The 288358-nt window shown below is 38.0% G+C and overlaps 3 protein-coding genes across 5 annotated transcripts; 1 reads left to right on the forward strand and 2 right to left on the reverse strand.

Moving 5' to 3' along the window:
- Positions 1-1191: 1191 nt before the first annotated feature.
- On the reverse strand, positions 1192-10418 carry LOC102285752 (TLR adapter interacting with SLC15A4 on the lysosome-like). 2 transcript variants are annotated; one of them, XM_070365345.1, is made up of 2 exons: positions 10316-10418; positions 1192-4096 (listed from the first exon to the last, which is right to left on the reverse strand). In XM_070365345.1, the coding sequence occupies exon 2, from the start codon at positions 4053-4055 to the stop codon at positions 3153-3155; it is 903 nt and encodes a 300-aa protein (XP_070221446.1). In that variant the 5' UTR covers positions 4056-4096; positions 10316-10418; the 3' UTR covers positions 1192-3152. The 2 variants fall into 2 exon arrangements, with proteins under 2 accessions (XP_070221446.1, XP_070221447.1); XM_070365346.1 differs by lacking the exon at positions 10316-10418 and adding an exon at positions 5054-5651.
- A 35687-nt stretch (positions 10419-46105) lies between these two features.
- SH3BGRL (SH3 domain binding glutamate rich protein like) lies at positions 46106-167245 on the reverse strand. 2 transcript variants are annotated; one of them, XM_070365930.1, is made up of 5 exons: positions 166989-167245; positions 122044-122152; positions 57289-57474; positions 54449-54529; positions 46106-47418 (listed from the first exon to the last, which is right to left on the reverse strand). In XM_070365930.1, the coding sequence occupies exons 2-5, from the start codon at positions 122065-122067 to the stop codon at positions 47386-47388; spliced, it is 324 nt and encodes a 107-aa protein (XP_070222031.1). In that variant the 5' UTR covers positions 122068-122152; positions 166989-167245; the 3' UTR covers positions 46106-47385. The 2 variants fall into 2 exon arrangements, with proteins under 2 accessions (XP_070222031.1, XP_005904495.1); XM_005904433.3 differs by lacking the exon at positions 122044-122152 and having other exon boundaries at positions 166989-167238.
- A 91944-nt stretch (positions 167246-259189) lies between these two features.
- HMGN5 (high mobility group nucleosome binding domain 5) lies at positions 259190-270685 on the forward strand. Its single transcript, XM_070366007.1, has 6 exons — positions 259190-259399; positions 261837-261866; positions 262413-262442; positions 262734-262787; positions 265191-265325; positions 267930-270685. Exons 1-6 carry the CDS (start codon positions 259385-259387, stop codon positions 268563-268565), a joined length of 900 nt encoding a protein of 299 aa, XP_070222108.1. The 5' UTR covers positions 259190-259384; the 3' UTR covers positions 268566-270685.
- The last annotated feature ends 17673 nt before the right edge of the window (positions 270686-288358 follow it).

The raw sequence follows: 288358 nt of genomic DNA on the forward strand, positions 1-288358 counted from the left end.
ATACAGCTTAAATATGTATGTATGTATATATATATATATATATATATATATACAGCTTAAATTTTCTCTAGCATTTGAGGTGTTCAGTAGCTAGTGAGATTTCTCTGTACAGAAATAGTGTCTTTGGAGAAATGTCTATCATGTGTGAAATGAGTCGCCAGTCCAGGTTCGATGCACTATACTGAATGCTTGGGGCTGGTGCACTGGGACGACCTAGAGGGAGGGTATGGGGAGGAGGAGGGAGGAGGGTTCAGGATGGGGAACACAGGTATACCTGTGGCAGATTCATTTCAATATTTGCAAAACTAATACAATATTGTAAAGTTTAAAAATAAAATAAATTAAAAAATAAATAAATAAATAAAACAAAAAAAAAAAAAAAAAAAAAAAAGAAAGTGTCTTACGTGCCTTTATTTTAAATGGATAACCAACAGGGACCTACTATACAGCATAGGAAACACCTCCCAGTGTTAAGTGGCAGCCTGGATGGGAAGGGAGTTTGGGGAGGAATAGATATATGTGTATGTATAGCTGAGTCCCTTCACTGTTCACCTGGAAATATCACAACACTGTTTGTTAATCAGCTATACCCCAATACAAAGTAAAGTTAAAAATGTCAAAAAATAAAAGTTACCAGAAAAAAGAAATGGCATGTTAGAGAGGTATACATTGATTTTATTATGTTCAAATTTCCCTCCTAAAACACCATGCCCATATTCTAGTATAAAGGATGATATCTTTTCTTTCAGTCATTGTGCCTAATATTTTCTATTTGGTGGTTTCTTTTTAGATTATTATTATTATTTGGCTTCTTGTCTGTGAGCTAATTTGATTGTTTCTATTCTGTTGAATTCTTTTTACTATTCATAAGCTAATAAAAGCAAATAAGAGTAAAAAGAAAAGAAAAGAACACTAAATTTATAATCTTTCCTTGTTTATATATCACATTGAATTCTTAGGCCATTTAAAAGTGAGTATATTTAGAAATTAAGAATTTGTGTGTCATAAACAAGAGGAAAAGATTTAAATCTGAGAGTATAATATACTTCTAAATTTGATGCTTGATAGATATTGTTTCTTTAATATATATATGCAGTGTTAATATTTATGAATATACCTGCTTCATAAATAAAGTATTAATATATATTACAATATTTAAGAAAATTTCACACCAATAATATTACCCAACAACATTTAATTCACTTTGGAAAAGACAAAGTTTACATTAATATTTTATCATTTGGTAACTCATATTAAAATGTACACATTTAGTAATATATAAAACAATGTACACACAACTGTTTTTATTTCTTTTTTTAATTAATTTATTTTTTATTGAAGGATAATTGCTTTACAGAATTTTACTGTTTTCTGTCAAACCTCAACATGAATTGGCCATAGGTATACATGGACATGAGTTTGAGTGAACTCCAGGAGTTGGTGATGGACAGGGAGGCCTGGCATGCTGCAGTTCATGGGGTCGCAAAGAGTTGGACACGAGTGAGCGACTGAACTGAACTGATACATATATCCCCTCCTGAAGCTCCCTCCAATCTCCCTCCTCATCCCATCCCTCTAGGTTGATACAGAGCCCTTGCTTGAGTTTCTGTATATACAAAACACTAAGCCAGTTGTTAAACAACTCTTATCCATTGCCTCTTCAGAATCAAATGTCAGAATGATGGAAATGGATTGAGAGGGTTATTGGAGAAAATGTTGGAGAAAGAAAAACATCTTATTTTATGAACAACATCTTATTTTAAAGAACATTGTATTTTATGTAAATAAAAACAGGAAACAAATCAGGAGTACTTATTACTAGATCATAGAAATTTGAAAATGATTAAAATAAATTAATGATTCTGTGATCACAAAGAACAAATCATAAGAGCATCTGACTAACACATTCTTTAGAGTTTAAACGAAGACCAAATAAATTATTAGAAAGAAATATGTGAGTGCTATGGTACAAATTTTATCAACCATAACAATTCAATAACATAAATTATACCATTTCATTTTACAAGCAAAAGTACATGCTAATCAATTTACTATACATGAGAGAGAAGTGTGAGCTATTGGGTCTTTTTTCCATGTCTGCAATAAACTATATCATTCTTTTAGATATCTTTTACTAATTAGTTTAATTAAATTCCAAAATTGCTCTAATATCCTGCTTTTATCCTAAGCCAGTATCTTGATTAAGGATAATATAAGAAGTGTAAAAAGTTACCAAGAGAGCCTCTCTATTTCTAAATGGTGGTTCTCTATTCACTTTGTTCACTCTATGTATATGCTTTCCTTCCTCCCATAGCTGAAAAACACCATGCTTAACAGAGTGATATATAAAAGCTGATGCTTGTCCCAAGAAAGTTCAAAAGCATGAAGTTCAACTCCAAATATTAATGGCAAAGTCTCCATTTTTCCTTAAGCTCTCATTCCACATTTCTTTCAAGTATCATTTAAATCCAACTTTTATTTGAATAATTTCTGATTGTCAGTGTGAAAAATTCTGTATGTTGAAAATAAAAAGAAAAGTGTTTAAGAGTCGGACAAGACTGAGCAACATTACTTTCACTTTTTACTTTCATGCATTGGAGAAGGAAATGGCAACCCACTCCAGTGTTCTTGCCTGGAGAATCCCAGGGATGGGGGAGCCTGCTGGCTGCCGTCTATGTGGTCCCACAGAGTGTGACATGACTGAATTGACTTAGCAGCAGCAGCATATGTCTTTAAACACTTTTATGGAGAAAGATATGCTTATATCTGATACAGTTTCCAGTTGTCTTTTCAGTAGCTGAGAAAAATTCTGTCTACATCTCACTTTTTTAAAATCACTTTTGTGGTAAACAAATATGATGAGTGAGAGTGAAGTAATCAACTTCGGATGCTGGTGGCAATTAGATAGATCACACATATGGAATACACAAACTTGAATGTAACAGCTATTAAAGATGTCAAAACAAAAGCATAGTCATAAAAGTTAGTTATTTATATTGTCTCCTACAAGAATTCAGATGTACCAGCGATCAAATAAGTTCTCAAAAATTATAGTAATCACACCACAAAGGGGCTGATGTGACACGATAAACTAGAGAAGACTACTGTTACTCCAGTCTCATAAATCAGTCCAACCAAACTGCAGTTGATTCTTATTGTAGATGTGGTACAAGTTCTCTACTTCTCTGGTTTGATATTTGTAAATTAGGAGTGCTGAATTCAGAACTATTTCCATGGGAAATGTTACAGAGATTACATCTTGTTAAAGAATATAAAAGAACTTCCCGAATTTTTAATGCCTCTGTGTTCTGCTCTTGAGAGATTTGGAGGCTAATCTGATTTATATTATTCATTAACAAGTTGGAAGCCATGAGGTTGGTTATGGAGCAGCACTGAGTGAGATTTTCTTCCAAAAACAGTTTGTAGAGTTCATCCACTTTTTTTTCCATATAACTATTAAGCATAGAATTAGAAAGGGGCTGTTTATGAAACAACATACTTCTTTCTTGAATTTCATCCCCATTCAAAAGCTTTGAGGTAGGCAGTTTGTCTAGAGGTTCAATGATGGGAGAATGACCCAATGGTATATCTACTGAAAACAAAAGAGGACCACTAAAAACATCATCCCGTATGTGTTCCACAAAGCAGCCAGAATCATACATGTTACCTACATGGTCTCCTCCAATCTGTAGGTCAGGATAATTCTGGCAAATACTTGTACATGAATAAGATCTGTATAAATCTAATTGTTTTTCATCATGTTGCTCTCTCTTTGGAATGGGCAGTGCAGCAGACACATTCCCTGGAAAGGATGCACTCTTGCATTTTGCTACAGTTATCTCATCCACAGATTTTATTTTACTTGTATCATTACTTTTCTCTGTTAAACTTTCTTTCATGACCTTATTTTCATTTTCCATTTTATCAGGGGAATGTGAATTATCTTCTATATCTAAAAGTTGCTTTTTCCAAGTTTCCTTTTCATCATTTGAGGTTTTCTTACATGTAACTTGTTCTTTGTATAGGAGTTCAATTAGGAAGGATTCTCCAAGCATTTTAGTAGACAAGGTTTCTAATCAGAAGAATGCAATATATCCTGAAAATTAAAAAAAAAAAAAAAACTCATTAAGGCAACATATTTAAAAATATTTAATGAAGATTTAACTGCTACATGAAAACACAAATAATTAAGGGAGACACTATTGCTCAAAGGATAGAGAATAGGACCAGGGGTAAGGAGACTTGGCTTCCAATTCTGTCATTACCTATTTACTATCAGGTAATTTATTTACCATTCCTGGATATTGATTTTCCTGGTAAATGGTGATAATAATGTTCCCTAGAGTTTTTCACTGGGTTATTATCAGGATGTTATATGGTATACATGCAAATGTTTTAAAAGTACAAATTTCTAAAAATGTATATTTATTTTAATACATACTCAACTGTCAAGAATTATTTACTTTAAATTTATTAGTTAAAGTGCCTAACCCTTTATTTTCAAACAGTCTGCTTAAAACCAAGACAGTTTTAAGGAATTTGTCTTAACAGTGCTTTAATTAATATTACTTGAGTGATGTTGAAAACAATTACTATACCTCAGAATGTATTTGAGAGATAGATATTTATATACAGTTTGAATTTCTGCAAACTGTCTGATTTAAGCTATAAATATATCCATTTACTTTTTCAGTAATCTAAATACAAATAGGTTCGTCAAATTCACTACCATTCTTTTTTGTTTTTATTTTCTTTCCCTTTTTCCCTTCCTCCCTTTTGTTCTTTTCTTTTGGACCTAAATCTTATTTTCCAGAGCACTTATGCCAGTCTTTTGTATGATTATTTAGTGCAATTTTAAGACTCTGAGTTTTCCCTAAAAATGCTACAAGAGTTCAAAAGGGAAAAGCAGATTTGATTCAAGAAACAATTTTCCTTTAATAGCTCTGTAGTGTCTACTATAAATGTCTCCAGGAAACCTACTTATTCATATTTAAAACCTTTTTTGTAGAAAATAAAACAACACAAACTAAAATACATGAAAATTTAGACTTACCTTTTCTGAGTGTCAGGATACCTAAAGAAAGACTCAGTCTTCTGAGATTGCAACAGCCCAAACACAGGAATAGTCCCTTTTGTCTTGTTCTTTCTCAGCTCTTGCTATACCTCAGAATTATAACTGTAACCACACAAAATGAAATGGTTCCCCTTTCCATTCATACCCTAGGACTGAACCAACTAATAGAAAAATAGTGTGGGTTTATCACATATATGGTATGGTAATGATCACATACTAAAAGAGGATCTTGAAAGTACTGAATACAAGATGCAAATGACAGTGGGAAATGTTAACAGCAATAGCTCTCTTCTTTAAAGTGAAGATATAGACAAGAATATTTTAATGTTTTAAGTAGCAAAAAAGTAGTATGGTAACCAGCATATTTTGCAATAATGTATAATTAAAACAATAAAAGACAATGATTTACTTATTATACCTCTATTATATGAAATACCAAACTGAGGACTTTTAATGATGGAATGATAAAAAAATAAGTAATTACTATATAACAGTCATTCTAAATGCCTTTCTAAATCATGTGTGAATAAATGTCATTCTAAATCACACAAGGCTTAATTTAAAACAGAAACTATTGTCCCTTTTTTAGAGAGGAAACAAAGACAAAGCTAGTAAATACTGGAACTAAGATTTGCACCATGCAATTGGATTCAGAATCCATAATCTTAAATCACTAAACTGTATTGCCTTTATGTCTATTGATGGGATTCAAGTTGCAGAACCATATATACAGTGCACACACATAGTATATGCCAAACACTTTTCTAAATTAGTCACAATACTAATTTAATCCTCAAAACACTTCTGTTAAGCAGATATGTTAACTGTCACTGTACTTAAGAAGAGACTGAAGGACAGAAAAGTAAGATAAGATGTCCAATATCACACAGCTTTAAGTGGTAGAATCTGAGTTAGAACCCAGGCAGCCTGACTTCAAAGCCCATGTGCTTAATTTTCCTGCTATAGAGGATTTTTCTCCCCTTTAATTGGCTATATATATATATATATAATTGTGAAAAAGAATACAAACCAAACTGTTAATAGTAGTTTCCAGTGGGAGAGGGTTGGCAAGGAGAAGGTGAACTGGTAATTTTATCTTTTACTCCCTATACTTCCATATGGCTTTAATCATTATATTGATGCAATGCCTATGTATTCATGTGTTATTTGCTTGATTAAAAATAACCCAAATACATAAGAGTACCAAAAAAAAAAAATCTATGCTACTTTCTTTGAGTCTATTTTCTCAATCTCACAAGGGTCTAGCCCATTATTTAGAATGATTTTAAACACAATGCAAACTGCCAAAGTAGACTGTAAAACATGAATAATATTTCTACATAGTTGATACTTTCAGCTACAGTTATCAATATAGCTTTTGTTTTACAAATAATTATTTCAAAATAAGCATCACAAATAGCCTACAGAATAGGTTAATTATAGTTATATGAATCATATCAATCTCTTTTTTAGGTGGTCAAAGACATCTTCTTTTAAGAAATAGTGCATTAACATAGCTTGGAAGGGCAGGAATAGCAAATGAGAGAATGTTCCACAATTCCACACCAGAAAAATAATGAAAACAATTGTTGAAAAAATAGATTTTCTACCACTGCTATCACAAAAGAATATTAAAAGGAAATGGAGAAATTGTTTCTAATCTAAACTTTACTGGTTATACTCCATTTCTTTTGCCTTCAGTTCATTTCAATGGCTCAGTTGTGTCTGACGTTTTGTGACCCCATGGACATGGGTTTGGGTGGATTCTGGGGATTGGTGATGGACAGCATGCTGTGGTACACAGGGTCGCAAAGAGTCGGACACAACTGAGAGACTGAACTGAACTGGACTGCAGCACGCCAGGCCTCCCTGTCCATCACCAACTCCTGGAGCTTACTCAAACTCATGTTCATCAAGTAGGTGATGCTATCCAACCAACTTATCCTCTGTCATCCCCTTCCCCTCCTGCCTTCAATATTTCCCAGCATCAGGGTGTTTTCCAATGAGTCAGTTCTTCACATCAGTTGGCCAAAGTACTAGAGTTTCAGCTTCGGCATCAGCTGTTCCAATGAAAATTCAGGACTCATTTCCTTTACGATTGATTAGATGGATTTCCTTGCAGTACAAGGGACTCTCAGAGGTCTTCTCCAACACCACAGTTCAACTTTCTTTATAGTCCAGCTCTCACATCCATACATGAAAACTGGTAAAACCACAGCTTTCACTAGATGGACCTTTGTTGACAAAGTAATGTCTCAGCTTTTTAATATGCTAAGTTGGTCATAATTTTTCTTCCAAGGAGCAAGTGTCTTTTAATTTCATGGCTGCAGTCACCATCTGCAGTGATTGTGGAGCCCCCCAAAATAAAGTGTCTCATTGTTTCCATTGTTTCCCCTCAATTTGCCGTGAAGTGATGGGACCAGATGCCATAATCTTAGTTGTCTGAATGTTGAGCTTTAAGCCAACTTTTTCAGTCTTCTCTTTCACTTTCATCAAGAGTCTATTTAGTTCTTCTTAACTTTCTGCCATAAGGGTGGTGTCATATGCATATTTGAGGTTACTGATATTTTCCCCAAATACTTGCTTCCAGCTTGTGCTTCATCCAGCTCAGCATGTCTCATGATGTACTCTTCATATAAGTTAAATAAGCAGGGTGGCAATATACAGCCTTGATGTACTGCTTCCTTATTTGGAACCAGTCTATTGTTCCATGTCCAGTTCTAACTGTTGTTTCCTGACCTGCATAAAGGTTTCTCAGGAGGCAGGTAATGTGCTCTGGTATTCCCATCTCTTTCAGTATTTTCCACAGTTTGTGATGGTCCACACAGTCAAAGGCTTTGGCATAGTCAATAAAGCAGAAGAAGATGTTTTTCTGGTACTCTCTTGCTTTTTCAGTGATCCAATGGATGTTGGCAATTTGATCTCTTGTTCCTCTGCCTTTTCTAAATCCAGGTTGTACATCTGGAAGTTTAGGCTTCACATACTGTCGAAGCCTGGCTTAGAGAATTTTGAGCATTACTTTGCTAGCATGTGAGATGAGTGCAATTGTGCAATAATATGAGCATTCTTTGGCATTGCCTTTCTTTGGGATTGGAATGAAAACTGACCTTTTCCAGTCCTGTGGCCACTGTTGTTTTCCAAATTTGCTGGCATAGTGAGTGCAGCACTTTAACAGTGCTTTTAGGATTTGAAAGAGCTCAACTGGAATTCCATCACTACCTTTGTTCGTAGTGATGCTTCCTAAGGCCCACTTGACTTCACATTATGGGATGTCTGGCTCTAGGTGAGTGATCACACCATTGTGGTTATATGGGTCATAAATATCTTTTTTGTATAGTTGTGTGTATTCTTGCTACCTCTTCTTAATATCTTCTGCTTCTGTTAGGTCCATACCATTTCTGTCCTTTATTGTGCCCATCTTTCCATGAAATGTTCCCTTGGCATCTCCAATTTTCTTCAAGTGATCTCTAGTATTTTCTATTCTATTGTTTTCCTCTATTTATTTTCATTGAGCATGGAGGAAGGTTTTTTTTTTTATCTCTCCTTACTATTCTTTGGAGTCCTGCATTCAAATGGGTATATCTTTCCTTTTTCCTTTGCCTTTCACTTCTCTTCTTTTATCAGCTATTTGTAAGGCCTCCTCAGACAAAAAAAAAAAAAAGAAAGAAAATCCTTTTTGCATTTCTTTTTCTTGGGGATGATCTTGATTTCTGCCTCCTGTACAATGTCACAAACTTCTGTCCATAGTTCTTCTGGCGCTCTGTCTAAGAGATCTAATCCCTTGAATCTATTTGTCACTTCCACTGTATAATTCCTTTTCCTTACTCATTTCTATATCTGGCTGATCCACATTTTAGCAGTCTTCTGTTCTAAATATCTCTGCCTTTCACTACTGTCAATTCATTCTTGGATTATGCAGCTGTTTCCAAACTTGCCCCCTTTCAAATCCAGTTGACATGTTAGACTTATCCACCTTTCACACAAACCTGCTTAATCCTTCAATGGATTCTAATGGTTTAATAATAGGAATAGATATAATTTATTGAGTGTCTCACATGTGAAAGATGCTTTTAAGCAACATCTGCACTTATTTAATCTCAGCAAATCTGTACATTATGATTTTATACACTTTAACAAAACAGAAAATAGCCTGGGAAATGCTAAAAATAAAAATCTAACATGAAACTTTTTTAGCCTTCTTTCTTCCAGGTGCACTTTGAAGTTGCAATTACCATGTTGCTTCACGACTTTCATCTTACTTAAAATTCCTTCATTCTTGTAATTTCCTGGCAAATATATATCCTTAAGGTCAGTTTAGCACTCATTTTTTCAAATCCCTGAAGTGTCTTGACCCACCTACCCTATTTTAGACTTTTCTACACTGCTTTTACCTCATCTCATCAGTCACCACTCTCTTAGCTTCTTGAACGTAGATATTTATTATTATTATTTTTCATATTAATGTGGCTGTTTCCAAGCAGCATGCAAAGAATCTGGCATTTATTATCTTTGATAATAATTATTGTCTTGTCAGACCACTTTTACATACTCAATTCATTTACTCTTCACAGATGATGCTGTTAGGTAGACATGACCTTCCTCACTTTAACAATAGAGAAATTGAGGTGAAATAATTTATTTTATACGTAATAAGATCCATAGTTATGAAGCGGAATCCAGATTTGCCTAACACAGCTGGTGCTGAGGTTCTTTGCCACTTCTCTCTCAATTTTCATTACCCATTTTTGGAAAACCCCCCAAATCTTGTAAATGTTATTCTGATCTTCAACTACTGGAAAAGATCAAAACTCAAGAATAAAAGCTGGGATAGTGAGCTACGAAGTTATTGAAGGGAAAACAGACATTAAAGTGTGGGGTCATCTTTTTGCAGGGAGAAAGGAAGTCCTAGGAGTGTCAGAGACTACAAACCAAAAACACTCAACTCCAGGAAGGAAGGTGTGCCATGCAAAGCATATCCTCTAGTAGGGGGAGGGACTGGAGAGGGAAAGAAGGTACCTCCCTGGCCTAAGAGAAAAGATAAAAAATAGGTTGTTGTGGTGGTCCAGTCCCATACAGGTAAGCACTGGCACCATTTGCTTTGTTCCTACAAACCTAAGCAGCATGAGTTCTAATATGTCTGTTTTGTTCACACATCACTTTGTGTTTTGCCCATTTTCTCCCTCAGGTGTCTTGACACTTCATTTGTGGCCACTTTTGTCAAGTATGAAAGCTAACACTCACCACCATTCCCAAGCAAGGAAGTGGGAGAAGAGACAGCAGGAATGCAGAGTCCTTCAGTTCTTCCTGCCACTCTTTCCCTGGGCTGCAGAGATAAGGAGAGGAAAGAACCCTTAACTAGAGTTTGTTCTCCCAGACAGTTTAGCCCCTCCCACCAGGCCGGTGATGACTATAACCTGTTAGTCACCAGATGCCCAGAGTTCCCAGAATGGGTGAGCACTTGCTCCATGAGGGCACTTATTTCCCAGCCAATCTGAGCATAGGGTCCCTGGCCCTTAGCAACGTCCCTGAGAAGGGCTGGGCCTTTGGACACAGCATCTAGCGTTGCTGAGCTGTTGTTGATCTGTGTAGCTCAACTCATCAGGCTGGCTGTGTTACTTCTACAAAACAGCTTCAGAGTAGAAACAATAATCTCCAGTAAAATCTATTATACCAGCATGTCAGGCTCTAGGGAGATGAGTGGAAAGAAAAAAAACCCAGCAGGCAGAAAATACTGAAGACATTCCAGTTGGGAACTTCAGGATTGTGCTAAGACATTATTATCTCCTCCCTGCTTTTCATTGTTCAGCTCCTCCTCACTAGGTTTTCAGGGTGCCAGGTGCAGATGAGAACAGGGAATGTGGTTAACACCTTCACCCAGGTTGTGTTCTAAGAACTGATTGATCTGGGAGGTTTCTGTGTTCTGAGCTCATCTTAAGGGTTTCCAATAATGTTATTGATGTTTCAAATGGAAGAAATAAAGAACTTTGTTTAGAACGAGAGGGGGGAAATGCCATTGAGTGAATGGCCAGAATCTTTAGAGAAGCCTGCTGCTAAGTCACTTCAGTCGTGTCCGACTCTGTGTGACCCCATAGATGGCAGCCCACCAGGCTCCCCCGTCCCTGAGATTCTCCAGGCAAGAACACTGGACTGGGTTGTCATTTCCTTCTCCAATGCATGAAAGTGAAAAGTGAAAGTGAAGTTGCTCAGTCGTGTCTGACTCTTAGCGACCCCATGGAGTGCAGCCCACGAGGCTCCTTTGTCCATGGGATTTTCCAGGCAAGAGTACTGGAGCGGGGTGCCAAGAGAAGCCTGGGCAACCCCAAAAAGACAAACTGATTAGTTTCAAAGTAGAACGTGTATTTACATAAATCAGACGTTTCTTAGCTTAATTGAAGTTTAGATGAATTCTTTTTAACCAAGATGTAGGAAGTACTATAGAACGGTGCTCTCCAACAGCAATATATTTTGAGCCACATACATAATTTTAAGTGGCTACTTTTTTAAAAAAGAGGTGAGATTGGTTACATATGGTTGACAAACATTCATCAAACTCCTGCTCTGTGTCAGATACTATGATACACGCTAGGAAAGAGATTTGGTCTCAGCCTAGAAAGAGTGCATTGCTTTCATAAAACTTCATCAGGTAGATTCGGAGAAGGCAATGGCACCCCACTCCAGTACTCTTGCCTGGAAAATCCATGGATGGAGGAGCCTGGTAGGCTGCAGTCCATGGGGTCGCTAAAAGTCAGACACGACTGAGCAACTTCATTTTCACTTTCTACTTTCATGCATTGGAGAAGGAAATTGCAACCCACTCAGTGTTCTTGCCAGGGATGGGGAAGCCTGGTGGGCTGCCGTCTATGGGGTCGCACAGAGTCGGACACGACTGAAGCGACTTAGCAGCAGCAGCAGCAGCATGTAGAGTAGGGATTTATTTCACCTGGATACTAAGAAACAATGGGTTTCCCTGGTCATTCAGTTGGTAAAGAATCTTCTCCTGCAATTCAGGAGACTGGGGTTCAGTCCTTGAGTCAGGAAGATCCCCTGGAGAAGAGAATGGCAACCCACTCCAGTATTCTTTCCTGGAGAATTCCATGGAAAGTGGAGCCTGGCGGGCTACTGTTCATGGGATCGCAAAGAGTCAGCCACGACTAGCGACTAACACTTAACTAAGAAACAATAACAAAAAGTAGTTTAAAAAAGAAAATTATGGGCCATTTGATTATGTGTGTGTGTGTGTGTGTGTGTTTTTTTAACATTGTGAATCATGTTATTGGATATGGTACTGAGTAAGAGGGAGTGATTTTCAATCAGTAGGGACTACAGTGGATACAGTAGAAGTCTCACCCAAGTGTTGATCTGTGTAGCTCAAACTGTAACATAAAAATCTGGAAGATGTATTAAAATATTCCTGAGACCCACTCCCAGAAATTCTGACTGTAGTTTTCAGATGAGGTAAGCAGATACTGCTAGCCTTATGAACCACACTCAGACTAGCATTGGTCTAAGCAACTGTTCTCTTAATGGTTTCCTCTGAAAAGATTTTGAAAAACCACTATAGAAATTTGACTTAGTCACATGCATCATGCTTTTGCAATTTTGAAAACGAATGAGCCTGAGAAAGTGAAAATGCTGCATTTTAAATGTCAGAAATTTCTCAGTGGTTGGAAATAAGCATCGTTTTCTAGGCATGACTAGATAACATTTTCAAGTCACCAAACAAAAATCCTATTTGAATAAGCTGGAGTTTGTGCATGTCAAAACGCTTTTACATAAGTTTTCTAATTCTATTCATCACAGGTTTTATTCCAAGACTATCATATGAAAATGTAGAAACTTCAAAGTTTAAAATTTATGTTACAGCTATTAACAAAAAGTTGTAGTTATAAAACAGTTTTAAAAGATAACCAACTATTGCAGTTTTACTTTAGAGGTAATCTGTATTTCAGGGGAAAAGACAATGGGGGAAATACGGTATAGTAACAGATGACAAAGTGAAGAGGAACTAAAAAGCCTCTTGATGAAAGTGAAAGTGGAGAGTGAAAAAGTTGGCTTAAAGCTCAACATTCAGAAAACGAAGATCATGGCATCTGGTCCCATCACTTCATGGGAAATAGATGGGGAAACAGTGGAAACAGTGTCAGACTGTATTTTGGGGGGCTCCAAAATCACTGCAGATGGTGACTGCAGCCATGATATTAAAAGACGCTTACTTCTTGGAAGGAAAGTTATGTCCAACCTAGATAGCATATTGAAAAGCAGAGACATTACTTTGCCAATAAAGGTCCGTCTAGTCCAGGCTATGGTTTTTCCTGTGGTCATATATGGATGTGAGAGTTGGACTGTAAAGAAGGCTGAGCACCAAAGAATTTATGTTTTTGAACTGTGGTGTTGGAGAAGACACTGGCGAGTCCCTTGGACTGCAAGGAGATCCAACCAGTCCATTCTGAAGGAGATCAGCCCTGGGATTTCTTTGGAAGAAATGATGCTAAAGCTGAAACTCCAGTACTTTGGCCACCTCATGCGAAGAGTTGACTCATTGGAAACGACTCTGATGCTGGGAGGGATTGGGGGCAGGAGGAGAAGGGGACGACAGAGGATGAGATGGCTGGATGGCATCACTGACTCGATGGATGTGAGTCTGGGTGAACTCCGGGAGTTGGTGATGGGCAGGGACGCCTGGCGTGCTGCGATTCATGGGGTTCCAAAGAGTCGGGCATGACTGAGCGACTGAACTGAACTGAGGGAGTATTCTAATTTCATTATTTTACAGAGAGCTGTCCCGTTTTCCCAGCATAACTTATTGAAGAGGCTGTCTTTTCTCCATTGTATATTTGTGACTCCTTTGTCAAAGATAACATGTCAATAGGTGTGTGGATTTATCTCTGCAGTTTCTATCTTGTTCAATTGATCTATATTTCTAGTATTGTGCCATTACCTTACTTTCTTGATGATTGCAGCTTTGTAGTATAGTCGTAAGTCAGGAAGGTTGATTCTTCGAACTCCATTCTTCTTTCTCAAAACTGCTATTTGGGGCTTTGTGTCTCCATACAAATTGCAAATTTTTTTCTTCTGGTTCTTTGGAAAATATTTGATAGGGATTGCATTGGGTCTGTAGATTGCTTTGGATAGTACAGTCATTTTCACAATATTTATTTTTCCATCCAAAAACATGGTGTATCTCTCCAGCTGTTTGTGTCATCTTTGATTTCTTTCATCAGTGTCTTTTAGTTTTCTGCATACAGGTCTTTTGTCTCTTTGGGTAGGTTTATTCCTAGGCATCATACTTTTTGTTGTGATAATAAATGGCATTATTGCCTTAATTTCTTTTTCTGATTTTTTGTTGTTAGTGTATAGAAATGCAAGGGATTTGTCTATTAATTTTGTATTTGTGATTTTACTAAATTCAATGATTAGCCCTAGTAATTTTCTGATATTATCTTTAGGGTTTTCTATGTATATTATCATGTCATCTGCAAACAGTGAGAGTTTCACTTCTTCTTTTACAGTATGGATTACTTTTATTTCTTTTCCTTCTCTGACTGCTGTGGCTAGGGCTTCCAAAACTATATTGAATAATAGTGGTGACAGTTGGCACCCTTGTCTTGTTCCTGATCTTAGAGGAAATGGTTTCAATTTTTCACCATTGACAGTAATGTTTGCTGTGAGTTTGTTGTACCTTTATTATGTACCTTTACTATAGAAGTTAGACTCCTTCTATGCTGATTTTCTGAGAGTTTTTATTGCATATGGGTGTTCAACTGTGTTGAAAAATTAGTTAATATGATGTATCACATTGATTGATTTGCATATATGGAAGAATCCTTACATCCCTGGAATAAACCCCACTTGATCATGGTGTTTGATCCTTTTAATGTGTTGTTGATTCTGTTTGCTAGACTTTGTTGAGAATTTTTACATCTATGTTCATCAGTGATATTGGCTTGTAATTTTCTTTTTTGTGTGATATCTTTGTCTGGTTTTGGTATCAGGGTGAAACAGGATAGGTGTTAGCTCTTCTCTAAATGTTTGGCAGAATTTGCCTGTGAAGCCATCTGTTGGAAGACTTTTTATCACAGTTTTGATTTCAGTACTTGTGATTAGTCTGTTCATATTTTTTATTTCTTCCTGGTTGAATCTTGGAGGTTTGTACCTTTCTAAGAATTTATCCATTTCTTCCAGGCTGTCCATTTTTATTGGCATATAGTTGCTAACAATAGCCTCTCATGACAAATGCATTCTAAAGGATCTATATTGTTTATTCCCTTCTTTCATATTTTTTCTTTTTGATGTCTTATTTTACATCATCATTTTTATCCCTTAATAGTTCATTGTAGTTATAGTTGCTTTTACAATTTCTTTGTATTTTAATCTATATATTGGCTAGTTTAGGTGTTTTTCATTTTTTACTATATTTTTCTTTCCTAGTGGGATTTTTCCCTTTCCTGTGAATTCTTAATTCTTTTCATTGAGAGAGACCCTTCAACATTTCTTTAAGGATAGGTTTAGTATTGATTAATTATTTTAGTCTTTGATTGTCTGGGAAGTTCTTTTTCTATTTTTCTTTTAATAATTTTATTTATTTATCTATTTTTGGCTATGCTAGGTCTTCATTGCTGCTCTGGCTTTCTCTAGTTTCAGAGAGCATGGCCTATTCTCCAGTTTCAGTGCTCAAGTTTCTCACTGGAGTGGCTTCTCCTGTTGTGGAGCATGGGCTCCAGAGTGTGAAGACTTCAGTAGTTGTGACTCCCAGGCTCCAGAGCATAGGCCCAATAGTTGTGACACATGGGCTTAGTTGCTCCGAGGCATGTGGGATCTTCCCCGATCAGAGATTGAACCTGTGTCTCCTGAATTGGCAGGCAGATTCTTTACCACTGAGCCACCAGGGAAGCCCTCTTTTTCTATTCTAAATGATAATCTTTCTGGGTAGAATATCCGAGGTTGCAGGTTTTTCCCTTCCAACACTTTGAATATATTAAATATCATGCCACTCCTTCTAGTCTGCAAAGTTTCTGCTATAAAATTAATTAGCTGATAGTTTTATGGGATTCCCTTGTAACTGATTGTGTTTCTCTTGCTTCTTTTAGAATTATCTTTTTTATCTTTGTCATTTTAACTGTGACATATCTTGGTATGGGATTCTTTGGCTTCATCTTATTTGGGAACTTTTGTGCTTCCTGTACCTGAATATCTGTTCCTTTCTTCAGATTTGGGAAGTTTTCATCCATATTACTCCATATAAGTTTTTGACACCCCTCTCTCTCTCTTCTACCTCTGGTACCCCTATACTGTGAATATTAAAGTGCTTAATGTTATATCAGAAGTCTCTTTGATTGCTTTCATTTTTAAAACATTAGTTTTTCTTTCTGCTGCTCTGAGTGCGTGATTTCCATCATTCTATCTTCCAGATTACTTTGTCATTTTTCTGTATCTCTTTATCTAGTATTCATTCATTGTAGGGTAATTTTTATATCAGGTATTGAAATACTTATTTTTGATTGGGTATACTTTAGTTTTTAGTTCCTTGTTTAAATATTCAGTGTTTGGATCAATTTTTTTTGTAATTGATTTAACACTTCTATTATCAATATTTTGAATGCTCTATCTGGTAAATTCTTTATTTTGGTTTCATTATTTATTTTTTCAGTGTTTTGCCTTGCTTTCAATTGAGAGTAGTTCTCTGCCTCTTCACTTTGCTTAACTTCTTTTTCTCTGTGAATTTAAGTCAAATGGTTACATATTGTATTCTTTAAGTCTGTTTTTATGTTGGAGTGCCTCAAAAATATTATACCATTAAAAGCTGTTCCTCTTCTATAGCATAATGGACAGGGAAAATAAAACATAAAACATTGAGATCAGTTGAACTCTTCCTTTCTATATCTTTGTCTATCTAGGTGAAGCAGAGACAGGAAGAAGAGACCAGAATTTTAGATACTTACAAAATAAAGTATGTATTAATAAATATTTCTGTCAGTTTGAAAGTACTTCAAGAAATGAGGATGAAGATTTCCACCCTTAAGGCTCTACCACCTCAGATATTCAAAGACTGAGAATATTGTGGAGTAAGAATAAATGCCCATGTTTGTTTTATTTTGACTTCATATTTTAAGGCCATTTATATGAGGAAATAAAATATTCATGGGGTAAGAAGTACAGGTATATCCATTTTTGGAATGACTTAATTATGTCCCTGAAGATAAGGAAATCTGTATTTTATTATGAAAACATCACAAAAGGAAATTTTATCATGAACCATGTTTTGGGATACTTATCTGGTATTTTTCATCATACATTACAGTATAAAATGACTGATCCTCTGAGGAAATTTTTTTTCTCTAACTTAGCTGGCAGCAGTTTGTAGAGGCCCAGGTAAGATAATTAGCAAACTTACCTAGATACTTGAGTTTAACAACTTCATACTGGAAATTATCAGTATTGATATTATAACTTTATTTTATTTTATTTATTCATTTTTTTTAGGATTTTGAAATACTTCACAAGGCAAAGGAGAGCAGAGAGATTCTGAAATTTCTGAAGATAGAATTAATGGTCAGCAATAACAAAATATATTTAGCAAGGTGGATCTACATATACTCCCATATACATCAGTTGCTTTTATTTATAATAGAGTTAAACTTTCATTAAAGTTAATCACTACCTAGACTAAGTTGTAATCACTAACATATGAGGCTTTCTTTTTTTTTTTTTTTCATATGAGACTTTCTATTTCCATTATGCATTAAAATCTATTACACTGTAAGCATTTTATTAATGTGGAACTGTATAAAAAGAAGAATATTGTTTAATATCAACACCAGACTCTTCTTTTAAATCATTAGTAGCTGTCAATTCATAGTCATGAAATAGACTTTTAGTGCAGTTTTTTAATTTACTTTTAGTAAACGTTTATCAATACATTTAACAAAAGCCTATATACTGTACTGGGGCTGTTCAAAAGAATGAAAGTAAAAAAAGATCACTGGGCTCCATTCCAAATCCTCCCAGATGGAAACAGGGAGGAAATAAGAATTTGTATTTGTAACAAACCCCCCAGGTGACTTTTATTTTTTTCTTTTTGGTATACTAAAGTCTGGGAACCAGTACCAAAGAATAAAAAAATGTTAGGTCATCCCTCCACCTCTGCTATAAAATGGTAGTCTTCTTCCAAATCTGTTTCTCCTCCTGTGGTTTCCATCTTGTTGAATGGCACCTCCCTTCACTCAAACCCTAACTCTAAATCCTGAGACTCACTGTTAATATCACCCAATCCCTCACTTCTGTATGCCATAAATTACCAAACTCTAGATGTACTAGTTTTAATATCTCAGCTACTCCTCCAGCTCTCCAGCTATTGCCCTTTTTCCTGTCCTCATCATTCTTGCAAATATTTTAACTGCTTGCTTCCAGTTTTACTATTCTAATATCTGCCCTTTGCAGTGGTGCTAAGTCAAGACTTTTCAACCTTGACTGAACATTGGAATCACCTGAGGAATTTTAAAAACTGTCTGGATCACATTTTTAATGATTTTAATGTGCACCTCGAGTTGTGAACAATAGAATTAGATCTTTCAAAACATAAATTTAATCAAATATATGTAGCTGCGGCAAAAAGTTTCTCACAGTGTGGTATAAGAAAACCACAGCCCTCAGAATCATCTGCACAACTTAATAAACATGTGGATTCCTGGACCTTTCCCTAGACCTCTAAAACTGAGCAAAGATACTTGAATTTTACATGAGCAGCTTTATATTATGTACTAATTTTTGAGAAGTTTTTATCTATAGGTTAAAAATTTAAACTCCATATTCATTCTGTGAAACAAATTTCTGTAGATCATTCTTTTCACGCTTTTTAGTTACATCCAACTATCTTCCCCATTAACCTTCCTTACCTATTTATAGTTTCCTAGATGTACCAGTTTTGCATTATCTTGCCTTTTTTTTACACACTTGCAAGCCCATATAATACCTATTTTTATCACAGCAGTAATAACAGTTTAGAACTACTGTCTTCTTTGAAAGTCATAATTGTAAGTACTTCTTCAGTGTTCACTATGTTCCAGACATAGTGTCTGTTTGACAGTGCTGTATATGAGTTTATCTACATAGAGTGTTTACAACCCTGTGAGATAGGTGCTATAATCATACCTATTTTATGAATGAGGAAAATGAATTGCCAGTAGAAACTTTCAAAAAGCTACAGAGTTAATAAGTGATAAATCTAGATTTTTGACCCATTACATAGGTGAGGTAAAAGGCCCTATTTTAATGGAGAAGAAGAGGATCTAAAAGGAAAGAAAGCAGCAAAAAGTGTGTCCGTAGTGTGTGTCCCTATAAAAGAAGTCTCACATATTGGCCCTCCTTATGGTCAAAATTCCGAGAGAGGTGGGAAATAGAGTCCTTAAAAATCCCACCTAGGTTTAGGGGAACCACAAAACAGAAAAGAGTGGTACCTCTTGTTTCTAAAGTCAAGCCAGAGCCTCTCATTGCATCACAACTGAGAAATTGAAATTCTTAGGCAAGGGTCTAGGATAATGGGGCTGAGGGCAGCCTGGTAAACCCTTACTCCTCCATTACAGTGAATGAAAGAACATCCCAAACTTTCCCATGCCTTTTAAGGGAAAAAACAAAGACCAACCAAGTGAAAACAATAAAGGCTTATTTAATCAGATATTGCTATAATAAGTAGTCACCATCACTTACATTTTTCAAAAGCTCAAAGGCAAGCAAAGGAGTAGGAAATCTTTGTAATGGAAAAAAATGAAGGCTTCAGATATGCTCTGATTGGAAACTGTTGGCAAGGGGAAACTGAAAGCAGACTAACTAGAAGCAGGGCATATTAGGTTTAATCTGTTAGGGAAGCATGTTTTGTTTCTGTCACTTAGTCCTAATTTGTAAGCAGAACCAAAAATTAAGGAAGCTGGCAGTTGTTGATTGTGTTCTGGCTGTTTTGAACTTATTGCTACAGGAGGTTGTTTGACTTCCTGCTCAGTTTACTGCAAAGGTTGTGGTTTGGCTTCCTGAGTTAGTTGTTGCAGGTTATGGGTTTGACTTCTGTTTTCATATAAGAACTGGCCTTTGTCTATTTGTGTATTCAGTTTCACATTCCATTATAAGAGAGGATCAAAGATGGTTGACGGTGAGCCCGCAGATATAGAAACCTTAAAGTTCATGAAATGGATGATGGGAGACTTTTATGAACCTGGTGATCAGAGAATAAAGGGAGATAGATATATCATTGACAATTTAAAATCAGCTTTTCCTTTAAAATAGAGAAAATGCCTATCATATGAAAACATTTTGCCCCTTTTAATCCCTTATTCCCCAGAGAATAAGAAAACTCAGGATGATTGACATCCAGCATAACAACATTAACATGAGCTGCCCAAAGGACTATTAATCTGGGGAATATAAAAAGTTTACTGACTTTGCAGATATAACACCCTGACAGTCATCCACTGAGAAGGCATTTTTATCATCTCCCCTTCAAAATTCCCTGTAATGGATTGAATGGTAGCCTCTGAAAAGATATGTCCACATCCTAATTCTTAGAATTTATTAATACTAGCTTATTTAGAAAAGGGGTCTTTGCAAATGTCAGAATCTTAACATGAGGAAATCACCCTGAATTATCCATGTGGGTCCTAAATGTAATGACAATAGTCCTTATTAGAGTGATATTATAGAAAGAAGAGAAGCCACCATGACCTCTGAGATAGAGATTGGAGTGATGTGACCTCTTGCCAAAGAATGTCTGGAAACAATTGAAGCTGAAAGAGGCAAAGAATGGTTTCTCCCCAAGAGACTCCAGAGGGAATGCAAACCTACTAACACGTTTATTTCAAACTTCTGACCTCAGGGTTGTGAGAAATTAAATATCTACTATTTTAAGCCATTCATTTTGTGGTAATTTGTTATGGAAGTCAAAGGAAACTCATATTATGCCCCATGTGCAATTTCCCAAAATTAAGACAAAAAAGAATAAAAACTTCTATGGACGTGAGTAAAGTCAAAAGAGGAAAAGGTTTCCCATTATACCATTAGAGGATGAACACAGGGCTGCCCCTAAATTCACAGTATAAATGAAAAAGCTAGTAGAATAAAGCAAGAGTCATTCCCAAGTCTCAAGTAACCTTTATAAATTCTGCAATGCAGATAGTTTGAAAAGGAAAGTGGCTACATAATGAAAATAACATAGTTGTATGATACCAGCATTTCTGAAAAATGAAATAAAACACAAGAAAATACTACAGTATATATTTTTTAATAGTTTTAAACTCAGAACTCACTCAGGATAGAAAAGCAGTGAGCACTGCTTCAAAACTTTTCAAGGTGAATTAACCCACCTGGGGCAAAAATTATAATTAAGATATAGAATACATTGCCTAAAGCTTGAGAGGAATACCTGAAGAATGAGTTTCTTTGGGGAATTAGGTCATTCAAATGTACCCATGTATACTAGTGTATTTAGAAAGTCAAACAATGTCAAGGACAAACATGAAAAAGTATACTGTTCATTGATTGGGAAGAATTAATATTGTTAAAATGATCATACTACTAAAGGCAATCTACAGGTTCAATGCAATCCCTATCAAAACAGGCAATTTTCACAGAACTAGAACAAAAAATACTGAAATATCTATGGAAATGAAAAGGCCCAAATAGCTGAACCAATTTTGAGAAAGAGAAACAGAGCTGGAAGAATCACACTCTCTGACTTCAGACTAAAAATACAAAGCTATAGTAATCAAAACATTATGGTACTGGCACAAAAATAGACACATGAATCAACAGAACAGAACAGATAGCCCAAAATAAACCCATACACTTATAGTTAATTGATCTACAACAAAGGAAGCAGATTATACAATGGAGAAAAGACAGACTCTTCAATAAGTGGTATTGTGAAAACTGGACAGCTACCTGTAAAAGAATGAAATTAGAACATTTCTCACACTATATACAAAAATAAACTCAAATGCATTAAAGACATAAACATTATATCAGAAACCATTAAACTCTTAGAGGGAAACATATGCAGAACACTCTTTGACATAAAACGTAGTAATTTTTTTGGATCTATCTATCTAAAGCTAAGGAAATGAAATGAGAAATAAACAAAGGGGACTTAATTAAACTTAAAATCTTTTGCCCAGGAAAGGAATCCATTGATAAAATGAAAAGAAAATTTACTGAATAGGAGAAAATATTTATTAATGACATGACCAATAATGGATTAATGTCCAAAATATATAAACAGTTCATACAAGTAAACTTCAAAAAAAATAACAATAGCAACCCAATAAAAAAACGGGAAAAAGATCTAAATAGATATTTTTCAAAGATGCCATACATATGGACAAAAAGCACATGAAAAGAGGCTCAACATCGTGAATTATAAGAGAAATGGAAATAAAACCAAACAAAATGAGATACTACCTCACACTGTCAGACTGGTTGTCATCGAAAAGACCACAAAATTTTTGGTATGGATGTGGGGACAGGGAACTCTCGTACACTGTTAATTGTTAAGTGGTGCTGCTGCTATGGAAAATAGTATGGAGATTCCTACAGAAACTAAAAAGAGAACTAACACATGACCCTTTGTCTGTGTAGGTCATGATGAACCACACCTTACCTATTTCCTGAGAAACCTATATAAGGGTCAAGAAACAACAGTTAGAATTGGACATGGAAAAACTGAGTGGTTCAAAATTGGGAAAAAGTACAAGGCTGTGTATTGTCACCCTGCTTATTTAACTTATAAGCAGAGTGTGTGTGTGTGTGCTCGGTCATTCAATCATGTCCTACTTTTTATGACTCCCTGGACTGTAGCCCACCAAGTTCCTCTCTCCATGAGATTTCCCAGGTAAGAATACTAGAATGGGCTGCCATTGTCTACTCCAAGGAATCTTTCTGACACAGGGATTGTATCCACGTCTCTTGTATCTCCTGCTTTGGCAGATGGATTCTTTACCAGTGTGCCACCTAGGAAGCCCTATATGCAGAATACATCATGCAAAATGCTGGGCTGGATGAATCACAAGCTGGAATCAAAATTGCTGGAAGAAATACCAACAACCTCAGATATACAGATGATACCACTCTAATGGCAGAAAGTGAAGAGGAACTAAAGAGCCTTTTGATATGGGTGAAAGTGGAGATTGAAAAAATTGGCTTGAAAGTCCACATTAAAAATTAAAATTATGGCATCTGGTCCCATCACTTCATGGCAAATGGAAGAGGAAAAAGTGGAAGCATGGACAAATTTTATTTTCTTGGGCTCCAAAATCACTGTGGATGGTGACTCCAGCCATGCAATCAAAAGACACTTGCTCTTTGGAAGGAAAGCTATTGCAAACCTAGACAGTATATTAAAGAGCAGAGACATCACTTTGCCAACAAACGTCCATGTAGTCAAAGCTATGGTTTTTCCAGTATTCATGTATGGATGTGAGAGCTGAACCACAAGTCTGAGTGCTGGAGAACTGATACTTTCAAATCATGGTGCCAGAGAAGACTCTTGAGAGTCCCTTGGGCTGCAATGAGATCAAACCAGTCAATCCTAAAGCAAATCAGTCCTGAATATTCATTGGAAGGGTTATTTGCTGAAGTTGAAGCCTCAATACATTGGCTACCTGATGTAAAGAGCCAACTCATTGGAAAAGACCCTGAGGCTGGAAAAGATTGAAGGCAAAAGGAGAAGGGGGTAGCAGAGGATGAGATTGTTAGATAGCATCATGGACTCAATGGACATGAATTCTGAGAAACTCCAAGAGATAGTGGAGGATATAGGAGCCTGGTGTGCTACAGTCCATGGGGTTGTGAAGAGTCAAACACGACTTAGTGACTGAACACATGACACAGCAATATCACTTCTGAGTATACATCCAACACACACACACACACACACACACACAAAATCACCCATTCAAAAAGATACATGCACTCCAGTGTTCCTAACAGCATTATTTATGATTGCTGATATAGGGAAGCAAGTTGTGTCTATCAACAGAGAAATATATATATATATTTATATATATATTTTATATATATATATATATATATATATATATATATATATATAATTACTCAGCCATGGACTTCCTCAGTGGCTCAGCTGGTAAAGAATCCACCTGCAATGCAGGAATGTAGGAGACCCCAGTCCGATTCTAGGGTCAAAATTCCTGGGTCAGGAAGGTCCACTGGAGAAGGGATAGGCTACCCACTCCAGTATTCTTGGGCTTCCCTGGTGACTCAGATGATAAAGAATCCTCATGCGATGTGGGAAACCTGGGTTCGATCCCTGTGTTGGGAATATCCCCTGGAGAAGGGAAAGGCTACCCACTCAAGTATTCTGGCCTGGATAATTCCATGGACTGTATAGTCTATGGGGTCGCAAAGAGTTGGACACGGCTGAGCAACTTTCACTTTCATTTTTCATTACTCAGCCATAAAAAGAATGAAATTTTTCCATTTGCAACAAGCACCATGGATGGATTTAAAGCACATTATGCTAAATGAAATGTCAGACAAAGACAGACAGATACTCTTTGACATCACTTGTATATGGAATATTTAAAAAAATGAAACAAACCAATGAATATAACAAAACAGAAACAGACTTATGGATAGAGAACAAATTAGTGGTTACCAATTGGGAGAGGGGAAATGAGGAGAAATTTTGGAGTAGGGGATTAAAAGGTACAGACTGTAATGTATAAAATAAATAAAGTATGAGGATAAATTGCATAACAAGAAATATAACCAATATTTCATAATACCTATAAATGCAGTATAACCTTTAAAATTGTGAATCACTATATTCTACACCTGTAGCTTACATAGGTTTTGTTCATTGACTATATCTCAATTAAAAAAATTAAAAGCAGCAAGAAAATTTTAAAAATAAAAACACCTTTGCCAGATAAACAAATGCTGAGGGCATTTGTTACCAATGGACCCAGTAGAGCTACCACACAAGAAATGTTGAAAAGATTCATTTAGGATAAAATGAAAGGGCACTAAACAATAATTCAAAGACATAAAAAGATATATAGAATTACAGTATTGGTAACCACACAAATAAATATAAATTCCAGTTTTATTTTATTTTTGTTTGTAACTCTTTTTTTAATTCCTATATGAATTAAAAGATAATGCATAAAAACAATAAATCTGCATTATTGGTTACATAATGTATAAAGATGGATTTGTGATAAAACAAAAGTTTTTGGAAAAATACACATGAGTAAAATTTTTATATATTGTTTTAGACAAGATTGTATCAATTAGAAATATAACATTATAAATTTAGAATATTAATTGCAATTTCTGTGATAACCACAAAGAAAATATATTTAAAATATACACAAATAGAAATAAGAAGGGAGTCAAAACTCTCTACAGAAATAAGCTACAGAAAAAAACTAAATACAAATGATGGCAGTAATGGGAGAGATGAAGGACAGAAATGGTGTCATATCAAAACAAATACAAAATAACAGGCACTGCTATTTATTAGTAATTGCTTCAAATGTAACTTCAACTAAAAGGTGTATATTGAAATATGGATTTAATAACATGGTCTAACTATATGCTGTCTATAAGAAACTCACTTTATATCCCCAAACACAAACAGGTTAAAGCTGAAACGATGAGGGGTCCTCATTAGGAGGTCCTAAGTTGGTGGAGGAATGACAGAGGGAGATCACTTTCTCCCCTACAAATTCATTGAAAGAATATTTGAACCCTGAGCAAATTCCACAAAACAACTTCTGAATGCTGGTAGAGGACATCAGGCATCCAGAAAGGCAGCCCATTGTCTTCGAAAGGAGGTAGGACAAAATATAAAAGATAAAAAGAAACACAAAAGAGATAGGGATGGAGATCTGGCCTGGTAAGGGAGTTTTAAAGAGGAGAAGTTTCCAAGCACCAGGAAACACTCTCACCAGTGGGTCTGTGGGGAGTTTTGGAATCTCAGAGGGCAACATAATGGGAAGAAAATATAAATAAATAAATAAATAAAACCCTCAGATTATGTGCCTAACAGCAACTCCTAGCTCTCCCATCCACCACCAGCAAGCGGGGGCTGAACAGGGAGGCACAGGCTGCATTGCTTAGGGTAACGACTGGGCTTGAATGCCCTGAGGGCAATCAGAGGGAACTAATGTGAAATAGCAACCCAAACTGTGGGATAGCCAGAGAAAGAGAGAGAAAAAAGAGAGAGAAAGAGAGAGAACTATCCTGCAAAAAGCCTTAACCTAAGGCATTGCCAGGCACGCTCACAGAACAAAGGACTGAGCAAATACCAGAGGAGAGCTAGCTGACTGTGGGCCAGCCCATCCCCCACCAGAGACAGGGACGCAGCGGGGGAGCAACCAGAGCTGGAAAGGGACAATCTCAGTCCCAGAGAGGCATCCTCTACCAAACTGTAAGCAGGCTTCCAGTCGCTAACTAAGACTTCTTGGGATTCTGGATGGTTGACATTCACCGGGAGAGTCACAGACAGAGATCAGCTCTCCAGAAGAGACACACAGCACACTTGAGACAGGCGCGCCTGCTACCATCCAGGAAACTGAGCGGCTGGGACTGGGGAGGTGATAAGATGCACTCACCACCTGGGGAGATTGCGCTCACCAACCACCTCGTTGCCTGAGATGCTCGGACCTGGAAAGGGCACAAAACGCAGGCCCAACCAAGTCTGCACCTTTGTGGAGTACCTGAGAACCTGAAACTGAGCGGCTTAGACCTGGGATGGGCACGCAACGCACGGCCCACCTCAGACAGTTCCCCGTCAGAGCAACCTAGAGCCTGAGAAGTGTAGACTGGGAAAGCGCACATGCTGTGAGTGCAGGCAAACCCAGTGTGGCCAAGACACTGTGAGCACTCCCCACACATGCCAGTGATATATGTTTGCACTGTTCCTCCCTCCCCACAGCATGACTGAACAAATGAGCCTAAATAAGTGACCACTTACGCCCCCTTGAGTCAGGGGGGAAATTAGACACTGAAAAGACCAGCAAAATGAAGAAGCTAAAATAAACAAAGGGAACAGCTCTAGAAGTGACAGGTGCAACAAACTAAAACCCCGTAGTCAGCACCGACTATATTGGAAGGGGCCTATAGATCTTGACCATTATTAGCTGGATCAAGAAACTATCTGAAACTGAACTGATCCCACACAGCCCACAACAGCTCCAGAGAAATTACTAGATATATACTTACTATTATCAATTTTAAAATGTATTATTTTTTATTTTTAGTCCTCTATTACTCCTTTAATTTTCATATTTATAACCTACTATTACCTTGCAAAAAAAAGAAACTGTTTAAAGCAAACTTCATATATATATTTTATAATTTTTGTGACTTTGTTTTCTTAATATTGTATTTTTTTTTGCTCTTTCTTTTCTTATTTTTTAACTTTACAATATTGTATTTTTGAGAGTCTAACCTCTACTCTAGATTTTTAATCTTTGCTTTTTGGTATTTGTGATCAATTTTGTACCTTTAAAAACAAAATCTTCAGTACCTATTTTTACTTGGGAGTGTGATTACTGGCTTGATTGCTCTCTACCCATTTTGACTCTCCTTTCTCTCCACCAGGTCGCCTCTAACTCCAACTCCTCCTTTTCTTCTCTACCCAACTCTGTGAATCTCTTTGTGTGTTCTGGGCTATGGAGAACACTTAGGAAACTGATTACTGGCTGGATCTGTCTCTCTCCTTTTGATTGCCCCTTTTCTCCTCCTGGTCACTTCTGTCTCCTTCCTCCCTCTTCTTTTCTCAGTGTAATTCTGTTAACCTCTCTGAGGGTTCCAGACTGTGGAGAACACATAGGGAATTGGTTACTGGCTAGCTTGTTCTCTCCCCCTTTTATTCCACCTCTTCTCTTCCTGGTCACTTCTATCTCCCTCCTCCCTCTTCTCTTTGCCATGTAACTCTGGGAACCTCTCTGGGTGTCCCTCACTGTGGAGAATCTTTTCATCTTTAACCTAGATGTTTTATCATCAGTTCTGTATAGATGGAGAAGTCTTGAGGCTACTGTAAGAATAAGACTGAACACCAGAGACAGGAAGTTTAAGCCCAAAATCTGAGAACAGCACAACTTCTGTCTCCAGGGAACATTAATCTATAAGAGCTCATCCGAAAGCTTCCATACCTACACTGAAACTGACCTCCACCTAAGTGCCAACAAGCTCCAGAGCAAGACATACCATGCAAATTCTCCAGCAACACAAGAACTTTAATATAAAGGCTACCCAAAGTCACATCAATCTCATCTTAAAACTCACTACTGGACACTTATTGGCACTCCAGAAAGAAGAAATCCAGCTAAATCCACCAGAATGCTGCAGCAAGCTTCCCTAACCAGGAAACCCAAAAAGCCATACATTCAACCCTACCCACAGGGAGGAATCTCCACAATAAAGAGGAACCACAAACTGCCAGGATACAGAAAGGCCAACACAAACACAGCAATCTCAACAAGATGAAAAGGAAGAGAAACACTCAGCAGGTAAAGGATTAATGCCCACCAAACCAAACAAAAGAGAAGGAGATAGGGAGTCTACCTGAAAAAGAATTCAGAATAATGATGGTAAAAATGACCCAAAATTTTGAAAACAAAATGGAATTACAGATAAATATCCCAGAGACAAGGATTGAGAAGATGCAAGAAAAGTTTAACAAGGACCTAGAAGAAATAAAAAGAGTCAATCAATAATGAATAATGCAATAAATGAGATCAAAAACACTCTGGAGGGAGCCAACAGTAGAATAATGGAGGCAGAAGATAGGATAAGTGAGGTAGAAGATAGAATGATAGAAATAAATGAAGCAGAGAGGAAAAAAAATTTTTTTCCTGTTTTTGTACAAATGTAAAAAAAGATTGAATAGCCTTTTTAACCTTAACTCTTTTTTTGTCTAACAGTTTTAAGATTATTTTTATTAAAAGTTTTTGTTTTTTAGTTTTAGAGTTACCCATGTCATAAAATCTACTATCTTTTTTATCTCTTTATCGAAAAGATTTTTACTTTCCACTCTTCACCCTATCTATCTTATGTAAGGGGGTCTGTGACACCCTGAGTGGGGTCCTAAGCCATCCGAAAACTGTACAATGGGGGAGACTTACCTTTGGGTCCCTGTGCGGGCACCACTTGCCGGGGTCCAGCCCCAGCAGGATCCAGGGGTACCCTCAGGATGATGACCTAGGAGAAAGGATAGCAAAGCAGAGAGCAGGGCTTGATCTTTCTTGTTAAACACAGAAAGACAATAAATCTCCTGGCACGGAACTTGTTCTGTTCATGGAGGCTGCAGGCGCCCTCTCGGTGGGGTGAGGATGCAGGGCGCCCCCTCCCTGGTGAAGACTCAAGGCGCCTTCCCGATCAGGTCTTAGAAGCCCAGGCAAAAAAGTGAACTCAGAGAGCCCCTGTGCCCCAAGGAGTCTTCCTGAAAGAAGAACAGAGAGAAAAGGAGGGAAAAGAAAAAAAAAAAAAAAGAATGACATGGGGAGACCAAGCTTCAGTGAGCGAGGCCCATAACTTTATTTTTAAAAGGAACTTTTATACCTTGACTTGTACATAGAAGGAAATGAAAGTGCAAAGTCATACAGAGTCAGCCCAAACATTACATCTGTTTTGTCATTATCAAAACCAGGATTTTTTTTGCATACCTTTTCCACAAACAATGTTGTGTACAATATCTGGCCTTGGAGGCTTGTGGACATTTTATGACCCTTTTTTGATAAAGGCTGCTCACCCAGAAAACTTATTTTCTCTTGAAGTGTTTTTTCTTTATATTTTTAATCTATGTCAGCCTTAGAAAGTGCTAATCAGAGTTACATTCTCACAGAGCAAAGGTGCAGTAAGTTACAACAAAGAAAGAACTAACTAGCTCAAAGGTCTGATGTGGTTAATTCCAAGGCTGTTACTTGTTTTTCTTATATTCCAACTATGTTAACTAATGCACTCTCAGGTGTACAATGGATAAGGGATATGGGCACTTGGCAGCAAGCACTGGCTTAACAATGAAATCCTACACCAGCACTACTCTAATAGTTTTTAACTCTTTGAAAGGCTCTACATTTTTAGAATGTTTTAGGCTTCCCATGTCTCTTACCGTTGGGAGGCTGTAAACAGTCACATGCGTAGCTGCAAGAGTCTAGATAAGCCTGTCAGGCAAGCTAGAAAGCCATCAGAGGGGTTTGAATTGAAACACTCCTATCATGCCCAGGAGACTAATTAACTAAAGCCCTAAGGTGATTTTTTCCAGAGAAAGTTGGTCGGGGATAGCCCCCTGTTAATGACAAAAGAGTTGGTAAAAGACATAATATAATAAACAGTAGACAGATTTTGGTTTTGGGGTAGATGCTCGAACAGATTCAGGGGGTACTTTGAGTTCTGATAAGCCTTGCTCGTCAGATCTCTTCCACATGACCTTGTCATGGGTGGGATCTCCCGTGGTGGCTCCTGACATAACACCTATCCTACTCAAACTTTTCCAGAAAATGGCAGAGGAAGGTAAACTTCCAAAATCATTCTATGAGGCCACCATCACCCAAAACCAGACAAAGATGCCACAAAAAAGGAAAACTAAAGGCCAATATCATTGATGAACATAGATGGAAAAATCCTTAACAAAACTCTAGCAAACATAATCCAACAACATATTAAAAAGATCATACATCATGACCAAGTGGGCTGTATCCCAGGGATGCAAGGATTCTTCAATATCTGCAAATCAATCAACATAATATACCACATTAACAAATTAAAAAATAAAAACCATATGATTATCTCAATAGATGCAGAGAAAGCCTTTTACAAAATTCAACATCCATTTATGATAAAAACCCTCCAGAAAGCAGGCATAGAAGAAACATATCTCAACATAATAAAAGTTATATATGACAAACCCACAGCAGTGGTGAAAAACTGAAAGCATTTCCCCTAAAGTCAGGAACAAGACAAGGGTGCCCACTCTCACCACTCCTATTCAACATAGTTATGGAAGTTTTGGCCACAGCAATCAGAGCAGAAAAAGAAATAAAAGGAATCCAGATTGGAAAAGAAGAAGCAAAGCCCTCACTGTTTGCAGGTGACATGATCTTCTACATAGAAAACCCTAAAGATTCCACCAGAAAATTACTAGAGCTAATCAATGAATATAGTAAAATTTCAGGATATAAAATTAGCACAGAGAAATCCCTTGCATTCCTATACACTAACAATGAGAAAACAGAAAGAAAAATTAAGGAAACAATTCCATTCACCATTGCAACGAAAAGAATAAGATACTTAGGAAGAGATTCACCTAAAGAAACAAAAGACCTATATATAGAAAACTATGAAACACTCGTGAAAGAAATCAAAGAGGGCACAAATAGATGGAGAAATATACCATGTTCATGGATTGGAAGAATCAATATAGTGAAAATGAGTATACTACCCAAAGCAATCTATAGATTCAGTGCAATCCCTGTCAAGCTACCAACGGAATTTTTCGCAGAACTAAGACAAATAATTTCACAATTTGTATGGAAATACAAAAAAACCTCGACTAGCCAAAGCAATCTTGAGAAAGAAGAATGGATCCAGAGGAATCAACCTGCCTGAATTCAGGCTCTACTACAAAGTCACAATCATCAAGACAGCATGGTACTAGCACAAAGACAGAAATATAGATCAATGGAACAAAATAAAAAGGCCAGAGATGAATCCATGCAACTATGGACACTTTATTTTTGACAAAGTAGGCAAGAATAACATCGAAAAGACAATCTCCTTAACAAGTGGTGCTGGGAAAACTGGTCAACAATTTGTAAAAGAATGAAACTAAAACACTTTCTAACATGATACACACACACACACACACAAAAAAAAAAAAAAAAAAACTCAAAATGGATTAAAGATCTAAACATAAGACCAGAAACTATAAAACTCCTAGAGGAAAACATAGGCAAAACACTCTCTGACATAAACCATAGCAGGATCTTCTATGATCCACCTCCCAGAATATTGTAAATAAAAGCAAAAATAAACAAATGGGACCTAATTAATTTTAAAAGCTTTTGCACAACACAGGAAAGTATAAACAAGGTGAAAAGACAGCCTTCAGAATGGGAGAAAATAATAGCAAACCAAGCAACCAACAAACAATTAATCTCAAAAATATACAAGCAACTCCTGCAGCTCAATTCCAGAAAAGTAAACGACCCGACCAAAAAATGGGCCAAAGAACACATTTCTCCAAAGAAGACATGCAGATGGCTAACAAACACATGAAAAGATGCTCAATATCATTCATTATCAGAGAAATGCAAATCAAAACCACAATGAGGTACCATTTCATGCCATTCAGAATGGTTGCTATAAAAAAGCCTACAAGCAATAAATGCTGGAGAGGGTGTGGAGAAAAGGGAACTCTCTTACACTATTGGTAGGATTGCAAACTAATTCAGCCACTCTGGAGAACAGTGTGGATATTCCTTAAAAAACTGGAAATAGAACTGCCATATGACCCAGTGATCCCACTACTGGGAATACACACCATGGAAACCAGAATTGAAAGAGACACGTGTACCCCAATGTTCACTGCAGCACTGTTTATAATAGCCAGCACATGGAAGCAACCTAGATGTCCATCAGCATATGAATGGATAAGAAAGCTCTGGTACATATACACAACGGTATAATACTCAGCCATTAAAAAGAATACATTTGAATCAGTTTTAATGAGGTAGATGAAACTGGAGCTAATTATCCAGAGTGAAGTAAGTTAGAAAGAAAAACACCAATACACTATACTAACGCATATACATGGAATTTAGAAATATGGTACTGATAACCCTGTATGTGAGACAGCAAAAGAGACACAGATGTATAGAACAGTCTTTTGGACTCTGTGGGAGAAGGCGAGGATGGGATGGTTTGGGAGAATGTCATTGAAACATGTATATTATCATATGTGAAACAGATCACCACCCCAGGTTCGATGCAAGAGACAGGGTGTTCAGGGTTGGTGCACTGGGATGACCCAGAGGGATGGGATGGGGAGGGAGGTGGGAGCGGTTTCAGGATAGGGAACACATGTACACCCATGGCTGATTCATGTCAATGCATGGCAAAACCACTTCAATATTGTAAAGTAATTACCCTCCAATTAAAATAAATTAATTTATATTAAAATAAATTAAAACTGTGAATGTATACAATGGAATATTATTCAACCTTAAAGAGGAAGGAAGGAGGTTCTGACACATGCTGCAAAAAAATAAATAAATAAATAAATAACTGAAACAATGTAAATAGAATCCCATGCAAATAATAAAAATAGAGCTGGAATACCTATAATAACATCAAATAAAATAAACTTTAAGTCAAATACTATTATAATAAGCAAAGAAAGACATTAAACACTGACAAAAGGGTGAACGTATCAAAAAAGTTTGACCATATACATACACAGGAAACAATGGAGCCTTAAATATATATAAAACAAATGTTGACGCTGTAGGGAGATAGTTATATGATAAGAGCTGGAGATATCAATGCTCCACTTTCAAAACAGATATAACTTGTATTCAGAAAATCAATAACAAAATAGGGAACTTGGAAAACAATATAACCTAAACATATAGGAAAACATATAGGACTCTACCCAAAAGCAGCAGAATACACCTTCTTCTTGAGAGTGCATCGACTATTCTCTTCGTCAGACCAGATAGGAAAAATGTAAAAGCAATAGAGGGCACCAATGGAACCAAAAGTTGGTTTTCTGCAAAAAACCACCAAGTTTTATAAAACTGTAGTTATGCTGACAAAATGAAAAAAAGGAGAAGGCTCAAAATATTAAAATAAGGAGTGCAGACATTACTGTTAATCTCAGAGAAGTTGAAAAAATGAGAAAACTATCAATGATTTTAGACCAACAAATTAGTTAATCTAAATGAAATGAAAAAAAAAAATCTGAGAAACATACAAACAACTAAAACTGACTCAAGAAAAAAATTGAAAATCTGGAAAGAACTAAGAGATTAAATCTGTCATCAAAATCCTCCAAACAAAGAAAAGTTCAAAACCAGACAATTTTAATGGTAAATTTTGACAAACATTTGGAAAAAAAAAAAAGAAGTTAACACCAATCTTTCTCAAACTCCTCTGAAAAATAGAGAATGATGAAATGTTTTCTAACTCATTCTATGAAGCCAGCATACCCTCATACCAAAGCCAGATTATGATATTGCAAGAAAGGACAATTACTGACTAATATCTTTTATTAATATCCTTGTAAAAATATTAACCAAATTACTTGTAAACTGCATGCAACAACATATTAAAATGATTATATACCACAAACAAGCAAGACTTATCCTGTAAATGTGAGTAGTTCAACATAAGAAAATCAAACATTTCAATATACTACATTAACGAAAGTAAAAACACATAATCATCTCAATTGAATTTAAAAAAAACATTTGACAAATACCATTTCATGATAAAAAAAAATTCAGAAAACTAGGATTAGAAGGAAACTTATCCAACATGATAAAGGGAATTTATATAAACAACAACACAGCTAGCATTAGTATAAATTGGTGGACTGAAACCTTTCCCCCTAAGATCAGGAACAAGACAAAAATGGCTACTTTCTCCACTGCTATTCAACACTCTTACTGGAAGTTCCAGCCATAAGAATTAGATAAGTTAAAGAAATAAAAGACATCCAATGTGGAAGGATAAAGCTAAATTATCAGTATTCACAGATAATGTGATTTCATATATAGAACATTTCAAAGAATCCACAAAGAAGCAACTAGAGCTTAAATTAATTCAGCAAAGTTTCAGAGTAAAAGATTAACACAAAAAAGAGCAGTTTGTCTCTGTACAAGAGTGATGAAAAATCTGAAAATAAAAATCAAGAAAACAATTCCATTTTAACTGAACTGGGGTCTCCTGCATTGCAGGCAGATTCATTACCGGCTGAGACACCAGGAAAGACAACCCAGGGGTCAAACCCATGTCTCCACATTGCAGGAGGATTCTTTACCAGCTGAGCCACCAGGGAGGCCCAAGAATACTGGAGTGGGTAGCCTATCCCTTCACGAGGGGATCTTCCCGACCCAAGAATCCCGACCCTGGAATTGAACCAGGGTCTCCTACATTGCAGGTGGATTCTTTACTTAGCATCCAAAAGAATAAAATAACTAAGCATAAATGTTACCAAGGAGGTGAAATACTTACACACTGAAAACTGCCAATTATTCATGAAGGAAATTAAAGACCTAAATAAATGGAAAGACATCCTGTCTTTTTCATGGGATGGAAAACTTTATAATGTTAAAATGACAATACTATACTCAGATAAATCTACAGATTCAATGTAATCTGTATCACTATTCCAACAGCCTTTTCTTGGAGAAATGGGCAAATCGATCCTCAAATTCATATGGAACCGCAAAGAGTCCCAAATAGCCAAAACAATCTTGAAAAACAACAATATTGGAAACTCAAGGTTCTCAATTTCAAAACTCACTACAAAGTTACATTAAACAAAATAGTGTGATACTAGCCAAAGTGTAGACATATAGACCAATGTAATTAAATTGAAAGCCCAGAAATAAACATATATATCTATGATCAATTAATTTTTGATGATGGTACCATGACTATTCAATGGGGAAGTAATAGTCTCTCCAAGAAACTGTGAAGATACACCTGGCTGTCTACATGGAAAATGATTATATGGACCCCTACTTAAAACCATACACAGAAATTAACTGAAAATGAATTAAATACATAAATGTAAGAGTAGACATTATGAACCTCTCAGAAATAAGCATAGAGATAAATCTTTGTATCTTTTAGATTAGGTAGTGGTTTCTTGCACTAAAAACACAAGCAACCAAAGATAAAAAGACATAACTGGATTTCATCAAATTAAAAATATTTGTGCCTCAAAGGCAACTAGCAAGAAAGTGAAGAAACAGCATACAGAATGAGAGAAAGTATCTTTAAATCATGTATCTGACAAGGGTGGAGTATCCAGAATATATAAATAACTCACAACTCAAAAACAAAGAGGCAAACAATCCATTTAAAATGGACAAGGACTTGACTAGACATTTAGCCAAAGAAAATATACAAATGGCCAACACACACACAAAGATGTTCAACATCATTAGTCATTTAGGAAATGGAAATCAAAACCATAATGAGGTACCATCCCACACCTCTTAGGATGGCTCTTTTCAAAACAAACAAACCAAAAAAAAGTCAAACAGATATTAACAAATGTTGAAGAGCATGTAGAAAAATTGGAACCAGGTGCACCACTGGTAGAAATGCAAAATTGTGTAGCTATGTTGGAAAACAGTTGAACAGTTCCTCAAAAGTTAAACACAAAATTACCATATGACCCCACACATATACTCCTAGATATATATACATGTACAGACGTGTTCATTGCAGCACTAATCATAATAGCCTAAAATGACCACAGCCCAAATGTCCATTAACAGATGAGAAGTTGAATTGGTATATAATGCATAATCATATTCAGCATAAATTATTAAAGTACTGATATCTGCTACATAATGAATAAATCTCCAAAACATTATGCTAAGTGAGAAAAGCCAGACACAAAACGTCATGAATAGGATGATTCCATTTATATGAAATATCAAGAATAGATAAATCCATAAGGACAGAGTGTAGATTGTTGGTTGCCTAATGCTTGAGGGAGTGGGAATGGGGAGAAATTGCCTAATGGACAAAGGGATTTGTCAAACAAACAAACGAACAAAAAACTGCAGTGTTAATTCCTGTCTGAGTTTCTAGACACCAATCTGCTCTACAAATTTCAGACTTTCCAGTCATCATTATTGTGTGGATCAATTCTTTATAATAATTCGTGTACATTTATAATTCATATATAAAATATTTCCTATAGGAATTTGTAAAATTTATCTTCTAGTTATAAACATTTATGGAAAAATTGATTAGGTGTATATAAATGTGTATATGGACAGGTGTAGACAGAGATGCATACACATACAGATATGTATTCATTTATTTACTATCATAATTAATGATGTATTTGTCACTGGAGATCATAACCAGTAAAATTGGAAAGACATTATTATAATGGATTGAAATAGATGACTCAAACGTAAATTAGGGCTTTTTTTTTTTTTTTAAGTGCATTCGTTCAGGCTCCATGTATGAAAGAGACTGGATTGTTCTGGGTCTCTTTCTTCTATGAAAGACTTGTAATACCGAGATTAGAATGTATTTCAAGTTAGTTTTTAAAAAATTGAAGTACTGTGTGCAACGTACTATAAGTAACCAAGATATATTTCAATAATTTTACCTTACTTATATAAAGATAGTCTTCTATAGAAGCACTGATCTGATTTAATCATCTAATATGAAGTCTATTTATTAAATCAAGTACATTATAAAGGTTAGTCATTAATAATCTGTTCTATACATTTAGTTCATGTGCATAATTTGGGAGATACTTGATGCATCAGTCTATGAGCCTTTGTGTTAAGAAAAGATGTGATATCTGTGATGTGGAAATATGAATACATAAAATTAATAATTCCTTAGGCAGAAATACTTGTTCCTCTAGTGCAATGGCTTTCAAACTATTCTTGGTAGAGCCTGAGGAATTCCCTAGAATTATTTGATGTTTGGCAAAGTGCGGGGGTGGAAAACAGAGCCAGCCAGACTCATGTTCCCCCAAATACACATAGTAAAAACACACACTTATTTTAATCAGAAAAACTCTATTTACATGTCTTCCATATGGGTTATCTACATCATGTTTTCCTTGAAGAAAAAGATGTACAGATCAGGTTTAAAAAGCCTTAAGTAGTGATTGCTTTGTAACCAGCAGAACTGATCAGTGTTGGAAACTGAAATGCATGTTTTTGAAAAAATCTTGAAATATGCACTTTATAATGATATTTTTTTGTCATGTCACTTTTTTTAAGATGACTCTAAGAGATGTATAGTAGAAACATCACTGGGTTGAGTAAGAAGTCCCAGACTCAACTTATTTCTGATTTGCAAGTTAACAGCTTTGCATCCTATGGGCTTCCCTGGTGGCTCAGAGGTTAAAGCGTCTGCCTGGAATGCAGGAGACCCGGGTTTGATCCCTGGGTCGGGAAGATCCCCTGGAGAAGAAAATGGCAACCCACTCCAGTATTCTTGCCTGGAGAATCCCATGGATGGAGGGGCATGGTAGGCTACAGTCCATGGGGTCGCAAAGAGTTGGACACGACTGAGCAACTTCACTTTCACTTTCAGCTTTGCATCCTAGGGTAAATCAACTGATTTTTCTGGATTTCCGTTTCCTTTTTGGTAAAATGAGGTTGATTTAGATTAAAGTATCAAACAGGTTTTAAATCTTGTGCAAAATCTGGTGACTGTCGTTGCCTTTCTAAAGTAATGTGTTTAGAAAAATTCTGAGGCTCAATAGGAAAGATCTCTGTAATGCTTTAACTGTATCTTCCATGGACAAGCAAATGGGTCAGGAAAGCTTTTGGGCAATTGAACACCCCTGGGCTAGGTGATCTCTTAAAATCTTTTCTAATATTAAGGAGTGTAACATCTAAAAAAAAACAAGTAAGTAGCACATCAAGTAAAATGCAAAGCACATGAATAAATTACAAAATGCAAAAAATTTTCTATATATATAACTCTGCTGTACACATGAGACTAATGTGACATTGTAAATCAATTATAGTCCAATAATTTAAAAATTTAAATTTAAAATGGAATAAATTTATTCCAATCTGAGCAGATTGACAATGAAATGACATGAATGAGGCAAAGAGGGAGGGATGAATACGTGGAACACAGGACTTTTAAGGCAGTGAAACTATTATGTTATTATAATGTAATGTTATATCATAATGCTATAATGGATACATTATGAATTTGTCAAAATCCATAGAACTGTAAAACACAAAGAATGAAGCCTAATGTTAACTATGAACTTTAGTAAATAATAATTTATCAATACTGGTTCATCAATTATAACAAAATATATTCCATTAATGCACAATGTTAATAATACTGGAAATTGGGGGATGAGGAAAAGTATGAGAACTCTCTGTGCCTTTTGTTCAATTTTTCTTGAAACTTCCTAAATAAAGCTGCTCTAAAAAGTAAACCAATACAATATTGTAAAGTAATTAGCCTCCAATTAAAATAAATAAATTTATATTTTAAAAAGTAAACTAATTTGTTAATTTTTAAAGTGAGAAAGATTACATGTACCACTTAATACAAAAGCACACTGACAAATAATGACAATAGGGGAAGTTTCAAAGAAGAATAAAAATAAAGACTTGCCTACGTCCCCAGTTACTTCTTCCCTAGCTTCTTTCTAAATCCTAGCTGGATTTAGAAAAGACAGAGAAACTAGAGATCAAATTGCCAACATCCGTTTGATCACTGAAAAAGCAAGAGAGTTCCAGATAAAAACATCTACCTTTGCTTTATTGACTATGCCAAAGCCTTTGACTGTGTGGATAACAATAGACTGTGGAAAATTCTTAAAAAGATGGGAATACCAGACCACCTTACCTGCCTCTTTAGAAATCTGTTTGCAGGACAATAAGCAGTAGTTAGAACTGGACATGAAACAACAGACTGGGTCCAGATCAGGAAAGGAGTATGTCAAGGCTGTACATTGTCACCCTACTTATTTAACTTATATGCAGAGTACATCATGCAAAATGCTGTGCTGGATGAAGCACAAGCTGGAATCAAAATTACTGGGAGAAATATCAATAACCTCAGATACACAGATGATACCACCCTTATGGCAGAAAGCGAAGAAGTAAAGAGCCTCTTGAAAGTGAAAGAGGAGAGTGGAAAAGTTGACTTAAAACTCAACAATCACAAAACTAAGATCATGGCATCCAATCCCATCACATCATGGCAAATAGATGGGGAAACAATGGAAACAGTGACAAACTATTTTGGAGGGCTTCAAAATCACTGCAGATGGTGACTGCAGCCATGACATTAAAAGACACTTGCTCCTTGGAAGAAAAGCTATGGACAACTTTCACAGCATATTGAAAAGCAGAAACATTACTTTGCCAACAAAGGTCCATCTAGTCAAAGCTATGTTTTTTCCAGTAGTCATGTATGGATGTGAAAGTTGGACCATAAAGAAAGCTGAGCGCTGAAGAATTGATGTTTTTGAACTGTGGTGTTGGAGAAGACTCTTGGGAGTCCCTTGGACTGCAAAGAGATCCAACCAGTCCATCCTAAAGGAAATCAGTCCTGAATGTTCATTGGAAGGACTGGTGCTGAAGCTTGAAACCCCAATAGTTTGGCCATCTGATGTGAAGAACTGACTCATTGGAAAAGATTCTGAAGCTGGGAAAGATTGAGGGCAGGAGGAGAAGGGGAGGACAGAGGATGAGATGGTTGGATGGCCTCACCTACTCAATGGACATGAGTTTGAATAAGCTCCAGGAGTTGGTGATGGACAGGGAAGCCTGGAATTCTGCAGCCCATAGGGTCACAAACAATTGGACAGGACTGAGTGACTGAACTGAACTACCTTCTTATCTTATTACAAGAACTCTGACATAAGTAAAATATGTGCTGACCATAGACAATCTCTACTCTAGCCATGCTGAAGTATTTGTAGTTTCTTTAATGTTCCATGATGGCAAGTGCCTCTAAGCCAGAGAACATGCTGCTGCACTCCCCTTGCTCCTTCACCTGGCTAACTCCTTCTTAGCCTTTAAGTCATAGTTTATATATCACTTCCTATAGGAAAGTATGGGCTTCTCTGGTGGCTCAGTGACAGAGAATCCATCTGCCAATGCAGGAAGCATGGGTCTGATCCCTGGGTTGGGAAGATTCCTTGGAGAAGGAAAGGGCAACCCACTCTAGTATTCTTGTCTGGGAAATCCCATGGACAGAGGAACCTGGCAGACTATAGTCCAGGGGGTCACAAAAGAGTTGGACATGACTTAGTGACTAAACAACAAATAGGAAAGTATGCCTGATCACCTTTTATATTCACCAACACATAATAAGATATCTCTTCTAAATTCTCTCAGCACCACTTCCTTATCTTTCTATATCACCCTTATCTTTCTATATGATCCTTATCTTTCTATCTTTAGAAATACCTAGTAATTTGTACATCATTCCACAGTAAATAATTAGTTTCTTAAGAGTAGAGATAATGTCGTATCCACGTTAGTATTTTTACCCCTAAAAAAGTGCCTGAAAGTGAAAGATTCTTTGTAACCCCATGGACTATACAGTCCATGGAATTCTCCAGGCCAGAATACTGGAGTGGGTAGCCTATCCCTTCTCCAGCGGATTTTTCTGACCCAGGAATCAAATGTCTCCTGCATTGTGGGTGGATTCTTTATCAACTGAACTATCAGGGAAGTCCCTTCAAAAAAAATAATAATAATAATAATTATAAGTGCCTACTGTACATTAATTGCAAGAGTTGAACACAACTTAGCGACTAAACAACAAAATACAGTTTGTAATTAAAAATATGGGTTGAATGATTAATTTAACTACCATTCATAGCAGCATTTTAAAACTTAGATATTATAAAATATAGCAAGTAAGATTTTTAAAGATTTTTTTTTTTTTATGACAGAGAATGCTTTTTTTCCTTTTTTTTAATTTTCTCAGAGCATATCAAACCCATTGTAGGAAACAACAAAAAAATGTAGAATGGAGTTGGAAAGGCTATGTACCACTTGCTGAAAGGTCAGTCACTACAACAGATACTTAATTTGTTTTTCCCCACCTTTACTTCAAGCTAGTTATTATAAATTTAATATGCAGTCTTCTCCAATGCCTTCATTTAGTATTTTACTAATGCTTGCTGCTGCTGCTAAGTCGCTTCAGTCGTGTCTGACTCTGTGCCACCCTAGAGATGGCAGCCCACCAGGCTCCCCCGTCTCTGGGATTCTCCAGGCAAGAACACTGGAGTGGGTTGCCATTTCCTTCTCCAATGCATGAAAGTGAAAAGTGAAAGTGAATTCAATCAGTCGTGTCTGACTTCTAGCGACCCCATGGACTGCAGCCTATCAAGCTTCTCCATCCATGGGATTTTCCAGGCAAGAGTACTAAAACCATATGTGATTTGCATATATTTCCTCTATTATGAGTGAAAGTGAAAAGAAATGGAATTATCCATAATTCCCCCCAAGCCCCATCTACATGAACAAACCTGTTTGTTTTGACTGACTTAACCATTTCATAACTCAGTGAAGCTATGAGCCAAGCATGCAGGGCCACCCAAAGACATATGGATCATAGTGAAGAGTTCAGACAAAAAGTGGTCCACTGGAGGAGGAAAGGGCAAACTACTCCAATATTCTTGACCTGAGAACCCCATGAACAGTATGAAAAGGCAAAAGGATATGACACCAGTTGAGCCCACCAGGTTGGGAGGTGTCCAATATGCTACTGGAGAAGAGAAGAGGGCAATTACTAATAGCTCCAGAAAGAATGAAGAAGTCAGGCAAAGGGGGAAACAACGCTCAGTTGAGGATGTGTCTGGTGGTGAAAGTAAAGTCTGATGGCTTTTCCTATTGCATAGGAAACTGAAATGTTAGGTCCATGAATCAAGGTAAATTGGACATGGTCAAGCAAGAGATGGCTAGAGTGAACATCGACATCTTAGGAATCAGAGAACTAAAATGGATGGGAATGAGCAAATTTAATTCAGTTCAGTTTAGTTTAGTCGCTCAGTTGTGTCTGACTTTGTGACCCCATGAACTGCAGCACGCCAGGCCTCCCTGTCCAACACCAATTCCCAGAGTCTACTCAAAGTCATGTCCATTGAGTCGGCGATGCCATTCAAATATCTCATCCTCTGTTGTCCTCTTCTCCTCCTGCCCTCAAACTTCCCAGCATCAGGGTCTTTTCAAATGAGTCCACTCTTCACATAAGGTGGCCAAAATACTGGAGTTTCAGCTTCAACATCAGTCCTACCAGTGAACACTCAGGACTGATCTCCTTTAGGATGGACTGGTTGGATCTCCTTGCAGTCCAAGGGATTCTCAAGAGTCTTCTCCAACACCACAGTTCAAAACCATCAGTTCTTCAGCACTCAGCTTTCTTCACAGTCCAATTCTCACATCCGTACATGACCGCTGGAAAAACCATAGCCTTGACTAGATGGCCCTTTGTTGGCAAAGTAATGTCTCTGCTTTTAATACGCTATCTAGGTTGGTCATAACTTTCTTTCCAAGGAGTAACTGTCTTTTAATTTCATGGTTGCAATCACCATCTGCAGTGACTTTAGAGTCCAAAAAGACAAAGTCAGCTACTGCTTCCATTGTTTTCCCATCTATTTGCCATGAAGTGATGGGACCAGATGCCATGATCTTAGTTTTCTGAATGTTCAGCTTTAAGCCAACTTTTTCACTCTCCTCTTTCACTTTCATCAAGAGGCTCTTTAGTTCCTCTTCACTTTCTGCCATAAGGGTGGTGTCATCTGCATATCTGAGGTTATTTATATTTCTCCTAGCAATCTTGTTTCCAGCTTGTGCTTCCTCCAGCCCAGCATTTCTCATGATGTACACTGCATATAAGTTAAATAAGCAGGGTGGCAATATACAGCCTTTTCCTATTTGGAACCAGTCTGTTGTTCCATGCCCAGTTCTAAATATTGCTTCCTGACCTGCATACATTTTTGTCAAGAGGCAGATCAGGTGGTCTGGTATTCCCATCTCTTTCAGAATTTTCCACATTTATTGTAATCCACACAGTCAAAGGCTTTGGCACAGTCAATAAAACAGAAGTAGATGTTTTTCTGGAACTCTCTTGCTTTTTCAATGATCCAGCGGATGTTGGCAATTTGATCTCTGGTTCCTCTTCCTTTTCTAAAACCAGCTTGAACATCTGGAAGTTCACAGTTCAAATATTGCTGCAGCCTGGCTTGGAGAATTGTGAGCATTACTTTACTAGCGTGTGAGATGAGTGCAATTGTGCAGTAGTTTCAACATTCTTTGGCATTGCCTTTCTTTGGGATTGGAATGAAAACTGACCTTTTCCAGTCCTGTGGCCACTGCTGAGTTTTCCATGTTTGCTGGCATATTGAGTGCAGCACTTTCACAGCATCATCTTTTAGGATTTGAAATAGCTCAACTGGAATTCCATCATCTTTACTACCTTTGTTTGTGATGATGCTTCCTAAGGCCCCCTTGACTTCACATTCCAGGATGTCTGGTTCTATGTGAGTGACGACAGCATCATAATTAACTGGGTCATGAAGATCTTTTTTGTACAGTTCTTCTGTGTATTCTTGCCACCTCTTCTTAATATTTTCTGCTTCTATTAGGTCTGACTTCACATTCCAGGATGTCTGGTTCTATGTGAGTGACGACAGCATCATAATTAACTGGGTCATGAAGATCTTTTTTGTACAGTTCTTCTGTGTATTCTTGCCACCTCTTCTTAATATTTTCTGCTTCTATTAGGTCCATACCATTTCTGTCCTTCATCGAGCCCATCTTGGCATGAAATATTCCCTTGGTACCTCTAATTTTCTTGGAGAGATCTTAGTCTTTCCCATTCTATTGTTTTCCTCTATTTCTTTGCATTGATCACTGAGAAAGGCTTTCTTATCTCTCCTTGCTATTCTTAATTCAGATGACTATATTTACTACTGTGGGTGAGAATCCCTTAGAAGAAATGGAATATCCCTCATAGTCAAAAAAAGAGTCTGAAATGCAGTATTTGAGTGCAATCTCAGAAACAAAATTATCTCAGTTCATTTTGAAGCAGACCATTCAACATGACAATAATCCAAGACTATGCCCCAACCATTAATGCTGAAAAAGATGAAGTTGATTGGTTCTCTGAAGATCTACAAGATCTTCTAGAATTAACACACACACACACACACACACACACACAAACCCAATGATGTCCTTTTCATCATAGGGGATTGGAATGCAAAAGTAGAAGTCAAGAGATATCTGGAGACATAAACAAGTTTAGCCTTGGAGTACAAAATGAGGCAAGGCAAAGGCTAACAGTTTTGCCAAGATAACACATTGGGTATAGGAAACACCCTCTTCCAACAACAGAAGATATGGCTCTACACATGGACATTACCAAATGGTGAATACTGAAATCAGATTGATTATATTCTTTGCAGCCAAAGATGGAGAAGCTCTATACAGTTGGCAAAAACAAGACCTGGAGCTGACTGTGGTTCAGATTATGAGCTCCTTATTTCAAAATTCTAACTTAAATTGAAGAAAGTAAGAAAAAAATTACTAGGCCACTCAGGTATGTCCCAAATCAAATCCCTTATGATTATACAGTGGAGGTGACAAATAGATTCAAGGGATTAGATCTGGTAGGCAGAGTGTCTGAGGAACTATGGAAGAAGGTTCATAACATTGTACAGGGGGCAGTGACCAAAATCAGCATGGTCTTGAAGGCACTTCCTAATATTCAGAATTTCACTTGCTTTTTTTATATCTATAGGACACATAGTACTCAGCTGACAAAAAGAAAGATTTCAATTTGCAAAGACTCAATTCAGCATTTTACTTTACATATATATGTAGCAGCAGTATCGCTAGATATAAATATCTCAAAAATGCCATCTATTTTTAAAGAATGTCTGTTTTTGACAGTACTGATTATTTGAAACTAAAAGAAAAGCAAAAATGCCCACATAAAATACTGCAAGTATCATCATCTGCATTTAATAAAGCTCAGGAGAAAATATTGATAAAAAATGTTTTAGCATTTTCCAGAATTTATTACAAAATACCCTGTTTACTCTAGAGCTCTCCACAGCATATTTTTGTACACAAAATAATTCTTTGTTTGACTCCAGTGTATATTGCAAAATTCAGAGCCCTAAATGAGAAATTTAGAAAGTGTATTCAACGTGTTTTCTGTTATTTTCTCTTTTCTCCTTTCCCACTATCTAAAAAGTGTATTACCCACCTAAAATTATTATTGCACTATTTAGAAACTCTATGAACACAAAAATTATGTTTTTGAAAGTACTGAGTTTATTTTAAAACATTGCATCAAGTTTAAATTTCAGTTAACAAAGCCATGTCTTCATTATATGTTGATTTTGGCAAAGAGCACAGACTTGCATACATCAAATGATATGATAAAGTAATTTAAAGTAAAATGTGTCTGCTTTCAGTAATGTGGAACCAAAGTACAATAGTAGTGTGGAACTAAAGCACAATATACATGTCTTTTGGCTGATGTAGGCCATAATGTTTCTTGTCTTCTAAGAAATTTTCAAAATTAATATTTAAAAAATTGATCCTTTTGTCTGATACTTATGCTATTCACTGGAATAAAGGCATAGAAAAGATTCTCTGCTTAGATTAATGCACTCATACAATAAGCTGAAACAAAAATGTCAGAGATAGTGGCATTCATGATCATAAGTTGCTTTAAAAGGGGAAACATTTCCAATCTATTTTAAAAGTTAATTAAAAGTCTGAGTTCTTTGGAAAAGGATGCCATTTTAAACTTATTTGCCATCCCACTTCCATAACCTACATATGCATATTTTTCCAGGGCAAGCAGCTTAGCAACATTATTGCATGAAAGTAAAGCAAGAAACTTTGTGGTTAAGCAAGAAATTTTTCAACTGAATACATCTTTTTTTGTGTGTGTGGGAGGTCATCTGTTCTGGTCACTGAAATATGCAATGAAAGGCTACATTTAGAAGCCTAGAAAACCTGTGATTCAGTACATAGAACTCTTTTAAACTTTTAACTACAAAGGAATGGGAATGTTATAAATACCACAGGAAATTACAACGCATGACATATCATAAACATTAACTGCAACTACTTTTTAGTCACAATAATTTCACATTAAAAAGGTACAGACTTTTGTTCACTAAAATTAATGAGGCAATTTGGGAACAAGAGACAAATTCTCACTCGCCTTTTAAAATTATTCAATGAAGAGATACAGATATAATTAAACTGCAATAATAATACCGAAAAAGGGAACAGGTACTTGCTTTTTAAAATCACTGAAGTACATAAAATGCCTTAGCAGACAACAGTAGTATTCCATGACACCTACTTAAAATTTCATGTTCATTTCCTACTTTCCTCATCACAATATTAACATTTTAATTATGTATTCATTTTAACTGTTTGCATGTGAAAGTACAAACTAATCAATTATTTCAACATTAAGCCTATTTCTTTTGAAGCCATGATAATTTTGATATTTTATAAAAAGCAATGGAGACTCCTTTTTTAGGATGCTTAAGGGAGAATATTTAAGATTCATGCTTGCTGCTTTGCCTGAGCTTCTGCTTCCTGAAATGGAAAAAAAAAAAAAAAAAAAGAACAGATTTAAATATCATAAAACAGACATCCATGTGTATTTTTAGTAAACTATATTATCTCAAATCACTAAGAATATTTAAAATCAGAAAAATAGGCCCCAGAAAAAGATGGCTTAAAAATTCTTAATAGAAAAACTATAATATAGAAACTTCTGCCTAGAAACAGATGTAATAGAGAACTGTCTACAATTCCATAAAAGCGAATGATTTACACTTGTGTCAAGTATAGTTACCATTTTATTTAAAAGTAGCTAATTTCCTTTTTGAGTGATTTTTCACAAAAATTCAGTGTTCAAAAGCATTGTCATCTACAGTTTCCAGTCTGCTGAGTTTTGTTAAATTAAGGCTTAAGATACTTAGAAAATGTGTTATTTGCTAAAATGCTGTTTTTATATTTCATAGCAGTTCCTATGGACAGTAAGTACTTCTACCATAGGAACTCTGACCTATAGGTGTGCTCTGGCACTTAAGATAGTACTCGACACAAAATACAATTCAAGGAAAAATATATGGAAATAAAGATGGGTGGCATGAGTGAATTTGGTGAAAGAAACCTCAGATTTGAATTATAGAAATCATATATACTAGAAAATCAGCACCTAAACACCTGTCTCTAATAGACTATCAGGAGGAGTGAAAGCAATTGAATATTCCAAAATAAGCCTCTGATGCTAACACCAGAAGAAAGGAAAAATAAAAGGTGCTACATTTTACCCCACTAAAAAAAAAAAGAAGTAAAAATGATAGAAAGAAACCAGAAGACAGTGTAATTCATTCTTAATATATCCTTAACAAAACAGATGTAATACACTATTGACTCACGGTCCTAAGCTCTTTTGAAATTTCTAAGGTAGTGTTTGGCTGTCAAAATGAGTATGTCTTAGACCCACGTTATGTATTTTGTTTCATTTTATTAAACAAGCTTCTAAATATTTCCTCACACAGCACAATGAATTTTATACTAAAACCCTTCAATGGCCTAGCATATATAGGTGGGGAAGCAAAGGTATAAAAATGTGATTATGTGACTAATGTAATGTCCTTCTTCTTACGATCACCTAATACCTAATACCTGAGTAACTAGTATTTTGGAGACAGCCTAGTTCCCTAAAGTCACACTTATCAATCTTTACTGTAATTTGTCACAAACTGTGTAGCTTTCAGTTATCCTTTATAATGGAATAAATTACTAGCACAAAAATCCAAAACAAAAGGCAATTAAAAATTCTTTGTAATTTGTCTTTAAGAACACATACTATTTAATATACTATATGTAAATATATACTATACTTATATTTACTCATAAGTATATTATATTATATATACTTAAATATACATACTATATTATATATTCTTAAATATAACCTGTAATTATAGTATATTAAATACACTATATTTATATTTAAATATAAAATATACTATATATTAAAATTGTTTACTTTTTTAAAATATATTTTATTCATAAAATATGTAAATTGTGCTAAAAGCTTTATTATTATGTAAAAGTAAGTGTCTAGTATTTATAGAATCACGAGTTATTTAATCAACCAGAGAGCTTTGGAAATAGGAATATGATGTGTTCTTTACCTCTACTCCCACTATAAACATCATTCTATAAATGCATTGGTTTTGAGTCATATAATTCTGGGCTCAAATTCCATATCTGTTATTCAATTATTATGTAGTCTTGGTCAAATTACTTAAATTATCTGAGTATCAGTTTCCTTCTCTGTAAAATGGCATTGAGGATACCTAGCTCTTAAGGGTGGAATAAAGATAAAATGAGATGAATGTGAAATGTGTAGCTCAGTGCTTGGTTCATTGCAGATATCCGTATTTTTTTTCCTACCTTTCTTCTTTCCACTTTCTGGATTAAGTGGAAAGTAACAAGACCAACACCACAGCTAAATGTTATTAACATACAGTTTCCCTTGGAGATGTAGTAAAATGGAATAGATTTAGTAGAAATGGGAATGTTTTAAATCTCACAGTAGAGGCAGATTTTCATGGCTTCTCCCTAGAGCCAGGTGGTTCAAAGTCAGTGAGAATACTTCTTTAACTAGCATGTTTTGGTCCTTCAACATGTTAGTGAACATGGCTTTTCCACATCACTGGATTTTTATGTTTTAGTAAAAATATATCAGTTATTTTATTCCATATAAAAACTATCAACTCTACTGAAATGTAAGAAATGCTAGTGCTAAGAAATTATAGTTTGTATTAATAAAATAGTAAATAGCAAAAAAAGTAAATAGTAAATATCTTTATATATTATGTTGAAATGCATCCAATATTCAAAAGAATAAAAAAATAATTTTCTTAAATAGGATTCCTTGCTTTATGGAACTATTTGCTATTGGGTACTTTTAAATAACAAGTTTTCCAGTGCACTGGCTTTCAATAATTTTTAAATATAAAGAGAATGTATTTTAATTATTTGGAAAAGAAAGGGAAAAATAGTCATATTATTAGTTATGATTCTATTCTTTTTGCCCTATAAATATATTTTAAATGTAATTAGAATGTTAATTATACAATAAAAAGAATTCTGTAGCTCACTATAATGTATCTTTTCACAAACTATCATTTTTAATGAGAACATGAGTTCATTAAGTGGATAAACCATTTTTGTTGATCCTATTTTTAGATATTTAACTTGTTTACAAATTTCTTAAGATATAAATAACATTTTTATTTTTTTTATTCATAAAGCCTTTTCCATGTATAAAATTATTTCAATAGGCTTTAATACCCAGTAAAATTACTGGATGAAGAATTGTAAACATTTTTTAGGTCCCTAATATATATTTGCCATTTTGGTTTTCAAACAGTAGTACCAATTTATACCATCATCAGTAATATATGAGAGAATATGTTTCAATGCACCCTTCTCAGCATTGAACATTGTCACTCTTTTATATGTGTTAACTTCACAGATGAGTACTCTATCTACTTTTATCACATTTCTTTTATTATGACTGCACTTTTCCAATGTGGGTTACTTAGCTGTATATCTTATTTTCTATACTTTCTTTTCAGCCAGTTCTTTCTGGAAGACTTATTGTTTTGTTAAATTAAAGGGGAAAACTCTTCTGATATAAAATTTATCACTTTTAATCTTGAGAAAAACCTATTAAATACTAATATTTAAAGTCTCCCTATTACCAATCTACCCTCAACTCCACTGTCAATTCTGGACAGCTTTTTGTTATTCCAATCTATCAGCTCCCTCTAGTTCAATCCTTGATAATATCCGCTGTTCATTTACTCTATTCCTACTTCTAGGGTTAAACAAGGATTAAAAAAACACTATAAATAAGTTGACTGGCTTCATAATGGGCTCATCAGCTCTAACTTCATCTGGGCCTTTCATCTTGCTAAGCCATCATTCCATCCATGGTTTTAGCCTATTCTTTAGCTTATTATTATTATTATTTTCAGCAAGTGAATACTTTCAATTCTCAATGAATTTCCCATTCTTCCTAGCAGATGATTTTTCTTCCTACCTCATACTAAAAAACATTTTCAAATATGAACTTCCCTAAACTCCCTTGCACATTAAAAGTTCTATTTTCATCTTTCTTTCCTCATTTTTTCCAGTCTCAGAAGAAAACTACATACCCTCTCCTTTCCAAGACTAACCCCTCCCTTGGATCACTCACTTTTCTGTTTCCTCCATGACTTTCGCTTTATTTCCCAATCACCCAGGTTAGAAGCCTTAGAGATTGCTTGAATCCTTCCCAATTCTTTTCATACACAAGAATCTAGTAAACTGCCAAATTCTATCACAAGTGATTTTTCTGTGCCTCTTAAATCCAACTTTTCTTTTCCATAGCTGCTGTCCCACTTTAGGTCTTCTCTTCTGGACTCTTAACGTACCCTCTAATGGGTCAGCCCAACTCTAATATCTCATTTATTCAATGTTTCACAATCCACAGAGCTGCGAAATTTATTTTCTTAACACAAAGATCAAATCACATTTTAAAATACAGATATAATCACCTCATTGCCTTCCCTCATTCCACACCATGGCTTTTACATGCCTAGAAGATGAAGTTGAAAGTATTTAGCACAGCATTCATAATCTGGTCCCAACCTTCCTAGCCAATCTCACCTCCTAATGCATCTTACTTTATTTAATATGTCCTATTAATGCTGGACTGGAAGAAACACAAGCTGGAATCAAGATTGCCAGGAGAAATATCAATAACCTCAGATATACAGATGACACCACCCTTATGGCAGAAAGAGAAGAGGAACTAAAAAGCCTCTTGATGAAAGTGAAGTGGAGAGTGAAAAAGCTGGCTTAAAGCTCAACATTCAGAAAATGAAGATCATGGCACCTGGGCCCATCACTTCATGGGAAATAGATGGGGAAACAGTGGAAACAGTGTCAGACTTTATTTTGGGGGGCTCCAAAATCACTGCAGATGGTGACTGCAGCCATGAAATTAAAAGACGCTTACTCCTTGGAAGGAAACTTATGACCAACCTAGATAGCATATTCAAAAGCAGAGACATTACTTTGCCAACAAAGTTTCATCTAGTCAAGGCTATGGTTTCTCCTGTGGTCATATATGGATGTGAGAGTTGGACTTTGAAGAAGGCTGAGCACCAAAGAATTGATGCTTTTGAACTGTGGTGTTGGAGAAGACACTTTCGAGTCCCTTGGACTGCAAGGAGATCCAACCAGTCCATTCTGAAGGAGATCAGCCCTGGGATTTCTTTGGAAGGAATGATGCTAAAGCTGAAACTCCAGTACTTTGGCCACCTCATGCGAAGAGCTGACTCACTGGAAAAGACTGTGATGCTGGGAGGGATTGGGGGCAGGAGGAGAAGGGGACGACAGAGGATGAGATGCCTGGATGGCATCACTGAGTCGATGGACATGAGTCTGAGTGAACTCCGGGAGTTGGTGATGGACAGGGAGGCCTGGCGTGCTGCGATTCATGGGGTCACAAAGAGTCGGACACGACTGAGTGACTGAACTGCACTGAACTGATACTAGGTTCATGCTACACCACACTGCTGCTCCCCAAATATACCATCAGATGCAGCTATATCCAAATGCAGTGGTTCCTGCTGCAACCTCTGTGAAAGACAGTGTTACTTCAGTATTTTGGAATCCCTAATAGCTCAAATGTGAATTCCTCTGTGAAATCTTCCCCAAACTCCTTAATAGTAATTTATGATTATTTCTTCTGGATGCCTACTAAACTTTATTCATACCAATCATATAGAATTTACCACAGTATATCATAATTATTTGTAGACATATTCATTGTATAATTATCTGCATACATGTCCCTCTCTAGGTTATAAACACTTTAAAGATAGAGATTATGCTGTATTCTCTGTATTTGCCCTACCATCAATATCAAGTCAATAATTGACACTCAGTAAATATTTACTGAATGAATAAATGAATGAATAACTTCCACTTTTCACTGAAAGTCATCAGTCATAGAAAATGGGCTACCCTTCCTTTCATACTTTCTTTAATATATGCACTGAAATCAGAGACAATTTGGGTTTTACTAACTTGTTTAAGGGCTTCCCAAGGTGGCGCTAGTGGTAAAGAACCCTCCTGCCAAGGCAAGAGATGTAAGAGATGCAGGTTCAATCACTGGGTTGGGAAGATCCCTTGGAAGACAGTATGGCAACCCACTCCAGTATTCCTGCCTGGAGAATCTCATGAAAAGAGGAGTCCGGCAGCCTACAGTCTATGCTATGCTATGCTATGCTAAGTCACTTCAGTCGTGTCCGACTCTGTGTAACCCCATAGAGGGCAGCCCACCAGGCTCCCCCGTCCCAGGGATTCTCCAGGCAAGAACATTGGAGTGGGTTGCCATTTCCTTCTTCAACGCATGAAAGTGAAAAGTGAAAGTGAAGTCGCTCGGTCATGTCTGACTCTTAGCGACCCCATGGACTGCAGCCTACCAGGCTCCACCGTCCGTGGGATTTTCCAGGCAAAAGTACTGGAGTGGGGTGCCAATGCCTTCTCCGGCCTACAGTCTATAGGGTCACAAAAAAGTTGGACATGACTGAAGAGACTTAGCATGCACACAACTTGTTTAAAGAAAAATGCCTTACCTAAGATTTCCTACAATTTGAATTATATAAAGCCTAAGATACTACATTTTATCCATGGTAAAACAAAGTTTGGCAAGGGAACAGAATTTCATAGTAGCTCAAAAATGCCTGTAAATGGTCTCTAGTGAAAACATAGACAATAATACAGACTCAAAATTGGAGAAGGAGCTGGAGTGTGAAGAATCTGTTTAACATAAAATTAACTTCTAAATGCAAAATGTAAAATGCCAGCAGGGGACACACATTTTTATTAAACTAGCCTTTGTGGAGAAGAAATATGGTAAAAAGCAAAGGCATATTTAAAGTCCATTGCTTTGAGATTTTTCTTCAAATTGGCAATTTAATTATCGACTTTTTTCTTTATATGGTCTCCCCTGGGAACTCTGCCATTCAAAAAATTTTGTCATTGGCAGGGGGAAATTTCCAAATTCAGCCAGCAATTTAGTGACCAGTTTTGAGACTCAGATGCTCTTAGTTAAAATTTGAATAGATGACTATGGCATTTGCTTTCACACAAAAACAATAGATACTGCCAAGAAGATTACTATGAACTAAGATGATTTCTGTCTATGTAGACCCATACATGACAACTGGGATAATGGAGTCTTTAAAATTTCCAACCACTTATTTGTGAATGGGTCAGTGAGAAATTTGCTTTCTTGGGCAGCTTGACAGGAAAGTCACTCTGCCTACCTCTTATCCACATACATAATGTATTTGATTATGCACATCTGTTTACCATACTAGGGATTAAGTGCATGCAGAGCAGGGGCATTTCCTTTTAGCTATGCTGTACTGCCTCTGGCTTAATCTGAGTACTTAAAGGAAACTTTACTGATTGAAAAAAAAAAAAAAAACAAAAAACAGCAATAAAGTGGCCTACAAAGAAAAGGAAAACTGAATCATACCTTTGAACCAGGTGGGGCTGTCAAACCTAAAAAGGCATACACTGCATTATTTTCTCTGGCTTCAAAGAAGGCATCATAATCCTTGATAAAAAGAAGGCATGAAGAATTAGCAATATGCAACCTTTGTTGGTTGGAAGGAAAAGGGGAAATTAATTTAAAATGATCTGACTGCTTAACATCTTTGGGGGCAGACAGGTTAGTTAACTTCCATAATGCTAGAATTCTGTAAAGAGCAGTCAAGAGGCAAGGCTTATTGGACCCCAGTTAATGTGGGTTAAAAGATATGCTGTTCTGTGAGACCAGAAATTGATGTCTTACTTCATACTGCATAGAACGTAAGTCTGCCTCAGGGGAAGTAGCTTTTTCACAGCCCAAAGTAGCCAACTATATGCCAGTAACAGGTTGCTTATTTTTGGTAGGAAACTGTTGTTCCAGTTCACCACTATTTCTCCTGCATTATTTATGCAAATAAAACAAAAATAAATAATTATAAAATAAAAAAATAATAATAAAAAATAACAATAATTTTAAAAGGTAGAGATGTCTTCAGAACTAATGGATGACCAGATATTAGCTAGGCATGCCCATGGCCATAAGAATAATAAATCTGTGTTGTGTTTGGAGGAAGCGTATGAGATTTTCATGAAATAAGACTGAAAGGGAAGTTCAGTTCAGTTCAGTGACTCAGTCGTATCCGACTCTTTTCGACCCCATGAACCGTAGCATGTCAGGCCTCCCTGTCCATCACCAACTCCCGGAGTCCACCCAAACCCATGAGTTGGTGATGCCACCCAACCAACTCATCCTTTGTCATCCCCTTCTCCTCCTGCCCTCAATCTTTCCCAGCATCAGGGTCTTTTCAAATGAGTCAGTTCTTCACATCAGGTGGCCAAAGTATTGGAGTTTCAGCTTCAACATCAGTCCTACCAATGAACACCCAGGACTGATCTCCTTTAGGCTGGACTGGTGGCATGTCCTTGCAGTCCAAGGGACTCTCAAGAGTCTTCTCCAACACCACAGTTCAAAAGCATCAATTCTTTGGTGCTCAGCTTTCTTTATAGTCCAATTCTCATATTCGTACATTACTACTGGAAAAACCATAGCCAAGTAATGTCTCTGCTTTTTAATATGCTGTCTCAGTTGGTCATAACTTTCCTTGTTGACTTGTCATCAACAACCAAGATGGCATACTTGAAATCATCAATCACAAAGTAAAAATTACTTTTGTTTCCCTAATCCATATATGTTAAAAATTTAAAGAAAATTCATTAATGATACCAAAATAAAATCTTTGCTACTTTTAAGTAGAAAATAAGGTATTCCTCTTTTTAAACTAATTTCAAACTAAATAAGTAAAACAGCTCACCTCTTTACAGCAGCTTCTTCGTGAACATACTAAAACAATATCATGCTCTGGTCTGTATTTACATATTCACCAATAACTTTTTGGTGAACGACTCATACATTTCCCTCCGAGTAGAAGGCAAATGGCACCCCACTCCAGTACTCTTGCCTGGAAAATCCCATGGATGGAAGAGCCTGGTGGGCTGCAGTCCATGGGGTCGTTAAGAGTCAGATACAACTGAGCTACTTCACTTTCACTTTTCACTTTCATGCACTGGAGAAGGAAATGGCAACCCACTCCAGTGTTCTTGCCTGGAGAATCCCAGGGACAGGGGAGCCTGGTGGGCTGCCATCTATGGGGTCGCACAGAGTCGGACACGACTGAAGAGACTTAGCAGCAGCAGCAGGCAAAATAGGGAAAGGAGTACATCAAGGCTGTATATTGTCACCCTGCTTATTTAACTTACATGCAGAGTACATCATGATAAATGCTAGGCTAAATGTAGCACAAGCTGGAATCAAGATTGCTGGGAGAAATATCAATAACCTCCAATATGCAAATGAAACTACCCTTATGGCAGAAAGTGAAGAACTAAAGAGCCTCTTGATGAAAGTGAAAGAGGAGAGTGAAAAATTGTCTTAAAGCTCAACATTCATAAAACTAAGATCATAGCATCCAGTCCCATCACTTCATGGCAAATAGATGGGGAAACAGTGGAAACAGTGACAGATTTTATTTTATTTTTTGGGGGGCAGGGCTCCAAAAATCACTGCAGATGGTGACTGCAGCCATGAAATTAAAAGACACTTGCTCCTTGGAAGAAAAGTTATGACCAACCTAGACAGAATATTAAAAAGCAGAGACATTACATTTGTCAACAAAGGTCCATCTAGTCAAAGCTATAGTTTTTCCAGTAGTCATGTATGGATGTGAAAGGTGGACTATAATGAAAGATGAGCGCCAAAGAATTGATGCTTTTGAACTGTGGTGTTGGAGGAGACTCTTGAGAGTCCCTTGGACAGCAAGGAGATCCAACCACTCCATCCTAAAGGAAGTCAGTCCTGAATATTCATTGGAAGGACAGATGCTGAAGCTGACACTCCAATACTTTGGCCAACTGATTGCGAAGAAATGACTCATTTGAAAAGACCCTGATGCTGGGAAAGATTGAAGGCAGGAAGAGAAGGGGCTTACAGAGGATGAGACGGCATTACCAACTCAAGGGACATGAGTTTGAATAAACTCCAGGAGTTGGCGATGGACAGGTAGGCCTGTCCTGGTGTGCTGCAGTTCTTGGGGTTGCAAAGAGTCAGACATGACTGAGTGACTGAACTGAACTGAACTGAGAAGGCAAAACACCCCTAGATGTCTAAGATGGATGCAAAGGATAAACAGGAAAAATGACTGTATGGAGATTTGGGGTGGAAGTAAAAGAAAGAGAATGGGTTTGAGGCAATACATTTGAAAAAAACAAGAATTTTAATTGGTTCCTTACCCCACGGTACTGGCTTTCATTGAAAATTTGAGGTGGCAGGGGGTATCCTGTGGCTGGTCGACTGTTTTCAGGTACATTTTCTCTCATCCACTTCCGATTTTCTTCATTGGCTGCAATATCTTTTTCTTCAAATCCTATTTTGTTAGCTTCTAAGAAACCAAGCACATCTTGCTGTTTTTTCTTAATCTAAGACCCAAAGGACAAGAAATTATATTGTTGAAAAAACAACTTTTATTGTTTTTATTTTTCAAATTTAATAAAAGTGTGTTAATGAACTAGTAGAAATGAATTCATACATAGATCAAGATTTGTGGCTTTTCAGAACACATGTGGTTTTCCCTCTTTATTAATGTGTTCTCAGTGATGTCTCATAAGAGGATTGAAGAGCTTTCAGTTCACAGATCCTGTTATCAACCTGATTTTCTTTTTCCTCTGAAATTACCACATCTAATCATGTAGAATAAAAGCTAGCTGATGCATATCAATAATATAAAAGGCAATTAACTAAAAAGTATTTACAGACCTCTCTTAATTTTAGCTTGTTGGAAGTCATCCCAAATGACCTGTCTAATTCCTGTCTTAATAAGCATCACATAGCTAACAGAAATGAATCTTAAGAATGTTTCAAGCCTCTATGCCTCAATTTTCATCATTTAGAATAGAAACTGAAGAAGATCTAAGCCTGCTTTTATAAGTTTGAAATGTACCTGTACCATTCACTAGCCCTTAACATGTAATACTAAGGAATCTTAGAGATAATACACTTATTTTGTCTCCTAATTGTTCCTGCTGCTGCTGCTAAGTCTCTTCAGTCGTGTCCGACTCTGTGCGACCCCATAGATGGCAGCCCACCAGGCTCCCCTGTCCCTGGGATTCTCCAGGCAAGAACACTGGAGTGGGTTGCCATTTCCTTCTCCAGTGCATGAAAGTGAAAAAATAAAGTGAAGTCACTCAGCCATGTCCGACTCCTATCGACCCCATGGACTGCAGCCCACCAGGCCCCTCCGTCCACGGGATTTTCCAGGCAAGAGTACTGGAGTGGGTTGCCATTGCCTTCTCTGGCCCTAATCGTTCCTTGAAGGCTTTAAAATAATAAAATTAATATTTTTAGGTTTATTCCCTGATATGCATTTCTTTTAGAACCTTGATCACACATCTATAGTAATTTACCCAAATTTAAAATTTAGCAAACATTTCTGAGCTGCAGAGCACAATCAATAAATATTTCTTCATGGAACTACACTAAAAAGACTCACGGAGCAGGAGCATCAAAAATACAAAATCAAAAGAAAAAGTCTTTTTAATGGAAATCAAAATGAAAAATAAAAAGAAACTTTCATATAGTCAAATTTTCTTTAGATTTGTATCCCCACATACACATACATACATGCATAAACAGAGGTCATATTCTGTTCTTCTAACATGTTTGTGACTATAGGTAATTTTATCTCTCATCACACAACGCGAGGAAAAAAAAAAATTCTCAACTTCTCCCAATAGGAACTGAAATCTCTACAAGATATTTAGATCAGAGTACAGAATGTCCTCCTTTAAAGATCACTTACTGCTGCTACTGCTGCTGCTGCTGCTAAGTTGCTTCAGCCGTGTCCAACTCTGTGAGACCCCATAGACGGTAGCCCACCAGGCTCCCCCGTCCCTGGGATTCTCCAGGCAAGAACACTGGAGTGGGTTGCCATTTCCTTCTCCAAAGCATGAAAGTGAAAAATGAAAGTGAAGTTGCGCAGTCGTGTCCGACTCTTTGTGACCCCATGGACTGCAGCCTACCAGGCTCCTCCATCCATGGGATTTTCCAGGCAAGAGTGGGGTGCTCACAGTGGGGTGCCATTGCCTTTTTTGAAAGATCACTTACAATCCAGCAAAATTTGTAGCCAATTTTTCTAATAGGAATCATATTTCCTTATTAACTTATAAAATCAAACTTTAATTTATAAATGTAACAATACTACACCCTGAATCAGGAAGATCCCCTAGAGAAGGGAATGGCTACCCACTCCAGTAATCTTGCCTGGAGAATCCCATGGACAGAGAAGCCTGGTGGGCTACAATCCATGGGATTGAAAAGAGTCAGACATGACTGAGCAACTAAGCACACCACCTTTTGAATTTTGAGGATTGTTCTTGTTCAGTCACTCAGTCGTGTTTGACTCTGACTCTTTGTGACCCCATGGGCTTCAGCACGCCAGGCCTCCCCATCCCTCACCATCTCCTGGAGCCTGCTCAAACTCATGTCCATAGAGTTGGTTATACCATCCAATCATCTTGTTCTCTGTCGTCCCCTTCTCCTCCTGCCTTCAATCTTTCCCAGCATCAGGGTCTTTTCAAATGAGTCAGCTCTTCACAACAGGTGGCCAAAGTATCGGAGCTACAGCTTCAGCATCAGTCCTTCCAATGAATATTCAGAACTGATTTCCTTTAGGATTGACTGGTTTGATTTCCTTGCAGTCCAAAGGAATCTCAAGAGTCTTCTCCAACACCACAGTTCAAAAGCATCAATTCTTCTGCACTCAGCCTTCTTTATGGTCCATTTCTCACATCCATACATAATTAATGGGAAAACCATAACTTTGACTATATGAACCTTTGTCGGCAAAGTGATGTCTGCTTTCTAATACACTGTCCAGGTTTGTCATAGCTTTCCTTTCAAGAAGCAAACATATTTTAATTTCATGGCTGCAGTCATTGTCTGCAGTGATTTTGGAGCCCAAGAAAATAAAGTCTGTCACTGTTTCCATTGAATTTTGAGGATAATCCATGTAAAAGTCAGTAACAGAAGTGATAGAAGGCTCAGTTAAATTAGTGGGTTTTTATCTCCATGATACTAAAGGAGGTGTTCAGTTTGTGTGGAGTGTGTCAAGTAATTTGTTCATGATTTGCATATTTACAAATTTAAGTAGATATACAGATATCCCATAAATATGGTACTTTGAGGCATTTGCCATCCTAACAGATATTTTTAGTGAATTAAGAGTTACTGTTATATCTAACATGCTAAGAATTATACATGGCCCTCGATGACTGTCACCTGTCATGCTTATGTGAGACAGAAAGCAGAGAACCCTTCAGATAAATAACTCTTTGAGGCCTTTCTCACATTATTGAATGTTTTTTTTTTTTTTTTTTTGTAAATATGGGAGGTTTTTTTTTAATTTTATTTTATTTTTAAACTTTACATAATTGTATTAGTTTTGCCAAATATCAAAATGAATCCGCCACAGGTATACATATGTTCCCCATGTTGAGAACACTGTTCTCTATGTACTGAGTTAAGGCTGTAGCCAGGCCTGGTGTCAGTGGTCATTATAGTATAGCTTCAGTGATGTCTTTACCCTCTAATCATTAGCTCTGGATCACAAGTATTTCTTCCATCTTCTGGAACTGCCTAACAAGTAAGTACACATGCCTCCTAGAGTATTCCACATCTTCAGAGGGCTGAACAAAATGGGCTATAATACTTTTTAAAGTAGATTCTGCCCTAGCAATATGAACATTTATCCAGGTTTGAATCTTCAGGAAATGTAAAAAATGTTTCTTAACTTGATATATCTGTAAGTCCATTTTCAAATATCAATTTTACTTCCTACAGGGATGATTTATATCTACAGAGTTAGTGCCTATAGGTACATGCTCACTAAAATATATCCCTACAAAGTGGCTTTGGACAGATGTGACTGAAAGCCATACATTGCTAGAACAATTAGGAACAATTGTTCAGAACAATTAGGAATGGGTATCACAAAGTTTCCCTAAGGAATAAAATTTAAATTTCCTACAGGAAAAAATACTTTGGAGTTAAAAGGTTACTGATATCCTTTTCAACACACAAATGTATTTGCAAGTAGACAATGGCACTGCTCAAGAATTTAGATCAATCTTTTTCAAAGAGCAAACCACACTCCCCACTTCCACCCAAAGAATGCTTACCTGTCAGGGTTTGAGATTTAGGGTATCCATCCCACCAAAGACACAGAGCAGGGCTGCTGAAAAACTGCTGCCTACAGAAAAAATGTGTCTCCAGCTATCCTCAGTAAGTTTCCTGTCTGTCAGCCAAAGGTCAAGTTTTGTTTTTGTTTTTGTTTTTTTTAAAGAGGGAAACTGATAAGGTTTCTGCTCTAGAAAGTGTCAGAGTGAATGTTCAAATTCCAAAGGAAGAACAAAGCTTCAATAATCATGCTTCTAATGGGAAAACAGGAATCTTTTTCGTGACAGTGCTGACCTACAATAAAACATTTAATCAAGATGAGATTTTGTCTTGTTTTATAAATAACCTGACATATTTTCTCAGCTGACACTTTAAAGTGAAGATCAACAGAGGTTCCAACTGTGATGCACTAAAATTTAAAATGATTGTCTGACACTGTATTTCATACCTATTCAACAATATTTCTTGGGTGCCTTTTAAGTGTGTAAGAAATTTATGAGGTTCTCTCAAATGTCTAAAGAAAAATAGCAGATTCCCTCCTAAAATTACAATCTAGTGGGAAGGATTAGACATAAATATATTAAAATTTTTAATTACAACAATGGTATTTAAATATGAAAGTAAAACAACCATACAAAGTGTTTAGGTGAGAGGAGTCAAGTGAATGACAAAGCAAATGAGTGGAAGGAACTTAGAACAGAAAGTAAGTGTTTATTGCTATGAGTGATGCCACTTAGACTAAGCTTAATAATGACTTCACAAATGCTACATACATATCCATCTATACTGAATGCAGTCTCATGCTTACTAAAAGCATAATGTGCTTAGTAAAGCTTAATATAAACAACCAGCTGTGAAAAATGAGCTCACAACTATTATGGCATATTGCACTAGAACAATGAAAAGTACAGTATTATAAAATAAACCTGTATACTTTCTAAATGGATGCTCAAAATTTCTATGATTAAATTCTTAGTGAATAAACACTTATGTATGTATGCATTTTGTCTTTTTATACAATTTACAATTTGTGACCCAGTCAACTTATGCAAAAATAAATTCAGATATATAGACTCCCTTCAATTGGTTCTATTTGTTTCAAATCTGCCATAAGAGAAGCTGCTCTAATTTGTAGAGAAATAATAAGCTTATATTGGCTTAGCCAGTGCCTAATAAGCATTTAAGAGTGGGGTGAAGGAAGCATGAACAAATAGAATTTAAAGCTGGTTTTTTTTTTTTTTTTAGTCTTTTACTAATCTACTTACCAAATATACCCAAAAGGAAAATCAAATCTGAACCCCCAGTCTGTTTGGCTATAGACCACAGCAGCATTGCCACTGTGTAGTCATTTGGTAACCAAAGAGATCTGCATGCATTTTTAAGAGAATACTGTAATGAGTCCTTAAGCCACTGGCTTCTTACCGCTTAATCTAATGGTGCAACCACAGCAAGAGACATTTGCTTTCAGCTTGCCTGTTTTGCAATATTTTAAAAAATGCTTTGGTCACAATCAGCCATGAAAAACTTGTAATTCCTATCTCTTTACCAACAAGTCTGCAACAAATCTAGGTTAAGACTATTAAGAATTTTCTTGTTGATCTCCCACCTCTACCTCTAGCTCTCTGGAGTTCTCCTGACAGATATTCCACGATGTAGCAGCATAAGAGCACAATGCAAGGTTTGCTATTTTATTGCTGCCTGCCATCCCAAAATGCTGTTACTACTTTCTCTTTTAGTTGCACTTTTACCACATTACGTCTAAAGAGATGTTAAGGCCCAAGTAATTTCAGAATTAGAGCCTTGTGTGAAAAGACGAAAGGTAGATATTTAAAGGTACTTTCTCAAAAATAGCTATTACTATGTCTTAAGGTGGTCACTGGAGAAGGCAATGGCACCCCACTCCAGTACTCTTGCCTAGAAAATCCTATGGACGGAGGAGCCTGGTAGGCTGCAGTCCATGGGGTCGCTAAGAGTTGGATACTACTGAGAGACTTCACTTTGACTTTTCACTTTCATGCATTGGAGAAGGAAATGGCAACCCACCTCAGTGTTCTTGCCTGGAGAATTCCAGGGACGGGGGAGCCTCGTGGGCTGCCATCTATGGGGTTGCACAGAGTCAGATACGACTGAAGTGACTTAGCAGCAAGGTGGTCACAGTAAAGACAGTACAGTCACGCCTAATTTTCTGGGTTAAGAAGACTTTTCTTGATCAGTTCTGAATAATCTCATCTATTCAGCCCTTTCATATCTGAAGTTTTTCTCTAGCGTAAGAAGGAACTGTGATGTCTCTTCAATTCCTTCAGACACTGCTCCATGTGTAGATCAGGAAGTTGTGAAATAAGGAGCACCAATTTGATTCAATTTGATTCAATTCAATTCAATCTTCTGATGCCTGAAACTTTATCATTACTGACTTAGAATGGGCAGGAAGTGTGCATGTTTGAGTGGAAGGAGGGACTGCCTGGAGAGGAGTAGGTAAGGAAACAGTGAAGTTTCTTTGTGTGCCTTAGAATTTTGCACAGAGTCATCCCTACTTAAACTCTAACAGAAGGTTACACAAAAATGCATCAGCAATGCCCTCCCAAGGTAATCTGAAAACAAAATTTCCAAGCCTTACTGTATGTTATTATTGAGTTAAGCTTTGTGCCAGATAAAGACCTTTAAGGAGAAAGGAAGACTAAGGCTTGTTGAGTGTTTGCTGAGTATCAAATTCTTTGTGAGGCTATGTATACATTGATCTTGAAATCCTCACAATTCTGAAAGGTTAGTATGATTATTCATTTTACAACAATGGAAACTGAGATTTAGAAAGGTTGACAGACCTGCCTGAGAAGAATGACCTATTAATTGCATGTACCAAAATACAAATCTAAAGCTATCTGGATGCAAAGCCCTGTTCTTTTTCACTACATGCAGTACATAACAGAATTCACAATCTTGCTGGGGAAATAGGACTGACACATATGAGAGAGTTCCTTCTAAACTATGTGATACAGAATAGAAAGACAACAAACCTGAGATATGTTATCTTCCAAATAGCCTCATTTAGTGTATTTGATTTTCCAGGTATTATGGTCTCTTTTCACTTGACCAGTCTAAATTGACCTCAAGTCCACCAATTTGTGGGCTGTCTTGCTTGTACATAGGCAGCATGCACAGAGGAGAACTGAATGGAATATAATGAGGCCTCTGATTTCTTGTTGACTGCACTGAGAACAATGTAGCTCATGTCTCCCCTTTGCCAAGTATTTCATCACTTAATGGTTCTGAGTGGGTGAAGTTGGTATGCAGGGTATATTTCTGTATTTTAAATTTACAAAGAAACAGATAAGAAAGAGCAAGAACATCAGATGCTTCCCATTCTTTATTATTTTTTAAATAAGCAATGTACCCATCACTTTAAAAAAGTCCAACAATCATCTCATACAGCAAAATGATCATAATACAATAAACTACTCACTTGAAAGTAAAAAAAAAAAAAAAAAAAAGCTTTAACTGAGTCAGTAAGAGACAGAGGGACTAAAAGAAAGAGTATCTACAGAGAAAAGTTTCAGATAAGAGAAGGCTTATAAAGATGAGATAATTCAGAACTGAAACTTAATTTAGTCAAGAAAAGCTCTTTTAATCCAGAAAATGAAGGTGGCTATACTTTCACCTCCTGCAGGTTAACTTCAAACCCACATAGTCTTATCAAATGTACATGCCAAGAGAAATGTCTGTTGTTGTTTGGCTGCTAAGTCATGTCCAACTCTTTGTGACCCCATGGACTACAGCTCACTGGGCTCCTCTGTCTAGAGAAGTATTAGCAGGTTAATAAATAATAGACTAACTTGACCAAAGACTGAAAGCCACAGAATCAAAATATATACTGTAATCCTACTGCTGCTACACTGGTTCCCTGTGGCCAATTTCAACCTTACCCCCTACCGCTTAAATTTAAAGTTTCTACATAATGTTTTATCTACCACTATAAAAATATGCATTACTCAGCCACCTTATAGCAGATCAAGCTGCCTTTATTCTTGCCTGAGTTTATTGTGCCAAAGACCTAGAAAAGGTCAGTTTTCATTCCAATCCCAAAGAAAGGCAATCCAAAGACCGTACAAACTACACTTCAGCTGTGTTCATTAAGCATGCTAGCAAGGTAATGCTCAAAATCCTTCTAGCTAAGCTTCAGAAGTACATGAACGAAGAACTTCCAGATGTACGAGTTGGATTTAGAAAAGACAGAGGAACCAGAGATCAAATTGTCAACATTTGTTGGATCATGGAGAGAAAGCAAGGGAATTCCAGAAAAAAAAAAAAATCTATTTCTGCTTCAGTGACTACACTTAAGCCTTTGACTGTGTGAATCACAACAAACTGTGGAAAATCCTTAAAGAGATACCAGACCACCTTACCTGTTTCCTGAGATCCTGTGTGTAGTTCAAGAAGCAACAGTTAGAACCAGACATGGAACAACAGATTAGTTCAAAATTAGAAAAGGAATACATCAAGGCTGTATATTGTCACTCTACTTATGTAACTTATACACAGAGTACATTATGCGAAATGCTGGGCTGGATGAATCACAAGTTGGAATCAAGACTGTGGGGAGAAATATCGACCTCAGATATGCAGAGGATACCACATTAATGGCAGAAAGTGAAGAGCAACTAAAGAGCCTCTTGATGAGGGTGAAAGACGAGAGTGAAAAAGCTGACTTAAAACTCAGCATTCAAAAAACTAAGATTATGGCATCCTGTCCAATCATTTCATGGTAAATAGATGGCAAAAAAGTGAAAACAGTGACAGATTTTACTTTCTTCGGCTCCAAAATCATTGTGGACGGTGAGTGTATTCATGAAATTAAAAGATAATTGTTCTTAGGAAGGAAAGCTATGACAAACCTAGACAGTGTATTAAAAAGCAAAGACATTATTTTGCCAACAAAGGTCCATCTAGTTGTAGATATGTTTTTTTTCCAGTAGTCATGTATGAATGTGAGAGTTGGACCATAAAGGAAGGCTGAGCACCAAAGAACTGATGCTTTCAAACTGAGGTGCTAAAGAAGACATTTGAGAGTGACTTGGACAGCAAGATCAAACCAGTCAAGTCCATTCATATTGCTGAAAATGGTAAAATTTCATTCTTTTTCATGCTTGAATAAGATTCTAGTGTACATATATAACACATATTCTTTATCCATTAATCTGTTGATGAACACTGAGATTGCTTCCATATCATGTAAATACTGCTGCTATGAACATTGTGGTGTGGTAGTTTTTTGAGTTAGTGTTTCAGCTGTTTTTGGATATATACCCAGGAATGGAATTGCTGAGTCATGTAGTAGTTTTATTTTTAGTTTTTAAAGAAACCTCCATACTGCTTTCCATAGTGACTTTACCAAATTACATTTTCACCAACAGTGTACATGGGTTCCCTTTTACAGAGGAAAAACACACTTTAAAGCACAGACTGTAAGAAGAGAGAATGAAAAACACTGCATAATCATAAATGGATTAATATAAGAAGAAGATACAATGATTGGAAATATATATACACACAACAAAGGAGTGCCTCAATGTCTAAGGCAAATATTAACAGTAAATAAAGGGAGAAATTGTCACCCTGCTTATTTAACTCATACGCAGAGTACAACATGAGAAATGCTGGACTGGAAGAAGCACAAGCTGGAATCAAGATTGCCGGGAGAAATATCAATAATCTCAGATATGCAGATGACACCACCCTTATGGCAGAAAGTGAAGAGGAACTAAAAAGCCTCTTGATGAAAGTGAAAGTGGAGAGTGAAAAAGTTGGCTTAAAGCTCAACATTCAGAAAACGAAGATCATGGCATCCAGTCCCACCACTTCATGGGAAATAGATGGGGAAACAGTGGAAACAGTGTCAGACTTTATTTTTGGGGGCTCCAAAATCACTGCAGATGGTGATTGCAGCCATGAAATTAAAAGACGCTTGCTCCTTGGAAGGAAAGTTATGACCAACCTAGATAGCATATTCAAAAGCAGAGACATTACTTTGCCAACAAAGGTCTGTCTAGTCAAGGCTATGGTTTTTCCTGTGGTCATATATGGATGTGAGAGTTGGACTGTGAAGAAGGCTGAGCACCAAAGAATTGACGCTTTTGAACAGTGGTGTTGGAGAAGACTCTTGCGAGTCCCTTGGACTGCAAGGAGATCCAGCCAGTCCATTCTGAAGGAAATCAGCCCTGGGATTTCTTTGGAAGGAATGATGCTAAAGCTGAAGCTCCAGTACTTTGGCCACCTCATGTGAAGAGTTGACTCATTGGAAAAGACTTTGATGCTGGAAGGGATTGGGGGCAGGAGGAGAAGGGGGATGACAGAGGATGAGATGCCTTGATGGCATCACTGAGTCGATGGACATGAGTCTGGGTGAACTCCGGGAGTTGGTGATGGACAGGGAGGCCTGGCGTGCTGCAATTCATGGGGTCGCAAAAGAGTCAGACACGACTGAGTGACTGAACTGAACTGAACTGAAAGGGAGAAATTGACAGTAACACAATAATAGTATTAGACTTTAAGACCGCATTTATATCAGTGGACAGATAATCCAGACTGAAAATCAATAAGAAAGAACTGGCCTTAAAGGACACAATAGAGCAGATGAGCTGAATAGACATATATAAAAAACAGTCCATCCAAAAGCAATAGAAAACACATTCTTTTAAGTGAACATATAACAGTCTCCAGAATAGATCACATGCAAGGCCATAGAAAATCTTGGTAAATTTAAGAAGACTGAAATCATACCAATCATTTTTCTAATTACAGTACTATGTGACAAGAAACAAAAGTTAAGGGAAAAAAAGATGCAAAAAAAAAAAAAAAAAAAAAGACAAACACATGGAGGCTACTAAACAATTGGTCATGGAATAAATCAAAATGGCAGTGAAAAAATATCTAGAGACAAATGGAAATGAAACCACAATGGTCTTAAACCTATGGGATGTGGTGAAAACGGTTCAAAGAGAAGTCTACAGCAATCTAGATAAAGAGAAAAAATTCAGATAACGGTCTAAACTTACACCAAAAGGAACTAGAAAAAGAAGAACAAAGGCAAAAGATAGTATAAAAAGAGAAATAATGAAGAGCAGAGCAGAAACCAAGCAAATGCTGGGAAGGGGGGGGGGAGGGGAGAAAAAGCAACAAAGAGACTAACAGCTGATTCTCTGAAAACAAACAAAATAATAAATTTTATGCCAGACTCAGGAAAGTTTTCCCTTGAAGTACGAAAGGAAGTAGGGCAAAGGCTAACAGAGTTTTGCCAAAAGAATGCACTGGTCATAGCAAACACCCCCTTACAACAACACAAGAGACAACTGTACACATGGACATCAACAGATGGTCAATACAGAAATCAGATTGATTATATTATTTGTAGCTGGAGCAGTCCTGTACAATCAGCAAAAACAAGACCGGGAGCTGACTGTGACTCACATAATGAAATCTTTATTGCAAAATTCAGAACAACTACGCCATTCAGTTATGACCTAAAAGAAATCCTTTAGGATTATACAGTGGAAGTGAAAAATAGATTCAGGGGATTACATCTGATAGACAGAGTGCCTGAACAACTACAGAAGGACGTTTGTAACATTGTACAGAAGGTGAGATCAAAACCATCCCCAAGAAAAAGAAATGCAAGAAAGTAAAACAATCATATGAGGAGGCCTTACAAATAGCTGAGAAAAGAGAAGCAAAGGAGAAAAGGAAAGATATACCCATCTAACTGCAGAGTTCCAAAGAATAGCAAAGAGAGATAAGAAAGCCTTCTTCAGCAATCAATGCAAAGAAATAGAGGAAAACAACACAATGGGAAAGACTAGAGATCACATCAAGAAAATTAGAGATACCAAGGGAATATTTCACGCAATGATGGGCACAAAAGAGGACAGAAACAGTATGGACATAACAGAAGCCAAAGATATTAAGAAGAGGTGGCAAGAATACACAGAAGAACTACACAAAGAAGATTTTAGTGACCCCGATGACCACGATGGAGTAATCACTCACCTAAAGCCAGACATTTTTGAGTGCTAAGTCAAGGGAGCCTTAGGAAACATTACTACTAACAAAGCTACTGGAGATGATGGAATTCCAGCTGAGCTATTTCAAATCCTAAAAGATGATACTATTAAAGTGTTGCACTCAATATGCCAGCAAATTTGGAAAACTCAGCAGTGGCCAGAAGACTGCAAAAGGTCAGTTTTCATTCCATTCCCAAAGGAACGCAATGCCAAAGAATGTTCAAACTACCATACAATTGCACTCATTTCACATGCTAGCAAAGTAACGCTCAAAATTGCCCAAGCTAGGCTTCAACAGTAGGTGAACCAAGGACTTCCAGATGTTCAAGCTTGATTTAGAAAAAGCAGAGGAAGCAGAGATCATATTGCCAACATCTATTAGATCAGAGGAAAACCAAGAGAATTCCATAAAAACATCAATTTCTTCTACATTGACTAAGCTAAAGCCTTGTACTGTGTGGATCAAAACAAATGGTGGGAAATTCTTCAAAAGATGAAGAATTTCAAAACACCAGAAAGGGAAAACCTCCAAAAGAAAGGGAAGACCACATTTCTTCCTTCCTAGAAACTTGTATGCACGTCAAGAAGCAACAGCTGGAACCAGACATGGAACAATGGACTGATTCAAAATTGGGAATGGAGTACGTCAAGGCTGTAAACTGTCACACTGCTTATTTAACTTATATACAGAGTCCATCATGTGAAGCTCAAGCAGGAATCAAGATAGCTGGGGAAAATATCAATAACCCCAGATATGCAGATGACATCTCTTTTATGGCAAAAAGTGAAGAGGAACTAAATATTGATGAAGGTGAAATAAGAGAGTGGAAAAGCTAGTTTAAAACTCAATATTTGGAAAACAAGATGGTGGAGGAGGAGGTGGACGTGGATGTATCTCTCCATGGATACATCAGGAATACACCTTCAGACATAGAAGTGCATGCAGAACACCAGCTGAGAATGGACAGGAGTATCTAAGAAGCAGAAAATAGTCTATACAGCTACGCAAAACTGGGTAAAATGAAGGAACTAGGGGGAAAAGCAAGAGTGTTAGTAGGACTGGACCTAAACTTGGCAGGTGGGGAAACTGAATCAGAGATCCGATCCCCACATTGGGGCAGTTGTGTCAGAGGAGAAATATTTAAGGCTGAGAGTGAAACAGCTGATCTGTGGCAGCCTAAATGGAATGAAAACAGACACTCCTTGCCGCAGCCATACATACCATAGACAGGGACACGAGTCCTCTGGAAGGCGCAGCAGCTAGGACCTGGAGGTTAGGGATTGTGGAACAATCCCAGGATGAGGGTTGCTGTTGACTGTGGAGAGACGGATAGAGGGGATGTGAGGGAGGAGACTGTGGTGGAAAATGCCTGTGGAGGAGAGCCAGGCAGCCATGGAAGCAAGGCAATACTGCTGAGTCACGTGTGGGGGGTGGAGCCATGACCATAGCCTCTCTCTCCCCACACTCCAGCACTGGCAGCTGAACAGTGGAGAGGTTGGCCCATCAAATGCCTGAGGTACTGAACTACAGAGTTAGGACTCCACCCAGGATTCCCCTTTAATCTCATTCAAAATTGATGGACAAATAAAAAGCTTTTCAGACAAGCAAAAGTTAAGTGAATTCAAGGTGACCAACAAATGGGATTACAACAAATGTTTTAAAAGAAACGTTGAAGGGATTATATAATCAAGAAACACAAGAGAAGAAGAAGAAAAAAAAAAAAAAAACAGTCCCAAACAATTAAGAAAATGGCAACAGAAACATATATATCAATAATTACTTTAAATGTAAATGGATTACATGCTCCAATCAAAGGACACAGACTGGCTGAATGGATACAAAAATAAGACTCATGTACTTGCTGCCTAAAAGAAACCCACTTCAGACCTAAAGACGCATATAGACTGAAAGTGAGAGGATGGAAAAATATATTCCATGCCAATGGGAAGTAAAGGAAAGCTGGGGTAGCAATCCTCATATCAGACAAAAGAGACCTTAAAATAAAGAAGTTTACAAAAGATAAGGAAGGATACTACATAATGATCAAGGGATTGATCCAAGAGGAAGACATAGCAATTGTAAATATCTATGTACCAAACACATGAGCACCTCAATACATAAGACAATCACTAACAGATATAAAGGAAAAAAAAAAAAAAAAGTAACACAATAATAGTAGGAGACTTTAAAACTGCATTCATACCAATGGACAGATCATCAAAACAGAAAATTGATAAGGAACCACAAGTCTTAAATCATGCATAAGCTGAGATGGATCTCATTAATGTCTTCGGGACATTCCATATAAATGCAGAATACAACTTCTTCTCAAATGCACATGGAACATTCTCCAGAATAGACCACATCGTGGGTAACAAATCAAAGCTCAGTAAATTTCAGAAAGTTGAAATTGTATCAAGTATCTTCTCTAACCACAATGGTATGAGACTAGATATCAATTACAAGAAAAAAAAAAAATGTAAGTAACTCAGACACATGGAGATTAAACAACACATTTATAAATAACCAACAGGTTAGTGAATAAATCAAAAGGGAAATTAAAACATTTCTAGGAACAAATGACAATGAAAACATGAGAGCTCAAAACCTATGGGATGCAGTAAAAGCAATTCTAAGAGGGAAGTTTATAGCAATACATTCCTACCTCAAGAAACAAGAAAAACATTGAATAGATAACCTATCTTTACACCTAACCAGAAAAAGAAGAACAAAAAAATGACAAAATTAGTAGAAGGAAAGAAATCATAAAAATCCAAGCAGAAATAAGTGAAAAGGAAATGAAAGAAACAATAGTAAAGCTTAATAAAACTAAAAGCTAGTTCTTTGAGAAGATAAAATTGACAAACCTTTAGCCAGATTCATCAAGAAAAAGAGAAGGATCAAATCAACAAAATTAGAAATTAAAAAGGAGAGTTTACAACAGACAATGCAGAAATACAAAAGATTATGAGACTATTATGAACAACAATATGGCAATAAAATGGATAGCCTGGGAGAAATAAATAAATTCTTAGAAAAGCTCAATCTTACATGACTGAAAAAGGAAGAAATGGAAATTATGCAAAACCAAATTACAAGCACTGAAATTGAAGCTGTGATCAAAAATTTCACACACAAAAGAAATCCAGGACCAGATGGCTTCACAGGAGAATTCTATCAAACATTTAGAGAAGAGCTAATGCCTATCCTTCTAAAACTCTTTCAAAAAATTGCAGAGGAAGGAATACTTCCAAACTAATTCTATGAGGCCAACATCACCCTGATACCAAAACCAGACAAAGACAACACACAAAAAGAGAAAACTACAGGCCAATTTCACTGATGAACATAGCTGCCAAAATCCTCAACAAAACTTTAGCAAACATAATTCAGCAACACATCATAAAGCTCATACACCATGATCAAATTCGGTTTATTCCAGGGATGCAAGGATTCTTAAATATACACAAATCAATCAATGTGATACACCGTTTAAACAAAATGAAAGATAAAAACTATACAATAATCTCAATAGATGCAGAAAATGGCTTTGACAAAATTGAGCACCCATTTATGATTAAAATTCTTGAAAAAATGGGCATAGAAGGAAGCTGCATCAAAATATTAGCAGCCATATATGATAAGCTTACAGCAAACATTATTCTCAACATTGAAAAACTGAAAACATTCCCCCTAAGAAGATGAAAAAGAAAAGGGTCCCCACTTTCACCACTATTATTCAACATAGTTCTAGAAATCCTAGCTACAGCAATTGGAGAAGAAAAAGAAATAAAAGGAATCCAGAATGAAAAAGAAGTAAAGCTCTCACTGTTTGCAAATGACATGATACTGTACATAGAAAACCCTAAAGATAGTATCAGAAAAGTATTAGAGCTAATCAGTGAATTTAGCAAAGTTGCAGGATACAAAACCAATACACAGAAGTCACTTGCATTTCTATATGCTAACAATGAAAAATCTGAAAGAGAAATTAAAGAATCAATCCCATTCATCATTGCAACAAAAACAATTAAATATCTAGGAATAAACTTACCTAAGGAGACAAAATAATTGTACACAGAAAATTATAAGACACTAATGAAAGAAATCAAAGACGACATAAACAGATGGAGAGATATTCCATGTTCCTTGGTAGGAAGAATCAATATCGTCAAAATGACTATACTATCAAATGCAATCTACACATTTAATGTGATCCCTATAAAATTACCAATAACATTTTTGACAGAACTAGGACAAAAAAAAAAAAAAAAAATCAAAATTCATATGGAAACACAAAAGACCCTGAATAGCCAAAGCAGTCTTGAGAATGAAGAATGGAGCTTGAGGAATAAACCTTCTTGACTTTAGACTATACCACAAGCTACAGTCATCAAGACAGTATGGTACTGGCAAAAACAAAACAAAACAAAACAAAAATAAAACATAAATATAGATCAATGGAACAAGATAGAAAGCCCAGAAATAAACCTATGCACCTATAGGTACCTTATTTTTGACAGAGAAGGCAATGATATAAAATTGGGTAAAGACAGCCTCTTTAATAAATGGTGCTGGGAAAACTGGACAGCTACATGTAAAGGAATGAAATTAGAACACTTCCTAACAACATACAAAAAGATAAACTCAAAATGGATTAAAACCCCAAATGTAAGACCAGAAACTATAGAACTCTTAGAGGAAAATATAGGCAAAACACTTAATGATATAAATCAAAGCAAGAGCCTCTATGACCCACCTCCTAGAGTAATGGAAACAAAAACAAAAGAAAACAAGTGAAATTTGATGAAACTTAAAAGCTTTTGCACAGCAAAAGAAACTACAATAAGCAAGGTGAAAAGACAACCCTCAGAATGGGAGAAAGTAATCACAAAGGAAACAACTGACAAAGGATTAATTTCCAAAATATACAAAGAGCTCATACAACTCTATGTCAGAAAAACAAACAATCTAATAAAAAAGTGGGAAAAAGACCTAAATATATATTTCTCCAAAGAAGACATACAGATGGCTAACAAACACATGAAAAAATGGTCAACATTGCTCATTATTAGAGAAATGCAAATCAAACTACAAATATCACCTCAGTCTGGTCTGAATGGCCATGATCAAAAAGTCTACAAACAATAAATGCTGCAGAGAGTGTGGAGAAAAGGGAACATTCTTGTACTATTGGTGGAATGTAAATTGATACAGCCACTATGGAAGACAGTATGGAGATTCCTTAAAAACTAGGAATAAAACCACCATAAATAAATAAAACCAGCAATCCCACTCCTAGGCATACACACTGAAGAAACCAAAATTGAAAGACACATGTATCCTATTGTTCACTGTGGTACTATTTACAATAGCTAGACCACGGAAGCAACCTAGATGTCCATTGACAGATGAATGGATAAAGAAGTTGTGGTACATATACACAATGGAATATTACTCAGCCATAAGAGGAACATATTTGAGTCAGTTCTAATAAGGTGGATGAAGTGAGAACCTATTATACAGACTGAAGTAAGTCAGAAAGAGAAAGAGAAATATTGTATTTTAACACATATATACAGAAACTAGAAGAATGGTTCTGAAGAATTTACTTACAGAACAGCAATGGAGAAACAGATATAGAGAATAGACTTATGTACATGGGGAGAGGGAAAGAGAGGTTGAGAAGTATGGAAAGTAACCCAGAAACTTACATTACCATATTAAAATAGATAGCCAACAGGAATTTGCTGTATGGCTCAGAAAACTCGAACAGGAGCTCTGTATCAACCTAGAGGGGTGGGATATGGAGGGAGATAGGAGGAGATTCAAAAAGGAGGAGATGTATGTACACCTATCGGAAAAGGTGATGGCACCCCACTCCAGTACTCTTGCCTGGAAAATCCCATGGATGGAGGAGCCTGGTAGGCTGCAGTCCATGGGGTCGCTAGGAGTCGGACACGACTGAGCGACTTCACTTTCACTTTTCACTTTCATGCATTGGAGAAGGAAGCGGCAACCCACTCCAATATTCTTGCCTGGAGAATCCCAGAGAAGGGGGAGCCTGGTGGGCTGCCATCTATGGGGTCGCACAGAGTCGGACACCACTGACGTGACTTAGCAGCAGCAGCAGCATATGTACACCTATGGCTGATTCATGTTGAGGTTTGACAGAAAACAACAAAATTCTGTAAAGCAACTCTCCTTCAGTAAAAAAACAAAAACAAAAACAAAAAAAACTCAATATTCAAAAAACTAAGAAAAATGGCATCTGGTTCCTTCACTTCATGGCAAATACATGGGGAAACAATGGAAATCGTGACATACTTTATTTGCTTGGGCAGCAAAATCACTGCAGATGATGAGTGCAGCCATGAAATTAAGAGACACTTGCTCCTTGGAAGAAAAGCTGTGACCAACCTAGACTGTGCATTAAAAAGCAAAGACATTACTTTGTCGACAAAGGTCAATATTGTCAAAGGTATCATTTTTCCAGTAGTTATGTATAGATGTGAGATTTGGACTATAAAGAAGGCTGAGCACCAAAGAATTGATCCTTTTGAACTGTGGTGTTGGAGAAGACTCTTGAGAGTTCCTTGGACAGAAAGGATATCAAACCAGTCAATCTTAAAGGAAATCAATCCTGAATACTCATTGGAGGGACTGATGCTGAAGCCAAAGCTCCAATACTTTGGCCACCTGATGTGAAGAGCCAAATCATTGGAAAGGACCCTGATGCTGGGAAAGATTGAGTGCAGGAAAGGAAAGGGATGACAGAGGATGGGATGGTTGGATGACACCCCCGACTCAATGGACAGGAGTTTGAGCAAGCTCTTAGAAATGGTAAATGACAGAGAAACCTGGTATGCTGAAATTCATAGGGTTGCAAAATAGTGGGATATGGCTGAGCAACTGAAAAACAAGAAATCAAGAAAAAGGAGAAGACCCAAATCAAAGTCTGAAATAACTGAGGAAAAGTTACAAACAATACCACAGAAATGTAAGGATCATAAAAGATTCCTATGAACAATTATAAGCTAATAAAATGGACAGCTTGGAATAAATGAACATGTTCTAAAAATGTAGAATCTCCCAAGACTGAATCAGGAAATATGAACACAGAGAAAAACAGTAATGAAATTTAATCAATAATTTAAAATACTATCAACAACAGCAAAAAAAATTCCAGGACTAGATGACTTTATATGTGAATTCTACCAAACCTATGTACAAGAGCTAAAACCTATCCTTTTAAAATTGTTCTAAAAACCTGCATAGGAAGGAACTTCCAAACTCATTCTATGAGGCCAATCTCACACGGTTACCAAAACCAAACAAACGTATCACACAGGAAAAAACAAAATTATAGGCCCAAATCACTGGTGAACATAGACACAGAAATCCTCATCATGTAAGTAAACAGAACCCAACAACACATTAAGAGGATCATATACCATGATCAAGTAGGATTTACCCCAGTGATGCGAGTATTCTTCAACACGTGAAATCAATTAATGTGAGACACCATGTTAACAGATTGAAGAATAAAAACAATATGATCGTCTCAATAGATGCAAAAAACCTTTTGATAAAATCCAACATCCATTTATAATAAAAACTCTCCAGCAAGTTGACATCGAGGGATCTTGGAATGGCCTGTGTGCTCAGTCATGTCAAACCCTTTGTGTCCCCATGGACTATAGCCTGCCAGGCTCCTTTGACCATGGAATCTTCCAGGCAAGAATACTTGAGTGGGTTTCATGAAGGTAATTTCCTACTTCAAGGGATCTTCTCGACCCAGGGATCGAACACACATCTGTTACATTTCCTGCAATGAGAGGTGGATTCTTTACCACTGTGCCACCTGTGAAGACCCCAGAGGGAACCTACTTCAATATAATAAAGGCCATATATAACATGTCTACATATGACATTATATTCAATGGAGAAAAGTTGAAAGCACTTCCTCCTAGATCGGGAACAAGAAAGACATGCCCATTCTCACCACAATTATTCAATATACTATTAGCAATCCTAGTGACAACAGTAAGACCAAAAAAAAAAAAAAAAGGAGTAAAAAGAATCCACACTGAAGGTGGGAGGGGGTCCCAAGATGGTGGCACGACAGAACAGGAAGACCACTTTTTCCCAAAAAATTCATCAAAATATCATTTGAATGCTGAGCAACTTCCACAAAACAACTTCTGAATGCTGGAGAAGAACACCAGGCACCCAGAAAGGCAGCCCAATCTCTTTGAAAGGAGGTATGGCAAAATACAAAATATGAAAAGAGAGACAAATGATTTAGGGACAAGAGACCCATCCTGGGGAGTGGGTCGTAAAGGAGGAGAAGTTTCCACACAGTAGGAAACTCTCCAGGTTTGTCTGTGGGGAGTTTTGGAATCTCAGAGGGCAACATGACTGGGGGTAGGGGGGAACAGAATATGTGCCTAACCACAAATGCCAGCAGAGAAGCAGCCCAGAGGCTCACGTCCACCACCAGCAATTGGGGGATTGGCAGGGAGGCGTGGGTTGCATCATCAGTCCTTAGGGGAAGGACTGGGTTTGAATGTCCTGAGGATGATCTGAGGGACCTAATGTGACATAGCAACCCAAACTGTGAGATTGACAGAGAGACCAAAAAACGAAAGGACCTTTCCCAGGAAAGTTTCCAAAGCTGCATGGTGACCCCAGCACACTCAGAGAACAAAGGATTGTGCCTTAGCGAATTCCAAAGGAGAGCAAGCAGGCTGCCATTTATGGCTCTCCTTCCCTGGAGGCACAGAGGCAGGTGTGCCACAACCAGAGATGAAAGGCAAGGGGCTGCTGCAATCTCAGACCCAGAGACTGAATCTCCCACCAAACTGTGAGCAGGCTGCCAGTTGCTAACCATGTCTTCAGGAAATCCTAGACTGTTCACATCCAGAAGGAGTGTCACGACCTGAGATCAGCTCCCCAGAGGAGATACACAGCACATGTGGGATGGTGTGCTCCTGGTGTACCCAGGAAACCGAGCTGCTGAGATTAGGGAGGTGGGTAAGATGCATGGCCCACCTGGGACAGTGAGCTCACCAGGCACCCAGTCACCTGAGTGGCTTGGACCTGGAAAGGGCACAAAACTCAGACCCCTTCTGGGTCTGTGCCCTTGGGGATCACCCAAGAACCTGAGCAGCTTGGACCTGGGAAGTGCACAAAACACAGGGCCCACTTGGGACAGTTCCCTTGCAGAGCACCCTGGAGCCTGAGCAGTGTGAACCCAGGAAATACATGCCACCTCAGGCTGTGGCAAACCAAGTGTAGTCCACCACTGCAAGCACTGCCCACACATGCCAGTGGCATTTGTTTGCAGCGTTCCTCCCTCTCCACAGCACAACTGAACAGCTGAGCCTAAGTAAGTGGCCACGGTGGCCCCATTGCACCAGGGTGGGGAAAAAAACACAGAAGAGACTTACAAAGAGAGGAAACCAAAATAAACAAAGAAGGGTACACCACCCTGGAGGTGACAAGTGCAACATATTAAAACCCTGCAGTTAATGCTGAGACTGCATTTAAGGGGGCAATTCAAGACCTTGAGAACAAGTACAAGCAGGAAGAAGGGAATATCTAAAACTGAATTGACACCAAACTGCCCACAACTGCTCTAAAGAAATTCCTAGGTATATTTGGACTATTATCACTTTTTAAGTTCTTAAAAATTTTAGTTCTTTATTACTCCTTTAACTTTCATTATTTTTTTTTTTTTTTTTTTACCTTTACAATATTGTATTGGTTTTGCCATATATCAACATGAATCCACCACAGGTATACATGTGTTCCCCATCCTGAACCCTCCTCCCTCCCTGTACCATCCCTCTGAGTCGTCCCAGTGAACGAACCACATAGCCTATTATCGCCTTTCTAAAAATAAGCCCTATTTTTTAAGACAAAATCGATAGGAATATTTTTTAATATTAATGATCGATTTTGTTTTGAATTTTTTATATTTTATTTTTTAGAGTCTAACATCTATTCTAGGTTTTAATTCTTTAGTTTTGATATTTGTTATCAATTTTGTACCTTTAATAATCTAATCTTCAATATCCATTTTCACTTAATGATTTGATTACTGGGTTTATTGCTCTCTCCCCTTTTTACTCTTCATTTTCTCCTCCTGGTCACCTCTATCTTCCTCCACCCTCTTCTCTTCTCTATATAACTGTAAATCTCTCTCAGTGTTCCTGGCAGTGGAAAGTTGGTTCACCATTGACCTAGGAGGTTTATCTTCTGTGCTGTATGGATGGAGAAGTATTGAGGCTACTGTAAAAGGAGGACCAAAACCCAGAGGCATGAGGCTCAACTTCAGAAATTCAGAACTTTGGAGAACTTCTGATGCCAGGGAACATAAACAGACAAGAGCTTACCCAAAAGTCTTTACAACTACACTGAAACCAAGCTCCAAGCATGAGCCAACAAGTCCTAGTCAAGACACAGCATGGTAATTCTCTAGCAAAACAGGAACACAACCCTGAACATTAAAAGACAGGCTGCCCAAAGCCATACCAAACACATAGACACACCACTACTCACTAATGAACATTTCATTGCACTCCAGAAAGAAGAGATCCACTCCACCCCACCAGAATATAGACACAAGATCCCCCAATGAGGAAACCTTTACAAATCACTGGTCCATCTCTACCCACAGGAAGCAGACTCCACAATTCAGAGGAATCAAGACCTTAGAGCCTGGAGGAAGGGCACCCCAAACGCAGTAATACAAGATGAAAAGGCAGAGAGATATTCAGTAAGTGAACGAACATGATAAAAACCCACAAAACCAAATGAAAGAGTAGAAGAAAAGAAGTCTACCTGAAAAAGAATCCAGAATAATGATAGTAAAGATGATGCAAAATCTTGAAAACAAAATGGAGGTACTGATAAATAGACTAGAGATAAGGATTGAGAAGATGCAAGAAATGTTTAAAAAAGATTTAGAAGAAATAAAGGAGAGTCAATCAATAATGAACAATGTAATAACTGAGATTAAAAGCACTCTGGAGGGAAATAACAGTAGAATAACTGAGGCAGAAGAGAGGCTAAGTGAGGTGAAAGATAGAATGGTGGAAATAAATGAAACACAGAGTATAAAAATAAAAAAGAATTAAAAGAAATGAGGACAACCTCAGAGACCTCTGGGGACAACGTTAAGTGCCCCAACATTCAAATCATGGTGGTGGTGGTTTAGTCACTAAGTCATGTCTGACTCTTGTGACCACATGAACTGTAGTCCACCTGGCTCCTCTGTCCATGGGATTTTCCAGGCAAGAATACTGGAGTGGATGGCCATTTCCTTCTCCAGGGGATCTTCCCGACCCAGGAAACAAACCCAGGTCTCCCACATTGCAGGCATAATCTTTACCGAACGGAGCTATGAGGGAAGCCCAGTTCAAATCATAGATGTCCCAAAAGTAGAACACAAAAAGAAAGGGCATGAGAAAACTCTTGAGGAGATAATAGTTGAAAATTCCCTAAAATGGGGAAGGAAATAGCCACCCAAGTCCAAGAAACACAGAGAGTCCCAAACAGGATAAACCTAAGGCAAAACACCCCAAGACACATATTAATCAAACTAATGAAAATTAAACACAAAGAGCAAATATTAAAAGCAGCAAGGGAAAGCAACCAATAAGACACAAGGGGATCCCCATAAGGAAACCAGTTGATCTTACAACAAAAACCCTTCAGGCCAGAAGGGAATGGCAGTACATACTTAAAGTAATGAATGAGAAAAACTTAGAACAAAGATTATTCTACCCAGCAAGGATCGCATTCAGATATGAAGGAGAAATCAAAAGCTTTACAGACAAGAAAATCTGAGCAAATACAGCATCACCACACCAGCTCTTCAACAGCTGCTAAAGGATCTTCACTAGACAGGAAAAACAGAAAAGGTTTATGAAAACAGACACAAAACAACAAAGTAAATGTTAGTGGGATCATACTTTTCAATAATTACCTTAAATGCAAATGGGTTAAATATCCCAACCGAAAGACAAAACTGGCCAAATGGATATAAAAACAGACCCCTATATATGCTGTCTACAAGAGTCTCACCTCACACCTAGGGCCATATAGAGACTGAAAGTGAGGGATGTATAGACATATTTCACGCAAATGGAGACCAAAAGAAAGCAGGAGTAGCAATAATCATATCTGATAAAATACACCTTGAAATAAAGACCATTGTAAGAGACAAAGAAGGACAGTACATAATAACTAAAGAATCAATCCAGGAAGATATAATAATTATAAAAATATACACACCCAACATAGGAGCACCTCAAAATGTAAGGCAAATGCTAACAAATATGAAAGAGAAAATCAACAGTAACACAGTAGTTGGGGATTTTAATAGACCACTCATACCTACGGATACATCAACCAAACAGAAAATTAGCAAGGAAACACAAGCTTTAAGTGATACAATGGAACAGGTAGACCAAATTGATATCTACAGAACATATCACGCCAAAACAATGAATTTGATCTTTTTCTCAAGTGCATATGGAGCATTCTCTAGGACAGATTACATCCTGAGCCATAAACCTAAGCTTGGTAAATTTAAAAAACTGAAGTCATTGCAAACAATTTTTTTTTAATCACAAAGTGGTAAGACTAAATGTCAACCACAGGAATAAAACTATCAATGTATGGAGGCTAAACAAAACGCTTTTGAATAACCAATAGATCAGAGAAGAAATACAAAAGGAAATGAAAATATGCATAGAAACAAATGAAAATGAAAACATGACAACCCAAAATCTATGGGACTCAGTTAAAACAGTGCTAAGAGGGAGGTTCAATATAATACAAATCTTGTGTAATACCAGAGAAACATCAAATAAACAACCTAACTTGACACTTAAAGTAACTAGAAAAAGAAAAAAATAAAGAATTCCAAAGTTAGTAGAAGTTTGAAAGAAGTCATAAAAATCAGAGCAGAAATAAATGAAGAACGAAGGAGACTACAACAAAGATCAACAAAACTAAAAGCTGATTCTTTGAGAAGATAAATAAAAGAGACAAACCATTATTGAGACTCATCAAGAAAAAAGGGAGAAGAATCAAATCAACAAAATTAGAAATGAAAATGGAGAAATTACAACAAACAACAGAGAAATACAAAGGATCATAAGAGACTACTATCAGCAACTATGTGCCAAAAAAAAGGACAACTTGGAAGAAATAGACAAATTCTTAGGAAAGCATAAACCTCCAAATCTGAACCAGGAAGAAATAGAAAATCCAAACAGACAAGTCACAATCATGGAAATCCAAACTGCACTCAAAAACCTTCCAAGAGAAAAAAAAAAAAAAAAAACAGGACCAGATGGCTTCACAGGTGAATCCTACCAAAAACTTTAGAGAAGATCTAACACCTATCCTTCTCAAACTCTTCCAGTAAATTGCAGAGGAAGGTAAACTCACAAACTCACTCTTTGAGGCCACCATCACCCTGATAACCAAACCAGACAAAGATGCCACAAAAAGACAAAACCACAGGTCAATAGCAATTATGAACATAGATGCAAAAACCCTCAACAAAATTCTAGCAAACAGAATCCAACAACATATTAAAAAGATCATACATCATGACCAGGTGGACTTTATCCCAGGGATGCAAGGAGTCTTCAGTATTCACAAATCAATCAATGTGATACATCAGATTTAACAAATTGAAAGATAAAAACCATATGATTATCCCAATAGAGGTAGAGAAAGACTCTGACAAAGTTCAACATCCATTTATGATTAAAAAAAAAAAAAAAAAAACTCTCCGTAAAGCAGGCATAGAAGGAACAACCTCAATATAATAAAAGCTATATACAACAAAGGAAACAGCCAACATTATCCTGAATGGTAAAAAATTGAAAGCATGTCCTGTAAAAGCAGGAAGAAGACAAGGGTTCCCACTCTAAGCACTACTAATCAACACAGTATTGGAAGTCCTAGTCACAACAATCATGGAAGAAAAAAATAATAAAAGAATCCAGATTGGAAAAGAAAAACTCACTGTTTGCAGATGACATGATCCTCTATATAAAATACCCTAAAGAAACCACCAGAAAATTATGAGAGCTAATCAAAGAATATAGTAAATTTGCAGGATATAAAATTAATACACAGAAATCTCACATTTCTATACACTAATAATGAAAAAAAAAACAGAAAGAGAAATAAAGCAAACAATGTTATTCTCCATTGCTACAAAAAGAATAAAATATTTAGGAACAAATTTACCTAAAGAAAAAAAAAAGACCCATATATAGAAAACTATAAAACACTGATGAAAGAATCAAAGATGACACAAATAGATGGAGAAAAATACATCATGTTCATGGATTGGAAGAATCAATACAGTGAAAATGAGTATACTACCCAAAGCAATTGATAGATTCAATGAAATCCCTATCAAGCTAACAATTTTCCAGAGAACTAGAACAAGAAATTTCACAATTTGTTTGGAAACACACAAAAAAACTAAAATAGCCAAACCAGTCTTGAGAAGGAATAATGGAACTGGAGGAATCCACCTGCTTGACTTCAGACTGTATGACAAGTCTACAGTCATCAAGACAGTATGGTACTGGAAGAAAGACAGAATTATAGATCAATGAAACAGAATGGAAAGCCCAGAGATAAACCCACACACCTATGAATACCTTATTTTTGACAAAGGAGGCAAAAATATACAATGGAGAAAAGACAATCTCTTTAACAAGCAGTGCTGGGAAAACTGGTCAACCATCTGTAGAAGAATGAAACTAGAACACTTTCTAACACCATACACAAAAATTAACTCAAAATGGATTAAAGATTTAAATGTAAAACCAGAAACTATTAACCTCTTAGAGGAAAACATAGGCAGAACATTCTCTGACATAAATCACAGCAAGATCCTCTAATACCCACCTTCCAGAGCAATGGAAATAAAAATAAACAAATGGGACTTAATTAAACTTAAAAGCTTTTGCACAATGAAGTAAACTATAAGCAAGGTGAAAAGACAGCCTTCAGAATGGGAGAAAATAATAGCAAATGAAACAACAAAGAATTAATCTCCAATATATACAAGAAGCTCATGCAGCTCAACTCCAGAAAAACAAACAACCCAATCAAAAAATGGGCCAAAGAACTAAACAGACATTTCTCCAAAGAAGACATACAGATGGCTAACAAACACATGAAAAGATGCTCATCATCACTCATTATTAGAGAAATGCAAATCAAAACCACAATGGGGTATCATCTCACACCAGTAAGAATGGCCACCATCAAAAAGTCAACATACAATAAATGCTGGAGACGGTGTAGAGAAAAGGGAACCCTCTTACACTGTTAGTGGGAATGTAAACTTGTACAGCCACTATGGAGAACATTCCTTAAAAAACTGGAAACAGAACTGCTATATGACCTAGCAATCCCAATACTGGACATACAGACCAAGGAAACCAGAACTGAAAGAGACACATGTACCTCAGGGTTCATTGCAGCACTGTCTACAATAGCCAGGACATGGAAGCAACCTAGATGTCCATCGGCAGACAAATGGATAAGGAAGTATGGTACATGTACACAATGTAGTATTATTCAGCTATTAAAAAAAAAAAAAAAAAAAGAATGCATTTGAGTCAGTTCTAATGAGGTGTAACAATTTGGAGCCTATTATACAAAGTGAAGTAAGTCAGAAAGAGAAACACCAATACAGAATATTAATGCATATATATGGAATTTAGAAAGACAGTTATGATGACCCTATATGCAAGACAGCAAAAGAGATACAGATGAAAAGAACAAGACTTTTTGATTATGTGGGAGAAGACAAGGGTGGGATGATTTGAGAGAATAGCACGGAATCATGTATATTATCATATGTAAAATAGATGACCAGTGGAAGTTCAATCCATGAAGCAGGGCACTCAAAGCCCTGCTCTGAGACAACCCTGAGTGATGGGATAGGGAGGGAGGTGGAAGGGGTTTCAGGATGGGGGGACACATGTGCATCCATGGCTGATTCATTTCAATGTATGGCAAAAACCATCACAATATTGTAAAATAATTATCCTTTAAAGTGAATTAATTAAAACAAATGAGAATCCACATTGGTAAGAAAGTAGCAAAATTGTCACTGTTTACAGATGGCATGATACTACATATAGAAAATTCTACAGATGTCACCATAAAACTTCTAGAACTCATCAGTGAAGATGGTAAAGTTGCAGGACACAAAACTAATACATAGAAATCTATTATATTTTTATACATTAAAGACAAAATATCTGAAAAATTAAGAAAGCAATCCCATTTACCATCACATCAAAAAAAAAAAAAAAAAAAAAACCTAAAAAACCTAAGAAGATAAAAGACCTGTGCTCAGAAAACTATGACACTGATAAAAGAAATTGAAGATGACAAAACAGATGGAAAGATACACTGTGTCCACAGATTGGAAGAATTAGTATTGTTAAAATGAAGATACTATCTAAAGTGATCTAAATACTCAGTACAGTCCCTACCAAAATACTAATGGTATTTTTCACAGAACTAAAACAAATAATTCTATAATTTCTATGGGAACAAAAGAACCCAAATAGCCAAAACAATATTGGGAAATTAGAACAAAGCTGGAGGTACCAAAACCTCTGATTTCAAACTATACTATAAAGCTATGGTAACGAAAACAGTATGGTACCAGTACAAAAGCAGACAGATTGATTTTTGGAACCAAATTGAGAGACCAGAAAGAAACAAATTAAACGGTCTATTAACCTATGATAAAAAGGCAACAATATACAACGTAAACGGTCTATTAACCTATGATAAAAAGGCAACAATATACAACGGGGGAAAAGAAAGCCTCTTCAATAAATGGTGCTGGTAAAACTGTACAGCTACATGCAAAAGAAGGAAACCAAACTATTTTCTCACATCATATATAAAAATAAACTCAAAATGGATTAAAGGCTTAAATGTAAGACTTGAAACCATAAAACTTCTATGAGAAAGTATAGGCAATATGCTCTTTGACATCAGTCTTAGCAGAATTTTTTGGATATGTCTCTTCAGGCAAGGGAAAGAAAAGCAAAAATAAACAAATGGGACTAAGTTAAACTAAAAAGCTTCTTGCACAGTGAAGGAAACTAAACAAAATGAAAATATGCCTACTTAATGGGAGATTACAAACAGTATAGCCAGTAAAGTGTTAATATATAAAATGTACAATAAACTGAAACACCTCAACATCAAAAAAAGAAAAGCTGATTAAAAATCAGAAGATGACCTGAATAGACAATTTTTCCCAAGAAGAAACATACACATAGACAGGCACATGGAAAGATGCTCAACATCACTAATTATCAGGGAAATCAAAACCAATATCACCTCACACCTGTTAGAATGGTTATTATCCAAAAGACCACAAATAACAAGTATTGGCAAGGATGTGCAGAAAAGGAAATCTCATGCAAATAACTTTGGGAATATAAATTGGTGCTGTCACTATTCAAAATAATTGTGAGTTTTCTTAAAATATTAAAAATAGAACTACCATGGCTTCCTGGTCACTCACACAGTAAAGAATCCGCCTGCAATGCGGGAGACCTGGGTTCGATCCCTGAGTTGGGAAGATCCTCTGGAGGAGGGCATGGCAATCCACTCCAGTATTCTTGCCTGGAGAATTACATGAACAGAGGACCCTGGCGTGACTCTACAGAATCACAAAGAGTTGGACACGACTAACAGACTAAGCACAGCACAGCACAGCACAGCACATATAATCCAGCAATTGCATTCTTGGATGCTTAGCCAAAAAAAATGAAGACATTAATTTGAAAAGATATACACCCCCCCCCCATACTCAGTGAAGCATTATTTATAATTGTCAGGAGATGGAAACAACCTAAGTGTCCATCAATAGATGAATGGATAAAAATGATGTGACATATATACACACTGGAATAGTACTCAGCCATAAGAAAAAATGCAATCTTGCCATGTGTAACAACATGAATGAACCTAGAAGGTATTGTGCTAAATGAAATAAGTCAGACAGAAAAACTCAAATACTATATGATTTCATTAAAAATATCCAATCTAAAAAACAAATGAACAAACATAATGAAAGAAATAGTCACAGATAAAGAGAACAAAGAGGCAGAGAGGAGGGAAAGCTGGGGGAGGAGAGAAATAGGTGTGGGAAATTAAGAGGTAGGAAAATTCAGTTACAAAATAAAAGAATTAAGGGTATGAAAAGTACATTGTGGGGAATATAGTCAATTATTATGTAATATCTTCGTATAGTGACAGAGAGTATCTAGACTTATCATCATGGTGATCATTTTGAAACATATAGAAATACTGAATTACTGCACTGCATACTAGGAACTAACATAGTGTCATAGGTCAATTGTACTTCAAAACTAAACAAACTAACACAGAAAATGAGATCCGATCTGTGTTTACCAGAGGCAGAGGTTGGAAGGAGGAAGAAATGGATCAGATCAGATCAGATCAGTCGCTCAGTCGTGTCCGACTCTGCGACCCCATGAATCGCAGCACGCCAGGCCTCCCTGTCCATCACCAACTCCCGGAGTTCACTCAGACTCATGGCCATCGAGTCAGTGATGCTATCCAGCCATCTAATCCTCTATCGTCCCCTTCTCCTCCTGCCCCCAATCACTCCCAGCATCAGAGTCTTTTCCAATGAGTCAACTCTTCTCATGAGGTGGTCAAAGTACTGGAGTTTCAGCTTTAGCATCATTCCTTCCAAAGAAATCCCAGGGCTGATCTCCTTCAGAATGGACTGGCTGGATCTCCTTGCAGTCCAAGGGATTAGCAAGAGTCTTCTCCAACACCACAGTTCAAAAGCATCAATTCTTTGGCGCTCAGCCTTCTTCACAGTCCAACTCTCACATCCATACATGACCACAGGAAAAACCATAGCCTTGACTAGACGAACCTTTGTTGGAAAAATAATGTCTCTGCTTTTGAATATGCTATCTAGGTTGGTCATAACTTTCCTTCCAAGGAGTAAGCATCTTTTAATTTCATGGCTGCAGTCACCATCTACAGTGATTTTGGAGCCCCCAAAAATAAAGTCTGACACTGTTTCCACTGTTTCCCCATCTACATCCCATGAAGTGATGAGACCAGATGCCATTATCTTCGTTTTCTGAATGTTGAGCTTTAAGCCAACTTTTTCACTCTCCACTTTCACTTTCATCAAGAGGTTTTTGAGTTCCTCTTCACTTTCTGCCATAAGGGTGGTGTCATCTGCATATCTGAGGTTATTGATATTTCTCCCGGCAGTCTTCATTCCAGCTTGTGTTTTTTCCAGTCCAGCGTTTCTCATGATGTACTCTGCATATAAGTTAAATACACAGGGTGACAATACACAGACTTGACGAACTTCTTTTCCTATTTGGAACCAGTCTGTTGTTCCATGTCCAGTTCTAACTGTTGCTTCCTGACCTGCATACAAATTTCTCAAGAGGCAGACCAGGTGGTCTGGTATTACTATCTCTTTCAGAATTTTCCACAGTTTATTGTGATCCACACAGTCAAAGGCTTTGGCATAGTCAGTAAAGTAGAAATAGATGCTTTTCTGGAACTCTCTTTCTTTTTCCATGATCCAGCGGATATTGGCAATTTGATCTCTGGTTCCTCTGCCTTTTCTAAAACCAGCTTCAACATCAGGAAGTTCATGGTTCACATATTGCTGAAGCCTAAAGGTAATCAAAAAGTCAGAGAAGGCAATGGCACCCCACTCCAGTACTCTTGCCTGGAAAAATCCCATGGACGGAGGAGCCTGGAAGGCTGCAGTCCATGTGGTCGCTGAGGGTCAGACACGACTGAGCGACTTCACTTTCACTTTTCATTTGCATGCATTGGAGATGGAAATGGCAACCCACTTCAGTGGTCTTCCTGGAGAATCCCAGGGACGGGGGAGCCTGTTGGGCTGCCATCTATGGGGTCGAACAGAGTCAGGCACGACTGAAGTGACTTACCAGCAGCAGCAGTTAAAATGTAGAAACTTCCAGTTGTAAGATAAATGAGTACTAGGAACATAATGTAATACAACTAAGAAATATGAATAACACAGCTATATATTATATATGAAAGTTGTTAAGACATTAAATTTCAAGAGTTCTCTTTTCAGATAAATCATTTTTTTTCTATTTCATTAATTTTGATTCCATATGAGATTATGGATATTCACTAAACTTATTGTAGTAATCAGTTCAATTAAATTGTTTTATCCTGTCTGAATTTTTGAGACCCCATGGACTTCAGCATGCCAGGCTTCCCTGTCCATCACCAACTCCTGGAGCTTGCTCAAATTCCTGTCCATAGAGTCAGTGATCCACTATTTCATCCTCTGTGGCCCCCTTCTCCTCCTATCTTCAATCTTTCACAGCATCAGGGTCTTTTCTAATGAGTCAGTTCTTTGCATCAGGTAGCCAAAGTATTGGAGTTTCAGCTTCAGCATCAGTCCTTCCAATAAATATTCAGGACTGATTTTCTTTAGGATGGACTGGTTGAATCTCCTTGATGTCCAAGGGACTCTCAAGAGTCTTCTCCAACACCACAGTTCAAAGGCAACAATTCTTCAGTGCTCAGCTTTCTTTACAGTTTAACTCTCACATCTATACATGACTACTGGAAAAACCACAGATTTGACTAGATGGACATTTTTGGCAAAGTAATGTCTCTGTTTTTTAATATGCTGTCCAGGTTTGTCTTAGCTTTTCTTTCGATGAGCAAGCGTCCTTTAATTTCATGGCTGCAGTCACCATTTGCAGTAATTTTGGAGCCCCACCCCCCCCTCAAAAAAAGTCTTTCACTGTTTCCATTGTTTCCCCATCTATTTGCCATGAAGTGATGGGATCGGTTGCCATGATCTTAGTTTTCTGAATGTTGAGTTTTAAGCCAACTTCTTCACTCTCACATTTCACTTTCATCAAGAGGCTCTATAGTTCTTTGCTTTCTGCCATAGGTGTGGTGTCATCTGCATATCTGAGGTTGTTGACATTTCTCCTGGAAATCTTGATTCCAGCTTGGGCTTCATCCAGGCTGGCATTTCATGTGATGTGCTCTGCATGTAAGCTAAATAAGCAGAGTGACAATATACAGCCTTAACGTACTCCTTTCCCAATTTGGAATCAATCTGTTGTTCCATGTTCAGTTCTGTTGTTTCTTGACCTGCATACAGATTTCTCAGGATGCAGGCAAGGTGATCTGGTATTCCCATCTCTTTAAGAATTTTACAATTTGTTGTGATCCACACAATCAAAGGCTTTGGCATAGTCAATAAAGCAGAAGTAGATGTTTTTCTGGAACTCTTCCTTTTTCGATGATCCAACGGATATTGGCAATTTGATCTCTGGCTCCTCTGAATTTTCTAAATCCGTCTTGAACATCTAGAAGTTCACAGTTCATGTACTGTTGAAGCCTGGCTTGGAGAATTTTGAGCATTACTTTGCTAGTGTTTGAAATGCGTGTAATTGTGCAGTAGTTTAAACATTCTTTAGCATTGCCTTTCTTTGGGGTTGGAATGAAAACTGACCTTTTTCTGTCCTGTAGCCACTGCTGAGTTTTCCAAATTTGCTGACATATTGAGTGCAGCACTTTCACAGCATCATCTTTTAGGATTTGAAAGATCTCAACTGAAATTCCATCACCACCACTAGCTTTGTTCACAGTGATGCTTCATAAGGCCCACTTGACTTCACATTCCAGGATGTCTGGCTCTATTTGAGTGATCACACCATCGTGGATATCTGGAGTAATGAAGATCTTTTTTGTATATTGTAGTAATAACTTCATGATTATGTAAGTTAAACATTATGCTGTATACCTTAAATGTATACTGTTGTATGTGAATTATTTTTCAGTAGTACTGGATAAATAAAGAAAGGTATATCTTTCTGTGCAAAAAAAAAAAAAAAATACAGTTCCTAAGTATCCACTGGACCTTAAGGCCATTGTTCTTACCTTAGTACCAGTAAAAATAAAATAAAATACAGATATTATTTATGGTCTCGTGGAACTTAAAAACTATAATTACAAGATTGTGAATTTCATACTAGCAGACAATTTAAGCCATGGAATCTAGCCAACCCTTAATCAAAATCTGGCCTCCTTTCTGTTGCAGAGAAATAGGTGAATTAGGAGTGTGCTTATAAAGAGAAATAAAGGGACACAGATCCTGCTTTCAGTTCAGTTCAGTTCAGTTCAGTCGCTCAGTAGTGTCCAACTCTTTGCAACCCCATGAATCCCAGCACGCCAGGCCTCCCTGTCCATCACAAACTCCCGGAGTTCACTCAGACTCATGTCCATCGAGTCAGTGATGCCATCCAGCCATCTCATTCTCTGTCATCCCCTTCTCCTCCTGCCCCCAGTCCCTCCCAGCATCAGAGTCTTTTCCAATGAGTCAACTCTTCGCATGAGGTGGCCAAAGTGCTGGAGTTTCAGCTTAGGGTGTGCTAATAATGGACTGTAAAATTTTATATGCAAAAATCCCTTTCTACTTTGTACCAAATTAAATCTTACTCTCAATGATAATACAATAATTATTACTGGCTAAGTATTTTTTATGGACCTGGCACTATACATGCTTACATTATTTACCACAAAAACTTATGAGCTGCTATTATTTTCATTCCAGATTAACAAATGAAGAAACTAATATTCAATGGATTAGAAACTTTTTCCTAAACAGACACTTGCCCAAGATCTATCAAAGTAAAAGGCACAGGTTAAACACTAAGAATAATGAATAACAAAATAATGCTTTACCACACTTGTTTTCTCGTGCTAATTAGGCTGTCTATCTACTTAATGACATCCCCATGAGTACATAAATGCCTCATAATTCTTTTCTATCCTTCTTAATTTCAAAGTAAGAGCAAGAAAACCTGTTGATTATTTTAAGGGTTCATACACAGGGTATATTTTTCTAGATGATGTCTTCAGTCCTTCTCCATTCTGAAGTTCTATGATAGTGAAACAAAGAAACATGCCACAAACAATAAAAGCCTCCTGGAGCTTTAAGACTTGGTAACAAAAAGTTATAGTGAAGAATCAATGATTCATATGAATTCCATAGCCTATACCAAAAGAAAAAAGATTATTTTCATTTAAAAATGTCCATACAAATAAAATATGAAGTTGAACAGTACAAAGTGTTTCCAAAAAAGTATCACTCAGTGTCTTGTGACCAAATGTGCCTACAGGAAATGAGTGCTGAAGGGAAAATAGGGTAACAGGTACTTTAGGTTGTTCTGGCAGCTTTAGGCGGGCCTAAAAGCAAAAGCCTTCCTTGAAACAAATCACTTGTTACAACACAATCAAATATCAAAGCTAAATATTTGTGACAAGTACTAGTCTAATATAGGTGGGTTTTATGTTCCATAAAATTTCAGATTAAGTTTGTACTAAGAATTAAAAGTACACAGACCGATTTATTACAGTTTACACTTCCCTGCATTAATCACTATCATTATTAACTCAGTAGAGTGAGTTACTATACAGACTTCATTCCTTTTTAGGAGAACTCTGTAATAACAGAAGGAAAGGAATTTGGTATATGAAGAGATATACAATGAAGAGATATAAAATGCTGGTGATTTTATAGTCAACAAAGATTGTTCTCCAAATCACCACATTTCTATGAAACAAATTCTGGCAGTGAGAAAACCTAATTACACAAACCACGGCTTTCTCCTAAAGCCACACTTCCTGCAAATGCTACAGGGCTTCTAATTCCAGCCAGACAGATTTTCCAGGTAGCCATATAAGGATAAGCAAAAATACACAAATCCTCCAACAGGCTGATGTAAGGTAATAGGGCAGGCATATAATAACCAAATATGGTACTTAAATTCTCCAGCTCAAAACAGATACTTAAAAAACAAACAAACAAACAAACAAACAAAAAACCCTGCAACCACCAACTCTAAACCATCAGTTCTTGAATCACAAAAAAAGTAATAAGCAATTAATCTATTTTTATTAGCATTGACTGGGTGACAAACATGAGCCAACCATGTATTACACCATTTCTGCCTTTTTCTTTTTTTCCTTTTCTACTGCAGGCAAGGGTTACTGTGAAATGTACAGCTGAGTTAAACAACAAGGTATTGCACCTAAATAAATAAATTAGTCCAACTGCCTATAGAAAAATACCCAAGAGAATGCTGTCTGCCCTATTGCAGGGAAGACACTGTCCTACACTATGACTAAGAAAACTACCCATATATAAGACATCATTGGACAGTACGAGTCCTGAGGGAACCCTTATACTTATTTAAATCACAGAATATAACATAAAGAGAAGACAACTTCCCTTACTTCTCACTATCAAAACCCCATGATGGGCAATAATAATCATAGAGTTCCGACTAGCATTATTAATATACCTTCGTAATTTTGAAAGCTGTTAATTCAGTCAAGGTCAAATAAAACCAAGAGCATTTTGAGAGTGTATGTCAACAGATATAAGCATTCATGTTCTTTGATTCAGAAACTTCACTTCTGGATTGCTATTTTAAGTAAATAATCTGGGGGGGGGGGCGGTCCTAAGATGGCAGAGGAATAGGACGAGAAGACCAGTTTCTCACCCACAAATTCATCAAAAGAACATTTGACAGCTGAGAAAATTCTAGAAAACAACTTCTGAATGCTGGCAGAGGACATCAGGCACCCAAAAAAGCAGCCCATTGTCTTCAAAAGGAGGTAGGAAAAAATATAAAAGATAAAAAGAGAGACAAAGTAGGAACAGAGCTCCATCCCAGGAAGGGGGTCTTAAAAAAAAAGAAAGTTTCCAAACACCAGGAAACACTCTCACTGCCGAGTCTGTGGCGAGCCTTGGAACCACAGAAGGCAACATAACCTGGTTGAAAAATAAATAAATAATTAAAACCCACAGATTATGTGTCCAACAGTAACTCCCCCAGCGGAGAAGCAGCGCAGACACCTGCATTCGTCACTAGCAAGTGGAGGCTGGGCAGGGAGGGGTGGGCTGCATTGCTTAGAATAAGGACCCAGCCTGAATGCAATCTGAGGGAACTAACTTGGGATAGCAAACCAGATTGTGGGATAACTACTATGCAAAAAGCCATAACCTAAGACACTGCCAGGCCCGCTGACAGAACAAAGAACTGACTAGAGCTACATGAAAAGCCCTAACCTAAGACACCATCAGGCCTGCTCACAGAACAAAGGACTGAGCAGAGCTAGCCGGCTACAGACTGGTCCTTCTCCCTCTGGAGATAAGGCAGGCGAGGGCAGCCAGAGCTGGAAGGGGGCAATCACCGCCCCAGAGAGGCATTATCTACCAAACTGCAAGCAGGCTTCATTGCTAAACAAGACTTCTTGGGATTCTGGACGGTAAACATCTGCCTGAGAAAGTGAGCCGGTTGTACACCCAGAAAACCGAGCGGCAGGGACGGGGGAGGTGATAAGTCGCAGCGACCATGCTCGCCAAACACCAGGTCACCTGAGCTGCTCGGTCCTGGGAAGGGCACAAGATGCAGGCCAAACTGAGTCTGTACCTCTGAGGACTATCCGAATACCTGAACCTGAGCGGCTTAGACCTGGGAAGTGCATACAACCCAGGGCTGGCCTCAGACAGTTGCCGGCAGAGTAATCTAGAGCCTAAGCAGTGTAGACAGGGAAAGCACACACACCATGAGCAGGGGCAAACCCAGTGTGGCCAAGAAACTGTGAACACACGCCAGTGTTATTTGTTTACAGCGTTGCTCCTTCCCCACAGCACGACTGAACAAATGAGACTAAAAAAAGTGTCCACCACCGCCCCCTTGTGCCAGGGCAGAAATTAGACACTGAAGAGACCAGCAAACAGAAGAAGCTAAAACAGAGGGACCCTCCTTGGAAGTGACAGGTGCAATAGACTAAAACCCTGTAGATACTATTGACTACATAGGAAGGGGCCTATAGATCTTGAGAAATATAAAGTGGATCAAGGAACTATCTAAAAATGAGCTGACCCCACACTGCCCACAAAAACACCAGAGAAAGTCCTAGATATATTTTACTATCATTCTTTATTTTTTCAATTTTTTAAAATTTTTTACATTCTCTATTACTCCTTTAATTTTCATTTTTATAACCTACTATTACTTTGCAAAAAAAAAAAAAAAAAAGAGAGACCCTATTTTTTAAAGCAAACTTCATATATATACATATACATATTACAACTTTTGTGACTTTGTTTTTTGTTTTTTCTCTTTTTCTTTAATATTGTATTTTTGAAAATGCAATGTCTACTCTAGATTTTTAATCTTTGCTTTTTGGTATTTTTTATCAATTTTGTACCTTTAAGAACCCAATCTTCAGTACCCATTTTTCCTTGAGGGCAAGATTACTGGCTTGACTGCTGTCTCCAACTTTGGACTCTCCTTTTTCTCCACCAGGTAGCCTCTATCTCCTCCCTCCCCCTTCTCTTCTCTACCCAACTATGTGAATCTTTTTGTGTGTTCTGGATGGTGGAGAACTCTTAGGGAACTGATTACTGGCTGGATCTGTCTCTCTCCTTTTCATTCCCCTCTTTATCTTCCTGGCCACCTCTGTCTCCTTCCTCCCTCTTCTCTTCTCTGTATAACTCCATGAACACCTCTGATCGGTCCAGACTGTGGAGTGCACATAAGGAAGTGATTACTCACTAGCTTGCTCTCTCCTCTTTTGATTCCACCTCATCTCATCCTGGTCACCTCTATCTCCCTCCTCCCTTTTCTCTTCTCCATGAAAGTCTGTGAACCTCTCTGTGTGTCTCTCAATGTGGAGAAACTTTTCATCTTTAACCTAGATGGTTTATCAACAGTACTGTACAGATGGAGAAGTCTTGAGGCTACTATAAAAATAAGACCAAAAACCAGAAGCAGGAGGCTTAAGTCAAAATCGTGGGGACACCAGATAAATCCTGACTCAAGGGAACATTAATCGACAGGAGCTCATCAAATGATTCCATACCTACACTGAAACCAAGCACCACCCAAGAGCCAACAAGTTCCAGAGCAAGACATACAATGAAAATTCTCCAGCAACACAGGAACATAGCCCTGAGCTTCAATATACAGGCTGCCGAAAGTCACTCCAAAACCACTGATATCTCATAAATCATTATTGGACACTTCATTACACTCCAGAGAGAAGAAGTCCAGCTCCACCCACCAGAACACCAACAAAAGCTTCCCTAACCAGGAAACTTCGATAAGCCACCCATACAACCCCATGCACAGCAAGGAAACTCCACAATAAAGAGGAACCACAAACTGCCAGAATACATAAAGGCCACCCCAAACACAACAATATAAACAAGATCGAGAGACAGAGGAATACCCAGCAGATAAAGGAAAAGGATAAAGGCCCACCAAACCAAACAAAAGAGGAAGATATAGGGAATCTACCTGATAAAGAATTCTGAATAATGATAGTGAAAATGATCCAAAATCTTGAAAACAAAATGGAATCACAGATAAATAGCTTGGAGACAAGAATTGAGAAGATGCAAGAAAGGTTTAACAAAGACCTAGAAGAAATAAAAAAGAGTCAATATATAATGAATAATGCAATAAATGATATAAAAAAACACCTTGGAGGGAACAAATAGTAGAATAATGGAGGCAGAAGATAGGATTAGTGAAGTAGAAGATAGAATGGTATAAATTCATGAATCAGAGAGGAAAAAAGAAAAACGAAATAAAAGAAATGAGGTCAATCTCAGAGACCTCTGGGACAATGTTAAATGCCCCAACATTTGAATTATAGGAGTCCCAGAAGACGAAGACAAAAAGAAAGACCATGAGAAAATACTTGAGGAGATAATACTTGAAAACTTCCCTAAAATGGGGAAGGAAATAATCACCCAAGTCCAAGAAATCCAGAGAGTCCCAAACAGGATAAACCCAAGGCGAAACACCCCAAGACACATATTAATCAAATTAACAAAGATCAAACACAAAGAACAAATATTAAAAGCAGCAAGGGAAAAACAACAAATAACACATAAGGGGATTCCCATAAGGATAACAACTGAGCTTTCAATAGAAACTCTTCAGGTCAGGAGGAATGGCAGGACATACTTGAAGTGATGAAAAAAAATAACCTACAGCCCAGATTACTGTAGGCGGCTAGGATCTCATTCAAATATGAAGGAGAAATAAAAAGCTTTACAGACAAGCAAAAGCTGAGAGAATTCAGCACCACCAAACCAGCTCTCCAACAAATGCTAAAGGAATTTCTCTAGACAGGAAACACAAAAAGGGTGTATAAACTCCAACCCAAAACAATAAAGTAAATGGCAATGGGATCATACTTATCAACAATTACCTTAAACATAAATGGGTTGAATGCCCCAACCAAAAGACAAAGACTGGCTGAATGGATACAAAAACAAGACCCCTATATATGTTGTCTACAAGAGACCCACCTCAAAACAAGGAACATATACAGACTGAAAGTGAAGGGCTGGAAAAATATTTTCCACACAAATAGAGATGAAAAGAAAGCAGGAGTAGCAATACTCAGATAAAATAAACTTTAAAACAAAGACTGTGAAAGGAGACAAAGAAGGACACTACATAATGATCAAAGGATCAATCCAAGAAGAATATATAATAATTATAAATATATATGCAACCAACATAGGAGCACCGCAATATGTAAGACAAATGCTAACGTGTCTGAAAGGGGAAATTAACAATAACACAATAATAGTGGGAGACTTTAACACCCCACTCACAACTATGGATAGATCAACTAAACAGAAAATTAACAAGGAAACACAAACCTTAAATGATACAATAGACCAGTTAGACCTAATTGATATCTATAGGACAGTTCACTCCAAAACAATGAATTTCAGCTTTTTTCTCAACCACACACGGAACCCTCTCCAGGATAGATAACATCCTGGGCCATAAGTCTAGCCCTGGTAAATTTAAAAAAATTGAAATCATTCCAAGCATCTTTTCTGACCACAATGCAGTAAGATTAGATCTCAATTACAGGAAAAAAAACAAACAATTAAAAATTCCAATATATGCAGGCTGAACAACACACTGCTGAATAACCAACAAATCAAAAAAGAAATTAAAAAGAATCAAAATATGCATACAAATGAAAGAAAATGAAAACACAACAATCTAAAACCTGTGGGACACTGTAAAAGCATAAGCGCGGGTGGCCGTGAGGGGCACACTAAGCGCAGGCAGCTGCGACTGGCACACGAAGCGTGGGCGGCTGCAACTGGGACACTAAGCACCACCGAGAGGAGCTACCCCACGTCCGAGGTCAGGGGCAGAAGCTGGAAGGACCCCATGCCCAAAGGGTGGCAGCCAAGAGGAGTTACCCCATGTGCGAGGTCAGCGGAAGTGGCCGAGCGTGCCAGGCTGCAACGGCACAGGAACAGCCGAGAAGAGCTACCCACGTCTGAGATCGGGGCATTGGCCGGGTGGAGCTACCCCACGTCCGAGGTCAGGGGCGGCGGCCGGGAGGAGGTACCCCACACCCGAGGCCAGGGGTGGCGGCTGGGACGAGCAAACCCATGCCCGAGGCCAGGGGCAGCGGCCAGGAGGACCAACCCCACGTGCAAGGAGCAGTGGCTGTGTGGGTGCAAAAGGGCCTAGAGGAGCTATCCCACATTGAAGGTCAGGAAGGGCAGCAGTGAGGAGATACACCTCATCCAAGGTAAGGAGCAGTGGCTGCACTTTGCTGGAGCAGCAGTGAAGAGATACCCCACGCCCAAGGTAAGAGAAACCCAAGTAAGATGGTAGGTGTTGCAAGAGGGCATCAGAGGTCAGACACACTGAAACCCCACACACAGAAAACTAGTCAATCTAATCACACTAGGACCGCAGCCTTCTCTAAATCAAAGAAACTAAGCCATGCCCATGGGCCAACCCAAAGATGGGCGGGTCATGGTGGAGAGATCTGACAGAATGTGGTCCATAGGAGAAGGGAATGAATGGCAAACCACTTCAGTATTCTTGCCTTGAGAACCCCATGAACAGTATGAAAAGGCAAAATGATAGGATACTGAAAGAGGAACTGCCCAGGTCAGTAGGTGCCCAATATGCTACTGGAGATCAGTGGAGAAATAACTCCAGAAAGAATGAAGGGATGGAGCCAAAGCAAAAACAATACCCAGCTGTGATTATGACTGGTAATAGAAGCAAGGTCCGATGCTGTAAAGAGCAATATTGCAAAGGAACCTGGAATGTCAGGTCCATGAATCAAGGCAAATTGGAAGTGGTCAAACAAGAGATGGCAAGAGTGAATGTCGACATTCTAGGAATCAGCAAACTAAAATGGACTGGAATGGGTGAATTTAACTCAGATGGCCATTAAATCTACTACTGCGGGCAGGAATCCCTCATAACAAATGGAGTAGCCATCATGGTCAACAAAAGAATCCAAAATGCACTACTTGGATGCAATCTCATAAACGACAGAATGATCTCTGTAGATTTCCAAGGCAAACATTCAATATCAAAGGAATCCAAGTCTGTGCCCCAACCAGTAACGCTGAAGAAGCTGAAGTTGAATGGTTGTATGAAGACCTACAAGACCTGTTAGAACTAACACCCAAAAAAGATGTCATTTTCATTATAGGGGACTGGAATACAAAAGTAGGAAGTCAAGAAATACCTAGAGTAACAGGCAAACTTGGCCTTGGAATACGGAATGAGCAGGGCAAAGGCTATTAGAGTTTTGCCAAGAGAACGCACTGGTCATAGCAAACACCCTCTTCCAACAACACAATAGAAGACTCTACACATGGACATCACCAGATGGTCAACACTGAAATCAGATTGATTATATTCTTTGCAGCCAAAGATGGAGAAGCTCTATACAGTCAGCAAAAACAAGACCGGGAGCTGACTGTGACTCAGATCATGAGCTCCTTATTGCCAAATCCAGATTTAAATTGAAGAAAGTAGGGGAAAACACTAGACCGTTCAGGTATGATCTAAATCAAATGCCTTATGATTATACAGTGGAAGTGAGAAACAGATTTAAGGGCCTAGATCTGATAGATAGAGTGCCTGATGAACTATGGACTAAGGTTCATGATATTGTACAGGAGACAGGGATCAAGACCATCCCCATGGAAAAGAAATGCAAAAAAGCAAAATGGCTGTCTGGGGAGGCCTTACAAATAGCTGTGAAAAAGAAGAGAAGTGAAAAGCAAAGGAGAAAAGGAAAGATATAAGCATCTGAATGCAGAGTTCCAAAGAATAGCAAGAAGAGATAAGAAAGCCTTCCTCAGTGATCAATGCAAAGAAACAGAGGGAAACAACAGAATGGGAAAGCCTAGAGATGTCTTCCAGAAAATTAGAGATACCAAGGGAACATTTCATGCAAAGATGGTCTTGATAAAGGACAGAAATGGTATGGACCTATAACAGAAGCAGAAGATATTAAGAAGAGGTGGCAAGAATACACAGAAGAACTGTACAAAAAAGAGATTCATGACCCAGATAATCACGATGGTATGATCACTGACCTAGAGCCAGACATCCTGGAATGTGAAGTCAAGTGGGCCTTAAAAAGCATCACTACGAACAAACCTAGTAGAAGGGATGGCATTCCAGTGGGGCTATTTCAAATCCTGAAAGATGATGCTGTGAAAGTGCTGTGCTCAATATGCCAGCAAATTTGGAAAACTCAGCAGTGGCCACAGGACTGGAAAAGGTCAGTTTTTATTCCAATCCCAAAGAAAGGCAAAGCCAAAGAATGCACAAACTACTGCACAAATGCACTCATCTCACATGCTAGTAAAATAATGCTCAAAATTCTCCAAGCCAGGCTTCAACAATACGTGAATCGTGAACGTCCTGATGTTCAAGATGGTTTTAGAAAAGGCAGAGGAACCAGAGATCAAATTGCCAACATCCGCTGGATCATGGAAAAAGCAAGAGAGTTCCAGAAAAACATCTATTTCTGCTTTATTGACTATGCCAAAGCCTTTGACTGTATGGATCACAATAAACTGTGGAAAATTCCAAAAGAGATGGGAATACCAGACCACGTGACCTGCCTCTTGAGAAATTTGTATGCAGGTCAGGAAGCAAGAGTTAGAACTGGACATGGAACAACAAACTGATTTCAAATAGGAAAAGGAGTACGTCAAGGCCGTATATTGTCACCCTGCTTATTTAACTTATATGCAGAGTACATCATGAGAAACGCTGGGCTGGAAGAAGCACAAGCTGGAATCAAGATTGTCAGGAGAAATATCAATAACCTCAGATATGCAGATGAAACCACCCTTATGGCAGAAATTAAAGAGGATCTAAAAAGCGTCTTGATGAAAGTGAAAGTGGAGAGTGAAAAAGTTGGCTTAAACCTGATCATTCAGAAAACGAAGATCATGGCATCTGGCCCCATCACATCATGGGAAATAGATGGGGAAACAGCAGAAACAGTGTCGGACTTTATTTTTGGGGGCTCCAAAATCACTACAGATGGTGACTGCAGCCATGAAATTAAAAGACCCTTACTCCTCGGAAGGAAAGTTATGACCAACCTAGATAGCATATTCAAAAGCAGAGAGATTACTCTGCCAACAAAGGTCCTTCTAGTCAAGGCTGTGATTTTTCCTGTGGTCATGTATGGATGTGAGAGTTGGACTGTGAAGAAGGCTGAGCTCCGAAGAATTGATGCTTTTGAAGTGTGGTATTGGAGAAGACTCTTGAGAGTCCCTTGGACTGCAAGGAGATCCAACCAGTCCATTCTGAAGGAGATCAGCCCTGGGATTTCTTTGGAAGGAATGATGTTAAGCTGAAACATCAGTACTTTGGCCACCTCATCTGAAGAGTTGACTCATTGGAAAAGACTCTGATGCTTGTGGGCAGGAGGAGAAGGGGATGACAGTGAATGAGATGGCTGGATGGCATCACCGACTCAATGGGCATGAGTTTGAGTGAACTCTGAGTGTTGGTGATGGACAGGGAGGCCTGGCGTGCTGCAATTCATGAGGTCGCAAAGAATCAGACACGACTGAGCGACTGAACTGAAAAGGAAGGTTCATAGCAATACAGGCATACCTCAAGAAAGAAGAAAAATGTCAAATAAGTAACCTAACTCTACACCTAAAGCAACTAGAAAAGGACAAAATGAAGAACCCCAGGGTTAGTAGAAGGAAACAAATCTTAAAAATTAGGGCAGAAATAAATGCCAAAGAAACAAAAGTTCAGTTCAGTTCAGTTCAGTAGCTCAGTCGTGTCCGACTCTTTGTGACCCCATGAATCACCACACGCCAGGTCTCCTTGTCCATCACCAGCTCCCGGAGTTCACTCAGACTCACATCCATCGAGTCGGTGATGCCATCCAGCCATGTCATCCTCTGTCGTCCCCAAAGAGACCATATCAAAAATCAATAAACCCAAAAGTTGATTCTTTGTGAGAAGAAATAAAATTTACAAACCATTAGCCATACTCATCAAGAAACAAAGGGAGAAAAATCAAATCAATAAAATCAGAAATGAAAATGGAGAAATCACAACAGACAACATAGAAATACAAAGGGTCATAAGAGATTACTATCAGCAATTATATGTCAATAAAATGGACAACTTGGAAGAAATGGACAAATTCTTAAAAAGGTACAACTTTCCAAAACTGGACCAGGAAGAAATAGAAACTTTTAACAGACCCATCAGAAGCATGGAAATTGAAACTGTAATCAGAAATCTTCGAGTTAAAAAAACGCCCAGGTCCAGACAGCTTCACAGGTGAATTCTACCAAAAATTTAGAGAAGAGCTAACACCAATCCTACTCAAACTCTTCCAGAAAATTGCAGAGGAGGGTAAACTTCCAAACTCATTCTATGAGGCCACCATCACCCTAATACCAAAACCTGACAAAGATGCCACAAAAAAAAAGAAAGAAAGAAAGAAAAGAAAACTATAGGCCAATATCACTGATGAACATACATCCAAAAATCATTAGCAAAATTCTAGCAATCCGAATCCAACAACATATTAGAAGGATCATACATCATGACCAAATGGACTTTATGCCAGGAATGCAAGGATTCTTCAATATCCACAAATCAATCAATGTAATACATATTAACAAATTGAAAAATAAAAGCCATATGATTATATCAACAGATGCAGAGAAAGCCTTTTACAAAATTCAACATCCATTTATGATAAAAACTCTCCAGAAAGCAGTCATAGAAGGAACATACCTCAACATAATAAAAGCTGTATATAACAAGCCCACAGCAAACATTATCCTCAATGGTGAAAAATTGAAAGCATTTCCCCTAAAGTCAGGAACAAGACACGGGTGCCCACTCTCACAACTACTATTCAACATAGTTTTGGAAGTTTTGGCCACAGCAATCACAGCAGAAAAAGAAATAAAAGGAATCCATATTAGAAAAGAAGAAATAAAACTCTCACTGTTTGCAGATGACATGATCCTCTACATAGAAAACCTTAAAGTTTCCACCAGAAAATTACTAGGCCTAATCAATGAATATAGTAAAGTTGCAGGATATAAAATCAACACACAGAAATCCCTTGCACTCCTATACACTAATAACGAGACAATAGAAAGAGAAATTAAAGAAACAATTCCATTCACCATTGCAATGAAAATAATAAAATACTTAGGAGTATATCTACCTAAAGAAACAAAAAACCTATATATAGGGAAAACTATAAAACACTGGTGAAAGAAATCAAAGAGGGCACTCATAGATGGAGAAATATACCGTGTTCATGGATCAGTAAAATCAATATAGTGAAAATGAGTATACTATCCAAAGCAATGTATAGATTCAATGCAATCCCTATCAAGCTACCAACAGTATTTTTCACAGAGCTAGAACAAATAATTTCACAATTTGTATGTAAATACAAAAAAATCTCGAATAGCCAAAGCAATCTTGAGAAAGAAGAATGGAACTGGAGGAATCAGCCTGCCTGACTTCAGGCTCTACTACAAAGCCACAGTCACCAAGACAGTATGGTACTTGCACAAACACAGAAATATAGATCAATGGAACAAAATAGAAAGCCCAGAGATAAATCCACGCACCTATGGACACCTTATCTTTGACAAAGGAGGCAAGAATATACAATGGATTAAAGACAATCTCTTTAACAAGTGGTGCTGGGAAAACTGGTCAACCACTTGTAAAAGAATGAAACTAGAACACTTCCTAACACCATACACAAAAATAAACTCAAAATGGATTAAAGATCTAAATATAAGACCGGAAACTATACAACAACTAGAGGAGAACATAGGCAAAACACTCTCCGACATAAATCACAGCAGGATCCTCTATGATCCACCTCCCAGAATATTGGAAATGAAAGCAAAATTAAACAAATGGGACCTAATTAAAAATAAAAGTTTCTGCACAACAAAGGAAACTATAAGCAAGGTGAAAAGGCAGCCTTCAGAATGGGAGAAAATAATAGCAAATGAAGCAACTGACAAAGAATTAGTCTCAAAAATACACAAGCAACTCCTGCAGCTCAATTCCTGAAAAATAAACGACCCAATCAAAAAATAGGCCAAAGAACTAAACAGACATTTCTCCAAAGAAGACTTATAGATGGCTAACAAACACATGAAAAGATCCTCAACATCACTCATTCTCAGAGAAATGCTAATCAAAATCACAATGAGATACTGTTTCACGCCAGTCAGAATGGCTGCTATCCAAAAGTCTGCTGCTGCTGCTGCTGCTGCTGCTGCTAAGTCGCTTCAGTCGTGGCCAACTCTGTGCGACCCCGTAAACGGCAGCCCACCAGGTTCCCCCGTTTCTGGGATTCTCCAGGCAAGAACACCGGAGTGTGTTTTCATTTCCTTCTCCAATGCATGAAAGTGAAAGTGATGTCGCTCAGTCGTGTCCAGCTCTTAGCGACCCCATGGACTGCAGCCTACCAGGCCCCTCCATCCATGGATTTTCCAGGCAAAAGTACTGGAGTGGGGTCCCATTGCTTCTCCTCCAAAAGTCTACAAGCAATAAATGCTGAAGAGGGTGTGGAGAAAAGGGAACCCTCTTACACTGTTGGTGGGAATGCAGACTAATTCAGCCATTATGGAGAACAGTGTGGAGATTCCTTAAAAAACTGGAAATAGAACTGCCTTATGACCCAGCAATACCACTGCTGGGCATACACACCAAGGAAACCAGAATTGAAAGAGACACGTGTACCCCAATGTTCATCACAGCACTGTTTATAATAGACAGGACATGGAAGCAACCTAGATGGCCATCAGCAGATGAATGGATAAGAGATTTGTGGTACATATACACAGTGGAGTATTATTCTGCCATTAAAAAGAATACATTTGAATCAGTTCTAATGAGGCGGATGAAACTCGAGCCTATTATACAGAGTGAAGTAAGCCAGAAAGAAAAACACCAATACAGTATACTAACGCATATATATGGAATTTAGAAAGATGGTAACAATAACCCTGTATGCAAGATGTATACAGACACAGATGTATACAACAGTCTTATGGACTGTGGGAGAGGGCGAGAGTGGGATGACTTTGGAGAATGGCATTGAACATGTATAATATCATATGTGAAATGAATCACCAGTCCAGGTTCAATGCATGATACAGGATGCTCGGGGCTGGTACACTGCGCTGACTCAGACGGATGGTATGGGGAGGGAGGTGGGAGGGGGATCAGGATGGAGAACACGTGTACACCTGTGGCAGATTCATGTTGATGTATGGCAAAACCAATAAAATATTGTAAAGTAATTAGCCTCCAATTAAAATAAATAAATTTATATTAAAACAAGTAAATAATCCAAAAAGACAGTAGAATTGTGTGCCCGATGAGATTATGCATTGTTTTGATGTGTTTTTATTGTTGTAGTAATTTATTGGTTTGTTTTTAACGGCAGAGAATTGAAAGTTACCTGCATATCCAATTATTCATACCTGGTTAAGCAATCAGTGGTGTAATCACTTGAAAGACTGCTATGAACACATTAAAACTGACCAGCAGCAATTATGTAGCAGCAAGGAAAAATAGTTATGATGTAAAAAGTAAAAGAAATCTAGAGAATTATGTTTTTACTATGATTCCAACTGTGAAAAAGAGAACTATATATGTATTTTAAAATCTAGACAGTGATCCAAACATAATTGTTATGACCACTTAGATCAGGAGTGAGTCTGTATCTCCCTGCTCATGTGACTAATTAAACTGTGCTGGAATTATGAGATTATGGGAATTCCCCCTACTAAACTTTTCCAGTGGTGTAACACAGCTTTACAATATTTTTTTTAATATTTCAAAAAAATCCATTCATGTATACTGAACTCATAGTAGAATCAACACAACATAGTGGAAAGACAATTGTCTATGGAACTTACGGCCCCCATGATCCTCACCTCCTGGTATTTACTTCTTTACAGAATTCCTTCCTCTATAGTGTGGGCAGGCAATGTTACTTGCTTCCAGTCAATATAATATGCCAAAGTTGATGGGACATCACTCTAATGATGATGTTATAACACTGCTACACAGGGCTTTATTTTTCTAGCTGACTCAGAAGAGTTTCTCTCTCCTTTGTTGGCTACGAAGAAGCTGTCCTGAGTACTATATCTTCAAGGAAATAAATTTTACCAACTAACACAGATTTAAATTGAAGAACATACAGAAAACCACTAGGCCATTCAGGCATGATTCAAATCAAATCCTTTATAATTACACAGTGGAAGTGACAAGTGGATTCAAAGGATTAGATCTGATTAACAGAGTGCCTGAAGAACTATGGATGGAAGTTAGGAAAACTGTACAGGGAGTGGTGATCAAAACCATCCCAAAGAAAAATAAATGCAAAAAGGCAAAGTAGCTGTCTGAGGAGGCTTTGCAAATTGCTAAGAAAAGAAGAGCACCAAAAGGCAAAGGAGAAAAGGAAAGATTTACCCATCTGACTGAAGACTTCCAGATACTAGCAAGGAGAGATCAGAAAGCCTTTATGAGTAAAAAATGCAAAGAAATAGAGGAAAACAATAGAATAGAAAAGACTAGAGATCTCTTCAAGAAAATTAGAGATACCAAGGAAATAATTCACGCAAACATGGGCACAATAAAAGACAGAAATTGTATGGATCTAACAGAAGCAGAAGATATTAAGAAGAGGTGGCAAGAATACCCAGAAGAACTGTACAAAAAAGATCTTCATGACCTAGATAACCACAATGGTGGGATGACTCATCTAGAGCCAGACATCCTGGAATGTGAAGTCAAGCGGGCCTTAGGAAGCATCACTACGAACAAAGCTAGTGGAGGTCATGGAATTCCAGTTGAGCTATTTCAAATCCTGAAAGATGATGCTGTGAAAGTGCTGCACTCAATATGCCAGCAAATTTGGAAAACTCAGCAGTGGCCACAGGACTGGAAAAGGTCAGTTATCATTCCAATCCCAAAGAAGTGAAATGCCAAATAATGTTCAAACTACTGCACAGTAGCACTCATTTCACATGTTAGCAAAGGAATGCTCAAAATTATCAAAGCTAGGCTTCACTTTTATGTGGACCGAGAACTTCCAGATGTACAAGCTAGATTTAGAAAAGGCAGAGGAACCAGGGATCAAATTGCGAACATCCAATGGATCATAGAAAAAGCTAGAGAATTCCAGAAAAACATCTACTTCTGCTTCATTGACTACACTAAAGCCTTTAACTGTATAGATCACAACAAACTGTGGAAAAATTTTAAAGAGATGGGAATAACAGAGCACCTTACCTGCCTGCTTTGAAACCTGTACGCAGGTCAAGAAGCAAAAGTTAGAACTGGGCATGGAGCAACAGATTGGTTCCAAATAGGGGAAGAGTAGGTCAAGGCTGTATATTGTCACCCTGCTTATTTAACATACACGCAGAGTATATCATATGAAATTCCGGGTTGGATGAAGCATAAGCTACAATTAAGATTGCTGGAAGAAATATCAATAACCTCAGATATGCAGATGAAACCACCTGTATGGCAGAAAGCAAAAAGCAACTAAAGTGGCTCTTGATGAAGGTGAAATAAGGAGAGTGAAAAAGCTGGCTTAAAATTCAACACGCAAAAAACTAAGATCATGGCATATGGTCCCATCATTTCATGGCAAATAGATGGGAAAACAATGGAAACAATAAAATACTTTATTTTGGGGGGCTCCAAAATCACTATGGACAGTGACTGCAGCCATGAAAATAAAAGACATTTGCTCCTTGGAAGAAAAGCTATGACAAACCTAGACAGCATATTAAAAAGCAGAGACATTACTTCGCCTACAATGGTTTGTATAGTCAAAGCTATGGTTTTTTCAGTAGTCATGTATAGATGTGAGAGTTGGACAATAAAAAGGCTTAGCACCAAAGAACTGATGCCTTCGAACTATGGTGCTGGAAAAGTCTGTTGAAAGTCCCTTGAATAGCAAGGAGATCAAACCTGTCAATTCTAAAGGAAATCAGTCCTGAATATTCATTGAAGGGACTGATGTTGAAGCTGAAGCTCCAATAGTTTGGCCACCTGATGCAACGAGCTGACTCACTGAAAAAGACCCTGATGCTGGGAAAGATTGAAGGCATGAGGAGAAAGGGACAATAGAGGATAAGATGGTTGGATGGCATCACCAACTCAATGGACATGAGTTTGAGCAAACTCCAGAAGATGGTTAAGGGCAAGGAAGCCTGGCATGCTGTATTCCATGGATTTGCAAAGAGTCAGACAGAATGAGCAACTGAACAACAACCACCACATGAGTTTGAAGATGGATTCTTTTACAGTGGAGTCTCCAGATGAGAAACCTTTCTTGGTTGATACCTTGATGTAGCCTTTTAGGACCTATCTAAGGTACACCTGGAGTCCTGACTTTTAGGCACTGTGATATAATAAATGTGTACTAAGTTACTATATTCACAGTAATTTCTTAAACAACATAGAAAATTCATACATAACCCAAATGACTTGGATTTGGATCTCAGATCCTCCACTTATTATCTGTGTGATGGAGCAAGTTGATTAATCTCTGACTCTTAAATTCCTGTAGTGGAGAGTAATAATACTCACCTCCCAGAACTATTGCACAGAACATTACACACAAAAGAAACAATATTCACCTAACACTGACTGCTATATGGTAAATTGTCTCTAAAGGTTGAAATTTTATGTATCTTGTCCATCATTCTATCTCAGTTCAGTTCAGTTCAGTTCAGTCGCTCAGTAATGTCCGACTCTTTGCGACCCCATGAATTGCAGCACGCCAGGCCTCCCTGTCCATCACCAACTCCCGGAGTTCACTCAAACTCACGTCCATCGAGTGTGTGATGGCATCCAGCCATCTCATCCTCTGTTGTCCCCTTCTCCTCCTGCCCTTAATCCCTCCCAGCATCAGAGTCTTTTCCAATGAGTCAACTCTTTGCATGAGGTGGCTAAAGTACTGAAGTTTCAGCTTTAGCATCATTCCTTCCAAAGAAATCCCAGGGCTGATCTTCAGAATGGACTGGTTAAGGGACTCGCAAGAGTCTTCTCCAATACCACAGTTCAAAAGCATCAATTCTTTGGTGCTCAGCCTTCTTCACAGTCCAACTCTCACATCCATACATGACCACTGGAAAAACCATAGCCTTACTAGACGGACCTTTGTTGACAAAGTAATGTCTCTGCTTTTTAATGTGCTATCTAGGTTGGTGATAGCTTTCCTTCCAAGGAGTAAACGTCTTTTAATTTCATGGCTGTAGTCATCATCTGCAGTGATTTTGGAGCCAAAAAAAAAAAAACCAAAGTCTGACACTGTTTCCACTGTTTCCCCATCTCTTTCCCATGAAGTGATGGGACCAGTTGCCATGATCTTCGTTTTCTGAATGTTCAGCTTTAAGCCAACTTTTTCACTCTCCACTTTCACTTTCATCAAGAAGCTTTTTAGTTACTCTTCACTTTCTGCCAAAAGGGTGGTATCATCTGCATATCTGAGGTTATTGATATTTCTCCCAGCAATCTTCATTCCAGCTTGTGCTTCTTGCAGCCCAGCGATTCTCATGATGTACTCTGAATATTAGTTAAATAAGCAGGGTGACAATATACAGCCTTGACATAATCCTTTTCCTATTTGGAACCAGTCTGTTGTTCCATGTCCAGTTCTAACTGTTGCTTCCTGACCTGCATACAAATTTCTCAAGAGGCAGGTCACGTGGTCTGCTATTCCAACCTCTTTCAGAATTTTCCACAGTTTATTGTGATCCACACATTCAAAGGCTTTGGCATAGTCAACAAAGCAGAAATAGATGTTTTTCTGGAACTCTCTTGCTTTTTCCATGATCCAGCGGATGTTGGCAATTTGATCTCTGGTTCCTCTGCCTTTTCTAAAACCAGCTTGAACACCTAGAAGATCACGGTTCACATATTGCTGAAGCCTGGCTTGGAGAATTTTGAGCATTACTTTACTAGCGTGTGAGATGAGTGCAATTGTGTGGTAGTTTGAGCATTCTTTGGCATTGCCTTTCTTAGGATTGGAATAAAAACTGACCTTTTCCAGTCCTGTGGCCACTGCTGAGTTTTCCAAATTTGCTGGCATATTGAGCACAGCACTTTCACAGCATCATCTTTCAGGATTTGAAATACTCCACTGGAATTCCATCCCCTCCACTAGCTTTGTTCGTAGTGATGCTTTCTAAGGCCCACTTGACTTCACATTCCAGGATGTCTGGCTCTAGGTCAGTGATCATACCATCATGGTTATCGGGTCATGAAGATCTTTTTTTGTACAGTTCTTCTGTGTATTCTTGCCACCTCTTCTTAATATCTTCTGCTTCTGTTAGGTCCATACCATTTCTGTCCTTTATCAAGACCATCTTTGCATGAAATGTTCCCTTGGTATCTCTAATTTTCTGGAAGACATCTCTAGGCTTTCCCATTCTGTTGTTTCCCTCTGTTTCTTTGCATTGATCCCTGAGGAAGGCTTTCTTATCTCTTCTTGCTATTCTTTGGAACTCTGCATTCAGATGCTTATATCTTTCCTTTTCTCCTTTGCTTTTCACTTCTCTTCTTTTCACAGCTACTTGTAAGGCCTCCCCAGACAGCCATTTTGCTTTTTTGCATTTCTTTTCCATGGTGATGGTCTTGATCCCTGTCTCCTGTACAATGTCACGAACTTCAGTCCATAGTTCATCAGGCACTCTATCTATCAGATCTAGGCCCTTAAATCTGTTTCTCACTTCCACTGTATAATCATAACACATTTGATTTAGGTCATACCTGAATGGTCTAGTGGTTTCCCCTACTTTCTTCAATTTAATTCTGGATTTGGCAATAAGGAGCTCATGATCTGAGTCACAGTCAGCTCCCGGTCTTGTTTTTGCTGACTGTATAGAGCTTCTCCATCTTTGGCTGCAAAGAATATAATCAATCTGATTTCGGTGTTGACCATCTGGTGATGTCCATGTGTAGAGTCTTCTATTGTGTTGTTGGAAGAGGGTGTTTGCTATGACCAGTGCGTTCTCTTGGCAAAACTCTAATAGCCTTTGCCCTGCTCATTCCGTATTCCAAGGCCAAATTTGCCTGTTACTCCAGGTGTTTCTTGACTTTCTACTTTTGTATTCCAGTCCCCTATAATGAAAAAGACCTCTTTTTGGAGTGTTAGTTCTAACAGGTCTTGTAGGTCTTCATAGAACCGTTCAACTTCAGCTTCTTCAGCGTTGCTGGCTGGGGCATAGATTTGGATTCCTTTGATACTGAATGTATTGCATTGGAAACGAACAGAGATCATTTTGTCGTTTATGAGATTGCATCCAAGTACTGCATTTTGGACTCTTTTGTTGACCATGATGGCTACTCCATTTGTTATGAGGGATTCCTGCCCATAGTAGTAGATTTAATGGTCATCTGAGTTAAATTCACCCATTCCAGTCCATTTTAGTTCACTGATTCCTATAATGTCGATGTTCACTCTTGCCATCTCCTGTTTGACCACTTCCAATTTACCTTGATTCATGGACCTGACATTCCAGGTTCCTATGCAATATTGCTCTTTACAGCATCAGACCTTGCTTCTATCACCAGTCATATCCACAGCTGGGCATTTTTTTGCTTTGGCTTCATCCCTTCATTCTTTCTGGAGTTTTTTTCTCCACTGTTCTCCAGTAGCATATTGGGCACCTACTGACCTGGTTGGGGGAGACTAAGATCCCACAAGCTGCATAGCCAAAACAAAAACAAAAACCTCTACTATATTAAAAGTATTTTAAATGTATTTTAAATTATACACTGTGAAGTTCACTCTCTTGGTATACATATCTATGGATTTTGACAAATGCATAGTCATATAATCACCAAGACAATCAGAACAGTTCACTGACTCCTCCCCACATTCCCTTCTGCTACCCTGTAGGATTAGTTTTATGATTAATATTTCAGTTCACAGATATTCCAAGGCCAAATTTGCCTGTTACTCCAGGTGTTTCTTGACTTTCTACTTTTGTAGAAAGTCTTAACTACTTCTTAACTACTTCTTAACTACTATTTCATAGTTACTTACTGGTTTCTCTCAATCCTTTGGCTGAATTATTATTAGCTTTTTCATGGAAATAAATGGATATGGGTCTGTATGTCAAGTCAGCAAGTATTTATGAAGTGCTTTTTCTAGGCCCAGCATTTTATTACATACATTCTCTGGGGACTACAAGAGAAGACAAAAATTCTACCTAAGAAAGGAGATCATAGGCATGTGAAACTTTACAGCAATACAAGATGTTATTTAATGGAATGTTTAATTGTGAGATTAAAATTATGAAATGGATTCTTAACGTAGATCTTAGGATCTGTGAATCCTCGAAAAAGTGTATGTGTCAAGTCTTTTGGAGGAGGCTGCAGAGCTTCCATCAGCATATCAGGTTGAATAAAGTATAAGGTCCATAGGTGTTTTAGAAAAGAAACAACAATGAAAGAGACATGGTGGAAATAATTGCTGGTAAATCTTACAATCCAATAATCAACAGAAGGACAACCCTCATATAGCACTTTAAGCTTTCACATCCATTACTTACATTTGAACCAAGAAGCATTTGGAGAAGGTTAAGCCATGAAATGAGGTGAAGGAAATAGTGTTTAAGGAAAAATCAGAAAAGCAGCAGTATGCAGGATTGGTTGAAAACAGACTACAGGTAAGAAATTATTGCTTAGGTTTAAAGCATTCAGGGTCAATTGGAATGTGTGAGCTGTAAAAATGCAGAGGAGAATCTAAGAGATATCATTAAAAGAAAAACTGATAGGTTTCACTGATGGATTTGTTGGGAAAGTTTAAGGAGTAAGATTCACTTAATCAATCACTCACCTAACAAGTGCTTATTGAGCTGAGTCTAGTAGATTCCTGGCACTTGTTTTAGGCTTCAGAGAAAGAGCAATAAACAGGACTGAAAAGGAAGGTTTTGCTCCCACAAAGTTTATAATTTAATGACAGGAAACAGCTTATAATTGAATAATAGGAAAACAAATTAATAAACAAAATAATTTCAGACAGTGATTACTTGATAAATTCTATCATTTATCAAAAAATCAGTATGAAAAGTGACTTCCAGGACATAAAAGGGACAAGTGAAAGGGAACTAATTATGTGCTAATTAATGGACTAGGCTTTTGAAGACAAATTATCTTATTTAATTAAAAAATGATCCTGATAATAACATGGGAAGACTGGCAAACACACGATATTGTGACAGAAGATCTTTTATATGTATGCATATTATATATCAGGGTGGCAGTATATCTAAGAAGGTAAGAATGGTGAGAGCACTGGCAGGGAAAAAAGATGAGAGTTAATTTTTAAATAAATTGAGCTAGAAGACTTCTATTTTGGGGAAATAAACAATCTATGATAATGATAACAGATACCGCTATCTGAATTTTGTAAAAACCTACTTTGGTACAGCCAAACAAGAAAATATATTCAGTAAATGCTATCTTTGCAAGTGAAGAGGTTTTAGGTTATTATAAATATGATTATTCACAATAAGGAATGAAGAATTGGTAAATTAATTCACTGTGCTTTTCTTTTGCTTTCTACTCACACAGTTAACTTGATATAAGTGCTTCTGTCTTTATAGAGCTTTTATCATGTGAAAGCAGGAAAAAAAAATTTCTGAAAAAAAAAAAAAACCACATTAACATATAAATCTTGTTACCCCTACTAGATTATAATCCCTTCAAGGGCTGGTCATATATCTAATATATATTTGTATACCAAACAGAGTGCATTATACACTGATGGTCTTCAATAAATAATTTTTCAAGACCTTATTTAAAAGATAGTGAATCACTGCGGTGGTTCTCCTGTCCTGAGAATACTAACTGGATTTATGCTATTGGCACTGTAACCATTGTAAAATCAGTTACTAGCAGTATTCTCATATTTTAATCAAAGTCTGTTTTGGTCCAATTCTAAGTAAGAAGAAAAGGAACTGAAAAAAAAAATACAATATATGAACTTTCAGGCCTAAAAACTCAGCCAGAAAAGTGGCAGGAAAAGGAAAGAAATACGTAAAAATGCCTTGTTAAGGGATTCCCCAGTCGTCCAGTGGTTAAGAATCTACCTGCCAACACAGGGGACATGGGTTCGATCCCTGGTCTGGGAAAATCCCACATGCCATGGAGCAACTAAGCCCATGTGCCACAACTACTGAGTCTGTATGCTTAGAGCCTGTGCTCCACAAAAGAAGCCACTGCAGTGAGATGCCAATGCCACCGCACAAGCAACTAGAGAGTAGCCCTCACTTGCCACAACCAGCAAAAGCCCATGCAGCAATAAAGACCCAGCACAGCCAAAAATAAAATAAAATAAATTAAAAATGCCTTGCTAGTATCCCAGGGTTTTAATTTCCTCTCCCTAACTCCTAAAATGTCCTCTAAGCTGTTAAGCAAATGCTTGATGTATAAGCCACTAGAAGACATCTCTAGAACTGGCTAAAGTTCAATGATTACTATATACATACAACTGGTTTTTGCTCTTTGCTTCTTTTGAGAAGGTAAACAATTCAAAGATATAAAATACATCTTTGGGCTACAGGCATGAAATTATGTGCTGCATATAGGCATAACATCTCAAGGCTCATAAAAGATGAAGCTCAGTTAAGATTCTCATGTTGATCAACATTTTAAAATTAAGTGCTGCCTTATTACTTATCTATCTTCATAACCATGTGATCACTGACCCAGAGCCAGACATCCTGGAATGTGAAGTTAAGTGGGCCTTAAAAAGCATCACTACGAACAAAGCTAGTGGAGGTGATGGAATTCCAATGGAGCTATTTCAAATCCTGAAAGATGATGCTGTGAAAGTGCTGTACTCAATATGCCAGCAAATTTGGAAAACTCAGCAGTGGCCACAGGGCTGGAAAAGGTCAGTTTTTATTCCAATCCCAAAGAAAAGTAATGCCAAAGAATGCTCACACTACCGCACAATTGCACACATCTCACACGCTAGTAAAGTAATGCTCAAAATTCTCCAAGCCAGGCTTCAGCAATATGTGAACCGTGATCTTCTAGGTGTTCAAGCTGGTTTTAGAAAAGGCAGAGGAACCAGAGATCAAATTGCCAATATCCGCTGGATCATGGAAAAAGCAATAGAGTTCCAGAAAAACATCTATTTCTGCCTTATTGACTATGCCAAAGCCTTTCACTGTGTGGATCACGATAAAATGTGGAAAATTCTGAAAGAGATGGGAATACCAGACCACCTGATCTGCCTCTTGAGAAATTTGTATGCAGGTCAGGAAGCAACAGTTAAAACTGGACATGGAACAACATACTGGTTCCAAATAGGAAAAGGAGTACATCAAGGCTGTATATTGTTACCCTGCTTATTTAACTTATATGCAGAGTACATCATGAGAAACGCTGGACTGGAAAAAACACAAGCTGGAATGAAGATTGTCAGGAGAAATATCAATAACCTCAGATATGCAGATGATACCACCCTTTTGGCAGAAAGTGAAGAGGAACTAAAAAGCCTCTTGATGAAAGTGAAAGTGGAGAGTGAAAAAGTTGGCTTAAAGCCGAACATTCAGAAAAGGAAGATCATGTCATTCAGTCCCGTCACTTCATGGAAAATAGATGGGGAAACAGTGGAAACAGTGTCAGACTTTATTTTTGGGGGCTCCAAAATCACTGCAGATTGTGATTGCAGCCATGAAATTAAAAGACGCTTACTCCTTGGAAGGAAAGTTATGACCAACCTAGATAGCATATTGAAAAGCAGAGACATTACTTTGCCAACAAAGGTCCGTCTAGTCAAGGCTATGGTTTTTCCTGTGGTCATGTATGGATGTGAGAGTTGGACTGTGAAGAAGGCTAAGCGCCAAAGAATTGATGCTTTTGAAGTGTGATGTTGGAGAAGACTCTTGAGAGTCCCTTGGACAGCAGGGAGATCCAACCAGTCCATTCTGAAGGAGATCAGCCCTGGGTGTTCTTTGGAAGGAATGAGGCTGAAGCTGAAACTCCAGTACTTTGGCCACCTCATGCGAAGAGTTGGCTCATTGGAAAAGACTCTGATGCTAGGAGGGATTGGGGGCAGGAGGAGAAGGGGACGACAGAGGATGAGATGGCTGGATGGCAACACTGACTCGATGGACATGAGTCTGAGTGAACTTCGGGAGTTGGTGATGGACAGGGAGGCCTGGCGTGCTGCAATTCATGGGGTCGCAAAGAGTCGGACACGACTGAGCGACTGAACTGAACGGAACGGATCTATAACTTATCTACTGTCTCACAACTGATTGGCAGAGATCGCTTGATGTTCAAAAAATCCTGACTTGTCCAGTCCTGAAATTTATGTGTCCTTCCACCACACCTTTTTCTTGGTTTTTCTCCCCTCCTCTTTTTTTTTTTTTCCTTTTTACTTCAATCTGCTTCATACATTGTAAGGATCTGTATAGGAAAGGCACATACACTTGATATAAGGATTTTAGAAGTCAGGATGGGAAACCAATCTTTGACAGAAAAAAGTACTCAATAAAAAAGAGGACCAAAATGAGTTAATATATATAAAATGTTTTAAACAATGTCTGACACACAGGATTCAATCAATGTTAGTCATTGTTATTAGTTGTTATTATTATCTCCAGAAGTGAGAGCGGCAATATTGTTGTATTGGCAATGATACTGGCCTTTGAGTCAGAAAACTTGGTTAATAATTTGTCTATCCTACCTACTAGATATGTAATCATAAGCAAGTTTAAATTTCTAGGCCTCTACTTCCTAATGCCCAGTAGAGTGACATGAGTGCTTACATTTTTGGATTATGAGTATTATTCCAAATATACGTGAAAGAACTTTATAAACATAATAAAATAAGTATATGATTCAATAAAATCATTTGACTTTTGTTTAACTATCTAATCTGCATGGTCTCAAAGTCTCCAAGTTGTGTCTGATTTTTTATTGAAGTTTCCCTTGTACTTTAAGGCCATATGAGTAATTCTTTGCAGTACTATCCTATTTACTCTCTTTCTCTCTTGCCTCCCTCCTCTATCTCTCTTTTACACACACACACACACACACACACACACACACACACACTTACTGGACTTCAGATCAGTTTCTTTCTGTTTCTCCTAAATCCTAAGCATTATAATATGTTGATTGGTTACATGGACCAAGACTAATTTCAAACACTTTCACCTCTTTTAGAAAGTTAGCATATTAATTCTTCAAATTATGTAATGTATCACTTTAAAAAATACCTGGCTTTATGTTCTCTAGTTCTTTGCCCCATAGTTTTAGTTGTACATAGCTACTTGATGTTTTTGATGCTGTACTTATTGTTAAAAATACAGCAGTTTCTTGAGCCATATTTGCAAAGATCCTAATCCAACATACTAACAACATCCACAAATGAAATTCTGAACAGCATCTTGTGAGTTTTCTGAAGCAGGTGATGCCCATACTACACTTTGAGAAACAATGAAATGTTTATTGAACACCTAACACTGAGTTGCTCACCAGTCCCCTAGTCATATTTTGCTCTTGCCTCTCTCAGGAATGATCTTTCCTTTTCTCTGATAATGAAAACATTGCTTATTTTCTGAGATCTAGCTCAAATGCAAATTCCTAATCCATTTCTCCCATACCACATAGATGTAGTCTTTTCTACAGAATAAGCTATGGGATATTATCAGCACTGGGGTCTAAGTAAGTATTGAGTGATGATAGGGTCTTTACATCTGAGTCTGTGCCCTTCAGTTATGTTGACTATAAAGCCTGCAAATTGGGTTGACTAATAGAAAAGTAACAAACACTCAGCATCAGACTGGTCAGGATAGTAACTCAAACAACATAGAAACTGGACAGGAAAACTGGCAGCCATGTCAGGACCAATGATTGAGAATGAGAAGTAAACAGACAAAAATAGTTGTTCAGCTAGAAAACTGTACAAGTTCAGTAAGTAGAGGTAAAATGATAACATCTCAGTGATCTCAGGGAAAAAGATAACTATTAATAGTACACAACTGTCTTAATGAGTTTGTGTGGTTGGGTAGGTTATACAATAACAAGGAGAAAAGAAGGGGAAGAGGGAGCTAAGAGTAGAGATGGCAGTGACACTTGAGAAGGATGGAAGCCATAAATACAGTTAATTGGTGACAAAACAGAGATCTGAACCCACATCAACCTGGTTTATCTGTACTAGTGGATTTTCAAACCTTAATGTGATTTGGAATATAATTCAGGAGTTCTAGACCTGGGCCAAGGAATTAAAAAACATTATTAAAAAAAAAAAAAAACATTAAAAAGCATCTGCATTAAAAACACCCTTCTAGGTGCAAGAGGGCAGTGTGTAAGTCAGTCATACATAAGAATTAGTGAACTAGTGTTGCTCAATTTGTTTGGGGCACTATTTATTTCTGTCCCTATTTCTACATCATCCTTTCAGAGATACCCAACTACTGAGTAAGCTGAAGCATTAAAAAGATAAATTCCCTAACCTCTTTCCTAACCTCTGTCCCTTTTGCCCCATTTTTCCAAAGGAAGAGTTTTTAAAATTAGAAACTCCTTTAAACTTCCCAAAGGATAAGGACAACTACCTTACTGAGACAGTTTGGTAGTGGTCTCTGCCAGGCATAGTAGTGAAGTCACTCAGTCGTGTCCGACTCTTTGCAACTCCATGGACTGTAGCCTACCAAGTTCCTCAGTCCATGGAATTCTCCAGGCAAGAATACTGGAGTGGGTTGTCATTTCTTTCTCCGGGGGATCTTCCCGACCCAGGAATGAAACCCGGGTCTCCCGCATTCCAGGCAGACGCTTTAACCTCTGAGCCACCAGGGAAGACTCCGCCAGGCATACTAGATCCCAAAACCTTAAGTAAGCTCATATTTATATGTTTACTTCATTAAAGTTAAACATCATCATCTTTGTCATTGTCACCTCTTATGTTTTATCAAGTGTCCATTGCATACTAGGCAGAGTATGAAGCATATCACATTTGCTCTTAATCTTCAAAAGAGATCTGTAAGGTTGATAGCATTATATTTGTTTGAGAAAAACAAAACAAAACAAAACAAAAAAAAACAGAGTCTCTGAAAGGAAAATGTTAAGTAACCTACTCAAGACAACCTCCAAGGTTTAAACCTTGGTGATTTAAACCACTACATGGCATATGAATTTTGTAGCCCATGGAAACCCAGATGTTTCATCACTACTTGTCAGCTCAAAAACATCTGCAGTAACTACTGGCATGAATCGTACATGGACACAAAAATTTTAAAGTCCAAAGTCCAGAATTAAAATCATTCCTGTTATTAAAACAGGCCTGGTAAGGCCCTACTACCAACCTTTGCAGTCATGACCAACTATTTGTGTGCCTCAAGATCCAGAAAGTTTTAATAATTTTAGACAGAGACAGGTTTGGGGAGTAAAAACATGAATAATTCCAGTTAAGTCTCATCTAAAAAAAATGAAATTTCCGTAAGACCTATTCCTATGTTAAATATCATGCATACTCTCACAGAAGAAAAGTTCTTCCATGTCACAGGCAGGAAAAAAACTTCGATGGAGAACATTTTGTCCTAATATAAATCTTAATATAATCAGCAATCACATCTACTGGCTATCTTTGGATATAAAACAATCTGAACAACATTGGAAGAAAAGAATAATTGAAATCTTTTTTTTCCCCTATTTGTTAAATGTATTCAATTGGAGGCTAATTACAGTATTGTAGTGGTTTTTGCCATCCATTGACATGAATCAGCCATGGCTGTACCTCTGTTCAACATCCTGAACCCTCCTCCCACGTCCCTCCGCATCCCATCCCTCTGGTTCATCCCAGTGTACCAGCCCAAAAAACACTGTCTCATGCATCAAACCTGGATTGGCGATGTGTTTCACATATGATAATATGTCTGTTACAGTGCTGTTCTCTCAAATCATCCCACCCTCACCTTCTCCCACAGAGTCCAAAAGACTGTTCTATACATATCCGTCTCTTTTGCTGACTCACATATAAGGTTATCATTACCATCATTCTAAATCCCATGTATATGTGTTAGTATACTGTATTGGTGTTTTTTTTTTTCTGACTTACTGAACTCTGGAAAATAGGCTCCAGTTTCATCCACCTCATTAGAACTGATTCAACTGTATTCTTTTTAATGGCTGACTAATATTTTGTTGGGTATATGAAACACAGCATTGACCATCTGGTGATGCCCATGTGTAGAGTCTTCTCTTGTGTTGTTGGAAGAGGGTGTTTGCTATGACCAGTGTGTTCTCTTGGCAAAGCTCTATTAGGCTTTGCCCTGCTTCATTCCGTATACCAAGGACAAATTTGCCTGTTACACCAGGTGTTTCTTGACTTCCTACATTTGCACTCCAGTCCCCTATAATGAAAAGGACATTTTTTTTGGATGTTAGTTCTAAAAGGTCTTGTAGGTCTTCATAGAACTGTTCAACTTCAGCTTTCTCAGCATTACTGGAGCATAGACTTGGATTACTGTGATATTGAATGGTTTGCCTTGGAAACGAACAGAGATCATTCTGTCGTTTATGAGATTGCATCCAAGTACAGCATTTCGGACTCCTTTGTTGACATGATGGCTACTCCAATTCTTCTAAGGGATCCCTGCCCACAGTAGTAGATATAATGGTCATGTGAGTTAAATTCACCAATTCCAGTCCATTTTAGTTCACTGATTCCTAGAATGTCGATGTTCACTCTTGCCATCTCCTGTTTGACTACTTCCAATTTGCCTTGATTCATGGACCTAACATTCCAGGTTCCTATGCAATACTGCTATTTAGAGCATCAGACCTTGCTTCTATCACCAGTCACATCCACAACTGGGTATTGTTTTTGCTTTGGCTCCATCCCTTCATTTTTCTGGAGTTATTTCTCCACTGATCTCCAGTAGCATATTGGGCACCTACTGACCTGGGGAGTTCCTCTTTTAGTATCCTATCATTTTGCCTTTGCATACTGTTCATGGGGTTCTCAAGGCAAGAATATTGAAGCAGTTTGCCATTCTCTTCTCCAGTGGACCACATTCTGTCAAACTGCTCAACCATGACCTGCCCGTCTTGGGTGGTCCCACATGGCATGGCTTAGTTTCACTGAGTTAGACAAGGCTGTGGTCCGTGTGATTAGACTGACTAGTTTTCTGTGATTATGCTTTGTGTGTGTGCCCTCTGATGCCTCTTGTAACACCTACCATATAGTTGGGTGTCTCTTACCTTGGACGTGAGGTATCTCTTCATGGCTGCTCCAGCAAAGTGCAGATGCTGCTCCTTACCATGGACGAGGGGAATCTCCTCACAGCAGCCCCTCCTGACCTTGAACGATCTACACATGGACATCACCAGTTGGGCAACACCGAAATCAGATTGATTATATTCTTTGCAGCCAAAGATGGACAGGCTCTATACAGTCAGCAAAAACAAGACCTAGAGATGACTGTGGCTCAGATCATGAACTACTTATTGCCAATTCACACTTAAATTGAAGAAAGTAGGGAAAACCACTAGACCATTCAGGTCTGGCCTAAATCAAATTCCATATGATTATACAGTGGAAGTAAGAGATATATTTAAAGGACTAGATCTGATAGATAGAGTGCCTGAAGAAATATGGACGGAGGTTCGTGACATTGAACAGGAAACAGTGAACAAGACCATTTCCATGGAAAAGAAATGAAAAAAAGCAAAATGGCTGTCTGGGGAGGCCTTACAAATAGCTGTGAAAATAAGAGAAGTTAAAAGCAAAGGAGAAAAGGAAAGATATAAGCAACAGAATGCAGAGTTCCAAAGAATACCAAGGAGAGATAGGAAAGCCTTCCTCAGCGATCAATGCAAAGAAATAGAGGAAAACAACAGAATGAGAAAGACTAGAGATCACTTCAAGAAAATTAGAGATACCAAGGGAATAGTTCATGCAAAGATAGGCTCGATAAAGGACAAAAATGGTATGGACCTAACAGAAGTAGAAGATATTAAGAAGAGATGGCAAGAATACACAGAAGAACTGTACAGAAAAGATCTTCATGACCCAGATAATCACGATAGTGTGATCACTCACCTAGAGCCAGATATCCTGGAATGTGAAGTCAAATGGGCTTTAGAAAGCATCACTACGAACAAAGCTAGTGAAGGTGATGGAATTCCAGTTGAGCTACTTCAAATCCTGCAAGATGATGCTGTGAAAGCACTGCAGACAATATGCCAGCAAATTTGGAGAACTCAGCAATGGCCACAGGACTGGAAAAGATCAGTTTTCATTCCAATCCCAAAGAAAGGCAATGCCAAAGAGTGCTCAAACTACCACACAATTGCACTCATCTAACATACTAGTAAAGTAATGCTCAAATTCTCCAAGCCAGGCTTCAGCAATATGTTAACCGTGAAATTCCTGATGTTCAAGCTGGTTTTAGAAAAGGCAGAGGAATCAGAGATCAAATTGTCAACATCTGCTGGATCATGGAAAAAGCAAGAGAGTTCCAGAAAAATATCTATTTCTGCTTTTTTTGACTATGTCAAAGCCTTTGACTGTGTGGATCACAATAAACTGTGGAAAATTCTGAAAGAGATGGGAATACCAGACCACCTGACCTGCCTCTTGAGAAACCTATATGCATGTCAGGAAGCAACAGTTAGAACTGGACATGAAACAACAGACTGGTTCCAAATAGGAAAATGAGTTCGTCAAGGCTGTATACTGTCACCTTGCTTATTTAACTTATATGCAGAGTACATCATGAGAAATGCTGCACTGGAAGAAACACAAGCTGGAATGAAGATTGCCGGGAGAAATATCAATAACCTCAGATATGCAGATGATACCACCCTTTTGGCAGAAAGTGAAGAGGAACTAAAAAGCCTCTTGATGAAAGAGAAAGTGGAGAGTGAAAAAGTTGGCTTAAAGCTGAACATTCAGAAAAGGAAGATCAAGGCATCTGGTCCCATCACTTCATGGGAAATAGATGGGAAACAGTAAAATCAGTGTCAGACTTAATTTTTGAGGGCTCCATAGTCACTGCAGATGGTGATTGCAGCCATGAAATTAAAAGACCCTTACTCCTTGGAAGGAAAGTTGTGACAAAATTAGATAGCATATTGAAAAGCAGAGACATTACTTTGCCAACAAAGTTCTGTCTAGTCAAGGCTATGGTTTTTCCAGTGGCCATGTATGGATGTGGAAATTGGACTGTGAAGAAAGCTGAGTGCCAAAGAATTGATGCTTTTCAACTGTGGTGTTGGGGAAGAGTCTTGAGAGTCCCTTGGACTGCAAAGAAATCCAACCAGTCCATTCTAAAGGATATCAGTCCTAGGTGTTCTTTGGAAGGACTGATGCTGAAGCTGAAACTCCAGTACTTTGGCCACCTCATGCGAAGAGTTGACTCATTGGAAAAGACTCTGATGCTGGGAGATATGGGGGCATGAGGAGAAGGCGACGACAGAGGATGAGATGGCTGGATGGCATCACAGACTCGATGGACAAGAGTTTGGGTGAACTCTGGGAGTTGGTGACGGACAGGGGGCCTGGCGTGCTGCAGTTTTGGGGGTCAGAAATTGTTGGACACGATTGAGGGACTGAACTGAACTGAAGTGAACCAGCAGTCTTATCAATTTGTGTGCTGATCAACATCTAGGCAGCTTCTATATCCTTGCTATTATAAAGAGTGTTGCAATGAACATTGAGGTACCCGTGTCTCCTTCAGTTCTGGTTTCCTTGGTTTGTATGACCAGCAGTTAGATTGCTCGGTCATATTGCAGTTCTATTTCCAGTTTTTTTTTTTTGTTTTTTTTTTGTTTGTTTTTTTTAGCAATCTCCACACTGTTCTTCATAGTGGCTGTACTAGTTTGCATTTCCACCAACACATCCTCTCCAGCATTTATTGCTTGTACACATTTGGATTGCAGCCATTCTGACAGGCATGATATGGTACCTCATTGTGGTTTTGATTTGCATTTCTTTGATAATGAGTGATGTTGAGGACCTTTTCGTGTGTTTGTTAGTAATCTGTATGTCTTCTTCAAAGAAATTTCTGTTTAGTTCTTTGGTACATTTTTTGATTGGGTCGTTTATTTTTCTGGAATTGATTTGCAGGTGTTGCTTGTATATTTTGAGATTATTCTTTGTCCGTTGCTTCGTTTGCGATGACCTTATCCCATTCTGGAGGCTGTCTTTTCACCTTGGTTATAGTTTCCTTTGTTGTGCAAAAGCTTTTAAGTTTAATTAGGTCCTTTGTTTATATTTGCTTATATTTCCATTACTCTGGGAGGTGGGTCATAGAGGATCCTGCTGTGATTTATGTCATAGAGTGTTTTGCTATGTTTTGCTCTAGAAGTTTTATATTTTCTGGTCTTACATTTAGATCTTTAATCCATTTTGTGTTTATTTTTGTGTATGGTGTTACAAAGTGTTCTAGTTTCATTCTTTTATAAATTGTTGACCGGTTTTCCCAGCGCCACTTGTTAAAGAGATTGTCTTTTCTCCATTGTATAGTCTTGCCTCCTTTGTCAAAGATAAGGTGTCCATAGGTGCGTGGATTTATATCTGGGCTTTCTATTTTGTTCCATTAATCTATATTTCTGCCTTTGTGCCAGTACCATACTGTCTTGATGATTGTGGCTTTGTAGTAGACCCTGAAGTCAGCCAGGTCGATTCCTCCAGTTCCATTCTTCTTTCTCAAGATTGCTTTGGCTATTCGAGGTTTTTTGTATTTCCATACAAATTGTGAAATTATTTGTTCTAGCTCTGTGAAAAATACCGTTGGTAGCTTGATAGTAACTGCATTGATTCTATAGATTGCTTTGGGTGGTATACTCATTTTCACTATATTGATTCTTCCAATCCATGAACATGGTATATTTCTCCATCTATTTGTGTCCTCTTCGATTTCTTTCATCAGTGTTTATGTTTTTTTGTATACAGGTCTTTTGTTTCTTTAGGTGAATCTCTTCCTAAGTATTTTATTCTTTTCATTGCAATGATGAACGAGTTGTTTTCTGAATTTCTCTTTCTGTTTTCTTATTGTTAGTGTATAGAGATGCAAGTGATTTCTGTGTGTTAATTTTATATTCTGCAACTTTACTATATTCATTGATTAGCTCTAGTAATTTTCTGGTGGAGTCTTCAGGGTTTTCTATGTAGAGGATCATGTCATCTGCAAACAGTGAGAGTTTTACATCTTCTTTTCCAATTTGGATTCCTTTTATTTCTTTTTCTGCTCTGATTGCTGTGGCCAAAACTTCCAAAACTATGTGGAATAGGAGTGGTGAGAGTGGGCACCCTTGTCTTGTTCCTTACTTTGGGGGAAATACTTTCAATTATTCACCATTGAGGATAATGTTTGCTGTGAGTTTGTCATATATAGCTTTTATTATGTTGAGGTATGTTCCTTCTACTCCTGCTTTCTGGAGGGTTTTATCATAAATGGATGTTGAATTTTGTCAAAGGCTTTCTCTGCATCTATTGAGATAATCATATGGTTTTTATCTTTCAATTTGTTAATATGGTGTATTACATTGATTGATTTGCAGATATTAAAGAATCCTTGCATCCCTGGGATAAAGCCCACTTGGTCATGATGTGTGATCTTTCTAATATGTTGTTGGATTCTGTTTGCTAGAATTTTGTTAAGGATTTTTGCATCTATATTCGTTAGTGATACTGGCCTTTAGTTTTCTTTTTTGTGTGTGTGGCATCTGTGTCTGGTTTTTGTATTAGGGTGATGGTGGCCTCATAGAATGAGTTTGGAAGTTTACCATTTACTAGAAGAGTTTGAGTGGGATAGGTGTTGGCTCCTCTTTAAATTTTTGGTAGAATTCAGCTGTGAAGCCATCTAGTTCTGAGCTTTGTTCATTATAAAATTTATGATTACAGTTTTAATTTCCATGCTTGTAATGGGTCTGTCAAGATTTTCTATTTCTTACTGGTTCGGTTTTGGAAAGTTATAATTTTCTAAGAATTTGTCCATTTCTTCCAAGTTGTTCATTGTTTGGCATATAATTGCTGATAGTAGTCTCTTATGATCCTTTGTATTTCTGTGATGTCTGTCATGATTTCTCCATTTTCATTTCCAATTTTGCTGATTTGATTCTTCTCCTTTTGTTTCTTGATGAGTCTGGCTAGTGGTTTCTCAATTTTGTTTATCTTCTCAAAAAACCAGCTTTTAGCTTATTGATTTTTGCTATGGTCTATTTTGTTTCTTTTGCATTTATTTCTGCCCTAATTGTTAAGATTCCTTTCCTTCTACTAACCCTGGGGTTCTTCATTTCTTCCTTTTCTAGTTCCTTTAGGTGTAGAGTTAGGTTATTTATTAGACTTTTTTCTTGTTTCTTGAAGTAGGCCTGTATTGCTATGAACCTTCCCCTTAGTACTACTTTTACAGTGTCCCATAGGTTTTGGGTTGTTGTACTTTCATTTTAATTCTCCTCTATGCATATTTTGATTTCTTCTGTGATTTGTTGGTTATTCAGAAGTGTGTTGTTCAACCTCCATATTTTGGAATTTTTAGTAGCTTTTCCCTGTAATTGACATCTAATCTTACTGCAGGTGATCAGAAAAGATGCTTGGAGTGATTTCAACTTTTTTTGAATTTACCAAGGCTAGGTTTATGTCCCAGGATGTGATCTATCCTGGAGAAGGTTCCGTGTGCACTTAAGAGAAAGGTGAAATTCATTGTTTTGGGGTGAAATGTCCTATAGATATCAATTACGTCTAACTGGTCCATTGTATCATTTAAAGTTTGTGCTTGCTTGTTCATTTTCTCTTTACTTGATCTATCCATAGGTGTGAGTGGGGTATTAAAGTTTCCCACTATTATTGTGTTACTGTTAATGTCTCCTTTCATACTTGTTAGCATTTGCCTTACATATTGTGGTGCTCCTATACTGGGTGCATATATATTTATAATTGTTATATCTTCTTCTTGGATTGATCCTTTGATCATTATGTAGTGTACTTTTTTGTCTCTTTTCACAGCCTTTATTTTAAAGTCTATTTTCTCTGATATGAGTATTGCTACTCCCGCTTTCTTTTGGTCTCCATTTGCATGAAACGTATTTTTTCAGCCCTTCACTTTCAGTCTGTATGTGTCCCTTGTTTTGAGATGGTTCTCTTGTAGACAGCATATATAGGGGTCTTGTTTTTGTATCCATTCAGCCAGTCTTTGTCTTTTGGTTGGGGCATTCAAACAATTTACATTTAAGGTAATTATTGATAAGTATGATCCCGTCTCTATTTACTTTGTTATTTTAGGTTCTAGTTTATACACCCTTTCTGTGTTTCCTGTCTAGAGAAGATCCCTTAGCATTTGTTGAAGAGCTGGTTTGGTGGTGCTGAATTCTCTCAGCTTTTGATTGTCTGTAAAGGTTTTGATTTATCCTTCATATTTAAAAGACATCCTTGCTAGGTACAATAATCTGGGTTGTAGGTTTTTCTCTTTCATTACTTTAAGTATATCCTGCCATCCCCTTCTGGCCTGAAGAGTTTCTATTGAAAGATCAGCTGTTATCCATATGGGAATACCCTTATGTGTTATTTGTTGCTTTTCCCTTGCTGCTTTTTATATTTGTTCTTTATGTTTGATCTTTGTTAATTTCATTAATATATGTCTTGGGGTGTTTCGCCTTGGGTTTATCCTGTTTGGGACACTCTGGGTTTCCTGGACGTGGATGACTATTTCCTTCTCCATTTTAGGGAAATTTTCAACTATTATCCGGAGAAGGCAATGGCACCCCCACTCCAGTACTCTTGCCTAGAAAGTCCCATGGATGGAGGAGCCTGGTGGGCTACAGTCCATGGGGTCGCTAAGAGTCAGACACGACTGAGTGACTTCACTTTCACTTTTCACTTTCATGCATTGGAGAAGGAAATGGCAACCCACTCCATTGTTTTTGCCTGGAGAGTCCCAGGGATGGGGGAGCCTGGTGGGCTGCCGTCTATGGGGCCGCACAGAGTCGGACACGACTGAAGCGACTTAGCAGCAGCAGTAGCAGTCAACTATTATCTCCTCAAGTATTTTCTCATGGCCTTCCTTTTTGTCTTCTTCTTCTGGTACTCCTATGATTCGAATTTTGGATCATTTAACATTGTCCCAGATGTCTCTGAGGTTGTCATTTCTTTTAATTATTTTTTTTCTTTTTTCCTCTCTGTTTCATTTATTTCTACCATTCTATCTTCTACCTCACTTATCTTGTCTTCTGCCTCCGTTATTTTATTGTTGGTTCCCTCCAAAGTATTTTTGATCTCATTTATTGCATTATTCGTTACTGATTGACTCTTTTCTATTTCTTCTAGGCCTTCTTAAACATTTCTTGCATCTTCTCAATCCTTGTCTCCAGGATATTTATCTGTAACTCCATTTTGTTTTCAAGATTTTGGATCATTTTTACTATTATTATTCTGAATTCTTTTTCAGGTAGACTCCCTATCTCCTCCTCTTTTATTTGGATTGGTGGGCATTTATCATGTTCCATTGCCTGCTGAGTATTTATCTGTCTTTTCATCTTGTTGAGATTGCTGTGTTTGGGGTGGCCCTTCTGTATTCTGGCAGTTTGTGGTTCCTCTTTATTGTGGAGGCTCCTTCCTGTGAGTGCAGTTGGATGAGTGGCTTATCAAACTTTCCTGGTTAGGAAAGCTTGCATTGGTGTTCTGGTGGGTGTAGCTGGATTTCTTCTCTTTGTAGTGCAATGAAGCGTCCAGTAGTGAGTTTTGAGATGTCTATGGGTGTTTTGTGACTTTGGGCAACCTGTATATTGGGCAACAGGGCTATGTTTCTGCATTGCTGGAGAATTTGCGTGGTATGTGTTGCTCTGGAACTTGTTAGCTCTTGAGTGGTGCTTGTTTTCAGTGTAGGTATGAAGACTTTTGGATGAGCTCTTATCCATTAATGTTCCCTGGAGACATGAATTCTCTGGTGTTCTCAGGTTTTGGACGTAAGCCTCCTGCCTCTGGCTTTCAGTCTTTTTCCTACAGTAGCCTCAAGACTTCTCCATCCATACAACACTGATGATAAAACATCTAGGTTAATGGTGAAAAGATTCTCCACAGTGAGGGACATCCACAGAGTTTCACAGAGTTACATGTAGAAGAGGAGGAGGAGGAGGGAGATAGAGGTGACCAGGAGGAGAAGAGGGGGAATCAAAAGGGAGAGAGGAATCTAGCCAGTAATCAATTCCCTATGTGCTCTCCACAGTCTGGAACACTCAGACAGGTTCATGGACTTACATAGAGAAGAGAAGAGGGAGGAAGGAGATAGAGGTGGCCAGAAGGAGAAAAGGGGGAATCAAAAGGAGAGAGACAGATCTAGCCAGTAATCAGTTCCCTAAGTGTTCTCCATAGCCAGTAACACACAAAGAGATTCACAGAATTGGGTAGAGAAGAGAAAGGGGAGGGAGGAAATAGAGGCAACCTGGTGGAGAAAAAGGAGAGTCAAAAGGGGGAGAGAGTAATCAAGCCAATAATCACACTCTTAAGTAAAAATGAGTACTGAAGATTGGATTCTTAAAGGTACAAAATTGATAACAAATACCAAAAAGCAAAGATTAAAAATCTAGAGCAGAGGTTAGACACTCAAAAATACAATATTAAAAAAAAAAATCACAAAAAATTATAAGAAATATATATGAAGTTTGCTTAAAAATAGGGTCATTTCCCCCAAAGTAATAGTAGGTTATAAAAACGAAAATTAAAAAGAGTAACAGGGAACTTAAATGTAAAAAAAAAAAAAAAAAAATTTTTTTAAATTTAAAATTGATAATTGTAAAAAATATATCTAGGAATTTCTCTGGAGCTGTTGAGGGTAGTGTTGTGTCAGTTCAGTTTCAGATAGTTCCTTGTTCCAGCTTATACTTCTCAATATGTATAGGCCCCTTCCAATGTAGTCGGTGCTAACTACAGGGTTTTAATCCATTGCACCTGTCACTTCCAAAGCAATTCCCTCTGTTTATTTTGGCTTCTCCTGTTTGCAGGTCTCTTCAGTGTGTAATTACTGCCCTGACACAAGGCGGCTAAGGTGGTTACTTATTTAGGCTCATTTGTTCAGTTGTGGTGTGGGGAGGGAGGAACACTGCAAACAAATATAACTGGCGTGTGTGGGGAATACTCAGTGTCTCAGCCACATTGGGTTTTCCCCTGCTCACAGCGTGTGTGCCTTCCTAGTCTACACTGCTCAGGCTCCAGGTTGCTCTGTAGGGGAACTGTCTGAGGTGGGCCCTGGGTTGTGTGCACTTCCCAGGTCTAAGCCACTCAGGTTCAGGTTCTCATGTACTCCACAAAGGTGCAGACTTGGTTGGGCATGCGTTTTGTCCCCTTCCTAGGTCCGAGCAGCTCAGGCGACCAGGTGCCTGACTAGCACACTCTCCCCAGGTGGAGGGTGTGTCTTATTGCCTCCCCATCCCAGCCGCTCAGTTTCCTGGGTGTACAGCAAGTACGCCACCTCAGGTGTGCTGTGTGTCTCTTCTGGGGAGCTGATTTCTGGCTTCAACCCTCTTGGCAGATGTCAACCATCCAGAATCCCAGAAAGTCTTGGTTAACAACTGGGAGCTTGCTTGCAGTTTGGTAGAGGATGCCGTCTCTGGGGCCGAGATTGTCCCTTTTCAGCTCTGGCTGCTGCCCGCCTGCCTCCAGCAGAGAATGGGTCAGTCCATGGCCAGCTAGCTCTCCTCTGGTATTCTCTCAGTCCTTTGTTCTCTGAGCCAACTGGCAGTGCCTTAGTTTAGGGCTTTTCATGGCATAGATCTCTCTCTCTCTCTCTCTGACTATCCCAGAGTTTGGGTTGCTATCTCATGTTAGCTCACTCAGATTGCCCTCAGGGCATTCAGGCCCAGTCCTTACCCTAAGCAATGCAGCCCACACCTCCCTGTTCAGCCCCCGCTTGCTGGTAGCAGATGCGAGTGTCTGGGCTACTTCACTGCTGGGAGTTGCCATTAGGCACGTCATCTGTAGGTTTTATTTATTTATTTTTCCTCCCAGTTTTGTAGCCCTCTGAGATTCCAAAATTCCCCACAGACCCTCTGGTGAGAGGGTTTCGTGGTGTTTGGAAACTTCTCCTCTTTTAAGACTCCCTTCCCAGGGCAGGTCTCCATCTGTAACTCTTTTGTCTCTCTTTTTATCTTTTATATTTTGTCCTACCTCCTTTCAAAGACAAGGGGCTGCCTTTCTGGGTGTCTGGTGTCCTCTATCAGCGTTCAGAAGTTGTTTTATGGAATTTGCTCAGCATTCAAATGTTCTTTCAATGAATTTGTGGGGGAGAAAATGGTCTCCCCATCCTATTCCTCTGCCATCTTAGGACCGCCCCCAATAGAAGTCTTAAAAAAAAAAAAAAAAAAGTTACACTGAACTATCCATAAATGCACTTTGTAAAATTAATCAAAGACAACTAAAGAGAAAGTGAGGAAAACCATTTCCTTATACAAAATGCAGAATTGATTTTATAATGCATGTTTATTATTTTTAGCTAGTTAGCAAGTTAAGGTATTTCTACTTTGGTGGAATCTATTTGTTCAAGCTGGTTTTTAAAAAGGCAGAGGAACCAGAGGTCAAATTGCCAACACCTGCTGGATCATCAAAAAAGCAAGAGAGTTCCAGAAAAACATATATTTCTGCTTTATTGACTATGCCAAAGCCTTTGTGTGGATCACAATAAACTGTGGAAAATTCTGAAAGAGATGAGAATAGCAGACCACCTGACCTGCCTCTTGAGAAACTTGTATGCAGATCAGGAAGCAACAGTTAGAACTGGACATGGAACAACAGACTGCTTTCAAATAGGAAAAGGAGTATGTCAAGGTTGTATATTGTCACCCTGCTTATTTAACTCATTATGAGAAACGCTGGGCTGGAGGAAGCACAAGCTGGAATCAAGATTGCCAGGAGAAATATCAATAACCTCAGATATGCAGATGACACCACCCTTATGGCAGAAAGTGAAGAGGAACTAAAAAGCCTCTTGATGAAAGTGAAAGAAGAGAGTGAAAATGTTGGCTTAAAGCTCAACATTCAGAAATCTAAGATCATGGCATCTGGTCCCATCACTTCATGGCAAATAGATGGGGAAACAGTGGAAGCAGTAGCTGACTTTGTCTTTTTGGGCTCCAAAATCACTGCAGATGGTGATTGCAGCCATGAAATTAAAAGACGCTTACTCCTTGGAAGGAAAGTTATGAACAACCTCGACAGCATATTAAAAAGCAGAGACATTGCCAAGAAAAGTCCGTCTAGTCAAGGCTATGGTTTTTCCAGTAGTCATGTACGGATGTGAGAGTTGAACTATAAAGAAAGCTGAGAGCCGAAGAATTGATGCTTCTGAACTGTGTTGTTGGAGAAGACTCTTGAGAGTCCCTTGGACCAAAAGGAGATCCAACCATTTCCTCCTAAAGGAGATCATCCTGGGTTTTCTTTGGAAGGACTGATGTTGAAGCTGAAATTCCAATACTTTGGCCACCTGATGCAAAGAGCAGAGTCATTTGAAAAGGCCCTGATGCTGGGAAGGATTGAGGGCAGAAGGAGAAGTGGATGACAGAGGATGAGATGGGTGGATGGCATCACCAACTCAATGAGTTTGGGGAGGCTCTGGGAGTTGGTGATGGACAGGGAGGCCTGGCATGTCACACTTCACAGGGTTGCAAAGGGTGGGACACGATTGAACGACTGAACTAAACTGATTTGTAATGAGAAACTACTTCTTCACATGCAATTTGAGGAATTTAGAAAGAGTCAATCCCAAGACCACTGGTGTTTTTGTATCCTTCTGCAGATCACCTGTGGAAAACAGACTATTCTGGACCACAGAATGAGCCCAGGCAGCAGAGTTAAACATCAATAGTAAAGTCAACAAAAGATTAAATAATCTGTTGAATGACAAACTAGAACAATGCAAGCTTTTTCAACAGGATGTTCAAAAACAGAGGTAATTAATATGGGCCTGCCAACTGAGAAAGTACAAAAGCAAACAATTGCTATAATTTCTATGGACTTCAGGTTTACCAGTTTAAATTCACCCTTTCTTTACCAGCAATAACAGTATCTGACATCTGCCCTTCTTTTTAGATTAATGATAATGTAAAATCTTGTGTACAGAAACTAGCTCAGCAAATTTACTGCCTGTATGACCTAGGCCTAGTTATTCAAGCACTTTGAGATTAAGTTTTCCTCTATGTGAAATGGGCATAATACACCTGTTTCTTAGAGACATAGGGCTAAATGAGAAGATGAATGTAAAGTTCTTGGCTTTGAGCCTGAATCCTCAAAGGCACTCAATAAATAGGAAGTCTTTCCATACTCATGTCCTTTTTTCCTCCTACTCATTCTTCAGACTCAAGCTTTACCTTCCCTAGAATATATTTTAGGCACATTGATTTCTCTTTAATCTGAATTCTTATAGCAGTAGTTTCTGATCTGTGATCCAGAGATCACTGTGTGGAGGGAGAGTGAAAGGGAAGAATAGTTATTGCAAAGACCCTACAAATCTCTAAGTATACAAGGCAATTTCTAGAGACCAAGAAAATGTTTTGAAGTGTACAACTTTTTTCTAGTATGTATAGATACTGTTTTATAAATTAAAATACAAATTCATTTCAAAGTGCTACCAAATTCATGGTATTTTTGTTATTATTTATTTTTTAAATCAATGGATACCAAATATTCAACTAATGTTGTGGTGGATTTCCATAGTTATACTCTGAAAAAGCTGAATCCCACTACCAAGAGTCTCCATTGTTTATTTATTTTTTTTTTAATTTTTGGTTGTTCTGGGTCTTCCTTGCTGTGTGGGCATTTTCTCTAGTTGCAGTGCAAGGGCTTCTCACTGCAGAGGCTTCTCTTGTTGTGGACCATGAGCTCTAAGGCATGTGGGTTCAGTAGTTGTGGCTGTTGGACTCTAGAGCACAGACTCAACAGTTGTGGCCTACAGAATAGTTGTTCCTTGGCATGTGTGACCTTCCTGGACCAGGAACAGAACCAGTGTCCCCTGCACTGGCAGGCGGATTCTTTACCACTGAGCCACCAGGGAGGCTCCTCACATATCTCTATTGTTATATGACATTCTCCAGTTGTTTCAAGTAAGACTGGACAGGCTTGAAGGAAGTGAGATGCTCATCTCAAGTGAAAATTTAAGGGGCCCAAAAAAGCTCAATAATCAAGATAAATAACATTTTAAACACATTTTTAAAATAAAAATCAATGCAAAATTATATAATGAACAAAGTACCAAAATTTTAAGTAAAGACATGATCTGCCAGGGCCAGAATAGTGAGAAGGTAAATGAGATGAGTCAGACAAATATAGACTCAGATTCTTGTTCACAGGCTTATTGAGGATTTTACTCTGATTGTCTAAAGAAGAATAAAATATTGGGTCATTATTTTACAAGCAGGCGTCACATGTTCAATCCCTGGGTCGAGAAGATCATATGGAGAAGGAAATGGCAATCCACTCCAGTATTTTTGCATGGGAAATCCCAAGGACAGAGGATCCTGGTGGGCTACAGCCCATGGGGTTGTAAAAGAGTCAGATACAATTTAGCAACTAAACAAAAACAATCATTTTTAACCACATAGAGATATTTGAACATACATATATATTTAGCACCTACTACTTTGTCGACAAAGGTCTATCTAGTCAAAGCTATGGTTTCTCCCATAGTCATGTATGGATGTGAAAGTTGGACCATAAAGAAAGCTGAGCGTCGAAGAACTGATGCTTTTGAACTGCGGTGTTGGAGAAGACTCTTGAGAGTCCCTTGGACAGCAAGTAGGTCAACCAGTCAATCCTAAAGGATATCATTCTTGAGTATTCATTGGAAGGAATGATGTTGAAGCTGAAACTCCAATACTTTGGCTACCTGATGTGAAGAACTGACTCACTGGAAAAGACCCTGATACTGGGAAAGATTGAAGGCAGAAGGAGAAGTGGATGACAAAGGGTGAAATGGTTGGATGGCATCATTGACTCAATGGACATGAGTTTGAGCAATTCCTGGAGTTGGTGATGGACAGGAAAGTGGACAGGGAAGCAGATGGACAGAGAAGCAGTCCATGGAGTCACTAGGAGTTGGACAGGACTGAGTTACTGAACTGAACTGAACTCGTGCCCAGTACTATGCTAAGTACCACATGCATTCTCTCATTTAATTTCATTTGCTCATGCCCAGAGAATATTGCTACCACAATCTTATACTCAAAGCTGCCATTTTTACAACTGGGGTCCTTCTAATAGCTTGGCATTTGTCTTTATCTAACTGAGTTCCATATAGCATAATGCTCTGAAAGTTTATCATAGAGATATTACTGCTATAACCTATGGAAGCTAATAAGGTTGTGAAACCTTGTCATTTAGGAGTTTTTATGGAGATTTTATGTATTCATGGTTGATTAAATCATTGGCCATTGGTGACTGAATTAAATCTCTAGCCCTTCTCCCCTCCCAAGATATACATTATACACACACACACACACACACACATATAAATATATATAAAATACCATAATGTTATTCTAAAATTTAAATGAAAAGTCATTTAAAAAACTGCTAACACTTGAATTTTGCACAACTGGATATTCTCTTTTGAACTTACCTATACTTAACTTTGGAGAAGGAAATGGCAGCCCACTCCAGTATTCTTGCCTGGCAAACCCCATGGACAGAGGAGCCTGGTGGGCTACAGTCCATGTGGTTGCAGAGAGTTGGACATGACTTAGCAACTAAACAAAAACAATATTTAACTTTTCAGCAAAAATTTAACTAGTTCATCACAAAAACCAACAACGAAACACCATTTTACACATAGCAATTAAGTTGAACTGACAACTGCTAGCACTTGGTAAGAGTTATTAATAGGAGTTCCCTTTATAATCTGCTATAGTCACAAGTTGACTGCTCTCTAATAGAGGACAGAATCCTTTAGTACAATTTACTACTATTTTTAGATCCTTAGGTTCAGATAGAAAAGATTAATAAAAGGAAATGTCCAAAACTATAACCTATTTTCCTGTTATAAAAATGACAAAAGATGGATACTGATACCTTCAAAGGCTAACAATATATACAAAGTGAAATTCAACTCTCCTCATTAAAAAGAAAAGGCTAATGACACTACGCTTCATAGCTGTTTCAAAATGATAAAAGGAGTCAGTGATAAGTATTAGCTTGACTCCAAATTTACAAATAGAGCCTCATCTGCAAGTCTATCTTTTTAGATATATATCTGATGAAATGTATCATTCTTGTTGGCAGAAAACTGCTTTCCTAAAAGATCGAGTGAATAATACTTGTGTTCACAGGCTTCTACTAAAATAATATTTAAATCTATTTCTACATGAAAAATTTCCAAGGGCAATTCAACATGGTTTTTCTGGCTTCTCTTCCTAAAGAACCACCAGACCACTGACTAGTGAACATATTTGCCTTACTTCAACATATCAACATATTGTTCTAAAGAGCGTTTATCTGGTAGTTAGGTGACCTGGAATCTAGTCTCTGAGCTGAGTTGCAGTTCTTCATATATATATGTGAATCCCATGGACAGAGTAGCCTGGCAGGCTACAATACATACAGTTACACAGAGTCAGACACGACTGAAGGAATTTAGCATACATGCACACATATATATAAAAAAAGGAATTTTAAATTGCTAATTTCTAAGGACACTTTCTACCCTGCCATGTTGTCATTCCAAGAAGTTTTTAACAATCAGAGGATCAAGGTAGGGTAAGGGATGTGCAATTCTCTGAATCTCTACCTCCTCTAGGAACTAGTTGGAAGAGTAACCCTTTGCTTTATCTGAATAGTGTTATATAAAGAAGTATATGTTCTAGTGGCCACTCTAAATAAAAGCATTCTCTACTCAGTTTACATGAATGAAACTGTTGATGTTAGAAGTACAAACTCTTCAACCTAGTGTGAACTAATGAGTAACTTCAAGGAACCCATAATCTGATTTGGAGGAAAGTAACCACAGAAGACTCCTAGTATACTTTTGATATTAAGGCAAGTGAGAAAAATCAGACTTTCAACCCATCTGGCAAAAGTACAAATACAGGAATCCACAAGCTTTTCTTCATGTGTCAAGAGTCACTTTGGACCACACCTTATAGGGATGAAAGCACTCAGGGATATTATGCTGATAATAGTAGTGTCAAAAATGCTATCACCACTTTAAACTTACAGAAAGTTTTAGGAATTTTACCACTGTACTGTCAAGCCTCTATTTGCTTAAAAAGCAAATGAAATCAGTGTGGCTTTTAGAGACTTATCAAGACAGCAAATGAAACATAACTCATCTCTAAAGCAAAAGTGAAAACATTAGACAACTGATTTCCTTCAAGCTAGGAACTTGTCAACAGTCTCATCTGATGGCTTGTTCAAGAATTTTTGTACATTATCCACATAGATTCGAGTCCCAAGGGTTTTGCAAGCAATAAGACAAGCTCTCTGTTCTGAAATAGACCAGCAGAGTAAGGGAATTTGGTGGTGGGAAATGTACAGAAGAGAACATTTTGCTTGCTTTTAAGAAGAAAAGTAAAACAGAACTCTTAAATGAGATACTAATTGACTGCTTTAGCAATAGCTCTGGCAATTTCCTTCAGATCAAAATGAAATGTGGTACTTTAAAATCAATGTAATATCTTTTATTATTATTACATTATGCTAAAAAAATAAAAATAAAATCAATGTAATATCTAAAAATTTGCACCATGTTTTTAACCGGTGTAGGGAATCTAACAACCAAATACTCCAAGTTGGTCTTTGTCTCTCCACTTTTCATGATGGTATCTCTTATATAAAAGGTCCAAAGCAATGTTGTGATAGTTTTTACTGTAAGGTAACTATACTTAAATAAAAATTAATTTTAAAGAAGTCCAAAACATTCATTTAAGGAACAAATTTATAAATTTCCTCACAACAGGCATGAATGATCTGTAATAAAGGCAATGTTAAACCCAACTTTACATAAGAGAAACAAACTCGGTAAGTGACTTGGCCAAGAATATATGACTTATCAATGGCAGTGCTGGAAATTCGATTAATTTCTTATTGTCATGGATAACAAATTACCACAAATTTAGTGGCTTAAAACAACACAGATTTATTCACTTATAGTTCTTGAGGTCAGAGTTTGAAATTAGTTTCATGGAACTAAAATCAAGATGGTGTCAGTACTGGTTCCTTCTGAGGGCTCTAGAGGTATTCTATTTTCCTTGCCTCTTGTAGTTTCTAGAGGCCACCTGCATTTCTTGACTCATGACCTCTTCCTTGCTTCACTCCCAACCTATTTCCATCATTAAATCTCCTACTTCCTCTTTAGGCATTGAATCCTTCTCTGCTATCCTCTTATAAAGACCCTTGCAATTATTAGGTTGACGGAAAAGTAATTCCGGCTTTGCATTGCTGAACTTTGCCATTTGATATTAGAATACATTATTAACTGTGGTTATGGTATACATCAATTTATGCACATTTCCTGTTTTATGATTTTTTGCTAACAACTTATTGCCTGCTGTTTATTTTATATTTATTTTAGGCTATAAAAATGATATTAGACTAAAAGCAAATTTGAGTAATTGTTTCATTTGAGTTCAAAATAGGTTGTAAAACAGCAGACACAACTCACAACATCAACAATGCCTTTGACCCAGGAACTTCTAATGAATGTACAGTGCAGTGGTGATTCAGGAAATTTTGCAAAGGAGACGGACGAAAAAAGCTTTAAAGATGAGGAGAGCAGTGGCCAGCAATTGGAAGTTGACAATAAGCAATTGAGAGGATTATTGAAGCTGATCCTCTTGCAACTACATGAGAAGATGCTAAAGAACTCAATGTCGACTATTCTATGGTTGTTCAGCAATGGAAGTAAATTGGAAAGGTAAGAAAGTTAGATAAGTGAGTGCCTCACAAGCTGACTGCAAATCCAAAAAAAAAATCATCATTTTGAAGTATTGTCTTCTCTCATTCTATCCAAAAACAATGAACTGTTTCTTGATCTGATTGTGACATGCAACAAAAAGTGGATTCTATACAATAACCAGTGACAACCAGCTCAGCGGTTGGACCAAGAAGCTCCAAAGCACTTCCCAAAGTCAAACTTGCACCAAAAAAGGTCATGGTCACTATTTGGTGGTCTGTTGCTGATCTGATCCATTACAGCTGTCTGAACTATCATATTACATCTAAGAAGTATGATCAGAAAATTGATAACACCAAAATTTGCAACACCTGCAGCCAGCATTGGTCAACAGAATGGGCCCAATTTTTTCCATGACAATACCTGACTGCACATCATACAACCAATGCTTCAAAAGTTGAACAAATTGGGCTATTAAGTTTTACCTCATCTGCCATATTCACCTGACTTCTTGCCAAACAACTACCACTTCTTCAAGCATCTCAAAAACTTTTCACAAGAAAACTGCTTCCACAACCATCAGGAGGCAGAAAATGCTTTCTAAGAGTTTGTGGAATCCTGAAGCACAGATTTTTATGCTATAGGAATAAACAAACTTATATCTCATTAGCAAAAATGTGTTAATTGTAATGGTTTCTATTTTGATTAATAAAGATGTGTTTGAGCCTAGTTATGACAATCTTAAATTCACAGTCTAAAACCACAATTACTTTTGTACCAACCTAGTGCATTTAGTGCCCACCTAGATAAGCCAGGATAATCTCTCCATCTTAAGATCCTTAACCAAATCTTGGAGGCAAGGTCCCTCTTCCCATATAAAGCAGCATTCACAGGTTCCAGAAATTAGGATTTGGAAATCTTCTAGAAGCTGTATTTACTAACTTAGGAGTTAGTATTAGTAGTTATTAGTATACATTAACAGAGTTTTCTGACAATGAAACAATCTATTTGAAGAATTAATAGACGCATCAATGGAGAAGGTCAATATGTAAAAGGCTGTTAAGAAAAAAAAAGATGTTTGTAGTGAATAAACTGTTGGACAGACTGGGCTAAGTCTAGTTCATCTAAAAAATTCTACAGATCTCAAATTAGATTTCACCGATAGATACAATTCCTTCCACATAAAATCTTACACTAATGTTGCTTGTTTTATTGAGGCAACAACATCACTAAGAAAAGTAATTGATCAACAAACATTTACAAAATATATCTTCTGGGCTAAGGATTGAAGACATACATGATAGAGTCTCTATCCTCAGAGGGTTTAATGAAGTACCTAGAATATAACTAACAATATGATGACCATCCCTTATGAAATAAATAGACAGTAAATGTTAAAGGAGTTTAGTGATAGAGAGAACTGCCTTACTTTAAGTAGCCAGAAAAGACTTCACTAGGGTAAGATGGGTAGATGGGTATGACCAAGGCCTGTGGAATAGGAAAAGGATAACTCAGGTGGAGGAAATACTGGGACTAAAGGCACAGAGGTGAGGCTATAAACCTGGCACATGCAGGAAGTAGTAAATAGTGTCTAGACCAAACTGTGCCTCTAGTGCAGAGCTTTCCATTGATGACACATAAGATGACTTTAAGTACATGATTAAAGATGTTTCTTTAACTGTATGTGTTTATGCTAATGTATAATAGAAAAATAGACAATTAGAACATTAAATCCATGATTTCAAAGATATTGTTTGGGATAAATCAAGAGATATTTTCATGCATACATTCACTCATGCCTGCTCTAAGTCCATAAGCATGTATTCATTATATAGTTCTGGGGACTGGGCACTGTTCAGCAGCCTGAGAACACAATAGGGGTGCACAAAACAAAGACCCCAAGTCCAAGGAGTTCACAGTCTAGTGAGAAAGACAGATAAAAACAGAAAATTATAATAAAATATGCAATTATATAAAAGTATGCACAAGGTGCTACTAGATTATGAAACACCTAACCTAGGTTGAGGGTTTTCCAGGTGCTGCTAGTGATAAAGAATCCGTCTGCAATGCAGGAGACAAGACATGCAAGTTCAATCCCTGGGTCGTGAAGATTCCCTGGAGGAGGGCATGGCAAACCACTTCAGTATTCTTGCCTGAAGAATCCCATGGACAGGAGCCTGACAGGTTACAGTCCATAGGATTGCAAAGAGTCGGATACGACTGAGTTACTTAGCAAACACTCATGCAACCTAGGTTGAGGGTATCTTCTGGAGAAGACTAAAATATATTTAAGAAGGTTAATATGATGATCTTCAGTGGAATGGACTGCAGAGGGAGAAACAGTTGAGACAATAATTCTTCTTTCAGTAAAACATAGAGTGTCAATTTAAGTCAGCTGGGATTTATCCTGTAGTTCTCAGAAATATATAATTACCAAATGGATGCTAAGATTCCTAAGTCATGCCCTCCTATTTCTCAAGATTAATATTGTCATCATAACCTCATTCATTATGGAGAAGAAACTTGATAGAAGCAAAAGTTCAGCTGTTTATAGATACATGTTGCTGCTGCTGCTGCTAACTCGCTTCAGTTGTGTCTGACTCTGTGCGAACCCATAGATGGCAGCCCACCAGCCTCCCCTGTCCCTGGGATTCTCCAGGCAAGAACACTGGAGTGGGTTGCCATTTCCTTCTCCAATCATGAAAGTGAAAAGTGAAAGTGAAGTCGCTCAGTCGTGTCTGACTCTTTGCCACCCCATGGACTGCAGCCTACCAGGCTGCTCCATCCATGGGACTTTCCAGGCAAGAGTACTGGAGTGGGTCGCCATTGCCTTCTCCTTATAAATACATAAGTTTTACTAAAGAATATCCACAAGAACCGTGGGCCGAATGCAGGTGCCTAAAAATGTGACAAAGGCCTAATTTTAAAAAGAAATATCTTTTTTTTTTTTTTTCAAAATAAAAACTAAATTACTGTCATACTTAGGTAAGGTACTTATTTCTATGGCTTGATTTTATTTACAATACAGTTGGTGTGTTAGTCGCTCAGTCATGTCCAACTCTTTGTAACCCCATGGACCATAGCCCACCAGGCTCCTCTGTCCATGGGATTCTCCAGGCAAGAATACTAGAGTGGGTTGCCATTTTCTTATCCAGGGGATCTTCCTGACCCAGGAATTGAACCTGGGTCTCCTGCACTACAGTGAATTCTTTACCATCTGAGCCACCAGGGAAGCACCACAATGCAATTGGTAATGACCCACATTTTGGCTAACAGTCCAACTAGGATCATTGCGTTTTCTTACTCTTTTTTAATTAATTTATTTATTTATTAAAAACCTGCTTATTTTGTATTGGGGTATAGCCAATTAACAAACAATGTTGCTATAGTTAAAGGGGAACAGAGAAGGGACCCAGCCACACATATACATGTATCCATTTTACCCCAAACTCCCCTTCCATCCAGGGGGTTAAAAAATATTGAGTATAGTTCCATGAGTTATACAGTAGGTCCCTGGTGGTTATCTATTCTACATATACCAGCCTGTACATGTCCAAACCAAACTCCCTAATTATCCCTTCCCCCATCGTTCCCCCAAGGAACCATAGTCTCGTTCTTAAAGTCTATGAGTGTGTTTATGTTTTGTAAGTTCATTTATATCATTCCTTTTTTTTTAATTTTATTTTATTTTTAAACTTTACATAATTGCACTAGTTTTGCCAAATATCAAAATGAATCCGCCACAGGTATACATGTGCTCCCCACTAACGCATATATATGGAATTTAGAAAGATGATAACAATAACCCTATATCATTCCTTTTTAGATTCCACGTATAAGGGATGTCATATGATATTTCTCCTTCTCTGTCTCACTTACTTCACTCAGTAGGAGAATCTCCAGGTCCATCCAAGTTGCTGCAAATGGCATTTCATTCTTTTTAGTGGCTGAATAATATTCCATTGTATATTTTCACCCTGCTTATTTAACTTATACACAGAGTACATCATGAGAAATGCTGGGGTGCAAGAAGCACAAGCTGGAATCAAGATTGTTGGAAAAAATACCAATAAGCTGATATATGCAGATGACACCACCCTTATGGCAGAAAGTGAAGAAGAACTAAAAAGCCTCTTGATGAAAGTGAAAGAGGAGAGTGAAAAAGTTGGCTTAAAGCTCAACATTCAGAAAACGAAGATTATGGCATCTGGTCCCATCACTTCATGGGAAATAGATGGGGAAACAGTGGAAACAGTGTCAGACTTTATTTTTGGAGGGCTCCAAAATCACTGCAGATGGTGATTGCAGTCATGAAATTAAAAGACGCTTACTCCTTGGAAGGAAAGTTATGACCAACCTAGATAGCATATTCAAAAGCAGAGATACTACTTTGCCAACCAAGGTCCGTCTAGTCAAGGCTATGGTTTTCCCAGTGGTCATGTATGGATGTGAGAGTTGGACTGTGAAGAAGGCTGAGCACCAAAGAATTGATGCTTTTGAACTGTGGTGTTGGAGAAAACTCTTGAGAGTTCCTTGGACTGCAAGGAAGTCCAACCAGTTCATCCTAAAGGAGATCAGTCCTGGGTGTTCATTGGAACGACTGATGCTAAAGCTGAAACTCCAATACTTTGGCCACCTCATGCAAAGAGTTGACTCATTGGAAAAGACTCTGATGCTGGGAGGGATTGGGGGCAGGGGCAGAAGGGGACGGCAGAGGATGAGATGGCTGGATGGCATCACCGACTCGATGGGTGTGAGTTTGAGTGAACTCCGGGAGTTGGTGATGGACAGGGAGGCCTGGCGTGCTGCAATTCATGGGGTCGCAAAGAGTTGGACACGACTGAGCAACTGAACTGAACTGGATGCACCACATCTTCTTTATCCGTTTCTCTGTCTATGGACATTTAGGTTGCTACCACGTCATGGTTACTGTAAACAGTGTTGCAATGAACACTGGGGGTGCATTTATCTGTTTGTATCATGTTATTTTCCAGATATATGCTCAAGAGTGGGATTGCAGTTTCATATGGTAGCTCTATTTTTAGGTTTTTAAGGAATTTCCATACTGTTCTTCAGAGTGGCTATACCAATTTACATTCCCACCAACAAAATAAAAGGGTCCCCTTCTCTCCACACCCTTTCCAGCATTTATTGTAGATTTTCTGATAGCCATTCTGCCTGCTGTGAAGTGATAGCCCATTGTAATTTTGATTTGCATTTCTCTAATAATTAGCAATGTTGAACATCTTTCCATGTGCCTACAGGCCATCTGGAGGTCTTCTTTGGAGAAATGTCTATTTAGGTCTTCTGCCCATTTTTTAGGTAGGTTGTTTGTTTTGATGCTGTTAAGCATCATAAGATGTCTGTAAATTTTGGAGACCAATCCTTTATTGGTCACTCACATCATTTGTAAATATTCTCTCCCAATCTGTGGGTTGTCTTTTTGTATTGTTTATTGTTTCTTTTGCTGTGCAAAAGCTTTTGAGATTAAGTAGCTCCCATTTGTTTGTTTTTTATTTCCATTATTCTGAGAAATGGATTGAAAAATTTATTGCTGTGATTCATGTCACAGAGTGTTCTGCCTATGTTTTCCTCTAGGAGTTTTACAGTGTCCGGGCTCATATTGAGGTCTTTAATCTATTTCAAGCTTATTTTTGTGTATGGAATTAAATGATAATCTAATCTCTCTCTCTTTTTTTTTTTTTACATGTAGTTGTCCAGTTTTCCAAGCACCATTTGTTAAAGACACTCTTTCCAACATTGTATAGTCATGCCTTCTTTATCATAGATGAATTGATCATAGGTACATGGGCTTATTTCTGAGTTTTCTGTCCTGTTCCATTGATCTATATTTCTTTTTTCTTTTTTTTTTTTTTCCAGTACCACATTGTTTTGATGACTGTAGATCTGCAGTATAGTGTGAAGTCAGGGAGCCTGGTTCCTCCAGCTCTGTTTTCTTTCTCAAGATTGCTTTGGCTATACCAGTTCATTTGTGTCTCCATACAAATTTTTAGGTGTTTTGTTCTAGTTCTATGAAAAATGGCATTGGTAATTTGATATGGACTTCATTGTCTCTGTAGGTTGCCTTGGGTAGTATAGTCATTTTAACAGTGTTGGTTCTTCCAATCTATGGACATGGTAATCTACAAAAAGCACTTCTAAGAGGGAAGTTTATAGCACTACAATCTTACCTCACAAAACAAGAAAAGGAGAGAGGACAAGATGGTGGAAGAGTAGGTGGATGTGGAGTACATGTCTCTCCACAGATGCATTAGGAATACATCTTCAGACACAGAAGATCTCAGAATACCAGCTGCGAGTGGGCAGCAGTCCCTGACCACTTGAAAGAAATATATAAATCCACGAAAAATTCAGTAGGACAAAGGAAGTATATGGAAAAGAGGAGAGTGAGCTAGTCAGGACTCGACCTGCACCCAGGGGGCGGGGAAATTGAAGCAGGGGTCAGATTCCCACATTGGGGCAATTGTCTGGGAACCTGGAGAAGCATTTGAAGCTGCTGGAAAGTGCATCAGCTGATCTGTGACAGTCTGAATGGAATGAGAACCACACAGACTATCCTAACCACAGCTCTATGAACCCTGGACAGGGATGTAAATACCCTAGAATGTGCGGGGGCTGGGAGCTCAAGCATAGGAATTGGAGAGCAATCCCAGGGCGAGGTCTGCTGTTGACTTTGGGAAGAAGGCCCTAGGGGACATGAGGGAGGAGATCATGGTAGGGAATGAGTTGGAAGAAATCAGAACAGCCATAGACATAAGGCAATAATGCTGAATCATGCACAGGGTGTGGAACCATTACTGTAGCCTCTATCACCCCACATGCCAGCACTGACCAATAGAGAAAGACCCCAGAGAGGGTGGCCCTTCAAGTGTTTAACATGCCAAGCAATAGAGAAGTTCCCAAGCCGGGGGTGGCGGGGGGCATTAATTTCCTGATGCTCCAAGCAACAGAGAAGGACCTGAGCCAGGTGGGCCCTTTAAGTGCCTGACAGGCCAGGTAACAGAAAAGGACCAGCCACAAAGGCCTTTTGAATGCCAACTGCCAGAGGCTAGAAAAAGACTGTAATAGCACCATAGCTTCTCTGGCTGAGACGGCCAGCATCCCTACACACTTGGTGCCACCCAGGGTCCCTGCAATAGAAGCAAATGCATCACTTCCATGCTCAATCTTCACTGGGCGAGACTTGCCAGAGGTTAGGGAAAAAACCCTAAGAACACCATATCTCCTGTATATCTGGTATTACCAGGGTCCCTGTGATCTAAGCAGCTGCACCACTTCCACATGCAGTCCTCATCAGGGCAGACCAAGTCCTCCAGGGCAGCTTCAAGAGCAAACTCCTGTGGACGATCCACATGCAGAGGTGGAAATAAAACCACAATTGAACCCCAGGGGCAGTGTAGCTGAGGAAGAGGATTGAAAACCTTCTCACCAGTTGTACAAGCTACAGGTTAAATCCACATGAGAAACTAAGCAGACTCTGTGTCTATAGAATATATAAAAGGACAATGAGAGCTCCCACAAAAGAAAACACACTAGCTCTGGCAGCTGTGGACATTGGAGGCAACAGTATGCAGGAGAAGGGCCATATTAGAGTCTGAGCTGTCACCATAGCAGGTCAGGAGACCAGCCCAGTATTGGAGGGCATCCTAGGGAGGCAAAGATGGACTGTGACTCACAATGAGGGAAACGATGTTGACACCTGAAATCTGAAAAAAAACATATATTATCATTATTTTTTTATTTGTTCTGTAGTTGGCTCTGCACAATTATTATTATTCTATTTCTTTTCATCTGTTGCTGAGGTTGTTAATTTCATTATTAGTATTAACTATTTAACCTTTTGGAATTTTTTTTTTTTTAAACAATCTTTTTACTCCCTTTATATACTGCTACCTCTATGTTGGCCTTTTGCAGTTCTGTGGGGTTTTTCCTTTGTTTTGTTTTTTGATTGTTTTTCTTGTTATTCTTTTCCTACTATAGTTATTATTTAATATATATAAATCTTTTTATACACTTCTATTTAACTTTGCTTTTCTAGATTGTTTTACTTTTCTTTTCTTCTATTTATCTTTTTCAACATGTTAGTTTGTTTTCTTTGCTTAATTCCTCAGTTGGCACTCCACTTTTGTTTCCTCGTTTGCATTTTAGTTAGTTCTGTTTTTAATTGGTTGATATAATTTTTGGTTTCCTTTGCTTCTCAAGTCACATTCTTGTACTTTTTTTTCTTTGGAATGTTTGGTTTTGTTTGTTTGTGTGTATGTGTGTGTCAGCTGGCACAGAATCCGCCTATAATGCAGGAGACTCTGGTTTAATTCCTGGGTCAGGAAAGATCCCTGGAGAAGGGATAGGCTACCCACTCCTGTATTCTTGGGCTTCCTTGGTGGCTCAGAAGGTAAAGAATCCACCTATAATGTGGGAGACTTCAGTTTGCTCCCTGGTTTGGGAAGATACCCTAAAGAAGGGAAAGGCTACCCACCCCAGTATTCTGGCCTGAAGAATCCCTATGGACAAAGGAGCCTGGAAGGCTACATGCCATGGGGTCACAAAGCATCAGACATGACTGAGAAACTAAGTGCACCACAGCGTGTGTGCTAGTGTATTCCACTGTTTTTGTTAGTATTTGATTTTAAATTTACCATTTGCTTCAGTTCATCTTTTGCTTCTTCTTATTTTGTTTATATCTGTTGTGTGTCTGTTTAATCCACTTTAATTCTATAACAATTTGTGGAATCTCAGTCCCCAGAAAGAGATATGACCTGAACATTTGAAGTGGGAGTACTGAGTTCAGGACCCTAGACTTCCAGAGAACTTCTAACCCCAGGGAGTACTAATTAGTGAGAACTCCCACAAAGGTCTCCACCTATATACACGACCTGGCATCACCAACTGCCAGCAGCATCCAGTACAGGACACCTCACCCAAACAACAAGCAAAACAAAAACATAAACATAATCATCAGCAGACAGTATACTAACAAACACACCAAAACCAACCACCTGACAGAAACTGCCCAACAGAGAGAAATAATAATAATAACGTACCTCCTCCCACCAGAATGCAGGCACAAATCACTCCCAACAAGAAGCCTACACAAACCACTGGACCAACTTTACCCACTGAGAGCAGAAACTGAAAGGATGAAGCCATATGACCATAAAGCCTAGAAAAAGAAGATCTCAAACACAGTTAGTTGGAAAAAAATGAAAAGACAGAGAAATATTAAACAAATATTACATAAAAGAAAAATTAAACAAGGTAGAAATTCACAAGATTTTATGAAGAAGAGGAAAGAAGCAAACTATGTGAAAAATAATTCAGGATAATGATAGTAAAAAATGGTCCAAAACTTTGAAAATAGAATGGAGGAAATATAAGAATCAATTAAGACGTTTAACAAGAATATAGAAAAAAGGAAGAATGAATAGAGACAAACAACACAATTACTAAAAATTAAAAATACTCTAGAAGGAATCAATAGCAGAATAACTGATGCAGAAGAACAGATAAGTGAGCTGGAAGATAGAATGGTGGAAATAATTGCTGAAGAGCAAATAAAGGAAAATGAATGAAAAGAATTGAAGATAGTCTCAGAGATCTATGGAACAATACTAAACACACCAATATTTGAAATATAGAGATCCCAGAAGAAGAAGAGAAAAAGAAAGGGTCTGAGAAATTTTTGAAGGGATTATATTTGAAAAATTCCCCAACATGGGAAAGAAAAGAGTTAATCAAGGCCAAGAAGCACAGAGCATCCCATACAGGATAAACCTAAGGAGAAACATGCTGAGACACATGTTAATAAAAGTAAAAAGATTAAATACAAAGAGAGAATATCAAACGCAGCAAGGGAAAAGCAACAAATAACATACAGGAGAAACCTCATATGCTTAACAGCTGATCTTTCAGCAGAAACTCTGCAGGCCAGTAGGGAATGGCAGGATATATTTAATGTACTGAAAGGGGAATATCTACAGACAAGACTACTCGCCAGGGATCTTATTCAAAATCGATGGAGAAATCAAAAGCTTTACAGACAAGCAAAAATTAAGAGTATTTAGCAACAACAAATGAGCTTTGCAATGAATGTGAAAGGGACAAGAGAAGGAAAAGACCTACAAAACAAAAACAAAATAATTAAGAAGATGCCAATATGTGTGTGTGTGTGTGTGTGTGTGTGTGTATAATTACTTTAAATGTAAATGGATTAAACAGTCTTACTAAAAGACACAGACTGGTTGAATGGATACAAAAACAAGACTCATATATGCTGTCTACAAGAGACCCACTTCAGACCTAGAGACACATAAAGACTGAAAGTAAAAGGATGAAAAAAGAAATTCCATCCAAATGGAAATCAAAAAGAAGCCAGAGTGGAAATTCTCATATCAGACAAAGTAGATCTTAAAATAAAGAATATTGTAAGAAACAAAGACAGATGGTACATAATGATCAAGAGATCCAAGAAGAAGACATAACAATTGTAATTGTGTATCCTACATACAAGCACCTCAATACATAAAGCAAAAATTAACAGACATAAAAGGGAAAATTGACAGCAACACAATAATATTAGGGAATTTTAACACCTCATTTACACCAATGGACAGATCATAAAAACAAAATTAATAAGGAAACATAAGCCTTAAATTACACATTAGAGCAGATGGATTTAATTTTTCTTTATTTTATTATTATTATTTACTTTACAATATTGTATTGGTTTTGCCATACATCAACATGCATCCACCACAGGTGTACACGTGTTCCCCATCCTGAACCCCCTTCCCACCTCCCTCCCCATACCATGTCTCTGGGTCATCCCAGTGCACCAGCCCCAAGATTCCTGTATCCTGCATCGAACCTGGACTGGTGATTTGTTTCTTATATGATATTGAACATGTTTTAATGCCATTCTTGAGGCGGATGAAACTGGAGCCTATTATACAGAGTTAAGTAAGCCAAAAAGAAAAACACCAATACAGTAACCAATACTAACGCATATATATGGAATTTAGAAAGATGGTAACGACAACCCTGTATGTGAGACAGCAAAAGAGACACAGATGTATAGAAGGATTTAATTGATATCTTCATGACATTCCATCAAAATGCAGATGAATACACTTTCTTTACTAGTGTACATGGAACATTCTCCAAGACAGACCACATTTTGGGCCACAAATTAAGCCTCAGTAAATTTAAGAAAATTGAAATCATCTCAAGCATCTTTTCTGACCATGATGCTGAGACTAGGTATCAATTACAGGGGTGGGGGGAATCTCTTAAAAACAGTCACATGGAGATTAAATAATATGTTTCTAAATAACAAACAGTGCGGGGAGCGAGCTCCGCCTCTGGCAAAGATCATGAGAAAGGAGGCTTGGCATACGCAAAGGCGGGATCAAGCCTCAGGAGTTTCCCTGGAAATTCTCGAGCAATCTACCCCCAAAACCAGAGTCTGCCTACTTTCTGCTTTGTGCTGTCACCTACACCTCTGACTTTACGGGGGGCTGTCCCCCACTACCTCTCTCTGAAAAAAGAGTTAGCTTACAGCTCCAGTTAATAATTCTTGGGCGTGACAGTGTTTCAACCTACAAACTCCTTTGGAAGTCCTCTAGCCTGCCTGAATAGGTTTTTTCCAGCAACATGTGATTGTTCAGAGCCTCCCAACTGTGAGAGGCAGGAGATGTTCTAAACTGTCTAAACACAGATTTCTTTGAGTAGTTAAAAGATTGATTAGAAATTGTATTGGTGAAGGGTTTTTCACTTGTTGGGCCAATGTTTGCTGCTAAGTCTCCATATCCCTTACCTACTGTGTCCTTGGCGGTGTATTGATTGATATAATGGGTGTATAGAAATGTAAGCAGTTGCCTCAATGTTTGTAATCTTGGACCCTTGAGTTAATTCTTTTCTTGATTGAGCCCACCTCACCTTTGCCCTATAGGAATGCAACTTTCTCCAATGCTTTTTGGAGGCTGGCGCCTGACTTTAGAATAATCACCTTTAGAGAAAAATAAGTTTCTTAAAATGTTAACAGGCTTCCTGGCCAGAAGATGATGTAAATCACCTAAACTTTTGCATATTGTAAGTTTGAAAGCCTGACTTGGCTAAGGATCAGGAACTGCTGTCTTTGCATGCCTCTACCCCTTCCCCCATTATCCTCTATGCACAACTTAAGGTATAAAACTGCTTTGGAAAATAAAGTATCTCTTTTTGTTCACCGGAATTTGGTGTCCCCATGTCGTTCTTTCTTTCACCTTCTGGCTGAATTTTTCCTCTGAGGCAGGGAAGCTTGTCAAGCCTACTAATTTTGCCTGGGCTTCTAAGATCCGACCGGGGAGGCCTTAGTGTCTCCTCTCCTTTGGGAGAACGGGAGGACGCCTGCGGCCTTCGTAGGTGACATTAATTCCCTGCTTTGGAATTTTATTCAGTCTCTTTTCTTCACTGAATTTTCCTACTGAGCTATCCTTATTTCAACCGCTTTTCTCCACTAAATTTCCTCACTGAGCTATCCTCATTCTATTACTCTTTATATCCTTAATTAACATTTAATTAAGCAATTGTCTCCTGATCTTCGCCTACGCCGTCTCTCCTTCGAATACCCTGGATCAGCCGGAGCTGGTCCCCGGCAAAACAGGATGCTGAAGAAATAAAAAGGGAATTGGAAAACATTCCTAGAAACAAATGACAACAAAAACACAATGACCCAAAACCTTTAGGATGCAGCAAAAGCAGTTCTAAGAGAGACATTTATAGCAAGACAATCCTACCTCAAGAAACAAGAAAAACATTGAATAGGCAACCTACCTTTACATTTAAAACAACTGAAAAACAAAACAAACAAACAAAAAAAACGCAAGAAATCATGAAGATCAGATCAATAATAAATGAAAAAGAAATGAAGGAAATAATAGTAAAGATTAATAAAACTAAAAGCGGATTCTTTGAGAAGATAAAATTGACAAACCATTAGCCAGACTCATCAAGAAAAAATGGGAGAAGAATCAAATGAACAAAAAAAGAAAAAAAGAAATGAAAATGGAGAGGTTACAACAGACAATGCAGAAATACAAAGAATCATAAAAGACTATCATGAGCAACTAAATGCAAAATGGACAACCTGGAAGAAATGGACAGATTCCTAGAAAAATTCAACCTTCCGACTGAACCAGGAAGAAATAGAAATCATGAACAAGTCAAATACAAGCAATGGAATAAAAATTGTAATTAAAAAATCTCCCAAAATACGAAAGCCCAGGGCCAGATGGCTTCACAGCTGAATTTTAGAGAAGAGCTAATGCCTATTCTTCTGAAACTCTTTCAAAAAATTGCAGATGAAGAAACATTTCCAAACTCAGTCTACAAGGCCACTGTCACCCTGATACCAAAACCAAAGACATCACACAAAAAGGAAAATTACAAGCCAATATCTCTGATGAATACATATACAATAATCCTCAACAAAATTCTAGCCAACAAAATCCCACAGCACATTAAAAATACCATATTTCATGATGAAGTCAAGTTTATCCCTGGGATAAAAGGATTCTGCAATATACACAAATCAATCAATGTTTCCTTGGAAGAAAAGCTATGACCAACCTAGACAGCATATTAAAAAGCAGAAACATTACTTTACCAACAAAGGTCCATCTAGTCAAAGCTATGGTTTTTCCAGTAGTCATATATGGATGTGAGAGTTGGACTATAAAGAAAGCTGAGTGCCAAAGAATTGATGTATTTAAACTGTAGTGTTGGAGAAGACTCTTCAGAGTCCCTTGGACTGCAAGAAAATTCAACTAGTCAATCCTAAAAGATATCAGTCCTGAATATTCATTGGAAGGACTGATGCTGAAGCTGAAACTCCAATACTTTGGCCATCTGGTGCAAAAAACCAACTCATTGGAAAAGACCCTGATACTGGGAAAGATGGAAGGCAGAAGGAGAAGGGGATGACAGAGGATGAGATGGTTAGATGGCATCACTGACATGAGGGACGTGAATTTGAGTTGACTCTGGGAGTTGGTGATGGACAGGGAAGCCTGGCGTGCTGCAATCCATGGAGTCTCAAAGAGTTGGACATGACTGAGTGACTGAACTGAATCAATGTGATACACCATATTAACAAATTGAAAGATAAAAACCATATGATCATCTCAACAGATGCAGAAAAAGATTTTGACAAAATTCAGCACCCATTTATGATGAAAACTTCTCAAAAAATTGCCACAGAAGGAACCTACCTCAACATAATAAAGGCCCTATATAACAAACCCAGAGCAAACATTTTTCTTAATGGTGAAAAAGTGAAAGCATTCCCTCTAAAATCAGGAAGAAGATAAAGGCACCCACTCTTCCTACTATTATTCAACATAGTTTTGGAGGGGCTAGCCATGGCAATCAGAGAAGAAAAAGTAATGAAAAGGATTCTAGACTGGAAAAGAAGAAATAAAACTCTCAGTTGTTTGCAGACAACATGAAACAATACATAGAAAACCCTAATGATACTATCAGAGAATTTAGAGCTAATCAGTTAATTTAGTAAAGTCACAGTATACAAAATAAATACACAGAAATCACTTCCATTCTTATATATTAACAAAAGAAATCATAAAGAGAAATTAAGGAATCAATACCATTTCAACTAAAAGAATAAAATACCTAGGAATTAACCTACCTAAGGACACAAAAGAGTTGTATACAGAAATCTATAAAACACTCATGAAAGAAATCAAAGACAACATAAATCGTTGGAGAGATAATCCATGTTTCTGGGTTGGAAGAATTAATATTGTGAAAATGACTACTACCAAATATAAACTACAGATTCAAGACAATGCCTTTCAAATAACCAATGACATTTTTCACAGAACTAGAACAAAAATTCTCACAATTCAAATGGAAACACAAAAGACCCCAAATACCCAAACAATCTGGAGAAAGAAGAATGGAGCTGAAAGAATCCACCTTCGTGATTTCAGGAAGCTGGAAAGCTTCAATTACTACAAAGCTACAATTATCAAGACAGTACGATACTGGGACAAAAACAGAAATATAGACCAACGGAACAAGATAGAAAGCCCAGAGATTTCTATCCACACACCTGTGGGCACCTATATGACAAAGGAGGCAAGAATATACAATAGGGAAAAGACAATCTCTTCAGTAAGTGGCACCGGGAAAACTGGACAGCTATGTGCAAAAGAGTGAAATTAGAACACTTCCTAACAATATATACAAAGACAAACTCAAAATGGATTAGAGACCTAAATGTAAGACCAAAAACTATAAAACTGGTAGAGGAAAACAAAGGTGGAACACTGTATGACATAAATCACAGCAAGATTCTTTATGACCCACCTCTGAGAATAATGGAAATAAAGATAAAAATAAACAAGTGGGACCTAATTAAACTGAAAAGCTCTTGTACAGCAAAGAAAAGTATAAACAAGGTGAAAAGACAACTCTCAGAATGTGAGAAAATAAAAGCAAATGAAACAACTGACAAAGTATTTATTTCCAAAATATAAAAGCCACTCTTACAACTCAATACCAGAAAAACAAAGAACCCAATCAAAAAGTGGGCAATAGACCTAAGAAGACGTAGAGATGGTTAATAAACACATGAAAAGATGCTCAAGATCACTCATCATTAGATAAATGCAAATGAAAACTATAATAAGATATCAGTACACACTGGTCAGAATGCCATCATGAAAAAATAAACAAAAAGTAAATGCTAGAGGGTGTGGAGAAAAGGGAACCTCTTGCATTGTTGGTGGGAATGTGAACTGATATAGCTACTATAGAAGACAGAATGGAGATTCGATTAAAAAAAAACTAAGAGTAAAACTACCAAATGACCCAGCAATCCTCCTACTAGGCATATACCCTGAGGAAATCAAAATTGAAAAAGGCACATGTATCCCAATGTTCACTGCAGCACTATTTACAATAGTTAGGACATGAAGCAACTTAGAAGTCCATCAACAGATGAATGGGTAAAGGTGCTGTAGTATATATATACAATGGAATATATGCCCCTCAGCCATAAAAGGGAACATATTTGAGTCAGTTCCAATAAAGTGGATGAACCTAGAGCCTATTATACAGAGTGAAGTAAGTCAGAAAGAGGAAAACAAATATCATAAATTTACGTGTATATGTGGAATAGAGATAGATAGTACTGATGAACCTATTTGTAGGGCAGCACTGGAGACACAGATATAGAGAAAAGACTTATAGTCATGGGGGTGGGGGAAGAAAGAGAGGGTGGGACAAATTCAGACAGTAACATGGGAACATATGCACTAGCATATGTAAAATAGATAGCCAATGGTAATTTACTGTATGACTCACGGAACTCAAACCAGGGCTCTGTAACAAACCAGAGGAGTGGGATGGGGTGGGAGGTGAAAGGGAGGTCCAAGAGGGAGGGGCCATATATATACCTACGGCTGATTCATCTTTATGTATGGCAGAAACTAAAACAATATTGTAAAGCAATTATAAAATATATATATTTTTAAAAGAAACAAGAGAAATCTCAAATAACTTAACTTACACCTAAAACAACTAGAGAAAGAAGAACAAACGAAACCCTAAGTTAGTACAAGGAAAGAAATCATAAAGATCAGAGCAGAAATAAATGAAATAGAGATGAAGAAAACAGTTCCAAAGATCAATGAAACTAAAAGCTAGTTCTTTGGAAAGATAAACAAAATTGATAAATCTTTAGCCAGACTCATCAAGGAAAAAAAAAAAAAGAGAGAGAGAGAGAGAGATGACGCAAATTAATAAAATTAGAAATGAATAAAGTTACAACTGACTCCACAGAAATACCAAGGATCATAAGAGTCTACTATGAGCAACTGTCTTACATTAGCCATGCCATATTTTTCCATTAATAACACCATAAACCTTTATAAATGAACAATGCCCAATAATTGGACTTTAGGAATTATTCACTTTAATATGTTTATTTTTTCATGAATATTTTTACTCTGATGTTCTTTTGAGATTAGCATAAATTCAATAAATCACAAGTCTCACAAAATAACCAATATATGGGAATATTCTTTTACGGCATGATCTTAAGAGTGTACTGGATCATCGAAAAAGCAAGAGAGTTCCAGAAAACATCTATTTCTGCTTTATTGACTATGTCAAAGCCTTTGACTGTGTGGATCACAATAAACTGTGGAAAATTCTGAAAGAGATGGGAATACCAGACCACCTGATCTGCCTCTTGAGAAATTTGTATTCAGGTCAGGAAGCAACAGTTAGAACTGGACATGGAACAACAGACTGATTCCAAATAGGAAAAGTAGTACGTCAAGGCTGTATATTGTCACCCTGCTTATTTAACTTATATGCAGAGTACATCATGAGAAACGCTGGGGTGCAAGAAGCACAAGCTGGAATCAAGATTGCTGGGAGAAATATCAATAACCTCAGATATGCAAATGACACCACCCTTATGGCAGAAAGTGAAGAGGAACTAAAAAGCCTCTGGGACGGAACTCCGTCCCTCCCTCTTTTGTCCCTTTTTTTGTCTTTTATATTTTTCCCTACCTCCTTTCGAAGACTTGGGTTGCTTTTCTGGGTGCCTCATGTCCTCTGCCAGCTTTCAGAAGTTGTTTTGTGGAATTTACTTGGCATTTAAATGTTCTTTTGATGAATTTGTGGGGGAGAAAGTGTTCTCCCCGTCCTACTCCTCCGCCATCTTAGCTCCTCCCCCCCCAAAACAATATGTTTTAATCTACTTTTAGTTAGACTGTCTTACACAAGGTAACTTTCTTATATTGGGATAAAAGTACATGTTCTGCTTTCTAACTAATCATACACACATAAGCTTTTATGACTTTAAATTTCTACTCTAAAGAATTCTAAGTTCTTTACATGAACAGGCAACTAGAATTATTCTTGGTACTGCTATAGACCAATTAATTAAGAAGTACTTTTTGTGATTTTCCAAGTTCAGAAGAAAAGCAATTTTACAATGACTTTTAAACTAATTTCAGAGCTACATTCATACCAGATAATTAATAAATAACAATCATTAGGTAGAGTAACATAAGCATTAAGATTATGAGCTCTGGAATCAGACAGATCTGAAGGGTGTTTGCTGGTTCTCTAACATTGCTAGCTCTCTCAGTCTGTTTCCTCTTCTTAAAAGAGTCATAATAATAGAGGATTAAGAGGTACCAACTACTACTACATATAAAATATATAAGCTACAAGTTTATATTGTACAGCACAAGGAATATATACAATATTTTGTATTAAATATAAATGGAGAACAACTTTTAAAAAATGTGAATCACTAGTTGTATACCTGATATATATATAATATTGTAAATCAACTATATCTCAGTAAAAAAAGGGGAAAAAGGAAGAAAAAAAATGAGCATAATGGGAGTACTGACTCCACTGAATTGCCATAAGAATTAAATGACACAATGCATTGAAAGTTCTTACCACTATGCCTGGCATATTTTAAGTGCCCAATGAGTGATAGTTCTTACTATTATCAACTAAAGCTGATAAATTACTTACATGATAAATTAAAATTAAAAATGAGATGCTTTATCATATTTGTAACATATTAAGTACTTGTTTATGCTCATCTTCCTTCTAAATCACACTGGATAGAATGATTTCTTAAATAATGAAGCCACTATTCAATATATAGAGACTGTTATAATTTCAGTGTTGAGAAATATGCTACACTTATGGTGAAACAATTGGCTGAGTGGTAGTAAAACAAACAAAGTTTTCTCATGTTGTAGCTCAACTAAGAAGACTATTCTCCGGTTTTAAAAAGGTGAAGTTCTTTTTGTCTTGAGTCACTGCTGGAAATCCCCTCAGCAAAAATGTTGGGCTGTACTCCAACTCTGTGACAGGGTCTCATTTCCAGAAAGGACTAAGCCAAAGGGACAGAACTCAAAGACTAGAGTTCAGAACCAGAGTTTACAAGTCACAGAAGTACTGCTTTCTTGATTAATTTATACTTATAGAATTATTACAAGCCACATTTTAATTATGTTAAAAAGAATCAAAGTCATAAAAATTCAATACATGTCACAAATGCTATTTTAAAAATATGTCCTTGGTTAAGCAATTTTATTCAAGGAAAAAAAAAAGAACTAAATTATATATGAAAATGTTGCTACTAACCTATCTTCCCCACTCACACCTAACTCTCATATGCAGATTATAGATGACACATTTGCCTAGTTAGGCATCATCCAGTCTTTTTCCTTCTTTTCAGGCATCTTATATTTATTAAATGGCAGTTATATGTTCCCAATCACATGGAAAGATTTTAATGTACTATTGACATAATTTCTGTTCAGTATCTATCCAGTAAGAGAGAGTACAAATAACACAATGCTTAGGAATGCTTAGTCAGAACAACCTGAGTTCTAATCCTAGTTCTACCATTTGTAACTCTTTGACCTTGAGCAATGTACCTAGTTTCTGGGTCTTAGCAACATCCCCTTCAGTCACATGAAATAGATCTAATACTAGTTCTTACTTCCCAACGTTATCACAAGGATTCAACTAATTGAAATGAAGTATGTAAAAGACTTGGCACTGTGCCTGACATACACAATGCATAAACAAATGTTAGGCTTTACCATTACTAGAGTCCAATCCTGATTAGCCAGGTTAATGAAAAGTAATGAAACAAAAATCTAGCAGCACTACTGAAAACTTTTAAACACACAGTTTATAAATTTGTGGTGATATTTTTAAACTTATATTTAACTTTTGACTGATGTTCTGGCAATTGGAAACACTTCCAACAAACCAATAAAGCTAAAATGTGAGGCACTGAGCCAGAAAACAACCCCTTTGCTTAGAATTATTCTCTATTGGCCAAGTGTGAAAAGTCAGCTTTGCTCTCGTAATAATAAAAATAGTCAACATAACTGAGCTGCATCCTCTTTCTAAATTTATGTTTGTTTAATCTTGGTCTGCATTGGAGGAAGTAATTAAATACTGGGTTTAGAAGGGTTCCTGGTATGCTGCAAAGTACAACAGAACAGAATGCAAACAGATGGTCATATAGTCATCAACAGATTCTCAATCTGTTTAAATTTATCAGTAGGAAACGAAACACATTTACCCTTGATAATTCACCTAAAGCAGAAAATATTCCTGTAAAATATGTTTCACAGCACAATATATATTTTGGGAAATAATTTAAAGATTAACTACAGAAAATTAGAACATTTGACTTGACTATGTCTAGGGCTTCAATTTATTTTTCTTTTCCAGCACAACCCAGGGGGTGTCATGCTATGCTCAGTCACTTTAGTCTGTCTGACCCTTAAAGACCTCATGGACTGTAGCTTGACAAGCTCCTCTCTCCATGGGATTTTTCAGGCAAGACTAATGGAGTGGGCTACCATGCCCTCCTCCAGGGGATCTCTCCTGACCCAGGGATCAAACCCATGTCTCCTGCATCTCCTGCATTGCAGGTGGATTCTTTACCACTGAGCCGCTGGGGGGAGGGTTGACCTTAAGGTTTATTAATCAAAGCCCTTTCTCTGACAGAATAGTCTTTGAGCTAAAAATAAATTTATTTTATCCTTTTCTCCTACCATATTATGAAACTCTTACTAAACTTCTGCAATGCATTCTTTCCTACAACCATTTGAATTTCAAAAACCCAAGAGTCATGATCATTGGTAAGTGTGTCTCCCAAGCCTCTTTAAATTGGGCAAAATTATTCCAAAGGTTTTGCCATTGCTGCTGTGACATTAAGGAAATCAGCCACTAAATATAGGACATCAATCTAAAGGCACCAGTTTTTAGATTGTTCCTGCATTTGCCTCATGAGAGCTGCCATCTCCCACGGTTCAGGGCGTCCAAAAAGCATGCCCAAATGGCCATCTCATGAAATTTCTAATTTTGCTCTTCTAAATAGCTTATGAATATCTTTACACAGCATTCAAACAAATCTTGGCAGCTATGATAAAGACCACAGCATATTTCAAATTAACATTCTATTTATAAATACAAAAAGCAGTGGCAATAAATGACAAATCCACAGCTACCATACTACTCAATAGTGAAAAGCTGAAAGCATTTCCTCTAAGATCAAAAACAAGACAAGGATGCCCACTCTTGTCATTTTTATTCAACAGAGTTTTGGAAGTCCTACCCATGGTTATCAGAGAAGAAAAAAGAAATAAAAGGAATCCAAATTAGAAGAGCAGAAATAAAGCTGTCACTTCTTGAATATGACATGATACTATATGTATAAAATCCTAAAGATGTTACCAGAAAACTACTAGAGCTGATGAATGAATTCAGTAAAGTTGCAGGATACAAAATTAATACACAGAAATATGTTGCATTTCTATACACTAACAATGAAAGATCAGAAAGAGAAATTAAACAAACAATCCTATTTACCGTTGCATCAAAAGAACAATATACCAGGAATATACTAATACAACTGAGTGACTGAACTGAATTGATACCTACCTAAGGAGACAAAAGACCTGTTCTTAGAAAATTATAAGATGAAAGAAATTGAAGACAACACAGAAAGATGGAAAGATATATCATGTTTTTTACTGGAAGGATCATATTTTCAAAATGACTACAGTACCCAAGGTGATCTACAGATTCAATGCAATCCCTATCAAAATATGAATGACATTTTTCACAGAACTAGAACAGAAAATCTTAAAACTTGTATGAAGAGACAGAAGATCCACAAAAAAATAAATAAATAAATAAATTAGGAAAAAAAAATCTTGAAAAAGACAACAGAGCTGGAGAATCAGGTTTCCTAACTTTAGGATATACTAGAAAGCTACAGTCATCAGAGCATTACAGTACTGGCATAAAACAGAAATGTACATCAATGGAACAAAATAGAAAGCCCAGAAATAAACTCATGCACCTATGTCCAATGTTTCTGTGACAAAGAAGACAAGACTATAAAATGGAGAAAAGATGGTTGCTTCAATAAATAGTGCTAGGAAAACTGAACAGCTACATGTTAAAAAAAAATGAAATTAGAACATTCTTTAATACCATAAACAAAAATAAACTCAAAATGAATTAAAGACCCAAATATAAGACCAGATACTATAAAATTCTTAGAGGAAAACATAGGCAGAACACTCTTTGACAAATCACAGCAAGATCATTTTTTGATCTATCTTCCAGAGTAATGGAAATAAAAACAAAAATAAACAGGTGGGACCTAATTAAGATTTTCACAGCAAAGTAAACCATAAACAAAATGAAAAGACAACCTTCAGAATGGTAGAAAATATTTGCAAACAATGCAACTGACAAGGGATTAGTCTCCAGAATGTACAAACAGTTCATGCAGCTCAGTATCAAAAAAACAAACAACCCAATCAAAAATGGGCAGAAGACCTAAAGAGACATTTCTCCAAAGAAGACATACAGATGGCCAAGAGTCACATGAAAAGATACTCAACATCACTAACTACTCAGTTCAGTTCAGTTCAGTTCAGTTGCTCAGTCATGTCCTACTCTTTGTGACCCCATGAACTGCAGCACTCCCTGTCCATTACCAACTCCCGGAGTTCACTGAAACTCATGCCCATCAAGTCGGTGATGCCATCCAGCCATCTCATCCTCTATCGTCCCCTTCTCCTCCTGCCCCCAATTCATCCCAGAATCAGAGTCTTTTCCAATGAGTCAACTCTTTGCATGAGGTGGCCAAAGTACTGGAGTTTCAGCTTTAGCATCAGTCCTTCCAGGGAACACCCAGGACTGATCTCCTTTAGAATGGACTACTTGGATCTCCTTGCAGTCCAAGGGACTCGCAAGAGTCTTCTCCAACACCACAGTTTAAAAGCATCAATTCTTCGGTGCTCAGCTTTCTTCACAGTCCAACTGTCACATCAATACATGACTACTGGAAAAACCATAGCCTTGACTAGATGGACCTTTGTTGGCAAAGTAATGTCTCTGCTTTTTAATATGCTATCTAGGTTGGTCATAACTTTCCTTCCAAGGAGTAAGTGTCTTTTAATTTCATGGCTGCAATCACCATCTGCAGTGAAATGCAAATCAAAACTATAATGAGGTATCACCTCACACCCGTCAGAATGGCCATGATTTATAAGTCTACAAATAATAAATGCTGGAGAGGCTGTGGAGAGAAGGGAATCCTCCTACACTGGTGGTGGGAATGTAAATTGATACAGTCAGTATGGAGAACAGCACAGCTATTCCTTAAAAAACTAAAAATAGAGCCACTATACAATACAGCAATCCTACTCTTGGGCATATATCCAGAGAAAACCATAGCTCAAAAGGATACATGCACCCCAGTGTTCTTTGCAGCACTGTTTACAATAGCCAAGAAATGGAGGAAACCTAAATATCCATCAAAAGATGAATGGATAAAGAAGATGTGGTAAATATATATGATTAAATATCACTCAGCCATTAAAAATAATGAAACAATGCCATTTGCAGCAATATGGATGGACTTGGAGATTCTACTAAGTGAAGTCAGACAGAGAAAGATAAATATCATCACTGATACATGGGATCTTAAAACAAATGATACAAATGAACTTATTCACAAAATATAAAACAGACTTAGAGAATGAACTTATAGTTACAGTGAGGAAGTTTGTGTGGTGGGGGGTAAACTGGAAGTTTAGGATTGAAATACACACACTGTTATATTTAAAATGCCTTTCCATGAAAAAAAGAGCAGCAAATACTCTTTCACATAATGCAATTATTATTGAGAATACTTGAGAATCATACAGATGAAGAACTGTGGCTTGTTGTTTTATGTCCATATTATCCAAATGAAGAAAATACTGACTAGTGACTAATGTTTTGGCAATCACTAGCTTTTATAACTCATACACAGAATAATGCCACAAAGGAAAATTATGTAGATTTCATTTACTATATGGACAATCTAAGCTACAACTAGTTTGTTTTAACAGTAAAACAAAAGAGATCATTTTACAAAAGTTAGTCCATAAATAATACCCTCAAAAATTTATCACAATCTATCTACTCAATCTTAAAATTTCTATACTAAGTACATCTAAAATTCATAGAGACCCTGAGATGGAGATAATTATGGACCTGAGGAAAAGTATGGGAAGAAACCTCTAAGTCAGTTATAATTCTCCATGCTATTATCACTCTAGAGATCCTGATCAAAGGCCAAGGTTGATTTTTGTTAAGTTATTGAAATTCACTAAGTTTATTATAGGCTCTATGCTTACTATTCCTCTTCCATTAAATGCAAATTTATAGTACATTACAATTTCAAGGGAAAAAAATGGCATGGCGTATACTGTTATGTTACAGTAAGTCAAAACATGCATGAGCAGTTCTGAAAAAGCAGAAATCACTTCCTATAGACAGACAACTTGGGAGTTGCATTCTTATTAAATGGTTTGTACCTAAAAAAATTAAAAAACAGTATTAAGACCTGAATTTTATCCTTCTCCTATATGAGACCAATTCCAAATGTGCATCTTCTCTATATCCCTGGCCTTAAGTGAATTTAGCACACTTATTGACATTTACCTTTAGACATACTATCCCTCCTCTATACTAGATCCTCATTTTTCTATCCCCCTGATTGTATATGCCAAAGCAATTCCACTTACAGGACTTACTCCCTTCTGTTCACATTTATATCTGCATGTCTCCTAGCTGTCATGCATCACTGGGAGGATGTATTTCTTTAAACATATATCATTTGGATTCAAACAGCTTGTACTGGATTCAAACTCTGTGGCTTACTAATTGTATGACCTTGAGAAAGTTGTTTAACCTCTCTGAACCTATATTTCCTTACCCTAAAAGTAGAGACAATCATAGGATAAGAAAAAATGAGATAGTATCTGACACACTTAAGTGTCCCTACTTACTATCACTATTATGGCTATTATCAAGGAATTTTATACCATTTTATAATGGTATAAAAAGCAACATACTCACTTTCATTTCTAAACTTTTGAGAAGCAAGTGCTACACCTTTGTAATTGGGGCAGAGTTGAATACAAGTTTGAAAACTTGTTTTAATTGGACTGTGAAGGATAGGTACTCTTGAGTTAAGGTCACACTAAGTTGTAATAATCATAGATCCTCCCTTGTTTGATAAAACATCTAGTGTTGGTAATTTTATTAAAATCACTAACAGGAGTAAGAAAACAAAGACTTCACAATCCAAAACCAAAAGCTTTCCTTTAAACGCTCTTCAGAGAACTATACTTAGTCACTTATAGAAGCATCTCACTTTGTGTAATTATTGCTGAGTTCCTGTTAGGATATTTGCCTCAAATTTTCTAAATCATATGTTAAAATACAACACGACAGCATTCTTAAAGGAAAGACCTTAGTATTGCAAACTGAAGAGTCCCCATGTATGTTATAAAATAACTCTTCTGAAGCTTACTAATTTTACACTGTTTTAATATTATTTAAAAGTACTATTAGATTATAATAGAACAAAAATTTATTTTGGCAAGATGCAGTAGAATTTTGATAATAGGTTTACAAGAACTATAATTACTGCAACAACAGACAAATCTATAATTACCCATAAGAAAAATATTTGGAACAAAACACAAAAAGCATAAATATTTCTTATTTGTATAGTCTTCAACAATGGAATCTGGTAAAGGATATAGTAGGAGATAGTAGTAAATTTTAAGGCCCTAAGAAGCTAAAGTCTAAACAAAGAAAGAGGAATAGTTGTTTCTACTTAAACAGAAATTCTGAAAGGAGTTTCTTGTTGAATCTGCTTTTTAGGAAGGTGTAGAAGAGCAACAAAGCAAAGAATAAATAAGCAGTATTGAAACTGCATGTTATCCAATAAAATCATCAAAACTAACTTCCTGATCTGTTCAACCTAATTTGGGATTTAACTAAAGGTATTAAGCTGATCTTCTAAATTTTACAATTATTGTATTGGACTTGAGACTCTGAGCAGCTCAAACATTATTTCAAATATCATAATTAATATATATGGAAAATAATAAGGCAAGAAGCTCATAAAATGAAGTTCAAAAAGAATATAAGAAGTTTTCTTTTTGTTTTCAACCTAAACTTACTCCAAAATGTAAGCTTAAGTGTTCTATTTCAAAACTGTCTAAATACAGCCACATACAGTTGCCAGACAAATTGAAGGTTCAAAGTTCTTGTGATTTCGCACAACTTTCAGTTCTATTCCAAATCCTCTTGGGGATAAACAAAACAAAAATACATAACAACAAAAAACATGGAATTTTTTTTTTGTTGCTGCTGCCCTAAAGCTCAGAAGAGAGAGGGGGTTCATACATTCTGCATCCCAAACCCACATCCTGAGCCCAAAAAGCAAAAAAATCTGCTTTTTGCGAATTGTGAAAGAGACACTTTTATTTACCATGCATATACACTCAGCTTTCCCCTAGTTTAGCCAGCCTATTGCTCCCCAAAACTGTTGAAAATTGTTGTTCTAAATTAAGAGCACATGAATGAGAGGGGGATGTCCTATCAATTGAAGAAGTGGTCACTGGGGTCTGCACCTACACAAGAAAGCCACTTTTTAGTTCCCTTTCCAGTTCTCAATATATTTGAAGCAGTTAGAAACTGTTCGAAGTAATGTTTTTTGAAAGAAAAGAAAAAGTCAAAATAAGGTAAGATATGGAAGAAAAAAACAGATCCCTTATCACATTGTTTAAAAAAAAAAAAAGTTTATCATTATTCCTGATGTCTCCCATTCTGCCTAGTTCTAACAGACTCTTTAGGCCAAAGTTAAATAACTGTCTCTTACACATTGGCAAAATATTACTCTTTGATTATAGGGGTCTCTGTGAAATATAATCACAGTGCCTTAGTAGGCCTCCACTTCACCATCATCAGTAAGACCATGTTTTACATCCCTTACAGATGTGCACCCCTGTCCCTTGCCTCCATACTTAGAACACATATGTGAAATGTCCCATTCTTACCAGTATGTGACTTGATTTATTCACCTAACCCTAAAAACTCAATACCACCATCTCCCAAAACTCCCAAGCTTTCGTTTTCCTTCAAAGAAGAAATGTGGCCCTAACATCGTAAGACAAAGAAAGCTAAACTCCATGGAAAAATGAAATCGATGCAACAAAGAGCAGAAAAGGGAAGACGGGGGGTTGGGTGGGAAGTGCCTGTGTCTACCGAAGAAGAAGCTGCCAGACTAACTTATGCAATTCAAGGGTTCTGGGGCAGCAATTCAAGGGTTCTGGGGCAGCAGGAGACTGATGTGTAGAAAAATAACAAAGGTGGGCTTTCCACCTTCCTTACCGCCATGGAGCCAGAGGAAGATGCAATATACACACGGATCACCATCTTTGGAACAGCTTCTGTAGTTCTTTGAATCCTGCAAACGGCTGGAGAGCAGCTGCAGCAAAGTCTGGAATCAAGCTAAGGGCCGTACAGAGTTTGGAAAAGAAGGGTGGGGGAAGGTGGAAGGGGAACTTGCCAGAGCCCCGCCCTTGGCTGCTTTCACTCTTCGACCGCTGCAATCCCAGCCCCAAAGTCCAGAAGGCACAGGCTCGTTTGCATCATTTTTTTTTGGGGGGGGGGGAATCTCGAATAGCACCGCGAGATCTGTTGAATCCGGGAAAATAAGGAAAGGAGAAAGAAAAAGGAAGGAGCGTTGAGTTAAATTTGATTGCAATGAAGGACCTTTCCTCACGGAGACTCAAAGTTCTGTGCCTTCCTGCTCAGAAATGTATACAAATAAGATATTTTCTTTGAAAGAGAAATTCTCCTTTGAAAGAGGAAGTTCTACGTTGAAACCAGACATTAGTAAGAAAGCCCAAGTTCTCAAAGCCTTGTGCATTTTAAGACTGCTATTTTGTAGTGGTAGTTTTGGTGTTAGCTGGTGGTAGGAATTGGACCCTGAAGGACTGAGTGCTGTGGCTTAGGAAAAGTATCAGGTTGCCACAAGTCCAGAAACAGCAGGATTGGTTTTCTTTTTGAGTTTCGCTTTTTGTTAAATTAGGGAATCCTGCTTCCGTGAGAATTCTCAGGAAGCCTGATTGACTGGCAAACTCAAGAATGGAGGAAGAAATTGAAAATACAGTATAAGAAAGTGAATGATTTTTGTTTTGTTTGCTTTGTAACTGGTTATGGAAAGGGAATTTGGATCATACCTTTCAGGAGATGTGGAAATGGTGAACAGAGAGAGCAAAAGGTTATTTGTAGCTCTAGGGAAATGAGCAAACAATTGATAATGCCCAGAGTGGTTTCCATTGACTATCAAAACAAACGTAAAGTGTGTTTCTAAGGATCTCCCACTACAATAATTATACTTCCCAGATTATGTCAAATGAACAGATATAAGGAACTTGCAACAGGAATGAGAGTGGAGACAGTCACCTGTCCTACTTCTTTACTTTGTCCTCCCTCTACATTCTAATGCTTTATCATATTTCCCTAGGTTCAATAATTGTAATAGCATCCTAATAGATTCTCCCTTCTCCAATCTATGTGATTCGTGCAACAACCTTGAGAGGTAGATATAATCACTTCAGTTTTTCAGATAAAGACTCAGGGAAACTCAGGAAAATGGGTAATTTTCCTAAAGTCATTTACCTAATAAATTCCAGAGTTAAGGTCAGACTTCAACCAACTCCAAAGGTTACCTTCTTATATATCATTTTTAATACATTGTGTGGAACAGGGAAAGTACTCAATAACTGTTAGCTATTTCCCTTCCTAAAACATAATTTTCATGTGTCACTAAGAACAGTGTGGCCTGAAATACTTAAGACAGGTTTCCACTGACTATCAAAACAAACATGAAGTGTGTTTGTTTCTAAGGAGCTCCCACCATAAACTGGCCCTACAAAATCCACACAGTCTCATCCATTGCTCCCCAAACCAACTTCCTTGAATAATCATTGTTTAATCCCCACTACAGTGACCATGCTGCTACTGCTGCTAAGTCGCTTCAGTCGTGTCCGACTCTGTGCAACCCTATAGATGGCAGCCCATCAGGCTCCCCCGTCCCTGAGATTCTCCAGGCAAGAACACTGGAGTGGGTTGCCATTTTCTTCTTCAATGCATGAAAGTGAAGAGTGAAAGTGAAGTCGCTCAGTCATGTCTGACTCTTAGCAACCCCATGGACTGCAGCCTACCAGGCTCCTCCGTCCATGGGATTTTCCAGGCAAGAGTACTGGAGTGGGGTGCCATTGCCTTCTCCTATCTCCATGCCTTTGCTCTTCTTGTCCCTTTCTTCACCTTTCCCCCACATAGTCTGTCTTTTCTGAGCTCTCCATCTGTCCCACTCTGATCTTTAATAAATACAAATAAAAATCTTTATACACATGATCAGGCTGAAGTAAGTAACAGTGACCTAGCCTCCCTCATCATGGTTAACATCAGGGTGACTGTGACTGTGCTTCCCACCCACAGGACAGGAAAATCTTCCTTCAAGTTTTGATTTGGCATGATGGACATAATTTGCAATATAATAACATAATCAACCCCTCAACTCTTAGTGGTCAACATATATTCTATTTGAACCTATAATCTATTTTGAATTGATGAAAAAAAGTGGAAAGAAAGAAAAAATTTAAAAAATTAATTAATTAAAAAAAAAGAAAGAAAAACTCTTCTAATGATTCTACATACCCATATGACAAAATTAGTAACTCCAGAGGACTGAGTGGTAGGCAGTATTACCAAGTCCAGTTAGTCTTATCAGGAACTTTGAGAAATGGGAAGACAATTGCTAGTATTTAATTTCTTTTAAATACAGACATATTAACTTAAGTGAAAACTTTCCCAATAAATTGGTATATAGAAAAAATCTGCAGGTCCTTATTAACAGTACTTGGTATATGTGGGGAAACAGGGTAACCAGTGATTTTATCCTAGAATAATATTATAGATTATATTATACTTGATCCTTACTAAGATACAATGAAACTAAGCCATGCCATGTGGGGCCACCCAAGACATACAGGTCATGGTGGATAGGTCTGACAGAATGTGGTCCACTGGAGAAGGGAATGGCAAACCATTTCAGTATTCTTGCCTTGAAAACCCCATAAACAGTATGAAAAGGCAAAAAGATAGGACACCAAAAGGTGAACTCCCCAGGTCGGTAGGTGCCCAATATGCTACTGGAGATCAGTGGAGAAATAACTCAAGAAAGAATGAAGAAGGGTAGGAGCCAAAGCAAAAACAACACCCAGTTGTGGATGGGACTGGTGATAGAAGCAGGATCCGATGCTGTAAAGAGCAATACTGCATAAGAACCTGGAACATTAGGTCCATGAATCAAGGCAAATTGGAAGTGGTCAAACAGGAGATGGCAAGAGTGAATGTCGACATTCTAGGAATCGACTAACTAAAATGGACTGGAATGGGTGAATTTAACTCAAATGACCATTATATCTACTACTGCAGGCAGGAATCACTTAGAAGAAATGGAGAAGCCATCATAGTCAACAAAAGAGTCTAAAATGCAATACTTGGATGCAATCTCAAAAATGACAGAATGATGATCTCTGTTCATTTCCAAGTCAAACCATTCAGTATCACGGTAATCAAAGTCTATGCCCCAACAAGAAATGCTGAAGAAGCTGAAGTTGAACAGTTCTATGAATATCCGCAAGACCTTTTATAACTAACACTCAAAAAAGATGTCCTTTTCATTATAGGGGACTGGAATGCAAAAGTAGGAGGTCAAGAAACACCTGGAGTAACAGGCAAACTTGGCCTTGGGGTACAGACTGAGCAGGGCAAAAGCTAATAGAGTTTTGCCAAGAGAATGCACTGGTCATAACAAACACCCTCTTCCAGAAACACAAGAGAAGACTGTACACATGGACATCACCAGATGGTCAACACTGAAATCAGATTGATTATATTATTTACAGCAAATGATGGAGAAGCTATATACAGTCTATACAGTCTATACTCTATACAGTAAAAACAAGGGAGCTGACTGTGGTTCAGATCATGAACTCCTTATTGCCAATTTCAGACATAAACTGAAGAAAGTGGGGAAAACCACAAGACAATTCATATGACCTAAATCAAATTCCTTCTGATTATACAGTGGAAGTGAGAAATAGATTTAAGGGACTAGATCAGATAGACAAAGTGTCTGAAGAACTATGGATGGGGGTTCATGATATTGTACAGGAGACAGGGATCAAGACCATCCGCAAGAAAAAGGAATGCAAAAAAGCAAAATGGCTGTTTGAGGAGGCCTTACAAATAGCTGTGACAAGAAGAGAAGCAAGAAGCAAAGGAGAAAAGGAAAGATATACCCATTTGAATGCAGAGTTCTAAAGAATACCAAGGAGAGATAAGAAAGCTTGTCTCAACAATCAATGCAAAGAAATAGAGGAAAACAATAGAATGGGAAAGACTAGAGACCTCTTCAAGAAAATAAGAGATAACAAGGGAATATTTCATGCAAAGATGGACTCAATAAAGGACAGAAAAGTTATGGATCTAACAGAAACAGAAGATATTAAGAAGAGATGGCAACAATACACAGAATAATTGTACAAAAAGATCTTCATGACCCAGATAATCACGATGGTGTCATCACTCACCTAGAGCCAGACATCCTGGAATGTGAAGTCAAGTAGCCTTAGAAAGCATCACTATGAACAAAGCTAGTGGAGGTGATGGAATTCCAGTTGAGCTATTTCAAATACTAAAAGATGATGCTGTGAAAGTATTGCACTCAATATGCCAGCAAATTTGGAAAGCTCAGCAGTGGTCACAGGACTGGAAAAGGTCAGTTTTCATTCCAATCCCAAAGAAAGGCAATGCCAAAGAATGCTCAAACTACCCCACAGTTCCACTCATCTCACAAGCTAGTAAAGTAATGCTCAAAGTTCTCCAAGCCAAGCTTCAGCAATACATGAGCTGTGAGCTTGTAAACGTTCAAGCTTGTTTTAGAAAAGGCAGAGGAACCAGAGATCAAATTGCCAACATCCAATGGATCATGGAAAAAGCAAGAGATTTCCAGAAAAACATCTACTTCTGCTTTATTGACCATGCCAAAGCCTTTGGCTGTGTGGATCACAAGAAACTGTGGAAAATTCTGAAAGAGATGGGAATACCAGACCATCTGACCTGCCTTTTGAGAATCCTGTATCCAGGTCAGGAAACAACAGTTAGAACTGGACATGGACCAACAGACTGGTTCCAAATATGAAAAGGAGTACATCAGCGCCATATATTGTCACCCTGCTTATTTAACTTATATGCAAAGTACATCATGAGAAACTCTGGGCTGGAAGAAGCACAAGCTGGAATCAAGATTGCCAGGAGAAATATCAATAACTTCAGATATGCAGATGACACCACCCTTATGGCTGAAAGTGAAGAAGAACTAAAAAGCCTCTTGATGAAAGTGAAAGAGGAAAGTGAAAAAGTTGGCTTAAAGCTCAACATTCAGAAAACGAAGGTCATGGCATCTGGTCCAATCACTTCATGGAAAATAGATGGGGAAACAGTAGAAACAGTGTCAGACTTTATTTTTCTGGGCTCCAAAATCACTGCAGCCAAGAAATTAAAAGACACTTACTCCTTGGAAGAAAAGTTATGACCAACCTAGATAGCATATTCAAAAGCAGAGACATTACTTTGTCAACAAACGTCCATCTGGTCAAGGCTATGGTTTTTCCAATAGTCATGTATGGTTGTGAGAGTTGGACTATAAAGAAAACTGAGCGCCCAAGAATTGATGCTTTGAACTGTGGTGTTGGTGTGATGGGGACTCTTGTGAGTCCATTGGACTGAAAGGAGATCCAACCAGTCCACCCAAGTAATCAGTCCTGGGTGTTCATTGGAAAGACTGATGTTGAAGCTGAAACTCCAATACTTTGGCCACCTGATGCAAAGGGCTAACTCGTTTCAAAAGACCCTGATGCTTGGAAAGATTGAGGGCAGGAGGATAAGGGGACGACAGAGGATGAGATGGTTGGATGGCATCACTGACTCAATGGACATGAGTTTGGTAACTCTGGGAGTTGGTGATGGGCAGGGAGGCCTGGCATGCTGCAGTTCATGGGGTTACAAAGTTTCGGACATGACTGAGTTACTGAACTGAACTGATCATTACTATATTCAACCATCTCTTGACTGCATATTCTAGAATGATCATTTTTGCTTCATTTTCAGTTCAGTCAGTTCAGTCACTCAGTCGTGTCTGACTCTTTGTGACCCCATAGACTGCAGCATACCAGGACTCCCTGTCCATCACCAACTCCCAGAGTTTACTCAAACTCATGTCCATTGAGTTGGTGATGCCATGCAACCATCTCATCATCTATCTCCCTTTCTCCTCCCTCCTTCAGTCTTTCCCAGCATCAGGGTCTTTTCAAATGAGTCAGTTCTTTGCATCAGGTGGCCAAAGTATTGGAGTTTCAGCTTCAGCATCAGTCCTTCTAATGAATATTCAGGACTGATTTCTTTTAGGATTAACTAGTTGGATCTTCTTGCTGTCCGAGGGACTCTCAAGAGTCTTCTCCAACACCACAGTTCAAAAGCATCAATTCTTCAGCGCTCAGCCTTCCTTATAGTCCAACTCTCCCATCCATACATGACTACTGGAAAAACCATAGGTTTGACTAGACAGACCTTTGTTAGCAAAGTAATGTCTCTGCTTTTTAATAACCTGTGAGAAGGCAATGGCACCCCACTCCAGTACTCTTGCCTGGAAAATCCTATGGACGGGGGAGCCTGGTAGGCTACAGTCCATGGGGTTGAAAAGAGTCGAACACGACTGAGCGACTCACTTTCACTTTTCACTTTCATGCATTGGAGAAGGAAATGGCAACCCACTCCAGTATTCTTGCCTGGAGAATCCCAGGGACGAGGGGGCCTGGTGGGCTGCCATCTATGGGGTCGCACAGAGTCGAACACAACTGAAGTGACTTAGCAGCAGGCTAATCATAACTTTTCTTTCAAGGAGCAGGTGTCTTTTAACTTCATGCCTGCATTCACCATCTGCAGTGATTTTGGAGCACCCCCCTCCAAAAATAAAAAATAAAGTGTGTCACTGTTTCCATTGTTTCCCCATCTATTTGCCATGTAGTGATGAGACCAGAAACCATGATGTTAGTTTCCTGATTGTTGTGTTTTAAGCCAGCTTTTTCACTCTCCTCTTTCACTTTCATCAAGAAGCTCTTTATCTCTTCTTCGCTTCCTGCAATAAGGGTGGTATCATCTACATATCTGATGTTATTGATATTTCGCCCAGCAATCCTGATTCCAGCTTGTGCTTCATCCAGCCCAACGTTTTTCATGATGCACTCTGCAATTAAGTTAAATAAGCAGGGTGACAATATACAGCCTTGACGTATTCCTTTCCCGATTTGGAACCAGTCTGTTGTTCCATGTCCAGTTCTAACCGTTGCTTCATGATCTGCACACAGATTTCTTAAATCCTTCATAGAGCAGTCCCAAACCATCTGTTCATGTAATTTGACTGGAAAGGTTCGTTTGTCTGTTCAGTCCAGTCACTCTGTCGTTTCTGACCCCTGTGATCCCATGGACTGCATCACATCAGGCCTCCCTGTCATTCACCATCTCCCGAAGTTTGCTCAAACTCATGCCCATTGATGCCATGCAACCATCTCATCTTCTGTTATCTCCTTTTCCTCCTGCCTACAATCTTTCCCAGCATCAGGGTCTTTCCTAATGAGTCGGCTCTTCACATCGGGTGGTCAAAGTATTGGAGCTTCAGCTTCAGCAATTTTTCCAATAAATATTCAAATTTCCTTTAGAATTGACTAGTGTGATCTCCTTGCAGTCAAAGGGACACAAAAGTGTCTTTTCCAACAGCACAGTTCAAAAGCATCAATTCTTCGGTGCTCAGCCTTCTTTATGGTTCAACACTCACATTCATACATAAGTACTGGGAAAACCACAGCTTTGACTATACAGACCTCTGCTGTCAAAGTAATGTCTCTGCTTTTTAATATGCTGTCCAGGTTTTTCATAGATTTTCTTCCAAGGACTAGACATCTTTTAATTTAATGGCTGCAGTCACCATCTGCAATGATTTTGGAGCTCAAGAAAATAAAATCTGTCACTGTTTTCATTGTTTCTCCATTTATTTGCTATGAAGTGATGGGACCAGATGCCATGATTTTCTATTTTTGAATGTTGAATTTTAAGCCAGCTTTTTCCCTCTTCTCTTTCACCTTAATCATGAGGCCCTTTAATTATTCTTCCCTTTCTGCTATAAGGGTGGTTTCATCTTCATATCTGAGGTTATTGATATTTCTCCCAGAAATCTTGATTCTAGCTTGTGCTTTTTCCAGTCTGGCATTTCGCATGATGTATTCTGCATATAAGTTAAATAAGCAAAGTGACTACATACAGCCTTGATGTACTCTTTACCAATTTGAAAGCAGTCTGACATTAAATACTCGGTTCTCACTGTTACTTCTTGACCTGCATGCAGATTTTGAAGGAGGCAGGAAAGGTGGTCTGGTATTCCCATCTCTTTAAGAATTTTCCACAGTTTGTTGTAATCCACACAGTCAAAGGCTTTAGAATAGTCAGTGAGGCAGAAGTAGATGTTTTTCTGGAATTCTTTTTCTATGATCCAATGGATGTTGGCAATTTGATCTCCAGTTCCTCTGCCTTCTAAATCCACCTTGTACAGCTGGAGGTTCTCAGTTCTCATACTGTTGGAATGTAGCTTGAAGGATTTTGAGCATTACCTTGCTAGCATGTGAAATGAGTGCAATTGTGCAGTGGCTTGAACTGGAAAATTTAAGATCTGATTAAAGCAATAATGAACTCGAGTTTTCACATAGTGTTTGTGATGAATTGCCATAGGAAATTATTAAATGCAATAATATTTTTAAAAGTTATAAAATGAATGTACGCTATGTGCAGAAAACAACAAACTTTGAAAAAAAATGACCCACAAACCCAGTTTCTGGAGATAATTATTTTCAATATGGTGGTGTAACCCTTCTAGACCTAGTCAGAGATAGACAGATGAGGGTGGGCATAAAGAGTTGAGGAAAATGGTGAGGAGGAAGATAGAGAGAATATATTTTTCAAACTTACTACAAGATATATGCTATTTTGTAAATAGATTTTTATCACTGAGAACATATATTTTAAACCTAGCACATGTCAGAAAATATTATTCTACATGATTTTTAATGGCTTTACATGATTCCATTCCATAGATATAACAAAATAGCTTTAAACAGTTTTGTATTACTGAACATATTGCTTGTTTTCAATTATTCTAAGTAATTAAGGCTGAAGTATACATTTATCAACAAATCTGTGCCCACATCTCTAGTACTCCTTTTTCAAATGAGTTCCTAGAGATGGAATTGCTGGCAAACTGAATAGTTACTCCAGTCTATTGTTATAATTTGGGCTCAATGTTGCTCTGATCTAAAGTGGTAGAGAATGTTGGTTTTATTGAAGAACTATCTGATGTTTTCCTAATCACAAGAATTTGGTTGGGGTGGAAGAGGGTGTAAGCAGAGGCCTTATACCATCGTTGTAAAGAATGGAGTCTAAGAACAGTTCTTAGCAGGTTTTACTTTCTTCTTTTCTCTCTGATTTTCTTGATATAAGTCCTTAATGTTTGGAAATTTTCTGAGGGGGCAGGTGAAAATGAAAGTTGCTCAGTCGTATCTAACTCTTTGCAACCCCATATAGTCCATAGAATTCTCCAGGACAGAATACTGGAGTAGGTAGCCTTTCCCTTCTCCAGAGGATCTTCCCAACCCAGGGACTGAACCCAGGTCTCCCGTATTGCAGCCGGATTATTTACCAGCTTAGCCACAAGGGAAGCCCTGGAGAGGGCAGGTAAGTTCCTACAAATACTTCCCTGTCCCATAGCTCCTTTGATACACCAGGCTGTCATACTGGTAGTGGCATCAGAATGAGTATAACACTACTCAAAAATAAACATTTTGATTCCCTGTCCTGAATTTTTGGGCCAACTGCTGAGTTAGAGGTTATAGGGCAGTTTCAGTGAGCTGTACATAGTGTACATAGTGAGTGGTAGAATTGGGTGTATGACATGGGCATTTGTGAACAGACAGAATATGAAAGCTATGGAATTAAGGGTATCTGTCACATGCAAGGGTTCCAAACAGGGGTCGAATAAATTCTGGTAGATATGGGTCATGCATATAATATAGGATAAGAACTAAAAAATGTCTCTCATTTGGAAATTCTACTTCAGGTTTCAGTCCCCATGCTTTCCTCTTCCCAAACCTTTCTGGTGTATTCACTGGAGGTTCTGCTTTATGATGAGAAAACTCGCACATCTAAAACCTTTTCTCTGAATGTTCTTTCTTTGCTTTTTGTTGTTGTTCAGTCACTAAGTTGTTTCTGACTCTTTGCGACCCCATGGACTGCAGCACACCAGACTTCCTTATCTTTCACTATCTCCTCAAGTTTGCTCAGACTCATATCCATTGAGCCAGTGGTGTCGTCCAACCATTTCATCCTCTGTTGCCCTCTTCTATGATTTAACTACACTTACTTCTTAAGGACAGCTTTCTTTTCCTTTTCTCAAGTGGATACTACTTATGCTCTCACACCCTACTCAGGGCCAGGAGTCTCCAGATGATTTATCTTCATTCCCCATGCCAAAAGAGAAAGTCTATCTGTCTCGAAACTTCATTATCTTATTCAGCAAATGCCCTCCCTGCGCAAAAGCAGTGCTAATGCATCACTGAGCTCTTTGAATTTAATTCTCCCCTTTTCTTACTCTGATAGTTCATCACTTTCTTGTCTAGGTCTTCGATGTTTTTAAGATTTTGTTGTGTCTTCTAACATTTAATTTCATTAATTTATTTTTAAGAAATTTGTTTTGGGGTATAGTTGATTTACAATGTTATGTTGTGCTTTATTTATTCATATATTTATTTACAATGTTATGTTAGTTTCAAGTGTACAGCAAAGTGAATTGGTTATACATATAGCATTTGAGAAGGTAAAATTATTATTTACCCTATAATACAGAAAGAAGACTAGAAAATCAGAGTTAGGAAATGTTTCATGAAATAGCTGCAAAATATTACCATGTTGACTTCTTTAAATATTAAATTTAGTATTCATAAAAATTTCATTTCATTTGAAAATAATTTGGAGATTAGATTTTGTTCCTACATCAGCAGAATTCCCAAGTATGTATAATGGTTTCAGAGAAATAACTGTTTAGTGTAATTTAACCAATTGCTTGGTGTGAATAATTTTAAATTTAAAACAGTCAAAATCTTATTTGTTTAGTATTTATTTTTAGGTAGGAGGTACATATGAAATTTTATAACTTGATACACTGTGGAGCAACGGTTCCAAAATAAGAGTGCCTGGGCTCTTGATGGTATTCAAAGAGCACTGATTGTTAGGTGGGCTCACGAACAATGTTATTTAGTGATGCCCTGGTCACCATCTTTCTGCCTGCTCTGGCAGATGAGAGACTAGGACTATAACATTTTCTTCTATTAACAGACAACACATTAATACAAAAATATCTAAATCCAAAAAAAAGCAAACATAAAAAAAAAAAAAAAACACCTGCACTTTTAAGGACTGTGTTCTTTCCAAATGTTAGCAGCAAGGGCAATATCTTCAGTGGAAATATGATAAGTTAATAACAGATTGTTGTGTTTAGGATTTCTAAGTCTGTCTCAATCACTACATGGTTATGGGCATCAGCAGGACACAACTTTGTTGTTTTTTTTTTTTAATTTAAATTGGAGGATAATTACTTCACAATATTTTTGTAGTTTTCTGCCATACATTGACATGAATCAGCCACGGGTATACACGTGTCTCCCCATCCTGAAACCCCCCCTCACCTCCCTCCCCACCCTATCCCTCTGGGTTGTCCCAGAGCAGTGGCTGTGGGTACCCTGCTTCATGTATTGAATTTTCCCTGGTCATCTATTTTATGTATGGTAACGCACATGCTTCAATGCTATTCCCTCAAATCATCCCATCCTCGCCTTTCCCACTGAGTCCAAAAATTTGTTCTTTATATCTGTGTCTCCTTTGCTGCCCTGCATGTAAGATTATCAGTACCATTTTTCTAAATCCCTAAGGTAAAGGAAACAGGGTCACTTGTAAGATGGAATGCTGAGAGAAGAGACTAGGTAACAGAGTGCACTCAAGTAGGAAATCTTCCCAGATCAGAGTACCTGAGTAAAATTCCTTCTTTTCCCGTGGATCGAGAACAATTTGGGATGTAGGCTGCTTCAATGACAAAACAATCTTCCAGTTTCAAAGTATTGACCTGACAGATTTCTTTTTGCCACCCCTTGCACAGATTTCAGAAACAGAACATTGATTTGTGTTACAGTTACTTTTACTGCTCAACAAATCACCATAAGAGGTAGTGCTCAAAAAAACGACGATGTGTATTTTGCAATTTTGTCAGAACTTGGCAGAAAAAGGGCCTCTCTGGCGGTTTCCTTGGTGGCTCAGTGGTAAAGAATCCTCCTGCCAGTGCAGGAGACACAAGTTCAGTGCTGATCTAAGAAGATCTCTCATGCTACAGAACAACTAAGCCTGTGCACCACAACTACTGAGCCTGTGCTCTAGAGACCATGCTCCGCAACAAGAGAAGTCACCACAATAAGAAGCCTGCGCACCACAACTGCAGAGTAGTCCTTGTGCATTGCAACTAGAGAATACCCTGCACTATATTATATGTGTTAATGTACAGTATGGCTGTCTGGAGAGGCATTATAAATAGCTGTGAAAAGAAGAGAAGCAAAAAGCAAAGGAGAAAAGGAAAGATATAAGCATCTGAATGCAGAGTTCCAAAGAATAGCAAGAAGAGATAAGAAAGCCTTCTTCAGCGATCAATGCAAAGAAATAGAGGAAAACAAACAGAATGGGAAAGACTAGAGATCTCTTCAAGAAAATTAAAGATACCATGGGAACATTTCATGCAAAGATGGGCTCGATAAAGGACAGAGATGGTATGGACCTAACAGAAGCAGAAGATATTAAGAAGAGGTGGCAAGAATACACAGAAGAACTGTACAAAAAGATCTTCACGACCCAGATAATCATGATGGTGTGATCACTCACCTAGAGCCAGACATCCTGGAATGTGAAGTCAAGTGGGCCTTAGAAAGCATCACTATGAACAAAGCTAGTGGAGGTGATGGAATTCCAGTTGAGCTACTTCAAATCCTGAAAGATGATGCTGTGAAAGTGCTGTGCTCAATATGCCAGCAAATTTGGAAAACTCAGCAGTGGCCACAGGGCTGGAAAAGGTCAGTTTTCATTCCAATCCCAAAGAAAGGCAATGCCAAAGAATGTTCCAACTACCGCACAATTGCACTCATCTCATAAGCTAGTAAAATATTGCTCAAAATTCTTCAAGCCATGCTTCAGCAGTAGATGAACCGTGAACTTCCAGATGTTCAAGTTGGTTTTATGAAAGGCAGAGGAACGAGAGATCAAATAGCCAGCATCCGCTGGATCATCAAAAAATCAAGAGAGTTCCAGAAAAACATCTATTTCTGCTTTATTGACTATGCCAAAGCCTTTGACTGTGTGGATCACAGTAAACTGTGGAAAATTCTGAAAGAGATGGGAATACCAGACCATCTGACCTGCCTCTTGAGAAATCTGTATGCAGGTCAGGAAGCAAGAGTTAGAACTGGACATGGAACAGCAAAGTGGTTCCAAAAGGAAAAGGAGTATGTCAAGGCTGTATATTGTCACCCTGCTTATTTAACTTATATGCAGAGTACATAATGAGAAACTCTGGGCTGGAAGAAGCACAAGCTGGAATCAAGATTGCTGGGAGAAATATCAATAACCTCATATATGCAGATGCTACCACCCTTATGGCAGAAACTGAAGGGGAACTAAAAAGCCTCTTGATGAAAGTGAAAGAGGAGAGTGAAAAAGTTGGCTTAAAGCTCAACATTCAGAAAACAAAGATCATGGCATCTGGTCCTATCACTTCATGGGAAATAGATGGGGAAACAGTGTCAGACTTTATTTTTTGGGACTCCAAAATCAGTGCATATGGTGATTGCAAACATGAAATTAAAAGATGCTTACTCCTTGGAAGGAAAGTTATGACCAACCTAAATAGAATATTGAAAGGCAGAGACATTACTTTGCCAACAAAGGTCCATTTAGTCAAGGCTATTGTTTTTCCAGTGGTCATGTATGGATGTGAGAGTTGGACTGTGAAGAAATCTGAGTGCCAAAGAATTGATGCTTTTGAAGTGTGATGTTGAAGAAGACTCTTGAGAGTCCCTTGGACTGCAGGGAGATCCAACCAGTCCATTCTAAAGGAGATCAGCCCTGGGTGTTCTTTGGAAGGACTGATGCTGAAGCTGAAACTCCAGTACTTTGGCCACCTCATGCAAAGGGTTGACTCGTTGGAAAAGACTCTGATGCTGGGAGGGATTGGGACAGGAGGAGAAGGGGACGACAGAGGATGAGATGGCTGGGTGGCATCACTGACTTGATGGACGTGAGTCTGAGTGAACTCTGGGAGTTGGTGATGGACAGGGAGGCCTGGCGTGCTGCGATTCATGGGGTCGCAAAGAGTCGGACACGATTGAGAAACTGAACTGAACTAACTAAATGTACAGTATTTCTCTTTCTCTCTGACTTACTTCACTGTGTATAATGGGCTCCAGTTTCATGCTCCTTATTAGAACTGACTCAAGTACGTTCCTTTTTATAGCTGAGTAATGGACAATTGTGTATATGTACCACAGCTTCCTTATCCATTCATTTGCTGATGGACGTTTAGGTTGCTTCCATGTCCTAGCTGTTGTAAATAGTGCTGCAATGAATACTGGAGCACATAAGGACACAACTTTATTTTTTTTTAATTTTTAAATATAAATGTATTTATTTTAGTTGGAGGCTAATTACAATATTGTATTGGTTTTGCCATATATCAACATGAATCCACCACGGGTGTACACGTGTTCCCCATCCTGAACCCCCTCCCACCTCCCTCCCTATACCATCCCTCTGGGTCATCCCAGTGCACCAGCCCCGAGCATCCTGTATCATGCATTGAACCTGGACTGGTGATTCGTTTCACATATGATATTATACTTGTTTCACTGCCATTCTCCCAAATCATCCCACCCTCACCCTCTCCCACAGAGTCCAAAAGACTGTTTTATACATCCGTGTCTCTTTTGCTGTCTCCAATAAAGGGTTATCAGTACCATCTTTCTAAATTCCATATGTATGTGTTAGTATATTGTATTGGTATTTTTCTTTCTGGCTTACTTCACTCTGTATAATAGGCTCCAGTTTCATCCACCTCATTAGAACTGATTCAAATGTATTCTTTTTAATGGCTGAGTAACACTCCATTGTATATATGTACCACAGCTTTCTTATTCATTTGTCTGCTGATGGACATCTAGGTTGCTTCAATGTCCTGGCCTTTATAAAGAGTGCTGCAATGAACATTGGGGTACATGTGTCTCTTTCAATTATGGTTTCCTCGGTGTGTATGCCCAGGAGGGGATTGCTGGGTCGTATGGCAGTTCTATTTCCAGCTTTTTAAGGAATCTCTGCACTGTTCTCCATAGTGGCTATACTAGTTTGCATTCCCACCAACAGTGTAAGAGGGTTCCCTTTTATCCACACCCCCTCCAGCATTTACTGCTTATAGATGTTTGGATAGCAGTCATTCTGGCTGGCGTGAAATGGTACCTCATTGTGGTTTTGATTTGCAGTTCTCTGAGAATGAGTGATGTTGAGCATCTTTCCATGTGTTTGTTAGCCATCTGTATGTCTTCTTTGGAGAAATGTCTGTTTAGGTCTTTAGCCCATTTTTTGATTGGGTCGTTTATTTTTCTGGAATTGAGCTGCAGGAGTTGCTTGTATATTTTTGAGATTAATTATTTGTCAGTTGCTTCATTTGCTATTATTTTCTCCCATTCTGAAGGTTGTCTTTTCACCTTGCTTATAGTTTCCTTTGTTGTGCAGAAGCTTTTAATTTTAATTAGGTCCCATTTGTTTATTTTTGCTTTTATTTCCAATATTCTGGGAGGTGGGTCATAGAGGATTCTGCTGTGATTTATGTCAGATAGTATTTTGCCTATGTTCTCCTCTAGGAATTTTATAGTTTCTGGTCTTACATTTAGATCTTTAATCCATTTTGAGTTAATTTTTGTGTATGGTATTAGAAAGTGTTCCAGGGATGAAAGGATTCTTCAATATCCACAAATCAATAAATGTAATACACCACATTAACAAATTGAAAAATAAAAGCCATATGATTATGTCAGTAGATGCAGAGAAAGCCTTTTACAAAATTCAACAATGATTTATGGTAAAAACCCTCCAGAAAGCAGTCATAGAAGGAACATACCTCAACATAATAAAAGCTATATATGACAAACCCACAGCAAACATTATTCTCAGTGGTGAAAAATTGAAAGCATTTATGCTAAAATCAGGAACAAGACCAGGGTGCCCACTTTCACCATTACTGTTCAACATAGTTTTGGAAGTTTTGGCCACAGCAATCAGAGCAGAAAAATAAGTAAAAGGAATATAAATTGGAAAAGAAGAAATAAAATTCTCACTGTTTGCAGATGACATGATCCTCTACATAGAAAACACTAAAGACTCCACCAGAAAATTACTAGAGCTAATCAATGAATAGAGTAAAGTGACAGGATATAAAATCAACACACAGAAATCCCTTGCATTCCTATACACTAATAATGAGAAAATAGAAAGAAATTAAGGAAACAATTCCATTCACCATTGCAATGAAAAGAATTAAATACTTAGGAATATATCTACCTAAAGAAACAAAAGACCTATATATAGAAAACTATAAAACACTGGTGAAAGAAATCAAAGAGGACACAAATAGTTGGAGAAATATACCGTGTTCATGGATCGGAAGATTCAGTAGAGTGAAAATGAGTATACTACCCAAAGCAATCTATAGATTCAATAAAATCCCTGTCAAGCTACCAACAGTATTTTTCACAGAGCTAGAAAAAATAATTTCACAATTTGTATGGAAATACAAGAAACCTCGACTAGCCAAAGCAATCTTGAGAAAGAAGAATGGAACTGGAGTAATCAACCTGCCTGACTTCAGGCTCTACTACAAAGCCACAGTCATCAAGACAGTACGGTACTTGCACAAAGACAGAAATATAAATCAATGGAACAGAATAGAAAGCCCAGAGATAAATCCACGCACCTATGGACACCTTATCTTTGACAAAGGAGGCAAGAATATACAATGGAGAAAAAACAATCTCTTTAACAAGTGGTGCTTGGAAAACTGGTCAACCACTTGTAAAAGAATGAAACTAGAGGACACAACTTTAGAATTGGAGCCAGAATTTGTCTCGGTTGGGTCTAGAATTCTTATTTCACCAGACATTATGTCTATTATAGCCGCTAGAGGGCGCCACATATCCATGGGAAAAAAATGTTCTGTGCTTGGAAAAACAAGACACAACTTTATCAGCACTGTACAGAATTCCAGCAGAGGGCTAGAATAGTTGTCCCTGAGCATTTACAAAAAAATGTCTCAGATCACAATGGGACTTCACAAAAAAGAAATAACTGTTTCTAAAATCTCTTGATACCTGCAGTAAGTGCCACTGGCCCCTCATTCTTCATTATTATCTCTGATTCCAGAAGAGTAGTGAGTCAACCTTGAAGATAACTCATTTATCATTAGAAGAAATGTAATGCAAGGAGATCAAACTAGTCAATCCTAAAGTAAATAAACCCTGAATATTCATTGGAAGGACTAATGCTGAAGCTCCACCTGATGTGAAGAGTCAACTGACTGGAAAAGACCCTGATGCTGGGAAAGATTCAGGGCAGGAGGGGAAGGGGATGACGGAGGATGAGATGGTTGGATGGCATCATTGACTCAATGGACATGAGTGTGAGCAAACTCAAGGAGATTGTGAAGGACAGGGATGCCTGGCTTACTGCAGTCCATGGGGTCACAAAGAGTCAGACACAACTGAACAAGGAACAGCAATGAGGTTATGGTGCAGGGTGATTTCCCAGATATTATTTCTTCCAAAGCGAGATCTGCTCTGAGGCCCCATTCTCTCTCTCTTTCTTTCTCCCTCTCTCTCTCTTTCTCCCTCTCACTCTCTTTCTCTCTCTCTCTCTCACACACACACACAAACAAACCAAGATTTTTGGAATTACAAATCTGAAAAGGACCTCCGAAGTCAGTATAAACCCCTAGCTCCCTCCACACCCTATATTAATAACCCCATCAAATGGTTGCCTAGGCATTGCTTGTAAATACCTCCTGTCACAGTGAACTCACAATTCCTGAGGCATTCCTGCTTAAATTTTTGGATCAGATCAAACTCTAGAAAAAAATTAATGAGGTTGACATGAGAATCGTTTCCTTTTATGTCTCTCTGATACAAATAACTTCCAGTTATAAACTTATCTCTATTCTTGTGAACTGCTTTGTAACAGAAGGACTTCTCCTCTCCAAGTTAATATTTACCCTTTTTCTAACCATTCTTCATATGCTATGATAGATTTCTAGAGGTCTCTCCTCTAAATATGCTTTAGTTTCTCAACTTCTTTTTTTTCTGCATAGCATGGTCCCCAGAATTGAATATCATGCTCCAAGTATGATATGACTAGCATCATGTAGAGTAGTATGGGGTTCTCATTCTGAACCTTCTATTTCTCTTTTAGCCATATTAGTGGGGAATGTTTATTTAATTGTGCATTTTCCTAATTACTAAGAATAAGAAGTCATGTCCCTTTTCATATATTTGGCACCATTGTGATACTTTATTTTGTGTAGTATCTGTTCAAAACTTTTGCCCTTTTTTAAAATTTGTGTTTCCTTTGTCTCTGTCTCAACTAACAGCCTTGTGTCCCTTATCTATGTTATGAATAATGTCTTCCAGCCTGATTTAACAGTGTCATTTTACAAACAATGTCTCTTAAATTTGAGTTATTTAAATATATCAATATTTTCCTTTCTAGTTAACTGGCTTTATGTCATTAATTTCAAAAAGTCTTTTCAAACCCTGAGGGCATGAATATGTTCTGCTATTCATTTATAAAGGCTTTATTAACTTTTTTTTTTTTTTTTTTTTTACTTTTAGAGCCACAATCCACCTGGAATTAATTTTCAGGTAAGGTTTGAGATATAGATCTAATTTAAATTTTTTTCCAAATAGGTATCAAATTATTCTAGCACTAGAAACTGAGAAAAACATTTTTTCCACTGCTTCACAATGCCACTTTTGTCAAAGATCAAGTGTTCATACACGCATGGGTCTCTTTCTGGTATCTTTACTCTGTTCCACTTGTCTATTTGTCTATCTTGTGCCAATACCACAGTATCCAAATTACTATCAATTTTAATATCTTGAAAACTTGTACTGCAAGTTCTGCTACTTTGTTCTTCTTCACTGTGTCCTGTTTGTGGTCCTTTCTATTTCCTTTTAAAAAGTTAGAATGTTTGTAACTGCAATATAAAAACACAACAGATTTTTATATACTGGCTTTGTATACAGAAACTTTGTTAAACTCAAAAGGTAACATTAATAATTATCTGTATTTTCTATTTACACAGTTATATCACCAGGAAAAATGACATCTCTTTTTTCTTTCCAATCTTATATGTTGCCATTACTTAGTCACTCAGTCGTGTCTGACTCAGCAGCTCCATAGACTGCAGCACACCAGGCTTACCTATCCTTCATCATCTCCCAGAGCTTGCTCAAACTCATGTCCATCTCATCTTCTATTATCCCCTTCTCCTCCTGCCTTCAATCTTTTCCAGCATCAGGGTCTTTTCCAATGAGTTGGCTCTTCGCATCAGTGGCCAAAGTATTGGAGCTTCAGGTTCAGCATTAGTCCTTCATCGGCAGAAAACTGGATTAAAGATTTCAATCTTCTACTTTAAAAAATTTATTTTCATTTTCTCATTGCACTGAAACCTCCAAAACACTCATTCTTTTACTATTGTTGTGTAATAAACAACTCCAAAATATGAAACAACAGTTTTATCATGCTCAAAGTTTCCACGACTCAGGAATTCATCCAGGGCATAAAAATTACTATTTGCCTCTTTTCTACTGTATCTTAGACCTCAGTTGGGAAGTCTTGACGGGTGAGAGTCACTTATTGGTTGGAGGCTGAAATTATCTAGAGATTTCTCTATTAATGTATCCACTGCCTATGTTGAGATGAGTCAAAACTTAAGCTCAGCTGCAAATGTTGACTATAGTATTTCCATGTGGTTTCAACATTTGATAATGTTTTTTCATGACATGACACCTTCAGGGAGTGAATCTTCTTAAAGTGCAACTCAGAGCTCCAGAAAATAAGGCAGAATCTATATTACCTTTCATGATCTTAACTCAGAAGTCATTACTTCTTCAAAGAGTTATACAACAGAAATAGGGAAACAAAGCTTGACTGGACCCTAAAGGGACCTCGATTATGTTAAGGTAATCTGAAATTCCTCCAAAAGCAGAAGTAACTCCTCTTGGGGATAAGACAATATCATTGAGAGCCTCATTATTACTACACTTTTTTCATCTATAATGTCTAGCACTCAAAAACAATCCTGTTTAAAAGGGAAAAGATTCAACTGAAAACCAAAGACAAAGAGAAAATCATAAAAGTAACCAAAGAATAAAGAGACATATTATCATTGAGAAAACAACAATAGTATCTATTGCTGACTGCTTATCACGGGGAAAAAAGAGAGAGAGAGAGACCAAAGGCAGTGGAAATATATCTCCAATGTGCTGAAAGAATGCACTACAAACATAGAAGCCACAGTCAACATAAATATTTTGAAATATATATTCAGATAAACAAAACAGAATTTTTCACCAAGAGTCCCATACTAAATGAAATACTAATGGATGTATTTCAGGAAACATAAAAACATTGTGCATGGAAGCTGAGACATGCAGCACGGAATGACTAGCCATGGAGATTCGTAAGTATCTGAATAGATCTGCAATGAATAATGACTATGGAGTTTAACATATTTGTAAAGTTTAAAATATTTGAAGAACTTAAAAATGTGAGAAAATTTGAATATAAATTGGATAAATGTAGTTCAAAGATTCAAAGGTAGTTATATTATCCAGAAAGGTGTTTTATATAGATAGATAAGCCAAGGACACTGTGGTAATCTCTAGGATAGGCAATAAAAGTAACAGAATATATTATAATAAGTTTAACAAGGGCTTCACTGGTGGCACTAGTGGTAAAGAACTTGCCTTCCAATTTAAGAAACGTAAGAGATGTGGGTTCTGTCCCTGGGTCATAAAGATCCCCTGGAGAAGGACGTGGCAACCCCCTCCAGTATTCTTGCCTGGAGAATCCCATGGACAGAGTATCCTGACAGTCTACAGTCCATAAGGTCACACAGAGTTGGATACACCTGAAGCTAATTAGTACAGCACACAAGCGTAACAAGCTAATAGAGGATTAAAACTGAATAACTAAAATCAATTTAAAAGAAGGAAAGACTGGAGAGAAAAACAGGACAGAAACAGGTGGCACAGCTAGGAGTGATTTAAGCTATGTATGTAAAAAATTTGTATATATACACATACATATGTGGGGTTCCCTGGTAGCTCAGTTGGTAAAGAATCTGCCTGCAATGCAGGATACCCTGGTTCAATTCCTGGGTCAGGAAGATCCCCTGCAGAAGAGATAGGCTACCCACTCCAGTATTCACGGGCTTCCCTGGTGGCTCCTATGGTAAAGAATCTGTCTGCAATGTGTGAGATCTGGGTTTGATCCCTGAGTTGGGAAGATCCCCTGGAGGAGGGCATAGCAACCCATTCCAGTATTCTTCCCTGGATAATCCCCATGGACAGAGAAACCTGTAGGGCTATAGTCCATGGGGTTGCAAAGCATTGGACATGACTGAACGATTAAACACACACACACACATATACATATAACAAATATTAAATACATTATAGGTAGAGTAAATGATCTAATTAAATGATAAAAAACTATTTGACTAGATAAGTATAAAACTCAACTGTATTCTTCCTATATGAATAAAGTTACAAGATACAGAAATTAAGTTAAAAAATCCCAGAAGACTGAGAATAAAGATGGAAAAATATACGATGCAAAAGCTGCCACAAGAAAGTTGGCATAGCTATATTAACGTCAGGCAAAGTAGGCTTTCAGGAAAAATTTGCTAGAGTTAAAAAGATATTTCATGATAAGCCTTAATTTACCAATGAAGATAGAACTATTTTAAATTTGTATGTACCTAGTCTCATAGCACTAAAATTATTCAAAACAAAAATTATAAGGAGAAATGGACAAATCCTTAGTTATAGTGGAATATTTTCATAGACTTCTTGCCATAATTGATAAAGTAGACCAAATCAGTATAAAGACATAAATGATTTGAAAAATATAATCTAGAAACTTGACCTAATAGCAAATAAAACATTGTACCCAACTGCTGCAGAATATATGTTCTTTCCAAGTGCACATGTGGTATTACAAAAATTTACATATATTGTACCATCAATAAACTCAGATATACAGATGACACCACCCTTATGGCAGAAAGTATAGAGGAACTAAAAAGCCTCTTGATGAAAGTGAAAGTGGAGAGTGAAAAAGTTGGCTTAAAGCTCAACATTCAGAAAAGAAGATCATGGTATCCGGTCCCATCACTTCATGGGAAATAGATGGGGAAACAGTATAAACAGTGCCAGACTATTTTGGGGGCTCCAAAATCACTGCAGATGGTGATTGCAGCCATGACATTAAAAGACGCTTACTCCTTGGAAAGAAAGTTATGACTGACCCAGGTAGCACATTAAAAAGTAGAGATATTACTTTGCCAACAAAGGTCTGTCTAGTCAAGGCTTTGGTTTTTCCAGTGGTCATGTATGGATGTGAGAGTTGGACTGTGAAGAAAGCTGAGCACCGAAGAATTGATGCTTTTGAGCTCTGGTGTTGGAGAAGACTCTTGAGAGTCCCTTGGACTGCAGGGAGATCCAACCAGTCCATTCTAAAGGAAATCAGCCCTGGGTGTTCTTTGGAAGGAATGATGCTAAAGCTGAAACTCCAGTACTTTGGCCACCTCATGTGAAGAGTCGACTCATTGAAAAAGACTCTGATGCTGGAAGGGATTGGGGGCAGGAGGAGAAGGGGACGACAGAGGATGAGATGGCTGGATGGCATCACCAACTCGATGGACGTGAGTCTGAGTGAACTCCGGGAGTTGGTGATGGACAGGGAGGCCTGGCGGGCTGTGATTCATGGGGTCACACAGAGTCGGACACGACTGAAGTGACTTAGCAGCAGCAGAAGCAGAAATCAATAACAAAAAGAAACATAAACAAATCCTCTTATATTTGAAGAAACTAAGCAATATGCTCCTAAACAAAATCCACCATTGAAATTAGAAAATTTTGAACTGAGTGATAATGAAAATACAACATATTTTCAATGTGCAGCTAAAGCCATGTTTAGAAGGGAATGTATAGCTAAGAAGAAGAAAGTTGAATGTCTGTGATCTAAGCACCCATCTCAAGAAAGCATATGAAATTAAACCCAGAGAAAAGAAGAAAAAGGAAGGATATAATAAAGATAAGAGCGGAAAATGCTGAAACATAAAATAGACAAGAGTCAGCGAGGCCAAAAGTTGGTTGTTTTATAAAAGCTAAATATTTCTTAAACTGTTAGACTGAAATAAGAAAGAGAGAGAGAAAGAGAGAATGAATGAGAGAACCCACAATACCCTACCTATCTCAGAAATGCAAAAAAAAAAAAAAAAAGACATCACAACATGTCCAATAAATTTTGAGAACATTATGAATAATTCAATGTCAGCAAATGACATGAGATGGTCAAATTCTGAGAAAACACCACATACTAAAATGTACACAGAATGGACTAAAAACAATTAAGAAATTTACATATGTAATTACAAAACTTCCCACAAAGTAAACTTTAGGTCCAAATGATTTCATTGACAAATTCCACAGTAATTTAAGGAATTTTTCAAATGCCAATTTTATTAATATTTCTCCAGATGATAGGAGAGAGGATATTTCCAGTCACTTCAAGGCCATCTTTGTCATTCCAAAGCTTAATTAGTACATTACAAAAAATTCACATGCCAATCTCACTGTTGAAAAATAGAAGCAAAATTGCTTTAAAAAAAAAAAAAGTACCAAGCCAAGCCCTTGTTGTCACTATTCTAAGAAATTGTTCCCTCATGCCTCTTAGAGTGCAAGAATTAGGATAAGAGTACCATGTAGAATACCAAGTCTATCTGTATTTGGAATGGAGTCATAAACTATAATAAAGAAGATGAATCTAATATTTTGAAAAGGTTGACTACAGAAAAGAATGCTTCTATTTTAGGTGATAAGACTGAAAAACACTTTTGGAGTTGTTATTATATGCTAAGCTCTGTGTAAAGCACTATATGTCCATTATTTCACTTAAACCTTTATAAAAATCCTGTGAAATAGCTACTATTGTCCCTATTTGACAGGAAACTAAGCATAGTGTTTATGATCAAGGCCATGTAACTAGTAAAGAGAGAAGCAATACTTCAATTATTATAAAAAATTATAGGTTTAACCACTATGTGTTTAACACTATAGTGTTTTTAACCACTATGCCATACTGCCCTCCTGAGGACAAAGATCATATTTTATCTCTATTGTAATACTTCATAGTGTCTAGCATGGTAGATGTTCAAAGAATATTTGCTGAATGAATGCATTTTTTAAAAAGTACATTTCAGCTAGGCCAAGGGATTTTCATGCATTCAAGTAATTTATGTGCTCTATGGTAATATCTCTGTCATTCTTGGAATTTTAATCCCAATTTATTAGTATTGTTCTACATAGTGTTGTTCTTCCTTAAAGTCTGAATGAATAAATACAATGAATGAATTTTTTAATTAATCATTGATATTATGGGATCCAAACCAAAAGGAGTTCTAGAAACAGCTTAAAAGATTTCTTCATATGCTTGAATAAAGGGCTTTAGGACGTCTGAGGTCTCCAGAGATAAAGACATCAATGTAATGAACAAATATTTTTTAAGTAATTCTTATTGGACTATCCTTCTCCTCTCTCCTTTTGCTCTTCCATGAACAAAGATTTTTTTAAAGTTTAGATTTTTATTTTCACTACTGAGACTCTATTATTGGAGAATGGTCATCTTAGATATCACTAAGTATTGTGATAGTATTGGTATCATTTGTTAACTTAAGAATTTTTCTAAAAAATTTTAATTTTTAAAAGTCTCTCAGTTCATCAATCCAATTTAAAATCTACTATAACTCCAGGTATTCACAATCTTATAAAGACAAACACATCTAAATAAATAATTCTACTACAAGAGAGTGACAAATACAATGAAAATCAAAAGCAAGATGCTATATGAAAAAATTCATTAAGACAGATGTAGTTGAAAAGGTTATATTAATCCAAAAGACAATTTATTGGGCAGCTATCACTAGTCAGGCACTGTGAACATCATGAAAGAGACAAAGATGCATTAACAAAAGATTTCTACACTTAAGTTCATACCTTTGCAGAATTAACTAAAAATAAAAATTATGGTACTAACTGTGAAGTGTTATAAAAAATTGCGTATAAATAATGTGGGTTCTCTTTGCTAGAATTTTGTTGAAGATTTTTACATCCAAGTTCATCAGCGATATTGGCCTGTAATTTTTTTTTTTTTTTTGCTGGCATCTTTGTCTGGTTTTGGTATTAGGGTGAATGGTGGCCTCATAGAATGAGTTTGACAGTTTAGCTTCCTCTGCAATTTTTTTGGAAGAGTTTGAGTAGGATAGGTGTTAGCTCTTCTCTAAATTTTTTGTAGAATTCACCTGTGAAGCCATCTGGTCATGGGCTTTTGTTTGTTGGAAGATTTTAAATTAAAGTTTCGATTTCTGTGCTTGTGAAGCGTTTGTGATACACCATCAATACACAATCAATGTAATACACCACATTCACATTTAAGATTTTATATTTCTTCCTGGTTCAGTTTTGGAAGGTTATACTTTTCTAAGAATTCATCCATTTATTCCAAGTTGTCCAACTTATTGTCATATAGTTGCTGATAGTAGTCTCTCATGATCCTTTGCATTTCTGTCTTGTCTGTTGGAATTTCTCCAATTTCATTTCTAACCTGTTGATTTGATTCTTCTCCGTTTTTTTTCCTTGATGAGTCTGGATAATGGTTTGTCTATTTTAATAATCTTCCCAAAGAACCAGCTTTTAGTTTTGTTGATTTTTGTTATAGTCTCCATTGTTTCTTTTTCATTTTTTTCTGCCCTAATTTTTATGATTTATTTCCTTCTACTAACCCTGGGGTTCTTCATTTCTTCTTTTTCTAATTGCTTTAGGTATAAAGTTAACATATTAAAGCAATCATACACCATGATGAAGTGGGCTTTATCACAGGGATGCACGGGTTCTTCACTATTACTAAATCAATCAATGTGATACACCACATTAACAAATTGAAACATAAAAAAACATGATTATTTCAATAGATGCTGAGAAACCCTTTGACAAAATTCAACATTCATTTATGATAAAAACCCTCCAAAAAGCAGGCATAGAAGGAACATACCTCAACATAATAAAAGCCATATGTGATAAACCCACAGCAAACATTATCTTCAATGGTGAAAAATTGAAAGCATTTCCCCTAAAGTCAGGAACAAGACAAGGGTGTCCACTCTTACCACTACTATTCAACATATTTTGGAAATTTTAGCCACAGTAATCAGAGAAGAAAAAGGAATAATAGGAATCCAGATAGGAAAAGAAGAAGTAAAACTCTCACTGTTTACAGATGACAAGATCCTCTACATAGAAAACCCTAAAGACTCCACCAGAAAATAACTATAGCTAAGCAATGAATATAGTTGCAGGATATAAAATTAACACACAGAAATCCCTTGCATTCCTATACACTAACAATGAGAAAACAGAAAGAGAAATTAAGGGGAAAAGTCGATTCACCATTGCAACGAAAAGCATAAAATACTTAGGACTAAATCTACCTAAAGAAACAAAAGACCTATATATAGAAAATGATAAAACACTGATGAAAGAAATAAAAAATTACACAAATAGATGGAGAAATATACCATGATCACAGACCAGAAGAATCAATATAGTGAGAAAGAGTATACCACCCAAAACAATCTATATATTCAATGCAATCCGTATCAAGCTACCCACGGTATTTTTCACAGAACTAGAACAAATAATTTCATAATTTGTTTGGAAATAAAAAAACCTTGAATAGCCAAAACAATCTTGAGGAAGAAGAATGGAACTGGAGGAATCAACCTGGCTTACTTAAGACTATACTACAAAGCTACAGTCATCAAGGCAGTATGGTACTGACACAAAGACAGAAATATAGGTCAATGGAACAAAACAGAAAGCCCAGAGATAAATCCATGCACCTATGGACACTTTATCTTTGACAAAGGAGGCAAGAATATACAATGGAGAAAAGACAATCTCTTTAACAAGTGATGCTGGGAAAACTGGTCAACCACTTGTAGAAGAATGAAACTGGAACACTTTCTAACACCATACACAAAAATAAACTCAATGTATATTAAAGATCTAAATGTAAGACAAGAAACTATAAAATTCCTAGAGGAAAACAGGAAAAAACACTCTCCAACATAAACCACAGCAGGATCCTCTATGACCCACCTCCCAGAGTAATGGAAATAAAAGTAAAAATAAACACATGGAACCTAATTAAAAGCTTTTGCACAACAAAGGAAACTATAAGCAAGGTGAAAAGACAGCCTTCAGAATGAGAGAAAATAATAGCAAACGAAGCAACTGACAAAGAATTAATCTCAAAAACATACAATCAACTCCTGCAGCTCAATTCCAGAAAAATAAACGACCCAATCAAAAAATGGGCCAAAGAACTAAACAGACTTTTCTCCAAAGAAGATATACAGATGGCTAAAAACACATGAAAAGATGCTCAGCATTGCTCATTATCAGAGAAATGCAAATCGAAATCACAATGAAGTACCATCTCATGCCAGTCAGAATGGCTGCTATCCAAATGTCTACAAGCAATAAAAGCTGGAGAGGGTGTGGAGAAAAGGGAACCCTCTTACACTGCTGGTGGGAATGCAACAGCCACTATGGGGAACAGTGTGGAGATTCCTTAAAAAAAAAAACTGGAAATAGAACTGTCATACTACCCAGCAATCCCCCTGCTGGGCATACACACTGAGGAAACCAGAATTGAAAGAGACACATGTACCCCAATGTTCATCACAGTAATGTTTACAATAGCCTGTCCATGGAAGCAACCTAGATGTCCATCGGCAGATGAATGGATAAGAAAGCTGTGGTACATTTACACAATGGAGTATTACTCAGCTATTAAAAAGAATGCATTTGAATCAGTTCTAATGAGGTGGATGAAACTGGAGCCTATTATACAGAGTGAAGTAAGCCAGAAAGAAAAACACCAATACAGTATATTAACACATATATATGGAATTTAGAAAGATGGTAATGATGACCCTATATGTGAGACAGTGAAAGAGGCACAGATATAAAGAACAGACTTTTGGACTGTGTGGGAGAAGGCGAGGGTGGGGTAATTTGAGAGAATAGCATTGAAACATGTATATTAGCATATGTGAAATAGATTGCCAGTTCAGGTTCGATGCCTGAGACAGGGCACTCAGGGCCGGTGCACTCGGACAACCCTGAGGGATGGGATGGGGACGGAAGTGGAAGGGTTTTCAGGATGGGGAACACATGTACTCCCATGGCTGATTCATGTCAAAGTATGGCAAAAACCACTGCAATATTGTAAAGTAATTAGCCTCCAATTAAAATAAATTAATTAATTTAAAAAATAGTGTGGGAACACAGCAAAGGAAAAGACTAAATCTTGTTTAAAATGAGGAAGGCTTCCCGAGGAGATAATGTCTTCTTTAAAATGTTATTTATTTATATTGCTTTGAATATGTAATATACTCAAATGGTTAAAAAATATAGCAATAAACAAAGGTTTATATTGAAAAGTCCCATTCTTATCCCCTCCCCACATATGCCACACTTCCTACCCTCTATAAGTTCAGCTTAGTTCAGTTCAGTTCAGTTCAGTCACTCAGTCATGCCTAACTCTTACGATCCCATGGACTGCAGCTTACCAGGCTCCTTTGTCCATAGCATTTTCCAGGCAAGAGTGCTGGAGTCGGTTCCCATTGCCTTCTCCTCAATAAAGCAGAAGTAGATGTTTTCCTGGAACTCTCTTGCTTTTTTGATGATCCAATGGATGTTGTCAATTTGAACTCTGGTTCCTCTGCCTTTCCTAAATCCAGCTTTAACATCTGGAATTTCATGGTTCATGTACTGCTGAAGCCTGGCTTGGAGAATTTTGAGCATTACTTTACTTGCATGTGAAATGAGTGCAATTGTATGGTAGTATGAGCATTCTTTGATATTGCCTTTCTTTGGGATTGGAATGAAAACACCTTTTCCAGTCCTGTGGCCACTGCTGAGTTTTCCAAATTTGCTAGCATATTGAGTGCAACATTTTCACAGCATGATCTTTTAGATTTGAAGTAGATCAACTAGAATTCCATCACCACCTCGAGCTTTGTTCCTAGTGATGCTTTCTAAGGCCCACTTGACTTCACATTCCAGGATGTCTGGCTCTAGGTGAGTAATCACACCACCCTGATTATCTGGGTCATGAAGATCTTTTTTGTTCAGTTCTTCTGTGTATTCTTGCCACCTCTTCTTAATATCTTCTGCTTCTGTTAGGTCCATACTATCTCTGTCTTTTATCGAGCCTATCTTTCATGAAATGTTCCCATGGTATCTCTAATTTTCTTGAAGTGATCTTTAGGCTTTCCCATTCTATTATTTTCCTCTATTTCTTTCCATTGATCACTCAGTAAAGCTTTCTTATCCTTGCTATTCTTTGGATCCCTGCATTCAAATGGGTACATCTTTCCTTTTCTCCCTTGCTTTTCACTTCTCTTCTTTTCACAGCTGTTTGTAAGGCCTCCTCAGACAGCCATTTTGCCTGTTCGCACTTCTTTTTCTTCAGGAAGGTTTTGATCACTGCCTCCTGTACAGTGTCACGAACCTCCATCCATATTGCTTCAGGCACTCTGTCTATCAGATCTTTAATCTATTTCTCACTTCCACTGTATAATTGTAGGGATTTGATTTAGGTCATACTTGAATGGTCTAGTGGTTTTCCCTACTTTCTTCAAGACGGCAGGCACTGGAGTGGTGGCTGATGGCACTGAAGTGGTAGCAAAGAGATACCCCACGTCCAAGGGCAGAGAATCCCCAGCAAGATGGTAGGTGCTGAAGTGGTGGCTGAGTGCCATTGTATTGACTTAGAGGAGATATACCATGTCCAAGGGCAAAGGAGAAGCCCCAGCAAGATGGTAGGAGGGGCGAAATCTCATTTAGAATCAACCCCATTCCCACCAGAGATGCTTAGAGGGCTGAAACATACCTTGTGTGCACCAGGTCCCAGAAACCCCACAGAGAATGAGACAGAGCTGTGTTTGAGTGTCTCCTGTGTAGGTACAGGTCAGCAGTGGACTGCCACAGGGACAGAGGTTCTGGGTGCAGTAGACCTGGATATGGCATAAGACCTCTTGGAGGAGGTCTCCATTAACCCCAGCATAGGACTGCCAAAACTTACACAGGACTGGGGAAAAAGACTTTTGGGGTGTACAGACAAAACCATGTGTGCACCAGGACCCAGGAGAAAGAAGTAGTGACCCCACAAGAGACTGACCCAGACTTGCCCATGAGTGTCCAAGAGGCTCCAGTAGAGGCGGTGTGGCATGCTGCAGGGTTGGGGGCACTGAGTGTAGCGTGCATCCATGGGACCTTTTGAAGGAGTCACCATTATCTTCATTACCCCCACCATAGTTCGGCCTCAGGTAAATAACAGACAGGGAACATAGCCCCGCCCGTCAACAGAAAATTGTGTTAAAGTTTTACTGAACATGGCCCCACCTATCAGAACAAGACCTAGTTTCTCCTCAGTCAGTCTCTCCCATCAGGAAGCTCCCATAAGCCTCTTATCCTTCTCCATCAGAGGGCAGACACACTGAAAACCATAATCACAGAAAACTAACCAATCTGATCACATGGAACACAGCCTTGTCTAACTCAGTGAAACTATGAGCCATGTGCATGTCATGGTGGAGAGTTCTGACAAACTGTGGTCCCCTGGAGAAGGGAATGGCAAACCACTTCAGTATTCTTGCTTTGAAAACCCCATGAACAGTATGAAAAGGCAAAAAGATAGGACATTGAAAGATGAGCTCCCCAGGTCAGTAGGTGCCCAATATGCTACTAGATATCGGTGGAGAAATAACTCCAGAAAGAATGAAAAGACAGAGCCAAAGCAAAAACATCACCAAGCTGTGGATGTGACTGGCGATAGAAATAAAGTCTGATGCTGTAAAGAGCAATATTGCATAGGAACTTGGAATGTTTGTTCCATGAATCAAGGCTGTGTTCTTTGCCTGGAAAAGTTCCTTTAGCAATTGTTATAAAGCTGGTTTGGTGGTGCTAAACTCTCAGCTTTTGCATGTTTATAAAGCTTTTGATTTCTCTGTTGAATCTGAATAAGAGTATTGCTGGTTAGAGTATTCTTGGTTGAAAGTTTTTCTTTCACCTCTTTAAATGTATCCTGCCACTCTCTTCTGGCCTGCAGAGTTTTTGCTGAAAAGTCAGCTAAACCTTATGGGGTTTCTCTTGTATGTTTTTTGTTGCTGTTTTCTTGTTGCTTTTAATTTTTCCTTTGTATTTAATTTTTATTAATTTAATTAATATATATCTCAGCATGTTCCTCCTGGGTTTATCTTTTATGGGACTCTCTGCACAGACTCTCTGCACTTCTCAGACTTGAATGATTTTTTTTTTTTCCTTTCCTATGTTAGTAAAGTTTTCAAAATGATGTCATCAAATATTTTCTCAGGCCTTTCCTTCTGTCTTCTTCTTCTGGGGCCCTTATAGTTCAAATGTTGAGGTGTTTACTGTTGTCCCAAAGGTCTCTGGGATTATTCTCATTTATTTTCTTTTCTTTTTTTTTTTTCTGTTCCACAGCAGAGATTTCCACCACTATGTCTTCTGGGTCACTTGAGGAGGGCATGACAACCCACCACAGTATTCTTGCCTGGAGAATTTCATGGACAGAGGAGCCTGGGAGTCCATGGAGGCTACAGTCCATGGGGTTGCAAAAAGTTGGTCATGGGGGTGTCAATATGCAGTTTCTATAGCTGCAAGTAAGGTTGGTAGCTTTTCTTCTTTAGTTGCATGGCCCCTGGGATTCAACTATGGTTTTAACCTCACCTCTGCATGTGGGCCACCCATAGGTGTCTGCTCCTGAAGCGCCCTAGAGCACTCGGGTCTGCCCAAGTGAGGACAGAGTGAGGAGGTGGCACAGTTGCTGGAGTCACAGGAGCCCTGGCAGGGACAGGTACACAAGGGGTCAGCAGCCTAAAAAGACTAGGCCCTGGTGGTGACACAGATTGAGAGATCTGACCCTGGTGGGAGCCTTTCCTAGCTCCTAGCCACTGTCACAAGATGGGCAGCTCCAGCAGGGGGCCCTCCTAATGGCTGACAGCAGGTGTGTGAGGACCAGGCCTGGTAAAGCCTGTTCCTTGTGCCTGGGGTGGGGAAGGGGCCAGAAAGTGGGGAGAGAGGCAGCAATGGTGGCTCTATCCCTGTGCATCACTCAACTAAGGCACCTTGCTTCTATGGCAGCTTGAGTTTCCTCCATGAGCATGTCCTGTTGCATATTCCCTCACTCCAATCCCCTCAGGCTTTCTCCTCACAGCCAGTAGCAGTCCTCTCCCTTGGTTTGCTCATGATCCAGCACCCAGGTCCGGTGCACACAGGCAGACACATGTTCCAGGCTGAAACACACAGGATTGTGGCCCAGGTCATCTGTGTAGGTCTCACTCTGTCCTTCCTGCCCCAAAATAGCCCTTTTGCTTTCCTCTGACAGCTCCAGGTGCTTTTCTTCTGTCCCAACTAATTTCCCATTGGTGAGAGAATTTCCCTGGATATGGGAATCTCTCTGCTCCTTCAGCTGCTCCCACCCCAGAGGTGTGGGTCCTATCCTGCTTCCTCTCATCTTCTTTTTCCCTTCTTTTCTCCTACCTGGTTATGCAGGAATATTTCTTGTCCTTTCTGATGTTCGAGGTCTTCTGTTAATGTTCAACTGGTGCTCTGTGAAAATTGTTCTGTCTGTATTCTTGATGTGTTTGTGGAGAGAGATGAAGTCTATATTTTCCTACTACTTCACCATCTTGCTTTTTCTAAGGGATTATTGATTTTACTCCTTATGCCCCTAGAACATCCACTTCTAGTTTTATAAATTAGGCCATTAACATTAATAGCTACAATGATTTTGCCTGATTTTTCCTCATTTTATTAATATAGTCAGCTCTTTTTCTGTTATATATTTATTTTCTAACTAGAATAGTAACATAACCATATATAACTTTTGTTTCCTGGGTCACATCATCATGAATGTAAAATAGAGTTATTTTAGCAATCATCAAATAGTATTTCTATAAATCTGGGCTAATTTGTTTTAAAAATAAGTCTAATACCTGCTCTACTTCTCCCTTCTCAAGGGCCCGGTGCATCACAATTAGATTCGAGAGTCCTTAGGACATTTCGCAGATGCCATGTGAACCAGTCCTCTTGGCTGCTACTTGGTGCCTTTCATTTCTTCCTCTTCTTGCTGTAGTAATGTCTCCTGTCCTTGTCTATGTCCCCCAAGAGCTATGGAATCCACTGCCATGGATTGAAGGCACCACTCATTACTTTACTTGTAACTATTGAAGGGTCTTGCTGCTAATGATATTCTTGGACATTTTTATGGTAAGACTGATCATATTAACTGCCCTTGCCTGAGAGGGATATATGAACTGAGGATGCCATCTCTTACCTCAGGTTTCTAACACTGTTGGTCCTGAAAGTTCAAAGTAAGGAATAAACACTTAATGTGTCATGTATACAGTATAGTCAAGGTAAAACAGTTACGTAATGTTGTGTGATGAGGTGAAATAGCTCATTACACTTTTCACTCTTTTTTTGTTTGGTATCCCTCTAGGACTCAAAAATATGAGTCCCTTTGAGTGAGCTGGGTCGGTGACTAATCCATCTGAGTGATATACACCTCTGCTATAACTGTAATCACTTTTTCTAATGGGGCTGAACTATTGTCTTTGAACTCATCTTGAGTTTGGTAACTTTTTTCTTTCCTGTGAGTGAATTATTTTATCTTCCAAGAGGTTCTTTGGTCCCTCTGATAGCTTGGTTCCTAGAACTGCTTTTCAACTGGTCCACTAAGTACGTCCAAACATGTCAAAACCCTAAATGGAACAAAACTTGGGTATATATTGAGACCCCATGCAACTTTCTGTTTCTGGCAAAAATTTTGTAGTATATGCTACCATCTATATCTCAGGAATAAATTCTTGCAATGATGGTAAAATAATCAATTCTTTAATACTCTAAGCTTAGCTCACAGGCTCAGATTATCACATACTGTACAACACTGAACTTTGTGATATCCTCTCCTGGTGCACAGGCACACACACACACACACACACACTCACAAAGATGATTGTATAAAGCTGGGCTATAATGCAGATTCCAAATTACCTCTGATGTGAATTCATACTCTTTTTCAAGATTAGCATTTTCTTTTCTGTCTCTGATGCCTTCCACCTTACAGAAGTAGGCCCCTGGGTAATTTATGCCTTCTGAAACTTGCTGAGACCTCTCTGGAGGAGCCACATGTTCATAAACCACTGTTCACCACTGTTCATTGGAAACCTGTGGTTATAGGTAAGCAGATTCCCTTGTTTATAATGGCAATCACTCCAACCTAATTTTGTGGCTCACTCTACCTTAGCTTCTCTTGTTTCTCATGGAAATTAAACACAATCAAATGTGAATTTTTCCTAGGCAAAGGACAGATATTTCATATTCTTGTCTTAGTTCCCAAGCACTGGACTCACAGATTGAAGAAAATTATCATTTCCTATTCACCTGTGGGCAACTGATCATATTTGTAGACTCCCCCTGTATTAGATGCACCTTGTTTTCTGCCAGCACTTTTTATACAGATAGTGGCCTCAAACTTTAATCTCATTAGATAGAGTAAATATTCACCTGTCATCCATTTTATACTGGACAGGGAGGGACCAAAGTCTACAACAGTACTCATTATCATCTTGGAGTCCCTGGTACCATAATTCAGCATTGCTTTCACTGCTATCAGCCACACTAAGGCTTCATCTGGGAATTTCCTATTGTTTCTCACTTTATCTAGCTACATGGTAGGTCAGTCTTAACCTAATTTCTGGTCTCAACACCCATTCCAAGTTAGACACTTGTGGACAGTCAGAATACCTGCTAAATATGCAAAAATGAAGGGTAAAAAATATGGTGTTTTTCTTAGAGTCTTTCTACCCAACTGCTAAGAATGACATGTCTGGCTCTTAACCATTTGTGCTCCACCACAACACCCCAACTCCTAGCATTTTCAGCAAAGTACTCAAATACTTTAGGTTGTGAATCTCCAGAGAGTCATAATGGGCTGCTTCCGAATTTTTGTGTGCCCATCACCTGGCTACTTTGCATAATAGCTTGTATAGAGAGAAGCATGTCTTCCATAAAATCTAAATAGCCATTATTACAGCCTTTTAATTTTAGGCATCATGATTAAAAGAATTGGCTTCCAGGAGTCTATTTCCTACAAGTTCTGCTATCTGGTTTTAAAAACAAGACATCTTTCTTTTTTTTATTTTTTTATGTTTTTCCATTAACACTATGGCTTGCCATTATGGATTGTTTCCAGATAGACTATCAAATTTGGACATCTTTTCTAGTATACAGAAGTTTTATATGGGAAATATTGTCTTCAGTCACCATTGATAACAAAACAACACAAAATTCAGTTCAAAATTAGTTCTAAGGTTTTTCTCTTTTAATAACCACTGCCGCTGCTGCTGCTAAGTCGCTTCAGTCGTGTCCAACTCTGTGCGACCCCATGGACTGCAGCCTATGAGGCTTCTTCATCCATGGGATTCTCCAAGCAAGAACACTGGAGTGGGTTGCCATTTCCTTCTCTTAATAACCACAGTCCTTGCTAATGCCCTCACTAATCTTCGCTGATATCCACTTAGAAAAATTAAATGTGCAAAAAAATCCCATGTGTTTCTATTTTTCTTGAAAATACCAGTGCAAAACTGGGCATAATATCAATGCCTGACTGACTACTTTCAAATTATATGATTCTTAAAGTAAATCTTCGTATTGTTTTGTCACTGTGTCATGTCTGACTCTTTAAAACACTATGGCCTGCAGCACGCCAGGCTTCGCTGCCCTTCACTATCTCCCAGAGCTTGCTCAAACTCATATCCATTGAGTCTGTGATGCCATCCAACCATCTCATCCTCTGTCATTTCCTTCTCCTCCTGCCTTCAATCTTTCCCAGAATCAGGGTCTTTTCCAGTCAGTCAGTTCTTTGCATCAGGTGGCCAAAGTATTGGAGCTTCAGCTTCAGCATCAGTCCCTCCAATGAATATTCAGGATTTATTTCCATTAGGATTAACTACTTTGATCAGGAAAGATATAAGCATCTGAACGCAGAGTTCCAAAGAATAGCAAGAAGAGATAAGAAAGCCTTCCTCAGTGATCAATGCAAAGAAATAGAGGAAAACAAACAGAATGAGAAAGACTAGAGATCTCTTCAACAAAATCAGAGATATCAAGGGAACATTTCATGCAAAGATGGGCTTGAAAAAGGACAGAAATGGTATGGACCTAACAGAAGCAGAAGATATTAAGAAGAGATGGCAAGAATACACAGACGAACTGCACAAAAAAGATCTTCACGACCCAGATAATCACGATGGTGTGATCACTCACCTAGAGCCAGACATCCTGAAATGTGAAGTCAAGTGGACCTTAGAAAGCATCACTACGAACAAAGCTAGTGGAGGTGATGGAATTCCAGTGGAGCTATTTCAAATCCTGAAAGATGATGCTGTGAAAGTGCTGGACTCAATATGCCAGCAAATTTGGAAAACTCAGCAGAGGCCAAAGAACTACAAAAGTCAGTTTTCATTACAATCCCAAAGAAAGGCAATGCCAAAGAATGCTCAAACTACGGCACAATTGCACTCATCTCACATGGTAGTAAAGTAATGCTCAAAATTCTCCAAGCCAGGCTTCATCAATACGTGAACCGTGAACTTCCTGATGTACAAGCTGGATTTAGAAAAGGCAGAGGAACGAAAGATCAAATTGCCAACATCCGCTGGATCATGGAAAAAGCAAGAAAGTTCCAGAAAAACATCTATTTCTGCTTTATTGACTATGCCAAAGCCTTTGACTGTGTGGATCACAAGAAACTTTGGAAAATTCTTCAAGAAATGGGAATACCAGACCACCTGACCTACCTCGTGAGAAATCTGTATGCAGGTCAGGAAGCAAGAGTTAGAACTGGACATGGAACAACAGACTGGTTCCAAATAGGAAAAGGAGTATGTCAAGGCTGTATATTGTCACCCTGCTTATTTAACTTATATGCAGAGTACATCATGAGAAACGCTGGACTGGAAGAAACAAAAGCTGGAATCAAGATTGCCGGGAGACATATCAATAACCTCAGATATGCAGATGACACCACCCTTATGGCAGAAAGTGAAGAGGAACTAAAAAGCCTCTTGATGAAAGTGAAAGAGAAGAGTGAAAGAGTTGGCTTAAAGCTCAACATTCAGAAAACGAAGATCATGGCAACTGGTCCCATCACTTCATGGGAAATAGATGGGGAAACAGTGGAAACAGTGTCAGACTTTATTTTTTTGGGCTCCAAAATCACTGCAGATGGTGACTGTAGCCATGAAACTAAAAGACACTTACTCCTTGGACGGAAAGTTATGACCAACCTAGATAGCATATTCAAAAGCAGAGACATTACTTTGCTGACAAAGGTCCGTCTAGTTGAGGCTATGGTTTTTCCTGTGGTCATGTATGGATGTGAGAGTTGGACTGGGAAGAAGGCTGAGCGCCGAAGAATTGATGCTTTTGAACTGTGGTGTTGGAGAAGACTCTTGAGAGTCCCTTGGACTGCAAGGAGATCCAACCAGTCCATTCTGAAGGAGATCAGCCCTGGGATTTCTCTGGAGGGAATGATGCTGAAGCTGAAACTCCAGTACTTTGGCCACCTCATGCGAAGAGCTGACTCATTGCAAAAGACTCTGATGCTGGGAGGGATTGGGGGCAGGAGGAGAAGGGATGACAGAGGATGAGATGGCTGGATGGCATCACTGACTTGATGGACATGAGTTTGAGTGAACTCTGGCAGTTGGTGATGGACAGGGAGGCCTGGCGTGCTGCAATTCATGGGTTCACAAAGAGTCGGACACGACTGAGCGACTGAACTGAACTGAGTTTGTTCTCCTAGCTGTCCAAAGGACTCTTAAGGGTCTTCTCCAACACCACAGTTCAAAAGCATCAATCCTTCAGTGCTCACACTTCTTTATAGTTCAACACTCACATCCATGCATGACTACTGGAAAATCCATAGCATTGCCTATACGGACCTTTGTAGATAAAATAATACCTCTGCTTTTTAAAACACTGTCCAGGAGTGTCATAGCTTTTCTTCCACAAAACAATTGTCTTTTTCAATTTCATGGCTGCAGTCACCATCTGCATGATTTTAGAGCCCAAGAAAATTACGTCTTTCACTGTTTCCATTGTTTTCCCATCCATTTGCCATGAAGTGAGGGGACCATATATCATGATCTTAATTTTTTTGAATGTTGAGTTTTATGCCACCTTTTTCACTCTCCTCTTCCACCTTCATCAATAGGCTTTTTAGTTCCTCTTCCCTTTCTGCCATAAAGGTGGTGTCATCTGCATATCTGGGGTTATTGATATTTCTCCCAGCAATCTTGATTCTAACTTGTGCTTTTTCCAAGCTGACATCTCACATGATGTACTCTGCATATAATTTAAATAAGCAGGGTGACAATATACAGCCTTGATGTACTCCTTTCCCAATTTGGAATCAGTCCATTGTTTCATATCTGATTCAAACTGTTGCTTCTTGACCTGCATACAGATTTCTCAGGAAGCAGGTCATGTGGTTTGGTATTCCCATCTCTTTTAAGAATTTTCCAGTTTGTTGTGATCCACGCAGTCAAAGGCTTTAGTGTAGTCAATGAAGCAGAATTAGATGCTTTTCCGAAATTCTCTTGCTTTTTCTATGATCCAATGGATGCTGGTAATTTTATCTCTGTTTCCTCTGCCTTTTTGAAATCCAGCTTGAACATCTGGAAGTTCTTTTCTCAGGTACTGTTGAAGCCTAGCTTGAAGGATTTTGAGCACTACTTTGCTAGCATGTGAAATGAGTGAAACTGTGTGGCAGTTTGAACATTCTTTGGCACTGTCCCTCTTTGGGATTGAATTGAAAACTGACCTTTTCCATTCCTGTGGCCACTGCTGAGGTTTCCAAATTTGTTGGCATATTGAGTGCAGCACTTTAATAGCAACCTAGATATCCATCAGCAGATGAATGGATAAGAAAGCTATGGTACATATACACAATGGAGTATTACTCAGCCATTAAAAAGAATACATTTGAATCAGTTCTAATGAGGTGGATGAAACTGGAGCCTATTACACAGAGTGAAGTAAGCCAGAAAGAAAAACACCAATACAGTATACTAACGCATATATATGGAATTTAGAAAGATGGTAACAATAACCCTGTATACGAGACAGCAAAGAGACACTAATGTATAGAACAGTCTTTTGGACTCTGTGGGAGAGGGAGAGGGAGGGATGATTTGGGAGAATGACATTGAAACATGTATAATATCATATATGAAAAGAGTCACCAGTCCAGGTTCGATGCACGATACTGGATGCTTGGGGCTGGTGCACTGGGAAGACCCAGAGGGATGGTATGGGGAGGGAGGAGGGTTCGGGATAGGGAACACATGTATACCTGTGGTGGATTCATTTTGATATATGGCAAAACCAATACAATATTGTAAAGTTAAAAAATAAAATAAAAAAATAAAATAGCACCACCTTTTAGTATTTTAAATAGTTCAGCTAGAATTCCATCAGCTCCACTAGTTTTGTTCATAGTGATGCTTCCTAAGGCCCACTTGACTTCACACTCTAAGATGTCTAGATGAGTGATCACTCTAGATGAGTGATCACTCCATGGTGCTTTTCTGGGTCATTAAGACCGTTTTGGATTTGAAATAGCTCAACTGGAAGCCATGAAATTAAAAGACACTTGCTTCTTGGCAGAAAAGCTGTGAGCAACCTAGACATCATATTAAAAAGCAGAGACATTGCTGACAAATGTATGCCTAGTCCAAGTTATATTTTTTTCAGTAGCATGTATAGATGTGAGAGTTGGACTATAAAAAAATCTGAGCACCAAAGAATTAATGCTTTTGAACTATGGTGTTGGAGAAAGCTCTTGAGAGTCCCTTGGATTGCAAGGAGATCCAACAAGTCAATCCTAAAGGAAATCAGTCCTGAATATTCATTGGAAGGACTGATGCTGAAGCTGAAACTCCAATACTCTGGCCACCTGATGCAAAGAACTGACTCATGCGAAAAGAACCCAATGCTGGGAAAGATTGAAGGTGGGAGGAGAAGGGGATGACAGAGGATGAGATGATTGGATGGTATCACTGACTTGATAGACATGAGTTTGAGTAAGCTCCAGGAGTTGGTGTTGGATAGGGAATCCTGGCATGCTACAGTCCATGGGGTTGCAAAGAGTCGGACATGACTGAGTGACTGAACTGAACTGAAGACCTTTTATTATAGGTCTTCTTTGCATTACTGCCACCTCTTCTTAATATCTTCTGCTTCTGTTAGGTCCTTATCATTGCTGTCCTTTATTATGCCCATCTTTGCACGAAATGTTCCCTTGGTATCTCTAATTTTCATGAAGAGATCTCTAGTCTTTTCCATTCTGTTGTTTTCCTGTTTCTTTGCATTGGTCATTTAGGAAGGCTTCTTATCTCTCCTTGCTATTCTTTGGAAGTCTGCAGTCAGACGGATATATCTTTCCTTTTCTCCTTTGCCTTTCAGTTTTCTTCTTAGTAAATCTAGTCACCTTAAAAGAATAGTTTTCAGTCTGCAGATCATAACCCATTAAGTAGTGAAATCAAGTCATCCAGTTACAAGCAACTTTTTTTATAATATGAAGTAGAACAGGAGGGAGTAAAAAGAAAAATAAAACAATACGTGTCACTTAGAAAAATAATTCTAGTGTGAAACTTTTATTATATATGTTGCATATGTATGCATATACGGTTGTGGATATAGCCATTATCACAGAAAGGACTTTTATTTGAAGAGGCCTTTTCTCTTAGCTCATCATCCTCTGTATCTATCCTCTACCCCATAAATTGAGTCAGAAAATATTTATGTAGGACCCTGTTGCTGGAAAGATTGAGAGCAGTAGGAGAAAGGGACAACAGAGGATGAGATGGCTGGATGGCCTCATCAGCCAAGTGGACATGAGTTTGAGAAAACTCCAGGAGATAGTGAAAGATAGGGCAGTCAGGCACACTGCAGTCCATGGGGTTGCAAAGATTTGGACATGACTGAGCAACTGAACAACAACAACAAGGACAACATAGCTGACAGGGACTATAGATACTCTCTGGAGGCAAGAACAAGTTTTCAGACATGTTTGCGAAAACAGACTACCAGGTACTCTGGGAATTCCAAAAAGGCCTAATGGGGGATAAATAGTTTCCATTTCCCTTAAGTTGAGTACATGAGATGGCGTGTCTTGTTTTGCAAATCTTGTAAGCATAGATTGAAACCTTTAGATTTTAATGTAGGAAAACCAATATGTATTTACACCCAGTAACATCTAATCTGAAAGTGTCATTGAATCCCTCCTTGAAAATAAGCAAGAGATTGGAAACAATGAAGATCAAGGAATGATATGGTATCTTAGATATTAGTGCCACCAATGATTCAAGAATGACCATTTGGGATCTTGTTGCTCATGAAGCTGGACTAAGGGCAGGGATATATGAGCCCTTGCCTGAAATTCTCTGAGATTCTTCTTTTCCTGGGTCCTTCTTGAATAGAATTATCATAGAATTAATACCTGGGCTTCTCTGGTGGCTCAGATCGGCTTCTCCTGCAATGCAGGAGACCTGGATTCGATCCCTGGGTTGGGAAGATCCTCTGGAGAAGGACATGGCAACACACCCTAGTATTCTTGCCTGGAGAATTCCCATGGACAGAGGAGCCTGACAGGTTACAGTCCATGGAGTTGCAAAGAATCGGAAATGACTGAGCGTCTAAGTGCAGAGATTTTTTCAAATTTATTCTATAGTGGCTTGATTCTTTAAATAGCCAGTGTCTATGTTCTTCCAGTACCTGATAAAGGCAGTGCTGTCATTTAGAATCACAATATTTCTTTTTAGTTCATGTAATCAACTTCCTTTCCGTTAGGTGCTGAGAGGTGTCGGAAACTCGCTTTTCTCTGAAGTAGTCTTTTAAACTGATAAAGATATTTCCTTTTATTAATTATTGAAATTCTATGGTTTATGTTTCACAAATATAACAGAGTAATTTACTGGCTTCCCAACAAGCCATATTGTAATCTTGTATTTAGTTATAGTAATTGTGTGATAACCCATGCAGATTCAAAATATTTCTCAGATCATCAATTCTTCTAGATCAATGGCTATCAACTGGGGGAAAATTTTGTCACTCAGGGGACATTTAGCAATGTCTGAAGAAATTTTTGGTTGTTAAAATTGTGGGGACGGTGTTACTGTTGTCTAATAAATAGAGGCCAGGGGTTCCAGTAAGCATACACAGGGAGGAGCTCTCTGATTTACCCACCCAGCACAGAATTATTTGGCCCAAGGTGTCAGTAGTGCTGATACTAATGTTAAGAAATCCTGTACTGACCCTAATATTTGATCTAACATTTCCTGTGTCATTCAAAGTTACAATGATCTATTCCTTTTACATACACTTTAATTCACATGGAGACTATACTATGGTTCTATTCCTGGTCTTTCTTCTCAACTTCTTATTCTATGTCTCAGTGCTTGAATAGATCTCAAACTCAAAATTAACTCGTCTTTTTTTTTTTTAAACTCTTCTTAAACTTGAAATTTTCTAGGATAATAGGCAGAAGGAAGAGCAATTGAGAGTTGTTTATTTTTCTATTTCTCTCTAATTCTGGTGAGCTGGTGCATGTAAGATAAGTAAGGAGAATATTCTTAAGGATGTACCATCAGTCTGCTGCTGAAAATAACATGCTGGAATGTATTAAAGACTAAAATTGGACTCAATCAATGCCATGTGCACCACTGCAGGATTGATTCAACTCATTTCAATAGCTTATATGGGGGAAAAATAATGAGTGCAAGTTTAAATATAATGAGTTTCAGAGGTCTGTGGGTCAGTGAGGCAGAGATGTCAAGTTGGAAGAGATAGAAATAGAAATGTGGGCATCATCAGCTTATAGGTGGTAATTGAAGTCACAGGAGTAGATGATAACAGCTAAAGAAAAAAATATAGATTTAGAAGAGAAAGTAGTCTCTAACTGAATTCTTAGGTAAATCCAACATTCAATGTTAGATACAGGATCAATTCAGAGACAGTGATCTTTCCAATCTATCAGGCTGCTTCCTAGACAGAAGGGGAGTCGCATTTAATCATTCAATAAATATCTATCAGTTCAGTTCAGTCGCTCAGTCAAGTCCGACTCTTTGCGACCCCATGAACTGCAGCACGCCAGGCCTTCTTGTCCATCACCAATGCCCGGAGTTCATCCAAACTCTTTAGTCAGTGATGCCATCCAGCCATCTCATCCACTGTCGTCTCCTTCTCCTCCTGCCCCCAATCCCTCCTAGCATCAGAGTCTTTTCCAATGAGTCAACTTTTCGCATGAGGTAGCCACAGTATTGGAGTTTTAGCTTTAGCATCATTCCTTCAAAAGAACACCCAGGACTGATCTCCTTTAGAATGGACTGGTTGGATCTCCTTGCAGTCCAAGGGACTCTTAAGAGCCTTCTCCAACACTGCACTTCAAAAGCACTAATTCTTCGGTGCTCAGCTTTCTTCACAGTCCAACTCTCACATCCATACATGATTACTGGGAAAACCATAGCCTTGACTACACGGACCTTTGTTGGCAAAGTAATGTCTCTGCTTTTGAATACGCTATATAGGTTGGTCATAGCTTTCCTTACAAGGAGTAAGCTTCTTTTAATTTCATGGCTACAGTCACCATCTGCAGTGATTTTGGAGCCCCCCAAAATAAAGTCTGACACTGTTTCCACTGTTTCACCATCTATTTCCCATGAAGTGATGAGACCAGACTCCATGGTATTAGTTTTGTAAATGTTGAGCTTTAAGCCGACTTTTTCAATCTCCTCTTTCACTTTCATCAAGAAGCTTTTGAGTTCCTCTTCACTTTCTGCCATAAGGGTGGTGTCACCTGCATATCTGAGGTTACTGACATTTCCCCCAGCAATCTTGATTCCAGCTTGTGCTTCTTCCAACCCAGCATTTCTCATGATGTACTCTGCATATAAGTTAAATAAGCAGGGTGACAATATACAGCCTTGATGCACTCCTTTTCCTATTTGGAAACCAGTCTGTTGTTCCATGTCCAGTTCCAACTGTTGCTTCCTGACCTGCATATAGGTTTCTCTAGAGGCAGATCAGGTGTTCTGGTATCCCCATCTCTTTCAGAATTTTCCACAGTTTATTGTGATCCAGAGTCAAAGGATTTGGCATAGTCAATAAAGCAGAAATAGATGTTTTTCTGGAACTCTCTTGCTTTTACCATGATCCAGCGGATTTTGGCAATTTGATCTCTGGTTCCTCTGCCTTTTCTAAAACAAGCTTGAACATCTGGAAGTTCATGGTTGATGTATTGCTGAAGCCTGGCTTGTAGAATTTTGAGCATTACTTTACTAGCGTGTGAGATGAGTGCAATTGTGCGGTAGTTTGAGCATTCTTTGGCATTGCCTTTCTTTGGGATTGGAATGAAAACTGACCTTTTCCAGCCCTGTGGCCACTGCTGAGTTTTCCAAATTTGCTGGCATATTGAGTGCAGCACTTTCACAGCATCATCTTTCAGGATTTGAAATAGCTCCACTGGAATTCCATCACCTCCACTAGCTTTGTTCGTAGTGATGCTTTCTAAGGCCCACTTGACTTCACATTCCAGGATGTCTGGCTCTAGGTGAGTGATCACACTATCGTGATTATCTGGGTCGTGAAGATCTTTTTGTACAGTTCTTCTGTGTATTCTTGCCACCTCTTCTTAATATCTTCTGCTTCTGTTAGATCCATACCATTTCTGTCCTGTATTGAGCCCATCTTTGCATGAAATATTCCCATGGATCTCTCAAATTCTTGAAGAGATCTCTAGTCTTTCCCATTCTGTTGATTTCCTCTATTTCTTTGCATTGATTGCTGAGGAATGCTTTCTTATCTCTCCTTGCTATCTTTTGGAACTCTGTATTCAGATGCTTGTATCTTTCCTCTTTTCCTTTGCTTTTCGCTTCTCTTCTTTTCACAGCTATTTGTAAGGCCTCCTCAGACAGCCATTTTGCTTTTTTGATTACCTTCCAATGGGGATGGTCTTTATCCCTGTATCCTGTACAATATCATTATCCTCAGTCCATAGTTCATCAGGTACTCTATCAGATCTTGTCCCTTAAAATCTATTTCTCAGTTCCACTGTATAATCATAAGGAATTTGATTTAGGTCATACCTGAATGGTCTAGTGGTTTTCCCTACTTTCTTCAATATAAGTCTGAATTTGGCAATAAGGAGTTCATGATCTGAGCCACAGTCAGCTCCTGGCCTTGTTTTTTTTTTGGACTGTATAGAGCTTCTCTATCTTTGGCTGCAAAGAATATAATCAATCTGATTTTGGTGCTGACCATCTGGTGATGTCCATGTATAGAGTCTTCTCTTGTGTTGTTGGAAGAGGGTATTTGCTATGACAAGCGTGTTCTCTTGGCAAAACTCTATTAGCCTTTGCCCTGCTCCATTTCATATTCCAAGGCCAAAGTTGCCTGTTACTCCAGGTTTTTCTTGACTTCCTACTTCTTCATTCCATTCCCCTGTAATGAAAAGGACATCTTTTTTGGGTGTTAGTTCTAAAAGGTCTTGTAGGTCTTCATAGAACCGTTTAACTTCAGCTTCTTCAGCTTTACCATTTGGGGCATAGTCTTGGATTACCGTGATATTGAATGGTTTGCCTTGGAAATGAACAGAGATCATTCTGTCGTTTTTGAGACTGCATCCAAGTACTGCATTTCGGATTATTTTGTTGACCATGATGGCTACTCCATTTCTTCTAAGGGATTCCTGCCCACAGTAGTAGATATAATGGTCATTTGCGTTAAATTCACCCATTCCAGTCCATTTTAGTTCACTGATTCGTAGAATGTTGACATTCACTCTTGCCATCTCCTGTTTGACCACTTCAAATTTGCCTTGACTGATGGACGTAACATTCCAGGTTCCTATGCAATATTGCTCTTTGCAGCATTGGACCTTGCTTCTATCACCAGTCACATCCACAGCTGGGTATTGTTTTTGCTTTGGCTCCATCCCTTCATTCCTTCTGGAGTTATTTCTCCACTGATCTCCAGTAGCATATTGGGCACCTACTGACCTGGGGAGTTCCTCTTTCAGTATCCTATCATTTTGCCTTTTCATACTGTTCATGGAGTTCTCAAGGCAAGAATACTGAAGTAGTTTGCCATTCCCTTCTCTGGTGGACCACATTCTGTCAGACCTCTCCACCATGATGTGCCCATCTTGGGTGGCTCCACACAGCATGGCTTAGTTTCATTGAGTTAGGCAAGTCTGTGGTCTGTGTGATTAGATTGACTAGTTTTCTGTGATTATGGTTTGTGTGTCTGCCCTCTGATGCCTCTCACAACACCTACCATCTTACTTGGGTTTCTCTTACCTTGGACATGGGGTATCTCTTCACAGCTGCTCTAGCAAAGTGTAGCCACTGCTCCTTATATTAAGCACCTATTATATGCCAGGAGCTAATGAAAGCACTTGGATACATCAATAAAAAAAGTGAAAAAACTCCATACCTTAAGGGAGCTTATTGTATAATGTCTCTTTTTAATGAAACAGGGATTCTGGATGTCTCTCCTTCTTTAAAACCTTTGTTTATCTGAGAACTTAAATCACCACTTCTAGTATTAAGAGGAAATCCAGATGCCCCCCAGTCTTTCCCTTTCCCTACTCCAGCATCTTTGTTCAGTGTTTCATGTGACTTTAGTTTTCCTACAAATGTGTTGTTTGATTTGAACAGTGAAATAAATAACAGAGTGGTCTGCAAATTATAGAGACATCAACCTTGCACAAAAGGAAGGAGAAAGAATGTCACATTAAAAAGAATGAGACACATTCATAATGAAATAAATAACATTATAGAACCAGGTTAAGATAAATGGACAAAGAAATCTCAGTTCCTCGATTGACAAAATATAACAAATATGGGACAACACAGCTACACAGTATTGGGAGTAAGGGTAAAGTAATGGGCCCTGTTTGAAAATGCCAGGGAAGAGAAATCAACTCAAACAATTGTCTTTCTGTTTCAGTGTCTTTACTCTTGTTATCTTGGACTGAGTTTGACTCCCATCAGGCAACAAATTGATATGAGTTAGACCATATAATAAATTCACTGAACTAAAATTTGATGATAAAATGTTATAACTTTTGAAATAACCTTGTTATCATAGGGGGAGAGGACCCACTGATAGAGCCCAGTAACACTTAATGACGGGTTTTCTGCTTCACTTTAAAATAGCATTCGTTGTATGGAAACACTATCTGTAGCTCTGAAATTTTATACCAGCCAAAGGACAATTTTTAAACACATATGGATCTTTTAAACAAATATGAATCTTCAGAGCCTTACGTGGAAACCCAAGGACACTTGTGAACTAATTTCAGTTCCTAATAATTTCCTTTGCCAGCCAGAATGTCCCTGACTTCTAAGAGATGGAAACCTGTCTCAGATCTCACAGGGATATTAGGGTACAAATAATCGAATCTCAAAAGGAGAACTTATAAGAATCTTTAGGGGTCAGAGGCTTTTTAAAACTACACATCCCTTCTTCTTACCTCTTGTATATTATGATACATACTTCTTACTGCTGCCACTGCGTCACTTCAGTCATGTTCGACTCTGTGTGACCCCATAGATGGCAGCCCACCAGGCTCCCCTGTCCCTGGGATTCTCCAGGCAAGAACACTGGAGTGGGTTGCCATTTCCTTCTCCAATACTTCCTACACTTACATCTAAAAGTCACTGCTTTGATGGGACATCGTTACTTATAAGAAAGGGATTCATCCCTCAGGTGTGTTAGGAGTGTAGAAAGATTGAAGAAGTGTGACTTGTTTGATATATTTGATACAGTCCACAAATACATCATATATCTCTGCTGCTGCTGCTAAGTCGCTTCAGTCATGTCCGACTCTATGCGACCCCATAGATGGCAGCCCACCAGGCTCCCCTGTCCCTGGGATTCTCCAGGCAAGAACACTGGAGTGGGTTGCCATTTCCTTCTCCAATGCATGAAAGTGAAAAGTGAAAGTGAAGTCTCTCAGTCGTGTCTGACTCTTAGCGACCCCATGGACTGCAGCCCACCAGGCTCCTCCATCCATGGGATTTTCCAGGCCAGAGTACCGGAGTGGGGTGCCATTGCCTTCTCTGAAATATATCTCTAACAAACTCCTAATCCAAGTAGTAATTAGCTTTTCATAGTTGTACTATTTCCAGACTAAAATTTTTAAAACACATTTCAAAAGTCTAGAGATGAAGTTTCTTAGACACAACTTTCTGGTAGAACATTCTACCTGCCTGGCTAGAACCAGTTTAAGGAATAAAGAGTACTGGCTATTGATTGGTTCTCTTCCAGTCCTGTTGCTGTGTAACGCACCACCCAAATTTAATGATATGCAACAACTTATGTATTATGCACACAGATTCTGTTAGTTAGGAATTTGCAAAAGATACATCAAGGATGGGTTGTCTTTTCTCCATAGTGTCTGGGTCCTCAGCTGAGAAAAGTCAAAGGCTGAGGGCTAACACCATCTGAAGCCTCATCCGCTTCCATGTTTGGCAATTGACATTAACTGTGTGCTCTGATCTTACCTGGGGTTGCCTGCCAGAATGAACGACCTTTCTGTATATTGGCTTAGGTTTCATCACTACATAGTGGTTGGGTTCCACGAGCAAGTGTCCCAAGTTGAAGCTCTATCACCTTTAATATTCTAGCCTTGAAGTGACAAGTCACATAGCATCACTTATGCTACAGTTACAAGCCTGCTCAGGTTGAATGGGAGGAAACATAGACCCTCAGCTTTTGGTGGAAGAAATGTCAAAGTCACATTTTAAGAAGGGCCTGTAGTATTGAAACAGGAAGGAAGGGGGCAGGGTATAACCTTTGAAAAAAACCAAGGACACAACATAAACTGATTAGAATAAAATAGGTCCAAGATGGCAGAGAAGTTGACTTTGACTAGACCTAGATCTTCAGTATAAGCTCATTGTAACACATCAGCAAACTAAATGACAAACCCAGAGGCACCAAGACAGTTCCAAGGCCAATCATCAAAGACCAAAATGTGGGCAGTAGCCCAAATCCTGGAAATTCCCATCCCTTTCCCAAAATGGTTGAAATAATCTTCCTACTCATTAGCCTACGAAATTACCCAGTGCATAAAAGCTAATCACACCACATTTCTAGCCCACATGTTCCCTCTGTGATGGCTCACACTTTATCTGCAGAGTGTGTTCCTCTCTAAATAAAATCCACTTCTTACCTATCACTTTGTCTCTCAGTGAATTCTTTCTGTTATGAGGCATCAAGAATCTGAACTTCATTAGGTCCTGAAATCAGATCTGTGATCTCAGTTTAAGGACCATGAGTTTTGGCTGGGTTTGAGTTCCAGCCATATAAGTTTGACTCCCAAACTGGGTTTTGGCTGGGTTCAAGTCCCAGCCATGTGGGTTCAAGTCTCAGACAGGGCTTTGGCCAGGTTTGAGTCATGGCCTTGTGAGTTCAAGTCCCAATCTGAAACAGTTTCAGTATATGCCATATTGAGTCAATTTTGGAAAATACAACCTGCCACAATTTGCCCACTGGTTATAGCAAATAACATCTTTCCCACATGCAAAATATACAATCCTCTCCTTCAAATCTAATCCCATTATGAAAGAAATTTAACTATAAGATTTTGTTTTCTAAATCAGGTCCAAGTATAGGTGAAGATCCTCAGATTTTGTTTTTTGGGGAGGTATAGTTCCTTGAGTATCTCTTGAAATGAAAATATGCATACTAAATTTACAAGTTATAAACTCCACATACACAACATAAAATTGTAGGTCAAGCCTAGTGTAATCATAATAGACACTCTGAAGGAAATGAAAGAAGGGAGAAATGAAAAGAATGTAGTAATCACCAGTCCTTAGCAACTCTGAAATCTGTATGTGAACATGTTACCAGTTCCTTCTTTTGTCATACTGCTTGGAGGTTTCTCTCTATCACTTCTCATTCTACCCTCTGGTTGCTTAGTTCAATCCTCTGAGCTATCTTTCCTTGTTTCATTAAAAAAAAACAAAACAAAACTCATGTCTGCAGTCGAGTAGCTTTCTCAGCCTGTTTCCTTATGGAGTCCAAAAGACTTTGTTTTGTTCTGCAGCTGCAACGGGTGCGCTAAAGCGCAGGCGGCTGCGATTTGCACGCTAAAGCGCGGCCGAGAGGAGCTACCCCAGGTCCGAGGTCAGGGGCAGAAGCCAGGAGGACCCCATGCCCGAAGGGCGGTGGCCAAGAGGAGTTACCCCACGTCCGAGGTCAGGGGCAGTGGCCGAGAGTGCCAGACTGCAACGGGGCAGGAACGAACGAAAGGAGCTACCCCACGTTCAGGTCAGGGGGGCGGACAAGAGGAGATACCCTGTGTTCGAGGTCAGGGGCGGCAACTAGAGGAGTTATCCCATGTCCGAAGTCAGGGGCGGTGGCCAGGAGGAGATACCCCACCCACCTAAGCCCGAGGCCAGGGGCGGTGGCTGGGAGGAGCAACCCCACGCCGTGGCTGGGCGGGCACAGGAGAGCCTAGAGGAGCTATCCCACGTTGAAGGTCAGGAAGGGCGTGGTGAGGAGATACCCCTCGTCCAAGGTAAGGAGCATTGGCTGCGCTTTGCTGGAGCAGCCGTGAGGAGATACCCGATGCCCAAGGTAACAGAAACCCAAGAAAGATGGTAGGTGCTGCAAGAGGGCATCAGAGGGCAGACACACTGAAACCATACTCAAAGAAAACTAGTCAGTCTAATCATACTAAGACCACAGCCTTGTCTAACTCAATGAAACTAAGCCATGCCTGTGGGGCAACCCAAGATGGGCGGGTCATGGTGGAGAGATCTGACAGAATGTGGTGCACTGGAGAAGGAAATGGCAAACCACTTCAGTATTCTTGCCTTGAGAACTCCATGAACAGTATGAAAAGGCAAAATGATAGGATACTGAAAGACAAACTCCCCAGGTCAGTAGGTGCCCAATATGCTACTGGAGATCAGTGGAGAAATAATTCCAGAAAGAATGAAGGGATGGGGCCAAAGCAAAACGAATACCCAACTGTGGATGTGACTGGTGATAGAAGCAAGGTCCAATGCTGCAAAGAGCAATATTGCATAGGAACCTGGAATGTCAGGTCCATGAATCAAGGCAAATTGGAAGTGGTCAAACAAGAGATGGCAAGAGTGAATGTCGACATTCTAGGAATCAGCGAACTGAAATGGACTGGAATGGGTGAATTTAACTCAGATGACCATTTTATCTACTGCGGGCAGGAATCCCTCAGAAGAAATGGAGTGGGCATCATGGTCAACAAAAGAGTCCGAAATGCAGTACTTAATCTCAAAAACGACAGAATGATCTCGGTTTGTTTCCAAGGCAAACCATTCAATATCACAGTAATCCAAGTCTATGCCCCAACCAGTAAGGCTGAAGAAGCTGAAGTTGAACGGTTCTATGAAGACCTACAAGACTTTTTAGAACTAACACCCAAAAAAGATGTCCTTTTCATTATAGGGGAATGGAATGCAGAAGTAGGAAGTCAAGAAACACCTGGAGTAACAGGAAAATTTGGCCTTGGAGTACGGAATGAAGCAGGGCAAATACTAATAGAGTTTTGCCAAGAAAATACACTGGTCATAACAAACACCCTCTTCCAACAACACAAGAGAAGACTCTATACATGGACATCACCAGATGGTCAACACCAAAATCAGATTGATTATATTCTTTGCAGCCAAAGATGGAGAAGCTCTATACAGTCAACAAAAACAAGACCAGGAGCTGACTGTGGCTCAGACCATGAACTCCTTATTGCCAAATCCAGAATTAAATTGAAGAAAGTAGGGAAAACCACTAGACCATTCAGGTATGACCTAAATCAAATCCCTTATGATTATACAGTGGAAGTGAGAAATAGATTTAAGGGCCTAGATCTGATAGATAGAGTGCCTGATGAGCTATGGAGAGAGGTTCGTGACATTGTACAGGAGACAGGGATCAAGACCATGCCCATGGAAAAGAAATGCAAAAAAGCAAAATGGCTGTCTGGGGAGGCCTTACAAATAGCTGTGAAAAGAAGAGAAGTGAAAAGCAAAGGAGAAAAGGAAAGATATAAACATCTGAATGCAGAGTTCCAAAGAATAGCAAGAAGAGATAAGAAAGCCTTCCTCAGTGATCAATGCAAAGAAATAGAGGAAATCAACAGAGTAGGAAAGACTAGAGATCTTTTCAAGAAAATCAATGATACCAAAGGAACATTTCATGCAAAGATGGGCTTGATAAAGGACAGAAATGTTATGGACCTAACAGGAGCAGAAGATGTTAAGAAGAGATGGCAAGAATACACAGAAGAACTGCACAAAAAAGATCTTTATGACCCAGATAATCACGATGGTGTGATCACTGACCTAGAGCCAGACATCCTGGAATGTGAAGTCAAGTTGGCCTTAGAAAGCATCACTAGGAACAAAGTTAGTGGAGGTGATAGAATTCCAGTTGAGCTATTCCAAATCCTGAAAGATGATGCTGTGAAAGTGCTGCACTCAATATGCCAGCAAATTTGGAAAACTCAGCAGTGGCCACAGGACTGGAAAAGGTCAGTTTTCATTCCAATCCCAAAGAAAGGCAATGCCAAAGAATGCTCAAACTACCACACAATTGCACTCATCTCACACGCTAGTAAAGTAATGCTCAAAATTCTCCAAGTCAGGCTTCAGCAATAAGTGAACCGTGAACTTCCTGATGTTCAAGCTGGTTTTAGAAAAGGCAGAGGAACAAGAGATCAAATTGCCAACATCCGCTGGATCATAGAAAAAGCAAGAGAGTTTCAGAAAAACATCTATTTCTGCTTTATTGACTATGCCAAAGCCTTTGACTGTGTGGATCACAATCAACTGTGGAAAATCCTTCAAGAGATGGGAATACCAGACCACCTGACCTGCCTCTTGAGAAATCTGTATGCAGGTCAGGAAACAACAGTTAGAACTGGACATGGAACAACAGACTGGTTCCAAATAGGAAAAGGAGTACGTCAAGGCTGTATATTGTCACCCTGCTTATTTAACTTATATGCAGAGTACATCATGAGAAATGCTGGACTGGAAGAAACACAAGCTGGAATCAAGATTGCCAGGAGAAATATCAATAACCTCAGATATGCAGATGACACCACCCTTATGGCAGAGAGTGAAGAGGAACTAAAAAGCCTCTTGATGTAGTTGAAAGTGGAGAGTGAAAAAGTTGGCTTAAAGCTCAACATTAAGAAAATGAAGATCATGGCATCCGGTCCCACCACTTCAGGGGAAATAGATGGGGAAACAGTAGAAACAGTGTCAGACTTTATTTTTCTGGGCTCCAAAGTCACTGCAGATTATGACTGCAGCCATGAAATTAAAGACACTTACCCCTTGGAAAGAAAGTTTTGACCAACCTCGATAGCATATTCAAAAGCAGAGACATTACTTTGCCAACTAAGGTCCATCTAGTCAAGGCTATGTTTTTTCCTGTGGTCATGTATGGATGTGAGATTTGGACTGTGAAAAGTCTGAGTGCCGAAGAACTGATGCTTTTGAACTGTGGTGTTGGAGAAGACTCTTGAGAATCCCTTGGACTACAAGGAGATCCAACCAGTCCATTCTAAAGAGATCAGCCCTGGGATTTCTTTGGAAGGAATGATGCTAAAGCTGAAACTCCAGTACTTTGGCCACCTCATGCGAAGAGTTTACTCATTGGAAAAGACTCTGATGCTGGGAGGGTTTGGGGGCAAGAAGAGAAGGGGACGACAAAGGATGAGATGGCTGGATGGCATCACTGACTCGATGGACATGAGTCTGAGTGAACTCCGGGAGTTGGTGATGGACAGGGAGGCCTGGCATGCTGTGATTCATGGAGTTGCAAAGAGTCGGACACGACTCAGTATTGTTCTCAAATTCACTGTCTTGCATTCTTCATAATAAAAGTTAATTATTTAGCTCACATCTTTCCTTCCACATGTTTTATATTCAGGGAAAAAGGCAGAAGGCACTTTGAACATTTTGCCTGTATAACTCTATATATGGATAGGTCATCAAGTTTGTTAGGTATTCAATATATTTCCTATTTTCCATGTTACCTTAGAAGAGCATTACTGACTTTATGCTAATATAAATACATAAGAAGAGCTCCTTTTACATCAACTTATGCTTTATATCTTTACCAGTAATCCCCTTAGAGCCCTTTATGATTTTTCTACTACTCTCTCCAAGAAATTTTTATCTTCCATTTGCTGTTTTATCCTAAAGCCAATGCCACATGTTTTTGTTTATTTTTTGTTACAGCAGCACTCCACTTTCAGGTGTCAACTTTTATTATATTAATAGTTAACTCCTGCTGGGGCTTCCCTGGTGGCTCAGCTGGTAAACAATCCGCCTGTAACGTGGGAGACCTGGGTTCATTTCCTCGGTTGGGAAGATCCCTTGGAGAAGGTAACAGCTACCCACCCCAGTATTCTGGCCTGGAGAATTTCTAAACCTTGGAGACACAAAACAACATTTTATTATTCTCACTGACTCCTAGGGATTTGGGATTTGGAAAGGACAGAACAAGAATGTCATGCTTTTGTTAAAAAATGTTTAAGACCTCAGTTGGAATACTCAAAGACTGGAGGATAAAACCATTTGAAGGCGCATTAATTTACATATCTAGCAGTTGATCTTGGCTATTGACTGGGGGCTCCGCAGAGTCTGCTGACCAGAACTCTTAAAAGTGGCTTCTCCATATGGCTACTGGAAGACTTCTTTTTATTTAGAGAAATATCTCTAAAGGCACCTATTATCCTGTGTCCAAGGGTTCCATCATTATAACTTGGAATAATCAGACCAATCAAAGTGCAGCTCATCTCTGACACACTAGGCACTGTTCTGGTGGCAATCCAAGTACAAAACATCCATGTCATATTTTCATGTAAAGCTGGATGATATGGCCACTTAACCTCAAGTGATCATTCACCATGGAAAATTTATAGCCATCAACCAAAATAACTCATTAGATATGAATTAATACTCCTTGGAAGGAAAGTTATGACCAACCTAGATAGCATATTCAAAAGCAGAGACATTACTTTGCCAACAAAGGTTTGTCTAGTCAAGGCTATGGTTTTTCCTGTGGTCATGTATGGATGTGAGAGTTGGACTGTGAAGAAGGCTGAGCACCGAAGAATTGATGCTTTTGAACTGTGGTGTTGGAGAAGACTCTTGAGAGTCCCTTGGACTGCAAGGAGGTCCAACCAGTCCATTCTGAAGGAGATCAGCCCTGGGATTTCTTTGAAAGGAATGATGCTAAAGCTGAAACTCCAGTACTTTGGCCACCTCATGCGAAGAGTTGACTCATTGGAAAATACTCTGATGCTGGGAGGGTTTGGGGGCAAGAGGAGAAGGGTACGACAGAGGATGAGATGGCTGGGTGGCATCACTGACTTGATGGACGTGAGTCTGAGTGAACTCTGGGAGTTGGTGATGGACAGGGAGGCCTGGCGTGCTGCGACTCATGGGGTCGCAAAGAGTCGGACACGACTGAGTGACTGATCTGATCTGATCTGATCCTGCATTGCAGGCGGATGCTTTACCCTCTAAGCCACAGGAAAATACTGTGTGGGGATATATTTTAAAGCAAAGGAAAAGTACTACTTTTAATTCATATATTAAGAGCAGTGCCTTTATTATATATTTATTTTTAAACTATTTTTAAAATGATAGAATTTCACAGGTGAGTTAAATAGTAACCAAGAGAGCAAAATTACCCTAGAATTTTTATTTACTACTTTGATTACTATTCGAGTTTTTCCTCTAGCTCAGGTCACCTTCAATTACCCTATCACCAAGCCCCTCTGGATTCTCCACGGCTTCAAGTGTAAGAGATGACCATCATATTATGAAACCCAATTCTCCAGAAGCACCTACACATATAGACATAGATGAACTGGCAGCAATCCTGAAGTTCTCTCATTAATCTTTTGGAAGAAAACTATTATAAAACAATTGGCTCTATAATCAAAGGTCTTAGTCCTACGTACAAGGGCACCACATCTGCATAATTGTTCAGGCATTTAGTACCTTTAAAGAACAGTAGTTTCAATCTGGGTCAATTGATGAAATTCCTTACATAACTCCATGGACACTCTGTCCTCATACTTCTAAGCAAAGCAGAACATTTTAGATAGCCTGCTGACAGAAGAGATAAAAATGGGTCATTCTGCACCTTCAGAAAATTCACTTCCTCTGCCAGACCTATTTTGGATTAGTATTAGAACTCTGAATGGTATGTAACTTCCTGCTCATGAGGAGAAGCCAATACTTTAAAAGCACTAGATAGACACTATGCAAGGGTTCCAGTTGCTGGAAAGGATTGCTATGGAATGATGTTGCCATAAACATGTCATTCCAAGAAAAGCTTTCCACACTTTTATTTGAACAACTAATTTAGATAGGCAAGGCTGGTAGCTTGGACTTGTGTATATAGCTAAAAGGCTACTTGGATACTTAGACCTACCTCCTAGACATCCTGGTTCAGTCTAGCAACAGCCATGACTGAGTAAACACACCAGCATGAGGTATCTTGTTACAGAAAAGTCAGCCACTCTGTGTGTGCACCTGGCCCACCCACAAGAAATACTGCAGTTATCCAATGACAAAAATCAGCTAGTTTCCTCCCTATAGTTTTATCTTAAGTCAAGGGAATCTTAGCTGCCTATATAATAACCTGCCCATAGAGTCACATAATGACAAATTTCAGGGCATTGAGGAACTCAAACATGGTCCAGCAGGCCCAGACTCACTCCCAGCTTCCATCAGACTTAATGGGCACGTGAAAAATGTGTCTGCTGCTAGGAGAAACCCATTACCCATTATAACTTTTAGGGTATGCAATTACATGGGATTAATTGACCAGTGTTTACACTTGAGCTCAATTGAGCTAGGTTCATAACTGAGCTATCATCAGGAGCACCCTGAATTATAAGCTTCATCTTTGATACTGACAACACTGAAGATGACAAGTTTTTCAGGTGTGCTGACTTTATCAATAACACTGACAACCAAAGTGTCCAACAACAAATCAATTTACTATGAAGTTTTCTCTGAACAAATTCAGGGAAGATACCCTATTTGTTCACTTATTGATAAGTAATTCTTAAGGACTTACTCTGAGATAGTCACTTGGTATACAGTGGTGAAAAAAATCGGAAAAAAATCTTTGCCCTATGAGGCTTACATTTTAGAATGGAAGATGGAAAATAAAATAAGTAAGCAAATTAATAGTATATTAGAAAATAATAAGTTCTATGGAAATAAATAAAGCAAGGAAAGGGGATAGGAGATTAATGTAAATGTGACAATCAGAGGTCTATCCTGAGAAAGTTATAATACTGGAGGAAGCTGAATAAGCAAACCTTGTGTTTCACAGGAGGAATAACTCTAGCTAGAAGAGCCCACCAGAATTGGGGGTTTTAATTCTGCTATAAACTTTGAGCTGAGGCCTCAATCATTGTGCTTAAATAACAAATAAGTCAGCATGATGCTCCCTGTTGCTGATATGTTAGTCCTGTTTACTTCTGGCTACACTCTAGGCTACCCTGATATAGAACACATCCACATTATACAAATGTCTGCTTCCAAAACTATATTGGAGGCAAATTTATTGCAGAAGGGTATCAGTCATTCAAAAACTACCATGACCATTTACTTTCTGGAAAAATGGCATTATATATTCTTTCTAGGAGGGGTCAGCAAATTATAATCCACTATCTGTTTCTTTAATTGAAAATTTTATTGAGATAATTATAGATTCTTATGGAGTTGTAAGAAACTCAGTTTCCCCCAATGACATCTTTCAAAAGTATATTACAATAGCACAACCAAAATATTGACATGATACAATCCACTGATTTTATTCACATTTCATGCACTTATTGGTGCATGTGTATTCAAGCTATGGTTTTTCCAGTAGTCATGTACGGTTGTGAGAGTTGGACCATAAAAACGGCTGAGCAGCAGAGAATCGATACTTTCAAACTGTGGTGCTGGAGAAGACTCTTGATAGTCCCTTGGACTGCAAGTAGATCAAATCAGTGAATCAGAAAGGAAATCAGCCCTGAATATTTTTTGGAAGGACCGACGCTGAAGCTGAAGCTCCAATACTTTGACCACCTGATGTGAAGAGCTGACTCATTGGAAAAGACCCTGATTCTGGGAAAGACTGAGGGCTGGAGGAGAAGGGGAGACATAAGATGAGATGGTTAGATGGCATCATGGCTCAATGGACATGAGCTTGAGCAAACTCCAGGAGATGGTGAAGGACAGGGAAGCCTGGTGTGCTGTAGTCAATGGGGTCACAAAGAGTCAGACATGACTAAGCAATTGAAAAAGAACAACAAATTTGTATATTTATTAAGTTATATGCAGGTTTTTAAAATTTATTTTTAATTGGATGATAATTGCTTCACAGTGTTGTGTTGGTTTCTGACATACATCAACATGAATCAGCCAAAAGTATACATATGTCCCTGCCCTCCTGAACCTCCTTCCCACGCCCTACTCCATCCCACCCCTCTAGGTTGTCACAGAGTACCAGATTACGTTATGCAGCACCTTCCCATTAGCTAGCTATTTACATATGGTAATGTACATGTTTTGATGCTACTCTCTCAATTCGTCCCACCCCCTCTTTCCCCCACTGTGTCCACAAGTCTGTTCTCTATGTCTGGGACTCTATTCCCACCCTGCAAACAGGTTCATCAGTACCATCTTTCTAGATTCCATATATGTGTATTGCTCTTTCTGACTTACTTCACTATGTATAACAGGCTCTAGATTCATCTGTCTCACTAGAACTGACTCAAATTTGTTCCTTTTTTATGGTTGAGTAACTTTCCATTATATATATGTACCACAACTTTTTTATCCATTCATCTGTTGATGGTCATGTAGGTTGTTATATGCAGTTTTATCACATGTGTAGGTTTATGTATCCTTGACTAAGTTTACATACAGAACAATTACCACAAGGATCCAAAGTGCTGTGTATTTACAACCATATTCCACCTCCTTCCTATCCATTACTCTGTCTTTAATCCCTGAAATCACTAATCAGTTCTTTATTTCTAAAATATTTTCATTTCAATACTGTTATATAAAAGGATTCATAAAGTATATAACTGGGTGTTGACTTTTTCACTCATATTAATTCTCTAGAGATTCATTCAGATTGTTGCACTTAGCAATACTTCCTTTACATTTTTGCATCGTATTCCCTGATATAGCTGTTCCACAGTTTTAACTATAACAATGGACATCTAGGTTTTTATTGGTTTGGGCTATTATGAATAAAGCTACTATTAACATTTCTGCACACATTTACAGGTTAAAATTAGTTTTAATTTTTCAGGGACAAATGTCTTGGAGTGCAATTGCTGAGTTTCAGGTTAACTGCATGTATATTGTTTGTGCTCAATTGTTCACTTGTGTCTGACTCTTGGCAATCTCATGGGCTGTAGCCCACCAGGCTCTTCTGTCCATGGAATTTTCCAGACAAGAATTGTATACTGGGGCGGTCCTAAGATGGTGGAGGAATAGGATGGGGAGACCACTTTCTCCACCACAAATTCATCAAAAGATCATCTGAATGCTGAGCAACTTCCACAAAACAACTTCTAATGCTGATAGAGGACACCAGGTACCCAGAAAGGCAGCACATTCTCTTTGAAAGGAGGTAGAACAAAATTTAACAGACAAAAAGAGAGACAAAAGAGTTAGGGACAGAGATCCATCCTGGTGAGGCAGTAGTGAAGGAGAAGTTTCCAAACAGTAGGACACTCTCTCACTGGTGGGTCTGTGGGGAGTTTTGGAATCTCAGAGGGCAACATAACCAGGAGGGAAACACACACACACACACACACAGAATACGTACCTAACCACAATTGCCAGTGGGGAAGTAGCCCAGACACTTGCTTCCACCACCAGTGAGTGGGGGCTGGACAGGAAGGCACAGGTTGCACGCTTAGGGTAAGGACTGGGCCTGATTGCCCTGAGGACAATCTGAGGGAGCTAACATGAGATAGCAACCTAAACTATGGGATAGCCAGAGAGAGAAATAAAAAGAGAGAGAGAGAACTTTCCCCAAAAGAGCTCTAACCTAAAGTGCAACCTGGACTGCTCACAGAACAAAGGATTAAGTGAACACCAAAGGAGAGCTAGCCAGCTGCAGACCAGCCCCTCCCCCGACCAGAGGCAGAGAGGCAGGCTAGTGACAGCTAGAGCCAGAAGGAAAGGGGCAATCTTGGCCCCAGACACGGCATCCTCCATCAAACTGTGAGCAGGCTCCCAGTTGCTAACCAAGTCTTCCTGGGATCCTGGATGGTTGACACTTGCCAGGAGGGTCACAGTCTGAGATCAGCTCCCCAGAGCAGAGAGACACATGGCACACTTGAGATGGTGCTCTCATGGCGCATCTGGGAAACAAAGCACCTGGGACCAGGGAGGTGATTAAGATGCACAGCCCACCTGGGACAGTGCACTTGCAAAGAACCTGGTAGCCTGAGCTGCTTGAACCTGGGAAGGGCACAAAACACATGCCCAACCATGTCTGTGCCTTTGTGGAGTACCTGAGAACCTGAACTGGAGTAGCTTAGACCTGGGAAGTGCACAAAATGCAGGGCCTGCTTTGGACAGCTCCCCTGCAGAGCAACCTGGAGCCTGAGCAGTGTAGACCTGGAAATCAACACCACCGTAAGTTGGGGAAAACCCAGTGTGGTCTGTACTCTGCGAACACTCCCCACACATGCCAGTGATACTAGTTTCCAAGGTTCCTCCCTTTACACAACATAACTGAGCAAGTGAGCCTAAATAACTGATCACTTTTGGCCCCTTGTGTCAGGGAAGAAATTAGACACTGAAGAGACTTGCAAACAGAGTAAGCCAAAATAAACAAAGAGGAAACTGCTCTGGAAGTGACAGATGCAGCAGATTAAAACCCTGTAGTTAACATTGACTAAGCATTGGAAGGGGCCTATAGACCTTGAGAAGAAGTATTAGCTGGAACAAGGAACTATCTGAAACCTAACTGACCCCACACTACCATCAACAGCTCCAGAGAAATTAATAGATATATTTTTTTACTATTATCATTTTTTAAATTTTTTAAAGTTCTTTATTACTTCTTTAATTTTCATTTGTATAACCTACTATTACCGGGTGGTGGAGCCTGGTAGGCTGCCGTCTATGGGGTTGCACAGAGTCCAACACGACTGAAGTGACTTAGCAGCAGCAGCAGCAGCAGCATTACAAAAAAAAAAAAAAAAAAAGAGAGACCCTATTTTTAAAGCAAATTTCATATATATATATAATGATTTTGAGATTGATTTTGTTTTGTATTTTTAAGATTGTATTTTTGAGAATCTAACCTTTACTCTAGATTTTTAATCTTTGCTTTTTGGTATTTGTTATCAATTTTGTACCTTTAAGAATCTAATCTTCAAAAAAAAAATAATAATCTAATCTTAAGTACCCATTTTTACTTACGGGTGTGATTACCAGCTTGATTGCTCTCTCCCCTTTTGACTCTCCCTTTTCTCCCCCAGGTCACCTCTATCTCCCCCATAACCCTTCTCTTCTCTACTTAACTCTGTGAATCTCTCTAACTCTTCTGGGCTGTGGAGAAAACTTAGGGAACTGATTACAGGCTAGATTGGTCTCTCCCCTTTTGATTCTCCCTCTTCTCCTCCTGGTCACCTCTGTATCCCTCCTCCTTCTTCTTTTATTCATGTAATTCTCTAAACCTCTCTGGGTGTCCCTCACTGTGGAGAAGCTTTTCACCAATAACCTATATGTTTTATCATCTGTGCTGTATGGGTGGAGAAGTCTGGAGGCCACTATAAGAAAAAGACTGAATGCCAGAGGTAGGGGGTTAAAGTCCAAAACTTGAGAATACCAGAAAACTCCTGACTCCAGGGAACATTAACCAACAAGAGCTCATCCAAAAGCCTCCATATCTACACTGAAACCAAGCTCCACCCAAGATTCAACAAGTTCCAGAGCAAGACATACCATGCTAATTCTGCAGCAATGCAGTAATACAGCTATTAGCATTAAAATACAGGTTGCCTAAACTCACACCAAATCCATAGACAGCCCAGAACTCACTACTGGACCCTTCACTGCACTACAGAGAGAAGAGACCCAGCTCCACCCACAGGACACAGACTCAAGCTTCCCTAACCAGGAAACCTTGACAAGTCACTCACTCAACCCCACCCACAGGGAGCAACCTCCACAATAAAGAGGAACTGCACACTTCCACCTACCGAAAGGCCACCCCAAACACACAAATCTAAACAAAATGAAAAGTCAGGTACATATTCAGCAGGTAAAGAAACATGATAAATGCACACTAAACCAAACAAAAGAGGAGGAGATAGGGAGTCTACCTGAAAAAGAATTCAGAATAATGATAGTAAAGATGATCCAAAATGTTGAAAACAAAATGGAGTTACAGATAAATAGACTAGAGACAAGGGTTGAGAAGATGCAAGAAATGGCTAACAAGGACCTAGAAAAATAAAAAAGAGTGAATCAATAATGAATAATAAAACGAGTGAGATCAAAAGCACTCTGGAGGGAAGCAACAGTAGAATAGCCGAGACAGAAGATAGGATATATGAGGTGGAAGATGGAATGGTGCAAATAAATTAAGCAGAGAGGAAAAAAGAATTAAAAGAAATGAGGACAACCTGGGGGAAAATGTTCAGTTCAGTTCAGTTCAGTTCAGTCATTCAGTTGTGTCCGACTCTTGGCGACCCCATTAATTGCAGCACGCCAGGCCTCCCTGTCCATCACCAACTCCCAGAGTTCACTGAAACTCATGCCCATCGAGTTGGTGATGCCATCCAGCCATCTCATCCTCTGTCGTCCCCTTTTCCTCCTGCCCCCAATCCCTCCCAGCATCAGAGTCTTTTCCAATGAGTCAACTCTTCACATGAGGTGGCCAAAGTACTGGAGTTTCAGCTTTAGCATCATTCCTTCCAAAGAACACCCAGGACTGATCTCCTTTAGAATGGACTGGTTGGATCTCCTTAAAGTTCAAGGAACTCTCAAGAGCCTTCTCCAACACCACAGTTCAAAACATCAATTCTTCGCTGCTCAGCTTTCTTCACAGTCCAACTCTCACATCCATACATGTCCACTGCAAAAACTATAGCCTTGACTAGACGGACCTTTGTTGGCAAAGTAATGTCTCTGCTTTTGAATATGCTATTTAGGTTGGTCAAAACTTTCCTTCCAAGAAGTAAGCCTCTTTTAATTTCATGGCTGCAGTCACCATCTGCAGTGATTTTGGAGCCCAGAAAAAATAAAGTCTGACACTGTTTCCACTGTTTCCCCATCTATTTCCCATGAAGTGATGGGACTGGATGCCATGATCTTCGTTTTCTGAATGTTGAGCTATAAGCCAACTTTTTCACTCTCCTCTTTCAGTTTCATCAAGAGGCTTTTTAGTTCCTCTTCACTTTCTGCCATAAGGGTGGTGTCATCTGCATATCTGAGGTTATTGATATTTCTCCCGGCAATCTTGATTCCAACTTGTGTTTCTTCCAGTCCAGTGTTTCTCATGATGTACTCTGCATATAAGTTTAATAAACAGGGTGACAATATACAGCCTTTATGCACTCCTTTTTTTTTTTTTTTTTTTTTTTGCACTCCTTTTCCTATTTGGCACCAGGGTGTTGTTCCACGTCCAGTTCTAACTCTTGCTTCCTGACCTGCAAATAGGTTTCTCAAGAGGCAGGTCAGGTGGTATTCCCATCTCTTGAAGAGTTTTCCACAATTTATTGTGATCCACACAGTCAAAGGCTTTGGCATAGTCAATAAAGCAGAAATAGATGTTTTTCTGGAACTCTCTTGCTTTTTCCATGATCCAGACAACGTTAAACACCCAGAAGAAGAAGAGAAAAAGAAAGGCCACGAGAAAGGCCATACTTGAGGAGATAATATTTGAAAACTTCCATAAATGGGGAAGGAAATAGCCACACAAGTCCAAGATGCCCAGAGAGTCCCAAACAGGATAAATCCAAGACACATATTAATCAAAGTAGCAAAGATCAAACACAAAGAGAAAATATTAAAAGCAGTAAGGGAAAAGCAACAAATAACACATAAGGGGATTCCCATAAGGATAACAGCTGATCTTTCAATAGAAACTATTCAGGCCGAAAGGGAATGGCAGAACATACTTAAAGGGAAGAAAGAGAAAAGCCTACAGCCCATACTACTATATCCAGCAAGGATCTCATTCCAATATAAAGGAGAAATAAAAAGCTTTACAGACAAGCAAAAGCTCAGAGAATTCAGCACCACCAAACCAGCTCTTCAACAAATGCTAAAGGATCTTCTCTAGAGAGGAAACACAGAAAAGGTTTATAAACTTGAACCCCAAACAGCAAAGTAAATGGCAATGGGATCATGCTGCTGCTGCTAAGTCGCTTCAGTTGTGTCCGACTCTGTGCAACCCCATAGACAGCAGCCCACTAGGCTCCCCCGTCCCTGGGATTCTCCAGGCAAAACACTGGAATGGGATCATACTTATCAATAATTACCTTAAATGTAAGTGGGTTGAATGTCCCAACCAAAAGACAAAGACTGGCTGAATGGACACAAAAACAAGATCCCTATATATACTGTCTACAAGAGACCCACTTCAAAAAAAGGGATGCATACAGACTGAAAGTGGATATTTCATGCAAATGGAGAATGAAAGAAAGCAGGAGTAGCAACACTCATATCAGAGAAAATAGACTTTGAAATAAAGGCCATGAAAAGAAACAAAGAAAAACACTGCATGATGATCAAGGATCAATCCAAGAAGAAGATATAACAATTATAAATATATATGCACCCAACATAGGAGCACCACGATATGTAAGGCAAAAGCTAACAAGTATGAAAGGGGACATTAACAGTAACACAATAATAGTGGGAGACTTTAATACCCTGCTCACACCTATGGATAGGTTAACTAAACAGAAAATTAGCCAGGAAACACAAATTTTAAATGATACAATGAACCAGTTAGATGTAAATGATATCTATAGGACATTTCAACCCAAAATAATGAATTTCACTTTTTTTCTCAAGTGCACATGAAACATTCTTCACCATAGATCACATCCTGGACCATAAATCTAGCCTTAGTAAATTCAAAAAAATTGAAATCATTTTAAGCATCTTTTCTGATCACAATGCAGCAAGATTAGATGTCAACTACAGGGGAAAAAAAAACTATTAAAAATACGAACATATGGAGGCTAAACAACATGCTTCTGAATAACTAAAAATCACAAAAGAAGTCAAAAAAGAAAGGAAAATACACATAGAAACAAATGAAAATGAAAACATGACAACCCAAAACCTATGGGATAGAGTAAAAGCAGTTCAAAGGGGAAGGTTCATAGCAATACTAGCTTACCTCAAGAAACAAGAGAAAAACCAAATAAACAACCTAACTTTACACCTAAAGCAACTAGAAAAAGAAGAAATTAAGAACCCCAGGATTAGTAGAAGCAAAGAAATCCTAAAAATTATAGCAGAAATAAAATGAAAAAGAAACAAAGGAGACTATAGCAAAAATCAACAAAACAAAAACTCGTTCTTTGAGAAAAATAAAATTGACAAACCATTAGCCAGACTCATCGAGAAAAAAAGGGAGAAGAATCAAATCAAGAGAATTAGAAATGAAAATGGAGAAATCACAAGAGCTAACAAAGAAATATAAAGGATCATTCAGTTCAGTTCAGTCGCTCAGTTGTGTCCAACTCTTTGCGACCCCATGAATCGCAGCACGCCAGGCTTCCCTGTCCATCACCAACTTCCGGAGTTCACTCAGACTCACGTCTATCGAGTCAGTGATGCCATCCAGCCATCTCATCCTCTGTCGTCCCCTTCTCCTCCTACCCCTAATCCCTCCCAGCATCAGAGTCTTTTCCAATGAGTCAACACTTCGCATGAGGTGGCCAAAGTACTGGAGTTTCAGCTTTAGCATCATTCCTTCTAAAGAAATCCCAGGGTTGATCTCCTTCAAAATGGACTGGTTGGATCTCTTTGCAGTCCAAGACACTCTCAAGAGTGTTCTCCACCACCACAGTTCAAAAGCATCAATTCTTCAGCTCTCAGCCTTCTTCACAGTCCAACTCTAACATTCATACATGACCACAGGAAAAACCATAGCCTTGACTAGACAGACCTTTGTTGGCAAAGTAATGTCTCTGCTTTCCCTGTCTAGGTTGGTCATAACTTTTCTTCCAAGGAGTAAGTGTCTTTTAATTTCATGGCTGCAGTCACCATCTGCAGTGATTTTGGAGCCCCCAAAAATAAAGTCTGACACTGTTTCCACTGTTTTCCCATCTATTTCCTATGAAGTGATGGGACTGGATGCCATGATCCTCATTTTCTGAATGTTGAGCTTTAAGCCAACTCTTTCAATCTCCACTTTCATAAGAGACTACTAATAGCAACTATTTGCCAATAAATTGGGAAACTTGGAAGAAATGGACAAATTCTTAGAAAAGTATAACCTTTCAAAACTAAACCAGGAAGAAGTTGAAAACCTTAAAAGACTGATCACAAGCATGGAAATAAAAACTGTAATTTAAAATCTTAAAACGAACAAAAGGCCTGGACCAGATGGCTTCACAGGTTCATTCTACCAAAAATTTAGAGAAGAGCTAATATCTATCCTACTTAAACTCTTACAGCAAATGGCAAAGGAAGAAAAACTTCCAAATTCATTCTATGAGGCCACCATCACTCTAATACCAAAACCAGACAAAGATGCCACAAAAAAAAAAAGAGAAAACTACAGGTCAATATCACCGATGAACACAGATGCAAAAATCCTCAACAAAATTCTAGCAAACAGAATCCAACAACATATTAAAAAGATCATACATCATGACCAAGTGGGCTTTATCCCAGGGATACATGGATTCTTCAATATTCACAAATCAATCAATGTGATACACCACATTAATGAATTAAAAGATAAAATGCATATGATTATCTCAATATATGCAGATAAATCTTTTGACAAAATTCTACATCCATTTATGATAAAAACCTTTGAGAAAGCAGGAATAGAAGGAACAAACCTCAACATAATAAAAGCCATATATGATAAACTCACAGCAAACTTTATCCTCAATGGTGAAACACTGAAAGCATTTCCCCTAAAGCAAGGAACAAGACAAGGGTGTCCACTCTCACCACCACTATTCAACATAGTTTTGGAAGTTTTAGCCACAGCAATCAGAGCAGAAAAAGGAATAAAGTGAATCCAGATGGGAAAAGAAGAAGTAAAACTCTCACTGTTTCCAGATGACATGATCCTCTACATAGAAAACCCTAAAGACTCCACCTGAAAATTACTAGAGCTAAGCAATGAATATAGTAAAGTTGCAAGATAAAAAATTAACACACAGAAATCCCTTGCATTCCTATACACTAACAATGAGAAAACAGAAAAAGAAATTAAGGAAACAATTCCATTCACCACTGCAATTAAAATAATAAAATACTTAGGAATAGATTCATCTAAAGAAACAAAATACCTATATATAGAAAACGATAAAACACTGATGAAAGAAATCAATGAGGACACAAATAGATGGAGAAATATACCATGATCATGGACCAGAAGAATCAATATAGTGAAAATGAGTATACCACTCAAAGCAATCTATAGATTCAATGCAATCCCTATCAAGCTACCAACGGTATTTTTTCACAGAGCTAGAACAAATAATTTTACAATTTGTTTGGAATTACATAAAACCTCGAAGAGCCAAAGCAATCTCGAAGAAGAAGAATGTAACAGGAGGAATCAACCTGCCTGACTTCAGGCTCTACTACAAATCCACAGTCATCAAGAGAGTATGGTCCTGGCACAAAGACAGAAATATAGATCAATGGAACAAAACATAAAGCCCAGAGATACATCCACACACCTATGGACACTTTATTTTTGACAAAGGAGGCAAGAATATACCATGGAGAAATGACAATCTCTTTATCAAGTGGTGCTGGGAAAACTGGTCAACCACTTTAAAAAAAAAAATGAAACTAGAACAGTTTCTAACACCATACACAAAAATAAACTCAAAGTGGACTAAAGATCTAAATATAGGACCAGAAACTGTAAAACTTCTAGAGGAGAACATAGGCAAAACTCTCTCTGACATAAATCACAACATGATCCTCTATGACCCACCTCCCAGAGTAATGGAAATAAAAGCAAAAATAAACAAATGGGACCTAATTAAAATTAAAAGCTTCTGCACAACAAAGGAAACTATAAACAAGGTGAAAAGACAGCCTTCAGAATGGGAGAAAATAATAGCAAATGAAGCAACTGACAAAGAATTAATCTCAAAAATATACAAGCAGGTCATGCAGCTTAATATCAGAGAAATAAACGACCCAATCAAAAAATGGGCCAAAGAACTAAACAGACATTTCTCCAAAGAAGACATAGAGATGTCTACCAAACACATGAAAAGATGCTTAACATCACTCATTATCAGAGAAATGCAAATCAAAGCCACAATGAGGTACCCTCTTACGCTAGTCAGAATGGCTGCTATCCAAAAGTCTACAAACAATAAATGCTGGAGAAGGTGCAGAGAAAAGGGAACCCTCTTCTTCTCTTGGTGGGAATGCAAACTAGTATATCCACTATGGAGAACAGTGTGGAGATTCCTTAAAAAAAAAAAAAAAAAAAAAAACTAGTAATACAACTTCCATACAACACAGCAATCCCACTGCTGGGCATACACACCAAGGAAACCAGAATTGAAAGAGACATGTGTACCCCAGTGTTCATCACAACACTGTTTACAATAGCTAGGACATGGAAGCAACCTAGATATCCATTGGCAGATGAATGGATGAGAAAGCTGTGGTAGGTATACACAATGGAATATTACTCAGCTATTGAAAAGAATGCATTCGAATCAGTTCTAATGAGGTGGATGAAACTGGAGCCTATTATACAGAGTGAAGTAAGTCAGAAAGAAAAGCACCAATACAGTGTATTAACGGATATATATATGGAATTTAGAAAAATGGTGATGATGACCCTATATGCTAAACAGCAAAAGAGACACAGAGATAAAGAATAGACTTTTGCACTCTGTGGGAGAAGGCGAGGGTGGGATGATTTGAGAGAATAGCATTGAAACATATATATTACCATATGCGAAATAGATGTCCAGTCCAGATTGATGCATGAGAGAGGGTGCTTGGTGCTGGTGCAGTGGGATGACCCTGAGGGATGGGATAGGTAGGGAGGTGTTGGGTGGTTCAGGATGGGGTACACATGTATATCCATGGGTGATTCATGTCAGTGTATGGCAAAAACCACTATAATATTATAAAATAATTAGCCTCCAATTAAAATAAATAATTTAAAAAAAAGAATTGTATACTAACTTTTATAAGAATGAGCTACATTGTTTTCCAAAGCAGTGTATCATTTTACATTCCTACTAACAAGGTTTAAACAATCAAATTTCTTCACATTCTTACCAAAATTTGCTAGTGTCATTATTTTTATTTTAGCTTTTCTTGTAGGTATACATTGATATCAACTTGTGATTTAATTTGAACTTCTCTGATGGCTAATAATATTGAACATTTTTCCTATGCTTTTCACCTGGTTATCCTCTTTGATGAAATAAATGTTCATGCCTTTTGTGCACTTTCTAATTTTTCTTGACAAATCCGTTGTGGTTTTATTATTGCTTTGTTAAGTTTTGAGAGTTACTTATATAGAAATATTAGACTTTTATTATATAAGTGATTTGCAAATATTTTCTCCTCATTTCTAGCACGTCTTTTCACCATCCTCACAGTTTCTTTCACAGAGAAAAAATTTTAATTTTGATGAACCATGATTTTTAACATCTTCCTATTATGGGTCATGCTTTTAGTGTTGAATATTAAAACTTTTTGTCGAGCCCTAGATCATGAAGATATTCTATAGTTTTACTAAAAATTTTACAGTTTTATGTTTTTTTTTTTTTATATTTAAGTCAAAGATCCATTCTGAGTTAATGTTTTAAATAAGTAAGGTGTGAGTTTAAGATTGGGTTTTGTTTTATTTGCTATTGATATTCAGTTGTTCCAGTATCATTTGTTGAAAAGACTACTCTTCCTTCATTGAATTTTATTTTGTACCCTTGTCAAAAGTCAGTTGACAATATGCATTTATTTTTATGTCTATTCTTCTGCCAATACCACACTATTTTAATTAATATATAGTAAACATTTCATTGGAGAAGGCAATGGCACCCCACTCCAGTACTCTTGCCTGGAAAATCCCATGGACAGAGAAGCCTGGTGGGCTGCAGTCCATGGGGTTGCTGGGAGTCAGGCACGACTGAGCGACTTCACTTTCACTTTTCACTTTCATGCATTGGAGAAGGAAATGGCAACCCACTTCAGTTTTCTTGCTTGGAGAATCCCAGGGACGGTGGAGCCTGGTGGGCTGCCGTCTCTGGGGTCGCACAGAGTCGGACACGACTGAAGTGACTTAGCAGCAGCAGCAGCAGCAGCAAACATTTAATGGCTATATAGTAAACCTTAAAATCACAAGAATGATTCTTCTTTTTAAAAATTGTTTTAGCTATTCTGGACTTGTGCATTTCCATATTAATTCTAGAATAAGTTCTCTATGTCTCCAAAAAAACTTGGAATTTTAATAGGAAATTACATTAAATGTATAGATCAATTTGGAGAGAATTGATAGCTTTACTGTATTGAATGTTCCATTCCATGAACATGTTGTGTTTTTTCATTTATTTATGCCTCCTTTGATTTCTTTCATCATCATTTTGTTGTTTTAAGCATAGAGAACCTGTACATATTGAGTATATACCTGAATATTTCATTTACTTTGCAACAATTATAAATAGTATTGTGCTTTTAATTTTGGTTTCCACCTGTTCATTATTAGTATATAGAATTGCAATTGATTTTTCTGTGTTGATCTTGTATCTTCCAATCTTGCTGAACTCATTAGCTTTTGAGGTTTAAGTATTTTTGTTTTTTGTTTTGTAGAGTGCAGTGGAATTTCTGTGTAATAATTATGTCATCTACACATAGAGGTGGTTTTATTCTTTTCTTTACAATTTGTGTACCTTTAATCTCTTAGCCACATTGTACTGGACGAAACTTCCTGTAAAATATCAAGAGATAAAAGCAGACACCCTTCCCATTCTTAGGGGGAAAGCATTCAGTTTTTCACCATTAAGTATACTATTAGCTCAAGAATATTTGTAGATGTTCTTTTTCAAGTTGAGCCAATTTCCCCTCTATTACTAACTGTTGACAGTTTTTATCATCAATAAGTGTTGAATTTTGCCAAATATGTCTTCTGGATACACTGCTATGATCAAATGATATTTCTTCTTTAGACTGTTGCTATGATGGATCACTTTAATTGATTTCCAAATGTTGAAGCAGTCTTGCACATCTGGAATAAAGCACACTTGGTCATGGTGTGTAATTCTTTTATACATTGTTAAATTCAGTTTACTGATATTTTATTGGGGATTTTTACATCTAAGTTCATGAGATATATTTATCTGTCATTCTTTTTAATCTTACACTGTCTTTGTATGGGTATCAACAGGATACTGGCCTCATATTTTTGTTGGGAACTGTCCATTCTTCTTTGAATTTTGGGGGGAAAATGTGTAGAATTGATATTAATTGTTCTTTAAATATTTTGTAGAAAGAACTATTTCAGCTTGGTTGAGGTTTTTTATTTTGTGGTTTTCAAGAATCCGTTCTATTTCTTCTAAGTTGTGCAATTTATGAATGCAAAGTTGTTCAGTCTTCCCTACCACCCTTTTAACAGTTAAATGATCTGTAGTGATATTTCCTGCTTTATTCCTCATATTGGTGATTTGTGTCTTTTCTATTATTTAACACTTTTGACAGAGGTTTATCAATTTTATTGATATTTTAGGAAATCGGTTTTTATTTCATTGATTTTTCTTTAATGCTTTCCTATTTTTAATTTTACTTTTATCTTTATTATTTCATTCCTTCTGTATGCTTTAGGTTTTTTGTTCTTTTTTTTTTCTAGTTTCTTAAAGAACCTAGATTAGTGATTTGAGACCTCTCTTCTTGTTTATTATAAACATTTAGTACTATGCATTTATCTCAGTATTACTTAATTGCATTCTCTATGCTTTCTTATGTTTATTTTTATTTTCACCTAGTTCTAAGTATTTATATTTTTAATTTCCCTAGAGAGAATTTATGCTCTTGATCTGTAGTGCTAGAGAAGACTCTTGAGAGTCCTTGGACAGCAAGGAAATCAAACCAGTCAATCCTATAGGAAATCAACCCTGAATATTCATTGGAAGGACTGATGCTGAAGCTCCAATACTTTGGCCATCTGCTGACTCGTTGAAAAAGACCCTGATGCTGGGAAAGATTGAGGGCAGAAGGAGAGAGGGGAAACAGAGGATGAGATGGTCGGATGGCATCATTGACTCAAAGACATGAGCTTGAGCAAACTCCAGAAGATAGTGAAGGACAGGGAAGCCTGGTGTGCTGCATTCCATGGAGTCGCAGAGTCAGACACAACTTAGTGACTAAACAACAGAGTTTCTCTTTTACTAATGGATTATGTGGTAATGTATTGTTTAATTTTCAAGTATTTGGAAATTTTCCTGTTGTCTTTCTGTTATTGACTTTTAATTTAATTTCATTATGGTCAGAGAACATAAATGTATCATTTCAATTCTTTTACATTTGTTAAGGTTTGTTTTTTGGCCCCGGATACAGTCTGTATACTGATTGTTTAGTAGAGGCTTGGAAAAATGTTTTATCTAATGTTTTTGGGTGGAGTGCTCAATATATACCAATTAGATGCTGTTAATGGATTGTACTGTTTAGATCTATATCCTTGATGATTCTTTTTTCTAGCAGTTCTATCAGGTGCTAGGAGGGACACATTGGAATCCCCAACTATACCTGTGGGTTGGCCTCTCCTCCCCGCAACTCTATCAGTTTTTGCTTCATGTATTTATTTTGAGGTTCTGTTGTTTGATGAATAGACATTTAGGATCATTATGTCTTCCTGGTGGATTTATCCTTTTGTCACTATCTAATGTCTCCTGTCTCTTGTAATTTTTTATTCTGAGGTCTACTTTATTGGATGTTAATGACTAATTCCAGCTTTTTAAAAATAACCTTTGCATGGTATACCTTTTCCTACACTTTTACTTTCCATCAACTCATGTCATTGAATTTGAAGTGAGTCTCATATTAACAGCATATAATTGGGTCATTTTTAAAACCTGTTCTGCCAATCTCTGTCTTTTATTCAGACCATTTACGTTTTCTGTTATCATGGATATGTGAGAGCTTAAGTCTGCCATTTTATTATTTGTTTTCTTTTTGTTACCTCTGGCTGTCTGTGTATGGTCAAGCCACTCAAGATGTTCTCTTGTTGTCTGTAATTCCCTGCTCAACCAGTGCTTGCTTCATCCACACCCTACCCACATTACTGGCCTCCCTATAAATATGCTCCAGGCCCCAGCTAGTGATCATCTTACCAAAAGTGCTGTGAGAAACATGCTCCTCTGCTAGTTTCCCCAGTAACTGATAAGCCAATATGACACCAATTCTTCCTATAACTGGTAATTCCTCCAAAGAATTCCACCACGACATGCCTGCGGTCTCCACACACGGTGAGGTGTCACTCCAAGACCTTCCTTCAGACATGTAAGATCCCCTATCCATTAAACTATTGATATCTCTGTTGCTGACTCTTTCTTTGGTTTTGAATCTGGCCAAGTACAGGCCTTGTAGACCTGTGGAGTGCAGCCCAACACTATCATTCCTGTTTCTCTTTTCTTCCCTTGTTTATTACTCGAATATTAAAAAAAATTATTTTAATTGGAGGTTAATTACTTTACAATATTGTGGTGGGTTTTGCCATGATGATTCTATCTTAAATTATTTATAGTGTTTCTGAGTGTATAACTTTATATAGTTTTCATAGAGGTTACTCTGTGTAATGCAATATGCATATGTGACTTATAATCCACTGGTTTCAACATTTTAGCACTTTGAAGTGTGAAAATTGTATTTCCATTGAGCCTCCTTTACTTTCCCCATATTTAAAATATCATTGTCTTGAATATTTGCTGATATTATCAAGATAATTTTGCTCTATTTATAAAATTCAAGAAGAAAAAATAATCTATGCTATGCATGTATACCTTTAGAACTTTAAGATACATATCATTCACTATATCCACATATCATTCACTAAGATACCATATAATTCATTCATTCAAAGTGTACAATTCAATACTTTTTAGTACAACAGGGTTGTGTGACAACCATCACAATCAATTTTAGAATATTTTTGTTCCTCTAGAAGGAAACCTTGTACTCATTACTGGTCACTCTCCATCCCTCAAAACTCCCTCCACCTCTACCAAACCCAGGAGTCACCAATATATTCATTCGCTATCTCCATAGATTTGCTTTTCTGGACATTTCACATAAAAGGAATCATACCATCTGTAGCTTTTTTTTCCTGATTTTTTTCTGCTTAATAAACAGTCATACCTTTGAGGTTTATTGAGCTTCACTTTGTTGTGTTTCACAGATATTGCTTTTTTTTTTTTTTTCTTTTTTACAAATTGAAGTCTTGTGGCATCTCTGCATTGAGCAAGCCTATCAGTACCATTTTCTACAGCATTTGCTCACTTTGTGTTTCTGTATCACATTTTGGTATTTCTCTCAACATTTCAAACTTTCTCATTATTACTGTATTTGTTATGGTGATCTGTGATAAAATTTTGATATTACTATTGCACAAAGATTACAATTCACTGAAGGCTATATAAAGGTTAGCATATTTTAGCAATAAACTATTTTAAAATTATGGTAAGTATTTTTTTAAACATAATGCTATTGCACATTTAAGACTAGAGTATAAACCTAACTTTTATATGCACTGGGGAACCAAAAAAAAATCATGTGACTTCCTTTTATTGCAATATTCAGTTTATTGTGATAGTCTGAAATTAAACTTGTAGCATCTGTGAGGTAGGCCTGTACTATTTTCAAGGTTTATTCATATTGTAGCATGTATCATTACTTCATTATTTTCTATTTCTGAGCAATATTCCATTGTATGAATATAGTACATTTTACTTATGTATCAGTCAGTGGACATTTGGGTTTTCTCTACTTGCTGGCGATAATGTACAATGTTGTTGTAAATATTCACATACAAGACTTTGTGTAGATGTATGTTTTTATTTTTCTTTGATATATATCTAGAAGTGGAATTGTTAAGTCATATCAGGTCATTAGTTCATTTTTAAATTATTTGTCTTTTATTACTGATTCTGTTACAAGTTCTTTTTATAATCTGGATAAAAGTCTTTTATGAGGTATATGATTTGCAAATATTTTCTCTCATTTTGTGGGTTGCCTAATCACTTTCTTAATAATACCATTCACAGTACAAAATATTTTAATATTGATGAATCTAATTTATCTGTTCTTCCTTTGTTATTTGTTTGTTTGTGTATGTGTGTGTGTGTCACATCTAAGAAACCATTGCCTAACCCAGGGTCACAAATGCTTACTCCTATGTTTTATTCTAAGAGTACTATTGTTTTATCTCTCACATTGTATATGATCCATTTTGAGTTAATTTTTGTGTATGGTGTGAAGAAGTCTAATTCACTTGCATGTGGATAACCACTCTTTCTAATGCCATTTGTTTAAAAAACTTTTTTTCCTACTGATCTTTTTTGCATGCTTGTTGAAAAATCAGTTAATTACATACATAATGGTTATTTTCTGCACTCATAAATTGATTCCATTGATCTATATGTTTATCCTTATGCCGCTCTCTGGGCTTCCCTGGTGGCTCTGATGGGAAAGAATCTGCCTGCAACATGGGAGACCTGGGTTCATTTCCTGGGTTGGAAAGAACCCCTGGAGGAGGGCATGACAGCCCACTCCAGTATTCTTGCCTGGATAATCCCCATGGACACAGGAACCTGGTGGGATACATGGGGTCGCAAAGAGTTGGACACAACTGAGAGGCTAAGCACAGCACACAGCATGCCACTGTCTTAATGTTGCTTTGTAATAAGTTTAGAAATTAGGAACTGTGAGTCTTCCAACTTTATTCTTTACTTTAGCTATACTGACTCCCTTTAATTTTTACATGAATTAAAAAATTGTATTAAATATGCAGACCAATTTGGAAGAGGATCAGGGGAGAATGGAGAGTGTCTGATAATGTGTACAAATGCTGTTTTGGAGGTGATTTAAATATTCTAAAAGTGATTCTGTTGATAGTTTCACAACTCTGTTAATATACAAATACATTGACTTGTACACTTTACTTTGGATGAATTTTATAGTATTTGAATTACATTTCAATAAAGATACTTAATTAAAACAGTAAATCTAATAATGAAATTTGGAATTTGACCATAGCAAACTTAAAATATTAAATAAGCCAAATGTTAAACCTAAAACTCATTGAAATATTCAAGTTCAATATGAAACCAAATGATAGTGTTGAAACTCAATGTGAAAGTCCTAAACTGGTTGCAATTAGTAATTGTAAGCAAAGAGCCCAATGACACAATTGAGAAATGGCAATACAGCATAGCATGAAGGCTAAAGTTCAATATTTAGTCAGCTGCTACATTTATATTAAAGTTTTCCTCAATGGTGAAAAATTGAAAGCATTTCCCCTAAAGTCAGGAACAAGACAAGGGTGCCCACTCTCACCACTACCATTCAACATAGTTTTCAAAGTTTTGGCCACAGCAGTCAGAACAGAAAAAGAAATAAAAGGAATTCATATTGGAAAAGAAGAAGTAAAACCCTCACTGTTTCAAGATGATGTGATCCTCTACATAAAAAAACCCTAAAGACTCCACCAGAAACTTACTAGAGCTAATCAAGGAATATAGTAAAGTTTCAGGATATAAAATCAACATACAGAAACCCCTTGCATTCCTATACACTAACAATGAGAAAACAGAAAGAGAAATTAAGGAAACAATTCCATTCACCATTGCAACAAAAAGAATAAAATACTTAGGAATATATCTACCTAAAGACACAAAAGACCTATATATAGAAAATGATAAAACACTGATGAAAGAAATCAAAGAGGACACAAATAGATGGAGAAATATACCGTGTTCATGGATTGGAAGAATCAATATAGTGAAAATGAGTATACCACCCAAAGCAATCTATAGATTCAATGCAATCCCTATCAAGCTACCCACAGTATTTTTCAGAGAACTAGAACAAATAATTTCACAATTTTCATGGAAAAACAAAAAATCTCAAATAGCCAAAGCAATCTTGAGAAAGAAGAATGGAACTGAAGGAATCAGCCTGCCTGCCTGTCTCTACTACAAAGCCACAGTCATCAAGACAGTATGGTACTGGCACAAAGAAAGAAATATAGATTAATGGAACAAAACAGAAAGTCCAAAGATAAATCCATGCACCTATGGACACCTTATCTTTGACAAAAGAGGCAAGAATATACAATGGAGAAAAGACAATCTCTTCAGCAAGTGGTTCTGAGAAAACTGGTCAACCACATGTAAAAGAATGAAACTAGATAACTTTCAAACACCATACACAAAAGTAAACTCAAAGTAGATTAAAGATCTAAATGTAAGACAAAAAAACTGTAAAACTCCTAGAGGAAAACATAGGCAAAACACTCTCCCACATAAATCACAGCAGGATCCTCTATGACCCACCTCCCAGAATATTGGAAATAAAAGCAAAAATAAACAAATGGGACCTAATTAAAACTAAAACCTTCTGCACAACAAAGGAAACTATAAGCAAGGTGAAAAGACAGCCTTCAGAATGGGAGAAAATAATAGCAAACGAAGTAATGGACAAATAATTAATCTCAAAAATATGCAATCAACTTCTGCAGCTCAATTCCAGAAAAACAAACAACCCAATCAAAAAGTGGCCAAAGAACTAAACAGACATTTCTCCAAAGAAGACATGCAGTTGGGTAACAAACACATGAAAGATGCTCAACATCACTCATTATCAGAGAAATGCAAATCAAAACCACAATGCGGTACCATTTCACGCCAGTGAGAATGGCTGTGATCCAAAAGTTTATAAGCAATAAATGCTGGAGAAGGTGTGGAGAAAAGGGAATTCTCTTACACTGTTGGTGGGAATGCAAACTAGTATAGCCATTATGGAGAACAGTGTGGAGATTCCTTAAAAAGCTGGAAATAGAACTGCTATATGACCCAGCAATCCCACTGCTGGGCATACACACCAAGGCACCCAGAATTGAAATAGACACGTGTACCCCAATGTTCATCTCTGTTTGTAATAGCCAGGACATGGAAGCAACCTAGATGTCCATCAGCAGACGAATGGATAAGAGATCTGTGGTACATATACACAATGGAATATTACTCAGCCATTAAAAAGAATACATTTGAATCAGTTCTAATGGGGTGGATGAAACTGGAGCCTATTATACAGAGTGAAGTAAGCCAGAAAGAAAAACACCAATACAGTATGCTGCTGCTGCTGCTGCTGCTAAGTCGCTTCAGTCATGTCCGACTCTGTCCGACCCCATAGACGGCAGCCCACCAGGCTCCACCATCCCAATACAGTATACTAACACATATATATACATGGAATTTAGAAAGATGGTGACAGTAACCCTGTATGCGAGACAGCAAAAGAGACACAGATGTATAGAACAGTCTTTTGGACTCTGTGGGAGAGGGAGAGGGCAGGATGATTTGGGAGAATGGCATTGAAACGTATAATATCATATGTGAAACGAATTGCCATTCCAGGTTCGATGCATGATACAGGGTGCTTGGGCCTGATGCACTGGGATGACCCAGAGGGATGGTATGGGGAGGGAGGTGGGACGGGGGTTCAAGATGGGGAACACATGTACATCCATGGTGGATTCATGTCAATGTATGGCAAAACCAATACAATATTGTAAACTAAAAAAATAATAATAATTAATTAATTTAAAAAGAAAAAGAAAAAAGAAATAAAGTTTTGTAATATGCATAAACATTTTTTTTTTTTTTTGGTGTAACTTTTGTTTACCAGATATAAATTTATTCAAGGATTCAACATCAACAGATTCATCCATTTTGGTACTCATTGAAAATGAGCAGATATTTTCATGCTCATTGTAATAAAGCAATTGTAATGGAAATTCAGTTTAGTAAAATCAGAACTCTTTTTATATTTAAAATTTTAATTTAAATATTTTTATGGCAAAACCAATACAATATTGTAAAGTAATTAACCTCCAATTAAATTTTTAATTGAAACGTTGAAGTGAGTTAGCAACAACAAAAAAACAGAATTAAGTTAAAATATTATGATTTTAATTTTTCATATGTCAGTGAAATTATGTGGTATATGTATGTTCATCATATGTTGCCAGTCTTAACTAGTCCACAAGGTATGCAAGAAAACTGAACTATTTCACACCTGCCCTTGCTTGCCTAAAATAGTAGCTGATAAAGATCATATTTTCTGTTTTAACTGGGCGCTTATATAGTCCTCCTCAATTCCAGCAAGTTACTTTGTAGGGGTTTACCTGGTTATACTCAAGGCGGAGTCTCACGTCTATCTAGTCAAGCAAGAAAAAAGAAACTCCCCATTCAGCACTGCCTGAAAAATACATAGTTCAATGTTCATTGAATATCGTCCAATCATATAAAAACCCCAGGCATCTGCACTGACCTCTGGCAACAATTCAAGTGCTTCTAATAGAGGAATGTTTCTCAAAGTGTGGACACAGTACCACAGGTAGTCCACAAGAAAATTTGGGGGAATACATTGGCAAGTATTCTAATACTTATTTAAGTGTGCTATGAAAAATAAATAATTAGCATGTCAGTATTGTACCAAGTATTACTTGTTTAAGATAATTAAAAATATGTAGAATTATTAGTAATTATTTACTTAGAATACCATCTCTCTTGTATTGTCTTTACCTCCCTTTGCTTCTTACTCTGATGCCTTATTTTGCACATTATCACATCTCAGATTATATTGTAGTTTTTGTAGGCACACCTATCTCTATAATAGATTGGAAATTCCTTAAGGACAGAGCAAAATCTTTGTATCCTCAGTGCCCCTCAGTGCCTAATGCAATGGCTAGGCCCTGGGAAGTACTCAGTTAATATTTGTGGAATGAATGAATGTGGATTAGAGCTGTGGTCAGGATAATTACATTCTATAAGCATTGGTCTAGCAGCTATTTCACAGTTGGGGCTAAGGTAGCACTGTGTCTCAAAGAGAACTGGAAATTTAAAACTGCAAGACAGGAAACCAAACATAATTAATTCTCTATCAAATTAATTACATTAGAAAAATTTTTATGCTGAGTTTTCTTATAATGATGAATTTCTGAATTAAGATTCAAAAGCAGAACTACTGGATTAAAATAAAGGTTGAAAGAACTGAAATGTAAATAAAAGAGAACAGGCTCCAGAGTCAAGCTTATATGAGTTTGAATTCTGGCAATTCAACAATTGCTAACTGTATCACGTGTAAACTGAGGACCAGAGATAATTCATATAAAGCCTAATAGTACCTGACACATATACAAACTCTTCCTGGTGGCTCAGTGGTAAAGAATCCACCTTCCAATGCAGGAGTTGGGGGTTCTATCCCTGGATCTGGAAGATGCCCCAGAGTAGGAAATGGCAATCCATTCTAGTACTCTCACCTGGGAAATCCCATGAACAGAGGAGTCTGGTGGGCTGTAGTCCATAGGGTTGAAAAAAAGTTGGACATGACTTAGTGACTAAACAACACCTGGCACATAGTAAGCTTCCAATAAATAGTAGCTGGCATTATTAATTTTATCTAGAGAAAACTATGGAGAAGGTGATGGCACCCCACTCCAGTACTCTTGCCTGGAAAATCCCGTGGACGGAGGAACCTGGTAGGCTGCAGTTCATGGGGTCACGAAGAGTCGGACATGACTGAGTGACTTCACTTTTACTTTTCACTTCATGCATTGGAGAAGGAAATGGCAACTCACTCCAGTGTTCTTGCCTGGAGAATCCCAGGGACGGCGGAGCCTGGTGGGCTGCCATCTCTGGGGTTGCACAGAATCGGACAGGTATGAAGCGACTTAGCAGCAGCAGAGAAAACTAGGAAATATCTTACTAATAATCTCTAAGTAGTGACTCAAGAAGGTCTGACCCAAGAGAAAAATATAAAGAAGTTCCCCCTCTCATCCTGCTCTCATTCCCACCTCAATCCCTCTCATGATAGTGTAGTGATTATTACCTTTCCAACTTATGCCAAGAAATAATCTAAAGCACAGCTGGTCTCTCTCCCTGAAGTTCCTGGTATAGATCTTCTTTATACAAGGAAATAAATCATTTTCTAATTCACACTCCTGGTGGCAAGCAAATAATTATTTATAATCAAGAAGGTTTTTCATCTAGTTTCTACCAGGTTAGACTAAATCACAACACTGTCAAACCAGGAAAGTACTTAATTAAGCAGAAGAGGTGACAATAAATCAGTGTACTTTGTTTGAAAAATTATAGGCCCAAAGTTGAAGTCGGAAACCTGATTTCTATTCTCAACTTACTTAAAAATCTTAGATGAGTTGCTTCATTGTTCTAGACCTCAGTTTCTTCACTTATAGATGATAAGTTCTATGCTGACACAACTGACTTATATTTTGGGAAAAACTAAACTGTATCCCCAATCACTCTTAAAAAAGTAAAGTCCAGAGGACTGAATAAATATTCAAATATAAAAAGTGAAACTACATAATTTCTAGACAGAAGTATAAATGGATAAGTTTATAATTTTGGCATGGTGAAGTTTTAAAAATATAGCCAATAAGTTATATAGAAAAAGTGATAAGACTACATAAAAAACTTAAATCTTTTGTTTGGAATAAACCTACCACTATAAAAAGTTCAAAAGATGAAAGAGAAAAATCAAATAGAAAAATAAAGGATACGGTCAAATATTCACACACAAAAATACAAATGGCCATCAAACATATATAAAGATGTTCTTCATTCATAGCTAAAGATATGGAAAATTAATACATTTTAAGACACTAAGTGCTGGCCAGGATAAAAGAAGTGGGCATGTGTTTGTGTTGGTGAGCTTATAAAGTAGTGCTTCTCTCCAGTGCTGATGTTTGCTACCTGTCTCTGAGGCACTTCTATTCCAATTATTATCAGAAATATGCCTCTTACAGTATTTCCACTACCTAATTTGGCATTCCAGAGCCACATTTCATTCTGGGACACTATGTGCAAATAGTGTCTGGTCTCACTATCCCATTTCTTATCACTGCCTCTGCCTTGAGAAAAGTTCAAAGTCTCCTACAGTATGGCTCTCTTTTTCTCTTCTACTCTTTGGGACATGTTCTTCCCTTTGATAAGGGACTTCCCAGGTGGCTCAATGATAAAGAATCTGCCTGCAATACAGGAAACAGGGATTTGATCCCTGGATCAGGAAGATCTCCTATAGAAGGAAATGGCAACCCACTCCAATATTCTTGTCTGGAAAATCCAATGGACAGAGGATCCTGGCAGGCTACAGTTCATGAGGTCACAAGAGAGTTGAACAAGACTTAGAGACTAAGCAACAACTTCCCTTTGATAAACAAGTTCTACAATTCCAAGAACTTAGCCAGTGTAGTTCTGAAATCATAGCCATCAGTCACTGGCTGAGGGGAAGAAACACAAAATTTGGTTAAATTCTTGAATTGAAAAAAATATATACAAATTAATATTTAAAGAAATTGTCCTGCCACAAATATTTTAAATATAAAATTAAGATGATTAAATACAATAGGATGCTACTTTAAAGGGCAAAATTTAGCATAAACTTACAAAATAATGTTTGTTTTTAAGAGCTACACAAATAATGTTTTTCACAGAATAAAACATGCCTAATGAAGCAAAATAGCATGTATTACTTTCTAAAAATCTCCAGTGTGGGCCTTATCCAGGAGAAATCAAGTGCTGAGTGACACTTACAATAAATTTAGAAGTAAACTAGAACATAAAAACAAAAGGAGACTGAGGGAGTAATTCTATTTTCCCTTTAATTTGAATCAGCAATGAATACTATACATGAAAGAGACTAAGCAAAATATAATCCAACAAATAAACTATTGGCATATTTTTTTAATATTTTCTTATTTGCATTTAGACAATTTAACACTGAAACCAACGGAAGAAACTCGAAAGATATACTTAGTTTACTTACAATAATAAATATACATGTAAGTGTAGATTTATACTATTGTCACTAAAATTATAAAAATTGAGTGTGTCCATTTGCTTGAATGGTTACTCACTTCAGTATAAGTTATAATTTCCCAGGTTTTAAGTAAATGGGAAATATGTGAAGCATGTCAGCTATTGTTTAACAAACAGAACAAAAACAGGATAGAAACAAACAAACAAAAAGGATGATTCCTTGAAAAATAAGTAATAGGGAAAACCTTGCAGTAAATGTTTTCCTCCAGGTCCTTAGAATTTAAGAACACAGACATGTATAAATAATCTCCTCAAAATGACTCTTTAAAGATTATTTCTTAATGATTCTTCTTCAGTGGATCTTATTTTCTCTATTCTTCCTTGCACTCTTTCTTAACTGACTTTTATTGAAAATAGGCTCTAATCTCAATTGGACAGCATAGGATATTTATCAACATTTTTTTTTTATTAATTCTTTTTTTGGAGAAGGGGAACACTCTGTGTGGCTTGTGGAATTTTAGTTCACTGGCCAGGGATCAAATCGAGGCACCTAGCCTTAACCACTTGGCCACGAGGAATTTCCTATTAATTTTTATAAATTATTTTTATAAGGATAACCAGCATTAGTGAGCTTTCTAATGAGATGGAATAAGCTTGGAACATTAAGGTAAATTAAAATATAAAATGCCAAATTATACTTGTTTTAAACTAAAGACGTCACACACCTTGTAGAAGTGTCCCAATATACATCTTAGTAGTTTATAAGCTATGGATTAATATCTATGTTTTTGTAAGACAAGGCTGATGCCAAACTATCAGAAAATTTTTAAGATTTTAAAAGTCTCATATTTCATGCAAAAATAGATATTCAGTTCATTTCATTTGCTCAGTTGTGTCCGACTCTTTGAGACCCCATGGACTGCAGCATGCCAGGCCTCCCTGTCCATCACCAACTCACGGAGTTTACTCAAACTCATGCCCTTTGAGTTGGTGATACCATCCAACCATCTCATCCTCTGTCATCCCCTTCTCCTCCCGCCTTGAATCTTTCCCAGCATCAGGGTTTTTTTCAAATGAGTAGATATTAAGAATACCAAAACCACAATTTACAGTAGATCAGTTTAGTTCAGTCGCTCAGTCGTGTCTGACTCTTTGTGACCCCATGAATCGCAGCACACCAAGCCTCCCTGTCCATCACCAACTCCCGGAGTTCACTCAGACTCACATCCATTGAGTCAGTGATGCCATCCAGCCATCTCATCCTCTGTCGTTCCCTTCTCCTCCTGCCCCCAATCCCTCCCAGCTTCAGAGTCTTTTCCAATGAGTCAACTCTTCGCATGAAGTGGCCAAAGTATTGGAGTTTCAGCTTTAGCATCATTCCTTCCAAAGAAATCCCAGGGCTGATCTCCTTCAGAATGGACTGGTTGGATCTCCTTGCAGTCCAAGGGACTCACAAGAGTCTTCTCCAACACCACAGTTCAAAAGCATCAATTCTTCGGCGCTCAGCCTTCTTCACAGTCCAACTCTCACATCCATACATGACCACAGGAAAAACCATAGCCTTGACTAGATGGACCTTTGTTGGCAAAGTGATGTCTCTGCTTTTGAATATGCTATGTAGGTTGGACATAACTTTCTTCCAAGGAGTAAGTGTCTTTTAATTTCATGGCTGCAGTCACCATCTGCAGTGATTTTGGAGCCCAGAAAAATAAAGTCTGGTACTGTTTCCACTGTTTCCCCATCTATTTCCCATGAAGTGATGGGATCGGATGCCATGATCCTCGTTTTCTGAATGTTGAGCTTTAAGCCAACTCTTTCACTCTCCACTTTCACTTTCATCAAGAGGCTTTTTAGTTCCTCTTCACTTTCTGCCATAAAGGTGGTGTCATCTGCATATCTGAGGTTATTGATATTTCTCCCGGCAATCTTGATTCCAGCTTGTGTTTCTTCCAGTCCAGCGTTTCTCATGATGTACTCTGCATATAAGTTAAATAAACAGGGTGACAATATACAGCCTTGACATATTCCTTTTCCTATTTGGCACCAGGGTGTTGTTCCATGTCCAGTTCTAACTCTTGCTTCCTGACCTGAATACAGATTTCTCAAGAGGCAGGTCAGGTGATCTGGTATTCCCATCTCTTGAAGAATTTTCCACAGTTTCTTGTGATCCACAAAGTCAAAGGCTTTGGCATAGTCAATAAAGCCAAAATAGATGTTTTTCTGGAACTCTCTTACTGTAGATAGAATTTAGTAAATTTAAGGGAACTAGGGTTTCCCAGGTGGCTCAGAGGGTAAAGAATCCACTTACATTGCAGGAGATGTGGGTTTGATCCCTAGGTCAGGACGATCCACTGGAGGAGGGCATGGCAACTCACTCCAGTACTCTTGCCTGGAGAATTCCATGGACAGAGGAGCTTGGCGGGCTATGGTCCAAGGGTCACAAAGAGTCAGACACAACTTAAGTGACAGCACTAGGTGAAAAATCCACATTCCCTGGAATTACCTTAGACCAAAAAACAAAAAGTGAAAGTAGAATTTCTCTCCCCTACCTTTTCTACTTTCTTTAGGTCACTGAAAACTGACTAGAGAATTCAAGTTTAAGATCATAAAGAAAAAGTGTGACAAATTGATAAAGTAGCATTAACCTATATACACTGCCACATGTAAAACAGATAGCTAGTGGGAAGTTGCTATATAATATAACACTTAGGTAACTTAGCCTGGTGCTCTGTGAAGACCTAGAGGGGTGGGATGGTGGGGGTGGGAGGAAGGCTCAAGAGCGAGGGGATATATGTATACTTATGGCTGATTCACATTGTTGTATGGCAGAAACCAACACAATATTGTAAAGCAATCATCCAATTAAAATAAATTAAAAGTTATATTATTAAAAAATAAAATTATATGATTTATATTTTTAAAAAGACTATAGATGAAATAAGAATCCATTGATAATCATAAATAAACATAAGAAAGGTATCTGAAGCAGGCTGATAGCCAGAGTTTCTTCTTGAATTTTGAAGAAACTGGAATTGAACAAAATCTTTATTTATCAAATATGCGTTATAGTTTGGGCTTCCCTGATAGCTCAGTTGGTAAAGAATCCACCTGCAATGCAGGAGACCCCAGTTCAATTCCTGGGTCAGGAAGATCCACTGGAAAAGGGATAGGCTACCCACTCCAGTATTCTTGGGCTCCCTTGTAGCTCAGTTGGTAAAGAATCTGCCTGCAATGTGAGAGACATGGGTTTGATCCCTGGACTGGGAAGATCCCCCAGAGAAGGGAAAGGCTACCCACTCCAGTATTTTGGCCTGAAGAATTCCATGGACTTCATAGTTACTAACATTTCTGCATAAACTACATAATTATTAATATCACAACCACAGATACATTTTTTAGTACACAACCAAACATACCTACTGTGCATTTGATAGATGATCTTGGGCATGTCATTTAACTCCTTGGATTAGAATTTATTCATCTGTATTCCAAAGTGATTAAACTAGAAATCTCCAACAGCCTCCTTTAAGCTTTAAGGTCTGAGAGCCTAAAAATAACATTCCCTCAAATAATCACTTTGAAAATAGTATAAATTTTGCAATAAAAACATAAAACTGTTTTATATTCCTTTATTTTCCCTAGAAAGCAGCTCCATTACTTTTACCATTGGAAACCTACTTTCCAGATCCTTCATATCAGGGATCACTCATTAATTCACTATTTTATTAGTCTCTGGCCTACAGTGAATAAACATAAGTTATGGGAAGATTTCACTTTTGCTAAGTGAAATCTTAGCAAATTACTCAGATCAATTTTATAGAAGTCTCAAAAATAAGTGTATTTATGTATTTTGGCTCACTGTAGATTTACCATTTATTTTGCCCTCTGAAAATACCAACTGACAATGCATGTAAAACACAAATTTTAATTACATAATGTTAATTACATAATCTCCTCATTATTTGCTACCATAACGATAATTCTAATTTTTTTCAATTTTTAGAAATATAATACATATTAGAATAGCAATGGATGAGGCCGAAATTAAAGATAATTTAATATGGAAAAAGATAGTTATTACTAATCAAACAGTATTTTTGAGATCCCATTGAATGCAAAGAAGTATTTGGATAAATACTTTTAATAATGCAACATATATATCATTGTCATTAATAATAAACAAATGAAGGTTGATTGCTGGACAATTCTCCACAGGACTCTCTAATTTCCCCTGGGTATTAAGCATGCCTACTGTATTTCTGCTGTACAGCAAAGTAAATCAGCTATATGTATACATATATTCCCTTGTTTTTGGATTTCCTTCACATTTAGGTCACCACAGAGCACTGAGTAGAGTTCCTTGTGCTACATAGATTTTTATTAGTTATCTATCATTTTCTTCTCAAGTGCACAGAGAACACTCTTATCATAAATAACTAATTTAAAAAGAGAAATAAGCAAATGTATTTTTAAAAATGAGCCAATAAAATTCTTACTTTGACAATTATCTAAACATAAAAATTTTACTTAGGGCTTCCCTGATGGCTCAGTTGGTAACAAATCTGCCTGCAATGCAGGAGACTCTGGTTCAATTTCTGGGTCGGGAAGATCCTCTGGAAAAGGGATAGACTACCTACTCCAGTATTGTTGGGCTTCCCTTGTGACTCAACTAGTAAAGAATCCACCTGCAGTGCAGGAGACCTGGGTTCAATCCCTGGGTTGGGAAGACTCCCTGGATGGAAAGGCTATCCACTCCAGTATTCTGGCCTGGAGAATTTCATGGGGTCATGAAGAGTTGGACATGACTGAGCAACTTTCCCTAAAAAAAAAAAAATTACTTAAAGAACAATCTCTCAATTTTAGAAAAATAGTTTTAAAGTTAGGGAATTCTTCAGAGAGATATATATATATATATATATATATATATATATAGTGAGAGAGAGAGAGAGTGCAGAGTGCTTACAAAATATTTATGCAAGGAAAAATAAGTATATACAATTTTAAGTCAATATGAAGTTGTATGATAGTGGTTGGTGGAAAATATCAAAGCTTGCTTGAGTCATATGAGTGATACAATTTAAAGTCTATAGTTTAACAAGAAGGTAGAATCTTTTAGGACTGAAAAGATTGGAGAAGACTTTTGTCAAAGAAGTGGTAATTTTACTTGGGTCTGAACTACTTGATAGACATTTGATAAGCAAAGGTATAAGAGAATAGGACTTCAATCGGAGGTAATAATATAGCAAAGGAAAAAAGCCTTGGACAGATTGGTTTCTACAAAAGACTATCATAGTTAATGATTGAAAAGAAGAACATGAGGGTGGTGTTCAGAAATTAGAGAAATATTTCAACCTTAGAAAATTTTCTTATGCATGACTATTTTTTCAATCAGATAAGATACAAACCACAGATGCAACAGGTTAGACCAGAAGAAAGGGAAATTGACCAAAAAGAAAAATTGCTGACAAACTTAAGAGGAATCTTAGAGTCCACTGACCTGCACATTTTTCTTTGCCTTCAAACTAAGCCTTGCCTCCCAAGATTCCTCATGATCATTTGTTTCAATTCACTTGGACTAGGCATTCTGTTCCCCAAACAAGCACACAGTTTTCCTGCCTCTGCATTTGCTGTAACAGTTTATCAAATAGTTCAGAGCCAAGTCAAATACTACCTCCTCAACAAAAAAACTTCTCCAATGATCTCAGTCCTAAATGATAGTTTTCTTCTGTTTTATTATTAAATTTAGATTGTACCACTCACATGATACAAGCAACTTTTTGATTTATAAATATATGTGCATCTGCTTGCTTTATCCTAAATTTTTAAGGGCAGAAACCGTGATGCAACTTTGCATACCTCAGAGTTTCATAGGCTAGTCCATAAATACAAAATCCAACTCACAAAATAATGCTAAATGCAAATTTGTTGAATGTGTTCCAGTGTTGACACATTTTTTACTCCTTTCATGCTTCTTCTTATCCTTATGAAGCAATCCTTATACTGAATCCAAATTTTGTGTTACATTCTAACTTTTGGTAAATACAATGATTGAAACATATCTAGGTTCACCCAAAAATGTCTTCACCAAAAAACACTGCAATATTGTAAAGTAATTATCCTCCAATTTAAATAAAATTTTTTTTAAAAAAGAAAAAGAAAAAAAGAGGCATCTAGAGAATCTAGGGATGATCCCAATAACTGTGGGGAAAGGAAAAATTTAAATGTCTCTCTGATTTACCTACTTGAATCAGAACACATTGAGGTTGGAGGAGAGAAACTGAGCTGCAGTCAGTCTTTACTAACTGATCTGTTTAATTCGACACTGTAGGTGCTGGGGAAGAATGGGCAATGGTAAAAATGATAAGTTCTTCTCTTAGGCTGCATTTTAGTTTGAAGGGATTGTTTGGTATTCTATAGCAGCTATGAATATTTCTTTTTTAAACTGATGATTCTAACTTTTAATCCACATGAACACAAATGGATTTCTTCTTTTAAGTAACTGTTCAAAAGGTTAATTTCCTTTTTTGATCAACGTTTCAGCATAGGGATATCAGCTGTTGTTGGAACATAGTTAAACCCAGTACAGTTCAGTTCAGTTCAGTTCAGTCGCTCAGTCGTGTCCGACTCTTTGCGACCCCATGAATTGCAGCACACCAGGCCTCCCTGTCCATCACCAACTCCTGGAGTTCACTCAAACTCACGTCCATCGAGTCAGTGATACCATCCAGCCATCTCATCCTCTGTTGTCCCCTTCTCCTCCTGCCCCCAATCCCTCCCAGCATCAGAGTCTTTTCCAATGAGTCAACTCTTCGCATCAGGTGGCCAACGTACTGGAGTTTCAGCTTTAGCATCATTCCTTCCAAAGAACACTCAGGACTGATCTCCTTCAGAATGGACTGGTTGGATCTCCTTGCAGTCTAAGGGACTCTCAAGAGTCTTCTCCAATACCACAGTTCAAAAGCATCAACTCTTCAGCGCTCAGCTTTCTTCACAGTCCAATTAGCTGTTACTAAAAACCAAACCAAGGCATTCTGAGAAAGTGGTTCAAAATCCTACATTTTTGACCATTATATATCTTCAAGGACCTTATTCACCAATCGGCACTCCCATTCTAACAAACTTTAGGGCTCACTAACTACCTTTGGAAAGCAAATCAAAGCCTCTTTTAAAGCAGAAAGCCACTTAAAGATAACTAGGACTAGGGTGAGGTTAGGGGGCACTCAGGCACAAATTATAAGGGACACCCCAAAACTCAATAATAAAGATAAATGTTTAATGCACTACTTTAAAGAGCTAAAGTTTTTTTTAATTCTATGATAAAATATCAATTTTAAATAAAAACAAGATTCTACCTTACACTTGTGGGGCTTCCCAAGTGGTGCTAGTGGTAAAGAACTCACCTCCCAATGCATGTTACATCCCTGGGTCAGGAAGATACCCTGGAGGAGGGCATGGGTATCCACTCTAGTATTCTTGCCTGAAGAATCCCATGGACAGAGAAGCCTGGCAGGCTACAGTCCATAGGGTCAGAAAGAGTCGGACATGACTGAAACGACTTAGAACATATGCACCCTACACTTGATGATTCAGCTCAATGGCCTCATCCTAATCTCCTAAGTCTGGGGCACATCCTTAAATTTGCACCAGAAGTGAGTGCTTTAATTGCTTTATCCTCTGTGCCCTAAACACTTTCATGTATGGTATCTTCCCGAGTTCCTTCATTAAATGCCACCTTTGGATTCATAATCCATTGTATCAGCCTTTTTCCTTTAGATGGTCTTTGTTATTACCTCACACAGAGTCCCATTGAATTATTGGTGAACTCTCACCAAGTGGGATAGTGGTATCTATCAGATGTCCCCACCTTCAGGTTCCTCTTGCTCTTACAGTTCCAAGTTTTGAGGTTCTCCATCTGTGAAAGATGCCCCGTTTTGGCACCCTGATCCTGCCAGGACCACAATTCTGGTGTGGCGCAAAGTCCCCACAACCTGAGAAACAGCTCCACTCTTTTCTACTTTCTGAACGAGTACTCCTCTCATGTCATCTATATCCTCCTGCCAAAGGTAGAATGGAAAGACTGGTGCCTAGGCCCAGTCCTGTCTGAAAAGCACTTTCCTTCCAGGAAGAAACTTTTGTAGACCGTGGAGAAAGCAAGTGTAGTGACTTTCTCCTGTTATTACTACATAAAGGAAAAAAAAGAAAAGAGAACCGATAAGGACAATCCCAGCTTTCCCGCCAGCTTTATGCTTCAGACCTTTGTGTCCACTAAGTCAAGGTGCTCCTCTACCCCACCAGCAGTTGGAGCAGGCAGCCTTCGAGGGCTTCGAGAGTCGGTGGGCCACGCCCCCTGGGCTGGTCACTCCCCTTATTGGTCTAACAGCCTGTCACTCCAGTTTGGCTCCCACTTCTGCTAACCATTCACGTAGCTTGGTTGTGTCTTGGTGCGTTTAATGTTGCCAATAACGAGAGGTTTGTTTTTTTTGGGGGGCGGGGGGGGAAGCAAGTACAGGTCGTACTTTAATTAGTTCATTGAAAACTCAGTTGCTCTCTGAGCGGTCGTGTAGAGACTGCTTTCGGCTTTTTTTTCTGCTGACTGCTAAGATCTATAGAGAGCTGCAACAATGCCCAAAAGAAAGGTAAGTGAAATAGGAAGATAGAAGGGGTATTAGCGAATGAAATACATATTTCCTAATCGGCAGACTTTTTAAAAAAGCATTTTGGCGTCTAGTTCGATTTTGTGAGGTGCCTAAGGGGAGGGAAGGGCAAATATCGGTTAGTATAAGGTTGAGGATGGTCTTTCACGCAACTAGTAGTTCACTTTTGGCTTGTTTTGTTTAAGGGAAAGAATCGCTTGAGAGGTGTCTCCGCGCTGAATTACAAACAGCCATAACGCTGTGCTGTCGCTTCCTACCCCACCCCCTTTCCTCCGCTTACCCTATTGGAGAACTCTTCTTCCAACCACACTTTCAGGCACTAATTTTCTCCTCAGCCTCCAGCTTTCCTCCGGGAACCGTCCTGTTTTGGGGAACGAAGGCCATGGCTTTCTCCCGTATTTATTTGCCTTTGTTCTTCAAGTTTTCTTTTTCTTTTTTTTCCCTCCTCCACTTCTTGTCAAGCCAGATGGCTTTGCAGTGGTAATCCTGCGCCATCAGGCGGCGCAGACTTCAAATTGTCCTGAAGAAGGTAAAAATTCACCGCTGTAATAGCAACTTTAGGCCCGAGAGGTCTGAGACTCTTCAAGCTCACTGTCTAAAGGTGGAAGAATGATAAGAGAAATGCGTCAGATAAACTATTGCTGATCTTGGGGTAGCGTGGATTTGCTCACTTTAGACACGAAGAATTGATAGGAGCTATTCAAGGGCTGCTGCTGCTGCTGCTGCTGCTAAGTCGCTTCAGTCGTGTCTGACTCTCTGCGACCCCATAGATGGCAGCCCACTAGGCTCCTCTGTCCCTGGGATTCTCCAGGCAAGAATACTGGAGTGGGTTGCCATTTCCTTCTCCAATGCATGAAAGTGAAAAGTGAAAGTGAAGTCGCTCAGTCGTGCCCGACTGTTAGCGACCCCATGGACTGCAGCCTACCAGGCTCCTCCTGGTCTCCTGCAAACCCTCACTTAAAAAATCATGACTCCTGCCTTGGACAAGAAAGAAATCACACTCGGTGTTGATTTGTTTGTTTGTTGGGGAGCGGGGTCCCTTAGAAGTGAAATCGATAGCTGTTTTGTTGCTTGATAAAATTGTAAAATACTGTGCTATTGTAAGGCGTTATGATTTTAAGTATTATTCCTCTCTATTCGTTTGTCTTCCCTATTTTTAGAAATAGGAATAAGACTGAAATTCCCCGGTGCTCTGAGGCTGTATGGTTCATGCAATAGTTATACTAATTCCCAGTCTAAAAGGACAGAAAGCAATGGTTTCTAATCACCAACCCCCTTCCTGTGATTCCCGCCGCTGCGCTTTTCTAGGCTTGTGCAATGAATCTTGCGATTTTACAGAGCTGACAGCAACCTTGTAGCAGGTAGTGGCGGGAAGTTTTAAAATCCGCAGCCGGCTTCTCAATAAAACGCGCTGACGTTGTAACAAAGAGGTAAACCCTCCGCCGCCGCAAAGCATTGTGGGGATTGTAGTTCTTGTCTCCAGAACGTGGAGGCGATAAGCGAGCGTCAGATAAGTACAATTATATCTCAAGCATGAGGCTAAACAGACGGGAAAATTGCATGAAACTCCGCCCTTCATTCTGCTCGCCCTCCCTCATCCTGTTTGGCTTTAACACGGGCTACAACAGGTGGATTTTAAAATTAAAGTTTGTTTTTAGGAGATAACAGTTTATACAAAAGGATGAAATTGACTATCAGTTGTATAAACATGTCTTGGGAATTCATTTGCATCTTGGTGTACATTTGCACCTAGATAGCATATTCAAAAGCAGAGACATTACTTTGCTAACAAAGGTCCGGCTAGTCAAGGCTATGGTTTTTCCTGTGGTCATGTATGAATGTGAGAGTTGGACTGTGAAGAAGGCTGAGGGCCGAAGAATTGATGCTTTTGAACTGTGGTGTTGGAGAAGACTCGTGAGAGTCCCTTGGACTGCAAGGAGATCCAACCAGTCCATTCTGAAGGAGATTAGCCCTGGGATTTCTTTGGAGGGAATGATGCTGAAGCTGAAACTCCAGTACTTTGGCCACCTCATGTGAAGAGCTGACTCATTGGAAAAGACTTTAATGCTGGGAGGGATTGGGGGCAGGAGGAGAAGGGGACGACAGAGGATGAGATGGCTGGATGGCTTCACTGACTCGATGGATGTGCGTCTGGGTGAACTCTGGGAGTTGGTGATGGACAGGGAGGCCTGGCGTGCTGCAATTCATGGGGTCGCAAAGAGTCAGACACAACTGAGCGACTGAACTGAACTGAACTGAGACAGCATGCTACTGGGCAATAACGGGTGGCTACTTGAGCAGAAGTTCAGGAAAAAGTCATAAGCTGTTATATTGCAGACTGCAATCTATAGGCAATATATTCAGATCTATACATTTATATCAATGACCTTATTTCTGTGTGGTTTTCTCCTCTGTATAGCCTGCAGGTCAAGGTGATATGAAGCAAGAGGTGAGTTTCTTTAGTTTTAGAGTCTGTCTGAAAAAATTCACTTGTTCTATAAAATTGACACATAAGCAACTAAAACCTAAACGCTTGTTAGTGTATTTGTACCATATGAGTACCAATATGGTATGCCAGTGGTATCTCTCATAAATAGTAGGTAGTAAAAACTCCAAACTTCTTGGGACTTGGGATGGTATTGTGTTTAAGATCTGGAGAGAGCTTCTTCCTTTTAACTAAAGAATTGCTTTGTCAGTTTCCAAAAAGGGCTTTATTTTCATTTCTAAATATACTGTTACTAGCCATTGTGATGATTTAGCCTAACAATTGAAATTTAATTTGGGATTTTTTTCTTAAGCATATGAAGGGTCCAGAGAAGGGAAAAATCAAAACTTGTATTTTTATTAGTGCAATGATACTTTCTAATCAAGCTCACGATACTTGTTAATGACAACATATATATAGTGTTACACTAAATATTTTCACCACAATATAAATATTTCTAGTTTTGTGTATCCATAATTCTCTTAACTGATAATTATTTTTAACTTATAGCCAAAGAGAAGATCAGCCAGATTGTCTGCTGTAAGTAGTCTTTATAAAAATTTGCCCTGTATAGTAAAATGTAATTTTAGACTTCAGAGGATCCTGGACAATGTGAGTCATTTAATACAAGATTTATTTTTGATGTTTTAAGAAAAACTTTCTCACCAAGGAAATATTTTTGTCCTAGTTTTCAGTTTGAACAACACTCATTTATTTTAATCACAAAGTTGAATTTCAGTTAGTGATCTTTCTTCAATTATGATGTCTTCTCTTTCTTCCCCCATGATTTGCACTTCTTCTTCTTCTTCCTTTTTTTTTTTTTTTTTTCAGTTGCCTGTGCCCATTATACCAGATTTGAAGTCCAAAAGAACATCAACTCCAAGGGTAAGTATTCAGCAAGCAATATTGAGAGAAACTTGCTTTACTTCAGAAATAATTTTTTGGAAAGGCATACAAGTTAATCATTTTGCTTTGTTTTCTTTTCAGTTAGTCATATATCACATTATTTGTTGTTGTTGTGATTTGGTTGCTAAGTCATGTCCGACTATTTTGCAATACCATGGGCTGTAGCTCGCCAGGCTCCTCTATCCATGGGATTTACCAGGCAAGAATACTGGAGTGGGTTGCCATTTGCTTCTCCAGGGGATCTTCCCAACCCACGGATCAAACCTGCCTCTCCAACATCGGCAGGTAGATACTTTACCACTAAACCACCAGGGAAGCCCCATATTACATTATACATCATACCATATGGTACATGTCAGCCCTTTGAGTAGGAAATATTTGTTTGTGTTCTGTGGTTGTCTATTGTATATTAACATTTTCCCTAGGAAGAGACAAAACAAAAATTTAGTTGGATAGGGCCATAAAATGTACATGCTTTTGAATTCATACAGTTACAATACCAATATTCCTGGGAAAACACAAGGTATAAACTGTAGTAACCAAAGTAATGTTTTGTGATAATAATAGTAACTAACATTTAATAATACTGAACAATTTGCAAAGTGCTTTCACATTCATTATTTTCAAATGCACACAATTGATTTTATATAGGCTTCTATGTTCTGGTGTTGTGACTAGAAAAATATTAAAAATAGAGATAGCCTCAATATTAAGCTTACTTTTCCCCCTATATTTACCTTTATTTACATGTAAATGTTTGTGAATATAATATGATTTTATTTCTTTTTAGAATTCTTTATTGAGGCATTGTTGATGTTTTAAGGATAGGTGGAATTCTTTAATTTAATTTTATTTTTATTGGAGGACAATTACATTATGATATAGTGTTGTTTTCTGCCATACATTAACATGAATCAGCCATAGGAATACATATGATATATGTCCCCTCCCTCTTAAACCCCTCTCCTTCCCCATCTCACCCCTCTGGGTTGAAATAGAGCACTGGCTTTGGGTTGAATTCTTAACATCATGAAACATTAAGGCTAGCAGAAACGTTAGAAATCATCTAATCTCATAATTTTGTGATTGAAGAAACTACATTACAGTTGTATTCATAAAATGCTTTAAAATCCTTGATTAAGAGACCTTGCTAAAACTATGGCCATAGTTTTATTAATCACAGTAAATGACAACAGAAGAGAAAGTTTCTATTTGGTTTTTCTCTATTTCACATTTCAAGGTCACTATTTATAAAATTAAATACTCAACTTATAAGTTGTTAAAATAGTAAACACTGTTTATTTCTTCTTTTAAAAAAAGTGCTAGAATAAAACATAATATAAAAACACTTCACCCTCCTTGGCTCTCAGTTTCTCATATGTTAAAAGGATAATAATATATCTATATTGCATTTTACAGTTTCCAAAGTAATTTCACATATATTTTATCATTTGCTTCTTACAACATCCTGGTAAGTAGGTGGTATCGCTCTCTCTTACGTTTGAAAAAATAAACACAGAGAAATTTATGCTTTTGCTCAAGGTCACATCAAGCAAGAAACAGATCCAGATTTAAAACATGTTTGCTGGCCCCTTAATCCAGTGCTCTTTCTACCACATACACACGTAGGGCCAAGAGCTTTCTTGCAAAGAAATTATGATTCAAATCATTCTAAAACGTGTAGCCCTAAATATTGTATCACTAATATCCCCAAGTGATTTCTTTTAAATGTCTTTAAATTGGTGCTGTCCCTAAGTTAGTATTTTTCATAATTATTACCAGTGGAGGCTCTGCAATCAAAAACCCTGTTGCTAATTATTAGACATGACAGGGATAAACTGGTCCCCTCTAATCAAAGATAATTAATTTATCAAATTTTAACCTGATGCTGGCAATTGGCCCTGAGTACTGTACTCTTGCCTGGAAAATCCCATGAATGGAGGAGACTGGTAGGCTGCAGTCCATGGGGTCGCTGAGAGTCGGACACGACTGAGCGACTTCACTTTCACTCTTCACTTTCATGCATTGGAGAAGGAAATGGCAACCCACTCCAGTGTTCTTGCCTGGAGAATACCAGGGACGGGGGAGCCTGGTGGGCTGCCGTCTATGGGGTCTTACAGAGTCGGACAAGCGACTTAGCAGCAGCAGCAGCAGCTACTGGTAAGCATTCTAACTTGTTACTTTTCATCTGAGAGAAACTTTGATTTATATAACAGGAACAGTATTTGTTTTAATGCCATTTCAAGTTTATAATGGCACTGAAAGTATTTTAAAGCTTTTCCATAAACTGTTACAACAGTTGGTAAAATAATTGTCCCATTTAATCAACATACCAATTAAATTGTGTATTTATCTTTTTATTTTTTGTGTGCTGCTGGACAGAAAATGAAGACCAAAAATGATATGATGGGAAAAAACACAGATGCAAGTGCCAAAACCATAGCTGAAACCAATAAAGAAGTTGTTAAAGAATACAACAACGAAACTGCTGAAAATGGAGGGGCCAAAATTATAGAGGTATATTCCAATTTGTCCATTTGAAAGTTTAACAATGGGTTCAACTGAAAGAAATCTTGTTTGCCTTGTAGTTTAAAAGCTGAGAAACATTAAATGAGTATGTCTCCATAGTGTCTTAGTCTGTTCAGGCTGCTGTAACAAAACACCACAGACTGGGTGGCTTATAAATAGCAGAAATTTATTTCTCCTTTAGTTCTAAAGGCTGGGAAGTCCAAGATCAAGGTACCAACATTTTTGGTATCTGCTGAGGACCTGCACAATTGCACTCATCTCACACACTAGTAAAGTAATGCTCAAAATTCTCCAAGCCCGGCTTCAACAGTAGGTGAACTGTGAACTTCCAAATGTTCAAGCTGGTTTTAGAAAAGGCAGAGGAACCAGAGATCAAATTGCCAACATCTGCTGGATCATCAAAAAAGCAAAAGAGTTCCAGAAAAACATCTATTTCTGCTTTATTGACTATGCCAAAGCCTTTGACATGTGGATCACAATAAACTGTGGAAAATTCTGAAAGAGATGGGAATACCAGATCACCTGACCTGCCTCTTGAGAAATCTGTATGCAGGTCAGGAAGCAAGAGTTAGAACTGGACATGGAACAACAGACTGGTTCCAAATAGGAAAAGGAGTATGTCAAGGCTGTATATTGTCACCCTGCTTATTTAACTTATATGCAGAGTACATCATGAGAAATGCTGGGCTGGAAGAAACACAAGCTGGAATAAAGACTGCTGGGAGAAATATCAATAACCTCAGATATGCCAATGACACCACCCTTATTGCAGAAAGTGAAGAAGAAGAACTAAAAAGCCTCTTGATGAAAGTGAAAGAGAAGAGTGAAAAAGTTGGCTTAAAGCTCAACATTCAGAAAACTAAGATCATGGCATACAGTCCCATCACTTCATGGCAAATAGATGGGGAAACAGTAGAAACAGTGGCTGACTTTATTTTTGGGGGCTCCAAAATCACTGTAGATGGTGACTGCAGCCATGAAATTATGACTCTAACTCCTTGGAAAGAAAGTTTTGACCAACCTAGATAGCATATTAAAAGCAGAGACGTTACTTCATCAACAAAGGTCCATCTAGTCAAGGCTATAGGTTTTCCAGTGGTCATGTATGGGTGTGAGAGCTGGACTATAAGGAAAGCTGAGCGCCGAAGAATTGATGCTTTTGAACTGTGGTGTTGGAAAAGACTCTTCAGAGTCCCTTGGACTGCAAGGAGATCCAACCAGTCCATCCTAAAGGAGATCAGTCCTGGCTGTTCATTGGAAGGACTGATGTTGAAGCTGAAACTCCAATACTTTGGCCACCTGATGCGAAGTGCTGACTCATTTGAAAAGACCCTGATGCTGGGGAAGATTGAAGGCAGGAGGAGAAGGGGACAACAGAGGATGAAATGGTTGGATGGTATCACTGATTCAATGGACATGATTTTGGGTAACTTCCAGGAGTTGGTGATGGACAGGGTGGCCTGGTGTGCTGTGGTTCATGGGGTCGCAAAGAGTCAGACACGACTGAATGACTTAACTGAACTGAACTGAACAGAGGACCTGCTTCGTGGTCTATGGATAGCAGTCTTCTTGCTGTGTCCTGACACCATAGAAAGGGTGAGAGAGCTCTCTGGGGCCTCTTTTATAAGGATATAAATCCCTTTCATGAGGGCTCTACCCTCATAACCTAATCACCTCTCACTGACCTCACCTCCAAATACCATCACATTGGAAATTAGGTTTCATCATATGAATTTTGAGGGACACATACATTCTGTGTACAGCATATAGTATAGTGGTAAATAAGAGAAAAAGAAAGAAAATGAATTTAATATTTGAGAATTTTCAGGAATGGGTATGGGAGCAGTGGGTTAGCACTGATATTAATAGAACAATGCCAGTGATCATGACTTGATAATCTAATGACTGTCCTGTTAAATATAGACTGATCCTCTATTCCTTTTGTCAGTACATGGGCTATTTATAAATGCCTTTTCAAGATCATATGAGTCTTTTTCCCTCTTCAGATTGCAAAGCAAATCAGTATGTTTATTTTTCCAATATATCTTGCTTTGCATATTTATCTTATCACATTTTTCAATATTATAATTAAAACAATGAAAATGGGATTTAATGCCAAATCTATAAAGCAAACCTGTGCATATAGGGAAAATCTTTGTAACTGATCCTATGATATCTGGTAAAAGACTTTTCAACTAACTTTTTACAAAGTAAAACTAAATATCACCAATATAGAAATAAAATGTATTATTTCTTCAAGAAATATATTTTGTATATGTGTATACCACTCATTGAGAATTATTGATAGAGAATATGTCATTTTTTTCTGTATTTACTCTGTTTCCTCATATTTGTAATGAAAATTATTTATATGAATAGGTTTTTCCAAATTTATTGTTCCAAATATCTATTTGTGCATGATTATGTAGAGATACTTTAATTAATCCTATTTCATATAATACTTCCTTATGACATGTTGTTTAGGAGGCCTTTTCCACAGGGAAAGTACTTTCTTTAATAAGATAGCTATAATTCTGTCTTGGTTCCATATTTACAAATATAATCTTGTTTTTTGTTCTATGTTCATTATAGGCACCAGTTCCTGAAAGAGAAATAGAGGAAATAAAAGAAGAAAAAATTGAAGATATCAAAGAAGAAGGAGAAGAAAAGAAAGAGGCAATGGCAAAAGATGGAAAAGAAGATGAAAAAGAAGATCAAAAAGGAGATGGAGATCAAAATAAGGAAGAAGTGAAAGGAAAAGATGTAGAGGAGGACAAAGATGGAAAAGGGAAAGAAGATGAAAAAAAAGATGAAGATGGAAAAGAGGAAGAAGACAAGAAAGAAACTGGAGATGGAAAAGAGGGTAAAGATAGGAAAGGGAAAGGAGAAGATGGTAAAGAGGAAGAAGATGAAAAAGAAAAAAGAGATAAAAAAGAGAATGAAGATGGGAAAGGGAAAGGAGAAGATGGCAAAGAATCTGAAGATGGAAAAGATAAAAGAGATGGAAAAAAGGGAGAAGCTGGAAAAAAGGATGAAGATAGAAAAAGGGATGATGGTGGAAATGAGAAGGAAGATGAAAAAAAGAAAAAAGGAAAAGAGAAAGAAAATGGAAAAGAAGATGGAGGAGATGTAAAAGATGAAAGCAAAGCTGAAATTGGAAAAGAAATAATCAAAAGAGAAGAGGTCAAAAAAGAAGATGGAAAAAAAGAGTCTCAGAGTATTGCATAAAGCTGCCTTATATGGTTTCATAGTTTGGTAATATATACCTCTATGTTATAATGTTAATACAGATGAATATTTTTATCAAGTATTTTATAGACACAGCTTTTCTTTAACATCAATTTAGTTTCAATTTTGTTTCATCTTCATACTGTTCATTAGTCACAAAGTTCCTAACATTGAATTATTATCTATAAACTTTGTGATTATAATGGTGGAATATATAGAAAAAATATGCTTTCAAAATATGCTTTGTCAGTGAATACCCTTTTCTGTAATTTATATGTTAAATCTTTGAATTTTAATTTTACTCCTATATGTAATAATTTCAAAAATTGGAGAGATCCCAAAAGAATTTCCTCAAAAATTCTTGTGGTTCTCTAGGTTGTTTTTATAAAGAAAGTGAATTATTTTCATGTAATGGTAAGAGAATTATCTTTCCCAAATATAACTGTAATATTACTTGGGAAAAATGCAATTGAAATTCCATTTTTAAAAGAAATACAAATGTTTATTTCAGAACGGAAGTTCTGATAATATGTGTATTCACAACATTTTATTGGATTTATCTTAATAAATTATCTTCAAAGATGATTGTAGTTTGTTATATCTCCAAAATTGCAGTTAGTGAAATATTATAATGCTGTTTTTTCTATTGTGATGTTCATGAAAATATTTTTAAGAATTTTCACTGAGATAAAATAAGCATAAAATTCACCATTTCAGCCATTTCAAAATGTATGATTCTATGGTTTTAGTATATTCACAATGTTGTGCAACCACTATCACTATCCACTGTCTAATCCCATGTATTTTCATCACCAAAATAATTGATGACATATCTAAGAATCTGGAGTTGCCAAACTCCAGGTCACAAAGATGTATACCCATATAAAGAGTTTTATAATTTTATCTTTTGCATTTAGGCTTTTGATACATCTTGTGTTAAATTTTGTGTATGGTGTGAAGTAGGATCCCGGATTAATTCATTTGCAAGCACTATTTCTTGAAAAGACTATTTCCCCTTTGGATGATCTTGGCACTGTTCAAAAATCAATAGACCATAGTGCACTGATTTATTTTTGGACTCTCAATTTTATACCACTGATCTTTATACCATGATGATCTTTCATCATGTCAGTACCACGCTTTTGACTACTATAACATTATATTAAGTTTTGACATTAGAAAGTATATGTTCTTCGACTTTGTTCCCAGTCCCTTACAATTTTTATGAGTTTTAGAATCATCACGTATGTTTCTACAAAATAAAAGGCAGTTGGAATTTGATAGAGATCATAATAGTATGAAAATAAATTTGAGGAACATTGCCATATTAACAAAATTTCCTTCCAATCCATGAACACGGATGTCTTTCCATTTATTTAAGGTGTCTTTAATTTCTTTTTTAAATAATACAGTATTTTTATTGAGGTAAAAATAAAATAATGTAAAATTTGTCATCTTATTCATTTTTTAAGTCTAAAGTTCCGTGGTTCTAAGTTTATTTGTAGTGCTATGAAATAGTTCTCCAGAAGTTTTTCATCTTGCAAATGTGAATCTATACCCAAGAGCAATTTCTTTCCATAGTATTTATAGTTCTTCATGTACACATTTTGTACTTCCTTGATCAAATTTATTCCTAAGTGTTTTATCATTTTTGAAGCTATAATGAATTGTTTTCTTGATTTCAATTTAGTATTGTTTACTGCTAGTGTATAGAAATACAACTGAGTTTTTAATGTTGATCTATTATCTGCATTTTTTCTAAACTTATATATGAGAATTACCAGGTATTTTTTGGCTTCCTTATAGTTTCCTCTGTTTATAAAATCATGTCATCTGCAAATAGAGATTAAAATACCTCTTTCTTTCCAACTTGGATGTCTTTATGTCTTTTTTTCCTGCCTAATTTCCTTGGCTTCACAAATATTAAGAATAAAAAAGAAAATGCACAAATTCAGAAGTCCAGCTTTCAAAGCATAGGCTTCTGAGTCTACATCTTTCCCAAGGCTGGCAGGGCCTGCACCATTTCCTACCCTGTCTCAGAACAATGTTATAGTAATCAAAACAAACTTAAAGGGGCTGGTTTGGTTAAATATCTAGGTAACTTGCCTAGATCCCCACTTCCTAGCCAGATACTGCAACCACAAAAAAATGTATTCAACTTCTAGCACAGAATTTGCTATTTTAAGCACCTTGATCTCCTTTATTGCCAAGGTTAAAATAAAAATAACAATCTTGGGTTCCTCTTTAAAAACTCATCCCAGGTGACTGGCAGAACTGTGGTAATGAGCAATCTTAATTTTTCATGTGAAATTATACCCTCTACATAAAGAAGAATGGTAGCCACTTTCACCTTACAACATTATCTTAACTATAATAACGTGCTCATACAGGAGGATGAGCTTCCTAGGTGATTTGGAGATAAAGAATCTGCCTGCCAATGCAGGAGACACAAGAGATGCAGGTTCAGTACCTGAGTCAGGAAGATCTCCTGCAGTAGGAAATGGCAACCCACTCCAGTATACTTGTCTGGAGAATCCCATGGACAGAGGAGCCTGGCAGGCTACAGTCTATGGGGTCACAAAGAGTTGGACAAGACTGAGCAACTAATCACACATACATACAGGAGAATCATTGCTTCATACTATAATATTGGTACCAAAGTAAATTTTCTTCCTTGGGTATTGTATTTTCTTTTTGATGTTTTAACTGGATGCTGCTTTCCCTTTATCATCAAAACTTTGCTCCACACAATTTCTCTTCTAAAAGATTGAACAATAGTAACATGTTTGAGGGAGGAATGAAGTAAGGGAGTGCTAATTTATAGAGAGAGCACACCACGACTGTAAGTGAAAGTGAATATAAATTTTAAATCTACAAAACAGAACAATCTTTACTAAAGATTGGGAGAAATAAACAAACAAGGTTATAAAAAAATCTTCAGGGAACCCCACAGAGAAAAGTTGTTCAAAAAGTACATTTGAAGTTTCTTTAGTAATATGAAGCATCTTTTGTTAAGTATCACCTTGAAACACAAGTTTTTGGTAATATACATTATTGAGTGATCACAATAATTGATTTTCTTAGTATATAGTGCTGAAGCTTTAATCTAAACTTTTCTGTTGTTACTTAAAGGTTTTTCCCCATTCATAAGCTTGAGGGCATGCCTCAGAATAAAAACATTTTAATGGGAATAAACTTTGAAATCATATTGTAATTAGATGGGAAATTATGTCTCAGTTTATTGGTCTACAAGGAGAAAAAGAATATCTATACACATCTTCAGGGTCATATCTGCTGCATAAGGATTGCCTTTAATATTTCCACTGAGGAGAATGGATACATGTATATGTATGGCTGAGTCCCTTCACTGTTTACCTGAAGCTATCACAATATTGTTAATTGGTTATACCCCAACACAAAAAGTTTTTGGTGTTAACAATTAAAGTTAAATTAAAAATATTTCCCTCTAATATTTAATATGTTCTTTGGAAGGAAAGTTATGACCAATCTAGATAGCATATTCAAAAGCAGAGACATTACTTTGTCAACAAAGGTCATCTAGTCAAGGCTATGGTTTTTCCTGTGGTCATGTATGGATGTGAGAGTTGGACTGTGAAGAAGGCTGAGCACCGAAGAATTGATGCTTTTGAACTGTTGTGTTGGAGAAGACTCTTGAGAGTCCCTTGGACTGCAAGGAGATCCAACCAGTCCATTCTGAAGGAGATCAGCCCTGGGATTTCTTTGGAAGGAATGATGCTAAAGCTGAAACTCCAGTACTTTGGCCACCTCATGCAAAGAGTTGACTGATTGGAAAAGACTCTGATGCTGGGAGGGATTGGGGGCAGGAGTAGAAGGGGACAACAGAGAATGAAATGGCTGGATGGCATCACTGACTCGATGGACGTGAGTCTGAGTGAACTCCGGGAGTTGGTGATGGACAGGAAGGCCTGGCGTGCTGCGATTCATGGGGTCGCAAAGAGTCGGACACGACTGAGTGACTGAACTGAACTGAACTGAAATGATGCTGAACATTATTAATACTATAAAAAAATTCCATAAGAAAAGGGAAGCATAGAACAAAGTCATGTCGGAGCTGGAGTCTAATCTCGTAAACTGTATTATAACATATGATTAATGACCAAATAAGATCACTCAGATAAGTCTTGACATTATCTTTAAAATCAGGTGTTGAAAATCCTCAAATAATAATGTTTTGGTCCTAAAATAAAAATGTGTCTTCAAGATGGTATTGTGTCAATTTTCCATAATTAAATACAGAATTGTTGAAACAAATTGCTTAGCATATAAGGAACAGAGAAGAAACCCACCAAATCAGCTGTAATTTAGAGCCTCCTGTGTAAACTATGTTAAATCTAAACCATGCAGTTAGTAGATGACTTGTGTGAAAGAACTTTTCTAGAACACAGAAGAGGCTTTTTAATGTGATATTCACACAATAAATGATTATTTTTATCTTAAAATAGTTGATTTAAGACTATTACCTATCAATAATGATTCATTTACCTAATCTGAATAGTCTTTCAAATTATGTTCACTTCCTTAGGTTGGAAAATAGTAAGTAGGAAAAAGTCCAACTTTATATAGAGTAACAATCATTTTCTTTCACATATTTTCTCTATAACTACAGTTGGCTTTGGTTGTTTATTACAAATTTTATAAACTCATTTTTTAAATGTTATTTTTCCCATGAACATTGTCTGTACATATTTATATCAAGTACATCATATTGAAGACCAAAATTGCTTTCCTTTCTTTAGAAGAATTAAACATTAAATTCAGAAAAGTTAAATATTCTTTAAAAAACAAAATTATGATTTAGTATGTTACTTGACAACATATGCCTTTAAATCCTTAGCAACTGTATTATGCAGTCCAGGCTTGATGGAATTTACTAAATAATATAAATTTCTATAGCCACTGACTCTGATGGCTATAGAAATCAGGTTCCAGATCAAACAGTGGGCAAATGTGTGTGTGTGTGTGTGTGTTCTAAAGGAGAGAGGAAGGGGAAATCACAGAGTGAGATGAATAATTTCGAAATATTTTCGTATCAGTATCTTGAAGAGTTTTTTTCCACATAGATTAGGAATTCTGACCAAGAGTGAAGCAACTTCTTCAAACACTTAACACATATAAAAGTGTTTACTAGGGCCAGACATTTTTTTAAGCATGTTATATATGTTCAGTTCAGTTCAGTTCAGTCACTCAGTCGTCTCTGACTCTTTGAGACCCCATGAATTGCAGTACGCCAAGCCTCCCTGTCCATCATCAACTCTCGGAGTTCACCCAAACTCATGCGCATTGAGTCGGTGATACCATCCAGCCATCTCATCCCCTGTCTTCCCCTTCTATCCCTGCCCCCAATCCCTCCCAGCATCAGGGTCTTTTAAATGAGTCAACTCTTCACATGAGGTGGCCAAAGTACTGGAGTTTCAGCCTCAGCATCAGTCCTTCCAATGAACACCCAGGACTGGTCTCCTTTAGGATGGACTGGTTGGATCTCCTTGCAGTCGAAGGGACTCTGAAAAGTCTTCTCCAGCATCACAGTTCAAAGGCATCAATTCTTTGACGCTGAGCTTTCTTCACAGTCCAACTCTCACATCCATACATGACCACTGGAAAAACCACAGCCTTGACTAGACGAAATTTTGTTGACAAAGTAATATCTCTGCTTTTCAATATGCTATCTAGGTTGGTCATAACTTTCCTTCCAAGGAGTCAGTCAGTCAGTTCAGTCATTCAGTCGTGTCTGACTCTTTGCGACTCCATGAATTGCAGCACCCCAGGCCTCCCTGTCCATCACCAACTTCCAGAGTTCACTCAAACTCATGTCCATCGAGCTGGTGATGGCATCCAGCCATCTCATCCTCTGTCGTCCCCTTCTCCTCCTGCCCCCAATCCCTCCCAGCTTCAGAGTCTTTTCCAGTCAGTCAACTCTTCACATGAGGTGGCCAAAGTATTGGAGTTTCAGTCTCAGCATCAGTCATTCCAAAGAACACCCAGGACTATCTCTTTAAGAATGGACTGGTTGGATCACCTTGTTGTCCAAGGTACTCTCAATAGTCTTCTCCAACACCACAGTTCAAAAGCATCAATTCTTTGGTGCTCAGCCTTCTTCACAGTCCAACTTTCACATCCATACATGACCACAGGAAAAACCATAGCCTTGACTAGATGACCTTTGTTGGCAAAGAAATGTCTCTGCTTTTGAATATGCTATCTAGGTTGGTCATAACTTTCCTTTCAAGGAGTAAGTGTCTTTTAATTTCATGGCTGCAATCACCATCTGCAGTGATTTTGGAGCCCAAACACACACACACACATATATATATATATGCAAACATATTTACATATAACAACCCTACAAGGCAAGTGCTATCATTACTTTCATTTTAATATATGAGGAAACTAAGCACAAAGGTCAATCAATTTGTTTTCTTTGTGGCAATCCATGGTTTCCAGGATTTTTTTTTAATTTTATTTTATTTAAATTTACAATATTGTATTGGTTTGGCCATATATAAAAATGAACCTGCCACAGGTATACAGGTGTTCCCCATCCTGAACCCTCCTCCCTCCTCCCTCCCCATACCATCCCTCTGGGTCATCCCTGTGCACCAGCCCCAAGCATCCAGTATCGTGCATTGAACCTGGACTGGCGACTCGTTTCATATATGATGTTATACATATTTCAATGCCATTCTCCCAAATCATCCCACCCTTTCCCTCTCCCACAGAGTCCAAAAGACTGTTCTATACATTAGTGTCTCTTTTGCTGTCTCGTATACAGGATTATTGTTACTATCTTTCTAAATTCCATATATATGCATTAGTATACTGTATTGGTGTTTTGCTTTCTGGCTTACTTCACTCTGTATAATAGGCTCCAGTTTCATCCACCTCATTAGAACTGATTCAAATGTATTCTTTTTAATGGCTGAGTAATACTCCATTGTGTATATGTACCACAGCTTTCTTATCCATTCATCTGCTGATGGACATCTAGGTTGTTTCCATGTCCTGGCTATTATAAACAGTGCTGCTATGAACATTGGGGTACACGTGTCTCTTTCCCTTCTGGTTTCCTCAGTGTGTATGCCCAGCAGTGGGATTGCTGGGTCATAAGGCAGTTCTATTTCCAGTTTTTTAAGGAATCTCCACACTGTTCTCCATAGTGGCTGTACTAGTTTGCATTCCCACCAGCAGTGTAAGAGGGTTCCCTTTTCTCCACACCTTCTCCAGCATTTGTTGCTTGTAGACTTTTGGATTGCAGCCATTCTGACTGGCGTGAAATGGTACCTTGTAGTTGTTTTGATTTGCATTTCTCTGATAATGAGTGATGTTGAGCATCTTTTCATGTGTTTGTTAGCCATCTGTATGTCTTCTTTGGAGAAATGTCTATTTAGTTATTTGGCCCATTTTTTGATTAGGTTATTTATTTTTCTGGAATTGAGCTGTAGGAGTTGCTTGTATATTTTTGAGATTAGTTGTTTGTCTGTTGCTTCATTTTCTATTATTTTCTCCCATGCTGAAGGCTGTCTTTTCACCATGTACTGGAAGAATCAATATAGTGAAAATGAGTATACTACCCAAAGCAATTTATAGATTCAGTGCAATCCCTATCAAGCTACCAATGGTATTCTTCACAGAGCTAGAACAAATAATTTCACAATTTGTATTGAAATACAAAAAACCTCGAATAGCCAAAGCTATCTTGAGAAAGAATAATGGAACTGGAGGAGTCAACCTGCCTGACTTCAGGCTCTACTACAAAGCCACAGTCATCAAGACAGTATGGTACTGGCACAAAGACAGAAATGTAGATCAATGGAACAAAATAGAAAGCCCAGAGATAAATCCAGGCACATATGGACACCTTATCTTTGACAACGGAGGCAAGAATATACAATGGATTAAAGACAATCTCTTTAACAAGTGATGATGGGAAAACTGGTAAACCACTTGTAAAAGAATGAAACTAGAGCACTTTCTAACACCATACACAAAATTAAACTCAAAATGGATTAAAGATCTAAATGTAAGACCAGAAACTATAACACTCCTGGAGAAGAACGTAGGCAAAACACTCTCCGACATACATCACAGCAGGATCCTCTATGACCCACCTCCCAGAATATTGGAAATAAAAGCAAAAATAAACAAATGGGAACTAATTAATCTTAAAAGCTTCTGATCAACAAAGGAAACTATAAGCAAGGTGAAAAGACAGCCTTCAGAATGGTTTCCAGGATTTGATCTAGGTTATACCATCTCTCAAAATAGGCTTAACTTATAAGCAACTTCCACACAATGAGATTTTTTGTTTGTTTTGTAAAAATAAACTTAGAAATTCAGTGAGAAATGGTAAGTCATTCACCAGTGTTACAATTTAGATTCTTTAATTCATTTAGTCAATAAAAATTTTTTGAGTACCTACTATGTGTTAATTAGGTTATGGCAGTTATATTTATGAAGAAAATATGGATCTTCTTTGCCTTCATATATCTTATATCCAGCAGAGGAATTAAATATACTTTTAATCAAATTAATAATTATATAATTACAATTTTTTATGACACCACCCTTATGACAGAAAGTGAAGAGGAATTAAAAAGCCTCTTGATGAAGGTGAAAGAGGAGAGTGAAAAAGTTGGCTTAAAATTTAACATTCAAAAAACAAAGATCATGGTATCTGGGCCCATCACTTCATTGGAAATAGATGGGGAAACAGTGGAAACAGTGTCAGACTTTATTTTGGGGGGCTCCAAAATCACTGAAGATGGTGACTACAGCCATGAAATTAAAAGATGCTTACTCCTTGGAAGAAAAGTTATGGCCAACCTACATAGCATATTCAAAAGCAGAGACATTACTTTGCCAACAAAGGTCCGGTTAGTCAAGACTATGGTTTTTCCTGTGGTCATGTATGGATGTGAGAGTTGGACTGTGAAGAAGGCTGAGCACCAAAGAATTGATGCTTTTGAACTGTTGTGTTGGAGAAGACTCTTGAGAGTCCCTTGGACTGCAAGGAGATCCAACCAGTCCATTCTGAAGGAGATCAGCCCTGGGATTTCTTTGGAGGGAATGATGCTAAAGCTCAAACTCCAGTACTTTGGCCACCTCATGCGAAGAGTTGACTCATTGGAAAAGACTCTGAAGCTGGGAGGGATTGGGGGCAGGAGGAGAAGGGGACGACAGAGGATGAGATGGCTTGATGGCATCACTGACTCGATGGACATGAGTCTGAATGAACTCTGGGAGTTGGTGATGGACAGAGAGGCCTGGCGTGCTGCGATTCATGGGGTCACAAAGAGTCGGACACGACTGAGCGACTGAACTGAACTGAACTGAACTGAAGGTGGCTAAAAGGTGGTATGATTGAGGCCTGGGGGAAGCTAGTACTAATGGATGTTTAGAGGTGCCAGTCAACTCAAAACAGATACATAAGTTGATTGAACTCAGCTAGGGAGTCCTCACTTAAGGTTTCTCATGTAACTATAGGCATGTAATGATTGAAGTTTGAGTCAACTGAAAGCTTAACTGGATAAATATTTAAGATGGTTTCTTCAATCACCTGTCTAGAATTTTAGCTTTAATTCAGCTTGGATGGTTTTTCACATGGTTTATTTTTTTTTTTTTAACTATGCAGCTTGGTGATTTCAGAGTAGCCTAATTTCTTACAAGGTGGCTAGCTACCCACAAAATATGTGTTCCAAGAGACCCAGGCACAAGTTGCAAGGTTTCTAATGACCTAACCTGGGAAGCTATGTATTATTTTCCCAACATTTTATTAGTGAAAAAGAAATTTTAAAAATATCAGCCCAAATCTTAGAAATGTAAACAAGGACATGAATACAAGGAGGCATGGCTCATTGGGGAGCCATTTTTAGAGATTAGCTACCATAATTCTCTTTTTCCTCATTTTCTGTTTCCAGAATTCCTACTACATGGATGTTGGATCTTCTGAATTGATTACCCTATTTTCTTTTTACTTTTTTATTTAAATAAGGAGAATTCTTTCATATGGAAAGAGCTAGTACAATAACGTATTTGAAAGGAGAAACAACAGGTATTGAACTGGAGGGAAGGGTGAAAGGCGAGGGTGCCATGACGGTCTAGTGAAATGAAGGTTCCATTTCCCATCGATAAAAGCTCACCCAAACAAAGTAGAAGAAAGCTGCATGTTACACCTGTAGCCATTATCTGCTCTTTCAAATATCTGGTCTACGTGAAAAGACAAAGAGAGGAAAGGTCAAAATAAGATCAAAAGGAAACAAAAACAAAAGACAGCCCTCGGAAGAACAACAAAATTACTCAAATGCTTTTTACTATGTAGGGCATGAGGTCAAAAGCTTGGAGTACACTATTCCCTTTACACAATGGAATAACATGCTGAAGGCAGGGCCCTGGGACACTGCTGCCATCTTGGAGGTTACCTAACTGTGCTGGAGAAATGGTGAACAGCGAGTTGGATCTGTGTGGAAGATCACTAGCCAGATATGTGCTGGTGGTTCCAGTGGAGAGCATAGCTAGAAGACAGAGTGTCTGACCCCAGCACTGAGCCACTCCTGTCCTGGTGATTTGTTTGTCTTAAGTCTGGTTCACTTTTCAAACAGGAAGAGCCAGATTTCTTGAAATCTGCATTTCCCAGTCATCACAGAACAGTACAAAGTACAAGTACCCAAGTGTCTTTGGTGCTCAAAGGTCATTTTCAACAGAACTTCCAACCCAGGCTAGCTCTGCAAGAAGAGAAATGGGACAAATACAGATTTGAGAGGCAACTCTCTGAAGGGGAACCACACAGCAGGGAGGGGACTTCAGCAGCTGGCCACATGTTGCCTCTCCTATTTTTTTAAAAACCTTTCTCCCTTATTTTGCTTCTCTCTTTTCCGGATATATCCTTATATCTCAATGTGGCTATTGAATTTTGTACTTCTTTTTTTTATTTTCTTGTTCTTTCCTTTGTTCATATCATGCTGTTCTTATTTCTTAGTGTAACATTTTCTGTCCTCTGGTAAAAGACTGTGGAAAAGACCCTGATGCTGGGAAAGATTGAAGGCAGGAGAAGGGGACGACAGAGGATGAGATGGTTGGATGGCATCACTGACGCAATAGACATGAGTTTGAGCAAGCTCAGGGAGTTGGTGATGGACAGGGAAGCCTGGCGTTCTGCAGTCCATAGGGTGACAAAGAGTCAGACAGGACTGAGGGACTGAACTGTCCTCTGGTATCAATTTTAAAACAATTTCTTTTTTTTTTTTTTTCTTTTCCTTGGGTTGTTATATTTCCTCCAAGGTCCTTCCCTCCTTATTTTGGCTTATTTTGGTATCTGCGTTTAATGTTAGAGTCTTTTCTCAAATTTCTGGTGATTTAAAATATGTAACACATATTTAAGAATGAGACACTAAAAAAAAGCTGCTTAGGTGGAGTTTGTCAACTAATGGCACTGTGGGATGGTTTGTAGTAGTCTGGCCCTTTCGTGAGCAAGATCTACCAATGTCATTCTCTTTGAGCTGAGTGAGTTTCTCTAGAGACAAATCATTAAAACTCCTGTCTGGATACATAAGTTTGACTACAGATTTTCTGAAAACCCAAGATAAAGGGGCGCTGTGTGCCTCTGAATTAGTCATGGTTCTCCAGAGAAACAGAATCTGTAGGAAAGAATATATAGATATATAGATATAATTAGAGAATGACTGAGAAATAAGGAATTGACTTACATGATTATGGGAACTGGCAAGTCGAAATCTGTAGTATGAGCTGATAGGCTCAAGATCTAAAAGAGTCAACATTGCAATCCCAGTGTGAAGGCAAGCAGCTTGGAAAACCAGGAAAGTCAATAGTGCAGATAAAGACAGTCAGAGAATTTCCTTTTTCCTGGGGAGAACAGTCTTCTTGTTCAATTCAGGCCTTCAGCTGATTGGAACAAGCCCACTTTAATTATAAAGGGCAGTCTGATAACTTAAAATTCATAGTTTAATGTTAAGCTCATCCAAAAATACCTCAAATTTGACACATAAATTTAAATACAATGATTTCATTGATTAGTATGTACACATTCAATTAATTCACTGTGATGTTTTAAAAAAACCACCTTACCTTCATCCTTGGGTGTACCTGATATCATTGACGCAGAGCCCTTTTGTGCCAAAGTCTCTAGTGACTAAACTTCTAGCCTATGGCTGATTTAACCAATAGAATGTAGCAGAAGTGACACTTTTCCACTTCTGAGAATAAAGATTAAGACAAAATTTCTCAAATTTGGCATTATTGACATTTGAGTTTGAATAATTCTTTGCTACCCAGGTCAGTAGGTGCCCAATATGCTACTGGAAATCAGTGGAGAAATAACTCCAGAAAGAATGAAGGGATGGAGCCAAAGAAAAACAGTACTCAGCTGTGGATGTGACTGGTGATAGAAGCAAGGTCCGATGCTGTAAAGAGTAATATTGCATAGGAACCAGGAATGTCAGGTCCATCAATCAAGGCATATTGGAAGTGGTCAAACAAAAGATAGTAAGAGTGAATGCCAACATTTTAGGAATCAGCAAACTAAAATGAACTGGAATGGGTGAATTTAACTCAGATGACCATTATATCTAGTACTGCGGGCAGGAATCCCTCAGAAGAAATGGAGTAGCCATCATGGTCAACAAAAGAGTCCGAAATGCAGTACTTGGATGCAATCTCAAAAACGACAGAATGATCTCTGTTCATTTCCAAGGCAAACCATTCAATATCACAGTAATCCAAGTCTATGCCCCAACCAGTAATGCTGAAGAAGCTGAAGTTGAATGGTTCTATGAAGACCTACAAGATCTTTTAGAACTAACACCCAAAAAAGATGTCCTTTTCATTATATGGGACTGGAATGCAAAAGTAGAAAGTCAGGAAACACCTGGAGTAACAGGTAAATTTGGCCTTGGAATACGAAATGAAGCAGGGCAAAGACTAATAGAGTTTTGCCAAGAAAATGCACTGGTCATAACAAACACCCTCTTCCAACAACACAAGAGAAGACTCTACACATGGACATCACCAGATGGTCAACTGAAATCAGACTCATTATATTCTTTGCAGCCAAAAATGGAGAAGCTCTATACAGTCAGCAAAAACAAGACCAGGAGGTGACTGTGGCTCAGATCATGAACTCCTTATTGCCAAATTCAGACTTAAATTGAAGAAAGTAGGGAAAACCACTAGACCCTTCAGGTATGACCTAAATCAAATCCCTTATGATTACACAGTGGAAGTGAGAAATAGATTTAAGGGCTTAGATCTGATAGATAGAGTGCCTGGTAAGCTATGGAATGAGGTTCATGACATTGATCAGGAGACAGGGATAAAGACCATCCCCATGAAAAGAAATGCAAAAAAGCAAAATGGATATCTGGGGAGGCCTTACAAATAGCTGTGAAAACAAGAGAAGTGAAAAGCAAAGGAGAAAAGGAAAGATATAAACATCTGAATGCAGAGTTCCAAAGAATAGCAAGAAGAGATATGAAAGCCTTCTTCAGTGATCAATGCAAAGAAATAGAGGAAAACAACAGAATGGGAAAGACTAGAGATCTCTTCAAGAAAATTAGAGATACCAAGGGAATATTTCATGCAAAGATGGGCTCGATAAAGGACACAAATGCTATGGACCTAACAGAAGCAGAAGATATTAAGAAGAGATGGCAAGAATACACAGAAGAACTATACAAAAAAGATCTTTATGAACCAGATAATCATGATGGTGTGATCACTGACCTAGAGCCAGACATCCTGGAATGTGAAATCAAGTGGGCCTTAGAAAGCATCACTACGAACAAAGCTAGTGGAGGTGATGGAATTCCAGTGGAGCTATTTCAAATCCTGAAAGACGATGCTGTAAAAGTGCTGCATTCAATATGCCAGCAAATTTGGAAAACTCAGCAGTGGCCACAGGACTGGAAAAGGTCCGTTTTCATTCCAATCCCAAAGAAAGGCAATGCCAAAGAATGCTCAAACTACCGCACAATTGCACTCATCTCACACGCTAGTAAAATAATGCTCAAAATTCTCCAAGCCAGACTTCAGCAATATGTGAACCATGAACTTCCTGATGTTCACGCTGGTTTTAGAAAAGGCAGAAGAACCAGAGATCAAATAGCCAACATCCACTAGATCATGGAAAAAGCAAAAGAGTTCCAGAAAAACATCTATTTCTGCTTTATTGACTATGCCAAAGCCTTTGACTGTGTGGATCACAATAAACTGTGGAAAATTCTGAAAGTGATGGGAATACCAGACCACCTGACCTGCCTCTTGAGAACTCTGTATGCAGGTCAGGAAGCAAGAGTTAGAATTGGACATGGAACAACAGACCGGTTCCAAATAGGAAAATGCATACGTCAATGCTGTATATTGTCACCCTGCTTATTTAACTGATATGCAGAGTACATCATGAAAAATACTGGGCTGGAAGAAACACAAGCTGGAATCAAGATTGGGGGAGAAATATCAATAACCTCAGATATGCAGATGACACCACCCTTATGACAGAAAGTGAAGAGGAACTAAAAAGCTTCTTGATGAAAGTGAAAGTGGAGAGTGCAAAAGTTGGCTTAAATCTCAACATCAGAAGACAAAGATCATGGCATCCGGTCCCATCACTTCATGTGAAATAGATGGAGAAACAGTGGAAACAGTGTTAGACTTTATTTTTCTGGGCTCCAAAATCACTGCAGATGGTGACTGCAGCCATGATATTAAAAGACGCTTGCTCCTTGGAAGGAAAGTTATGACCAACCTAGATAGCATATTGAAAAGCAGAGACATTACTTTGCCAACAAAGGTCTGTCTAGTCAAGGCTATGGTTTTTCCAGTGGTCATGTATGAATGTAAGAGTTGGACTGTGAAGAAGGCTGAGTGCCGATGAATTGATGCTTTTAAACTGTGGTGTTGGAGAAGACTCTTGAGAGTCCCTTGGACTGCAAGGAGATCCAACCAGTCCATTCTGAAGGAGCTCAGCCCTGGGATTTCTTTGGAAGGAATGATGCTAAAGTGGGAACTCCAGTACTTTGGCCACCTCATGCGAAGAGTTGTCTCATTGGAAAAGACTCTGAAGCTGGGAGGCATTGGGCGCAGGAGGAGAAGGGGACGACAGAGGATGAGATGGCTTGATGGCATCCCTGACTCGATGGACGTGAGTCTGAGTGAACTCCGGGAGTTGGTGATGGACAGGGATGCCTGGCATGCTGCGATTCATGGGTTCGCAAATGGACACGACTGAGCGACTGAACTGAAGTGATTTTCATCTTGTTTATTACTTCCTTTGCTGTGCAAAGGCTTTTGAACTTAATTAGGTCCCACTTGTTTATTTTTGTTTTTATTTCCACTACCCTATGAGCTGGGTCAAAGAGTATCTTGCTGTGATGTATGTCAAAGAATATACTGTCTGTAGTTTCAGACAGCAGTTTTTAATTCTCCAAAGGGTTAGGTGACCACCCAAATAACATACCCATCCACCTATGCTGGGATATTTTTCTCTCCCTCTGGTTACAGTTAGCTTAAGGGAGAAGACCAAAAAAATTTCTATGTAATGCTGAAGATTAGCTATGTTCACAAGTTTACTCAGACTAATGGCCTCTTATATTGGAAATCCACTGTTGAAAACTTAAGAAAATTTAAGTTTTTATTTAATTATGGCCCTCAGCTTGGCTTTTGACCTGAAGAAGACCCATCTCAGGTGGTCCTGTTTCTAAAGGTAACTGTTTAATAGTCTTTTCAGAGTGGAAAGGTAATCAGACAGAGGATAACTAGAATAATCACTCAGATAAAAGGAAGATAGAGTGGATCTATTTTTTTGTTTGTTTGTTTGAGGTATTTTTTGTATCTTTAATCTTCCATTAGCTTTCCACAATAAATCCTTTAGTGAAGTTTAGTGAGGTTATTTTGAAATTTTGAAGACTTTGAGGTTTTGCATGCAAATTAAAATAGGTACAATTGTTTAAAATGAGTGCTGTCTAAAATTTTAATAACTTAAAAGTCATTCCAATTCAAAGGATAGTGATTGACAAGTAGGATCTTAATAGTAGCTCAAACCAATAAGCCCTTTCACAGCTTAACTAAGGCCACAAACAGTGTCCCACAAGAGAGTGAAAAGGATGCAACTCTCACAAGATGCAGAAAATTCACTCCCAAAGTTATTCTAAGAAAGTAGAGATCTTTATTGTACGAGCAGAAACAACAAAAGTTGAGATGATAAAGGCCTCTTGCAGACTGAGTCAAGTCATGTTCTCTGGACATATGACAAGACAGAAGGAAAATCTAGTTAGACCAATGGTTTTCTTCCTCATGACAAAGAACACAAAAGATAGATACAAAGAAAAACAGTGATGAATTTTGTGAGTAAAACGACCAACAAACCTAGTGTACCCTACCAAATTTCAAACCAAGAATATCTGAGTCCAAGGAGTTGGTCCTATAGATATTTTCTCCCACTAATCTAATTTTAGAAAAGATGAAAAACTTAACACTGTTCCCAACAGATCCTGCAGACTGATTTCCAGGAGACTGACTGACATGGTAAGAATGCATACCTTCTGCTGGCTTTCTCTAACTATGTACACAAAAGACAGTTTTGGACTGTCAAAAGAGCCCCATATTGGCCACTTCAGGAAAGGACTTCCTTTACTTCTCAAGTAAGTTGGTGTCGTTCTCTCACCAAGTCATGTCCAACTCTTTGAAATCCCATGGACTGCAGCATGCCACACTCCTCTGTCCTCCATTATTTCCTGGAGTTTGCTCAAATTCATGTCCACTGAGTCGGTGATGCTATCTAACCATCTCATCCTCTGCCAACCCTTTCTTCCTTTCTTTTGCCTTCTGTGTTTCCCAGCACCAGGTCTTTTCCAATGAGTCAGCTCTTCATATCAGATGGCCAAAGTATTGGAGCTTCAGCTTCAGCATCAGTCCTTCCAATGAATATTCAGGGTTGATTTCCTTTAGGATTAACTGGTTTGTTCTCCTTGTAGTTCAAGGGACTCTCAAGAGTCTTTCCCAGAACCACAAATGGAAAGCATCAATTCTTTGGTGCTCATCTTTCTTTATGGTCCAACTCTCACATCCATACATGCCTATAGGAAAAACCATAGCTTTAAATATATGGACTTTTGCCAGCAAAGTGGTCTCTGCTCTTTAATACACTGTGTAGGTTTGTCATAGCTTTCCTTCCAAGGAACAAGAGTCTTTTAATTTCAAGGCTACAGTCACAATCTGGAGTGATTTTGGAGACCAAGAAAATAAACTCTGTCTCAATTAAGTAAGTACTTGCGAGCATAACTTCTGTTCATATATAAACCCAGATGGGGCATTAGTCAGAGGTTATCTGCTACTGCTGCTGCTAAGTCACTTCAGTCATGTCCGACTCTGTGCGACCCCATAGACGGCAACCCACCAGGCTCCCCCGTCCCTGGGATTCTCCAGGCAAGAACACTGGAGTGGCTTGCCATTTCCTTTTCCACTGCATGAAAGTGAAATGTGAAAGTGAAGTCACTCATGGTGTCTGACTCTTAGCAACCCCATATGGACTGCAGCCTACCAGGCTCCTCCACCCATGGGATTTTCCAGGCAAGAGTACTGGAGTGGGTTGCCATTGCCTTCTCCAGTCAGAGGTTATCTAGTATCCTTCATTTCTCTATTTGAGAAACTCTATTTCCCATACTAATGTTTGTTGAAATAAAATTGCTAATAATATTGTGTGGGGACCTGTTGTGCTGTTTGTGAACTTAACTACTCCAAGTCTCACTCTAGAGTCATTTCAGCTTTTTTGTATGTCTTGGCTTCCCTCTCCAGCAGTCTAAAATCACCATGGGTGCTCAAAGCACTGAGTAGCCAGCTTTTGTATTGTACATCCCTGGATGGATACATTTTAAGTTAATGAATATGTTTCCCTATAGGACTGTTGGACAGTATGAGTACACTTCTGCCACTCCCACAAATTTCTCAGTTGTCTGAAAAATCTGTAACTGGCCAGGCGGAGCTGAGTCCCTTTTCTTTGGAGCAGTGAGCTCTCATGTGTTATCTTCACTTCTATTTTAACAAGTTCTATTAAGGTAGTCAACTTGAGGAAAGGTACTAAGCCAGTCACCTATCTAACTACCTAGTCCAAACCATTCAATGTATTTTATCTGAGCAAGTCTTTCCAATGTCTCTCAACTGAAGAGTAAGTTATCTTTTATTTATCACCAAATAAAGCTTAGAATCATTAACCAATAATTGGGAGACCCAAGACCATGATAGACTTACCCAAATTTGTCCAGACTCAGTGAGGAGGTGGGCAGGTACAAAGAGCGCATGCTGACATGTTAGTTCTTGTAGAGTTCAGATAGATGTCAAAAGCCTGTTCTGAGTCCCTTCATGGTCTCCAAAATTGTGAACTGGAAAAGAAAAGCACAACATGAGAGCTGTACATTTCAGTTTTATTTGGGGACTTACAGAAAAATGTAGCCTAAGAGAGTCTTTCAGATAGTTCCAAGGAACTGTTTCAAAGAAGTAGGGTAGGAGCAAGTAATATATAAAATTTTGGGCTAGGCGATTGGGAAATATTTGGTTGGCCAAAAAGTTCCTCTGGGTTTTCCATAAGCTGGTATAAAACCAGAAGGAACTTTTTGGCCAAACCAATACACATAATCAAGCATGCATCTTGGTAGGCTTAGTCAATCTTGGTATGCTTAGTCTATCAAAGCATACATCTTGGTATGATTAGTATTATTCTTAGTCACAAGGATCAGATGCCTGTGGTCCTTGTGATCCTTAGTTAATAATTTTAGTTCTTTTCTATGTGTGGGAAGATGCAAGAATCTGTGAACATTGAAATGCTCCACTAGATATTCATCTTAAGTATTTAGGGGTCCATATGTCTAAAACCACATGATGCATAGTCTTGTTTCTTCCACCCTGAATTCCCCTGAGGGTATACTGTCAGTGGGCAACTGCAGTCACTAATGACTTGATGCTTAAAGAATTGGAATGGTGGGCAACACTTTTTGTTTACAGCTTTTACTGGACTGCAACCATGATAATACCTTGATCTTGGGCTTCCAGTCTCCAGAAGTATAAGAAATAAATTTCTATTTTTTACAAGCTACTCAGTCTGTGTCATTTTGTTATAGCAGCCTGAACAGGCTAAGACAGAAAATTGGTGCTGAGAAGTGGGGATACTGCTATAACAAATGCCTAAAAATGTGGAAGTGTCTTTGAAACTGAGTGATGGGCAGAGGCTCTAAGAATTTTGAGGTACATCCATCCTTGATATCTGTGGAATTGGTTCCAAAACACCCTGCAGATACCAAAATCCAAAAATGTTCAAGTGGCATGGTATTTGCATATAACCTGATGCTAAAGCTGAAACTCCAGTACTTTGGCCACCTCATGCAAAGAGTTGACTCATTGGAAAAGACTCTGATGCTGGGAGGGATTAGGGGCAGGAGGAGAAGGGGACGACAGGATGAGAAGTCTGGATGGCATCAATGACTCGATGGACAAGAGTTTGGGTGAACTCCGGGAGTTGGTGAAGGACAGAGAGGCCTAGCATGCTGTAATTCATGGGTTTGCAAAGAGTCAGACATGACTGAGCGACTGAACTGAACTGAACTGTGCACATCCTCCCATATACTTTAAATCACCTCTAGATTACTTATAGTACTTAATACAACGTAAGTAGTTGCTGGCATATGCTAAACTCAAGTTTTGCATTTTGGAAATTTCTGGACTAAAAAAAAATTTTTTTGCAGGTTCCACATTTG

Source organism: Bos mutus, chromosome X (assembly GCF_027580195.1).
Source record: "Bos mutus isolate GX-2022 chromosome X, NWIPB_WYAK_1.1, whole genome shotgun sequence".
NCBI lineage: Eukaryota > Metazoa > Chordata > Mammalia > Artiodactyla > Bovidae > Bos > Bos mutus.

Bases quoted from the DNA above. Each gene is read 5' to 3' on its own strand.
- LOC102285752 (XM_070365345.1), bottom strand. From the start codon at position 4,055: ATGCTTGGAGAATCCTTCCTAATTGAACTCCTATACAAAGAACAAGTT.
- SH3BGRL (XM_005904433.3), bottom strand. From the start codon at position 167,033: ATGGTGATCCGTGTGTATATTGCATCTTCCTCTGGCTCCATGGCG. The intron at 54,530-57,288 runs GTAAGGAACCAA...CTTTTTATCAAG, and splicing joins ATGAAAGCCAGTACCGTGGG to GATTATGATGCCTTCTTTGA. The intron at 47,419-54,448 runs GTATGATTCAGT...TTTCCATTTCAG, and splicing joins CAGCCCCACCTGGTTCAAAG to GAAGCAGAAGCTCAGGCAAA.
- HMGN5 (XM_070366007.1), top strand. The intron at 261,867-262,412 runs GTGAGTTTCTTT...TTTAACTTATAG, and splicing joins AAGGTGATATGAAGCAAGAG to CCAAAGAGAAGATCAGCCAG. The intron at 262,443-262,733 runs GTAAGTAGTCTT...TTTTTTTTTCAG, and splicing joins GATCAGCCAGATTGTCTGCT to TTGCCTGTGCCCATTATACC.